Genomic DNA, 225473 nt, shown 5'->3' on the forward strand with positions numbered 1-225473 from the left:
AAATGTTGTTCTAAACCAGGGAATACCAAAATTATAGATCTGGATTAGTAAGTTTTCAAAATATTTTGAAAAGTATCAGAAAAAGTCTAAAAACTCGAGTTTCAACTTTTCGATGTTCTATCGCGTTTACAATGAAAATTTACATATATAAAATAAATACCTCGGTAAAGTTTAACGCGAAATGTTGTTCTAAACCAGGGAATACCAAAATTATAGATCTGGATTAGTAAGTTTTCAAAATATTTTGAAAAGTATCAGAAAAAGTCTAAAAACTCGAGTTTCAACTTTTCGATGTTCTATCGCGTTTACAATGAAAATTTACATATATAAAATAAATACCTCGGTAAAGTTTAACGCGAAATGTTGTTCTAAACCAGGGAATACCAAAATTATAGATCTGGATTAGTAAGTTTTCAAAATATTTTGAAAAGTATCAGAAAAAGTCTAAAAACTCGAGTTTCAACTTTTCGATGTTCTATCGCGTTTACAATGAAAATTTACATATATAAAATAAATACCTCGGTAAAGTTTAACGCGAAATGTTGTTCTAAACCAGGGAATACCAAAATTATAGATCTGGATTAGTAAGTTTTCAAAATATTTTGAAAAGTATCAGAAAAAGTCTAAAAACTCGAGTTTCAACTTTTCGATGTTCTATCGCGTTTACAATGAAAATTTACATATATAAAATAAATACCTCGGTAAAGTTTAACGCGAAATGTTGTTCTAAACCAGGGAATACCAAAATTATAGATCTGGATTAGTAAGTTTTCAAAATATTTTGAAAAGTATCAGAAAAAGTCTAAAAACTCGAGTTTCAACTTTTCGATGTTCTATCGCGTTTACAATGAAAATTTACATATATAAAATAAATACCTCGGTAAAGTTTAACGCGAAATGTTGTTCTAAACCAGGGAATACCAAAATTATAGATCTGGATTAGTAAGTTTTCAAAATATTTTGAAAAGTATCAGAAAAAGTCTAAAAACTCGAGTTTCAACTTTTCGATGTTCTATCGCGTTTACAATGAAAATTTACATATATAAAATAAATACCTCGGTAAAGTTTAACGCGAAATGTTGTTCTAAACCAGGGAATACCAAAATTATAGATCTGGATTAGTAAGTTTTCAAAATATTTTGAAAAGTATCAGAAAAAGTCTAAAAACTCGAGTTTCAACTTTTCGATGTTCTATCGCGTTTACAATGAAAATTTACATATATAAAATAAATACCTCGGTAAAGTTTAACGCGAAATGTTGTTCTAAACCAGGGAATACCAAAATTATAGATCTGGATTAGTAAGTTTTCAAAATATTTTGAAAAGTATCAGAAAAAGTCTAAAAACTCGAGTTTCAACTTTTCGATGTTCTATCGCGTTTACAATGAAAATTTACATATATAAAATAAATACCTCGGTAAAGTTTAACGCGAAATGTTGTTCTAAACCAGGGAATACCAAAATTATAGATCTGGATTAGTAAGTTTTCAAAATATTTTGAAAAGTATCAGAAAAAGTCTAAAAACTCGAGTTTCAACTTTTCGATGTTCTATCGCGTTTACAATGAAAATTTACATATATAAAATAAATACCTCGGTAAAGTTTAACGCGAAATGTTGTTCTAAACCAGGGAATACCAAAATTATAGATCTGGATTAGTAAGTTTTCAAAATATTTTGAAAAGTATCAGAAAAAGTCTAAAAACTCGAGTTTCAACTTTTCGATGTTCTATCGCGTTTACAATGAAAATTTACATATATAAAATAAATACCTCGGTAAAGTTTAACGCGAAATGTTGTTCTAAACCAGGGAATACCAAAATTATAGATCTGGATTAGTAAGTTTTCAAAATATTTTGAAAAGTATCAGAAAAAGTCTAAAAACTCGAGTTTCAACTTTTCGATGTTCTATCGCGTTTACAATGAAAATTTACATATATAAAATAAATACCTCGGTAAAGTTTAACGCGAAATGTTGTTCTAAACCAGGGAATACCAAAATTATAGATCTGGATTAGTAAGTTTTCAAAATATTTTGAAAAGTATCAGAAAAAGTCTAAAAACTCGAGTTTCAACTTTTCGATGTTCTATCGCGTTTACAATGAAAATTTACATATACAAAATAAATACCTCGGTAAAGTTTAACGCGAAATGTTGTTCTAAACCAGGGAATACCAAAATTATAGATCTGGATTAGTAAGTTTTCAAAATATTTTGAAAAGTATCAGAAAAAGTCTAAAAACTCGAGTTTCAACTTTTCGATGTTCTATCGCGTTTACAATGAAAATTTACATATATAAAATAAATACCTCGGTAAAGTTTAACGCGAAATGTTGTTCTAAACCAGGGAATACCAAAATTATAGATCTGGATTAGTAAGTTTTCAAAATATTTTGAAAAGTATCAGAAAAAGTCTAAAAACTCGAGTTTCAACTTTTCGATGTTCTATCGCGTTTACAATGAAAATTTACATATATAAAATAAATACCTCGGTAAAGTTTAACGCGAAATGTTGTTCTAAACCAGGGAATACCAAAATTATAGATCTGGATTAGTAAGTTTTCAAAATATTTTGAAAAGTATCAGAAAAAGTCTAAAAACTCGAGTTTCAACTTTTCGATGTTCTATCGCGTTTACAATGAAAATTTACATATATAAAATAAATACCTCGGTAAAGTTTAACGCGAAATGTTGTTCTAAACCAGGGAATACCAAAATTATAGATCTGGATTAGTAAGTTTTCAAAATATTTTGAAAAGTATCAGAAAAAGTCTAAAAACTCGAGTTTCAACTTTTCGATGTTCTATCGCGTTTACAATGAAAATTTACATATATAAAATAAATACCTCGGTAAAGTTTAACGCGAAATGTTGTTCTAAACCAGGGAATACCAAAATTATAGATCTGGATTAGTAAGTTTTCAAAATATTTTGAAAAGTATCAGAAAAAGTCTAAAAACTCGAGTTTCAACTTTTCGATGTTCTATCGCGTTTACAATGAAAATTTACATATATAAAATAAATACCTCGGTAAAGTTTAACGCGAAATGTTGTTCTAAACCAGGGAATACCAAAATTATAGATCTGGATTAGTAAGTTTTCAAAATATTTTGAAAAGTATCAGAAAAAGTCTAAAAACTCGAGTTTCAACTTTTCGATGTTCTATCGCGTTTACGAGAAAAATTTACATTTACAGGGAAAATTCCTTAGTACGGTTGGACGCGAGATATATTACCAAATTCGGCAACACCAAAATTATGATCCTGTCTTAGGAAGTTATCAAAATATAACCACAAACATTGGAAATAATCGGATAATTGTTTTTTCCATTTTTCAAGGGTCTATCGCGTCTACGAGAAAAATTTACATTTACAGGGAAAATTCCTTAGTACGGTTGGACGCGAGATATATTACCAAATTCGGCAACACCAAAATTATGATCCTGTCTTAGGAAGTTATCAAAATATAACCACAAACATTGGAAATAATCGGATAATTGTTTTTTCCATTTTTCAAGGGTCTATCGCGTCTACGAGAAAAATTTACATTTACAGGGAAAATTCCTTAGTACGGTTGGACGCGAGATATATTACCAAATTCGGCAACACCAAAATTATGATCCTGTCTTAGGAAGTTATCAAAATATAACCACAAACATTGGAAATAATCGGATAATTGTTTTTTCCATTTTTCAAGGGTCTATCGCGTCTACGAGAAAAATTTACATTTACAGGGAAAATTCCTTAGTACGGTTGGACGCGAGATATATTACCAAATTCGGCAACACCAAAATTATGATCCTGTCTTAGGAAGTTATCAAAATATAACCACAAACATTGGAAATAATCGGATAATTGTTTTTTCCATTTTTCAAGGGTCTATCGCGTCTACGAGAAAAATTTACATTTACAGGGAAAATTCCTTAGTACGGTTGGACGCGAGATATATTACCAAATTCGGCAACACCAAAATTATGATCCTGTCTTAGGAAGTTATCAAAATATAACCACAAACATTGGAAATAATCGGATAATTGTTTTTTCCATTTTTCAAGGGTCTATCGCGTCTACGAGAAAAATTTACATTTACAGGGAAAATTCCTTAGTACGGTTGGACGCGAGATATATTACCAAATTCGGCAACACCAAAATTATGATCCTGTCTTAGGAAGTTATCAAAATATAACCACAAACATTGGAAATAATCGGATAATTGTTTTTTCCATTTTTCAAGGGTCTATCGCGTCTACGAGAAAAATTTACATTTACAGGGAAAATTCCTTAGTACGGTTGGACGCGAGATATATTACCAAATTCGGCAACACCAAAATTATGATCCTGTCTTAGGAAGTTATCAAAATATAACCACAAACATTGGAAATAATCGGATAATTGTTTTTTCCATTTTTCAAGGGTCTATCGCGTCTACGAGAAAAATTTACATTTACAGGGAAAATTCCTTAGTACGGTTGGACGCGAGATATATTACCAAATTCGGCAACACCAAAATTATGATCCTGTCTTAGGAAGTTATCAAAATATAACCACAAACATTGGAAATAATCGGATAATTGTTTTTTCCATTTTTCAAGGGTCTATCGCGTCTACGAGAAAAATTTACATTTACAGGGAAAATTCCTTAGTACGGTTGGACGCGAGATATATTACCAAATTCGGCAACACCAAAATTATGATCCTGTCTTAGGAAGTTATCAAAATATAACCACAAACATTGGAAATAATCGGATAATTGTTTTTTCCATTTTTCAAGGGTCTATCGCGTCTACGAGAAAAATTTACATTTACAGGGAAAATTCCTTAGTACGGTTGGACGCGAGATATATTACCAAATTCGGCAACACCAAAATTATGATCCTGTCTTAGGAAGTTATCAAAATATAACCACAAACATTGGAAATAATCGGATAATTGTTTTTTCCATTTTTCAAGGGTCTATCGCGTCTACGAGAAAAATTTACATTTACAGGGAAAATTCCTTAGTATTGTTGGACGCGAGATATATTACCAAATTCGGCAACACCAAAATTATGATCCTGTCTTAGGAAGTTATCAAAATATAACCACAAACATTGGAAATAATCGGATAATTGTTTTTTCCATTTTTCAAGGGTCTATCGCGTCTACGAGAAAAATTTACATTTACAGGGAAAATTCCTTAGTACGGTTGGACGCGAGATATATTACCAAATTCGGCAACACCAAAATTATGATCCTGTCTTAGGAAGTTATCAAAATATAACCACAAACATTGGAAATAATCGGATAATTGTTTTTTCCATTTTTCAAGGGTCTATCGCGTCTACGAGAAAAATTTACATTTACAGGGAAAATTCCTTAGTATTGTTGGACGCGAGATATATTACCAAATTCGGCAACACCAAAATTATGATCCTGTCTTAGGAAGTTATCAAAATATAACCACAAACATTGGAAATAATCGGATAATTGTTTTTTCCATTTTTCAAGGGTCTATCGCGTCTACGAGAAAAATTTACATTTACAGGGAAAATTCCTTAGTACGGTTGGACGCGAGATATATTACCAAATTCGGCAACACCAAAATTATGATCCTGTCTTAGGAAGTTATCAAAATATAACCACAAACATTGGAAATAATCGGATAATTGTTTTTTCCATTTTTCAAGGGTCTATCGCGTCTACGAGAAAAATTTACATTTACAGGGAAAATTCCTTAGTATTGTTTTTTTTTCTTTTTTTTTTTTTTAAACTCTTTCCGCCCTGTGGGCACTAAGAGGGCCTCTTTTAGTAGGCCCATTATGGGTTCGGCCAGGCCCACAATGGGGCGACCGGGTGGTGAGGGACGGGGCCCGACATATCCGAACGGACCACCCCCCGAAAAATTCCTGGGGATTTCTCGACCCGTTCGGATTCGATCCCGGGTCCCCCAGAGCAATAGTCTGCCACCTTCACCGCTCGGCCATCCGGCCGCTTCCTTAGTATTGTTGGACGCGAGATATATTACCAAACCCGGCAACACCAAAATTATGTTCCTGTCTTAGTAAGTTTTCAAAATATAACCACAAACATTGGAAATAATCGAAAAATTGTTTTTTCTATTTTTCAAGGGTCTATCGCGTATACGAGAAAAATTTACATTTACAGGAAAAATTTTTTAGTACCGTTGGACGCGGGATATATTACCGAACCCGGCAACACCAAAATTATTATCCTGTCTTAGTAAGTTTACAAAATATAACGACAAACATCAGAAAAAATGTGGATATTTTTTTTTGCCTTTATCGGGTCGATCGCGTTTACGAAAAAAATTTACATATCTACAGAAAAATTTTTAATACTATTGCATGCGGTGTATTGTACCGAATACGGTAACATATAAGTTATTATTCTCTTTTAGTAAGTTTTCGAAATATAACGACAAACATCATAAAAAATTTAAAAAAAAAATTTGCGTGTACCATAGATTACCGCTATGGAATTTCAGGACTTTGATTATATATTGGAAAGCAGGGGACCGAGACGAGTTCAACGGTATCCTACTTTTGGACCGGAGACGAAAAATAAAAAAATGTTTTCATACTTTTTCACTTACCATACTTTTTTACTGCTCTCATGAAGACGGCACCATAGTTGCTAGTACTGTCATCTTGCGGTAAAGTCTGCAAACCGTGACGTCAGACTACGGTCATCTCCAGTAGGGTTAAACACGCGATACGAGAGCGGAGAGAGCGACGCGACTTCCGATCATCGCGCGATCGCCATTTCGGTTAATGTTACTTATGGCAACGAACGTGGCGGCTGTTTGACTGTTCGTGCTTACGACTGACCTCCCGGAGGGGAGCCGCTGGCAGGCCGCCATTTGCTACACGTCACTAGTTATTGATTCACGGTAGTTCTTGAACAAAGTAAAAAACGGGGGGAAACGTCTACTAAAGGCAATTTTAACGGCAAGCGACGCGATTCACTATCATCGCGCGATCGCCGGAAGAAAGTATGATAACTTTTTTATTTTTCGTCTCCGGTCCAAAAGTAGGGTATCATTGAACTCGACTAGGTCCCCTCAGTTCAGATATATACTCAAAGACCCGAAATTCCATAGATAGTAATCTATAGTATTCTAAATTTTTTTTTTTTCGGCGGTCGATCGCATCTACGTAAAAAAGTTACATATATACAGAAAATTACTAAATTCCATTTCATGCGGACCATGGTGCCGAATCAGGAAACACCAAAATTATGATATTGTTTTTGTAAGTTTTCGAGATATAACGACTAACTTCAGAAAAAATCTAAATATCTCTTTCTCTGCTTTTCTGGGGTCGATCGCGCCTACGAAAAAACTTTACATATCTATGGAGAAATCCTTAAGAAAAGGTTCTCCGATGAATTTATTGAAAATAATTATAAAAATACAGTTGTTTCATTGTTAGCTATAATTTGCAATACTGTATGAATTTTCTCCTATATAAATGGAGATGCCAGTTCACAATGTTAAGTTGGTATTAACTCGCTACAGTGAGAAAGTATGGATGTATTATTTTTTGAAAAATGGAAGCGAGTATTCACATATCATGGATTTTGTTGATACACCTCATGGTAGATTTTTACATATTAAGAGATAATATAGCATGAGGCTGATAAATTTATAGGTGGGCCAGAAACGTTTTGGGCATGTTTTTTTTATTTTTGCTTAATTTTGAAATTTTCTGATTTTGAGTCATTCACATTTTGGTGGGTTAGAATCAGTATATATATACTACTCCCTTTTTAGCAGATTGTTCATGTGTAGCTTCGCTGTATACGAATAATCCAAAGCATACTGTGTAAATCAACCAACTTGTGGCAACTAAAAAACTGTCAATTACAGTTGACCCGCAACTGGCAAGAACTTCACTCGCATGTATAAAGTTCTTCAGTTCGGATTGCCTCTACTGTGCGACTTTTGTCGTATACGAATCATAAGAGATGACAACTTGTGAGAGACCTCAACTAAACGGGGCCATTCTTCTTCCTACTCCATTAAAAAAGACTTCTTCCAGATGCCTTCGTTGCAATGAAAATTCCATCCAAGTTGTACAGCACAAAATGGTGGACTGCAGCAGACATAACTATTGTGCCACGGATTTTTGTCCGGTCACCATCAACGGTAATAATCATTAAGACCGTGTTTATGCAGATGTGAGAAGAGAGGAAAAATATGCAAAACTGAACTTTTGGGATCGGTATTCATACCCGTGATTTGATTTATGCAGAACAGAGAAATAAAGTACTCGAAAAAATGCACCAGTTTCCCTCGTCCTTTAAATTATAGTATTTTTCTCTCATCCCAAGTTGGAGAATGCTGCATTTCTGACCAGGAAATCTAGCTGGTCCCTGGCCCGAAATGCATAATTGTAACAGAAATAGATGAGAATAAGGTTGTCTTCTGAGTAAAACCTGTCAGTAAAATCGTTATATAGAGGATCTGATTAAAATATATACCTTAAAAGAAATTGTTCTATCTAATGGGTACTGGAATATTTTAGTTTTTCTGTCCAGCAGAATAGATGGAGAGTAGTGCCATTCGTTCCAAAAGAAATGGGTCAAATGTCCTATTCTCACGAGAGTTCACCACAGAGGTGGAGAGAGAGACTATCAACAGAAAGGACAAAACATAAATACTCAAATTTTAATCGAGATCGATAGTTACAAATGTTTGTCATACAACTATTAACAAAGAATTTTAACATCATGTCTTCCGTATTACATACAAAAGTAGGTGACCAGAAAATAGCTACTATTTTCTGAACAGAAACATAAATGCCGGACTTTCATCACTTGGCAGGAAACAGTTGACTGCTCTGACTTTCATTCCCTTTTTAAGTTTAGAGATGAAGGGAGGATGGTTTCCTCCCTAAATTTTTATAGTTCTTGGAAATCAACAAAATTTTCTTGTCTGTCCAAACAGCAGTGCGAGTGTCAAAATTTCTGTAAAACAAAACCAGGGTATTTTAGCCTCTTATCTGCTCGATGATACTCGATGCAGACAATGACCAAATTCATATCCAAAACAAAAAATTATCAGAAATAATAAACGGAAGGTGGCCTAAAATGTCTCCCAAGTAAATAATTCTACATAAAGATTATTAGATATTTTGTTCGAAACGGTACGACCAAGTAAATTGCTGCAGAAACTCCCACAGCCTCGTCGTATGTACAGCAATAATATACATGGCAGACAGTCTATGTACAGGTGCTTGGTCGCCATCAGAGGATCTACGTTCGTGCACTCGATTGTTCACTATTGTGATTTCCTAGTTTTCCCAAACACTTGTGTTCATAGTTGACCAGTCTTCTTCCAACTAAATATCTGAATAAAATAATGAAAAATATTAGATTAAGTAGCATTTTTAAATAGCATAAGGAAAATCACAGTAAAATACTATAACAACCGCCATTTTCTACATCTTCCCTTTTCCATTTTTTTTCTTTTGAAATTTTGTTCATGGAATAAATACTCAAATGGTAGTAATAATAGAATTATAGAAATGTGCAGCACACTCTAATGCCACTTTTTCCACTCTGTCTTCTAGCCAACGTGTAAACTTGCAATTCAAATTAGGCCCTAATATGACAGATGCATTTTGAGTTTAGATGTTATGAGAATCTGATAAAAAGTTCTCTATGACAATTTGTGTTACCCAAGGTAATGTGACCCAGTGAATGGTAAACTGGCATAAAACTTATTTATCTGCCCTTCTTGTAACTGAGAACTTTAAATTCATAGTAAAGCTATACATACATTTGTACCAAAAGTCATGCTAAACAAGCTTTCCATTTTTTCAGACAGTGTGTTAATTAAAAAATTCCCATTTAAAAAATTTTACCCATAATGATGTAAAGACTCACTACACTTGCAAGTGACAGTAGCAAGTAGCAATAGGAGTTCCTATACAAACAAGATATTTCTGTAGAGAATTACCCTGCTATTAATGGAAATTCTGAAACCCATGGATCTAAAAGTAGTAGTGGCATATATATGCCACTACTGCTAGAACTTACTACCTTAGATAACAACTAAAATGACAGTATATACGGTACATATGATGTTGGAATGATCGATTGTTATATTTTCAGGTGTGAGATAGATCATATTAATTGGCCAATGTAATTGATTCCGTTGCACAACTGCAAAGAAATCAACTACAAACATAACTGAAAGTGTTACTGCTTTTAATGGCATAAAGAGCCACTAACATCCACAATTCTCTACTGCTACTGGAGTTGAAAGTGGAGTCAAGCCTTAATATGATATCCATACTTTGATTTTAATTGCCATGAGAACTTTGTTGAAATGACCTTTATTGTACTCTACAGTTAGAAGGATAATTTGGAAATTTGAGAAATGAGATCTTTGAAAGTGAGATCTCAAAGAGCAGTGTTTTTGAACTGCCAGTCCATATAAAAATTTCACTGGTCCACAAAAAATATTTGACTGTACTGATACTTCTTCTACAGCTAATAATGGGTGACATTTGAATAATAATCTAGAGTTACTGTACATACTTTGTTATGTACAGTAACTCTAGGTTTTTTAGGCATCACCCAATGCCTAAAAAAAAGAGGACACTGTTGGGAGTAACCCCCCAGGCACCCTGTTGAACTCCCTGTGCTTTCCACTTTTTTTAATACATACATGTGTAAATAAAAAAATAGAAAAATAAATTTAGCGATGCCTATGAGACCAAGTGAGCTGAGAAAGATGTGGGCATCAGCACTTGGTTGACTTTCAAAGAAAATGTTTCTTCTAGGTCAGCAGACAGAACTGGACAAAAGTTTCATGTGTGGCTGGTGAGGTGGAGGAGGTTGGAGTTATTAAAATTTGGAAGCAGACTGTTGCTTCCAAATTTTAATAACTCCAACCTCCTCCACCTCGCCAGCAACACATGAAACTTCCGTCCAGTTAAAAGGAGAATTCTGCCAAAGTTTAAAGATGATTGGTTAGACCTTTCATCCCTGCTGTGCCCTTGCCCAATAAACATTTGTGACCATTTGTGAAATTCTTTGGCCTCTTAACAAAGAAAATGGCCAAAGTGCCACTAGGTCAAAGTGGTGTGAGGCATCTGGAAACATTAACCAGCTTCCTCAATTCATTTGAAGTGACAACTGAGTTATTTTTGTATGCATTTTTCATCAAAACCAAAAAGGAGGAGAAACAATGTCCAGTGCAAGGTGATGACAGATGGAAGACAGAGTAGTCCAATGCTTGACAATCTGTCAGGCTTTCGAAAGCTTCCTCAGGGAAACAGACATCTTGACATAGACAGGATCTCCTGGTATCAATCAACTCCTGGTATCAATAAACTCGGGCTTGGCATCTGTGAAAGTTTGCTCTGGGACTGTGTGTCTCTGGTTGCCCCTAATATTGTCTGCGCCTCACGGTGTTGCAGCGTAGGCTTGTCAACAAGCATAAATTGTGGCACTGCTTTTTGCTCTTTGTTTTAAGGTGGTTGGTGTCTTAACCAACCTTGTGTCATGCACCACTGGTCTTGAAGGATCCATTGTTCCCGGTCCCTTCACGAGAGAGTTTGTTGCTCGCGTTTATGTACCCTCCAAGACCATGGAGGTTTTCTCCCCCTTGATATGGGATGTACATACCCGTTTGTTTATGTGCAGACCTTTTGGCAAAGTAGCCGTTAAGAGCCAGTTCGCCTGGTTTCGGGCTGTTTTTTTGTACATACAGTTGTTCTCTTTTGTTCCCTCCCAAGATATGGAGGATTTGTCTGTCTTTCCCCCAATCGGGTTGTACATTTGCACGTATATGTTTATTGAGCTAAGGGAAGTCAGCCATAATGGAGCTCTTACTGCCTCAAAATGAAGGCAGTTATTCTGTATACCACTGAATTTTGGCTATTTGTACTTTTTTGTATTTAATAAATGGCACTCGGCAGGCACTCTGAAATGTCATATTTTACACTTTCCTTTCTACCTTTCTATTCTCTTCACTCTTCTCACTTCTACTATAACTCTTGATCTTTCCTTTTCCAAGGCCATACCTTTAGGTAGAGGCTTTCTAATCCTTTAGTAAATGTAAAATGTAAAATCTGGCAAAAAGCCAGATGTCTGGCCACCCTAACAGTAACTCTAGATAAGCATACATAAGCGTAATAAATAAGCATAGTTCACAGTTGCATTTAATTACTAGTCCAGGTAAAATTATCCACAATTTTACTGGTCCATAATGAGAAAAGGTCGAAAAAACACTGAAAGATAATAAAAATTTGTTTTGTTGTGATTAACAGAAGACTTGCAACTGTCACTTGTAAATAGTGAGATTGAGGCTGAAGTTTTAAATGCAAAAATGTGTACGTCGGACGTTCAGCGCCGCTTTCCTGTAAGCCTAGAAGTTTGACAATGGTGTTTGGAAAGTCAGTGGCTCAACATTCCAAACGCCATTGTCAAACTTCTAGGCTTACAGGAAAGTGGTGGTGAACATCCGCCTGTACATGTTTTCGCATTTAAAACTTTGGCTTCAACCTTGCTAGTAAGTTGCTGGTACTGACAAGCTCGAGTGAATAACTCACACACCAATACCTTTTTTACTTCTAAACAACACTTTTTTGATTAAACAAACATCTTTAGCCTCATTAACAGACTTTCCTCAGATTAGCAACTGAATTAGAACTAGAGTTCTGCAAAGCACAGTTTGGTATTTTCAAATAGCTATTTGGAACTGAGCTGTGGCATTGACAGGAAAATTGTGAGCTTAGACCGGAGCCAATAAGTTTTTTTGTCAGAACAGTCAACTCTAAGAGCACTAACTTTATGTATGTAATGACAAAACCATATAGGGCTGCTAATACATGCTCTGTAGGAGAACATAGTAGCAATATGTTTTGTATCATCTGTGTATATTGTGAATGGGTGTTGAGTGCTTGGAGTTATGCTTAGACTGAGAATTTCTGATGTGTACTTATATGTAATAATTGCTAATGTCGTGTTATCATCACATAGTTGTGTGTTGTGTCATCAAGTGTGTGTTGTGTACTTGGAATGTTGTTTAGTAAACCTTATGTTTCATAAAATAAAGTAAGGTGAAAAAAATTTTTAATGCCAATTATAATCAAATGATGATGTTGAATGTCATGATCATGAGTTCTGGTCTGTCCAAAGCCACAGAAGAATTATTGCAGCAGTGGAAAAACCACTGACTGCCAATCCAAGCAATTTGGATTAAAATAAATTCTAAAAAAGAATAGCTTGCTACAACATAATAGTTTAGTCTAAGGTTTGCCTTCCAGGAGGACTTTTCTGGAAAACTGGCCCCCATCCAGGTAATAATGTATGGAGGAAACCCAGAAAACTTCTGGCCTGGCAAATGAGCTGGCTGTGTGAAGTTCTGTGGTTATTCCACAATCTACACTGGTAAGTGTAAAAAGGAGTAATTATGAAAGAGGAGACTAAAGTTGAAATTACAGCTACAGGAGTACACTGGAGTCAACCACCAGAACATACTTATTCTAAAAGAACACTTACAAGAAAATGGCATAACTTCAGTTTCACCGATTTTGATCAAATTCAATGAGATTATAGTGTATCACTTGTCAGTCATTGGGGATACACTATAATCTCATTGAATTTGATCAAAATTGGTGAAACCAAAGTTATGCCATTCCCTTGTAAGTGTTCTTTTTCTCAAAATTAAAGAAAAACTGAGGTTGAGAATTGCAAATCACTTAAAACCTTTAAAATTTCTGTTATTTATAGAGTGGCTGGCAGTGTGCCCATTTCATAATTGTAAAGTTGATGTTTGGAATCAGATTAGAGCATTAGAAATTCTAGAGATCTTTGTGGGTGTGTGTCAATTACAAAGATACAGAGTCATTATCTTTTGCTTGGAGATGATTGTATGATGCTTGTAAAAAGGAAGAAAAATGGAACAAGCACAAAGAAAAAGAAAAGTAGAATGTTTATTTAATATAAAAATACAGATTTTACAGGTTAAACTAACCTGTGTCATTAAAATCTGTATTTTTATATTAAAATGTCATAATGGTTTTTTAAATAATGGTTGCTTAAAATATAGAATAAACATAATTTACTCAGTTATTTTTGAGCTGAAAAGTCTGATTAAACTACCAAATTTAGAATAATAATAAGTAGACTTTTCAGCATTTTTGTGTGTAAAAATAAGCTTAATTAATGAAGATGATGGAATGAGGTTTATTTAAATATTTTTATGAAATTTTAACCTAAGTTAAATAATCACATTAATATAGAAGCTACTGACAATCAAAATGACAGACAGAGCATTTTATATGTCAATTAAAAGTATTAAAATATTTGTTTCTTTGAGATTACCAATATTATTATTTAAGTGTTTGCATCAATGTAATACAATAAACTAATTTTGCATCGTAACTGATTTTTCAAGATTCCTGGACTTCCAACTCAACTTTTAGTAAATATATATCAAACAATTTATATGCATTTCAAGCAAACTTCTGAATTTTTTGGCTCCTCAGTGAATATACTGTTAAAATATAATTTGCAATAAAGTTATTTTATATGTTAAAAGATGGATTAAAACACAAATAACCATACACTTTCATAAAATAATTGTATACAGTATAAAATCTAGACAGTTGCTGATTTCACTACTTATTACATATGGAATCTTTAAAGTTGAACATCAACATCTTCACCTATCCTCTATTACATTTGTATCTGTCTCTAAGACAGACCATACTATCACTTACAGATTACATCATATGATCTTGAAATTTGATTACTTAATTTAAATTTAATTTGTATACCAGTACTTTTTATATATTAACAGGACTTATTATACTGGAAAATATGGATGCAGATATTTAGTCTTACAGATCAAAAATAATGTTTTTTATTATTTTTGATCTGTAAGACTAAATATCTGCATCCATATTTTCCAGTATAATAAGTCCTGTTAATATATAAAAAGTACTGGTATACAAATTAAATTTATCAGGTCAGTCTATAAGTTCATGTGTATCTTTATCTACAAAAAAAGCAGCAAAAAATTTTAATTAAATTTTATTTCAATCTATAATGTATTCACCATTATTTTATACAATTTCTTGCCATCTTGATGGTAACTTTTTAATCCCGTCTTCGTAAAATGATTTCGGTTTTGAATCAAAATATTCAGAAATAGCCATTTTTACATTGTTCTCATCCTCAAAAGTTTTCCCTTTTAAAAAATTCTGCAAACTGCAAAAAAGATGATAATCACTGGGAGTAATATCTGGCGAATATGGTGGATGAAGTAAAATTTCCCAGTTGTAGCTTTCAAGTTTCTGTACAGTTATTTTTGCAGCGTGTGGTCTGGCATTGTTATGCTGCAAGAGAACCTGCTTTCTGTTCACTAACAACGGTTGATTTTCTTTCAATTTTTCATTTAAATGCTCTAATTGCTCACAATACATTTGAGCTGTAATTGTTTGATTAGGTTCTAACAGCTCAAAGTGAATTACATCTGACATTCCCACCAAACAGACAAAAGAATTTTTTTTTGGATGCAACCCACCTTTTGCAGTCGGTTTTGGCTGCTTGTCACGATCCATCTATTGTCTTTTTCTCGTCACATTATTATAGAGGATCCATTTTTCGTCTCCGGTAACCAGCCTACCAAGAAAAGGTTCTAAAGCAATACGGGATAAAAGAGACGTGCAAATGTTTACACGTTGTCGTCGGTTAGCTATTGACAGTTCGTGTGGTATCCGTTTTCCTAGCTTTGAAACTTTTCCGATTTGTTGTAGGTGTCTATGAACAGTTCTGTGGGATGAATTTAAACGTTCCACAATTTCTTCAACTGTTAAAGATGGTTCTGCTTCGACTAGTGCAGAGAGAGCATCGTCATCAAAGTCGACGGGTCTTCTAGTACGAGCCTTATCCTCCACACTAAAATCATTGTTTCTAAATCTTTCAAACCACTTCTGCGCAGTCCTTGCACTAATTACAATTTGATTAGGTACAGTATTTATTTTTTTGGCTGCATTTGTAGCATTCTCACCACTTAAAAATAAAAAGTATAAAACATGTCTTTTATATTCCTCAGTTACTTCCATTTTAACGAAAATAAACAACTGAAATGCTCACAATTCTGAACAGTATTATATGAATGAGATCCAATTTAACACTTCAGTGTAAAAATTATCACATCAGACTGACATTTTTAACAGCAAAACAAGATTTTTCTCAAGGTCATAACAATGTGCATGGACTTATGGACTGACCTGATAAATTAAGATAGAAAGGACACAAAGGCATAATAATTAAATTGAAATTTGATTACCTTCATTCAAGTGTAATAAATTTTCTTTGATTTTTAAGCCGTTATTAATATAAATTTGTTCTTTAAATTTTATTTTATATATGTCAGGGGTGGGCAAGCAAGAGTTCAGTGGGAGCCGAAATGTAGGTTTTGCAAAATGCATGGGAACCGCAGTTCTGTACTGTCGCGGTGGATAGTATGGTAAAGCAAGTGTTTTTATTATATAATATAAATATAATATAAAATAAATATTGAATTTTTTTAATAAACATATTTTCACAAAATTAAAAAAATAAAATTGTAAAAATAATAATAAAAAACAGAAATTAACACGTTCAGCAAGAGCTGCATTTGCCCATGTCTGATATATGTCATTTCATAACTAATAATTTTTATAGTTTTTATTTATTTGACAATTCTCTTTTTCTGTATGATTATACCAAACAGATTGTTAAACAATCTGTTTGGTATAACTGAAAGCCTAGGAGCCTTGTTAAGGCTCCTAGGCTTTCAGTGAACTGATTTTGCAACTTAAAACAATTTAAGTTGTAAAATCAGTTTGTTGTGTATACACGGAATAACAATACAATACAAAATTGCACACAAACAAAATGGAAGCTTTATTTTCCTTTTTTCGCATGGTTCTCCATACATTTGGTTCTTTTGGATCCCAACTATATTCCCTCCTTTTTGTACAATACAGTTCGATCAGTTCTTTTCGTATGAACAAAGGCTAGTGACACGTGTCCACAACAAAAGTGGATAAAATGGAGATATATTCCCAAAATAATATATCTAACTTAACTAACTTACATACTAAAATAACAAAAGAGGAAAGAAAGGAAGATGAAATGAAGTACTCAAAATGAAAAGAAACAAAGAGAAAGTTGTGGGGTACCCAGGCTTTTCATAGATCACCAAAATCTTCTCAACATCGGGGCTTGCGCTCAATCCATCTTTTTTTCTTTCCTTTCCTATATCAAACAAATCAAAGAGTCCTGAAGTATTCAAAAAGCTCTCGATCTCAGCAACGGTAATGTTTGTTCATTTCCCTCCAAATGACCTAAAGTCTCCTTGTCCTACTCGGCGTTGACTCCGACCTCTTTCACTTTTCGTCTGCTCTGCTCAAACGCTATCTCAAGAATGTCCGTTTTTCTTATCTGCCACCCTCAAGACTTTCTTTCACTTTTGTTCCTGGACAATGGTTGCCCCACTCGTAGGGAAAGAATGAATGAGAAAGTTCTAGGAAACAGTGACATGGAGGACAAAGAATTGAAAAAAATATAACATATATTTAATTCTTATGTATGCAGACATGGCGTACCGGCACAAGTTCACTGAATTATGTTGATCAAACACTTAAATAGTAAAATATTGTTTACCAGTGTTTCTTAAATTTTTCAATGCCAAGTAGAATTAGCACTTTTAATTCATGGAAAATGGACTTTTTAATCAGAGTATAAAACAGGTTAATTTAATTTCTCTAAGTAAAGGTAGTAAGAAACTAGAAAAATGAAAGTTGCATTTTTATCCACACATATGATAAAAACATTATATAAAATACTTACTTGTCATTTTTAATATGTTCATATAATCTAAAGAACTGTCGTACTTGGAATATCAAGATTCCTACTATGACATATACAGCCAAAACTGCCGGATATATTCTCCTCAGAATAAGATTCTGCATTTCGAAAGCTGCACCTGAAATGCAAATATTTATTTTAGATTTAATATATAATATAAAGGATGGCACTTTCCCAACTTCTAACACAATCACTTCATAATTGAAATGCATTTCAAAATCATGAAAGTATTCAAGTCCCAATCATTTTTTGTGGTACGAAATTTACTTTCAATGTTGTAAATGAACAAAAAATGATTATACATTTATAACATATTATTATTATTATTATTATTATTACAATAAATGAATGAAAGTAACATACATGAAAGCTGGAACAACTGAATAAATGGAAACTTTTTCAAAATTGAATTTTTCAAAAATATCAGTAAAATTTGTATCAATAGCAAATACATGTGCATAAATTAAAGACATAAAAAATGTGAACCTTTAAACATTGTAAATGAAATTTCATCATAGTTTAATGCAAATAAAACACAAATGCTTTCAATCTACATAGATCTTCAGGTTAATGTGTTCCAAAATGGAATGAGTGTGTTTTAACCTCATATATTGTGGTATACTAGGTATTAGGGGTTGGGTAAGGCAAATTGGAAAATTAAGGACTTCACACAAAATTGTTTTTTTTACAGATGAAAAAAAAAAATTTTATTCCGTGTAGTTAACAAATCCAGGTTTCCTTGATACCAGAGAGCCTAAGTATCTGGTCAATAATTTACCATACAATCGAAAACGCATATATAAACAAATAATTACAACCGATATATATACAACGAACCTCGTGGTCGTACTACCCCAAACTTCAATATCCCACACAAATAAGTGAACAACTCCACATGTGGTTACAATATCACGGTTGGTTATAAGAAACAAAAACAGTCTTACAATTGTTGTTCTTAGTTCACCTACTTCTCAGCACTCTTTCTTCTACAAGTAGCAGATGTTTCCAGCCGTTGACCCAATAGGGAAAGATATTTTCTCTCAGTGAACTTCTGAATTTATACTCCCTGCCATTAGCTAGTACATCATCAATACGTGGTATGATCCTCACCCAATCAGCGAGTACATAATATACACCACATTAAAACGTGATGTCCCGGCACAAAATAGAAACTATATCAAATTGGGTATACAACCTGATACAAAAAAAAGAAAAAACGGAACACGCAAGATACACATTAATTTACAAGACCATTAGTGACGTAGCACTACAAGAGGAAAAGAACATTTTATAACTATTTGAAAATGCCCAAATAATTTTAAAATGCATTTGTATTTTATCTGCATTAAATTATGCTGACATTTCATTTATAAGGTTCATAAGTTTGCATTTTTTATGATATTTTATGACATATGATATCCCCCAATGTATATATGTAGTTTTATTATGTAAGTTAATTAATGTACCTTCCCTTTACCTATCTAACTAACACTTGTCGTTTTTCCCTTTTCAACTCTTTTAACTGCCAAGTGTTTGTTTCTGGCAAGTTTTGGGCTGGAAGGGGCAATGACCGACGTCATGGCATAGGGGGACAATTTTTGTTCATTCTTTGTGAGGAGAGAAGCACGTGGCAAGAGAGGAGAAGAGTTGTGAGAAAGAAGATATGCATAGTGAATACGTGAAAGAATAGTGCTTAAATTTAGTGACTTTAAGAAGTGAAGAAAGGACTATGAGTTGACATTTTTTTTTTCTACAATGGATATCCACTTGGTGAGGTGATAAATTCTCTATTTTTACGGAACGATAGTTGAAGTACCCCAAACGCGAGATAAAAGTATAAGGGATCCTGAAAACTAACGAAATCTTTCTTTCCCTATTTAACTAACATTAATCTTAATCTATAATAAATTAATTTTAAGTAGTAATTTAAGTCGATGCGAACGGATTGTCTATGCGTCGGATCCGGGACTGACAATTGTCAGGAAATCGTAACCTATTGTTAATAAACGGGCAACGTGAAAGGGGATATTGTAAGTCCAGGTAAAGTTAATAAATTAATATCATCATTATTTTTTTCTGTTATGAGAGGTAGTTTGATGTATTTTACTTATAACACGTAGGTCTCATTAACCTGTCACACCAAAATAATTCAAATGTTTAAGTTAGTTAGTCACAAGCAACCTTCAGACACAAACTGGCAGTAATTTTATTTTCCTATTTTCTGTCTCCTGCCATTATACAACCTCAGTTAAGCTAATATTTGTGAAAAACAATATTCAAACTAAACTTTATCAGTAAAAAAAAGAATAAACTATATATTAGTATTATGCTATCATTAGCATATATTATTTTAGTACCTAATGCATTGGCAATTATGGAGCATGTTGGTACTTACTAAGACAAATGTATCCAGTCTGCATCCAGAAAAGATTGCACATCACTGATTTAAATGAATTTCATCAAACTTTGCATGGACACACATTTTGATATACAGTGGTACTTTGGAACTTAAATTCAATTTGTTCCAAAACAATTTTTTCCACAAGTAATAATGTAAAGTGAATTAATCAGTTTTCAAACCCCAAAAATGCCTATTTTAATTCTAAAATGCTAAAATAACACAAGTAAAAACCATAATTAATGTATAAAACAATAAAAAATAAAAAATTAATGAAATAAAATGAAAATACTGTATTGTAACTTCATATATTTTGATGAGAAGTGCTGATAGCCCAAGTGTAAGCTTAGGCACCATAGTGAATGCACAGGAATGTTATTTAAAATAACACTAAAAATGCAGCAAGTAAAAAACAAGTTATGCATTAATGCTTTTGGGAAAAAGAGCAAGAGATAAACTTAGTGCAGCTGAGCTAGTTCAATACATGTCCCAAATATGTATCAATGGATTTAGAAAAGTAATAGATTTTCATTGTCTGTAGCCCAAAATAAAAATTAACCCAATCTGGCAACACTGCTGGCTTTTTTACTTCTATCATAAGTGAACTTTGTGATTTTAGAGAAATCTCTGCCTGGAGTCTTTGCTTTGCTTATTTTGTAGCTTCTGATCAGTGCTGTTATCATGTTCTCATTGTATCCTGGCCATCTGAGTTATTGTATTGATTTCTTTTTACCTATCCATTATATTACTGCAATAGAGAAAGGCTCTTTTAATGAGAGCATGGAATGCAGCCATTCTGTACTGGAATGGATTATTGGAGTGTGATGGAATGTACTGTACAATAGGCTTTGCAGTTTGATGTACACCTTCACTCAGAACACTAGGATACAATGAGAACATGATAACAGCACTGATCAGAAGCTACAAAATAATCAAAGCAAAGACTCCAGGCAGAGATTTCTCCAAAATCACAAAGTTCACTTATGATACAAGTAAAAAAGCCATCACGAAAGAAATTTCAGACCAAAAAAGAATCCATGTTAATTTTCAAGCGAGCTCCCAATTTGTATAAAATATTAAGGAATGACAAGGACAAATTTGATAAAGAAAGCAGAGCAGGAGTATACAAGATTCCATATGAAAACTTAGAACTAGACATCAAGAAAAATTATATTGGTGTCACTAATAGAAATTTGGGAGTCAGATTGAAAAAGCATAAGTGTACAATGTCAGTAAAGGATCGAACAACACAATACTATCGCAGATGGCACAAACTGAAGGCTCTGTGGTCAATTGGGATGAAGCAATTATTATTAAACCGGTACATTCCCTGACTCTGGCAATAGGCACCGAAAGGATTGAAATCTATAAAGGCAGATTGCATGATACATGCATTAATGCTACGGATGCTGAAGGATTACCATCAGCCTGGAAATACCTAATGAAAAAATTGGAGACCTCTTAATGTATGCCTTGATTTTTTTCATTTTTCATATTTCATATATGATATTATTATATAATTTTTTATAATAATTTTTATTTTATTTTTATACATGTACATGCTTATTTTCTCATTAATTTATTTGCATTTAAATTTTGTTCCATTTGTTTATATTCAAATTTTGTTTTACCTAATGATGGCCAATAGATTTGCTGAAAACATTTGTTGTGTTTTTTATTAAATTTCCTCAGCAATATAAGGTGTTGTGTCTTGAATTACATTTTTCTAAGTTAGTTTACTTAAAATGTATTAATTTAAAATATAAGATAATTGTCTGATTGGCCATCAGGTGTCATGCATTTGTATTGAGATGTAAAAGCAATATTAAAAAGCCAATAATGCCTGCCAAGCTAGGGATGACTTATTGTCTTTGTAGTTGATAGCTATGTTGTTTCTATTGGCCTTGTAATAAAGCTTTTAATTTAGAAATTCAATGTCATGGCAACAACTGCATAATTTTTGTTGGTCCAAGCATTATTTCATTTCTCATATAGAAAACATTCTTATGTAAACAGGCAGCCACAAATTTTGATGTTTTCTGTAATACCTCAAACAATGTGTATTTTTGAATTAGGTATTTGATTTTTGAAACAGTGGAACTCTATCACAAAAAAATAAACCTAAAATTATAGAATTCACTCCTGACAACACTAGTTGTGAAATGTTAAAACATTCCCGAGTATAATAAAACAATTACTTTGCCATTAATTTGTATGCCTCTATGTCCTTATTGACAAGACTATGTCTTGTTTATAAAATCGTATGTCCTACTATCTTATCAGCTTAGAGATACGAAGGAGTATATGTCAGGAGTTGAAATTTGGCACAGAGTGTTAGGTGCCGAAATCATGTGCGCATAAAAAATACCAGACTCGTAGGTAGTCGGGGACCAAAAACCGAAACATAATAAAATACAAAATGGCAACACTCTGTACAAACAGGCAGTAGTGTGAGATTTGTGCATGCGTTGCTGGTTAGTAAGTTGGAAATATGAATATTGTGAAATCAAATTTTGACAAACACGTGCATTGAGAAGTTTGAAAAGCAAATGTTGCTAAATCGAATTTTGACAAACGAATCTTTGAAAAATACCTACTTATCTGTCCCATGTTATTCCCCACATATTTCTGGTCGCCACGCGCTAATCTCGACCGATTGACCGGAGATATCTCATTTCATCATTAGAACTTCTTGAAACTAGATGGCGCATCGTTATAATTTTACATGAAAACTAACTTCCAAAATAGAATTATTTTTTTCTTTTTACATTTATTAATATATATGTTGCAGGAATATGATAAAAGTGGGAATTTGATCAATTCACTGAAGATGTTAAAATGACAATTCTATAGTGTCATTTCCCTAAAAAAATAAGTGATTTGATCAAATCTCTAAACTGGTTCTGTGAAATGACAAAAAACAAATCAACAAAGTAAGAGGTACTGTACTTACAAGAAAAGATAGAGATTTATTCACGCCAAGTTTATTTATTTTGATTGAAACACATTGTAGATTTGTGGCACCTGGAGTTACAGAGAACATTATTTTTTTTATGGACACATCTATTTGTTTTGCACTGTACCTTGGATTTTTCACAGGAACATTTCTTAAACCCTTGACCTCCGAATGAAGATAATTTTCCAGCAATTTCTCGCAAACTTAGCTTTATCGGTGGGACGGTTTTGGTAAATGTGGTTGTAGCTATTTGAAGAGTGTTTCTAGGAAGCCAATCTTTTGTAATGCCAGCTAAAGTACCAATTTGGTATAAACCATTTTTTCTGTAGTAATATTGTTTATTTGTCTGTTAAATCTTAAATACGGTGCTAATTTAAATTGTTCAATGGCTGTGATAGCTTCTTCTATTTTTTCGCGAGTCCACAATGGTTTTTCTTTATCATGCTACTTGCTCAAACACGTCCTGATAGTTTCATTGAACTGTTCTTCACACACAAATTCGGTTTGAGTCTGATTTTGTCCTGTATTCAAAGCCATTATTTTAATAATCACACAAATCACAAGTAAATAAAATATAAATGCATGCGACTATCGTAACATGATCAAATCCCTGTACTATTTTAGTGAAAAGATAAAATAAAAACGTCAGAACTTGCATAGCACTGCTTGCGCTAGTTACTCTCGTCCCTTCAACAGGCTAGTTGCCGGCAATATCTGGCACATGCACTTGCAGAAATTGTTATATCACAATAGTCGTGCACATTTATATTTTATTTCCTTATAATTTGTATGATTATTAAAATAATGGCTTTGAATACAGGACAAAATCAGACTCGCATTGAATTTGTGTGAAGAACAGTTCAATGAAACTATCAGGATGTGTTTGAGCGAGCGGCATGATAAAGAAAAACCATTGTGGACTCACGAAAGAATAGAAGAAGCTATCACAGCCATTGACCAATTTAAATTAGCACCAGTACTAAAGATTCAACGGACAAATAAACAGGATTACTACAGAAAAAAATATGATCTAATGGAAGTAGGTACTAAAAAATCTTTGATTTTGAAGAGATAGTCTGACTCTGATCCAGTTGTGAAAATAATGCCTGCAGAAGAATTTTATCACATACTTCAGGAAACTCATCAGTCAACTGGCCACGGAGGCAGAGATAAAATGCTGTATAGTTTGAAATCGCGATACTTTATACCCACTTCTGTTGTTCTGGAGTTTTTGAAACTGTGCACGGTATGTCAGTCTAAAAGAAAATTTCAAAGAAAAGGAATCGTCGTTCACCCAATTGTGTCCTGTGACTTCAACCATCGTGGCCAAGTGGATTTAGTTGACTTGCAGTCAACTCCAGACAGAAATTACAAATGGCTATTACATTACCAGGATCACTCGACGAAATTCAGCTTTCTGACTTCGAAAAGAGCAGCTGAAGTAGCAAAGGAGCTATTAAAAATCTTTCTGGAAGTAGGTTGTCCTCATATATTGCAGAGTGACAACGACCGTGAGTTTACGGCTGCTGTCATACAAGAATTGACATCCCTGTGGCCAACATGTAAAATTGTATATGGTAGGTCTAGACATCCAGCAAGCCAAGGATTTGTTGGGTGATCGAATCAAGATGTCGAAGCTATGTTATGTGCTTGGCTTATTGACAATGACACAAATAATTGGGCTACAGGTTGTTACTTTGTTCAGTTTCAGAAGAATTCCTCCTTTCGTCATATCATTCAACGATCACCTTACAAAGCCTTATTTGGAACAAAACCAAAAACAGGACTCCAATCTACTAATATTTCAAAGGAGTTGCTTGAGAAGCTTGTTACTGTAGAGGACTTGGATCAGCTTCTTAAACAGCAACATAGTGACAACACTTTGACATCAAAGAATTTACCAGCAACTCAATTAGTGAACAACGATGACGCTTCTACTTTACAAGTTAATCCAGAAGCTGAATTAATTAATTACAAAGCTTCAACTTCAAATTTAGAGGATCTACTAGCAACTGAATCAATCACACAGCTCGAACCAGTTTATGACTCTACAACAACTGTACCATCAGTTCTGTACTGTCAACATCTGTACTGTTAACAAAATCAAAAACAGAAGCAGTTGACAGCAAAATAAAACTACATTGGGTTGTTTGTGGAACAGAATCTACTGGAGCCCATTCATGCAACATTTGTAAAAATCCAGTACATGCAATATGTGGAAATAGTGTAGGAGAAGAAGGATATGGATCGAAAATTTTATGCTACTTATGCCAAAAAGAAAAGAAAATTATAGATCAAAGTGAACATGCTGCAAAATACTTGAAAATATCAGCTGAAAAAATGAAAGATTTTTCATTAAAGAAATTTAAGGACATGTTAGTGAATTCTACAGTTTTGGTTGATGTACCTAAGGTAGATAGAGGTCCATTAGATGGAAATATTATTATGGGGATAGTATTAGATAAAAAAAAATGGTTTATACCAAATTGGTACTTCAGCTGGCATTATAAAAGATTAGCTTTCTAGAAACGTTCTTCACATAGCTACAACCACATTTACCGAAACCATCCCACCGATAAAGCTAAGTTTGCGAGAAATTGCTGGAAAATTATCTTCATTCAGAGTTCAAGGGTTTAAGAAATGTTCCTGTGAAAAATCCAAGGTACAGTGCAAAACAAATAGATGTACCTGTAAAAAAATTACATCCTCTGTAACTCCAGGTGCAACAAATCTAAAACGTATTTCAATAAAAATAAATAAACTTGGCGTAAATAAATCTCTATCTTTTCTTATAAGTACTTCTTACTTTGTTGATTCATTTTTTGTCATTTCATGAAACCAGTTTAGAGATTTGATCAAACCACTTATTTCTTTAGGAAAATGACACTATAGAATTGTCATTTTAACATCTTCAGTGAATTGATCAAATCCCTTAGGGACTTGATCAAATCCCCACTTTTATCATATCCCTGCGACATAAACATATATACTAGTATCCCGGGATGCCCCCTAGTGGACATTCTTTACAAATTCTCACTTAATGCCCTTAATTTTTAAAAGTTGGATACATATTATTTTAAGGTTTAAAGCTCATATATTTAAAAGTTTGATGCACTAAATATATATAAATATATACAATTCTTTATCTTAAAAACTAATCTTAATAAATAAGATTAATATATATGTTACTGTAAAAGAGCGAAATTAGAGAATGTTGACACATACAAAATACATCAGTGAAAGACCGAATATTTGGTTATATTATTATACATTCGAACAATCGCCTGTGTATGTCGACAAACACATATAAGCTATGGTGGAGGTCAAAACGACACCCAAGACAGAGAGGCGATAGTCTGCTGCCAAATCTTTTGTGGGTAGCCGGGGATAGGACAAGGTCGTACCTCTTTTCCCAGCAACGGTTTGGTGAAATCCGCCTACATTATCACTAGATGGCATTTTTGTTCTTTTGATCTCGTGAAGTGAGGATCGGTTTGTCAGCTTTATACCTGTAATCACAGGGCTGGCGCGAGGCAGGTTCAGCACATTCGCCGGAACCCAGCCCCGTGTTTTGAAAGGCTCCGCAGTGTACGAAAACTCATCAGACATTTTGCAGAACTCCCTGTATAGCAGATTGAATATTTGGGTGTGTACAGAAAATGCAATTGCATAATCCACTAATTGATGACAACTTGCTGCACACTGACACAAGTGCAAGATTTTCCCTCCTGTCTTTGCATTGAAATATTTCGTTGCAGCGTGTTGCAGACGTTGACATTAGTGAGGTTGAGGCCGAAGTTTTCAATGCAAAAACGTGAACATCGGATGTTCAGCGCCGCTTTCCTGTAAGCCTAGAAGTTATAATGGTGTTTGGAATGTCGAGCGTGATTCCACTGACTTTCCAAACGTCATTGTCAAACTTCTAGCCTTACACGAAAGCGGCGCTGAACTGTAAGCCTAGTTTTAAAACTAGGCTTACAGTTCACAGAAAACTACACATTTTCACTTTTAAAACTTTGGTTTCAACCTCACTATTAAATGTTATCATCAAACATTGGCACGACTGCAACACGGGTGTGGAGGACATTAGGTGTTAAGGTAATTACCCAATTAGAAAACACCAATTTTGATTAACTTTTAACAGAATTATAATATCATAAACAGATGGAAAACATTTTTTAACAGTGATGATTCAATTTGAAGGCATGACAAAAAACATCAAAGTTCAGTGTAAGTCCATAAAGTCTTTATATCCTGGAAACTAAAATCAAAAGACAAACATTTTTTTTATTTTTATTTTTACTTTTTATTTAGTTTAGTATGTGGTAATAAATAATATTTAAAAATAATTTTCACATGTAGTCTTATTTTGGGCGTGAATGGATTAAACAAAGACGCATCAGGCTATCCCATTGTTATCGTGTTCAACGTTGGACTAATAAAAATTATCTTCAATTATCGATAAGCCAAGACCGATTTACATCTCTATCTATTCTTTCAATAGAAAGCGAAGTAGCAAACTCAATCAATTTTGATGACGTAATCAAAGATTTGGCAGTGAAAACAGCAAGAAAAATTATGTAATATTCATCTTACAAAAAATATATGTAACATCCTTTGTACTTATAATAAATAATTCCTTATTGTGAAATTTAAGTATAGGATTTGAATGCATTCTGTTCCTGCAAAATTTTTGAACTGGGCCCAGCAAAAGGTCATGCAAGCCCTGCGTAATCAGTTCACAATTTGTAAAGAAAAGTCACTTTCTATAGATGAGATTTCTTCTCAAGAATTATCACTGAGAAAAACAGCTGCAGCTAATTCGAAAAGTGGAGGGCAAGGTTATACACACTGTCACTGCAAAAAGAAGTGTTCCACGAATAAATGAAGTTGTAAAAGCAAGGGACTCTTGTGCAATTCAAAGTGCCATAACAGTTTAAGTTGTTGCAATAAATAAGATTGTATAACATTAGTCACATAATTTATGTGTAAGTTTATTATTGTATTATTTTCTTTAATGATTTAGAATGTACTGTTCATTTTAGGTTCAACAGTTTATTTGCATGTGCTGTTACTCAAGATTTCTCCTATTTTCACATTTTAAAAAGTTGCATTTTTGTATTGACGTAATAAAAATATTTTTATTACATTAAGACAGCCTTTTTCTGCCACCTCCCTTTGGCAGAAAAATGGAGTCAACACCTCCTCTCCAGCGAGTTGGACCCACATGGTGGGTCCAACTCGCTGGAGAGAAAGTGTGTAAATCAGGGCATGTATCCAGGATTGAGTGGATACTGCTACAGATGTGATGCGACAATTGCTTATATATATAGATATTTCATTTGTGCAAAACAAGAAATAATTGCAAACGATACAATAGCCACCATTATTTTTTTCAAAAATGGGAAATTTTTGCATTGACATAAATTCAACCTAAGGTGTCACACAATGGTAAGAAATTTCAACATTTGATAGGTTAATTTCAATAAAAAGGCATGGTGGAAGACCTCGTGGTCGTGGCTGTGGCCAGCGAAGTTTGAATGATCACGCTCAAAACCAGCGATACCGAAGACAATTGGAGAATGAGAATGAGACCCACCGTGAGCATCAAAGTGATCCTGCTTAGTAGTGAGTCTCCGAGACATAGTCTTATCTCAAATAAGGCCTTGCCATTTTACTTGTTTTCTATTTGTTATATATTTTGTCAACGAGGACTTAGCCTATTAATAGTATGTATTGCACTGGTGTTTTGGCTTTAATAATCGAGGAAAAACTTATTCATAGAAAACAAACAATCTTTATTAATCACCTTGTATTATAACTGGTATAATACAAAGTGATCAATGAAAATTGCTTGTTTTCTCTGAATAGTTCTCGTTGACAAAATGTATAACAAACAATTACTTTGCCATTTGATCATCTGGATTAAAACCCACAAGGAACCTTTTTTTACTGAGTCATAACACAATTAGTGGTTTATTCACATGGGGTGGAGCTGGGGACTAGTCAGTCTCTTCAGCCAGAGTAACAATAAAGTTTTACAACCCCAACCTTGACAGATAACACATTTCTCTCAAACCCAATGTCAATCTATGTAACAAAATTCACATCTAAGTGCTAATTCCAGCAGTAAATGAACAATGTTCAAATGTTTTCAGCTCCATTTAGAAGCCCTCTTCAGGAATATACAAGAAATAAACAAGAAAAAACAGTTCTATCGTTTGAAAATTTTTTCTAACCATTGAATACAGCGTGTTCCAATTTTTTTTTTTAACATTTAACGATGTACCGTACGATACAAAATCATTACATTTAAACAAAATTATGTTTTAAATAAAGCTATAAATAAACTCATTATTATTATTATTATTATAGCGTTGTAAAAATTAGTGCAATGTAAACGATGTGGAAATTGTTTTCTTTTAATAGCAAAAAGATGAATATTTAATTACATATAATATTATTGTTGTGCTTGGGGCATTGTAATTAGCACTTAGATGTGAATTTTGTTAGTATAGTTCCAGTTTATAGCTGCAAAATTTTTATCTGGTCAATCCATGTAATCTGAAACAGTTAACAGCAAACTAAAATTTAATGTGTTTATTGATGCACTACTGATATTTTCAAAATTTTAGAAACAATGACCCACAGTGTGCATTTTCAGTGTTGTCTTCTTCACTTTTATAGTTGTTTTCTCTTAACTTATGCTTTCTACCTTTCTAGTTTCAATGCTGAATTCCCTTTCAGTTTCAATCTCCCATGCAACTAAGGAAGGATTAATTAATGAGCTATCTTGAAGATCTAGATGCATTAAAATGAAACAAACTACATGAACCCTTCCTACTGCCAAGTCGCACCATATTTTTGCAGATTGTCCAGCAAGTCTGTCTGTCCAGGGAGACCATAAAATCAGATATTTTCATAAGATAAACAGGCATGCCAGTTTAATTAAGGATATACCATATTTTCAAAGAATGGCTTGCATGCTACATATAACCAAGGGATACCAGCATGCAGGTTTGTACCATATGGAAATATTTGATTTCATGGTCTCCCAGATGGACAGACATGCCAGACAATCTGTGGTACATCCCTCTCTAGAGAGCACATCAAAAAAAAAAAAAAAGAATAAGTTATGTCATGTAAAAATAAACAAGTTTTTATTCTAAAACTATCAGAGTTACATCAAAAAGTACAACTATATGTTTAATTTCTTCATTTTGTCTTCTTTCTAACAAAGTAAAATACTTGTGGAATGCCAACGTGTTTTTTCTTTAATGTCTATTTTATTGTAATTTGATTCAAAAATCACAAAAATAAACATATCAAATTTCATAATCTTGTTATAAATTATCTGAATTTACACTGATTAAATCCACTTAGTGCAAAAATTTTGAAATGTGTTATTTTTATGGTCAAGGCAGATTATCAGTTCAAGTCACACTGACTAACTACTACTAATATTTATGTCAATAAGCCACTAATTGTTTTATTCCTGTAAACAAAAATGCTCTTTCTGACTTTAAGTCGGTCAAATTACAAAGTTAAACCAAAAGATTGCTGTAATTAATCAGGCTATTATTAAACAGGGCTTTATTTTAAAATAATTGGGCTATTATTATAAAATAATAGTACAATTAATAATGACAATCTTTTGGTTTAGTATCAGTGCATCAGGCTCTGGGAAGTTTATTATATCTAAATTACAATGTTATTATTTTATTGCACTCTAAAGAATGTTTTCTTTAACGTTTAACTAACAACTAGTTTTGTTAGATCTGATTAATTTAACCCTTTTGGCCTAAGTACCGAGTTGAGGTTAGATATTTTGTTCTACACTATGATAATGTCATTGACGTATCTGACGTACAATGCTATATCCGTCCTTGTCTGATATGGAAGATTGTTAAAAATGATCAAAAATGTTTTTACAACATTAAATTATTTGCTGGAGTGTTTAAAAAGGTGGTAATTTGTATAATTCTTTCTAATTTCAGTATAAGTTAATATTTTTCATTAAGATTTTACTTCTTCATATATTAATCATGCTTCCAAAGATTGCCTTCATTGTGATCTATCTTGTTCTGCATTTTCTTTAGATCTTTCCCCAATTGAATATGTCTTTAATATGCTTGAATATCAACTGAAGCCAACACAGAATCTTCAACATCTTAAGCAGCAGCTGGAACATGCTTAGAAAATTCTGCAACATTGTTGTTCTTGTGTACAAACCTTGTTGGGCTCCTTGTCATCTTGTATTTCCTCATGTATTGCAGCCAGAGATAGCTTTACTACATACTGATATGTATAATCTTCACAAAATATGAGTGCTTGTTTTGAAATCATAAGCAATTTTTTTATATAATATATATCTCTTTTTTGAATCTACACCATAAAGATAAAACACTTACTTCAAGATGCTTCAAATTTTGTCAGAGTGTAATTTCTTTCCTGTATAATTCTCTTCCCCATAATATTTAATTATGCATGTTGTATTATATACTTTAATTACAGACATTTTGTAATCATAAATACAAATAATTCTTTTCTTTACACATCATAAAGTATAGAACTTACCAAACATTGGAGTAAAACTACATGCAGCAATATAGGGTCCACTTAATAATAATCCAAGAACAGTAATAACTGGTAATGAAAGTTCACAAAAAATTAATTTTAGATCAATTCTTCTAAAACCTCCTTGATATACCTGAAAAATTGATAAATCATACTAAAATAAAAGAACTACATCTCTAAAATTATTTGAAAATGCATACTATTTATATTAAATTATTAAAAAATATATTAAAAGCAAATAAACAGAATAAATTTTTAAAGTTGTTAACCTAAGTTACTGTCTCAATTAAATTTTCATTAAGCTCATGTTATATTACCAACATGATATAAAACAAACTTTCTATAAAGATATAACAATTTTTTCTACTTATATTTAAAATCAAGGTTTCAAAAATATACTATGTATAAATAGAAATATAAAATGACTAGGACTGAAAAATGAAAGTTAAATTTCCAGGTTTTCCATGTGTCTTGACAAAAAAATGTTCAGATCTTGAACCTACGGGTAATCTTTGATTGATATGGTAAATTTATTCCTTGAAAATAGTATCAATATATTAAGCAAAAATCTATATTGCCACCATCATGATTTTCCACAATGCTGAGGATTATCCAATAAGAATGCATGTTCAGCATAGCTATGTTCAGCTAGACGTTTACGTACGGATCGTTTAGTGGATCCTACGTATTCAAAATTTTTATTGAATCTGTCACCCGATATGGGAACTTTGTACAAGAAAGGCCAGTTTGGTATATGCATGTAATCCCAAACTGGTTTACAAACTGCTTTGCAATGGAAAAGAGGTAGTCAACAAAGAGAGGATACAGGGTTTTCATATTGGGTGACAAATTCAGTAAAAATCTTGAATATGTAGGATCCACTAAATGATCCTTTAGCAAACGTCTAGCTGAACATAGCTATGAGATTACTAACAAGAAACATACCAAAGACCTTGCCATATATGCAATGGATAACAATGTACAGTACATGCCAATCTCTATGATTCCACCATCATTAGAAGGGCCAACCAATTGGAACATATAAGAACACTGGAAGCACTAGAGATTTTCAAGTCACAAGCAAAAAGGGTATGCATTAACTTTGAACAAGAAAAAAGCACGTTATATGCATGACAAGCATTTTATAATGGCAAGTTGAGTATGGTGTGAAGTGATACTGTACTTGACCGCCTCCCTTTTATAACGAAAGCCTTTATGTACAATGTAATCGTATATGATAAAGATGATTTTGAACAAAGGCATTATAAAAAGGTTATGGGTATTTATTGGTTGAAATTCATTCCTTTGTATATTACATCATCATATTGTCCACACTAAACTGTAGTGTCATAGTATCACTAAACGGAAAAATGGTTGTTGAAGTATTGATATAAAATAATTTTTACTTATATGTTTACTGTAGTGTGAAATTTTACAGTAATTAGTTATTTTTAAATTTTTCTTCTTAGTTTTGTAACATGTCATTGTTCAATTTGCATTCTGAATATTGGAATGTTAATTGACTTGATAAAGATCTTAGTATTAGATAGAAAACATTAGTCTGTTTTGTTTTGTACTAGAGAATTAAGGTATTTAAGGGGTTGTTTTACAGTTAATATGTATCCAGTTTTCATTAGTAGAGAAAGACAACACATGTGTGTACAGCAAAACATATGCACAATACAAAGATAAAGCTGAGCAGCAACCAATTACATTTTAATCCTACCAGCAGCAAGACTACTGAAATGAAAGATAAAATAGATCAAGACATTAAACAAAAACCTATTAGGCCATGTCAACTTATACAACTTGCATCTTCAGAGTATAAAGCAGTGACTACTGAACTGAGATAGGTGCTGAAATGTTTATTATCTAACTATCCTGCACATTCATGCAATGGAATAAGCAATGTGTTTAAATCCATGTTACCAGGATTTTCTGAAGAATTTAGTCTTTCAGAATGGAAATTTGGGTATCTACTGAATGAAGCATTAGGTCCATACAATACTTCTATAAGATATTAACTGATGACATACAACAGTCTTCTTACACATTTTGTTATGATGAAACCACAAATGCAGAGAACTACAATGAATAACAAATATCAATTCGCAACTGATCAACAACTGTTAACAAAGTTGTGATTAATCACCTTGAAACATTTTTCATCGGACATGCAACAAGTGAAAGTTTGGCAGTCACTAATGAAGATCTTTCCCTGAAGAAAATGTTGATTCTTGCCAATGATAAACGAAATGTAAACAAAAAGTATTTCAACTTATAAATAGTAAAGTACAAGATGTCAGGGACATTAGCTTGTTGAACATGGGCTCTACATATTGCATAATGCTTTTATGAAAGGTCTGCAAATGTTTAGTTTAGGAGTAAGTGATCTTGTCATTGTCATTCAGAGTTTCTTTGATGAACTGTCAAGTTGTTGAGAGGATTCTACACATGTACAGAAGAAACAAGATGTACTAACATACTGGTTTATAAAGAATGTTACATCACAATGGCTTTCACTATCAAAGAGGTGCTGATTGAGCTGGAGAGCATCATTCAGATCCGTTGAGTGGTCCACACACAGTCATAATGATCCATTCGGTTTTGTAATTACTATGATGGGAGCAGCCCATTCAACATAGTCGAATAGTCAACGGGTTTGATGACTCCTATGTTCAGCAGGTGATCAAGTTCCTGTTCCATTTTCAGTCGTGAGACATACAGAACTGATCTTGCCTTGAATTTGACAGGTGTGACATCTGGCTTCAGCATTACTGAAGCTTTCATTACCTTGAAGAGTCCCAGTCCTTCCTTGAAAACTTCTGGTAAGTTGCACTGCAACGATTCGATGACTTGAAGCTCATTGTTCGACTTCTGACAGATGCTGACATTAGACTTTAGCAGCAAAAAATTGGAAGTGGTGCATAGCATCAGTCCCGAGGAGGTCGAGAGCTCCTTCCTTGGCTACATAGAATGGTTCTTCTTTGTAGAAATTGTGAGAGAAAGTGGTGCATCCTTTCCCTAAAAATGGTGGAAAAAGAATACTTCCATCATCTGGCTCATTCTGTACACAGCTGGAGTGTGGGTTGTCCGATGGCATTGTATGTCATTTTGTCAATAATGTTAATTTCAGAACCAGTGCAGAGATAGAAGTCGACTGGGTGTCCATTAATCTCAATCCTGGTTTTTAGCAGTCGGCAGGCGTTTACAAAATTTTGGATATTTCCTACCCTGGTGGAGCACACTTGCTTTTTTGTTTGTGGTTGTCAACATAATTTTTCGAGATGTCCTATGTGACTGCACTTTTGGCATTTGTACCTTACATGTGGACATTCTTCATACCAATGCCACTCACCACATCGCTTGCAAGTACTTGGTGGAAGATTTGCTTTCTTGTTCTTTTCTTCTTTAGGCAGGGGCTTGGTGTGAATGTTATTAACAAGACATTCCGTTTTTTGTACAACTTATGGTTGGAATGCATAACTATAAACTCCTCGCAGTCATTCATCACATTGTTGAATGTAACGTTTTCTCCATTCAAGTTAAGCTTCCGGAGAAATAGTGTGTGTAATGACTCATGGGCTTTTGACTTAAGTCCAATGAGAACAAGGAGACAAAAGAACTGTTTTCCCACCTGAGTGAGTAAGTTATATTGTCATTGGGCCGCTCTCACTCGGTTCATGAAATGACAGAAGTCTTCACTCTCATCAATTGAAATGCACAGACAGTCATAGCGGTCCACAAAGACCAAACATTTCTTGCTAAAAAGTTGGCAAAATTGTAAAGTGGTTTCTTCATAGTCAAAGTCCATAATACACTTTGGCATACAGTACTTATTGTACTCGCTGAAGGCGGATGCAGAAAGTTTATTCATAAGAAACTTGACTTTCTCTTGGTTGGCCATCATGAATGCAACACAGCCCAAGAAAAAAAACGACTTAACCACTCGTCGAATTTTGAGCAGTCTTCTTCATTGGATTGGAATTCCAGTAACTGAGGGAGTATTCCTGAGGACGACAACATTGACAATGAAGGTGATGAGGAAGGTGTGTGTGTGTGTGTGTGTGTGTAGAAGAACAAATGTTATTGATAAGTACATAGAAAATCTCCTCTCGATGTCATGAGGCCTCCTGTTGTTCTGCAAGTAATGATTTTACAAATGATTTCACTGATTCCGGGTTCCTTGCCATATCCCTAGTCCTTAATCCTCATCACCACTGTTAGGATTTTAGAGTGTAAGATCTCTAATTACAAAATTCCCATTTAATATTTAACTAAAAATTTCAAGTTGGTTAGTTATAATGATTGGAATGGACTCCATTATGTCCTGCTCATCTAACTGATCCAAACAAAAGACTTCCCTGAATTTTGCACCCACACATAGGTGTAACTTGATCAGTCTCCAACTGGACCCAGACTGTTAGGTTTTCACATGTGCAAAAACAACTGACCCAACAAAAATGAAACATGAATCTAAGCTTTTGACACTGAAACAGCTCAACAATTAAGTGAATAATGCTCAAAAGGTCAAGCAAGACTGAAAAAACCAGTCAAAGTTTTCTTCAATTGTCATGTAGTGTTGTGCAGAACAAATTCCTTCTGAGTGACCACACTGTCAATAGAGATTATTATTTTAGTGTTTTGCATTGTTTACATGAATCGATTTATAGAAAATGACTTTTTTTGTAGTTCAAAAACTCGAATTTTCCACCATGATAATGAATCCATTCACAATGCTCTTGTCGTTCATGAATTTATAAAACATTCAACAAATTTGGTCCTGCAAGCTCTGTTTTACCTGATATGGCGCCACGTGACTTTTTCCTGTTTCCTCGAGTAAAATTTCTGCTTTATGGTCATCATTTTGGGTGGATTGATGTCATAAAACAAAATTCACTGAGAGTCCTTAAAGTGTTTCACAAAAATGACTTTAAGGCACGTTTTGAGGGTTGGAAAAAACATAGCAAAATTGTATTGCAGTAAGAGGAGATTATTTTGATAAAGATAAAATAAATTTTCATGAATAAATTCAAAGCTTGCATTTTATTGAACCATTCCTGACACATTTTGATCACAAAGGTATTTACAGTCTCATTTCTATATTATCATTTTTAATACAAAATTTAAACAAAGTGAGGAAAAAGTTATATTGCCAGAGCACACAGTTATATTGCCACAAAAATTACATGTAAAAAGCATAAATTTATCTTATATATTTACAAATAATTATTTTAATTTTAAGAAGTTTTCTTTTTTATATTTAATTCTATTCTTATTATTCATACTCTATAATATAGTATGACAAAGAACATCATACAAAATAAGAATTTCTCTTACATGGAATTAATTGTTGTACTGTATTTTCATGGATTGACTAGCATGCAGCATATAACCAGGGGAAACCAGCATGCCGGTAACCCCAAAGTTTCCGGTATGCTGGTTAAACTCTGAATAAAAATTAAAATTAATTAGATCTAGCAAAACTAGTTGTTAATTAAATGTTAAAAAACATTCTTCTGAGTACAATAAAATAATAACATTGTAATTTGACTGACTTAAAATCAGAGTTTTAGTTTAAAGCACAATAAAACAATTAGCAGCTTGGTGGTGGTGGTTACTCAGTCAGTGTGGCCTGCACCAACAATCTGCCCAGATCTTAAAAATAACACCTTTCTCTCAATTTTCACACAAAGCAGATTTAATTAGTGTAAACTGAGTTTCTGAAATTTGATATGTTTATTTTTGCATTTATGGATCAAATTACAATAAAATAAACATAAAAAAAAGCATCTTGGGCATTCCATGAGTATTTTATAACATTAGAAAGAAGACAAAAAGCAGAAATTAAACATATAATCTTAGTTTTTGATATAATGCTGACAGCTTTACAAATTCCTTCTTTTTTCCATGCATACTCTAGAAAAGGATGTATAACCTCATATAAACCAAAGCCAGTTTTTACCATACAAAAATATCTGGTTTCATGGTCTTTCTTGGATATACTGAAATGCTGGACAATCTGTGAAAATACAGTATTTATATTGTTTTAAAATATAAATATGTTAAGTATGTTTTTTAATATCAATATGTAAAAATAATTCTAGAATCCCATATCATTTGTCACAATACTAAAAATATTTGTGTAATTAAGAAATTTAATTTATTGAAAAGTTTAACAAGTTTCAGAAATTTGAAATAAAAACTATTTTCTATTTTCATTTCATGAGATCTACTTATCTGAAAAGAATCATTTACTTTTTACATTCTAATTAATATTTTTAGGTACATACATTTTTTTACATACACAGTTAATAACTGGTTTTTGGTGTTAAAACTCTGTTTAATTGACATGAAATACATAAAAGTGAGCACCTTTGACCATGTGTTTCCACATTCCCAGCAATTTTTTAGAATGGAATGCCAAACATTAGAATATTGAACAACAAATTCAAAAAAGAGAATATAATTTAAATTTTTATAACAAACATATTTGCCATTCCATTCTAAATAATTTTTCTGAGGAAGATGGTAATGCACCATGAAAAGTGCTTGTTTTTATATATTTTGTGTTAATTAAAAGAGGTTTAACATGAAAAGACAGTTATTTATTCTGTTACTTTTGAAACTGGTATCAAATGTCCCTTCAGTTCTAAAAACAACTTACTTGTTCTATAACTCTCTTCATCCACCAGCTTGGCCCCATCAAAGTAACTGCACAAATGATTTTAGTCTGAAGAATTCCTAATGCCCAATCCTAAATATATATTATAGGTGTATATGAATATACTCACTACAATTATAAAGTACAAACATATACAAAATAATTAATTTAATTTTAAAACATTCTCAATCTCCTTCTTTAAAGACAAATGCCATAAATGGAGAGCTTCATTAAGATCTTTTTGATCAAAAACTTACTTAAGGGCAATATTCAATAAATTAAAATTATTGAAAATATTTCAAAGTAATAGTTATTAATAATAACTTCAATAACCTAACAAACCATCAACAAAATTATAAACAAAGTGCAAATGTTTTTGCCTGAGTTAAACAGGTATCATCAGGCATCAAACTACTGAGAAAAAAACACTGAGGATTGAAAAAAAACATGTGTAGGGAAAGGGATGTATGATGTAAGAAGAGAGGAGGAGGGGAAAGGGAGTTTATAATTTGTAGAAGGAACATCACCCAGCATGGCTATTCCTTGCACACTATTAGGAGAGTTATCCGCAATCTTTCTAACACCGATTCCATCCAGCTAATTAAATCCTCCAAAGAAGAAAAAAAAGTTCAAAACTGTCAATAACAAGTCCTTTGTCATATTTTACAAAGAATTTGAACGAGAAAACAAATGTTTAGCATTCTCAGAAGTCCAGCTATTGCTGCTCTTCTTTGCAACGCCAAAGACCATCCCAACAAGAACCACCAGCCAGGCATCTACAGTATCCCCATCATTGACCATCTTTACAACTGCCACGTCTTGCCCGTTACATAACTGTCTCAAAGAACACCAAACATCTATCAAAAAGGTTTAACCAATACTGCTTTGGATTTCTACACATCTGATCCAGCCATCCAGGTAGATTTCCATCAGACGCACCTCTTACATAATGAATCTAAACAATATGTCCTTAAACATCTAAAACAAGTGGAAATTTACAAGGAATATAGCTCATAACTTATGGACCATAACTCAGCCATTAACTATCGTGACGTTGACTCCTTCTCCACTGCCTGAAACTCTTTCTATGAAATAAAAATTCCTTTTTCCCCTCTCTTATGTCATACACCCCTTCCCCCTACACATGAGTTCAGCAATCCCCCAGTGTTTTTTTTTCTCAGTAGTTTGTTGCCTGATGATGCCCATTTAACATGGGAAAAAATGTTTGCAGTTTGTTTATAATTTTGTCGCTGGTTTGTTAGGTTATTAAATTGTTTATTATGTTCTAGTTTTAATAAGTTATAAAGTAAAAGTTGTTAACAAAGTAACAGTTAGCATTAAATCTTAAATGTTAAAAAAGTAAAAAAGTTTTCTCAGCAATATTAGGTGTTTTATTAAGTTTTATTAAGTTTTTTAAAAAGTAACTTTATGATGTTTATAATATAATTCTGAATATTCTGGAAGAAAAGAATTGACCCAAAGTAATATTCAAACCAGCAACTACCGCTTACTGTGTGGATGCATTGCCAATTATGTTACCGAGACCACCAAGCAATTCTTTGCCTCCAGACATATTTAATTATCAATATAACCATCCACAGTTGATCACAGCACCAACATCCTACATCCTCGGTCTATACAATTACCCACTATGGTATTCAGTGGGCTTTCACTTTACTGAGTGAGTAACTGTGATGATTATATTGATAATTAACCACGATAATGAATAACTATGGATGGTTGGTTATATCTAAAATTAAATATGTCTGGAAACAAAGAATTACTTGGAGGTCTGGGTAACATAACTGGCAATGCATCCACTGGTAAGTGTGAGGACCCGAACGGGGGTCGACTAAAAGGGACGAAATTGGAGATTTCCATTGTTTAATAGAAGTTTTTTTTCTTGTAGTAAAACAATGGAAGATGCGAATTCGAGAAACGCGCGCCGCGAAAGGAATCAAGTTTCGTCACGACGATGACCTCTCTTGCGCCCTCCATCAGGTTTCGAATTGGCACCAGGTGACAATGAGAGACCAATGGAAAGGCGATTTGGGGGAGACAGATTATAAAACTGCGCGTTTCAAGGACATTCGGAGTTCTTGGTCTTGGGTTCAGAGTGCTCCGCTACTGGATTCTTGCTAAGGTTTAACAACGAAATCTGGGTCGACGCTTCGAATTTGTCTTCGACCTCTGCTCCCGACGAGTTGTGCCCAGGTACACCCCGCCGTCGAAAAGCATCACTTCAAGTTGCGCTGTGTGCCCCGGGGCCGACGCCATCCACCTCACCTTCATCAAAAGTTTAAACAATCGACTGGACTATTGAACTGTTGCACGGACTGATTCACCCTTTGGATTGGCCTTACGCCAAATTAATAGAGTTGTTGTAAGCTCCATTTTTATGTTTATTAAACAGTTTTAGACGGTAACCCATCTCAGTGATGTCAGTCCATTCCCACAAGACAGTCTGACCGCTCAACTGCCGTAACATTCTTTCTCTCCCATCGGCTCACCTTACATAAGTTAGAGTTGCTGGTTTAAATCCCACTTTGGGCTGATTCTTTTCTTCTAGAATATTCAAAATTAATTTGTAAATATCATAATTATTAAATTTAATAAGTGATAACACCTAAGACTTAGCTCTAGTACCAAATTACTTAATAGTTAATCATTAATATAGTATTCAATTAGCCCAATTAATTATGGCAATTGTTTGATTTAGTATTAAAATTTAACATGAAAAATTTTACACAATTATTGTATTTACTAAGTAAAATAATTATAAAACATCAAATCTGATTGTATATAATATATCACGCAAACATGATTAGGTCTGCAGGTTTAAATTATTCCATAGGCTAAAATAAACACATCCTATAACTTCTATAACTCAAACTGCACTTACTGTCATAAATCAAAATGCTCCAAAAAACCTTTAACATGCAGCTTAATTCTGCTATCAACTAACGTTTTCGGACAGCTTCACTGGCCTTCTTTGGATTCGAACACAAAAAACTTCATTCAAAATGAAAGTTCTTTTTCTTAACGAAAAAATTCTGAAACGCTCATCTTTTAAAGAAACAAATCATCGTAGATTCGAATGCATCATTTTGTTCTTTTAAATTTGCAAATCCGCTGCTTTCCATACCGATGCTAGTTTAAATGATTCTCGAAAATTTACAGCTTGCCCTTTTTTGTTGTACAGGTAACCAGGGCCGGCCATCGGGGGGGTGCGGCGGATGCTACGCACCGGGGCCCCGCGATTGAGGGGGCCCCAACATTATCAAGAATGCAGTATTTTTAGTAATTTTTCTGAAGTAATTAATGTATTAGCAAGAACAAAATCACGCTTTAAATAAACATGCATTAATATATGTTCGTGTTTGTAAATTTTTTTATTTTAGAAAAACATTTGGGCCCAAATAGTTTCTTGCACCCGGGCCCCTTTATCGAGAAGGCCGGCCCTGCAGGTAACCCCCGTATAACACAGCACTTCTATAGCACAGGTTCACTCTAACATGGTTTGGAAATTAGGTAAAACCCTCGTACAACATAAAATGTAATAACAACTGTTACCAGTTGATGATGCTCAAGTTGAAATCATCATATAGGATGAATAATCCTCTGGTAAAATATTTACTTAAATAATAAATAAGCATTTTACCCATGAAAAAAATCTACGGGTGTACTATAGATTACTATCTATGGAATTTCAGAACTTTGAGTATATATCTGAACTGAGGGGACCGAGACGAGTTCAACGATACCCTACTTTTGGACCGGAGACAAAAAATAAAGTTATCATACTTTTTCACTTACCATACTTTTTTAATGCTCTCATGAAGACGGCACCGTAGTTGCTAGTACTGCCATCTTGCGGTAAAGTCTGCAAACCACAACGTCGGACTACGGTCATCTCCAGTAGGGTTAAACACGCGATACCAGAGCGGAGAGAGCGATGCGACTTCCGATCATCGCACGATTGCCATTTCGATTAATGTTACTTATGGCAGCAAATGTGGTGGCCATTCCGACTGTTCGTGCTCTCGACTGACCTCCCGGAGGGGAGCCACCAGCAGGCCGCCATGTGCTAAACGTCACTAGTTATTGATTCACGGTAGTTCTTGAACAAAGTAAAAAACGGGGGGAAAACGTCTACTAAAGGCAATTTTAACGGCAAGCGACGCAACTTCCGATTGCGATAGCGAGGGCGACTTAGCAGAGAGAGTGACGCGACTCCCTATCATCGCGCGATCACTGGAAAAAAGTATGATAACATTTTTATTTTTCGTCTCCGGTCCAAAAGTAGGGTATCGTTGAACTCGTCTCGGTTTCCTCAGTTCAGATATATACTCAAAGTCCCGAAATTCCATCGATAGTAATCTATAGTATCCCCAAATCTACTATATAAAGCTGAAAAACCAGATTCTACTAATGTATGCCAAAAATGACCACTAAGGGCACCACTAGCAAGTATTTAAATTAATTTAAATTAACAATATAAATTATTTTATATTTATTTTATATTTTTACAGTATAATATTCAGTATATTGTTACAGTAGAGAGTCGAAAATCGGCATCAATTGGGGACTGGGGTTGTTCAGATTAGGGATTTGTTCCGAGTACGTTCTATGTACGAAAAAATATATTAACCTGTCCGATGTTCAAATTTTTCTCCGTTGCGTGTCGCTTCGTGTTGAATTTTCGTCGATTTTAAGCCTAACGAAAATTTTTATAATAATAATCGAGGCTATCGTATCGTTAAAAATTATTTCTGCATTTTGTACAAACAAAATAAATATATTGAAGAATATAAAAACATGAAAATTATACTTTAGAAGTAAATTTAGTATCAAAAACGTTCAATTCAGCACGACACAGTCCGACTGAAAATCGTGCCGATTATCGGGCGATTCCGATTACCAGGGTGCCGATTTTCGACTCTCTACTGTATTTTTATTTGTAATTTTGTATGCCCCGATGTCTGGCATTGGGCCTTTCGACTTGTGAATAATAAATCCGATTTAAAGAAGGATTTAACAGTGTGTTTTTTAATTCTTGGAACTTAACCCCCCTTTTCACTAGTTCTTTGTTTCGTATAAAATGGCAATTTTTTGGAACGTAACTCCCGTGTTATACGGGGGTTACCTGTATTTATTAATATACCACATTAGTTGGTAGCATAATTAAGGTGCATGTTAAAGGTCTTTTGGAGCATTTTGATTTATAAACACATCCCAGTTGTAATCATGTTTTCTAAGCTATAAATTACTGTATGCAATCTACTCAAAATAATTTCTGTACATTAATGCATGACATTTCTGGTAGTTTGTGTTACTTTCATAGAATTCTTTTTAGCTTTAATTTAATTGAGCCTGCAACCACTCACACCAACAAGTACGAAAAAGTAATATTGAAAAATAAACCCACACATTCAAATAGATTTATAATAATAATATAACTACTCAAACCCAATAAATTAAAAAAAAAATAGAATATTGTTAAACAAAATAAGACACGAAGACATTTTAGAAATGATTAAAAATATTTTCAACCAATGTGTTACAAAGCATGTTCAATGTAACATCCACCATTTTCTGAAAACAAGTAAATTCCTCCTGATAGGCTAAGAGCTACTGGAAAACACAGTACTGCTATTTAATTTGCTTTCAGAAAATAGTAGATGCCACACTGAACATGCTTTGTAACACGTTTTAGAAACAATTAAAAACATTTTCAACTGATGTCTTCATGTCTCATTTCATTTAACAATATTGCAGACAGCACCATTTCCCGTTAGTGGTGAGTTTTTTAACTTTTTTTTTCACAGGAAATAAAATCCCATGACGTCCTGTACATTATTACCAAGTTTGGTAACATTTTATCCAGTAGTTTTCATTTTATGGTCATTTCAAAGTGGAACATTAATTATAAACACCATGTACTTTTGTTCAGTTTTGGCTGTGATTTTTCTATTAGCAATGAGTTTTACATTTGTTATGTAAAGGAAAGCACTGGATCATTAAAAAATGAAATGCTTTAAATTTAACACAAAAAATAAATATAATTCATCAGACTGAAAATGAAAAATCTCAAGGTAAAGTTGGTAAAGAAATGTCTCCAAGCAAGTAGACAATTTCAGACATTTGAAAAGCAAGAGAAAAAACTACTATAGACTTTTCTTAAAATAATATTTAAAGAATATTTCAAAAAAAAAAAAAAATGACAGTATTCTTTTTACAAATTTAATGAAAATCTGGCATATATACTATACAACTGAAATTTTGTCCACTACATAATTGACTTTTGTCTACAATAACAGTAACAGATAAGTCAATATTACTACTGGGTTGACCGAAAAGTTCGTGCTGATTTTGAAGGAAAATTGAAACGCAGGAGATTTAAATTTTAGTACACATTTATTAAATTATATAGGTGCTATTCTGTTCTACAACCTTCCTCCATCTGTCAGGCAACTTGAAAATTGTGTCCTTCCAGAATCTCTCAAGTTTTTCAGTGAAAAACTTTTCTTTGTGATTTTTTATCTTGACCAAAGGGTTGAAGTTTTTTCCATTAAGGAAATTTTGTAATGATCAAAATAGGTGGAAATCAGAGGGTGCGAGGTCTGATGAATATGGTGGATGGGGTAGAACATCCCAATCGAGCTCCAGCAACTTTTGTTGAGTTATCAAAGACACGAAGCCACGCATTGTCCCGATGAAACACTGATTCGCTATTTCTCAACATTTTTGTTCAATTGCTGTCTTTAATTCATCTAATTGGGAACAATACTTATCTGAATTTATTGTCTTGTTGTTTGGTAAAAGCTCATAATACAAAATCCCTTTCCAATCGCACCAGACACAGAGCATGATCATCTTTCGATGATGACCTGCTTTTGGGGTGGCTAAAGGTGGTTCATTCCACTTTCCCAAGATCTTTTTTCGTTCAACATTATTATAAATGATCCATTTTTCATCCCTCATCACTACTTGCTTCAAAAATGGTGTCTCCTCATTGTGTTTATAGAGCAAGTCACAAATGGAAATGCAATCCATCAGATATTTCTCCATCAAATTGTGGGGAACCAATACATCAAAACAGTTTATGTAGCCAAGCTACAAAAATGCTCATGGAAGGTGGATTTTGACATATTTAAGACTTCTGCTAATGTACAAGTCATATAGCGTAGGTTATTCTGAATCAGTGTTTTAATCTGATCTTCGTCTGTGGTGGAGGGCCTACCCAGGCATTCTTGATCTTATAAGGTTGAAATCACCAGCTTTAAACTTAGCAAACCACTTCCGCACAGTTCTTTCAGCTACAGCACCTTCGCCATATACAGTGCATATCTTGTTTGCCGCTTGTGTGGCATTTTTGCCTTTCCAGTAAAAGAAAAGCATTAAATGCCTAAAATGCACTTTGTTTTCTTCCATATTCAAACGTGTATAAAACTGACGAAAATTAATGTATCATAACCAAAGTTTTTCCAAATATGCCTGAAGTACTGTCCTTTACGATATGTATGCATGTCATTTGTTTTCAATCGTTCTGACATGTTCAGACCTGTCCTTACGCGACCTACCAAAAATCAGCACGAACTTTCTGGACAACCCAATATATACATACAGTAGAATCTGTTTATATTCGCAGTAACAGATCTCTGAAATAAGATAAAAATACATTGATTTGGCATCTGGACATGGAGAAAACATAAGTGAACTGCAGATACTTTCTCAAGGTTATCGAGATCCATTCTAACATGATTTTACTCTATAGTAATTGTGGTTGTATGTCATAGTGTAACTTTTACTTAGTCATAGTTTTAGCATCTTTTCTTTGTTCTTTGTTCCTTCTTACTTCTAGAACTTTCTATTGTTATTCTATTCTCTTGGGTGGTGAGAGCCAATTTGTGGAACTACATGAACAAAGAAAGACAAGGCTACGCGAGGGCACGTTTGGAGCGAGACAGGACTTTTTCTCGGCTGTCCTTCGTAAGTAGGGACAGATGGAGATAATGTAAGTATCGTCAAGCATCAGTGAGACTGGTGAAACCGAACTGGCAGGAAAAAGATTAATGAACTTATTGAAGTGATGACACAGTGAGTCTCTAATCTATAAAAAAAAAAGACGGCAACTCAAAATCACCAAGTGTAACCAACTTGGACTGATTTTGGACTCTCACGGAAGTTGTGTAATGTTCGTACCTCCCATGTATTCAATTCTCTTCTGTTAACTATCCCACTGTCTTGGTTGGGCTCTGCATTTTTAGTGGATCCTTGGCGGTTATTTGTTTCGGACATCATAGCGGACTATATCACCAGGTGCAGCAAGTTGTTGTGATTAATTAGGTAGGTCACTTGCATTTATTAATTAATTAGGGGGAGTTAGAAAGTGTTTATTTTCTTATTTTTTGGATCCGTCTAGCAAGTTGGTGGATTAAAATTCAGAGGCAAACAATGTCGCGTAGGTAGGGTGGTAATCTATCCAATTCTAAAGTTTCACAGCCGCACGTTTAGAATTAATTAGTTAATTAGTGATTCAATTAGTTTCTATTATGTTCTATGAGAAATTTTTGGATTTTAACCATTGGAAACCACTGTAATGGACGTTGTAATGGTTGGTAACGGTTCTCTTTTTTTTTTCTAACGGTCTTTAGTGATCTATTTATATTTATTGCTGCACCTGGTATTTCTTTGTTTTTTTGTTTGTTTTAATTGTTATTACATGTTTTTCCATTAGCATTTCAAGATAGGTTTTAAGCAGTTAGGATAAGGTTTTTTTAAGTTTTTATTTTAAGTTTAATCTATAAGGTTTAGCCATAGTTTAATGTTCTTATTCTTTATTTAAATTATTCTGGGTTTTGCTGGGTACAAGGTTATATCTGCTTTTTGCGTGCTTCCACTTCATTGTTTGTTCTTTTGGTCCACATTTTATTTTGTAGGAATCATTATGTCTCTTTCACAACCCAAAGCGCAGGTTGTTTTGGAGCCATTGGAAGACACAATATTGAAGGAGGCCAGTCATCAAGTGGGCTGTATCCTGTACCTATGTCTAGAACTTACAAATAACAATATAAAGAAAGAGGAAAGGCTACAAATTAGGGAGAATGCAAACAGGCTATTCTCCTCTTTAAGTCAGACAATTGGAATTATCAGGGAAATGCACTTCCGCCAGATGGAAAACAACATACCCTCATTGAGACAAACATATGCAAAAGTGATCAAGTATTCGACTAAGCCCAGCTTTACTACCAAAGAGATCAATCGCTCTCTCAACAACAAATTCACCACCGAAGGGCTTGGTGGATCACACGCTCTCATTCTATACCCGAAGCAACAGGAGGGAGGTACTCGGGTTAACATGGCAGAAGTAGCTTCTGAGTTGAAAAGCAAAATAGAGCCTCAGCATATAAAGATCAAAGTTAAATCAGTGAAAGAAATTAAAAGGAATGGAATTTATATCAGGGTGGGCAGCAAAGCAGAGAGCAAAACCCAAGGCAGTTGAGCAAGGCAAGTTGAGGCCATACCCTCCATCAACGGGAAAGTGACCCGTAAAGTCTCCCAAGGAAGGAGACCAAGAATAATTCTACTTAACGTCCCAAATGCAGTTGCTGAAGAGGACATTATTGACTATATTTATGACCAAAACGACATATGGAGCGACATAAAGAAAGAGGACATGGAATCCTCCTGTCATATTAGCACAATATTAACTAGAGGAAGAATAATTGAAAATTGCAGACATGTAATCCTTTCAGTTCCACCCCGGATCAGAGACATTATAATCAAAGAGAAGCATCTCTTCCTCTCCTGGGCCACCATAAAGGTGAATGATTATGTCCATGTAATTAGATGTTTTAGATGCTGTTAGTTCAAACACAAAGCAGCAGACTGCACAGATGAGTAGCGCTGCAGCAATTGCAGTGAGTTTGTAAATTAAAAGAATGTAGCATAAGGGACCAATCACCTTGCTGCTCTAATTGTAAATTGGCTAATAAACAGCTTCCGGGAAGCAAAAAAACATCCAACAAATCACAATGCTTTTGACTCTAATTGCCCCATCAGCAAACATATTAAAGTAGCCACAATAAAACAGACAAACTATAGACTCTAAAGCCTCTCTGTTTCCTTCCACACTGGCTCCACATCCGGTTAGCGCATTCAACTCCAACAATGGCAATAATTCTGGTCAACCTCAGCGCCATGGCCACAAATTCAGCTTTCAGTCATCAGTGCCAGACCACCAACTTAAACTATACATCCAACAACAACCTTAAGATTAAGATACTCCAAATCAACTTACAGAACTGCAAGGTAACTCCCCATTACTTCAGGATATCCTGGTTAACAATACAGATATTATAACGGTCCAAGAACCCTACTCACTGAATGGGAAAATTGCTATGCTAGGCTGGTGCAAATCTCTTCGTCTAAATAGAAATAACAAGTTTTCTTGAGGAACTGTGGTTGCTAATCAGGCCATAGATGCTCAAATGCATCGAAATCTGTGCAATGATAATCACACCACCATCCAGGTCAACAACCAGAACTTTAAGGCGTACATTGTCTCAATTTACATATTTCCTTCAGAAGACATAGTGCTTCCTCTTCACAATTTAGGATCCACAATTAGGACAATTTCTCAATATCCCATCCTAATCGCAGGGGACTTTAACGCAAAGTCCCCATTGTGACACGTCCCTCAGGAGGACCCCATGGGCACCGCCCTCCGGGAATTCATAGAGGAATTCAATCTCATCTCGCTAAATACCAGTACTCGCCCCACGTTCTCCACGGAGCAGGGGGAAAGCTGCATTGACATGTGTCTGGGGAACAGTGCTATGTGCTATGAACAAAATAGTTACAAAGTGCAAAACTGAAGACACAACCACTGCAAGTGACCACAATCATATCTGGATGGAGATTTCTCATCAAATTCAGCCTTACACTGAGACATTCATATCTCATACAAACTGGGATCTTTATGAGGAAATGGTGAAAGAATATTGGAACCCTATGGGCATCATCAATATCCACTCCACTACTGAGATAGATCAGTGGGTTGAAAAGCTTCAGCTCACTCTCAAGTATGTCTACTCCTCTTCCACTGCTACTAGAACCCACAAAACCCAAGTACCATGGTGGAATTCACAACTACAAAACACCAGGCAAAAGGTCAGAAAAACAAAATGAACCTTTAGGAAAGAGGGGGACCCAGACAGAAAAGAATCCCTAATGATTACTGTAACCTCAACAGGGAATACAAGTATCAAATTAACAAGGCGAGATCAGACTCATTGAGGAATTACTGCTCCACCACAGGTAACAGAAACCCATGGTCCACCCCTTATTACATCAGGTTTAATAAAACTAGAAGAACTTCAGTCATGAACTCAATCAGGAAGGGAGACAATACATTTACTGACAACATAAAGGATACATATCAATACATCATAAATGAATTATTCCAAGATGACAAGTCTACACAGTTGAGAAAGGGGGAGAAGACCACCCAGGAGCTAGTAGCATTAGCAACACTACTGTAGAAAAAAGCTTCTCCACAAAGGACATTGCAAACAAATTCAAGAACATCAACTATAAGAAAGCACCTGGCCCAGATGGAATCACTGGAAACATCATGAAGCATGCTTTTACGGCTATTCCTTCCACGTTTGTTGTCTTGTACAACAAATGTTTAGAGTTAGGGTATTTTCCAAAAGTGTGGAAAAAAGACAGATCAAATTAATTCCAAAAAATAAGAACAAGGCACCTGAAGTTCCCCAAGATTTTCGGCCTATCTCCCTTCTACCCATATTGGGTAAGGTACTAGACACCCTTATCGCCAAAAGATTAGTTCCATGTGGAATAAAACAAGTTCCTTCATCCTAACCAACATGGTTTTAGGCAAAACAAGAGCACTATCACTGCTTTACAGTACATGGTAGACTTCATCTCCTTTGCAAAACATGACAACAAGCACACCCTTGCAGTCACTATTTGATCACAAGTGCATAAGGGTGCATTTGATCATGCCTGATGGCCAAGGATCCTGGTCACCCTCAAACACTTAGGCTGTTCCAGGAACATTTACATCTACAAGAGCTTTCTCTCAGAGAGAAGGGTTAGAACTGGCCTCCAAACTACTGCTATTTCAAAGGAAATCCAAAGGGTTCTGGCCCCCTTCTATGGCTCATGATTTACAACAGCCTACTCAAAATCCAGCATTATCTCCCAGGGTATCTAACAGTCAGCATACAAGCATATGCTGATGATATCCTTATCTTAATGAGACATAAAAATCAGGGGGTCTTGCAGTCAAAAATGAACCAACTACTTCAGGACATCAGCGAATGGTCCAAGTCCAACCAACTGATTATAAATCCGGCAAAAGTCAAGTGTATTATATTTCTGAGAAGAAACACTTTGGCGTAAAAACCCACTCTAAAAATCAACAAACAGAAAACAGCCAATCAGAACATCATCAAATACCTGGAGCTCAAAGTTGATGATAAACTTACTTAGATTACCCACATTGAATTTGTTCACCAAAAGGCACTAACCATGGCCTACTCACTGCGATCCATGGCATGTAATACGTGGGGCCTTACCTACAACACTGCCAAAATAATTTACATTGGGGCCATAGAACCCTCCATTCTTTATAGAGCTAAGATTTGAGGAAGGCCGTTGCAAAAGCTGACATTAGGAGGAAGCTCCTTTCCACTCAAAGGAATTTCCTTATACCAATCACTAAAGTTTACAGGACCTCCCCAATGAATGCAATACAAGTCATGGCCAACCTAACCCCCCTGGATCTCAAAGTGGTGAAAATGTACTGGAAATATCATCTACTTCACCAAAACAAAAGTACCCTTGAATCTACCAGCACTTCACCTGACATTTAAATACCTGTGAGACAAAATCAAAACCCACAACCTTGATCTGCACTATGACTTCCTTTCTGACCATCCATCTCTCAACCCCTTGAAGTCCTGCTAACCCAGGCAAAAGAAAAAAGGGGCATCACTTCTATACAGATGAGTCCAAATCCCTCAGTAGGGTCGAGTTTGCTTTTGTTCATGTCAACCCAAAGAGCACTCCACACATCAGGCCAACTATCGGCTCATGGAATATAGCTCTAACAATCAAGCTGAGAGCTTCGCATTCTTAAAGCCCTAAAGTACATACAAACTAATCACAAACAGTTTTCCAAGGAACCAATCACCATCCACACAGACAGCAAGATTGCTCTTCATCAAAAACATAAATGAAATAAAAAGTTTACCATAATCCAGCAGATCTGTGACTCTATCACATGCCTAGATAAGCTTAAGCAATCAGTGTCCTTCGAATGGATCAAGGAGCACACTGGAGACCAGTGGAACAGTAGGGCTGATCTACTGGCCAAAAAAGCCATCAGCAACATCACCACCATCACTTCCTTCGAATACATCCCAGCTAGCTGGGTTCTTGGGTGCCTCAATGATTACATCATAGGCGTATGGCAACAACAATGGGACTCTGAGGTCACTGGGAGACTCACGCATGAGTTTATCCCAAACCTCTCCAACAGACAACACATAAGACATCTGACACCAAATCACTGTCTATCGCAACTTATGACTGGCCATGGAAACATAGCAGCATACTTCCACTGCTTCCTCAGAAAGAGGAATGGGGAATGTGACTGTGGCACAGGGAACCAGAGGACCCACACCATATCATCTACTTCTGCCCGAAATACCACAACAACAGGAGAAAACTAAAGAAAGAAATTTACGAGACAAGAGTCAACTGGCCGTGTAAGCTTCTTGACTTGGTTAGCAACAGGAACAACTACAAAGCATTGGTCAACTTCGTGAACGGTACGAACATTGTTAAAAATCAGGTCTTAGCTGCCAGTCAAGTAGGACATCACTCACAACATTAGAACAGCACTAACTGTATCCTATTCAAAGTACTTTAAATGTGAAGCACGTATTCTCTTATTGATTCTCAGTTGTGCTTTGGCATAAGGTTACTTGGTCACCTTTGTTATTCGCAGTTTTATGATACCTGCAAATCTTATTGTTAGTCAGTGCACACATTGCCATCTCTGTAAATTGTTAATTCCTGTTCTTTGTGCCTGTTTTGTCATCTGTTCCCTCCAAAGTCTGGAGGAAGCATTGTATTGCTTGTTCTGATTTCAACAATCTGGTGTTATATAAACTAACACTTCTCCCACACCGGGTTGTATAAACAGAAAAAAATTTAAATACCTTCTAAAACCGATAACCGGTGCGAACTATTTTTCTAAATGGCGAACGTTTTCATTGCCCCTCCTTGGCTCTTCCTCAGGCCAATTCTGGATTTGATAATCGAACAGCATAAATAAATGGAACGTGTTCCGTAATTTAAACGATCGAGTACGTTGGGCAACCGCGTGCCGTTCCAAATATTTAAATTTTCTTTTATTCCGTTTGGGAACGATGTGCGCCTCCTATGATAAATACGCGTGACGTCAACTGATTTACGGCCTTTCTTCTAATAAAAACTGCCAAGCAGTGGAGAGTTTCCTTTCTTCCTTGAAATTAATACATGTTGTTGTGCGATCGGCTTTATAAATTTCAATTTCCTCCAGAGTTCTCAGATGTTCTTGATGTTGGGTGGTGCGGATCACCTTTGCCTCGTTAAAATTCGGTGTTATATCCGGGTTTGCTGCATACGTTGACAATGCCGTTGTGTATTTATGGCGGGTAATGTCGGATTTATGCTCCTTTATTCTAGTGCATAGTGGGCGTTTAGTGGACCCTATGTACAGTAATTGTTTCTGCCATCTGTCGTCCTGTAGAGGGATACTGTACACTCCCGGAAGCCTATACGGGTTAGGTGCGTCTTTTCCGTTTCTACAATAGGGTCCACTAAACGCCCACTATGCACTAGAATAAAGGAGCATAAATCCAACATTACCCGCCATAAATACACAACGGCATTGTCAACGTATGCAGCAAACCCGGATATAACACCGAATTTTAACGAGGCAAAGGTGATCCGCACCACCCAACATCAAGAACATCTGAGAACTCTGGAGGAAATTGAAATTTATAAAGCCGATCGCACAACAACATGTATTAATTTCAAGGAAGAAAGGAAACTCTCCACTGCTTGGCAGTTTTTATTAGAAGAAAGGCCGTAAATCAGTTGACGTCACGCGTATTTATCATAGGAGGCGCACATCGTTCCCAAACGGAATAAAAGAAAATTTAAATATTTGGAACGGCACGCGGTTGCCCAACGTACTCGATCGTTTAAATTACGGAACACGTTCCATTTATTTATGCTGTTCGATTATCAAATCCAGAATTGGCCTGAGGAAGAGCCCAGGAGGGGCAATGAAAACGTTCGCCATTTAGAAAAATAGTTCGCACCGGTTATCGGTTTTAGAAGGTATTTAAATTTTTTTCTGGTGTTATATTTTTGCATTGGCTCTGCATGGAGCCAACAGAACATTTTCTTTGTTGCTCCATCCTCCCCACCAAGTTGGGAGATCTACTTTTGCAATTTCATTTGGGAAACTCAGAGCCAATGGCTGTCCTAGGGTTTTCCCTTGTCTCAAAATGCTGAGGTGAGTTTCCTGTAACCTCATTGTATGTATTGTACTTTTTTTGTAATTCTAGTATCCCATTCTCCCCACTGGGTAAGTAGGAAAGTATTTTGTCACTCACATCCTCTGTGTCTGGAAGGAGCATTGTATCTGTTGCACAGTTTCCAGCCATCTGGTGTATTGTATGTTGGTTCCTAATTGTTACTCCGGAAGCCAAGGGAGCATTCTCTTGGTTTTTCCATCCTCCCCACCAAGTAGGAGGGGCTATACATACACGGCCTTGAGGGGATCTCAAAGCCAAAGGCTGTTTTAAGACTTCCCCCACCTCGAAGTGCTGAGGCTTGTTTACTGATCTCAAGTGTATTGTATTTTATTGTAATTCTATTGTAACTCTGATTGTTTAAATAAACAGGGCCTAGTGGCTACTCTGGATCTCAGGTTTTCACACTTTCCTATCATTCTTTTCTTTCCTCCATCCTTCTCACTTCAGCTAAACTCTTCCTTTTTGTCTTTTCAAAGGCTACATCTTAGGATTAAGCCTTCTATCCTTTGAAAGAATGAAAGAATGTTAACTATCTTGCTATCTCTTACCTACCCTTTCCAACTTCCTTCTTCCTTAGCATAAGTTAGTTTTAAGAATTAGTTATTGCATTACTCAAACTTGGTTCCTGTACACCTCACAATATTTTGCCATAGTTTCCTAACATTTTAAATTTTTGGGTGTTGCTTTGTTTCTTTTTCTTGATTCCAGACCTGCTATGTCTTCACTTCAATAAGTTCATTAATCCTTTTCCTGCCAGTTCGGTTTTACCAGTCTCACTGATACTCGACAACACTTGGCATGATCTCCTCCATCCCTACTTCACGAAGGCCAGCCAAGAAAAAGTCCTGTCTCATTCCAAACGTGCCCTCAGGTAGCTTTGTCCTGCTTTGTTCATGTAGTTACACAAATCAGCTCTCACTACCCAAGAGAATAGCGTAAGAATAGAAAGTTCTAGAAGTAAAAAGGAACAAAGAACAAAGAAAAGATGCTAAAACTATGCACAACTAAGCAAGAATTATACTAAAGTTACATAATAAACTTTTTTTCAATATAATGGACAAGTCCTTAAATTAATAACAAATAAACATGATTAAACAAACTTTCATTATAATGGACCATTTCTTCAGTCCCATGGTGATCCATTATATCAAGTTTTTACTGTATATTTTATTTAATTTACAGACAAATTATGTTGCCATCTGTTAAGAGATTTAATAATTAAGTAAATTACATATTTAATTAATTTCTAATTTAATCTAATATAAAATCCAAATTAAAAATAATTATTCAAAAATATGTTCAGTATTTAAAACAGATTCTTATGATATATTTACCTGCCAAAGTGATATCAAAGGAGTTTGATAAAGTGGAACCCTGAGTGGCACAATTATCACCAGATCAAACAACAGACCCATTAACAATGGTATAATTCCTAATAATATACTCATTGCTACCAAAGATTTAGATGTCTAATAAAAAAAAAATGATTATTTTAGCAGAATAATAATAATAAATAAATTTTGTACAATAAATTTATAAAATTATTAATATTTAAATTCACTTCAGTCAACAAAATATAATAAAACACTCAAAAAATACCTTAAAAAATTGCATTAATCACTTTAATCTCTGAAGTAGGGTTTCTCATTTCCCAGTCTTTTGCTTGTCCCGGGATTCCGAGATAAAAGTGAACTGTTTCCCGGAATCCTGGGAAATCCCAGGACAAAATTAATTATTTTTAAGATATACAAAATATCATGAAATAATTATTTTTCATTTTTTAAAGTAATTTAATACGTTCTGTAACCTCCAAAGTCATATTAATAATGCTGTGTAAGATATATATTAAAAATTACCTTTGAATTACATAGAAATTTTCACAAATAGAAAAAATTTAAAGTTTGCTGAAAACTGCATACAACAACAAAAATGCTTTTGAATTGAGTTGAAAAAAAAAAACCAGATCGAACTTTTAACTTCAAAAGTAATTTTTGTTTTTTTTCTAAATAAAATATAATACAAAATATTGTAAATTTTTATAAGATTTTAAAAAGCAAAGATGGTTGATACTCCAATCACTCAATCTAATTCTTATTTTAGTAATGAAAAGTCTCGCTACCGAGAATGTCTTTTCCGATTCAATTGATGTGATTGGAATCGTGTTTAATGCATTCAAGAGAAGACAAATGTTATGGTTTTTCACTTGTAACCTGGAAAATTTCTAGTTCATTTTCGAGATTATAGTACTTCTTTTGTTCTCTGGTATTTTTGATTTGTCTACCTCGACTGCTTTAATAGAAACATCATAGCCCAATAATTCGGCAGTTCATTTGTCTTTAATAATCAGGTTATGAAGAAAAACTTCATACTTGCAGACTTCGTACTCGTTTGTATCCTTGTCCAATTTGCACAACTTGGCGTTACGCAGTTATTGAAGCCACTGGGCATAGTTAAAAATTAAGACAACATAAGCACACTTATTCCAAATATTACTGGTAAAGAATTTTGAGAGTCCTGCCACAAATAAGCTACGTATTGATTATTGATCATTTGTGACGTGCCATAACAAAAAAAAATTAAAAAAAACTAATAAGTAGGTTTAAAATTAATAAATACAAATTTATTCTGACAAGTTATGAGTTAATTATATTTTCTATTTGCAAAATTTCCTCAACCTTAACAAAAAATAAGAAAAAAGTGAATTTTTAAGAAATTTGTGAGATTTCCCGGGTTAAAAAAAGAACTGGGATCCCGTTTGAGAAACCCTACTCTGAAGTTTATGGATGTCTTTAACCAACCTTCTTCAGGATAAGCTTATGAAATCTTATCCAAAAGATTGCTTACAAAATAATTGATGATTGTGTTCAAATAAAATTGTAGTGCTCTGCCACTTATCGGTTGTTTGGTTTAGTATGTGTGTGTGTGTATATATACATATATATATATATAGTAAATATCATTTGTATACATAGCTTCACATAAGTTTTATTATGTTCATTATTGTATTGGGTTTTCCCTTTTTTTTGTTCAGTTTTGTTTTGTAGTTTGTGTTTGACACGTGACCTTCTCTTTCCAAACCACCTTTTTAGAAGTGTGTGTGAAAGGGACTTGTACAGTAAAAAGGTCACTTGGAGACAGCAAGAAAGGGATATAAATAGAAGATCTAGGTGTGAAAGAGAGACTTTTTCGTTCGCTTGTCTTGGTTGGTGCTATCGTCGAGACATCAAGAAGGCACATATGTAAGGAAGAAGGAAACTGTCTGGAACATTAGAAAAAGGCAAAGGACTATAATCCAATTTTATCTGAGGCAGTTGAAATAACAACGGAGTGAAAGCGATCAGAAAAGAAGTGTCTGAGGTATCATCTTGAGCAGTTATTTTTGTCTTCACACGCAGTAACTGTCGGTTAGACATCCCCGTTCAAGTACGGAATTACTGTAAGTTCATGGTTATCATTGAACCTTCTTTGTTAATTAAAGTTTTGTGTAAACTTTGTTACACGTTAACATAGGGGGACAAAGAGTGAAGGTATGCGTGCTATTTGTACATGGAACACGTGTGTAAAGGAGCTTCGTAGAGGAGGTCATATGAGCCCTGTTTGCTGAGCATTTGTTCTAAATAAATCCATTTCTGTAAGCCGACAGTATGTCTTTCACTAATGTTTTCGAACCAACAGTCGAAAATGTTAGTGAAAGACATATTGTCAAGTTACGCACCATTTTTGGTTTTGAGTTAGAAGTAAGTCTTATAAAATATTTTAAACAAAATAATATAAATAAATAAAATAAACAAAATGCATCAAAATATGCAGACAAGTGCAGACTAAGAATTCTTATACAGTGTGTGATCGGTTAATGAACATAATCCATTCCAAGACTTTGTTCATTATCCAAATTGTTCGTTAACCAATTATTGATTTACCATAGGTTTTTATGGAAATTTGTTTAATTTGTTCTGAAGACACCGAAAAATAAAAAATATATACTTTCTTACTATGTTTATTTATATGTAATAATAAAACTACATATATACATAGTCTTGCATTTTTATTAGTCATGTGTTTTTCCATTTTTTGGGGTTAAAGAATCTGTCTAATGTCGATTGCTTTTCTTTCTTCTTCAGGGTGTTTTGGAAGTAATTAATAGCATTGTAATTGTAGAGATCCCCAAGCTTATTAATCTCAACCTGGTTTGGATGCCATTCTAAGATAGTTGTTCTGACATCCTCCCACTTTGTCAAAAGATCTTTAATAGCAGATATTGGATAATCCTCTTTTTCAGAAGAAAACATATCTCGCCAAGTTTCTTGGTGTTCTTCATTCGAGTTCGTGGCATTCCTTTGTCATAAGATCTGTTGCAGGTTTCATTATGAGCTTTTCAATGTTCTTTAGTTCTCAGATGTAATTTTTGTACTCTCTTGCTATTATACGCTCACCTTTCGAAAAAAAAACTGATGCAAAACTTAACGAGTGCCCACCTGACAGTCTTGCAAATACTACAAAAAAATTGTTTCTGTCAGAAAAATAAAAGGCTGGAATTACAAGGGAGAGTTTCCAAGTTCAATGGAATACTATCTGATCAGCATATACCGGGTTGAGCATCAATGTTGACGTCTCCCGCACTACAAAAGGTTTCAAATTGTAACCTGAAGACAAAAGAAAATCAATCGATATTCGTTATTTTCTGTCACTTCTTTTTATGTTTGTTCACTGAAATGTTTGTTACCCGATTTATTCATTAACCGATCACCCACTGTATTTTAGTTTATCTTTTATGCAGAATCTAAATGCATTAGGTAGTCCCTGGCATTTATGCAATAATCTTTTAATTTACTTTTATAAATTTCAATTTTCTCTTGGCTCAATGCTAACAAAGATGAACTCATAGCTGAGGAAACTCACTTCATTCCATTTTACTATGAAGTCCTGTAGCTGCGCCACACTGGACAGAACAGTTGCAGTGCCCCTTTTCAACGTCATACTTGTGCTCTTTGAGCCTAATTGCTAAATTCCTGTGACCCCAATATAGTTCTTTATTCCTAACTGTTGATTTTCATACAGAATTCTGTATACACCTGCCTTTTTTCATTTTATAGCTTATCACTATCATTTCTTAAAATATTATATAAATTAGGAGTCTTTTGAAAACTATTTTGGTATGTTTTTTTGTCTGCCATTTGTTTTGTAATGTTATTAATGTTTTTATTATAGATGAACTTTGCAATTTTACACTGATTTCTTTGGGTTCTTAACATTAAACATTATTAATTATTATTATTAATATTAATGTTTTTCAATGTATTGATGCATCCAATGAAATACATTTTAAATTTACTGTTTGGAGCACATTAACATATTTTTTAAATAGAAAGATTCCATTAAGATTCCTTTGTTCTATGCCCAAAGACAGCAATCTGTAATTTGTTGAAAGTACTTGTAATCTCATATATTAATCTTAAATTGGAATATTGCAAAATGCATAAAGAAATAGTCAGCCATACCACAATTAACTATTTAATTGACACATACAATAGCACCAGATCTCCGAGAAACCTAAACACCCTCCATCCTTAACAGCCGCAGTGACAAATTATTAGATAAAACCTATTAAAAAAAACCATTAGATCGGGCAGCAGAAGTATTGCATATAAGCGCAACAGAACTACTTACAGGTGGTTATGTAATGACAAAGACCCAATTGATCCTGACACAGTCCCTGGTCTAAACAAGATACCTGTCACTCTAGGTCTGGAAAACAAAACAAGCAAATACATAAGATACACTTCCAGAAACCTCCATATGAGACTTAAAGAGCACCAATACAACGTATGTAAAAACAAAACCACAACAATCTTAGCTATAATGGCCACTGTTTATTTATTTATTTATTTTAGTATAGTTTCGTCACTGTTGTACACTTTTACTTTTATCCTAAATTTACTATGTTTTTGCTTTATTTCTTTTTCAATTTATAAATTTTAAATAATTTTTGTTTGGAACATTATATTTAAACACTTTTTGGCCTTAAGAGTAGAACCCCACATACTTACAAAAACAAGGTATATCCATGGGCAGCCCCTTTTCAGGGGACCAATATGAGTTAGTGATATGACAATAAGAAGGCTAGGTCATACCTAGGTTCTTAGCAAACATTGTGGTTTACAAAAGTTGCGTGGATGACCTATTTATCCTCTGAAAAATGGAGCCGACTGTCAACAAATTTTTGCATGAACAACAACCTGTCAACAAACAAAATGCATGAACAACAACCTGTATAGTCTTACCCTCAAGCTGGATCAGAAATGTAGCACTAGCACTCATTTCTTAGATGTCAGTATGCATCTCGACAGTGGCCAGGTGGAAACAAGCATTTATTACAAACTGGGCTACTAACCACTATTCATTCCAGCAAACTCGTCCGACCCTTTTTCATACAAGACCACAGCATTCCGTGCTCTAACTAGACATGCTAACACTCATCACTCCAATAGGGATGATGCTCTGCTAGAACTAAAACATATTGAAGATATAGCTGTAGAACATGGTTATAGTAGAGACCTTGTACGTGGGTTATTACACACCTACTCCAACCATCTAGCCCCACAATACTCAACCTGCAGCCTACTGAGCTATTGTGAGTGACCCGGATGTTACCAGTAAATAATGCAGTCAAAATATAAATTTTGAAATTTTCGTGGCAAAAAATAGATTCAGTCACTCTGTCCACACCACTAAGTCCCTTTTGTGCTTTCTTAGAAAGTTGTCATTGCCAGATGTCCGAGCATTGTGAACATGTGGTGGCCATCAGGCGGCAATCCGTGAGGGATGATAAAAGTAGAGCTAGACTTAGTAATTTACTGAGACTCATAGTGCCTACACGCAATCAGGGCCAGATTTAACAATCAGAGGCCCGTGGGCACAAATACGGTGGGGGCCTTTAAGAGTAGGCAAATTCGATGATTTAGAAAATTACACAAAATACTGTAATTTCAACTAGATTTCAACTAGGAAGTTGTAAATTTCATTTAAAAATAAGGTTATTGTAAACATGCATATATTTTATTGTGTAAAACTAATTATTTTAATTTAACTGAAAAATACCTATGTAAAATTTTTTCCCGAAATTTTCCGATATGTTTCATAGGTTTTTTCCCAGGTTTGGTTTTCTCTTCCTGTGGCCCTTATGATTAGGCCACACTAGACTGTCGTGGTAATAGGAAAAAAAAATTATGTTTAAACAGTTTTGTGGGGGCCCTGGGCACTGACCCCAAATGCCCTTATGTAAATCCGGCCCTGCACACGATATTATACTTGAATAAACAATAAATCACACTGAATGAGCTACCATTTTATTTGAGAAACTGTAATTTATAATTATCATCAACCATGTCAGGAGTGTCTTTTAAATATAGACGAAAAATGTTTGATGAAAATAGATTGTTTCAAGACGAATGCAAAGCTGACTATTTTGTAGTGCAAAAAAAACATGGTTTAGCAACTTGTTTGATCTGTTGTGAAAGTGTTATATTAAAAAAATATAATAATGCTCATCATTTTAACACTAAACACAAATTGTTCAATCATACTTTTCTTCCAGAATCTCTCATAAGATACAAAAAATTGGCTATTTTTAAAAAGTCATTGCACCATCAACAAAATATTAATAGCACAAGATGCAGCTGTAACAAAGGCATCATATGAAATTTGTTATATACTTGGTAAACATATAAAACCATTTACTGATGCTGAAATTATGAAGGAAAGTTTTTTAAGCATTTCCAATGTTTTGTTTGATAAATTCAGTAACAAAAGTCAAATAATTTCGGAAATAAGAAAAATCCAGCTTTCAAATTCTACCTGTGTTAGACGTATTGAAGATATTGCAAACCATATTTGTGATAACATAACTGAAGACTTGAAAAACTGCAAGTGTTTTAGTTTAGCTTTTACTCTAGCACGGATATTTCAGCAACATCACAATGCTCGGTTTTTGTTAGATACTGTACAGAACAAAATTCAATTTGCAAAAATTTTTTAAAATTCCTTCAGATGAAGGGCCAGACCAAGGGCAAAGATTATCTCAATACTATTTGCAATTTTCTAGAACAGAACAAGATAGATATAAAAAAAATTAGTTTGTGTGTGTACCGATGGCTGTTCTTCAATGACTGAATCCGAAAATGGATTTATTTCTCTACTGAAACAGAATTATGATTTGACAAATCTAATAACATTTTATTGCATCATTGATCAGGAAAACTTGGCTTCACATATTGCAAATCCTAAAGTAGATAATGTGATGAAAACTGTCATAAATATTGTGAATTATAACTGAGCACAAGAACTGAACCACAGAAAATTTAAGTCTTTCAGAGGAAGTAGGTAGTCAATACAGTGATGTTCTCTTACATACCTTGGTACGTTGGCTTAGCAGGGGAAAAGTTCTGGAAAGATTTTTTTCTTTGTGAAAAGAAATAATGCTATTTACTGCAAAATAATAAAATTTACAATGAACTGCAAAATGAGGAATGGTGGTGTATTGTAGCATTTCTGTGTGACATTACAGAGAAGCTTAACAGTCTCAATACTGGTTTACATGGTGAAAATAAAATAATTTCACAGATGGCGAATAAAATATTTGCCTTCGAAGAAAAATTAAACATTTATCATCAAGAAATACAAAACAAAATACTGCAAAATTTTCCAACCATGACAAAAGCTAAACAACATGATATTAATATTTCTCCTACAATTTTCTCCTGAAAACTATACAATTTTTTCAAACTATTTAACAGTGCTATCCGAGGAATTTAAACATAGATTTCATGATCTAAGAAAAATGAAAAATATGCTGTTGCTCATTGAAAATCACTGGCTCTTGGAACCGGCAATAATATCAGAACTGGCTGATATATTGGCATGTAATTACGCAGAGCTATTTGATGAATTTATTGAGATGAAGAACAATACACATGTGGAAGCTATTTTTAAACAAAAGAGAGCGGAAAATAATTATGTTGACTTCTGGAAAAAAGTGCCTGAACAATATAAGATTGTAAAAAGATGTGCTCAAATTTTACATTGTTTGCATCAATGTATATATGTGAAACGTCATACTCATAAATGAAATATGCAAAGAACATGTATAGAAACCAGCTTGCTGATTCACTCCTGGATGTCGTTTTATGAGTAGCATGCAGCAGTTACAAGCCTGATTTAAATGAAATTATGAAAAAATGTTCACAATACTAACAGTCACACTAATTTTCTAGGGTGAGTGAGAAATTATGTATGTTTATTATTATAATTGTTATGTTGCAGCCTGCGTGTAATAGCTAACGTGTGTACGTGGCCCGAGAAAAAAAAAAAAAAAAAGGTTGAGTATGGTGGACCTAGTTGCACACACCATTCCCACCACCTGACTACTTGTAACAGAAGCCAGCAGCGCAACCCCAGCACCAAGCACACCACAGTACAGTTCAATCAGCATTTGAACGCCTTATACAAAGATATTGCTGGCTATAGTGGTACCGAAATCGCGTACAGGAGATCTGGTACAATATATAAGTTGCTACGCAATGCGAACGATAAGATAGTTCAAAGCAGGGCCCGAGGAGTGTACAGTATACCAGTAAGAGATGATAAATTCTGAAGAAAGTTAAGTGTATACTGGCTTAACTAAATGATCAATATGAAAAAGGGCACGTGAGCATCAATATGACACTAAAAACAACAGGCATACCATCACCTTGTCCACATATGCCACTGACCCAGAAGTGCATGCAGACCTCCAGAACACCAAGTTAATTAGGCAGACCCATCAAACAGACCATATTCATATAGAGGCTTTGAAATACATAAAGCCAGCCTGACTGGCAAGTGTATTAATTTTAAAGACTGCAATATGATATTGCATGCTTGGAGGTACCTTTATGAAAAATTCAGGCAAAGATATCCTATATTAATTCACTCTGTACATCTTAAAAATGTGTGTGTGTGACAGGATCATACATTTACGAGTTTTAGTTGTTTTACTGTTTGAATTTGATTTATGTTATGGGTTATTCAAAATTTAAAATTGTTTTTTTCGAATAGTATTGTTCTAATGTACAATATGGAATTTGTTAAAAAATGCCAATGTAGGCCTTGGTGAAGACTGAAAACATTTGGAGTTTTCATTAATTTGTTACTGGTAGTTAAAGGTTTTGTTTCATTTGATTACCTCCAGTAATTTGGAAAAAAGATAGTTTAATAATTTTAACACTCCATACAATCACTTTGCTTGCTTCAGAGACATTTTTACAATTGGAGACTGACTTTGGCAAAATACACTTTTTTATGTGATAATGTAATTTCAATTGACAGGTTTCCTACATACTGTCCTTTTTGCAAATGCCATTCTGCTAGAAAGACAATGAAATAGTATCATCACTGATTTCTTTCCAAGCCTCCACAACCCACTCTACAACCTGCTGGTACGATGCAATTTTCATTTGCCAAAACACAAATACTTACATTTACCATTAGAAATCCATTCTTCCCATTTCACTCACAAGTGACTGTTCAGAAGATTTTTTCATTGTCCAGAGGCAGCAAAATAGGAGGTGAGAACCTTTATGAATATATAGCATATTAGTTGCTAGTTTCATCATAGATTCTACAATTTTATCACTGATGTGAGATTTCACACTGACCATTAGAAATAATTTGGTCATTTTGTAGCAATAGCTTGACCTTTCCATATATTCTTCAACAAAGATTTTTAATGTTATCACCCATCAGAAACATAGAGTTTTTATTTGAATGGCCAAACCATTACATTCAAATAATAACTCATAAAATCTGCTATCCCAAAGCCAGAGATTTTTCATTATAATGAATGGTTATTAAAAATGAGCAAATGCAGTCATAAAAATTCTAAACACCACATCTTACAATTATCATCCATTCTTGTAATTTCGATGCTACTGCATTCCATCCTCTTGGAAGCCATCCAAATAACAATGTCAAAATGCGCAACGAAAGCCAACAGATGTAAAGACCACAAGCAGCTGTATATAATTCATGAACTTTTGTATTTCCCATCCAGAGTTTCATCAACTTTCGTCCAAAAAACACTAAAATAATAATAAACTAATAAATACATAATTATATGTATATTTTATAACAAAAATAAAAAATTATATTTTACTTAAACAAGTAGTAAATAATCAATTATTATAAAATAATTTTGTTACAAACTGTATACATATACTGTATGTATACTGATATAACTAACACTGATGTTAATTATTAATAATACCATATTTTCATAGAATGACAAGCATGCTGGTCTATCCAGGGAGACCACGAAATCAGATATTTTCGTGTGGTAAAAACAGGCATGCTGGTTTAAGTGAGGTTATACATTACTCTCTAGAGCAGGGATAGTCAACCTTTTTATCCCTACCGTCCACTTTTGTATCTTTGTTGGTAGTAAAATTTTCCAACCACCCACCGGTTCCGCAGTAAGTTAATTTAGCGCAACTGCAAAGTATTCATAATTTTTGAATGGCAGTTTAGTAAAAATATGTAGTTAAATTTATCTTTTTATTTATATTTTGCATATGTTTATAATACACAGAAATTTTTTTTGTCAATCCACAAGTGTTTTTTTTTTTACGTCAAACTGAAAAAAAGTAGCTAAACCTGGCAACACCAACCCCATCACGAAATGAACTCAACTCAAGTGATGGCCGCTGTTACAGTACAACCTGCTCTGTCAGCAAGTCATAGATGCGCAGTGATAACAGAAAGTAGCTTTGGCATCGGACAAAACCCCAACCGACCACCACGAAAGCTCAAATTGACCACTAGTGGGTGGTAGGGACCAGGTTGACCACCACTGCTCTAGAGGGTGCATTAAATAAGTGAATAAGTTTTTATTCTAAAACTGTCGGCATTACATCAAAAACGATTATTATATGTTTAATTTCATCATCCTTCTAATAATGTAAAATACTCATGATATTCTGAGAGTTTTTATTATGTGTATTTTATGTTATTTGATTCAAAAACACAAAAATAAACATATTAAATTTTAAAAACTAGCAGTAAATTATCTCAGCTTTACAATGATTAACATCTGATTTGTGTGATTTTTGAGAGAAAGGTGTTATTTTTAAGGTCTGGGTAGATGGTGGACGTAGCCCACACTAACAACAACAACAACAACTACTACTGCTACTACTATTAGTATTACTACAACCACCACTGTCAATAAGTCGTTAACTGTTTTATTATCTTGTAAACTAGAATGCTCTTCCTGATTTAACAATTAATTGATTTTTAATTGATTTTACAATAAATTAAAAATTAATGTTGTTATTTTATTGTACTAAGAAGAATGTTTTCTTTAATGTTTAATTAACAATTAGTTTTGTTAGATCTGGTTAATTTTATATTTTAGTTGCAGTTTAACCAGCATGCCAGTCATTCTGCAAAAATACAGTAATACAAATTGTGGTTCAGTAACATCAAGCACAGTCATTACAATTAAAAATATGTAACAGTTTTTCTTAAACTTGTGATAATATTTGATCTTTTATCATAATTTCTATTCTTTTCTCATTTATATATTTTATGTTCTATGATTTTTAAAATATTTATCCAAATTCAATAATATCCTAATAAATGTCATAACAACAAATTTTAATTAGATATACAAAATTATATCATCAAGTTGATTTACTTGAAGCTTCTTTTCCTTTGATCATTGTGTTTTGTAAATCATGTCCTTATTTTATCAAATTATAAATCATACAGGAACATATTTAACATAGACAGACAAATTAAGTTCTTTTGTTTTTATAATTAATTTTTAAAAATATTTTTATTTAATACTAGTTGTGTTACCTGTCGTTGAAAGGAGATATTTATTTCGTAACGATGGTGGACTGCACGCCGATCTCTTTCGTAAGCAAGAAACGAGAAAATTCACATCCAGGCGTTAAGTGTTAACAAAAGAATATCGCTATAATCACTAGCGCTTTCCCTAGTGATTATAGCGATATTCGTGTTTATTTGGGAGGCCTTTCTTACTGCTGCACTAAATCCGTGCAACACGCCCACACTTGATTTGCCTGTTATGTGGGTTAACTTATATAACAGATTAAAACAACACCTCTAGCTCCAATTTCAGTAATTTATAGCACATGCGCTACGTCACCACGCGCGCACATTTAAATTTCTTCTCGCTCTGTTCCATCGGTGAGTGTGTTCCAAAGTTCTAAAGCGGTTTTTGCATTTCAAAAATTTTTTGATTCGAAAGAGGATTTTATCCGTTTTTATCCACCTGAGGAAGACGAAAATAGTTTCGTCGAAAGCGCTAGTGATTATAGCGATATTCTTTTGTTAACACTTAACGCCTGGATGTGAATTTTCTCGTTTCTTGCTTAAGATATTTATTTGGTGAAATTATATTTACTTACCTAAACAGTATATCTACAGAGAATTGTTTGTTACAAATTCATTATATTCCTATTAAAGGTGTGGAATATTTTCTAGATAAACTTATTGAATAACCTTCTGACATACAACATTTATGTTTTATCATCACGAGCACAAATGAACAGATCTGCAGCTACTAATATGTGAGCACACAACAGAGTTGCCATGTGAAAAGCAACTGCATCCTGGGTCAAGTCCCACAACTCTCGGGCTTTGGCCTCGAGACTCATTAATGGTCATTGCAAAGCATAGACCAACTGGAAATTGTAGGCATTTACATTCAAATGGGTAGTTTGTCAGGATTTATTGTATGCTATTAAATGATATATCCGTCCTTCAATTTTGAATGTTGGCATGAAATTTCTTTCTAGTATTTCAGTGGCACCAAAACTTGTCATTTTGAAGGCCCTACTAAAAAATTTTGAAGGCTACTTTAAAAAATGTTAGTGTCAGGATAGTCCCATTTAATAGTGATAGAAAAAGTTTGGGGGAAGTACAACCTCCAGTTTAACTTTGCCAGAAGAGCAGCAAATCCCCTGTGATTCATTCTTCCACTTCAGAGCACTGCAATACCCACATTTTTATCTATAGACCTAATATTAACTGATGATAAATAGTCTAAGAGTGTATCATAAATGATTTCAGAGTTAAAGAGTTTGGAGTTCATAAAGCATTTCAGAGTTTTTTGCACCAAGGATTTGTCATTTTTTAGTAGACATAATCTTGTCTCATGCAAATATAGCTGGGTCTAACGAATCATTAACACAGTATGTAACAATTCAAAATGCCCATTAAGGAAAGGGTTAATGTATACACATACTGCCATTTAGTATGATTACGTCACTTTTTTTAATGCCTCAAAGATTTTGCTAATTAACTAATTATAATTTAATGTCAGTTCTTAAAATGTAATAGTAAACGTCAATAATACACTTTTCTTAGAGATAATGCCTTGACAGTAAGTACTGATTTGTGTGTTGCCATCTATTGAAAAGAGAGACAAACACAGACAGAAATCTGTTGCAGTTTAAATTAATTAATGTGGATTTCGAGATGATATGCATCTACAAACATTCTTCTGAACCCACAGATTCAAAATATGAAGTTTGGTTACAGTATGTTACGGCATTTTTCCATGATGCATTTCTTGCTGAACAAATGCATCACGGAAACAGCAGTCAAAACATTTGTCTCTGAACAAATGTTTTAACCACTACAGTTTTGTTTATATAGAAGATTTTTATGAAATTTATAAAATATATGTAGGTTTGATTAGTGGTAAACATTCCAGGGATCATAAAGATGGTACAGTTAAAATTTGGTAACGATTGGTTAAGTAGTTTTTGCAGTTAGTTGGAACAAATGAAAATACGTTCTTAAAACGTAAAAACACGTAAACAGATAATAAAAATAGCTTCTTTACTTGCCATGTCCAATCACCAGGAACAAACTATTCTCCACAGCAGAGACGACCTTTCTTTAGAGGCTACGCCTCTGCCAAATTATGTAAAACAGTCTAAAATTGATGGTGATTGGACATGGCGAGTAAAGAAGATATTTTTATTATCTGTTTACGTGTTTTTACGTTTTAAGACTGTATTTCCGCCAGCCCTATTTTACAAAGAAAATACGTTCTCTTTATATAATAGTATAAATTTAATTTTAATTATAGTTTTTTTATACCTCTTTTATACTACAAGACTCTTAATGAATTCGGAGGCCGTCAACCCGTAGGGATTATTGTTAAAAGAATCGACCAAGGCTGTTACATCCAGTACAGTTTACCAAAAAATAATGATATCATCAACATACCTCCTATACAATCAGATGTTGGGGAGGAATTGAGGGAGGACCTTATTCTCTAACAGTCGCACAACATCAATCCACGGGCATAAATTTTAAAGAGGAGATGGTTTTGTCATTGGCCTGCAGGAGTTGATTCACAGCATGCTCTAGCCGCTCGTTGTATACGGGCAGGCCGTCACATCGCACACGTGCAACCTAATTTTTGTAAATCGTTCGAACTCAAGATCAAACTCTTAGTTCACAGCATTCGTTTATCGAATTTCCATCTAAAAAACCATTAAGAACCTGAAGCTGAGCCCAGAAAGAGTTTAAAAATGTTTGTTTTTCGATGTTTTTCAAAATTCCTTTTGACGTTATCACACTCTATATTGGTTCTGAGTGCATAATATTTTGTTAAATAATTCTTTAGTTTAAAGCTTCACCTGAACGTTTCAATCAATTTTTTTTTTTTTTTTTTTTTTTGATAACTTGAAACCGTGTTGTGTTTCTATTGTTGTTTCTCATACACAATGCAGTGTAATTTAGCCAACACTTGGCTTCTTTTCATCTTTATTTTAGTTGACATATTGGTAAAATGACTTTACCAATAATATCAACTAAAATAAAGATGAAAGGAAGTCAAGTGATTGAAACATCAATCAAAATATTATTACATAGGTGAAACAGGTAATACATTAAAAATTTGTTTAAGAGAGCATAGAAGTGTTGTGAACTAGGATTACACCAACTCAGCAATATCTGCAATCATACCAGCTGCAATCATGCAGGCTGCAAGACCTCACTTGCACTTGACAGTGTCAAAATTATTAAAAGAAAATTCTTTGAACATATTGAAATTAATAAAATAAATGCAATTCATAGAATGAATATAAACACTGCTGTTGTCATCAGTGAGAACTGGCAGCCACTACTACCATAACAGACAAGTCCATTTTAACATGTTCTTCCCCCCACCCATTTTAATCCACTGTATTGTACAAAATATTCGATTTTGTGATATACATACAGCGAAAGCTTTTACACCTTATTTATTAACCAGATTTTATTGGTTTTAAGGTTTTTATATCCATTTATTTGTCCATTTTAACAAAACTATATTTTTATAGGTATGCCTTTTTTTTTATTTTCTTCACAATATTTTATTATTTATGTATTTACTTATTTTATAAATTTCTTTCAGTTTTACTTGTACTAGCCCATGAAATTTATAGGTTTTAACAAAATATTGAAGTTATATAGTTTTCACATTATGTGAAATGTATACATTCAAAATGCATATTAGAGTCAATAAAATTGAAATGATAAAACAGTCACGTTAAAGTCATTTGTGGTCATTATAATAAGTTTGGTTTTGAGGCATATTAATAGCCAATTGAAAATTTACAATAGTTATTCAAACAAGAAGCAATTTTTACTAGATTAAAATCTCATAAGCAATCTCTCCTTGTTTATCTCAATTCAATAAATTCATAGATGATGAAAACAAAATGATAAAAATTTAGAAAAACAAATGATAAAAATTTAGAAAAACGAAATAATTCAATTAAACCAGTTAAAAAGCAATACAATTTGAAGCAGAGAACTTGCATCATGCTTTTAAATGTAAAATAGTTGCAATTCCACATGTAGTTATGCATTATTTGGCATTTAGAGGTACAGTTAATATATTATTTACATCTTAAAGTTGAAAACTGGTTAGGACTTATCAAACTAATTGTGCATTTCAATCCAATTTTAAAAAATCATCTGATAGGCTTCTCAGAAAAAACATACCACACTATCAAAATATGTATCTCTGTACACTGTTTGAAATGAGTTAATAAATGATAAGGGACTGAAAACAGAACAAGCATGGTAAAAGATGCAAGATGACATTCAATTATTGTCAACTGAACATCTGATATTAATTAGCCATCAAAAACAATCATCAGTGATTTTGAAATATAGACATGCTATCAAACTTGGCATTAAAATTAAGAAACATTACTTTTTTGAATATAAGAAATACAATAAAACTTTACTCAATCATTCCAGATTTTATCATTTTCTCAGAAATGTCATTTAATTTCTAGAGTCCCTAAACAAATCCTATTTAGACTATAAAAATTAAACCTGTATCAACTGTTCCTCATTTATCACTTTTCTGTTAATTGTTTTAAAAAAAAGGCAAAAAAAAACACAAAATGTTAGCATAAATTAGTAGTAGTAACAGCAGTCAAAAAGTTTCTGAAATATAGCTTAGCAAATAGCAGTTCAGTCTGCATATAATCTGCCAGAAGACGGGAGAGAAGGAGAGGAATAGAGCGGTGATTGTGACGACAAAGCCGAGCTAGTTTTACCAAAGCATTTTGAGCATTTTTAAACTCCCTATTTTGGTATTCACTCGGCAGAATGGCAAAAGTTTTAAAAAAAAAAAAAAAAAAAAACGAACATTTTCAGTCTTCTTCTAAAACCTGCTTTTGGTCACAAATTTCAAATAGGTAGAATGTTAGACTTTCCATGTATTTCATGCATTAGAATATATATAAGAGCTTTTACATAATTTTTAATTTCAAATAAATAAGAAATTTTATTAATTGGAAAAATAATTTAATTTTATGAGTAACTTGAAATTCTGAACACCTTTACACTTACCTGGTATAGTTAGCATTCCTAAACTTCCAATCATTAAACTTGCACAAATCAGAGTCAGTAGGCAAATTATCTAACATAAAATAAAGCAATTATATTAAAAATCCTTCTTTATCATCAAGAAGAGTAATACCTTGACTTATACTGAATTCAACTTTGTCAGTTTTCAAGCAATCAAAATCAAAAGTAACTTTATAAATACTTTTCAACAATGTTGCCAGATAATTTCCACATAAATAATAAATAAAAAATTTTCAGTTTTCTTTTGTTAGTAATAAAATAATAAAATAAGTAATAAATAAAAAATAAAATAAAATGCAATATAAACAATTATTTCGTGTTACATTTAATGTATCAGTAAAGGGCGCTTTCATAGTTCTAGGTGTGGTAGATATGGCTTGTGTCTGAATCAGTAAATATATGTATTGTATATTTTTCTTTCTTATTTTTTTGTGTATATTTCAAAACTGAGCTGTAAAGCCAAAAGACTGTTATAGCAGAAAGATATATAAAGAGGACTGAGTGCATTTTAATTTTTTTCTGTTGTCTGTTTAACTTAAATGTATACATGTCAATTAATGCTAAGACAGTTGCATATTAGGGGTTTTATAACGTCTAAATTATTTTTAGGAGGTAATTTAACGTACATTGTTTTTCGACTTAAGTCTCGTCCTTCTGGAACGAATTACCAATGTGGGGAGAGACATTACTGTATATTAATCATTTGGTAACATTTTATTGCTCGTGAAACAGTATAATTAAATGTATGTTCTTTGTTACTTAGCATAAAGTTTCTAAAAAGACTTTCTGATAAACATACAGTGAAAGCCTTTAACCTTACTTGTTCAGCCTTTACACCTTACTTTTAAGACCATCTCGCATAATGCACCGGATACAGGACTTCGGGTCATTAAAAATGACCGAAAGCATTTGAAAAGATAATAAAACGACTACATTTTAAGAGGTTTTTTGAGGTTTAGTTGTTTTTACAAAGTGCAATTAGAAAAGAGTGTAAGAACAGAAAATGCATTCAAGTATATTTGTGAGCATTAAAACCAGATAAACATTTTTATTCAATAAAACTTGCATAAACATATTACTTTAAGATAAACAACAACAAATAAAAATTTCAAAAACCTTTAGAATAAAATATTTAGGACGTCTGTATGGTTGAAATCCAGTTGGGCCATTTCCTTGCAATAGAGCTTGATGAGCTGCTGCTAGAGCACCATGTTGAAAACCTTGTTCCCGAGGTTGGTCATTCAACTGTTCCGGTTGAATTACTGGCTCAAGATTCTGTAAAATAATTATGTTAGTAATTAAATTTTTAGAAATAACATTATAATTCAATCAACAAAAAATATGTCTATTATGTAAACTAACCGAAAAGAAATTCACATCTCCAATCTTTAAAATTTTATATCCTGCTAAACTGTAATCTTAAGAATGTTCGTTGTAACCAAGCATTTTGGGCAATTATCAAGGTAGAAATTATAAAATAAACTTTGTCAATATTGTTTGAAGCATACTGATGCTTCAAAATAAAAACTTTTCTGTCAAACATTTCTATCTTGTATAAATGATCTTCTATAGAATTAATACCAATTATCAAAATACTGGATTAATAAATAAATAAATTACAGCATTGACACCAATAATCAGTAAAGGAAACAAAAATTTTATTGTAAGTAATGTTTCCTTCCATATATAACAGATAGTGTCAAGTTTAACTGATAGAACATATAACGTAAAAACAATAAATTAATCACATACTCAGAACCAATTACAGTGTGCACAGAAACAAAACAAAAATGAAAAAACTAATGCGAACGTTTTTGAACTCCATCAAAGTTCTTCAGACATTGTAACAGTTACTGGATGGATCATCATAAGGCTTTTTAGAATATAAATTCGAACAAACGTTTGAATTACAAGCACGAAAAATTAAAAACCCACGTCAAACCTGTGCATTCAGATTCCCAACAGGGACTAAGCAAATGATTAAATCATGTTGTCAATCAACTCTTGCCAGGCCATTGACAAAACCATCTCCTCCCCAAAATTTATGCATGTTGATGTGAAAGTAGATTTAAATATCTGGATGGCCTCCAACCATCTGAGGTGTTCCGAGGGAGGCAAAGAGAGAGTGGGTTCGGCCCCATTAAAGTCTGCCACGATGTCTGGATCTGCAGTGTATGTAGAGAGGGCCGCAGTAGTTCTCTCATGCCATATATCAACAAGATGCTCTTGTAACCTGATTCCCTTGGAGCATTTAGTTGACCCAATGTATACCAGGTCTCTATCATATCTGTTGTCCCTAATGGGAACACTATATATGCCAGGGAGTCTGTTAGAGTTGGGAAGGTCCTTCCCATTCCAAAGTATGTCAAAAATAGTTGGGCATCGGGCATCTCCTAAAAGTGACACACAACCTGGCATTTCCTGGCAATTTCGGCATATAAGGATCTTAAGTACAAGTTAAAGATAATAGGAACCCATTCTACGTCCTTGCATTAGTTATCACTCAGCAGGTCAACTATGAGGGTGTGTCCTGAAAGCATCTGATGATAACATTCAATCAGCCCACACGTAACATTGCGATAACCATGCACAGAGGCTATGTGCACTATAAATGTTAATTTGGCTGCAAGAGCTTGGGGAGCGGAGGAATGTGTAAAGGCTCTTCTAATTAATGCCTTGTATGCTGCAATTTTGTAAAGGAATAGATCACATGACTCCCACCTGTATGTACAAAGACACAGAACCTGGTTTACAGAATACTAAGGTGTACAAATATGTCGCACTAACCTTGTATAGCTTTGCAGATAATATTTAGAATGTAACACTAATGTTTTTGACCATTTTTAGGGTCTTCTTCAGGCATTCTATAAATTTTTCTGGTGCAATATGAGTTTGATTCTGATTTTTAAATGTTTCAGTCTCCAATGCTTCTAACTTCGAAATTTATTTTTTAAAATTTTAAAATTTAAATCTCCCAAAGACGGCGCAGGCACACTTTTAAAACTCTTGGATAAACTGGAGTCGCTTTTAAAATCATCTGCATTTGAGAGTTTGTCCAGTCTGAACTGAGGGAACTGTGTCGCAAACATGGTGAGTCGCTTGACATGGCTAAAAAACATATATTTGAAACAGTTACATAAAAGTTGAAAATTTCTGACGGGATGAGGAGGAGGAGTTGAGCATAACTGGTGACATGTTGTTGAAAGGAAATGACAACTTGTTTAAATCAGCACTGGCCCAGGCATACAGTTAAAGCAGAGTCAATGAAAGAGCTAGGTAATGTGGTGCCATCTAGTGGGGATGAGAGACATAAACGTGCTTCCTTTCAACTCTGATAACTTTTCCATAGTTCAATCAAAACTCGCCAAATTCTGCAAAAGTATGAAGCAAACTGTATGGCAATATATTCCAAAAAGCAGCACCCAAAAATGTCAAAATACTTTTTTGTTATTAAGAATCAAAAGCAAAAGACAACATTTTTGTTTTTTGAATATATCTTTCCTCAGAGTTAATTATATTTTGCAAGAAATAATTTATCCACATGCCAGGGTTCTACTGAACATTTTGATACCAAAATCATCAGAATGTCACATGCAAATTTTTTTTAAATTAGCCCCATAGTGCAAAAGTTACCCCAGAAGCCTGAGCTCACTTACTGCTTTGCCCAGGCTAACTATCACTAGATATGTAATCCATTATGTCTTCCACAACTCCTTCAATTCATAAATATAATGAATGCAATTCTTTCTGTAGTTATTAATATTTCAATGATTTAGTTGTACTTTCTCGTGGCTATTTCTGCAATTAGTTAGAATGTCAGTAATTGAATTCAAAACTCTAACAGAATGTAACTATTTGTATAATTCACAGAGTAATCACAATTTTCTTTGTGCGTGTGTGTGTGTGTATTTCAATAGATCAAAACTTAGACATTTAGTTTTTTTTCATTAAATTACTAGGAAAAGTGACAAATATAACAAATTGTTTTTCAATGACCATCTAAAAATAATTTGAACAAGTTTTCTCAAAATATTTCACTTTTTAAACAATGGAAGAATAAAACTGAGATTTAATTTTTAATAGTGTTAAATAAAAATTATTAAAACTCTTAATTTCATAATTATTAAATATTTGTAAGAAATTCATATGTAGTTTTATTTGAATAAAAAATGTGTATTAAAGTTCCCTTAATATATTAATAAAATTTCAAACTTAAAGCAATTGTAATGTATGAGTCATTCACATCACAGAACAATATACCTACTCAGATAATTTTAAAATATATTAACATTAATAGTTAATATATAAACACACATTATACCTGATTATCAACTGGATCAGATCCAAGCAGATATGAACGAAGATCCAATATGTAAGAAACACCAACACACCAGGCACGCACAAAAGTTTTCAGCCAGAGTCTCGTATGGCCTTGTTCTAATAACGCCGGTAATACGACTTGTAATAATACAAGTTCTAGAGATAATTCGCTAACTGGAGTTTCACTAAAAATCAGATAAAACACTATGTAATTGTGATTTTTGATGATAAAAATTTGAAACAAAAAATACAAATTTTATTTATATTTTATATTCACTTTATTATAATTAATAGATAATGTCAATTTCTTAAAATACAATAACATCACAATAATGCTCTTGCAAGGTCACAGGAAAGTCTCAAAATTACTAGAATACAATGAAAAACAGGAACAGACCACACAATCCAGGAGCTAAATTCACAAAAGTGTAGTTGCTAAAATAAAAACAATACTTTGTCATTATAAGGTATAATGAGCTTCAAATCTATTCACAAAACACTTTGTTAAATAAGTTTCTGATACAGATTAATGACATTTTATATGGTAATGGCATGAACTTTCAGATCCAACACACAAATGCTGGAGTTTTATTGTCCATCATGTGTTTAATTCAAAAACTTAATGGTACTTTTATTTTGTATTCAATGAAATCACCAATACTGATGATACAAATTTGTCTTCTTTGAAATAAGAATATTTTTGACAAGTTAATAAGCATCTCACTTTTTAATATCATTTCTACATAAAGTTCCTTATTCTTGCAAGAATTTGGATTTGATAGAATTATAAACTTTTGCCTTTTAATTTCTAATATACAGTTTTTCATTTTTTAAATGATTTACTACATAACTATTAAAGTTTTTATGTCAATATATTAAGTAATATAATTAAGTTTAATAATAATAATGTAGTTAATAAAAAATAATTATACAAAGATGGTTCATCTGTAATGAACTGAATTAAAGAGACTACCACTTGATAAACATAAAATACAGCTACTAAAGAAAATTTAACACAACATATGTTTCAAAAGAGCATAGTGTTATAAAGAGGAATGTGCATTCCATAATTATAAAAATAATATAATCATAATTTTATTCAGTAATTGCTAACTTATTTTGTAACATTTTTTCAATGAATTTATCTAAAAAATATTTTTAATCTGTATTGAATTTTTTTACTGTGCTGCAGTTGGTTTAATACACAATACACTGATTCAATTACATATTATTATTATTATTATTATAAATACTTCAATTTCTACCCATAACTGAAACAGCATATAGCATTAATCATTACTATGATTCATTACATTGTAAAATACAGAATGTACTCGAATGCAATTCATTTCATGATCAATACCATAGAAGTGAGTCACCTAGACTGAGTTCCTAGGCTTTATTCTTTCAATTAATACTACACATGTACGGTCAAATCTGGATATGCTGCCACTGTCAATTTGGCAATGTTTTTAGCTGATAAATGAGACTGGTGGCATAGCAAAATGATCTGGTGGTCCTTTCAGTAAGTAAACGGCTGTAAGGTTTTTCCAACTGTGTGGTATACCAATGCTTTCACATAGTGAAGACACCCTATCTTATAGTCAAAGATAGGGTTGCTTGCCATTCTTGTGTTTTGTCAGGATAATGCAAGAGGATGGAACTGTTTGGGGTAGTGGTGAAAGACACAGAATTACACAGTTTAATAAATGAACTCTCATTCATTATAATAAAAAATACTTACAATCACAGATCACTTCGAGATAGTCTGAGGGCAAAAGAGAACAAAGTCAAAATTCCAGTCAAGTCCACTACTGTGAGGAATAAAGCTAAGCAGAAAAGTTTCATTTACTTTGCTGGTTCTTCCTTCAGAAACTTGTTCAGAAACTTTCTCACCCTGCAAGAAGATAAACAGTGTCTGAACACTGTTGATCTTCTTGCAGGGTGAGAAAGACCAAGCCAAGATATTCAATCTCTGTTGTGAGAAGAAAACTAGGTTCCTTCTAGGTTCATTCACTAGACTTAAAGAACCCTGTGTTGTTGGATAGCACAGATTTTTGTACAGTTTGCCCCAAATTCTGAGTTTGGATTGGTTGAAATCCATTGTTTCTCTCATCCTGATTAGTCCCTGACCTGCTTTTAGGGACTAAATTTGGGTTGCAGTGGTAGCCACCCCTTTTCACCCTGATGTTAACCTGCTCTTCCCAGAGTTCAGTTATGTTTCCTTAAACAATAACCCATAAATTAAAGAAAACTGTGTTTCTCTCCCATTTTGAAAAGTATGCACCTGTGTCCACAATATTCTCATATACATCTCCCTCTGAGAAAATAGTTACTTTTTCAATTCTGACCCAATATTAGGTAACAAGCAAAAGTTTTATATTCATGTCGCTAACCTTCTGTCACACAATCAACATGCTGGAAATGTAACAATTAAGTTTTACAACACTAAATTCCTTCATTTTCACCAATTTCATGAAAAAGATATATCAGCCAAATATTGATGCAAGTTCAGTGATTACATCCTCTGCACTGTTCGGTTAAACAGTTGCTGACATTCGTGCAATATTGACAGTAGTGTAATCTGTTATTATAAAAGTACAACTTCTTAAATTGTCCCTTAATTTCAATTCCAATTAAATTTTTGTTACACAATTAAAATTATTAACAATTAAATTAAAAACAACAATGCACTGCAAATTATCCTTGCAACAGTCTTCCGACCTTTAAACTATGTGAACTCTGCCATAATTTCCCTCATGTGGAGGGCTTATCTTCTCCCTTCCAACCAAGCAACTAGTAGAAGAGTTGCAACTCATTAGCAGAGCTATACAAAAAGCTGGATATTCCCAATCTAAATTCCATTTTCTCCAAAATCATGTTAAAAATAAGCTATTTTCACAGTCTTTTCTTAGTAACAAAGAGGATCTAAAAGCAGCACATCCTGCAATACCGTTTTTAGGCCCCGTTTCTCTAAAAATAGTACATCTTTTTAGAAGGAATGATTTTCTTTTTACTGTTAACCACACAACCAACACTAGGAAGACTATTATGCAATGACAGAGATATTTTTAAATTGAATAAAACATCTGGGGTCTATCAAATTCCACTAAAACATGACCTGTCAAGAGAAGAGACTAGCTACATAGGGGCCACAAATGTTAATTTCTCTCATCCTAGAACATCAAGAGGACAACAGAAATAATAGACCGTCAACGGAATTGGCAAAAAAAGTGCTTGAGCAAGATTATCAGCCGCTCTGGGTCCAAACAAAGTTACTCAAATGGTGCAACAATTGGAAAGAACTATTTATTAGGGAGAACCTCTACATATCAGCTTTAACACCATGCAACACAGCAACTCTTGAAATCCCACCAATATGGACAACTTTATTCAAGCAATCTAATCTACATCTCTAGAACATCATTATCGCTCTCTACACATATTTGGAGATATTACGTCACTCTTATTGTTGTTCAAAAAAATTTTACAATTCTTATTCTATTTCAAATTCATATTGGTATTCCATCCAAGCACTTTGTATAATTTCATACGTTCTTCAAAAGCTCAGAATTTGAAAACCGTTGTATTCAATAGTCACCTGACAATGGTAGCTTTATGCTATCGAAAGTGCTTGTGAACTCATTTATACTTTAAAGTCACTGTTGGTAATGCCACAACACGTAAGTGTAATTACATTATACAGTTAAGTGTTGGTGTGAAGTGCACAGTACTATTATCATTCAATCTGTCAAAAATGTTCAAATTCAGTTGAAACAGTGACTTGTGTACATTAAGAAGCCGAACTATCCTAAAACAGAACAATAACATTCCTTCATAAAAAAATTTAAACAGTTAGCTAACTGAAAGTGAGCATTTAAAACAGATAATAATATGGCATCAGAAACATGTAAGATAATATTTCATAGTATTGATATTTTGAAAACAAATTTTATCAATATTAGATTATTACGAGTTCTCTCAAATTATAACCTTCCCTAACTAATACAATGTTTTTAAAGATGCAAAATGTTTTACAATTTAAATGTACCAATTGATAATAGTGATATAACTGAAATTCTAACATTTTGGTCTACTTTATACATCATCCGGAATAATAGATTCAGAAGTTACTGTAATAAACAATGAAATGACAAAAACTGGCAAGCAGTACCTCCAGCAAATTTCTTAAAAATAAACAGAATTTCTGCAATCTCTCTAATTTAGCTCTTAATAATTTTTAAGTTCATTTCACTCAATGCACATCATACAATGTATATCATGTATGGTACCTATGTATAGGTACCTAAGCTTATATAAAAGAATTTGTAAACTTTTGACCATTTTACTGTTCACTCCGTAAATCTGGCAGCACTGTTTACAGCATATATTCAAAAACAACATTGAAAGGACTTTTTGTCTACCCAATAACAGTTGGCAATCGGTGAATGGCGTATTAGAGGAAATTTCCTATTCTTTTACCAAAAGAAGTAACCGAACATATTATGTTCGGTTACTTTTTTGGCAGCCAGAGAGAGTAGCATGCTATGAGAGGTGGTTTATTGACATTTAACTGTATATATTTTTAAAATGTATTTATTTAAATAAGATTAAAAATTTAAATTACCTTGATAATATTACATTATAAGGTAGAAATCCAGGAAATACTTTTTCAATAATTCTCACAGGAATCCACACCATAATAAGTACAGTCGTACCAAATGTCACCAACGAAGCTAGAAGTCGACGAATGTGGCGTAAAATTGGTAAATGAATCATCTGAAATAATTTTAGATACTATTGTCAATACAATCTATTACATCAATTTTGCAAAATATCTGTATGTATAAACAGTTATGTTAAACTCATTTATTGAAACTAAACAGTCAAAAGAAAACATCAGTTAACAAACACATTCAAAATCTTATTAAAAAAAATAAAATACTTTATACACTAAGACATTAAAATTTGATTCTAAAAGCCTGTGAAACCAATAGATAAACAATTAATTTTAAGCATCATCAACTTACTTTTTAAAGTACAGTGGGGTATGCTAGAATGAATGATGTTACAACATAGGAATGCTATAATGAACAGTTTTTATCTACAAAATCAAAATGTTACAACAAACATAAATACTACTATGACGGCAACTGATATGGCATGAACATGTGTACAGGTTAATTTGTAAAATTTTACTAATTTCAGATTTACATAATATGTATAAAAAAATGATTATTATTGTGTTTTATTGTCTATTACTAAGTTATTATATTAATTTGTTAAGTTGCACTAACTTCAGTTTTTATGTAATACAGTAGAGCGTCGATAAGTGGAACCAATTGGGGACTGGGGTCCTTCCAGTTAATGATTTGTTCCAGTTTCCGACTTTGTACGAAAAAATACATTAACCTGTCCGATGTTCAAATTTTTCTCCGTTGCGTATCGCTTCCTGTTGAATTTTTCTCCGTTGCGTGTCGCTTCGTGTCGAATTTTCGTCGATTTTAAGCCTAACGAAAATTTTTATAATAATAATCGAGGCTATCGTATCGTTAAAAATTATTTCTGCATTTTGTACAAACAAAATAAATATATTAAAGAATATAAAAAACATGAAAATTATACTTTAGAAGTAAATTTAGTATCAAAAACATTCGATTCAGCACGACACAGTCCGACTGAAAATCGTTCCACTTTCCGGCCATTCCACTTACCGACGTTCCACTTATTGACGCTCTACTGTACTTATCCCCCTTGTAATGCACTAAAATTCATACAATAAAAAACTGAATTGATTTCAGATTCAGCATAACTAACATCTACACGTTGATCAGCACACTTATTTGAGTATATAAGATTGTTATAATATTATAACATATACACTTTATGTTGCTGAAAACTTACTTTACTTCTTTTAAAGCAGTAAAGTAGTGTCCAATAAAGCAGAAGCATGTCCAATATTATGAAAGAAATTGCAGATTACAAGAACACAAAATTACTGTACAAAAGGGCTCCCCCACAGTTTATAACTTGCTTAGGAACAACAAAGATATGATCAAAATGAAAGAACAACCTGGGGTATACAAGATACCATATAAAAACGATTGATTGGGTTTGAACAAAGAGTATGTGAGTGTCACCACCAGAAACCTCAACAAAAAGCTTAAGGAGCATATGTATGATGTAAACAAGGAGCACTATTCTACAGCACTATCCAGAATAATGCAAACTGATGGTTTGATGGTTGAATGGGCTGAGGCAAGATTGTTACGCTGATGCATTCACTGACTCTGAGTTTTAAAAAGTTTGAAATATATAAAGCTTGAGCCTTATGTAATTTAAACATTTGCCCATAAGGCTCAAGCCTTATGGGCAAATGTTTAAATTACAAGGATGCCACAGTATTACCATCAGCCTGGAAGTATATGATCAGAAATGGCTCGTTAAAATCCGATACACAGCACACAGTTTATGTAAATCTGTTATGTTATTATGGTTAATGTTACCTATGGCAGCAAAACATGGCAGCGCTTCCGGTAATCTCAAACGAGGGTTTCTACTAACAAAGTTCCTAGAGGGCGCTGTGAAACAACCAATCTCGATTTATGCAAATTAATTATCACTAATGTGGATTTTTTCATGTGTAGTGTTAACCAATGACGCAAAAAATTTGAAAAGGCAGCATAATAATTTTTACGAGAAAAGTAAGTTTTTTGCAAATTTTGTTTAAATTACTGAATTTAAATTAGTGAATTATTCAATAATTAATTACGAATTTGAATAAGGTTAACAAAATAAGAATGACTGATAGTGACATTGAAAACAACGATATCCGGAGGAATTGTACCGGTCGTCAATTCTATAAATTGCTTGAATCAAGAGTATTCAAATTTAGGATTAGACCCTATAATAGATATTGGGTTAAAATTTGCAGTGAAGTTAGGTCTTCAACATACTGAGAACATTTGCAGTAAATGTGCAAATACATGCAAATTGCATTATCAACAGATAGAAAGTCATGTGTGATGCGTTGCCAAAAATGCTGGCGTAATAGTTCAGTTTTAGACAAAACGTTTAAATGTAAATGTGGAAATTTTTCGTGAGCCTATGTTTTGACATTTATATGGCACTATCTAGGGTTGGCGTGTACTACAACAAATGCAGCAATAGCATCAGGAATTTCCAAAAAGGCAGCTATCGATTGGTTAAATCATGTTCGTTTCGTAATGCTCGTCTCCTTACATGATTTGACGTTTGAAAATTGGTGAACCTAACAAAACTTTCAAAACAGACGAAACTGTAATCTGTAAACATAAATACGAAAAGGGCCGTAAGATGAAAAGTACTAAATGGGTATTCAGAGGTATTTGCAGGGAAGACAAAAATTGTTTTATATGCCAAGTAAATGATAAGATCAGAAATTACTCTAAATTGGATTATATCTAAATTTGTAACACCATCTTGGAAAAAACCCGAGTCTGTTCCTGCTGCTCTGACATCTAATATTAAGCAAAAAAGTAAAAAGAAAACAGAAGATAAAGGCAATAAAACAGGTAAAATAGTCAATAGAATGGAAAAAAAATGTAATTCATCACATACCGTTGAATCAACCTGGTTAGAAAAAAAAACGTCGTAAAAAGGACAATGTCAAACACTAAGGTGAGTAATTTAATTTTCATTATTTCAATTGAATGTTAGAGTACAATTTATCAATTACCATAAAAACTAATTTTTTAAAATATACTAGTTAGTACGTATTTAATCCAGTCGACATCTTGTTTGCACACGTGCGTGCGCAGACAAGATGGCGACCGGAAGCTCTGCCATATTTCGCTACCATAGGTAACATTAACTGTTATTATTTATATTTGTATTTTAATTTATTTTATATTTTGTTTTATTTTATTTATTTTTGTGAGATTCTGAATATTTTAAGATAAAATATTCTTAAAATTAATAGAAAATATTTCAAAAATTAAATATAATAATTCAATATTTTCAAGGAGAACAAGTAACAAATGTTTCCTGTGTTGACAGTCAGGTTCCTGAGAGAGATTTTTATCTCCCACGACTAAAGGGCTGACTACACCAAAAAGATTCATCATGATACTCTGTCAGATGATCTTAATTCTTAATCTCTATTGGAGGAGGAAAGAGGTATAAAACAGGGATACGTGTGCCAAAATCCGCACACATAGTCTAGTGTCCTCTTATGTTAAATTAGTGCCATACTCCTTTGGATTGAATTTCTGCCCAAAGTACAGAATTGTACATCACATTATAAATGAGGTAATACGTGTATTAGATTTTGTAAATGCTCTCTCATATATCTCATACTACGAACAGGATAGTTAAAGTAGATTTAAGTTTGGAATAGTCTGTTTGTAAACTTCTTTTATTTCAATTTGTATTATTAAATTTTGTTATTCCTTTGCTAACCTGTCTATTTGATTATTCTTTATTTAAAGGATACCTATCACTTACTCACATGTCTCCCCACTCCTAGAATTAAAGCCCTCCTTTAACCCTTCTGGCCTAATTGTTTAATGTTAGTTACCTTGTAAGTTCGATCGTGAGTTAAACCGCAATCTGAAATAATAGTTTAACTGGTATTGGGAATCCTGACGTAGATCGAGATTATACAATCTGGATCTCACTTTTTAGCCATTCTAAGACATTGAAATCGGGTTTAACTGACTTGTGCCGATTAAGTGGTTTTATAGAGTTCCCCCTATAGCCGTTGGCTACTCACATTTTGATTCGTTCAGTTTTATGTATTTATAAGATTTGTTATATATTTTTGTATTTTAATGAAATGGTTGAACCGTTTTAAATTTTAAACTTGTTATCACATATTCGTTTGAATACAGAATGATTGTAAATGTTCAAGAGAATTGATAACCTGACAATGACCTGTTGATCAGGTTGAAAATGTTCATTTAAAGCAGTAAAGTAAGTTCTCAGTAACATAAAGTCTAAGTATATGTTGAAGTATAAGATTGTTTTATAGCTTTTATAACGTTTTCTGTAAGTCCATAATTTACACAGGACTTCTGTAAAAATTACAAAAATTCATAATAGTTGGCATCTTAGTGTATTCACGTCATTAACCATTAATATTACTTTCAGTATGAAATTCATTTGATTCTCATCACATGCTGTAATGATACAGCAAAAGCAACATTAATTAATTTAACAATTAATGAAGATAACAACACAGACAGTAGCAGTATAAATCTGTATAATGGCAGTTGAAAAGTTAAAAATATATAAGGAAATTTTGAGTAAAGAGTCATTAATGTTAAAGGTGTTGACACATCGTGGCTAGCATGGAATGGAATTGTGAAAAAAGTTAAGGGAATAATTTAGAACTGAAAGGATCTAGAAAGTTAATCAAAGCATCTTTTTAATATAAGCAGGCACATGATTAGATTTAAACTAAAAAATGTTCTAAACAAGAAAAAACATTTAAGTAAAAATTCAAACTGCATATCAACTTCAAAGACAGACAAGTTAAGTTGGAAAATGGTCAGTCCTTTGTTTTTAGTTTGTTAATGACTCCAGTTTAAACAGAATGGTAAAGTTAAGATTTTGATATGTAATTAGCTGATAAGTTTGATATTACGTCAATGCATTTATAAAGTTGAAACTAATTTACTTAATATGAACTCACCTCCTGAATGGGATTGAAATCAGGATCGTTTAAATTGCGAAGAAACCACAAAACACCAGGCCGAAGAACTTCTCTTAATAAAAGAATAAACGATGCAAAATAAAACACATATACCATTCCTACCAACCAGTGAATGAACATCGAAGTGCCTGGAGCAATTTTGAAACTTTCTTCTCTGTCTTGTAAACTAGCATCCAACATTGTCTGAAAAAAGTCATTTCTTAAATGATATTTAAATTTTTTTTAAAATTTAAATTAATTTTTAAAAATATGATTTAAAATTAATTTTACTACCAAACATAATTTAATTCTGTTTTTTAATAGATCCGAACTATAACAACATTTTCAAGCTTTAATGAATACACTGACTACTGTCAATATCTCTGTATCATATATTAGCTCTAGCATGTTTCAAACTATAATAGCTCATTGTGAAAAGCTGAACTAAATTATCATATTCTAAAACTACTCATATACTTCGCAAACATAACATATCATTTAGGCATTTTTTATAAAATTTACTGTAATATGCATATAGCCAGCAAAAATTGCTAGAACACAGAGTCTGCACCTGCTAACAAATTCACTTTAAACAAAAATAAGGAGACATTCAAATATGACATTAATATTGGGGAGGAAGGAATATATATGAATTTTGTGACAGATTAAGACAGAGTGGGGGCGTTAGTGAAATGATGATGTCCTAAAAATTATTTTTTAAATGTTTTTATTTGAAATTATTTTTTTACCAAAATAATTATGCAGAAATATTTTGATCAATAATCACACAGCTAGTTAATCACTTGCTTATTTAAATATTGAACTGGTCAATAACTCCATGCAGTTTTTTGCCAATAGATAGAGTTAGATGTTCTGAAAAGCGATTACAGTTGATTCCAGTTATTAGCCCAGTCAGTAGGACATGCAGTGTATTTGGACAAAAACATTCAACAACAGAATCAGATCCTATAGCACAAGCGTAATTTACTTTGCCTACTGGCCCCGAAGTGCTGCTTAGTAGCTCTGCTGGCACAGTAGTTTTCTTCGAAAACTAAACAAAAGAGAGATAAATTTGGATATTTCAGCTTTTACATATGTGACCTTTGTCTGGTTTCCTTTGTCAACTGTCAATCATGAGTAAGAAACACAAGAAACCTTTTAAAAGTGCAGGCCTTATCTTCTCCTTTTTCACTCAATCGTGTCAAATTGGATCGACCACTCGTACGGACTATACCTTTCAACAAGGTGTGTACTGGTTGGTGGAAGATAAGCAGCAAGACAATTCAATATTACTTTGGTCATTCTGGTTTCAAGCACTTGGACTCGGCAATGCAAGCAGTGACAGCAGACAGCTTCAAGAATGACTTTAACGCAGAAGTGCAACAAGTCCATCAATACAATGAGTTTTTACGGGTTGACAACTATTTTTAATGCAATGAATAAAATTAAGATTCAGAAGACAGGATTGTGGTAAAACATCAAAAGATCTCAGAAGGCCAAGAATGTGACGAAGATGACATTCCTGAGCCTGAGTCAGTAACAAGCTGCAATGCCAGAAAACTGATCGATGGACTACGGCACTACTTCATGATGAAAGGCAATAAAGGCAATCCTTGTCCACGTGGATATCTGTGCAGATTTTGTTTTGCTGCAGTCAATCAAAAGACGACGTCAGGTCACACTAGACAGATTCCTATAATAAATCTGGTAAGAACTCTTAACCATACTCTGTAATAGAGTAAGAACGATGCATGTGAAATTAAAGATTAGCAAGAGAATCTTCCCATTTTCTACATTGTACTGCAATGATCTTTTTTTTGTACAGAAATAATTTCTTGTCATTATGATAGTTTTATTTTGCTCAGATGTTTGTTTTATTGGTGAGAACACACATGTGAAATCTGGAAGTTAAGAACCTAAATTTCTAAATTATTTCACTTTTGTTATACAACGGCTTAATCAACAAAATTCCGTAACTGAGAAAATGTTGACCCTTGACTGGCAACAATCGTCCCCTAACTGTCAATAAGCCATTGTTCCCTCGCAGCAGGTAGATCAACTTTCACGATAATTTTCAGTTGGCATCCAAATTTGTCATTTTGTTTTGAATCCCAGGAACACTTATGGCCCTAATTGTAATCCACTGTCGATCACATGACAGATTTTCTCATCAAGAATCTATAAAAGATGCTTCCTTCCCCCCCTAAGTGCTCTCCAATCGTCTCTCCATTACGAAGTGCACTGCACCGTCAACCGAACCTGAAAGTTTCTGAGTTTCTAAGTGCCATTGTCCAGTCTACGAGTTTCTAAGGTTCTAAGTGCCATTGTCCAGATAACGAATAACGGACATTCACCGGCTCCGTCTATTACGGAATTCATAGAGGTATGAACGAATATTTGTAAACTCTCTCTCTCTCGATACCCCTTTCACTTATATGACGGTAGAAATGTAGTTTTATTCGTTTCGATTTTAATAAATCTTGTTTTGTTATAAAATGGTGTCTTTCTTGACTGTCGGCTTCGCCTTATCGTCGACCCATCCTTCCTCCTCCTCCACTCGCATGATGTGTAACGCACCATCAACGTAACGACCATCCTAGACAAGTGAGCGAGTCCGCGACCCGTCACCGAAAGGGAAGATAAGACTTCCTCTTCTCTACCCCAGGATCTCACACACATTAACATAGCTTTTAACATAACTTGTTATATTGTATCTTAATTACATAACTTACTGGGATATTCGTTTAGTAGCCCCAAAAAGTTCCAGTCCCAATGCCATGTTATTAAGTGGAATCAACTGTATTAGTAAATCTTGAAAACACACAACTGTTTTACAAGTGACATTTCACCAACACTTGCCAAAAAAAAAAAAAAAAAAAAAAAAAAAAAATTGAAAATTAGTTTCATTTTGTGAGTGTCAGTATTTGATAATAAATGAACAAATATGCATTTTTGACACATTATGCTTTTTCATTTTAAACAAGCAAAAACACAGAGCAATCCTACAAAAAAAGTGTGAGGTTATGATAAGAATGCGATGAAAGAACGTGTGTGCAAGAAGCGGTTTGTGTACATGTAGACTTTTGTTATAAATAAGTCCTAATATAAATCCTATTTATAAACAAAGGTCTACGTGGACCATATAAAAACAAAACTGAAATATTAAGGAAATATAAGCACAAAGAATTAATTGATGTATTGTGTTGAGAGTAACAGCAGTTACTCCATGCCAAATAAAAATGTCACTGACTGACTATATATACAGAAATCAGAGTTGCTGATTTTCAGGGTCTGATTTCTTCATTCCCAAATGCCTATAGTAATTCCAAATATCTTGTTCAAAACATATAGTAGTGTGTCATTTATCCAAATCAATTGGGGACTGGGGTTGTTCGGATAACCGATTATGTACAAAAATTATATTAACCCAGGGCTTTCCAAACTGTGCGTCACAATGCCCTGGGGCGTCGCAAGACAATACCCACAGGTCACCTACATGCGACGTAATGAGTGAGTGCGCAGTGCATGTGGCTCTTCCATTTTCTTATTCTTTTGTTCAGTCTTTTGTTTTTGTCGATTATAAGCGTCGATAAATCAGTGTTTTGATTTCAAGTGTGTTGTGTTTAATTTATGCATTGTAAAATGGATAACCTTATTCAAATAAATAGAAAATGTGTCGAAGACTCAGAAAAGAGTACAAAGAAGTGTAGATATTTCAAAACTTCAGCCCCAATTAGAGAAGTTATGCTCAGAAAAGCAAGCTCATCATTCTCATTAATTGTACTGTTATGTTTTCTAATAAATAATAATTATTAAGATTCTATATCCTTTGGAGTTTTCTTTGAATAATAAAGTAATTTTAATGTCTGCTAGAGCTACACGTAAGTATCTTCTTTCAGAAGGGCGTCGCAAAAAATTACAGCCTGTAAAGGAAGTCACAGTATAAAAACGATTGAGAACCCCTGTATTAACCTATCTGATGTTGAAATTTTTCTCCGTTGCACGTCTCTTCGTGTTGAATTTTCGTCAATTTTAAGCCTAACAAAAATTTTTATAATAATAATCGAGGCTATTGTATCGTTAAAAATTATTTCTTTATTTTGTACAAACAAAATAAATATATTGAAAAATATAAAAACAAAAAAATTATACTTTAGAAGTTAATCTAGTATCAAAAACATTCGATTTGGCACGACACAGTCCGACTGCAAAGCTTTCGGTTAACCGACGTTTTGGTTGACCGGCTTTCGGATAAATAACACTCTACTGTAATTGTTTTTTCAGGTAGTGTTCAATAGTTTAATTTTCCCGTAAAGAAGTTGCCAAAATATAAGCAATCAAAAAGTCAAAAATCACCCCCAAAAAAATCTATTTTCTTTTTCATCCAACACTGCAGAGGCTCCTACAGAAAAAGCTACTAATTCTAGAAAGCTTAAATTTTAAAGTTAAGCCTCTCTCATTACACTGGGAAACAAAGTTAAAGTTTTTTTGGCACACAAATGAGATACCTGATCCTAATAGAATTTTTTATGCTGTTTTCAAATATATATATGGTTTTTCTCCATCACATCTGTTTTTTGTTTTGTGACAGCCAGTTTAAATGTAAAATATACCATATATTTCCGCAGGTAAGACGACAGTTCAATCATAAAAAAAGGCTCCCAAAATCCGGGGTCGTCTTATAGGACAGATACAAAAAAATTAGATTAAAATTTATATAAATTAAAACAATTATAAAAAAACGGACAAACTGTAATTATTTACTAGTAGAGAGTAGGGCATGTCCACAAAATAGAATAACCCACACGACGTTTTTGTGAATAGTCAAGTGATTTGAGCATTACCCGAATGCTCAAATCACTGCAAATGTTTGCAATAATAGCAAGGCAGAAAATAAAGTTTGTTCATTCAAAAAATTACGAATAGGACATAATTCCGTATATGCTACACAGTATTATTATCCAGATAATGATTGCTGATCTAAACTAAATTCATAGGCCATTGATAGTTTGCGGGTTGTCTTATAAGACAGATATATGCTAAAACTATAAAATTTTGACAAAAATTTATACCTCGTCTTATCTGTGGAAATATACGGTATTTATTTAGACAACGTGCATACACTTATTTATTTACCTTGTCTAAAATGGCAAGATGTGGAGTTTCTGCTATGTTTGGCATTTGGAAAATACCTCTTAAGTGTCCAACAGTAATCAGCATGCATTCTTAAATTCCACTGGTGCAGATACCTCTTTTCCATCATAGAGATGTCTTGATGGAAACGCTCACAATGTTTGTCACTGACAGCACCAAGATTGTCGGGGAAGAAATCCAGATGAGAATCCAAGAAATGCATTCTGATAGACATATTACATCCAATATCTTTGTAAGGTTGTAAGAGCCCATTCACAATTTTGCAGTAATTTGGAGCTTTGTGATTATCCAAGAAATTTTGTCCAACATCTTTGAATGGTTTCCATGCTGACCTTTCAACTGCATTTAACATGCTTTCAAATTTATCATCTTTAATTAAAGTTCTTATTTGTGGGCCCAGGAAAAGCTTTCATTTAGCATTTACATTTAGCATTTCAGCTTTCATTTAGCATTACGTATACAAAGAAATTTTTCCTTCAAATAATGAAATCCAGCATTGTTTACATTCATTGCCTTGACAAAGTTTTTGAAAAATCCTAACTTTATATGAAGTGGAGGTAGAAGAATCATGTCAACATTGACTAATAAGGCATGAATGATATTTATAACAACTAAAAATATTTAATTTTCATAAATAGAAGTGTTGCTGGTAAATCTTTTTCTGTTTATTATCTATAGTTATAAAAATAGATAAATAAAAAACTCACGCCAAAGTTATATAGTATCTTGATAATTAGCACTGAGTTTGGCGTTAATTCAATTTTTCTTATCTTGCAAGCACTTTCGACAATTGTAAGTTCATCCTCAGGTGAGAAAAAACGAATTTGAAGAAATAGAACATGCAGAGTGTTGTTCCAAGTAGAAACCGGAAAGTTTTCTTGGCAATTTTTAAATTTTAACATTCGGTAATTCCATTGGTAACGTGCGATGAGCTTTTCCAGGCATTCGAAAAAAACTTAAATCCACACGATTGGTAGCACATGCGTTGAGAAGCAGTCGTGCTGATTGTGCGATGCTCAGTGCATTTGGTTGCTTAGACGCTGGTATAAAGTAACCCATATTTCAGGCAAGTCAAGTGTGGGGATGTTGCATGCATCTGAAGTCATTGTGAAGAGTGCTTCCCAAATAAATGTCATCCTTCTATTATTACAGTTCTTGAGCAATGTTGTTTTTGACCATAGTGGGTTATAGACTTGCTGTAGAACTTTTCTAGTGAGCTCTGTAGTTTGTCTTCCCTTGTTTATATCCTCCTGATGTTCTGCGATACAAGAAGTGAGCATTCTTGTCGTTGCCCCTATGTACATACTTCTCTATTATCCCCATCATTGGATTTTCTAGTTGCACCGCATATATTCCCAATTTTTCTGAAACGTTGAGTTTATCTCGATCGTTGCATACACTCCTGCGTAAGCTGGGTAGGGGAGTTAACGGAAGTGTAAAGTTGTACCGCCGGAAAATATGGCTAATAAGTATAGATGGTGCGCCTAATTATCAAGATACTACATCTATAGTTAAAACTTGTAACATTTTGTAAAGTGTTAGGACTGTAAAATTAAATATATAAGTGAAAAAGAAACAAATGAAAAAATAACATTATACCAGACAAATGTTTGACATTTCAAGTCTGAGCATAAAAATAATTCTGTTAACTCAAATATTTTATTTACTAAAAAATTGCAAAAAAAAATTGCTTGCAAGTAAAATATGTTTGAATGTAGCATTCTCTTTGTTTTACTTAAGGTCTTGAATACCTGTAACTCTTTGCTGACTAAAAAGTAAATCTATTAACAGGCCTCTCAATCTTTTAACTCTGCTAAAAGCAACATATGAAAGATTAGAAGTTAAATTCTATCACCTGTACCTATATTTATAGCAACTTTATCCATAGTTATCCCTTGTACTTTATGTTTAGTTAAAGTATGAGTTACAAAGGAAAATTTTGCAAAAAACTTTACTTAGTGGCACCATCTGTTATGATAGGCCTAACATACATTTTAGCTATTAGTAAATATATTTCTTTTTTTTTTTTTGGTTTTCCGTCGGGTGAATAAATTTATTTTTTACAAATAGAAGACAAAGTCGCTCCAAAATTTAGACGATCACCATTTCCTCTGATGTTCTAGAACAGAATTAGACAGCTGGACCTTCCTTTATAGGCTACGTGTTTTTAAAGGAACTTTTCAAAGAGTAGGCAGTTGCGTAGCCTATAAAGGAAGGTCCAGCTGTCTAATTCTGTTCTAGAACATCAGAGGAAATGGTGATCGTCTAAATTTTGGAGAGACTTTGTCTTCTATTTGTAAAAAATATATTTCTTTTATTAATAACTATTTATTTATTAAATCAAATTTGTCCAAATACTATACAGCACAAATTTATCTAGTATACAATCATATTCTAAAATTTCGAAGTGATCATATTTTTTAATTCTCGATCAGCAAAGTACATTTTTTTCACAACAGAAGACTGCGCATCAACAAAGACTAGTTATACAAGTCTTAGTCAGGACCATCAAATAAAACATACACGTATGAAAAAACATATAACAAAGACTTTACTATACATATACAGGTACTCCTCACTTTACGATCGAGTTCCATTCCGACGACTATGTCGTTAAGCGAATTGGTCAATAAGTGAGGAGCTTGCACTGGAAATATAGGATCGTTGTAAAATTATACAAATTATGCAACAAACTTCAAATTTATTCATAAAAAGACTATTATAGTATGCACAAATCTATTATAGTACACTTAGTGCACATTTCACCATTTGCCACTAACCGACACTCAAGCCAGGAAAGGGGATTCCCCGAATTGCAGGTCGAAACTCGATTGGTCGTAAGTGCGAGTGATCATTAAGCAGATAGGTCGTAAAGTGAGGAGTACCTGTAATAATCTTATAAAACTATAATTTGTATTTATAAAATAAACTTACCAAAGAACAAATGTCTAGCCACCAACCACACACAAGTGGAAACACTCCTATTTCGACAACTGATAAAAGAGAAACTTTGACAACAACATAGCATAATCCTAATAATCTTTTCGTCTTTTTTAGTTTAATTAATGCAGCCAAAGCATGAAGAAACACCAATGCAATGCCTATTACTACATATCCACAGAGAGTTGTAAGAAGTCCCTCAAACTGAGTTGCAGCCATCTATAAATTTTGTAAAATATTAATTTTTAGAAATATTTTATATCATCATCATCTTATGATAAGAATATTCAATATATTTTAAATTAAAATACTTAATTATTATTAATAAAACAAAATAATTTTCTGAAATCCTCTGCTTAAATTATTTCAAGTAAATTAATAAAAAAACATTCTATTAGTTTAATTAAAATTATATCATTTGGATTTGATTAAAATTAATTAAACATTATGCTTTTGTTTTCTTAACCTTGTCCAACATTGTTAAATTGATTGTGCTTTTAACATTTGTTCAATGTTCTTTTTATTAAAAAGTTATCATCATATAAATGTTTATTCCAAAAAAGTCAGAAATTTGCTATAAAATCCGTAAACAATAATTAAATGCTTGCCAAAGAAAAAATAGAGAGTTCCATTTGGAACGAATAATGTAAAAGCCTGAAGATGGTTTATACAAGTAGGCCGAAAACGTTCGGAATAAAGAAAAAACTCGGCAAATATAAATCAGGTGTGTTTATTAATATAATAATAGTGCCGAGAAAAAGACAGATAGATAGAAAAAGTAAACTTAATTTAACACATGGTAACATTTCATTAACTATAAATAGCAAGTAAAAAGAAATATTCATTATAATAATATTTTTCTTAATTTTACAGGATTTAGGCATAGGAACTCTCTTTATTTCTTAAAAAATGACATATGCATTTCGGGTTGGTATATTTAACCTACCCCTCCTCAGTGCTAATTTTTCAAAAAACATAAAAGAGAAGGTATAAATCTCAGCACATGACACAAATACATTAAACGATGTCACATTTACTTACTCTTAAAGTAAAAGTTGTGTATGAGCTACCACTACAACAACACATCCAACCATTTGCTTTCCATTTAAAATGCACTTGAAGCAGTCCAGATACAGGGGGATTTAGGCATGTTATTGCATTGTTCTCTAAATTATGAAACGTGTTAGTATCAATCAAAAAGTTAAATAACATTTGAAATTAATTATAAAATATTTCATAATTAATTTCAAATGTTATTTAACTTTTTGATCGATACTAACACGTTTCATAATTTAGAGAACAATGCAATAACATGCCTTAATCCTATAAATTATTCATTTTATTTCATTTTATATTTATAAAATTTCATAGTTAACAAAATGTTGTTTATCATTTTTTAAATTGACATAAATTATTATTTTATTTGCTATTTTTTAAGAAAACTCCTAAAATTTATTTTTATTATAATTTCAATAATTTAAATTTCATGATTGTTGAAAATTATATGTTATAAATTACTAGCAGGTAAGCCCGGCATTGCTCGGGCAAAAGTAACGATAGTGAAGATTAAGATTATTACATTACAGTCACAAAAAAAAAGTAATTTCATCAACAAACTAAGTTTTTCTAAAGAAAGGTAGAATTTGAAAATCGAATGTTCTAATATTGTTCGATTTTCATGACGTGTTCTGATTACATCGTTCGATTTTCCTGAAAGGTCAAGAAAAACCGAACTAATCTGTTTAAATTTGAAAATCAAATATGTTCCAACGTTCACAAAATAACACCTTTTACTTATAGCTGAGATAATTTTTATTGAGAAAAACTAACGTTTTCGGCTTACTCAATAAGCCATCCTCAAGTTTTAACTTTCGAAAAAAAGGAACATTGTCGTTCCATTAAAAGAATACATTTGTTTGAAAAAATTCAAAACATTAGTAACGGACAAAAAGGAAGAACATGGTAATATAAATAAATAAATATATAATAAAATCGTTATAGTGGGAATAAGAAGTAAAAGATGAAAAATAACAAATGAAAATAAAAAATGATTCCACTGGTGACACTTTTAAAAAGAATGGCAGATTATCGAGGAATGATGCCAAAACAAGCTAAGACAAGCCTACAAGTTCGTGATACATTTCTTAACTACGAATTTCCAAGCCATTGGTAGGCTGTCAGCGTCCCTCGCATTTATGCATGCTTCTTTCAACTTGCTTTTATAGATTTCAATTTTTTCTGCGGTACTTGCTAACGTTGGAGAGCTCAAGGGTTTTACAATATCCGCTTCCTCCCATTTAATTACCGAGCCTTGGGTCTGCGCATATTGCGAAAGTACTGTTGCGTTGGATCCTTTCCTGACGTCATACTTGTGCTCTTTGAGTCTTTTCCCTAAACTTCTTGTTGTGACTCCTGTGTAATCTTTTTCGATACCTAGTTCAGCGTTCTCGTACGGGATTTTGTATACTCCTGCTCTATCTTCCTTCCTAAAGCGATCTTTATCATTCCTTAAGATTGTGTATAGGTTCAGAGCTCTTTTTAGAACCATTCTGGTCTCCTTGTGATTTGCAATTTCTTTCATAATGCCTTTTGAATTCTTGTTGTAAGTAAACTTTGTGATTTTACTGGGAACGTATTTTGAACCTCTTGTTGTGCCCATCTCATACTTTTTAACTAATCCTGCTATTGTGCCTTTCTTATATCCTAGGGATTCGGCCACTTGCGTGATTCTGTCGATTTCCTTATTTCTATTAATAACGTTGTCACAATAGATATAGGCCCTTCTGATAAGAGCTCGGAATGCTGCCAGCTTGTAATAGTACGGGTCGTTAGAATGCGATGGAATATAAAGTGGGCTGTGTGTTGGTTTTACGTACACGTTGGTGGAAAAATGCCCTTCTTTGAACACGATATTAATGTCTAGAAAATGGATAGCAAGGGAACTCTTTTGTTCTATTTTCAATTTTAGGCCATCATTGTTGTTGTAGAGCATCGTCCACGTATCTCTTGATACGTGGACGATGCTTCTTATTGTATGGAGGAATAATAGTATGATAGGCAAATTCGTAGAAAGAGTAAACAACAACAATGATGGCCTAAAATTGAAAATAGAACAAAAGAGTTCCCTTGCTATCCATTTTCTAGACATTAATATCGTGTTCAAAGAAGGGCATTTTTCCACCAACGTGTACGTAAAACCAACACACAGCCCACTTTATATTCCATCGCATTCTAACGACCCGTACCATTACAAGCTGGCAGCATTCCGAGCTCTTATCAGAAGGGCCTATATCTATTGTGACAACGTTATTAATAGAAATAAGGAAATCGACAGAATCACGCAAGTGGCCGAATCCCTAGGATATAAGAAAGGCACAATAGCAGGATTAGTTAAAAAGTATGAGATGGGCACAACAAGAGGTTCAAAATACGTTCCCAGTAAAATCACAAAGTTTACTTACAACAAGAATTCAAAAGGCATTATGAAAGAAATTGCAAACCACAAGGAGACCAGAATGGTTCTAAAAAGAGCTCTGAACCTATACACAATCTTAAGGAATGATAAAGATCGCTTTAGGAAGGAAGATAGAGCAGGAGTATACAAAATCCCGTACGAGAACGCTGAACTAGGTATCGAAAAAGATTACACAGGAGTCACAACAAGAAGTTTAGGGAAAAGACTCAAAGAGCACAAGTATGACGTCAGGAAAGGATCCAACGCAACAGTACTTTCGCAATATGCGCAGACCCAAGGCTCGGTAATTAAATGGGAGGAAGCGGATATTGTAAAACCCTTGAGCTCTCCAACGTTAGCAAGTACCGCAGAAAAAATTGAAATCTATAAAAGCAAGTTGAAAGAAGCATGCATAAATGCGAGGGACGCTGACAGCCTACCAATGGCTTGGAAATTCGTAGTTAAGAAATGTATCACGAACTTGTAGGCTTGTCTTAGCTTGTTTTGGCATCATTCCTCGATAATCTGCCATTCTTTTTAAAAGTGTCACCAGTGGAATCATTTTTTATTTTCATTTGTTATTTTTCATCTTTTACTTCTTATTCCCACTATAACGATTTTATTATATATTTATTTATTTATATTACCATGTTCTTCCTTTTGTTTTTATGTATTTTTGTATATTTATTTATTTATATTACCATGTTCTTCCTTTTTGTCCGTTACTAATGTTTTGAATTTTTTCAAACAATTGTATTCTTTTAATGGAATGACAATGTTCCTTTTTTTCGAAAGTTAAAACCTGAGGATGGCTTATTGAGTAAGCCGAAAACGTTAGTTTTTCTCAATAAAAATTATCTCAGCTATAAGTAAAAGGTGTTATTTTGTGAATTAGACTAATTATTGGCTGAGCTAGTATCTGCTTTATGTTCTAACATATTACTCTTTTTCTTTTTTCTTTTTTTTCCAGCGCCAGTAAATCTTGCACGTCGCTTTCTCTTGTTCTCCATTGTTACTTAACACTTCCATTGTTACTTAACACTTTGGTACTTAAATCTGGTACCCTAACTGTGCACCAAATTTCAACTTTTAACTCCTAACCGTTTTAGCAAATATTAAGATTATTACGTTATAGTCAACCTTACCCATTTTCACAGAATGCAAGAATTGGGTCCTCCGTGTTTCCAGACTAATTACAGAATTTTTAGATAGGACTAAAAATATGTTCGATTTTCCACAAAAACGAAAAAAACTGCATCTGTGTCTTGCACGTCGCTTTCTCTTAACACTTCCATTGTTACTTAACACTTTCTTTCTTGATGGAAGTGGTAAGCCTTAATCCTGTCTCTCCCGTGGGAGGAATTTCGAAAAATCCCTTCTTAGTGTGTGTTCTCATGACGTACCCGAACTATGTACCAAATTTCAACTTTCAACTGCTAACCGTTTGTGCTCTTAACATTTCCATTGTTACTTAACACTTACGTTGTTACTTAACATTCCCATTGTTGATGGGAGTGTTAAGACTTCCCCCCCCCCCGTGGAAAGGAATTTCGAAAAATCCCTTCTTAGTGTGCGTTCTTGTAACGTACCCTAACTGTGTACCAAATTTCAACTTTCAATTCCTAACCGTTTGGGCTCTGCGCTGATTATTATTATTATTATTATCAACTCGTCTCGATTATATATATAGATTATAAATCACAAAATAGTTACTTTTATGTATTTTCAGTTTTGTATCTGTTTTGTAGATATATACTTCGTTTTTGATATGAATTAAATATCATTTATAATGTTATCTGTGGCCAATATCTAAGGGGCTGTCCATAAATTATTTCTGCATTTTTCCTCAAATTTTTACTTCCCCTCCCCTCCACTGTTCCAGTTTGTCCAAATTTCCACAACCCCCTCCCTCCCTACTTTGGATGTCCAACAAAACACAAATCCTCACAAAACATTTATCACTTTGTTATATGAATAACAAAACGCATACTGTATAAAATTTAATGAAATAAAACGGACATCCACTGAAGTTCAATATCTCCCCTCCCTGTCCAACTTTGTCTGACTTGTCATAACCCCCTCCCTCTCTCCAGTGTGGAAGTCATTTATGAACAGCCCTTAATCAAGTATATTTATTTTTCATTTATTTCACATACAAAAGGAAATTACAATTGATATCCTGCCCCAAAATAACACCCATAAAGGATTGAAATACAAATACCCTGTTCCTCCAAAAATATTTAGATTTTTCTGTAGAAACATTAGCCCTAATCTCTCATGTCTAGCAGCAGAGCTTTCCTTAAATGAGCGCTTCTTGTCCATGAAGTTTGCTTGTAATGCAACATAGCTGTCAGTGATTTTATCCCATAAATTCTTCCAAGTCACAACCTCTTGAAGGCTAGATTTCATGAAGTTTCTATGCTGATTTCTCTCCATTCTATTTTCAATGTAGTCATTGATTTCTATGTGCAAATGGTCTTTGAATGGCTTGTTTATTAATTTATTAATATCAAGAGTCTGGAGATAGGCAGTCATTCCTGCTGGAATCATTATTTTATATATTTTCCCTTCTGCAAAGAAGTACTTTATGTCTTTAGTGCAGTGAGTGCTGGTTGAATCCCAGACTAACAGACCTCTTTGGCCACTTCACAAAACAAGTGGTAGCATTAAATTGACTCATTTCCTTATAACTGCTTGTGTGCACATGACCTTTTCGATTTCAAGAACATAAATACCTGAAACACGTTCAATCTTATCTTTCTTAGTCTTAGTGATGATTAGAGGCAGGAACTTTCTTTCCAACCAGATGAATTGCAAAAATACAGGTAACATGTGCATTGTTGTAACCACTGGAGCAAATGTAGATTGATGAGGCACCCCTCTGATCAATTGTCATTTGATATCCTTGACCCATAAGCACTGCATGCAAGTTTCATCCATAGCAATCATGTTGGAGAGTTGGTATTTAGAAAAGTCAATACTATCAACAAAAGACTTGAATGCAAGTGCACGTTTAAGAACTTCAGTATCTTCCAGCTTGAACAGCGTTGTTGATCTTCTTAGAGACAACTCGCATCACTGAAGGAAGCTATCCCTCCAGTGTTATGATGTTTTGAATTCTTCTGGGAATATGTCTAACTGCAATGCCATTGCAAGAAAAAATGCTTGAATATCAACCCTGCAAACAACCCAAACCTTGGCTCTTCTGTCAGCAATCCATTTACAGACAATGTCTTCTAACTCAAAAAATAATGGTTGCCAATCTGATTCACACTTGCACTTAGCATTTCCCTCATCCATCTGTTGACTGAGGTTACTGTACTCTGATCACCATTTTCGGACCATTCGAAGATCCAACATCTTCTCTTTGCAGAAAGCTGCGAAATTTATTCCTGCAGTTAGATCAAGCAAGTGATACATCAGTAAATTACTTGGGCCTTACCATCTCATCCAAATTTGAGGAAATAATTATCAAGATATACAAGCAGCTCACTTTTCAACCCATATGTAAAGACATGTTTCATTGCAGTATTTATAGGATAACAAAATTAACTACAGTTTACAGCAAAATAGTTATGATATAATGTAGTCACTGTCTTACGGCAATAACAACTTTTTATTCAAAATTTCAAATACTTTTGATAGCTTACAACTATCCTCATCGGACTGATTCTATTGGAATCAAAAATCAAACTGAAAAATATTTTCCATATTTGAAGAAAACAAAAATGTAACAGACAATTTTTTTAAACAGTTGTATTTTTCAGTTTTCAAATTCTGTACATTCTATTATTCAAAATTTCAAGTATTTCTGATAGATTACAAATATCCTCATCAGGCTATAATTAAATATTAGAAATTGATTAATTTGACTAGAGGTAGGCAGTTATGCTGCCATCTCGTATTAAATTTAAATGACCAGTTCCAAATTAAATTTTAAAAATGTCTAAATTAAAAATTATTTATTTATAATTATTAAATTTAATACAAAATGGCATCATAACTGCGTACCTCTAGCCAAATTAATTAATTTCTAATATTAAGTTATGACCTCTACTAGCCCAAGAATTTGGCATAACATTTGGCATAATGGGCTATGGTTGTTGATGTTTATATATAATATGTCTGAACACAAGTTTGGAAAAATGTGTGATCACAAGTGACATTAAGATGCTAGCGGAACAAGTGCTAAACACAGATTGAGGTAACACGTGCACAATTTGGGACTTCTCCTCTCCTTGTCACTTGTTATGCGAAACATCACTCATTAACCCTTTCTTCACAAGGGTACCAATCGGTCGGTATCCCCCATTGTTAAACAAAACTTCGAGGGTACCGATTTGTAGGCACTCTGTTAAAAATAGATTTTTATAAAATTTATCGACAACAGATGTCAGCACTTGACGGCAGCGTCTTGTCAAGTGCTGTAACAAAAAATATGTTTCACATATTTTTTTCCAGGTGGTGTTTTGTTCACTTAAAAAATTTTAATTAATGCTTTTTTTTCTTTAATTATTTTTTCCTGATAATTTTTTATTTCATTTTTAGCATATTCATGCAATAATATTACTATAATAAGTTCATTCAGCTAATAATAAGTCAACGTGTTATAAATATTTAAATTGCGACCTTCAGTTCTGACATTTTATATACTTTTTATTTCTTATTTTAATTGAAAACATCAACAAATGTTACATTACTACTACTGGTAATCATATGTTTATTACAAAAATTTATATTCTTGTTCGATATGAAGTGAATAAAGTATATTAGTTCATTATATTAGTTGATAGCAGAATAAAGTTTTGATTTCAAACAAATGTTTGATATAATGCATGATCATTTCACAACGAAATGAACGTACATGCACGTGTTATAAAGAGTTGTACAAAACAATATTCTATGTCTTTCTGGCTCATTGCCAGCAAAAAACTAGGTAACTAGACAATGTACATTTCTCTCTCTCTTAATACTGAAGATATTTGTGCAAAAGCAGCTTTAGCCTTTTTTATTCTGTTTTTAACTTCATAATTACATCTGCTATCCTCAGTTATCCACCTTTCTAGATACTTAAACATTTTTACTTTTTCTATTTTCTTTCCATCCGACATAATCTTTACATCTGTGTTTTCTTCTCTTGAAATTATCACAACTTTCGTTTTGTTCACATTTATTTTCATTGGTATCTTGGCCACTTCTTTCGATCTATTTAGAATTTTCTCTAACTCTTCTTCTGTGTTACATAATAGAGTAATGTTGTCAGCATACCTAATGTTATCAATAAGATGTCTATTAATTTTTACACTTTAGTCTAAATTTAGTAAACACCCACAGGAAAGAAATAGCATCAGGAATAAACTTTTTAGAAACATTTTATTTCTATAATGAGCAATTATTTATTGTGACATCACAATGCCAGACTGCAATTTTTAATCATATTTTTTAATTTATTTAATTTAAAATATATTCCCTCTATTTCAAATTAGTACAGTAAAGCGTCGATAAGTGGAACGTCGGTAAGTGGAATGGCCGGAAAGTGGAACGATTTTCAGTCGGACTGTGTCGTGCTGAATCGAATGTTTTTGATACTAAATTTACTTCTAAAGTATAATTTTCATGTTTTTTATATTCTTCAATATATTTATTTTGTTTGTACAAAATGCAGAAATAATTTTTAACGATACGATAGCCTCGATTATTATTATAAAAATTTTCGTTAGGCTTAAAATCGACGAAAATTCGACACGAAGCGACACGCAACGGAGAAAAATTCAACAGGAAGCGATACGCAACGGAGAAAAATTTGAACATCGGACAGGTTAATGTATTTTTTCGTACAAAGTCGGAAACTGGAACAAATCATTAACTGGAAGAACCCCAGTCCCCAATTGGTTCCACTTATCGACGCTCTACTGTACTGTAGTGTCTTGTCCCTGTACATCATACTTTTCTGTTAGCAATGGAGTCGTGCTGGTCATCTATTAACTGCTTCCAGGGGAAAAGTTTTGAATTGAAATAACATGACTTCCGGGTTTACATCTGAAGTTCATATGTAGTTAATTGGGGCCTCTTGCCTCTAAGGTTTCCATATCTGGTCTCATTTTTCATCTATCTAACTCTATTCTCAATGGGAATTTATATTCTCAGTGGAAATTTATAGGTCTACAATTTTTTCAAATTGCTGCCCAATAACATTATTTCTATAAACCTCACAGTGTTATGTACAAGACTTAATTATCATATCCTTAACTTATCATGACAGATTTTGTGAAAATGAAAGTTCCAGTTTTTATGGAAAGCTATTAAATTTTATACTGTTTTTTTTTTGTTTACAGTTACAGTATTTACCAGTAACTCTGTTTTTCATCTATTAGTCAGTCATCTTTGTGTACTAGCTGCATGCAATAAATTTTACAGATGTAACCTTGTATGGGCAATAGCCTATACTCAGGTTTTAGGTACAGTAACACACTTCTTAAAACACAAATTAAAAAATACAGAACAGATTTTATTTATTTCTTATAAAAATTTAATAAAATTAATTGCAATCGATTAGGACAGAATTTTAGATGAAGTCAATAATTTTATATATTTCTAAAAAATTTAATTTAATAATAAACATTAATTATTACAAAACTCAAACTATAAGACTTGTATTAATATTAAAAAATTTTTTAATTATGTAGAAATATACTTACAAAATCCTTTAATTTCATGCCAACAATTGTGAAATGTCCAATGTGATAAGGACAGAATGCTGTAAATTAAATGTTTTAACTCTTAAATAAATAAATAAAAAAACAAGTTTGATTATATAAAAGTATATTACTTCTCCACAAATATCATATAGTTAGACCAAAATAAAACTGCTTTCTTAAAGTTTAAAAGCATTAATATCAACACTAGCATTTTCAAGCACATCCTTCCAAACAACCATTGCTTGCTCAGAAACACTAGAACTTTTAATTAACCTTAAAGCATTAAATTCCAAGCAATTTCATTTTGATCTAATATGTAAATTTATTTATTTTACAATTTAATTAAAATTAAATAATTAAAATAATTTAACAAAAAATAACATACAGAAATAAATGAATATTATATTATTATATTTTATTAAAATGAATTTTTTTTCAATGTAGTTTCAATATTACATGAAGATATGTAATTGATGCATGTGATATTGCAAAGGATTTGTTTATGACCTTAAACAAATATACACATTAGCCAAATGTCTGGGTAGCATAACTGATAATGCATTCACACGGTAAGTGAAAGTTGCAGGTTCGAGTCCTGCTTCGGGCTGATTCTTTTCTTCCAGTTAAATCTAGATTATTTAATTGAATATTATAATTATTGATTTTAATATGAGATGGCACCTAACACCTCACTCTAGTGCCAAATTCATTTCTAGTTTATCGTCATTATATCCAAATCTCGGCCCGATCATTTACGGCAGTGGTAGGTGTATATTATGACCTTAATCCTACACAAATTCCTTGGAGAGATATAGCCAGAAATTACCACTGTAACTTTGAATTTTGAAAATTATTTTTCTTCTTTTCCATTTATAATGTTAAGTCACCATCTAGATATCAAATATAATACAAACTGATTAACAAAGTGGGCTGTTAGCCATATTTTTAAATCCTCTTTAACATTCTTGTGTATTTCTAAGAGTATTTGCTTTCTGTCTCCTTTGTGTTTTTGTGTTTTTTTTTTATTTTTCTTTACCCTAGTGTTGGCAACTTAGGCATGTTAGAGACCCCTGCATGCTAAAACTGATAAAATGAGATAAAAAGGAGAAATAAAGTAGTCCAGAAAACATAAGTTTGAGTCTGTATATGCTGAGACTACAGAGAAGTAAAGCCCGGTGATAAAAAAAAAAATTAGAAATTTTTGGCTTCTTCGACTAGAACTGTTAAGAGAGAGTTGCTTCATTGAAAAACTTGTAATCATCGTGGAATTAGGAATTTTCAGAGTAAATCTGTAAAACCTAGTACGTACAGTAGAAAAGAAAGATATTGTGAGTACAAGTTTTATATTTTTTAGATCAGTCAATTGGTCAATATTCTTCAAGGGCAATCTTAAGATCACATGGAAATCTCTACCATAAAGGTTCTGCATTGCCAATTTCTTTATAAAAAACAAATCATTGTCCTCTCTTCCTTTCTTATCCTTAAACAAAAAACTATACTGTCTTTTGGCATTAAGATTTTTTATTGGTGATAAAATAGCAAGTACTTTGGGCAGCTGTGTGCGGGCTATCCCATATGGTTACCTGCACTGTCGACTCTCTCCAAAAAGTTTGTTTTGAGGTGTTAGAGCATTCTCCCTATAGTCCTGATCTCACTTTGTCGGACTATCACCTGTTTGGTCCCCTAAAAGAAGTGCTACAAAAATAAAAATTCATATCTGATGACAATGTTAATACAGCAGTGCATTCATGGTTCTCAGCTCAGCCAAAAACATTTTTTAATGAAGGAGTAGAAAAACTTGTGGAGAGATGGACAAAGTGTATTAAAAAGCAGGGCAATTATGTTGAAAAATGATATCTTTGATTTGCTGAAGGTTGATTATAATAAATTTTACAGCCATAAAGCAGATAATTTTTTGACTTACCCTTATAGTTATACTTGGTAATACCTAGATTGGTTTAGGCTAGACTTCTGATATTATTATCTTGATAATCTGGTCAGTTTCTGATTCTTGTGTTATTCATATAACTTTGTTACCACCATTTTATCATGAAACCGTTAGAAGACACTATTTTAAAAGAAGGCAGCTACCAACTTGGTAGAATCATGGATCTTTGTCCAGAATACACTACTAATGCCATCCAAAAGGTTGAGCAGATGGAGGTCTGTGATGGAGGCTTTTTGGCACCTTAAACCAGGCTTATAGTATTATCAGCAGTGCTGTCTTTAGAACTAAGGGGCCCTGGCCTAGAACCAAGATGGAGACTCTTAAGAAAACAGAAACAATAGTATATTACAGACCTAGGGATGCATCATTTGTTTCCTCCCATGAAGTATATACAATTTTTCGCCTCCCTGTGTGGAAAGAAAATTCCACTTCCTGGCCTTCTTTCCGCACAGCAGGAAGAAAGTACTGTTATCGGCCAAGGTGTGGTGAATAAAAAGTATCAAAAATTTTTTAAGTTTTCTTACTCTAAAAGTAACAAAAATTATTATTTTAAAAATTAAGTTAATATATTATTCATTGAGTTTTTAATTTTAATCAAACTTCAACTGACCTATTTATATTACCTTTTTATATTTGTAACTTGATTACTTTTGGATTAGGGAGCCCCTACAGCCTGAGGGCCCTACCCTAAAGACGGCACAGATTATCAGAGAGTTAAGGGCCCTCTATCAAGGGACTTTACATAAAGCCATTGAGGACATCTCCAAGATGAATAATAAGGTGGACTGTAAAATATCAGAAGGATGTAAACCCACTGTGATATTAGTGAATGTCCCCAAATCTATTAAGGACAAAGAATTCACTCAGATGTTATTTAATCGAAATGATGTTTTGAGAAAATTAGACAAGGGACAAACTTGTAAAGAAATGCAAAATTCACACCTCTCTAACAAGGAGCAACACAAAAGTGAATTAATGGCACATCAACCTCACAGTCTCCCCATATATCCATGAAATTCTGATTGCCAAAAAACATGTCTCAATGTCTTGGGCTTCCATTACATCTCTATTGTCCATTGTTACAAATGGTATGGCTACAAACATGGCTATTGATTATGATCAGAGAGAGTACTGTACTCACTGAGGTGGTGCTCACAGATACTCTAATTGCAATCAGATAGACAATACCCCAACAATGCACCAACTGCAAAAATTGAAATAGGGAACAACCAGACAATAAACAAAAAGCCATGGATTATAATGCTTTTCACCCAAGTTGCAATGTCACCAATAATATGAAGTTGCAGATAATAAGAACCAATTATGAATTGTAACTTAATCACTTCACCTACTCAGAATACCAACAACAACATGATTGACATTCTCCACATTAACCTGCATCATGGTAGAACACATTTCTCTCTTATCATCAAAATGACTAAGGATTGGGATATAGACATTATTGCCATCCAGGAGCCCTACCTTGTAAATACAGTAGAGAGTCGTTTATCCGAACGCTTTCCAGTCAGACTGTGTCGTGCCGAATCGAACTTTTTTGATACTAGATTTACTTCTAAAGTATAATTTTTATGTTTTTATATTTTTCAATATATTTATTTTGTTTGTACATAATAAAGAAATAATTTTTAACGATACAATAGCCTCGATTATTATTATAAAAATTTTTGTTAGGCTTAAAATCGACAAAAATTCAACACAAAGTGACACGCAACGGAGAAAAATTTCAACATCGGACAGGTTAATAGATTTTTTCGTACATAATCGGTTATCCGAAAAATCAGTTATCCGAACAACCCCAGTCCCCAATTGATTCGGATAAACGACTCTCTACTGTAAGTATTTTCTTCACAATGCAAGTTGGTGCACATATCCCCAAAGGGTATATTTCACCTATTAAAACTGGGATATTCATTAGGATCCACACATCAATAGTCAGTTTCTCCCTCACAACTCAACAAGTAAACACTATCGCTGTACATAGCATCACCAGAACTACTTATATCACCTCCATTTACAGCCCGCCTGACAACAACTTTGACCTTCTCGTGGATCTTGAGCACATACACACTCAAGTGGGCAATCAACCTTGGTTGATCTGTGGGGATGTCAACACTAAGTCTCCTCTGTGGTATGCCCCAACTGAACCCAATGAATGAATGAAAACAGCAAGGAAATTTGCCATGAATGAGATAAGTTTATTAGCGCACACACTCTTTAGTCTTGCAACACTAACTATCTGTCAACATATCTTAGCAGTCATGGAGACAGCCGGATGGAAATTGTGCTGGATAACCCAGGCATAGCCAACATACGGCCTGCTTAATGAATTTATGCTGCTTGCAATTAATCTTTCAATATTAGCTACTTAACTGCCAATAATTGGTTTCGCAATACTTCTTTATTTTTAAAAATAATACCATTGTAGAAATTTACAACTTTTGTACTGGTGCCAGAATAAAAAAAAATGATAAATTTAAAATATTAATATTTATCATAAAATAATGTATGTTAGACGGTAATTTAAGATATACAGGTGATATTCAATTTAACTTAGTAATTCGTGTGCTTTGCTAGAAATATAATACCAATATATTTAAACATTTATGTACTTAAAAGAATCGTTTTTGTATTTAACATTTTTTAATTTTAATATTTTGTTCGGCCCATGAAAAAGTTTTTGTTCCAATTCATCCCGTGGGCAAAATCTGTTGGCCATGCCTGGGCTAACTCATCCTTGGTTTCAAGTATTCAGCATTGTGCCACAGTGGGCACACCCTCAGCAAATGACCACTGTTATATTATAATCTATATTGAGTCTGAAGTCAACACTGTTCCAAAAAGCATAATGAATACACTAATTTGACACACAAATAAAGTTAATTGGACACACCTTATCTGTAATTCCTGCCTTCTCTCTCTCCCAATCATTAATGCCAATCAGGTTAAGATTGACAATTACATTACCTCACTGAACAACACTATTAAAAACTGCTATAATGCTAGTACCAGGGTAACTATTGGGGTAAGGAGTGCCACCCCTTAGTGGGATACAGAAGTCATCAATTTAAGAAAAGAAATAAGGAGTGAAAGGGCTTACCAAAGGCAATCTTACAACAGCAACCATACACAGCTATAAGCTATCAACTGTCAGCATGTAGCTGCCTTTTAACTTTGTATTCTAATTCTTTTTTGTCTTCTTTTTCAGTCTAAATTTGGTTAGTCCTAATTGTGAGTTAGATTAAGGACTGTTAGCTTGGTTTCCAATTAGGATATGATAGGTTAGGTTAAATTAGATTAGGGTTTGTTAGCTTTAGTCCTCTGGTTAGGTTTGTCCTAGATTATGGTAGGTTAGTTTAGTTAGTAAGTTAATGTTTAAAAATAAAATAAAATAAAAATAAATAAATAAATAAATAAAACAATTTGGGTCTTGCTTGTTTGTCTTCTGTTGGTCCATTCGTCTCATCTAGTTTGTCATTGTGTTCATTTGCTTTCACACTGTCTGTCTAGCTGTTTAGTAGTATTAAAATTCGCAATCACGCTCAGTTTTATTAGTATTAAGTAGATATAAGTCTTCCTACTAACAGCCACTTGACACTAACTTCAACACTTAGCTATTCGTGGCAGCACTCAATTATTGGTATTTGCTACACTCAGGTTTTCTTTTAGACCCTTCGGGGGACTACAGCCTTGCAGCATAAAAACTGCACACCAACATCAAACATAGAGGGTACCGTAGCCATATATATGCCATTCAGAGGGATCCTACCTTTCTCTACTGTCCCTCCTCCTTCCCCTCCCCCTTCCCTTACTCTCTTTTCTGCCGGCTAAACACTTCGAGTATGGCTGATGTCTTTCTTAAATGAATAATTCTAATAAATCTCACATTAACAACATGAAGATACCAAAAGTGAAACACATGATGTACTGTACTTAGGATAGGTCCTCAATCAGTGTCTCACTTAGACCAAGCACATTGACTACATCTGTTGTAAAGTTACTCAAGCAGCCAACATCTTGCACAGTATTGCAAAAAATATCTGGGGCATTAGGTTCAATGCCACACAATATATATTATTATTATTATTATTATTATTATTAATCTTTATTTGACATAAAAGGCTTTGCCTGTTACAAGGGCGTTTTATTTAAACGCATATTTGTACTCATATGATAACATCTCAACAACATTGATATTTTCTGTTTACTGATCTATAGAATTTCATTAATATTTTGTCACAATTATTATTTAGTAGATTGTTTAACGTAGTTATATAACATATGAATCATGTTAGTATTAGCACTATCAAACATCTTATACATTTCCTTCTCGTTAGTACAGTTAGCCAATGGCCCAATTTGGAGCCTTTGTAGTTTATCCTTTTTGTTACAGCATTTGCATATAATATGAAATTTAGATAAATTTTTGGTACAATTTGGACATTTAGATTTGGTATAGTCTATATATTTGTCATTTATAATTATTCCATATTTATTTAGCCTAATCTGTATAAAAAACTTTTTAATGTTAAAGGCTAGGTTTGTCAATATATAGTTATTATTCACTGGGTATTTTAAAATTGTTGTATACCAGCTTGTGTTTTCCCGTTTTCGTATATCTTCAATGTCTTGGACAATGGAGTGCTCCATAGCTCTGTATATTATTTCTTTACTATACTACTCCATATTATATGTACGATCCAAAAACAGTTTAATAGAAAAACCATATTTATTTACTATCTTCGATAGCTGCATTATCCAGCTTCGTCTTAAATCCGTTTTCCTTGATTTGTGGTATAGTAAAAACAGTAATTTTGTTGTTATGTCTTCTGCCTTAATAATTTTTTGTAGAAACATTAAATATCTTTTTATTAGTATAGTATTTAATCTGAATCTATTTGTTTCTAGTCTTAAGGCACTGCCTGGGATATTATATTCTAACTGGAATATCTTGCAAATAAATATATTCTGTATTTTTTCAAAGTCATTAAATTTATCCATACTCCAAATTGGGGCCGCATAGCCCATTGAATTCATCACAAGCGAATTAAATAGTTGAAAATGTGTTCCTAACTTCTTTAGTTTAGCCTTGCAGAATAAACCAATTAAATTACTTATTACAATTTTTGCTTTGTTTAGTGAATTTTTATAATGTTTCTCGAACGAGAGGTTTGGTGTAAACATTATTTCTAAAAATTTAATTTCCTTGACTATTTTCACTTCTTCTTTATTAATAAAAAAGGACATATGCTTTTTGGATACGTTACTACCATTTCTGAATATCATTATTGTTGATTTTTTTGGAACTCTTAACTTTTCCAAGTATTCACATATTTGTTGAATCTTTCTACGGAGTGCAGCTGCTGTGGGAGCTACCAGCACAATGTCATCAGCATATGATATAGTATGTATAATCTGATTTTCGATTTGAATTCCATCTTCGTCTCTTTTAAAGCAATTATTTAGATCAAATAAATAAAAGTTGAAAAGATATGGGGACAACGGATCTCCTTGTAATAGTCCTCTGTAGGTAATAAACGGTGTCCATATATTTGTATCCTGTTTAATGATTGTCTTATATTTTCCGAACAGCAGCCCTATCATTTTTATCAGTAGTTCATTTGCCTCAAATCTCTTCATTTTACACTGTAGGTCTGTAATGCTAATCATATCGTATGCTTTTTCAAGATCCAAAAACAGGGTGAACACTTTATGTCTTTTCTTAAGCAACTCTATTTGGATTAGTGACAACAACACAAAGAGGGCTGTCTGAGTACCACCCCCTTCTACAAACGCGAATTGCATTTCATTTCTATATTTATTAACGGCTGTCCAGTGATTGAATTTACTAGGTAATACTGCAGTAAATACTTTCCGTAGACATGACAAAAGAGCTATTGGTCTATAGTTGGTTGGGTCCTGTCTGTTCCCTTGTTTTAATATCGTGGTAAAAATAATTTCGTTCCAATTGGCCGGTATTATACTATAAGTGTAGAATTGATTGAATTGTTTAATTAAATATCGAATGATTTCTAGTGGCAGCATTTTGATCAGTGTATTAGGTATTGCGTCCGGTCCCGGTGTTGATTTGTCTTTAAGTTTTTTAATACAATTCTGATGTTCTTCCGTCTTAATTATCTCGTCTTGATGAATTTCTGGCCTTGCTTAGTTTTCATATATTTTTTACAAAAATTTTTCCGGTAGTTTTCTGAAAATTTATTGTAATATTTAAGCCAAATATTATATCCTATTCTAGTCTGTATGTCCAAACCTGACTTTTTTTTACGAAAACCGTTGATTATCCTCCAGAAAACTCTCGAGTCTTTAGCTTCTAATAGTTTCTTACTGATGTTTGAAAAATATAGTTTCTTTCTGGCTTTGATTAAATTATTATACATTTTCTTATACTTTAGATACTTCATTAGTGCTTTGCTGGTATTTGTTCTTCTGAAGGCCTGTAAACTCTTTTGTTTTTTAATTTTGTAACTATAATATGTATCGTTATACCATTTGCATTTGAATGTTCTTTCATACTGCCACATACAATTCTTATACCTGTATTCTTCTAGTTTAGTTGTAAGACTCAGATAATTTTCTATTGGATCATTTTCTTTTTCCAAGGTTAACAACTCCCCAGTCATATGCTCAAAATCTTTTGAAAATTTCCGTTTATTATAGGATGGTCTTAATTCCAAATTAATAGAGTGACGCTGTTCACAATTATTTGTCTTATTTCTTGTTTTTTGATATTTTACCAATTCCAACTGTATAGGAAAATAATCTGCAAGGTCATCCTCCAGAACATTCATAGAATTACAGCACTTTATCATTTCTTCTGAACATATAAAGTAATCCACTATTGATTTCCCGTTTGGGGAAACAAAAGTAATTTCTGCAGGGGTATCTCCCCTCATCCTACCGTTCAAAATTACTAATTGGTTATTATGAACAAAATCTAGAAGTATTTCCCCCTCTGTGTTTAACATTTTATCTTCGGATATTCTCTTGTTGGCTATATTTTCAAAAGTCTGAAAAAATATGGTATCAGTGACTTCGCCAATACGTGCGTTTAGATCACCTCCTAATATCCATAGTTGTGTCAGAATCGACCATTTATCCAAAACTCTTTGTACTTCAGTTAGAATTGGTTTCTTCTCAATAGAGGGTGGTATATATATTCCTACCACTCTCAAATATGTGTAAGTCCATCTCGTTTTGATTTCATTCTCTAATTTTATTATAACAGCAATGACATAGTCCGATGTGTATTGGAGAAAGATTTCACCTAATCTTTTCTTAATTAGTAACAGAATTCCACCCGACAGGCGACCAAACCTCTTTTTGCGTTGAGCATTGCTAATTAATACGCTATTATCTTGTTCTAGATATTTTATTTCCATATCACTAAATTTTAAAATCCAGGTTTCTAAAAATCCAATTATTTCATTTGCGTCTATAAATTTTCTTATCGTGGTTTTGAATAACTTCCCTCTTAACCCTTGAATGTTCCAAAAACTCATCATCACATTATTTTCTTCTCTTGTTGTACTTCCTACTTTTTTCTCACCCAGTTCACTGTTTTTGTCTATCAATTCATCTCCATTCATTTTTCCATTGTTATTTTCTATATTATTCTCCATTCTCCATTTTTTCCACACACAATATATATACCTTGGTGCTATTAAACCCATACTTTATGCTGCCCCAATTTGGACCACTGCCACTTACAATGTGCACAATCTTTGTAAGCTCAGCAAGATCCAATGTATTCAGCTCTCCAGATCTGTGGAGCTTATCATACAGCAATTACTTCATCCTGGTCCTCCTGGTCATTGCTGGCCTCATTCCAATGCATCTTAGAGCCAAGACTTTGTTGTGGCAATGAAACATCACACATACTGACACCTTTGACAACTGGTGAGAGCTTAGTGATAATCATCATACTCTACCCAATTTTACAGAACAATAGAAAAACAGTACAAGTTATTCTCAACTTGGGACTGGAGAGAAAGAAATTCAACACTACCCTCAGCAAGCAGTATCATCTTACTTTATGCAATGTACAGTACAAGGTCCTTTTCCCTCAGCCTGCGACTTCAGGGATTTACAAGGACAGATCGAAGCATGGTGACAATGTTGGTGCAGCCCTGCTTATCATCAACAGCGTCAATTCTATCATTCACAGGTCCACCTTTAAGCTTGGCAAGCATTGCTCCATAATGCAAGCTGAGGTTTTTGCTATACCGAAAGCTGTGGATTATGTCTTTGAGGACTGGTTCCAAAAACATAAAAGCATCAACATCTATTTGGATAGTCTGACAGCTCTCTTCTTTCTGCACAACCTTGAAAATAGAGTACAAATATAATTCAGGTCCAAGATTTTCTTGAACAGAATAGCCACAAGCATAACATCACATTTAAATGGATCCATAGTCATTCAGGAGTGGAGAGTAATGAGGTGGCTGATAAGCTTTCTAAAACAGCTGCTAGCTTTCTCTCATTCTCTCATATTACAGAATTCCCCCCTTCAAAGTGAAGGTCTGGATCCGGGAAGCTGACCCTTACCCAGTGGCATGACGAATGAAACAGCATTGTCACTGGTAGGGTAACATATAGATTTATCCCTAGCATTAAGGAATGTTTTCTGTGGAAGCACTTTATTCCAAATTTTATCTTATGCAACTATTCACTAGACATTGCCACCTGAAAGCATATCTTCAAAGGTTCAATCTAAATAATGATGATGGCTCCTGCCCATGTGATAATACGTCTGTTCAGAACAGCCTCCACATTCTCTTCAACTGCACCAATCTAGATCAGGCAAGAAGCAACCTAATTGGACATAAACTGTACAAAATTAACCATTGCACAGCAGTTCGTCCTCCATTCTTTGAATATTGTCAGCTTGTTAGATCATGTGTGATACTCAATCAATTAATATGGACTTTCCAAAAAAAAGACATTCTTGAGATAATCTCTCATGGACTAGACACTATTATGATTTGTCTGGGTCAGTCACCAAACAAAATCATAAAAATATTAGGGAGGCAGCCCTTGATATGCATGCCACTGCCAACCACTTATACAAAATAGTTGTAGCTTTAAGAGCTCTGGAGCCACCCGCTCGGCCTACTTATGCCCTGGCCACCAAGCAAGGGAGGGGGAGTGGTAGGTCCGGTCACACCACTTCAATCATTTCCGACACTGTGGCCGATACGAAAGAAATCAACAACCAGCCAGAGCTGGTACTGGCATCTATCACTTCTGTTGATAGTAAACAGTCATGCCCTAAGAAACTGATGAACACACTCCAAAAAAAGTTAGTCCATCTAGCCTTAACCTGGGAGTTAAGAGTATCTCAACATTATCTAGCAAATATATTAAGATTAAACTAACTTCCAAAGAAGACTATAAAAGCCTAAAGCACAATATCAAAACCCTCCAAGACATACATGAAAAGGTAAAAATCCTAAAGCCAATAAAAAGACCACAAATGATTGTCCAAAATGTTCCCCTGCAGGAAAGCAGAAAGGAACTAATAAAGAAAATATATGTGCAAAACAAGGAAATAAGGGATAAATACTTGGAGGAAAATGCCTTAAAAATAGAGTTAGAGATGACAATTAAGTCAAGAAGATGAAAAGATAAAAAATAATCATAAAAGTGTAACACCAGCATTCAGAAATGTCCTGATTAGCTTAAAGCAACTAAGCAATTAATGAGGCATCTTGCTTGTCGATGACTACTTACTAGTGCTAAGGTGCTACAAGTGCACTGACTTTAGGTACAAGGACTGTAACTCAAAGCTAAAGCTGTGGTTACACCTTGTAACTTCCAGCCGCGCAGGCAACTGCAACTGCGATGGCTGTTCTCATTAACTAGTGAATCCCCTTTGAAAACCAATGCTTGAATGTTACTACTTCCACTAAACCCACCTTCATGTAAACCTATTAATGTATGTTAATTAACTGCCTGTAATTATTTATAAATAACCTTTTCATCGAAACAGCTTATATACATTGCATGATAGGTTTTGTATTCTAAATGTAACAGCATTTGTACCCAATGTAATCTCCAATAACTGTTGTTTTAACAATAAATGGGCAGCTGCTGCACACTCAAGTAAAACCATTAAATCCTCCACTATCCTATCCTACTATCAATTTCACCTTCAATCCTTAACTTTTCTCCCCCACTCCTAGATTGTACTACTGAGTGATTGTACTACATTAAAAACAAATCTCGTTTGTATATTTCTATTACAATGTATGCATTTACAGTGTGTTATGCAAGCACTTCATATGTAAGAACATAATTCAATTAACTTCTATATTTTAAAGTCCATATAACTGGACTAATTTTGTTAACATATATATAGTAAACTTGGTAGAATCATGTCAATACTTGGTATAACACTAGGGTTTCTCATTTCCCGGTCTTTTGCTTGTCCCGGGATTCCGGGATAAAAGTGAACTGTTTCCCGGATGCCGGGAAATCCAGGGACAAAATTAATTATTTTTAAGATATACAAAATATCATGAAATAATTATTTTTCATTTTTTAAAGTAATTTAATACGTTCTGCAACCTCCAAAATCATATGAATAATGCTGTGTAAGATATATATTAAAAATTACCTTTGAATTACATAGAAATTTTCACAAATAGAAGAAATTTATTAAAGTTTGCTGGAAACTGCATACAACAACAAAAAATAACTTTGAACTGAGTTGAAAATTTAAAGAAAAATAAATTTAGATCAAACTTCTAACTTCGAAGGTAATTTTTGATTTTTTAAATAAAATATAATACAAAATATTGTAAATTTTTATAAGATTTTAAAAAGCAAAGATGGTCGATACTCAGATCACTCAATCTAATTCTTATTTTAGTAATGAAAAGTCTTGCTACCGAGAATGCCTTTTCTGATTCAATTGATGTGATTGGAATCGTGTTTAATGCATTTAAGAGGACAAATATTATGTGTTTTTCACCTGTATCCCGAAAGATTTCTAGTTCGTTTTTGAGATTGTAACCTTCTTTTGTTCCCTAGTATTCTTGATTTGTTTACCTCGACTACTTTAATAGAAACATCATAGCCCAATAATTCTGCAGTTCGTTTGTCTTCAATAATCAGATTATGAAGAAAAACTTCATACTCACTGACTTCGTACTCGTTTGTATCCTTGCCCAATTTCCACAACTTGGTGTTACGCAGTCATTGAAGCCACTGGGCATGGTTAAAAATTAAGACAGCATAAGCACAATTATTCCAGATATTACTGGTAAAGAATTTTGAGAGTCCTGCCACAAATAAGCTACGTATTGATTATTGACCATTTGTAACGTGCCATAACGAGCAAAAATTAAAAAAAAAAACTAATAAGTAGGTTTAAAATTAATAAATACTAATGTATTCTGACAGTTTATGAGTTAATTATACTTTCTATTTGCAAAATTTCCTCAACCTTATCGTAAAATAAGAAAAAAGTGAATTTTTAAGAAATTTGCGGGATTTCCCAGGATAAGAAAAATTTCCCGGGTTAAAAAAACAACCGGGATCCCGGAATCCCATTTGAGAAACCCTATATAACACTATCTTAAATTCGGCAAAACACCACTGAAAGATTGCCGACCCCTGATCTAAGCAATAACATTTGCAACCCATAACTTTCAAAAGCTCTAGCTATAAAATAGTGAGATGGATTCTAAATATGGAATTGGTGGAATTGCAAATGCTGGCTTTTCATTTTTAGTGTATAGCATCATGATTATTTAATGAAACAGATCTTTTAGTTTCCAGCAGTATATTAATACAATAAAAGCATTTTTGACCTATTCATAGGTCTTCTTCGTTTAAAAGTCAAATGAATAAGTTGAAAACATTCTCATTATACAGAAATACCTTAATAATTGTATTTATTGTTGCCACTAAAAGTACCACAACAATCTGCAATAACTGGGATAAATAATGCGCGTAAAATGGGTGATCATTGCCAAAGATTTTTTAAATCAATTAATTAAATTTTATACATTAGGTAAAAAAGAAATGTGTTAAGTAAAAATGAAGATTCATTTAGAAAACAAGATTATACTTTAAGTTTTTTACATATAAGAAGTACATTCATACAATTATTCTTTCTTGGATAAAAATTGGTAGAGTTCTCGGGTGAAATTTTTTCTTTCTTTTTTTTTCTGTAAAACTCAGTAGCAACAGATGGAGTTTCCAATTTCTTGATAAATTTCATTGATTACTCGAGATTAGGATCGCTGTTCAAGAGTTTTTCTTTAAAAATTACAACAATTCTAAACATTTCACCGATTTCTTTCAGGGAAAATTCCTTTGGTGCCACATCATTATCATCAATTTGAGCTTCGTAAGCATGTTCTCTCTCAAGGTTAATTAGGTCATCATCATCCAGGTCCATATCGTGTGACTGAAGTATGTCCTGAACATCACTTTTTTCAATTTCTTTTAGTCCTAGATAAAACCCAAGTTTAGTTAATGTCATTGATAACATAGATTCCTTCATTTTCAAATCCTTTAACATCATTTGCACAATGTAAAATAATCTTTTGCCATGCCACTCTCAGGTTGTCAGACATTATTCACTCCATGCTTTCTCAATATTCTCAATGCAATTTTTGATATTGATTGCCTTCCAGAATTATGTCAAAAGTCATAGCTTCATCTCCCGTAGGTCTTTTCTATTGCTTGCAAAAAAGTTCTTCATAAGTAATATGCCTTAAATTACACCTTAATCCATTGGCGTAATAATGGAAGTGATATTAGGTGGAAAATAAATAACTTTTACATTTTTGCACAAATCATTCACTGCTGTTGGAAAACTAGGCACATTATCTAATATCAACAAGATTTTAAAATCAAGATTTAATGACTTGCGTACCATTTTAGAACAAAAACAGTTTTTAAACTAATCCTCAAAAAATGTTCAACTGATAAAGATCAATCCAATTAAGTCAAGAATGTTTCTGTTTCATTAAAAGTCTACATTAAGATGCAAATTCTTATTTCTGCCATTCCGTCCAGTTTCCAAATTAGTTCAATCATATTTAATTAAATGTAAGAATTGTAAAAATATAACCACCAAATAAAAAATATTAAACTCAAAATTTTGCAATACTTGCATGATAATAGTTAAAATATCATTAAATAACAAGTTTGTACATCGCAAACTCAATTTTTTAAACATTTTACATTGAACATACTGAAAACTGTTACATTAGCAAAAAGCAGTAGTTTCAAATTTCGTGAATTCAAGTTAATTCAACTGTATACAAAAGACAAAACATTTTTTGATTTTAATGAAAATGCAAACTTTGTTTTGTTTATGAATAGAATTAGTAACTAAAACACAAGATAATAAGAAAAAAATTTTAAATTACTAGTTTAACAATAATATATTTTATATTCGTATATATTAATTAATTTTTCTAACAGTAAATAGAATGTATCAACTTACCAAATACCAAAATTAAAAGTGTATTTAAAGACACAACCCAAAACACATGTTCCTGAAATATAAAAAAAGTTATTTATATGATAATTCTGATAAAACCTGTTTGCTTATAATTTAATTAGCAAAAGAAATTATGTCATTGAGAGGATATATATGAATATCATTGTAATTTTTATTTAATTTTTTCATGTATCAATTTAAACAACAGAAGTCTAAGTTTCATAATATTTTAATACTATTTTTTTTCTAATACATAACTGCCGTAAATGATAAAGCTAAATTTGGATATAATGGTTTTAATAAGAAATGGCACCTAACGCTTCACTCTAGTGCCAAATTCATTTCTAATTTATAATCATTATATCCAAATTTAACCCGATCATTTATGGCAGTTGTGGGTGTGTATTTGCTTAATATTGGGTTTTGATTGATGTGTATATATTTGTATAATTTTTTTCTTATAAAAGTAAAGTCAATAACTAAAAAGTAAAAAAAATTATTTTCCAAATAAACACTTTAGATTCAGAATAAACACTTTAGAAAAAAGGACTCATTTTATTGTATAGTCTAGTAAGAATATTTTTCTTTAAATATGAAATCGTCTCGGCTATTTCTAATGTAATTAATTTAATTTTTAAAGATTATGTAAGCCACCGCTAGAGGACTTTTAACTTTTTTACATTTGTCGGCGGACATGTAGCCTCAAATAAAAGGACTGTTCCGCTGTAGACTTGTTAATACCTCTCCAAAAAGCGTGTGAAGGGACGGATCGAAAAAAGGACTCATTTTATTGTGTAGTCTAGTAAGAATATTTTTCTTTAAATATGAAATCGTCTCAGCTATTTCTAATGTAATAACTTTAGATTCATTTGATGTGTCATCTTTACATCTTATAACTGCACTTAAAACTTTCACTTAGAACTGCACTTATAAATTCACTTAGAACTTTTTATCTAATAACTCAAATACAGCCATTAAACAAGCCAAAAAAACATTTTCACTGTCATAATGTTGATTTTCTCTCTATTACTGGCAAATGTTTCCTTTTTCCAATTATTGTTTTCTTATAAATAATCATAAATACTGAGAAGTTAATGAATTCAAATCACAATTTATTAACAACGTGACATTTTCAACTCAACTTGATTCATCTTTGGCACATCGAAATATAAATAGAAATGCAAAGTCAAAAATCAAATATATAAATTTAAAATTATATGTTAAAAATTAAAACAAAAAACTAAAAATTAGAAATCATCATTCAATAGTATATATGTTAATACATAAATTATAAGTATTTGGAATAAAAAGTGAGCCAAATATATATATAAGTATATAATCAAGATGGGTTGATAATAATACGAGGACTGTTCGGAAAGTTGCAACCTCAAATAGAACAACAAACAAAATAATGTTAAAACTTTTTTTATTTTTCAATATAGTTTCCTTTATTAGCAATGCACTTATTCCAGCGATGTTCTGGCTTTCTTATGCCATCACAATAGGTCGATTTGTCAAGGTGTGCAAAATACTCATTCACTTCAGAGATGACTTCGTCATTTGAGTGGAATCTCTTTCCAGCCAAAAATTTTTTTAGGTTTGGAAAAAGGTGGAAGTTACTGGGGGCCAAATCGAGTGAGTACGGTGGATGTGGAACTAATTGGAAGCGAAGTTCGTTTATCTTTTGTTCGGAGATTCTGGCGGAATGTGCAGGTGCATTATCGTGGTGGAACGGAACCCTTTTTCTTCTTCAAGTGTTGCCTCTTTTCTTCGATTTCTTTCTTCAGTTTTTCCAAAAGTTCACAGTAATAGACAGCATTGATGGTCTTTCCTCTTTCTAGGTAGTCAATAAAGATGATGCCTTTAGCATCCCAAAAAACCGAAGCTATCACTTTCCCCGCTGATGGAACTGTCTTTGCCTTCTTTGGTGGTGGCGAATTGTGGTGTTTCCAGTGCTTCGACTGTTCTTTTGTTTCAGGAGTGTAGTAATGGATCCACATTTCATCAGTAGTCACAAACCAATGCAAGAAATCCTGTGGATTTTTCTGGTAGAAGTCAAAACACTCCTTTGACATCAAAGTGCGAACACAATTTTGCTCGGCGGTCAGCAGATGCAGCAACAACCTTGCTGAGACCTTCGTCATACCCAAATTTTCAGTTAAGATGTGGTGCACTCGGTCGACAGAGATGCCTGTTGTCTCAGCTATCTCACGTGTTTTCAAACGGTGATCTGCTAACACAAAATCGTGAACTTTGTCGATATTTTCTTCAGTGACGGCAGTTGACGGCCGTCCGCTGCGAGGGTCATCTTCCACACTCTCTCTGCCAGATTTAAAAAGGGCTGTCCATTTTTTCACAGTGGTGTACGAAGGAGCAGACTCTCCCAAAACTTCATCCATGTCAGCTTTGATTTGAGATGGGGTCAACCCTTTTTTCGTCAGGTATTTTATGACCGCACGAGTCTCCGTCTTCTCCATTTTTGACAAAGCACTTGCACACTAACTATCTGCTAAGCGGTCGTGGCAAAACTTTACGACAAATCAAGCGGAAATTGGTATTGTATCTTTAGCAAAGATGTCTGAATAATTCCCGCCAAAAATTAAATTGATCGCAGCGCCGCATATAGGTGAGGCTGCAAACTTTCCGAACAGCCCTTGTAATAATAATGATAATACGAGGGTTATTTTTTTAACCTCCACTAACACATGAAAAAAAATTGGAAACGTGAGACAGGGACAGAGTGCACCCCTATTGAGTAGAATATTCCCTCACCACTTAGCATCGCACCAAGCTATTTTAGACATTTGCTACTGTGCAATAAACACCAATCCAGTCTCCAACCAACTGTGAAGTATGAGCAATAATTTGATTTCTACAGGCTGAAGGGCTGAATAAAGGTGAAATTCATCAAAGAATGTGTAAATGTGTATGGTGAGAACTTCATGAGCTATGGATGTGTGCATGAATGGTGTAGGAAATTCAAACAAGGACGTGACAATTGTTCATAATGAGGGTGGTCAAAAGAGAAGAAGTGTGTGATGACCAATGATTTGATGGAGAAAGTGGATCAATTGGTGCGAGAAAGGTGTCGGTTCACAATTTCTGAGCTCAGTGAAGAGTTTTCTCAAACTTCAAGGTCCACGCTGTATACCACTGTAATGGATAGGCTTGGATTGAGTAAATTGTGTGCACAATGTTCCGAAGATGCTCACAGACCATCACAAGACTCTAAGGATAAGAGCTGCCTTGACGTTTCTGCAGCATTACCACCAGAATGGAGAGATGTTCTTGGACAAGACTGTGACGAGAGATGAGACATTGGTGTTGTTCGGAAAATGTTGAGACAAAGGAGCAGTCAAAATAATGGATGCACACTTCATCTCCAAACAAACCCAAAAAATTTAAACAATCATTTTCCACCAACAAAAGGATGGCAACTGTTTTCTGAGACAGAAGAGGCATTTTTATGACTGAATTTATGGCACCTGCGACAATCATCAATGCAACCATGTACTGCAAAACTCTTCAACATCATAGGCAGGCAATCCAGAACAAAAGAATAGGAATGCTATCCAAGGGCGTGATCCTTTTCCATGATAATGCTCATCCTCACGCTGCAAAATGACTCAGACACTCCTCCAGAGGTTCAAATGGAAGAGTTTCCTCACCCACTGTACAGTCCAGATTTAGCACCGAGTGATTTTCATCTCCACTCAAATAAAAAAGTTGTTAGGAGGCCAGCAGTTCACAAGCAACATGGAGCTGACTGACAGTGTTAAAGGTTGGCTGAATGGCAAGGTAGCAACATTCTTCAACATGGGTATACAAAAGATGGTGTCATGGTATAATGTCTGCATGAATCGATAAGGCAATTATGTGAAAAAATAGGTCAAGACTGTAATTACCTTCTACAAAATAAAGTGGTTTTGTTCTTCATTCTTGTTTTTTTTATTCTGGGTCAGTGGAGGTTGAAAAAAATTAAATAACTGTCAAAAAAGCCTATTGAGTAGGGACAAGATAATTCAAGTTTTCACTCATCAAAATTCATTTTCCAGAAAAGGTCAGTTAGCAAGTCATCCTAGACAAGTTGAGGTATGCCAGACCCAGAGCAGAACTACCCATCCAGCTCCAGATTGGTCAGCCAATGGATCTAAAAATCAGATATAAGGCAACGTGACCATTGGAAGAAGGTGAAACAAGCCTGGCCTAAGACTGTGTTGTGAAAAGCAAGCAACAGGTATTGCTATATATATTGTAAATAGTTGTCAAGTAAATGAACTTAATCTGAGTTTAAGGAGTCATAAGGTGTTCTTTCTGACAGACCACACATCCAGAAATCAGACAACACAATCCAAAATTCACTACAACCCTTGTATTAAGCGTATAGCCAAAATGGTTAAGAGTTGAAAGTTGAAATTTGGAACACAGTTAAGGTATGCCATGAGAATGCACACTGAGAAGAGATTTTGGGAAATTCCCTGTGGGAAAGAAAAAGAGCATTAAGGATTACTCTGAAGACCACTGCTTCTACTGTACTATTTTAGATGTATTTTTTGCATTTTTACAGGAAATTGAACATAATTTTAGACCCATCTATAAATTCTCAAATACCCTTGAAATAGGGAGACCTAATTCTTGCACCCAGTGAAAATGGGTAAGATCGGCTATATAACTATAAAGGTTCTTACATAAGGGTTTATCACACTGAATGATCAATCTAAAACATTTTAAAAATTCTTTATTCCTCTACTGTACACAATTTAAAAAATTTTAGAATGTGTTAGATTGGGCACTTGATGTGATAAACTCTTACATGAGATAACCTTTGTAAATATAAATTGAATGCTATAATATAATATAGTAGAAGGGTTAGAAGTACGAAATGATCTAATAATCTTAATCTTTGCTGTTGTTATTTTTGCCTGAGCTATACCAGGTTCATCTGCTAGTTTGTTAATAATCATATTGTAAAAAGATGAAAAATTAGCCACTTTCGTGCACAACTTACATTGTAGACATCTGCCAATAATAATCTGAAAAGTATTGCCAAGCATATGTATGTAAATCTGTTCAATCTTAATCTTAAGAGTATTACATCCCATACATCTTTAATTGGAGCCAGTCCATTCCAACTCACATAAATGAACATGTCTAATGCCCAATATGACACTGCTATTTTGTGAAATGTGATAAACTCTTACATGAGATAACCTTTGTAAATATAAATTGAATGCTATAATACACAGTGCGGCAATTAAATTCCGGGACTGAAGCTATATCTCAGCAACCAGTAGCGACATCTGTTTAAATTTTATATCATATGAAGTTTGAACATATATGAACATAACCTAAAACTTTTATTTAAATCGGTTGACATTTATCATTGTTTTTGATATTTTGTTTATCAGTTTATTTTGTTACAGGTCAGAAAACAATAATGGAACAACGTGCTGTTATTAAATTTCACGCTAAACTTGGCACAAGTGCCACAAAAATGTTCAAAATGATGCAAAAAGTGTATGGAAGTGAGTGTTTATCACGGTCAAAGACTTTTGAGTGGCACAAACGATTTTTGGAAGGCAGACAATCACTGGAGAATGACAAACATGTGGGAAGGCCAATAACAATTCGAACAGCAGATTTGATTCAAAAAGTGCAAGAATTTGTATCCAACGATTGCAATGCGACACTGAAAATGATGGAACAGGCATTAAACATTAACAAAGAGACAATACGACAAATTCTTAAAGAAGATTTGGGATAACAAAGGTCTGTGCTAAATTTGTTCCGCACACACTAACCCAAGAGCAAAAATTGATGAGACTGGAACATTCCAGAGAGATTGTACGAGCAGCAAATAACAGCTCAACCTTCCTCAAATCAATTGTTACTGGTGACGAGACCTGGTGTTTTCAATATGACCCACAAACAAAATGTCAAAGTGCCGAATGGAAGTCAAAATCATTACCTCAAGCCAAGAAAACACGAAAAGTTCCATCAAAAATCAAGATGATGTTCACTGTTTTCTTCGATAGCAAAGGCATCATCCACCATGAGTTCGTCCCACAGGGTCAAACAGTTACTGCTGCTTTCTACTTGGGAGTTTTACAACGATTAATGGGAAGAATTCGCCGAATTCAACCAGAATATCGCAATTCTGATGACTGGTGTTTGTTACACGATAATGCACCGAGTCACACATCATTGATTGTTCGTCAATTTTTGGCACGAAATCAAGTCTGTGTGTTGAATCATTCACCGTATTCCCCCAATTTAGCACCATGTGACTTCTCTTTATTTTCAAAAATGAAAATGAAGTTGAAAGGACGCATTTTTAATGATATTGAAACCATCCAAAGAGAGTATGCACATATTAGAGGCAATACCGAAAATTGAGCTTAAGCAGGCATTTGAATCACTATTGAATCACTGTAAAAAGTGTATTGAAGCAGGAGGAGAGTATTTTGAATAATTTAATAAAAAGATTTGAATAAAATTGTTTTGTTTCATTTTTATAGATCCAGTCCCGGAATATAATTGCCGCACTGTGTATAATATAGTAGAAAGGTTAGAAGTGAAGAAAACGTTCATTTAATCCAGTAGTGATAGAATGATGAATAGAAACCATGCAATAGTGATTGCCGTCATAACAATATAAATAAACCAGATAAATGTTTATTTACATCTCCAATCTTATCTTTGTTTGGCCTTATTAACTTATAACTGAAGGTTTCTTCTAACCAAAATGACTATATTAAATTATGGTTTTAAAGGAGAATTTTAATACTAAAGACAGAATTAGCCTAGGACTGATGTATGAGTAATCTCACTATTATTGGAGGAAATCACTCCCTCTTATTAAATCCTTCAATGTATGCATTGGTTAAATTATGACTATCTTACTAATTGTTAAAATTATGTTTTTAAATCAATATATGTATGTATGTATTGTCTACGAATAAATACTTGTCTAAAATCAGTTAGTCAGTTATATATTAAAATAACAACACTTAAAAATTAATTCTCAATTTAGAAATTTTATAAATCTACGAGCACCAAGTTTTTGGCTCTATAGAGGATTTATCACACACTATTGACATTGTCGGAGCAATCACACAGAAGTGGGTAGACACAGGTTTATTATGATGATGCTATGCAATATTAAAAACTGTAAGAAATACTACCAAACACAAATTATACGAACAATTAGAAATTATCAAAATCTATAACAACATAAGAACAAACAAAAACAAAAGGGGTACAATTATATCCCATCTAGCAACCTACTTGACAGCAGGTAATACTTTTATCACCAAAACTGAATGCCACCCTACAGTAGTATCGCTTCTGTGACTTCGGGGGGTCCGAAATGAGTCGAAACCCCACTCGATTGTCACCAATATGTGAAAATGGGGGGAGGTCAGAGGAAGTCGTATCTCCCGTTTCCGCCTCACTTGTCAAGGATGGCTGTTCGTTTCTGATCGTTACGCGTTATACGAGTGGATAGGAGGTGAGACGGACGGGGTCAACGATAAGGCGAAGCGATATTCGAGACAAAGAGGAGACCATTTAACAATAAAAACAAGATTTATTAATATTTAACAATGGACACAAATACAAAGCCTGACTAATTTCCCTAAAGCGCGTAGGGGTCGTGAGAGAAAGCTTACATTTGTGGTTCATACCTCATTATAGTTCCTTAGAGAGTTAATACTTGGTTATCCTGGATGTGGAGAGTAGTATCCAAATAGCACAGTTTTATATATTCGCGACTGAGCGCGGAGACATTCGGAGAAGGTCCGAGTCGGTGACGACGAGCAATGGCGTTTGTCTGGCAGATGATAAGAGACTCCCCCTGAGGGGGTGGAAGGAGTGGCTTTTATAGTTTTTGCCTGGGAAATTGGTCACGTGATCGTAAATGGATGACAATTTGTGTCAGAGGTGTTCCCGGGATTCAAAATACATGACGAATTCGGACGCTGAGTGTAAACCAAGGCTGCAAGATGATCTAGGTTACAATTTAAAGACAAAGGATTGTTGACTGTTAGCTGGCCGGGGACGCATAGTTTCTCGTCCAGGGCCGTTTCTTGACAGGATGTTTATACTAGGAAAAAATTCCTAAATCGAATTATTACAAAAAGTGGATCTGATAAAATTCAGATCTCACATCATTCCACGCTTTCTTTAAAATCATACTTACTAGTGTGATTTTAAAAGATTAGATTGATAAACAGGGGTGGGTAGAGGTATGTTTACATTTCAGATTGATAAATTACTCTCTCTCGCTATAAACAATCAATACAAACATTATAACTCGCGACAATGCGTAGTGAATTAGCCGCGATAAATAGTAATATGATCTTATAACAAATAAATCCTGGCGCGTGTTAGACGCGTGACAATGTTATGGCTTGAGGGTAGAAGATGGCAGTCGTAGATTTCTTTTAAACAGTCTGATTGGTGGGTCGGGTGACATAGGCTGGTAGACTGGGAAACAAGGTCAGAGTTCAGAGTTCATTGGGTGAGGGTGTACAGTTCTCGGTGTTCAACAAGTTGGTTGTAGAACTTCCCTTTGTAGAATGTCCGTAGGACTAAGTTGGCTTTGGATATAATCTGACGTTGCAGATAAGTAAATATTTTCTTGTTGTAGAAGTTAGTTCATCAGGACGGTCACTCGGTTGATGGATTATAGATGGAGGTGGCGTAGATCAGCAATCTCCGGCCAGGTGACGGAAGGGTACTGTTCTTGAGTCCCAAAATAATGTTAGTAACACGTGGTGGTTAAAACAATCACTAGGTTCGAAATGGAGGTATGTGGGATTACAAAAATTAGTAAATTTGCTCTCTCCCTACAAGCTAAACATAACATCTAAAATGACAAAATGTGGAAATTCTCTCAAAGAATAATATAAGGGTAATATTCAAAAATAAAATGAACAATAATATAACATACGAACTGGAAATAACTTGGAATAAAATGGAATCTAATAAATGGCCCAGGGACTCTCAAAAAGGTAAATCATGGCCGTTATAGGTCAAACTGGGTCCTTGTGGGTCGAGTTGCGTCGTTCGTCGACCTCTTCCAGGAAAGGTAATCACTAAGTTCTAAGAATTCCGTTAGGCTGTGGCCCGCTCATTGTCTATAGTTTGTGTGTCCCTTGCGACCTGGGGGACTGGCTCCAGTAACATTCCGCATGTCAGTGCGAAGGAAGCGTCTTCCCGCTCGTTGTTTAAAGTTATGTGTCTCGACCTTTGACTTGTAAACTTTGACTTGCACAGGGAATGCTCAGAGAAGGTCTGAGTATGTTTGAACCCTCAGTATCATCTTAGTCTATGTCCACGAATGGATAGCTGCTATTTGCTCTTGAATATGGGGGAAATAGGCAAGGAAGAACTGACGCTCAGTGCTAGTGGCATGTCCTATGAAGTAGCGAAGAGCGTGCAGAGCGTCGAACTTCGTAACCTTCAGGTGAGTTCCTTCAATGATTACCTGGTGACGGAGAGAATGTCGGTATTTCCGTTTTAAAGCGGGCAGTGACGCGACCCAGTGAATCTTTGTCCCTCAAATTATAAACTATTCAGGGCCTAATATGATTACGAAATAAGAATTAACAAATCGAGAATGGGTATTTTGATAAGATTGTTGTTTCGTGACCCGTTAACTAAGAAAAAGAGGAGTTAAGGTGGAGGACGCTTGACTGGTAGCGGGCGAAATAGAACGTGGTGTGCGACTATGATTGGGTGGAGGCATAACCCATGGTTCCTCGGCAACAGCTCCTTGGCTTCGAAGGGCATAGGGGTGTAAGGAACTGAGTCCAAACCTTATTTTTTATTTTATTATTATTTCCGTTTTATTATCTTTATGTTTGGGGTTTATGTTTATTTAGGATGAAGGTTCCCCACCACTCTCTTGTTAGTAATGAAAAATGAAGAAAAAACAACTCACGGAGAAATAAACGCCATAGGAAACATCTTGCGCACTTGTGCTGCCCGGCAGAAGTAACAGTCTGCAGAAAAAAAATGGGGGGGGAGTCCCCACAATCACTAGTAGAGAAATACTTGATAAACCGTCTTAAACATCCCAGAAAATTATGATAAATATTTTGTAAACGGTTTATAAGCTTTGTCGGAAACTTAAAGCTGCCAGAACAAAGTTAATGGACGTTTAATTAGTAAGAGATTTTGTTCATAGTTGCTAAGTATTTGATTTGTCGAATTTCAAAGGGGAATTACTATTAAGTTAAGCTAAGTTTATTGTCAAGTTGATTTGTTGATTTTCGTTAATAAATTTTGTTTGGAATTATTGATATTTGTACGTAGTACGTTCTAGTTGCTAATTAAATATATTTGAACTTTTGATTTGACTTGATATTTATCGTTGTTATTACTAATTTTTCGGTGCACGCTTAAAAGCCCAGGCCTGGCAAACTAATCTCGAATCCGCGTAAAGTACCCGTTAGGTTAACGGAAGTTTTACCGACCGTAATTATAGTCGGTTTCCTAAGATACTAAAAAAAATAGTACTTTACAAGGAGGCATATATTCCGGTTTCTCTTCGGAAATTTCGCTGTCCGGCTCGGGTTCGTCAGTCTCGTTCTTGTCTTCTGGCACTGGAGGCAGTATAGATGCGAGCACAGTATCATCCCAAGGATCAGGTGGCTGTGACGTCGCTGCTGATGCGTCCTCTGTTGTGTGCTCCTTGATTAAGTCAGTATTAAGGTGAAATTCCTGTCAGGCAATTGTCGGCTTAATTCGATCGTCATCCTCCCGTCGTACTTTAGGTCGTTTAACCTTTCGATGAGATCCACTTCCTCGTCCCCTCTTCCGTTGAGGTGCCCTAGTGTCTTCAACGGGAGGCCCCTGAATCGTCCGCACCTCGGGAGGACGTCTCTCCCTATTCTTCGGTCTCCTTGGTTTTTGTTTAATGGGCTTGGAAGAGCAAAAATGAACAACCTTGCCATCCAGTAAAATCACTTGTTTTCTAGGGAGATCGAGAGTCAATTGCATAGTCTCGAGAAAGTCTCTTCCTAATACTCCCTCACAGGGAGAAACTATCTCCGTCCAAACAACTCTACAGACCTGGGGGAACCGGTGTCCCCTTATCTTTAAGACGGGAACCGCTGTGCCCACGGTCGGAATGGAATTTCCGCGGGAACCAGCGATCCTCTCCCTGCAACCAAATTTTACCGGTGTTTTCTTTTTCAATTTATTGGCCAGGTCACTCGATATGATCGTACAGTCTGCTCTAGGATCAATTCGCATTTGCCAATGAATCAAAGAAATCGAAATGAATCAAAGAAATTCCTAAATCGAATTATTACAAAAAGTGAATCTGATAAAATTCAGATCTCACACTTCTATAGTAGAAAACATTGTTTGTACAGGTACAAGCTGACTGATTGCAAGAATGTATGTAACCTTTCTGAAAACAGTTCTTACTTTTGTAACTGTAATCTTGTTTATAACTTTGTATTATGGTCGTTTCCATAGCTTATTCACTTCATGATTAATTTCACTATGCAACAATTACAATTTCTGGTTGCTATTTGTATGAAAAACATAATACATCATCTGTGAAAAATCCCGAAAATGAAGTCATCCATGCATTAGCAACAAAATAAAATGTACCTTTAATGTATGTATAAAAAAACATTATTTTGAGCTAGTCTAATCATAAACCCAAATGTTCCTAATGAAAAACCATTTATGATTTTGCAGAGGCGAGTAAACCCACCAAATTGTAACAACTATGTGACTGCAGGATTGGCACTTCCTTGGCATCTTGTCAGGACTGATTCCACCGTGTCTGCCGGACACGGAAATCTCAATGGCCATTACGTTATTTATCACACAAGCGGTCACGTTCGTAGGCTTCCAGACTCGGAATGGAGGCAGATGGAAACGACCAGAAGAAGTACACTCCACAAATTAACATTTAACAAAAATACTCATTTATTGATATATAATATTTACAAGTTCTATGAGATATTGTTTACAAGTTCATGGTCATTTCAGAAGCTTAGCACAATGGTTAAAAAATATTTTAGATGCTTAGCACAATTGCTAAGGGAAAGGGATATAGAGATAGAGATACACCTAATGCGACCCTGACCAAGAGAGAGAGCTCACAGTAAGTTCACGAGATGATAAATACCTTAAAACACTCGTGAGTCCTAGTCATATCAATGAACAAATCGAGGACAGGTTGGCAACTCAGTTCGAAGGGTAATCCTTTTTTCTCTCGGCTTCTTGAGCGGCGACTAGTGGCAACGGCTAAAACAGCGGTTCAGATCACACACACTTAGGAAAAAGGGTTGATGACGACTGCTCCAGCTTGTTATCACCCCCTCCTTTTTATTAGGGGGCTCCTCTTGAGTTTTTCCCATGACTTTGTTAGAAGATTTAGTACATCAGGGCCAATAATCAAATTTTCAGTCGTTGATTCTGGGTGACACATGCGACGTGTCATCTTCAACAAGGAAATAAGTCCATGGAAAATAGTTTAATTATCTTTGACGATTTTAGCAAAACAACTTTACCAATAAACTAAATCAAACAAAAATTTCTTCACCAAATTTGGCTCTCACAAATATGACAGAAGGACAGCCTGCCTGAAATGCATACTGTTGTCATAATAAACCTGTGTATACCCACTTCTGTGTGATTGCTCTGACAATGTCAATAGTGTGTGATAAGTCTTCCACAGAGCTAAAAAATTGTTGGTACTCATATATTTATACTGTAACATAAGGACAAAAGGCAAATCATCAATCTACATTAAAAATTTTAGATGTAATTATTTAATTTACTTTTCAAAAAAAATTTAATTAGATTCATTTAGAACTTTTCATCTCATAACTCAAATAGAGCCATTAAACAAGCACAAACAAAGTAATTATGTTTAATTACTTAGTAAATATATGTTAGAAAAAAATTTTAAATTTCTTTAGTTTATGTATGAAGCAAAGGTTTTCCACTGTGTCTTTTATCATTAATTTTCTATTTTAGTTCTGAAACTGAATTAAAAACAAATAAAAAATTAAAATTTTAAATTTCCAAATTGAGGTTTCCACAGATGTGTCCAAAGATATGTATCAATTTAAACCAAATTTAATAAATAAACTAAACAATATAAGTTAAGACTGAAATATAATAGATTTTTTAATGAGAGCATTCATTTTTTTAATCGAAACATTTGAAAACTGACAAATTTAACAATTATTAATAAATTGTAATTAAAAATTGATGTTAATAAATAAACTTACCAAAAATATGAGTGATCCATCCAAACCAAGAAGCTGTTCATAAAATACAACAGAGTTTTATTATTAATATTTAAACTTATGGAAAATTCTTACTTATTTAAAATATAACTTACATACTTTTTCCCAAGTCAATTCTTCTGCAGCTCTGTCCCATTCTATAGGATTCCAATTTATGTCATCTAATAATGTAATTATATAATAAAATTATAAACATTTCAAAAATATCAGAATAAATGACACACAAATTTCATTTCTATCTCAATTATTCTATTCATTATTTTACTAATTATCAAAACTTTCATTTATATGTTAAAATGAATTTGAATAAAATACTTTTAATTTTATACATAAATCAATTACTTAAAATAAAAAAATTGGCTTCTGTAATATAATAAAATTACTTCACACAAACCAAATTTTCTAACTTTTCATTTGTAAAATTATTTATTATAATCTAACTTAACATTTTAAAACAAATGTAAATGATTATGAATACATTACTTCACAATTCAAATTGTTTTGTAACAACCAAACACATCTATTAAAACTAAAGCTAAAACTATCTTACAAACACAAAAATTTAAACCTTTCTCTCAGTTTCCAGCATTCACTGTTTAAAAAACAAATGTTTTTGGTCACATTCAGGGCCCTGTTTCAGTTTCAACAGAATCTATATCAAACACCTATAGCAGGTTACACAGTTTCTATATCGAACATCCACCTATAGAAACCTGCTATACACATTCAATATAGAATCTGCTTAACCTGATGCAGGACCCTCAGTGTGGCTGAAAACATTTATTTTTAAACAGTAAATGCTGGAAACTGAGAGAAAGGTATTCCATTTTTCACTGAAATGCTTGCCCTCTGGTGTTTAAAAACAGAACTATTTTTTGTCTGGGTCGTTTCAATCATTCTTGTGTATTGTCAACAGTAAAGATGAATAGAAATAGAAAAAGAAAGTTCCTACGTATAATGTCCTTTTAATCCAAAGAATTTTTCTTGGTAGACGATCTCACAGCATCTTAAAAAGAAGCGAGATCGTCTACCAAAAAAAAATTCTTTGGATTGAAAGGACGTTACACATAGAAATTGAATAAACACCAACCATACTATATTAAGAAAAAGAAAGCTTTCTGTTCCATTAAGTGGGCATAATTAATTAAGTAGTTATATTTCTTTTTTAATTGTACATTTTTTGTAATAGTATTAACTTTTATATTTACTGTTATTTTTAATTCTATTTTATATATTTGAGAATTTCTTTCGTTTAATTTTTCCAAAAACATCATTGTTCAATTTAATCATTCTGTCATTGAATATACAGACTTGAAGATCTCCAATTGCAGACTGAAAACATTAGTTGAAAAAACCTCTTCTGAATTAAATCTTACTAGTATATATTAATAAATTTTGTTTGAAATGTTTAGTTAATCTTTAAAAGATGAAATTGTATAATCTGTATAATTTTATCACTAAAAACATTAACAGGGCTTAAAGCAGTCATGGCAATAAAAAAAAGTGAGAAAAGAGAGTTCACACTGAAAAAAAGCTAAAAAAGCTAATAGTGTTAAAATGAACGAAAACAGGCGTTATTAAAAAAACACACAAACAAACACATATTTTGTATCAATAACAATGCATATGATATTAGATTGATTATTAAGTGGACTGATAAGATTAAATATGAAAATAGTTAGGCTGAGTTTATACTCCAGAAAAGTGACCAGTAAGAGTGCATTAAGCCAGAACAGGCCCGCATTAAGTTTTCATGTGCCCTGTACAGAATTCCCACTGTTACACAGCAAAGCAAATGGAATAGTAACATAACTACCAGAATGTGTTTCCAGATAACATACCAAATTTCAAATGCCATTTATTTCAAAGTACATTTTTTTGATTTCTTCATAAAACAAATGTAATTAAAGAAGAAGAAAAAACAACTTCTGGCAGAATCAGTGGGTTGCATGTTCATTATATAGCAGGGGTGGACAAGCAAAAGTTCAGTGGGAGCCGAAATGTAGGTTTTGCAAAATGCATGGGAGCCGCAGTTCTGTACTTTTTTATTCTGTACTGCAGTTCTGTACCTGGATTTTATTATATAATATAGAACAAGTATTAAATTTTTTTAATAAACATATTTTCACAAAATTGTGGAAATAAAACTGTAAAAATAATAATAAAAAGCAGAAATTAACACTTTCAGCAAGAGCCACATAAAATTCAAAAAGAGCCGTATGCGGCTCTCGGAGTCTCATTTGCCCACGTCTGTTTTATAGCAATACCACTAGTAATTGTGACTCAATCATTTCTTTGGTAATTTTATCAATATTTTTTAAATGATTAAAAATAAAATTACAGCATTCATTACTGGTAATACTAGTCTCCAAATCTATTCCCCTGAATACAATAAAACAATTTGTTAGTCATTCGACCCACAACTGACAGAGAAGAGAGTTTATGAAAACAATGTAATTAAACATTTAGCAGTTTGTTGTCCTTCACAGTGGGGAGCTGGCAGAGTCTATTACTTTCACGGGAGAAAATACACAAAGCTTTCTACTACCCTCAAGTTGAAAAATATACAATCCCATGAAATTTAACAAATCTGACGTTAATAAGCAAATAATGAAATTATTTACAGAGAGTTGATATTTGATAAGTTTAGTTTTCTGCTCTTATAGATCAAATTACAGAAATTATAAATAAAAATCTCATTTTTTAAAAATTAAAATCATGAAATTTCGCTCACAAAAGATCGAGATGGAACGCACACTTTTCATTTTTATAATCGCTTTGTTTTATTAGACACAGATATTATTCCTATATAGATTTATTAATTATAATAAACATACATTATGTATAAAATTACATTAAAATAACACTGTAATTAATGTCTGAAATGAAAAAGTAATTGAATCGAATCTCGCCTCCATATTAATTAACGCGTTGTTATGGGGGGCCTAGTAGAAGCTGTAATTTTCTGGGGAGGGGCACCAGGTTAACTGGGGGGGTGCCCACCCATGCTCGTTCCTGGCTATGCCCATGTTAACGCGCCACAGTAATTAATTGATTACGTTGCATCAAATTAAATAATTTATAAAAATTGAAATAATAAATATGTTTATAAAATAATTGGCTGTATCTGTTCGCAATGATAATGTAAAACACACTGTACTTATAGTTTAGCATTTCCGATATTTAATTTATTTTTGAATTTTAAATTATAAGAAAAACAATTTTTTAAATAAAGTTTTACGCATTTATATCTGCAACTTTAGATAATACAACGATATAAGAATCCATCAAAAAAGTTAATTAAAATCAAGAAAAAGTATAAGTTTCTTTCGAGGTAAGGAAACTTGAACTTGTAAAAAGTCAGGTACGTGATCACATGATGCCCGTCTCCCCACTTTGCGTAACCAAATGGTCGAGGTTGAAATAAAACCCCAGCAGAAGTAAAAACAAACATCGGCACATGTATAGGACAATAAACTCGAACGGGAGCGAAGATGAGACATGACACCATGTAATTTATGCTAATTACCTTCTAATATTAAAATATTAAAATCTTCAATAAACTATAATTAAATTAATTTTTTGACTGAGTTCGACTAGAAGCATATCGAAAAGCTAGATTAAAGTAAAAATAGCGGTTTTTTGACGCTAAATATTTACAAATTAATTTTTTAATTTGGTGCCGGATTGACCGCAGCTGTTCGAATGCGCACGTGCATGAAGAGTTTTATAGTTTGTCGAAATGGAAAATGAAGGACACCGTTAGAACGCAGAAAACCATGGTGCATGCCAAATATATAAGCACCCACTTAAAACCAAACTTTTGTCTTTGTCTAAAGATTGTCTCTACAGAAGTTATTAATATTTAGGATATTAGTTTAAAATCTTGTATTTCCTGGCACGAGATTTGCTCGATCTTTAATTTTACAGAGTGGCTTGAAAGATACAAGCTTTGAAACGAGTGTCCTACAACGTTTTATTTAATAACAACAGTAGAAATCAAATTTATTATCGCTCAACAATTATTTTTTCAGTTTTTCTACGGTAGTCAAAAACGAGTAAATGTCATTGTTTAAGCTAAAGAATAGCAAGCGGTTGGGAAAAAGTTTGCTTAGCAACTTACTTCAGGAAGTATTGGGTTCTATACGATTTTCCGTTGCTAAAACACGAGTTTCTACTGTTAGTATTAAATAAAATCTATTTCTTTCTTTTGTCCACTGCGCTTAAATAAATACAAATGCTAAAAATAATGCTGTATAAAAATCACTCTTAACGCCGAACTAGAAGTGTACTTGACTTAATGCAGCATGATTATATCGAAGCGCTGCAAAGATCGGTATTTCACAAGGATACAAGCAAGGAGAACCCACATGCAAATTCCTACAGAATGTGCAGAGTATCAAGCTTTGGGAAGCTCCTCGTTTTGTTAGTCTATATAAATGTAGTACACTACATGTGTGTACGACAGTGCCTTAACATGTTGCACACAGTCCATAAGGCATACGAGGAAGTGCTGGTTGCTATTTCGCTCCTGAGTGCATTTACGAAAAAAAAAATTTCACATGGGAAGTGAAAAAAGCTAAAAAAGTGAGTTTTTCTCAGAAAAAGCTAAAAAAGAGAGGAGCTATGAAAAAAAGCTAAAAAAGAGAGTCACTTTAAGCCCTGCATTAAGGAGAATTGTAATTGAGAAATAATCAACTAAATTTAAAATTTTATTAAAATGTAACTTAAAATGTAACTTAAAAACTTAACGTTGTAATTAATGGGTCTAATGTTTATAAAATAAATTTACTAATATATTTGTAATAACTCTGTCACTTAGGCAACAGGATGCTTTCCCTTTGTGCTAACAATGATATTACTAATAATAATGACGATGTATATTAATGATGTATATTACTAATACAAAATTAAAAATAATAATTAATTTTTATAAAAAATTAAGAACTTAGGATATTAGACTTCTACAGTAGCTACATTTGCCAACAATTACTACAGTTATATTACTTATTCAAAGGTTTGTGTCCATAAGAAATACATGAAGAAAAATAACCAATGCTGTAAGGTGTGCAGGCCTCAGAAGGAAGTGTTCAATGCCAAGCCTGTACATCGCATGTTTGTGAGATCAAAAGTGTTAAAACATCAAATAATTTTAAACAAAAATTTTCATTACTTCACACAAATTCATAGTAAAAATAAAAAACACTGGTATGTATACAGACTGCCTTTGTTGCTGTAACATTAGCTTAATATTTAATTTTTCTGAGAACTTTGTAAGGAATTTTAAATTCCACTTTTCTGGATATCGAAAATCCCCAGAAAAGTTAATAAAGAGAAATTGCTAAATTTACTAATTTAAAAAAGTTATTTACCTTGGCCACCATTATTTGCATTATTTCCTATATTTTCACCAATTTCCCCATTAGGAACAGCATCTGCCAAACCATCCATTACATTCGGTGCATTATTGTTTTCTGCAGGAACTTGAATTCCTGGTTCATTCTACAAATATTATAACCTACATTTTAATAAATAGCAACATTCTAGAAACTACTAAGAATTACTTATCATTCACAGTTTATGTGAGAAAGTTCTATTGAAAATTAGTATACCATTCAAGTAAACATAACTTAATCTGATCAATGCTTTAAACCAGCGGTTCTTAACCTTTTTAGTTCTTAACCTTTTTTATTTTCATATTCAAGAGGGGGCCAGCACTCCCTTGAATATGAAAATAAGCTCTTGTATCCCCTTAAAAAAATGTGTGTATATTTTTTATCTAAAAAAAAAATTTATTGCATAAACAAATGCCATGTTTATTTACAATATATATTACTATATAACATAAAAAGCAATATTTAAATTTTAATGGCTAAGTTGTTGTTGTTTATTCATAATAATTCTATTAAAACAAGGCTTTTTTTTTGAAAGAGCCATGCATAAGTCATCAGATGCATTTAAGGGATTTCTAGCTTTTGTTTTGATGTGCAAAAGTGCTGAAAATCCCATTTCACAATGGTAGGTGGTGGCAAATGGTAAAAGTGTCTCTAGTGCTGCTTTTGCCAGTTGTGGATAAGCTTCTAACTGTTTACACCAGAACTGTTCTAGGTCTAGTTTTTCAAATTCCATTTCCATACATGCATTAGCTTTTTTTTTTTAATTTTTGAAATTTCTCTCACTTCCCTGGAAATGCTCTCTCGTGCCCGAGGGTGCACGCACCCCAGGTTAAGAACCACTGCTTTAAACTATTCTTTAAGCATTTACTGTATGCAAAAACTGCTTTATTTTCAATGTTAATATAGTAAAATAAAATATAATAAAATTGTGCTGTATAAAAAAAGTTTTGTTAACTAAAAGTGTGATCATCTAATACATCTATCAATAATGTATGTCATTTATTGTCACATAACATAGTTTCTATTCCTAGCAAATGTCATTTTTGTATTTATTTTACTTGTAATAAAATTTCACTGAATAAAAAACTTAATTTTGGCAGGAATAAACTTTATTTTAGGAAATAATTTTAAATGACATTTTTTAAAGTAAAATTTCTCAAAGTGATTTTTTCCCACCAAATAGAAAGCTAATTATTCACTGTATAATGTCAAGTTTTCTGGATTTTATTTTTAATTAAATCTATTTTACCTCAAAGTGTGAAGCTATTTCAATTTTCATTAAAAATATTTTTTACCTTTCAATTTGAATTTTAATTCGGTTGTTAATTTCTCATACCAAGTTTTCTGGTCAAAAAAGCAGATTCTAAAACCTACTTTTCAGTCAGTTATAGTATCTGTGGGTAGCCCAGGAGGTATGACAGAGTCGTAGCTCTTTTGTCGGCAAACAGGTCAGAGGAAACCTGTTTAATGGTCCCAAGGGGTTGGAATTAAATTTGTCAGGTCAAGTGGAGGAGGTGGGAGGGATCGTCGGTAAGGGAATGGCGATATCCAAGTAACTGACACCATTTACCGATGAAACCAGAATTTATTAAACAACAAATGATTAGATACAATAATTAGGTTCCACGATACTATCGACCTTGCCTGTCCCCTATCCCTAACGGAAGGGTCCGAGAGAGAGTTTACATGGATTCATTATCATATCTCTTTGATTCCTTGAACTGAGTGTCTTGGGTTGGGGGAGACTCTTCTGGAATCGTCAGTTGATTGGGTTGGATGGGCCCGGTTCCTTCGAGGATCGCTCAAATCGTCCGTATCGGAGGGTGATTCGAAAGTCGACGTGTCCTTTCTTTCACCCGCACACCGGTACTATCTTCTCCGACACCAGTCCACCTCTCGTCCTTGAGTCCATCCTCTTTATACCTCGAATCACATTATCCCCTTTTGCCAATCATGAATTTTAGCGATTAGTTCCCATGACATATTCAACGAGTTCCCTGGGAAAGGAAATGACTTCGGGGAAGGAAATGTAATCATCCTCCAGTCATAAGATTGGCAAGAATTGTGAAAGAAAGGGAAAATGAAAGGTTTCTTTACATTTTCGTTCGGTCCAGCCCTCACATATCTGTCTTCAACATTCCAAAAATATTCATACTTCAATCACAAATACTTTTGATACTTGTCATGTTACCTTCATCAGGCAAATAAAACAGAAAAGAAATAAGTCAAACTTAAGTGAGGTAAATGCTTTTTTCCCCTCCCATCTTTTTTTTTACAAAAAATGATGATTAGTGTTAAAATTAAAAACAAAATATAATAAACAAACTTGAATAAAATGCAAAATTAATTAATTAAAAAATCAAACATCTATTGCATTTAAATTTCAATAACTGTCATTCCATTTCCATTCTACTCACCGAATGACTATAATGTGACAATTACTAAAATGTACTTTTGATTAGTGTGAGTTTTTAAGTCAATTTTATTGTTAACACTAAAGATGAGTATATCTCATAACAAGCAGTGGTGATATTCAGCGAGTTCGCACAGATTCGCCCGAACCCGTTGTTAAAATTTTCAGTTTTCCGAACCTTGTTAAACACACGGAACATTTCTCAGTGGTTTTGTTTTTTTTAAAAAATATATTAAAATATACGTATTATACTCTGTAATACTACTAAACTAGAGCCTTATACCCTGTTCGCACCGAGCATTTCAATCTAGATTGTGAGCGAGGTCGGGGACTATGTCATGGTGCAATCTCTCTCGACCGTTTCAATCTCGATCGAAACGAGGTTTAATCGCGATCGATTCGAGAGAGTTCTCGAAACTAGATCCAGTCATAAGAGAGATCCCACAATCTCACGTGCGCGAGATAATACAAGATGGCCGTGGAACACGTGTCGGGCTATGGACAGCGAAATAAAAAGGATATTGTATTACGAGAGACGATGACATCTGTCCATTATCGGCAGTGCCATTCGGGGTGAAAAATTTCTCTGCCTAAAAAAATAAAAAAAAAGGTTGACAGCAGTAACATACTATTGTTACCCGGTCTTCGCCCAGGGCTCGTTACATTCCAAATACGTCACAGATTATTAGATATATCGCAAGAAAACATATTGTATTTATTTCTAGCCAAAACTTCCATTTCGTTTGTCGGTGATTATCAGGGAAAAATTTTCTGCTAGCAAACCCTTTGTTAGCTATTTCGAATATCACCACTGATAACAAGTATATTTTGTCCTGGAGCTGTACAGGAACAGGAACCTTTCAATACTGATTTCAATGGGACAGACATAACTTAAAAGAAAAACAACTTCCATTTGTAACATAAATACAGCAGTTTTACCTTAAGAAAGTTTTATAATTTTAAAAAAATGTTCTCATATTTTATATTAAAAAATTACCAATTTGGTAACTTAAAACTCTTTTATGAGTTTAAAAAATATGGTATTTTCAGAAATTATGATATTTTTGGTATAAATTTACTGCAATTTTAATGAATATAGTCATTTATTTCTTCTATAATGTTTACTATATAAACTTTAATTTTCACAAAATTGTAACTAGTCATCTGTTGTATGTCAGAATATTCATAAATTTCTTTATTAATGAAAAATAAAATACAAATTTTTACATTAAAAATTATTTTAATTCAATAATACAATTTCCATCACCATTAATCACCATACTCCAGGTGAATAATTTGATAATTCCATCTTCAAGACTGTTATTGATTTCCCTGATATTTAGAAACATTTTCATACAAAGAATTTTAAAGCAACAGAAACGGACAGTATTTAGAAAATGCAATATCTGTAGAATGTGAAAAATGTTTTAGAAATTTGAATTTAATATACTTCATTTTTATTGCACCATTACTGCAACATATAACCAAGTATTATCTCAAAGACACATTTTCTATTTGCTAAAGATGGTCGTATTGATCCAATAACTTGCTTTAAATTATGCAGAGGCACCATTATCTACGTGATAGCAAAATCTTTTGTAGCAATCGATAGAGTCAAGTGAAAAAAGTAACAAAATGCATAAGACAAATTAGAGTATCAAGGAAAAATATATTAGTATATTTGACAGACACTGTTTATAATATTTGAATACATATACTTTATGTGAGAAACAATTTATCGTTGTGTTATAGAAAATACAATTTATTTATTTTCTAACAATAAACACAAAACTGTTGCTTTCTTAAATGAAAATTGCTCTTAAAATTTATGATTGCTGTAGAAAATTACAAAAACCTAATCTTTTTAAAAATATTCTGTCAAGATTAGAATATATTTCATTTAAACAATCTAAAGATCATCCATATTCGAATCGGAACCAAACCAATATTGGCCATCTTTTTTTGATAATCCCCAGAATAAACTTAATTACTAAAATTGGATAGTTAACATAGTCAGCAGTTTATTGCAAAGAATTACATTAATGTGGCTAATTGTAAAGATTAAAGTGCATTTAACCTCAAGATAAAACCAATCCTAACTATTTGATGTATTTTTTATTTTAAGGTAATAATGTACCAAAAGAGACAAGCAAATTTCTCAACCAACTTAAAATCACTTGAGGTACGTACTTCAAATGACTTCAATAATTGAGCAATTGATTCTTTTTCGTCCAATAAACCCATCACTAATAATTTTTAACTGCAGAATATTTTAAATCTAATTTTTGACAGCTAAATGTAAACTGTTAAACAAAAATCATTATTATTTTTTTAAATACCTGAATGCCCTCCTGTTCTTGTTCCAACCATTCTGGTCCACCTCCATGCATTATTTGTTCTCTTAACCACACTAGGCTGATAAAGGCACAAAGAGTACAAGTCACAACACAACATCCATAAAAACTGTCAGAAAAGATGTTTTCCCTACAGGGTAAAGAATTTAAATTTATTTTTATGCTAATAAATAAGTTTTATATATTGGGTTGTTTGGAAAGTTCGTAGCGATTTTTAAGAGAAATAAAAGAAATTGTTTTAAAACTAAAAATATACTTTTATTCCATTATGTATGCACCGTTGTTTTTAATGACGTGTTGCCATCTATGGGGCAGCTTCATGATACCCTCTTCATAGAACTTTCCAGTTTTTCCCGCGAAAAACTGATCCACGTGGTTTTTGCAAGCTTCCAAAGTATCAAAGTTTTTATCACGAAGGGAATTTTGTAGAGAACGGAACAAATGGTAGTCCGACGGGGCAAGGTCGAGTGAGTATGGGAGGTGGGGTAAAACATCCCGGCCTAGTTCCAATAATTTTTGGCGTGTTCGTAAAGACGTGTGAGGTCTGGCATTATCTTGGTGAAACACAGTGCCTTTTCTATTGGCCAGTTCCGGATGTTTTTCTTTAATTGCCATGTTCAGCTTATCCAATTGGGAACAATACTTATCAGAATAAATTGTTTGATTCTGTGGAAGCAGCTCGTAGTACAGGAATCCTTTCCAATCCCACCAGACAGTGAGCATGACCTTCTTTGGATGAAGACCGGCCTTTGGAGTTTTTAATGGTGATTCATTTTTCTTACCCCATGATCGTTTTCGGCTGATGTTGTTATAAATGATCCACTTTTCATCACCTGTCACTAAACGCTTCAGAAAAGGGTCATTTTCATTTTGTCTTTCAAGAGAATCACAAATGAAGATGTGATCCAGTAAGTTCTTTTCTGTTAAGTAGTGAGGCATCCAAATGTTGTAACGATTCATGTATCCGAGCTTTCTTAGGTGTTGAAATACAGTACTCTTTGATGACTTCACTATATTTGCAATCTCTCGAGTTGTGTAATGAGGGTTTTCATCCAATAATGCTTTGATCTGGTCCTCTTCAATAACAGGAGGTCTTCCTGAGCGGGGAGCGTCTTCAAGGCTGAAATTACCCACTTTAAATTTTGCAAACCACTTTCAAACAGTTGATTTTGCTACAGCACTCTTGCCATAAACATCACATATTTTTTTGCTGTTTCTACACCATTTTTGCCTTTATGATAAAAAAAAAAGAAACAAGTGTTGTTAATGCATGTTATTCACATCCATTTTTGCAATGAGACAAATTAAACAATATTTGAATAATCTTATACAGTTTTTTTTGTAACAGACACATCTCAAGGTCATTTATCGTAATATTCGTTGGTTTGTATAATTTAATCATTTTTGCGTCAATCGGTGTCTCAACTTTCGGCTATCAAAAATCGCTACGAACTTTCCGAACAACCCAATAAAATACCAATTTAATCAGTCAAAATGTCTAATTTCTAAGTGTTACTCATATAAAAAGTAAAGTATTAAATATTAAAAAGTATATCATACAAATCCTATTAAACTTAGATAATTTAAAAACACTAAAACATATATTTCAGTAATTTTTATAATAAGTGCAAATGTTTTTGCCCATGTTGAATGGGCATCATCAGGATAACTAGTTTGTATTAAGTGTCAGATAGAGAGCTGCCCATAGGGACACCCCTACTTTGTAGAAATGTATTGCATTCAAAGGAGAAGAAAGATGAATGGCAAAGTAGATCAGCCAGTTCCAAAATATTATGGTGGTGTTTATCCAAGTCCTAAACATATAAGGGGAGAAAGGAGAAGCAGCACAGTCAATATAGATGGATAAATACAGAGATCGGTAGTCACAAACAGTGAAGTTAGCAACATGTAGCAAGTGTACGCCCTGGACCTTAAGTTCCTCGAAACATTTGAGTAAATCATAGGTGTAAGAGATGGAGTATGGGTAAAAAGGAAGGTGGTCTAAGATGAAATTGTTGACTTTCCTTTCAAGATGTACGGTGGGTGATGAAGACTTATCCACAATAGGCCAAAGTTGTATGCCAAGTTTATGAGCATAAACCCTCATAAATCATAGAGCTCTCCATAGAAAGAACTATTTGGCAAATCTTGACTGAATTTGGGGTTTGTACTGTCCTGAGTGTGCAGTTTTGATTATTGGGGAAAAACTTTACTTCAAAATTCAGCCCTGAAGTAAAATTTGGCAAAACCATTCCCTTAATACACATATTAAGTACATTTACTAACAAATTTTGGGTATAAAAAAAACAAAAAACATTCTTCGCAATCCTTCAATGGATGATTGATTGGTCATGGTGTTTGCTTTGTTGCATCATGCATTACTTGTTAAACTCTTTTAATTGTCAACCATAGTCTACATCTGTAATGAAATCTGTAACTGAAAGAAAATTAACACTTTGTTTCTTAACCCTTCAGATTTATTAGAAAACTTGTACTATGCACATCAATGAAACAGGGATGCCATAATCTGTCCTAGCAACTTAATTTTGAAGTAACAGTTTACTCAAAAATCAAGACCACAAACTTTAGACTACTTTTGGATATAGAACTGACACTCCAAGCTAACTAGTTTGCCGAATATCTAAAGTATACATCACAATTCACCATAATGAAAGAGTATGTGGTTGTCCTATGGTAAGCATTTCAAGAAAAGTTTTTTTTCTGATTAGTCATTCAAAAATATTCATTTTGGATTTAAAAACTAATATTTTTAAAATACTGATATTACGGCACAAATAAAAGAAAAGGTGGACACTAGTGAATAGCTGTAAACTGCAAAAATAATTTGAGTTTTTTCATTTTCAAAATGACAAGGGAGAGAAATTACACATTTGTAATAGTAAACCAGTATATCAGCTATTAGACAAACTTTTTTAAAATAAATAATCACCTAAAGCACCCAGTTGAATCACTAACACCTTTTTTAAAATATTCTAATTAATAAATTTCTACATGTAAGTTAAATTATATTCTTCTCACTCTTTCCAGCAGATAATTTCAGTCTTGCACTAACATTTTTGACTTTCTTGACTATTCATTAGCTCTATATATACATATAAAGCTAATAAGTGGGTTATTTCATACATAAGGGAAGATTTATTAAAATAACTTCTATATCTAAAATAATTGTATGATACATATTACACATTTTGAAGATAAAATGTATCTAAAGTTTTTGAATAATCATTTCAAAAATAATGGTATGCCCAATAATTTTTGACAGGCCAAATCCATCTCTAAGAAAAGCAATAAAAAGAAAAGTACCAAGAAAAATACATATTACTTCCAAAACAGAATAAAATTTGATATGAGTGTTATTTTCAATGATACTTAAGATTAACAGATTTAAAAACAAACTAAAAATGCTAAATAAATTTCTTGTTATCAGAGGGGTGGAATACAATCGTGTCTGACGTTTCCAAATGTACTTAATAAATAAGTAAATTATAATTATTTAAAAAACATGTAATAAATTGATTTTGCATTCAAACTGAGATCTAAATGCTTGTGAAGTATTCCTTTTACAAATCTATTTTTCCTAAAACAGGAAAAAAGGTTCATTTTCTCAACATGTTACGTGTTCCCCCAAATCGAAAAGAAATCGTTACCTTAGAGTTACATATTATAATTATGTCGAGACTAAACTGTATAATTTAACATTGTTACCAAAAGATTGTACAACTTTTAATACAGAATAAATTGCAAAAATACTTTGTTTAAATATAAATAGAAATAAATGTTACAAATAAATTGTTAATCAGTGACTATTTATTAAACGTATAAAGTTTGTAATAGCTATGATTTTCTTTCTGAATAAGCTATGAACAGGAGCAGATGTGGGAATGCACAAGGGTGCAGCTGCACTTTCTTCTGGAGTTTTTCCTACGTAAAGTGTCAAGTAGTAAAAAATTTTATAAGGTACTTTGTTTCCTTCCTGCACCCCATGCGAAGATTTCTGGATCCACTATTGGCTTTTCTTAAAAAAGCATAATTATTTTTTAAACACAAATGCAACAGATAATACTTTAGTAGAGTACACTCCTTAAAACATTGATATATCTCATTTACATTACTGTGTAGAGTTAGTAATAATATCTAACATATTTTATTATGTCTTAAGTTTTATTAAATTTTACCAAAATTATTTTGAAATACAATATCTGCATACTTGTTAATTTAAGTACAGTGGATGATAGGTTAAGGATTACCTCGAAGAACTCGGCTTCTATTGTACTATTTTAGATGCGGTTTTTTGCGGTTTTGACTGCATTTTAGTAGGGTAATTCACGAGAATGCACATTAAAAAGAGAGTTTTGAAATTCCACCCCCAAGGGAAGAGGAGGAGAGAGTTAGTTTTAGTCAGTATAAAGTGTAAATAATAAAGAAGGAAAGTAAATAGTGGCACATATACTATACATTTTGGCAATTAATAAATATTTTAATCATTTCCACTTTTCGGGTAACTCAAAAATAATATATTCAAAATAAACAGATTCGAACAAATATTTGAATTCATTCCAAATCCGAGAAATTCGAAATATTGAATTCAAAATATAATGTTCCAGGCAAGTTTTTTAAATTTTAAAAGTTAAAATTAATCATTTTATTCAAGTAAGATTATCATCAAGTAAGTTAATTCTCCACTATAATAAAAAATTTTCTGATTTTTTTTTATTTAATAGGTTACTTCATTTTTTATATTTTGGTTACTTAAATAAAAAATCTTTTTAAATACTAACAATTTATTCAGATAAAATTCAATAATAATTAATAAATCAACAAATTCCTAAATAATCGGGCTAATATATGGCTATAATTAAATAATAAATAGAAATAAATTTGGTATAGAGGTAGGCGTTAGACACCATCTCTTATCTAAATTAATAATTATAATAATTTAATAAATAATTTAGAACATTCTGGAAGAAATTATATCGAAATTTAAGTATGTCTGGAAGCGCCGACCGGCTTGGGGTCCGGGTGGCGCTATTGGCAGCGCACCACACGGCAAGCGGAGGCTGCGGGTTCAAGCCCCGCCCCGACTCAGTTATTTTCTTCCGAAATGTTCTAAATTATTTATTAAATTATTAAAAATTATTATAATTATTAATTTAGATAAGAGATGGCACCTAACACCTACCTTTATACCAAATTCATTTCTATTTATTAATTAATTATAGCCATATATTAGCCCAATTATTTAGGCATTTGTTGATTTATTAATATATCAATCGGGCTTTGAGATGTATTATATCAATAATAATTTTAATCATTTTTTTTTATTAGATATCCGATAAATATCAATAGGATAGTGAAAATGAAATTTCTCATAAATTTGACTCTAATCTTATAAAATAATCGAGATGGGATGATGATGATAATATTAAGTGCAGAGCCCAAACAGTTATGAGTTGAAAATTGAAATTTAGTACACAGTTAGAGTACATCATGAAAATGTACACAAAGAAGGGACTTTCTGAAATTTCCCCCGTGGAGAACAGAGAGGGGGTAAGGATTACCCTGAATTCGGATTTTACCATACTATTTTAAATGCAGTTTTTTCCGGGAAATCAAACATGTTTTTAGACCCATCTAAAAATTCTCTAATTAGTCTCGGAAGAGGGTAAACCTAATTCTTGCACCCGGTAAAAACAGGTAAGATTGGCTATAATCAAATAATCATAATTTCTGCTATCGTTAGTTTTTGTCCATGCAACACCGGGCTCATCTGCTAGTTAATGTCTAATTGTCATTAACAAATTATTTGTAAAAAATATAAAACTTTATGAATTTCTAAAACTTTAATAAAATTACATGTAAATTAGTATTGTATACATATTACTAATTTATATACAATGTTATATATCACAAAATGCTCATATAGCTCAGATTAAGTAAAACAAATTTTCTGTTGACTGTAGTTGTCGTAGAAGAGTAGCTTTACACAGATTGCAAAATCTGATAGCCACTTAAATCTTTTCCATCTCATACATCACATCCTCAGACACTGAGACAACAACATTAAAATAGATTTCCAATGGGTCCTGGATCGTGCGGGGGTTCTCGGCAACAAGACTGCTGACCATCTTGCCAAACAAGCTGCAAATCTTCAGTCACTAGTACAGCAGAACCTCGCATAATGAGTGTTTTGCATAATGAGCAAAATAAATTGTAAAAAAATGACTCACTTAACAAGCAAATTTTTGCATAATGAGTGGCTAGGATAGGGGAAGTCCCGGATTGTGTGCATGCTCTATCTAGCACTCGTTCGGCTAGCATCTTAGTGTCGCTTGTGATCACACATTTTTCCAAACTTTTTCCAACACATATTACATATAAACATCAACAACCATAGCCTGTTATATAATAAACACATCAAACAATATGCCAAATTCTTGGGCTACATAAAGGCTATAATTGAATATTAGAAACATATTATCTGTGATTTTTTCTGTTTTCTGCAAATTGAATTTGCATTTCAGGTTGGTTCATTCTGCGCTAGAAGAAAAGATAATGATTCACGCTCCTTAACAATGTTTATTGTATAATTTTCTTTGAATAAACATTATACATAAAATATTTGAACATATTTTTTGGCGTGGAACGCATTATCATATTTTACATTAATTTCTATGAAAAAAATTGTTTCGCTTAAGGAATATTTTGCATTACAAGTAAGACTCTGGAACGAATTATACTTATTAAGCGAGGTTCCACTGTACTTTCAGTTACATTCCTACCTTGTATATCAACAATCATGTCAAGAAACAAATCTTCATTCTCTGGCAAGACAGCTGGGACCGTGACACCACTGGTAAGCTCACCTACACTTTCATCACCAAGGTTGACACTACTGTGACTATTTGCTATTTTTACCATAGTTACATCCTCACTCAGCTACTTACAGGATACAACAACTTTAAGCAATACTTGCATAGATTTAACCTTGAGGACAATCTACAATGCGATTGTGGTATTCAGGAGAACCAAACACTACTTCACTTAGTTTTTCACTGCAATAGGTACAATCACATTAGAGATAGTTTAATGAGAGCTGCTATTCTTGAAGGGTACAACTGGCCTTGCAACTTGCACAAACTCATTCATTCATGTACAATGTTCCATCATCTACTCGCATTCATATCCTTTAGTAGGACTTTTGAGAGTACTCACTCCAGGAGCACGAATGGCAATTAGTTCGGAAAAGGATCACACGATCCAATTGAAATATAAATGGAGATAGCACATGGTTTATGATAAACAGACATGCATATGTCCAATCCTTCATTTGCGATATCTATGTCCAAGAAGTGGACCCTGGTGGGGCTGTGTTGTTCCACATCAAGAAACAGCCCGTATGGATTGTTGTTCAACACGTCAACAAACTCCATTATATTCAGTGTTGTCCTCCAGAAAAAAATCCTTTTCCATACAAAATAGCAGCATTCAGGCCTTGGTTAGAAGAGAGTTTATGCATTCTTCCACTCCACAAGCACTAGTGCAAGAATTAAAAAGTATAGAAGGAACAGCCAGGGTGCATGGTTATAACAACCTTAAAATTGATTATGTGAACGCCACAGTCATATGCAAGAAGCATCCACCAGTTCGACCAAAGTACCAAGATATAAACAAGAAGAGGATAAGGAGAAGATTCCCCTCACGTTTCACCCCCATTTAAAATAATTGTACACCACAATTGCCAAGAGTCATACAGTCAATATTGCCTACAGGAGATGCTCGTCCATATTAACAATTAAATATTAGTTTATTGGAAACTTTCACGTTAACAAAGCAAAGAGTACGTGAAGCTCCATACACAAGGTGATGTCTGTCACAGTGGACTCTAACCATGGTTAATAGATAATCTAGTAACCATGCTCTAACTGTCCCCATTTCAGGAGAGATAGGGTAACTTTAGGATTGCAACAACTTTAAGGCACTAAGCCCAAAGTAAGCTAACCAAATCACTAAGTAAAGCTTTTTCTGTGATAATGTTTGTTTTCTGATTTATTATCATGGTGAAGTTGCTTCATCAAAAACTTCCTGTACTTGTCTATATAATGTATACTTTATTCACATGTTGAGGCTTACTGTCAAATCTGGTTCTAGTATCTAGTACAGTGTTTCTCAATGGGGGCGATATTGCCCTGATGTGGGTGATTTTCCATGTTAGGGGATGATTAGTAACAATTTATATTTTGAAGGGCAAAAAACAATTTTTAGAGCAATATAGTAGAACATTATATTAAAAATAATTAAATATTTTATTTGTTATATCATACAATAATTAAACAAATAATATTAGTTACTAGTCTATTCAATGCAATACGAATTTGAGGGCCGGGGCTAACTCTCAACAAAATTTTTTTTGAAGTGAAGGGGGCGATACTACGTAACGGATTTATTGAAGAAGGCGACAATTCGTTAGAGGTTGAGAAACACTGATCTGGTATATGAAATGATACTCTAATAAAACATCCAAAGTTTCCTTCCTTTGGATGTTTTCTTAGCGTATCATTTCATATCTTTTTCATATCATTCTGCTTTTGTTCCAAAGAAAAGCAACATTGTAAACAATCATCAAGAAACAAGAGAAAAAAAAATCATCTCAACCACTCTATATTAGAGGTGAATTTCTTGACTCTTTGTTGTAAAGCATCCAAATAATTGACAGGTGCAGGTTGGCATTCCGTGCTCATAATATATTCATTCAACTTCTCGTTGAAAGTATCCTGTTTCAGAAATACCACACCTTTCGACTTATCTGCCCTCATAAGCACAACGTTATGTCGCGATTCCTTCATGATACGGTCGAATTGCCTCACATCTAAATTAACATTCTTTTCTTGTGTTGTGCAGAATCTGGTTTTCCAACGAATATAATCTTGATCGGTGTTATTCATGCCTTTAATGACCACTTTGGCACGTATTTTCTATATTAGAGGAAAATTCCTCTCAAGTGAAAAAATTGACTTAGAAGACACACACCAGTAACAGGCTCAGTGGTATGTTCGTTTACTTTACTCCGGGTAGTATCACTGTTGTTTGAAATTGACTCCTTTGGATCAAAAACTGCTTTGGAGTTTAAATGACAGATTTAGATGTTTTTGCTGAGCTTTACTTTCCAACTTGGTTTTATCAATTTTTAATGAAATTTCAAGTATTTTGCAGTCAACAATAACTTCATAATAGAACTGTTTTCATTATAATTCTACATTCACCTAGCAGTCACATGATAGCTTATTGTAGGTCATGTCATGTGGTAACTGACTGACCAATAATATGTTAAAATTTAAAAACTGCACCATTATTTTATAAACACTCAATACCTTTAAATAAAGCCTTCAAATAGGCAAACGGAAGGTGGTCATCACTTAAAAGAACTATTAAACATATGCAGACCCTGGACTGTTCAGTAGCTTGGTGTTGCTATTCTCTCTCACTGTAAATCTATGTGACAAAATGCTGACGGCCTAAGTCCAAAAGGATCCAACAAATTTATTCAAAATTTAGGAAATCCATTATACTTATTGTGGCCACTATATACAATATTTTAAATTTCATCCAAATTGGTTCATTGGTCGTGGAGATATTGAGGAACAAAGCTGGCACTTTAATATTAAACATGCAGCAGAGCTTTACTATACAGCATTACCATACACTATATCAAACTGCCATAGCTTTAGACTAGTCTGTAAACATCTATGCTCTATACTGGTTTATTTTGTGCATCTGTCAACAAAAATATAATGAGAAAATGGAAAGTCTATCATTGCATGGATTGAAATGTGTGTAAAGTATGGTTTCTATTATCTTTACTTAAGGAGAAATTAGCAAGTCTTTTTAATAAACAGGAACAGATAAAACAGACAATGATGATGAATTATTACAAAATTGAAGATAGCCATTGATAGTTTTATCAATTTTTTACATGAAAGCATTTTTATAGCTTAAAGATTACTTACTAGAGAGTATTTCTGGTGTAGTTTTACTGAACTTACATACATAGCCTATATAAAGTAGAAATGTATCATATTACTCCTGCTTTTACTGTTGTTAGTATTATTTTAGGTATATTATGCATTAATTGGTATGATTTAGCAAAATTAATTTTGATTCATTCTGGAAATGTTCAAAATTTTTTCATATAAATTAATGATAATTGGTTTTTCACTTCATGCCAGTTCTGCTTACAGAAGGTTTTATGAAAACAAAATGCTCTGCTTTCAGATAGTTGGAAGACCTATGTTAATATAGAAAATTTTCATTCTTTTAAAATAACAAATAAATTGCCTAAGTGTAAGTTAAGAATGAGTCAAAAACTATGTATATGTTAGTTCTATATATAAATGGAATCAATTAAAACAGAAATACTGTAATCAGGAAAACATAGGGAAATTTAAAAAATGCAAACAAAATGCTTATGATACTGTTTATTTTAATACTTTATTGTAATAAATTTGGTTTCACTGTATTTTGTAATGAAGTTTGAGCTCAATTTTAGTATGTTTTTTGGTTGAACTTTTTCACGTTTGTATTGTGGAAGAACAGATGTGAAAAGCATATGCTATTCGCTCATCTGATGTTTCAATTACTAAATTCAAATTCATTCTGTGTATAAAAAACAATAAATTTTCTTTCATCCATTACCATATAGTAACACCTCAATGTGAACTTTATCATCATCTAACTAAAAGCATCAATCTTTTACACCTACTAATTTTGTAAAAATACTGGACATCTGACAGTAACAACTCTGGACTACAACAAACATACAGAAAAGTCTATAAATGTATGCTGTTTTAACACTGAAAAACTCATTCTTTATCCTCAAACTTCTAATACTGCCGAGTCCACATAAGTCGACACCCCAAGGAAAAGTGGAAATGTGTCGGGATATCTGATATGACGACTAAAACAAAGTTGAAAAAACCACAAAAACTACAATTACGAAAATACAGTAGTGTTTTATACAGTACATGCAATGTATCTCTCTGACCATCCATCACTGGCACTAAAGTTGGTATCTACTCCAAGTACATCCCTCAGCAATTTCTATCACTTTTTGTTTCAGTATTGGCCCTGAAACAGAAAGATTCGATGAAATTTGCTTTAGCCAATGTACCAGAGCATCTTCGACATCTTTGTACGGTGACTTCCTCTGTGTTTTCGAGACAGCCATGGCAAAGACCCAAGAAACAGTTTCTTAATTTCCTCTTTTTTCTTCAAAATTCCCACCAAGACTCAGCTGTAGCTTGATCTGGAATCATCAGTGTTGTGGTCGATTCCAAAATTAAAAGTGTTGTTAGAAGATTGATATTTTTTTGTCAAAGACAGATATTTCAGCGGTCATAAAGGAAATGACTAAAAAAAATTTGAAAACCTTTTTCATACACAGAATGCAGAACTGGGTTCAATGTCTAAAAAACAAATGCATCACTCTAATAGTGATTATGTTGGAAATCAAATATGTATAACTTAAATAAATGAGTTTTACCACTTTTTAAAACTGGTTACATTATTTATACCTTTTGAAATTAATAAAACTAGAGATCTGATTTATCAATCGACTCTGATATTCAAAAACATAGTAGAATTTCTACACTGGAGTAATGTAAAATGCACATACCTATAAGCCTTTTACTAGTGTGCATCTCCAAACAAAATATACCACAAAGTTACAAACATTTTCGAACCGTCACAGTTCTTCTTCGGGCAACTTGAACTTCCTAATCAAATGCACTTCAATTCAAAGTTGTTATGAAATATAATAGGAAACATCATTCCGTGCAAATTGATGACGTCAATACGAATTTGTGCACTATACTTGCTGTGTGCTATCGTAGAGTTTTATCCAGGAGGGCCTGCCAGGCCGTCGATAGAGTGATTTCCTCCTTGTAGTTAATACAATTACCCTCCTTAACGGTATTTAAGCATATATAGATCGCCTCAAGCCATCTGAGGTGGTCCATGCAGTGGATGGTGTGTAACTCTGATATTCAAAGTTCTTGAATTTTATGTAAAATCTATAAAAACCAGGGCTTTGGAGCAACCATTTTTTTGAGTTGCTCTGCTCCAGCTCCACTCTGGCATCAAAGTATTTGCTCCAGCTCCACTCCGTGCTCTGCTCCATGTTCCGGTTAAAATATTTTCACAGGAATTACATTAATTTTTTCTTTTATATATAAGTACATATAAAAAATACCTTGTTTATTTACAACTAATTTATTTATTATTAAAAAAATTAACATACAACCTAAAATTTATTCGTTGATTTTAATAAATAAAATGGCAGACAGCAAATCGTCCTTCACTGACTGCCTATTATCAGTTCAAATTAATCTTAATCCGGAAAATAGACGCTTAACCCTTGCTTAAGAAGTTGGCATTCTCGCATGCTTTTCTGATGTGCTTTGGATAATGGTCAATGGCCTCGAATACATTCACCTTTAATCTCCCCACATCGTCTATTGCATTACAGTCTTTCTCAATATGTTTATCTATTTCGTTGTCATCTTTATTATGTATAGTGGAAATTCGATGACTGTTTTCTCTTCTACCCAATTCTTTTTCAAAATCAGAGTCTTCCGAATCTATATTATATTACAGGTTGGCTGTGATGGCTCGACAATTGCCGGCTTTTCAGCCAAATCAATTATTATTAGCCTTTTGATTCGCTGTTGGATGTCTGAAAGACCTTCTCTCACTTTTAGTTTTTCTGCTTCACTTAATAAGTTTCTATAGCTAGAATCAACACACACTCCAGCAAGAAAATGTGTGTTTTGAATAAGCTTTTCTTTCCGCTTTTTCATGAAAACAGAATTCCTAATGCAACATATCCTCCAAATTCTTCCATATATTTTTCTAGTTTACACCATTCTTTAATAAACATTCTCAGAGTAAGATTGGCAACTCGAAGGGCAATTGTCGAAATATTTGCGTTTTCTAAAACAGCTCTGATATCTTTTACTTCGTCCCATTCTGCTTTGCTAAGTTCCAGGTCTTTTGTCCAGGAAGCAGCTGCCTGGTCACAGTAGTCTTTGGAAAAAAAATGATGATCAAGCATGGCATATGTAAAACCTTATCTTGTTACTGTATCGAGGAATTGAGTTTTACCATACATTTTCGGCAAAACATTACGAATTGTTGGCGTTCGTAATTTTACCACCTGTCAAATTTTCCCTAATATTTTTATTATTTGTTCATTCTTTAATCCATTCCAAATGGTCAGTTGAAGAGTGTGAATCCCACACCTCATTAGCTGAATTTTCATATTATCATTACACCATTAGGAAAGGATCTTTAATCCACTGTTGCAAAATGTATACATTCATTTCTTTGATGTCTTCAGTTTTTCATCATCTTTATCCTGGGAAATATTTTCATGATCACCAAGTTTATTTACTACGTAAACTGCATTATTACAATCACAACAAACTACTTCCAACAACCTTTACTCTGCAGTTAAATTATTTCTTTAATCTAACGTTTTCGGTTAGCTTTACTAACCCTCTTCAGGATCGACAAAAAACCGTTATTTCAAAAAATGCTTTCGAAAAAATCTTTACAATTTAGAATGCTTTTAAACTTTCCGGCTGCGCAATCTCAGATCATTCTCTCACAGCTGCATATCAACCGCTCTCCAAGCTGATGGGATTCGATACGATTCTTTAAAATTAATGCTTTGCTCTTTTTCGGTGTACTTGCAAATACACCATGCCTCCGTATATTTAAGCTGCCTTATATTTGCCACTTTCTGTATAATTTTCGCATCGTCCCATTTGATAGACACCTCGTCCGGATCCGCTGTCGCATAGTTCGCTAACGCCATAACCGGTTGCCTGCATCTTACATTTCTTTTATGTTCCTCTATCCTTACCGCCAGCGATCTCTTTGTGGACCCTATATAATACAGCTCCGTATTCCGCCTTTTATCCTGCACAGGTATTCTGTAAACCCCTGGAACTTTCATTCTGTCTATGGGCGCTTTGTCATTTCGTAGCAACTGAAATACAGTATGGTTCCTCCTGTATGCTATTTTCTTATTCTTCGCTACTCCTATTCTTCTATATATGTTGCTTAATTGAGCTCTATACTCCATTATGGTAAATTCTTCTTTTTCTCCCTTTTCTTTACGCTTGTTATTACCTTTCTCTATTGTCACGCATTGTAGCAGGATGCAAGACACAAGAAAGGAGATAGATTACATCAAGAAGATAGCAGAAGGAGTAGGAATAAAGAGTAGCAAAATAAAAAGGTTGGTGCAAGAAATAGAGAAAGGTAATAATGAGCGTAAAGAAAAGGGAGAAAAAGAAGAATTTACCGTAATGGAGTATAGAGCTCAATTAAGCAACATATATAGAAGAATAGGAGTAGCGAAGAATAAGAAAATAGCATACAGGAGGAACCATACTGTATTTCAGTTGCTACGAAATGACAAAGCGCTCATAGACAAAATGAAAGTTCCAGGGGTTTACAGAATACCTATGCAGGATAAAAGGCGGAATACGGAGCTGTATTATATAGGGTCCACAAAGAGATCGCTGGCGGTAAGGATAGAGGAACATAAAAGAAATGTAAGATGCAGGCAACCGGTTATGGCGTTAGCGAACTATGCGACAGCGGATCCGGACGAGGTGTCTATCAAATGGGACGATGAGAAAATTATACAGAAAGTGGCAAATATAAGGCAGCTTAAATATACGGAGGCATGGTGTATTTGCAAGTACACCGAAAAAGAGCAAAGCATTAATTTTAAAGAATCGTATCGAATCCCATCTGCTTGGAGAGCAGTTGATATGCAGCTGTGAGAGAATGATCTGAGATTGCGCAGCCGGAAAGTTTAAAAGCATTCTAAATTGTATAGATTTTTTCGAAAGCATTTTTTGAAATAACGGTTTTTTGTCGATCCCGAAGAGGGTTAGTAAAGCTAACCGAAAACGTTAGATTAAAGAAATAATTTAACTGCAGAGTGAAGGTTGTTGGAAGTAGTTTGTTGCCAAGTTTATTTACAGCACATATCACGTTTGCTGCATTATCTACACAAATACTTAGTACTTGTTTAACAAGTTTGCCACATGTTAAATAATATCAGTGTTGTAAACTTAATAATGCAAAATAACTTTAATTTAATTTAATATTTAATGGTTTGTTAAATTGTCATTGAAAATTTAAATTTAAGAAATAAATATTAGTGCTGCTCCTAGTGGTGAATTTCTGTACTAATGACTAAAGCAACTTTCATTCTAAACAAAACAGAACTATGTCAGAGGATTTCAAACATGGACTTAACTCAATTTTTAAATTTTATGACTTAAGCCACTTCCATTTTCACCGGCTCAAATATTAAAAAATATGCATATCGGAGCAGCGGAGAACTACAAATTTCTGCGCTCCGGCTCTGCTCCTGCTCCAAATAAAAATCCTTTGCTCCACCTTCTCCATGCTCCAGCTCCAGCTCCGCTCCAAAGCCCTGATAAAAACTAATCACTGTTTATGAGATAATTATATCCAAAGCATTGTTTATCTCCAAATCTGTCATCACCATAATATTCTGAATATTTATCCAATATGACATAAACTATAATCTATAATTTCATGTTTTGCTAGATAATGTATGGAACTATATTATTGAACTGACTATATCATATTTTAACTTATAAATGTTTTAATGGCATAATACCCAATTATTGGCAAAAACTGAAAGTTTCTTCCAGGAAAACTCAATCACTATCATGTCTACATAGTCCTTTTTTATCAATTATCACTATCTCATAGATCTTTTTTTTATCATTCCATTGATTACATGTCTCCTGTTGAACATCACCTTCATCACGACTTTACAAAATACAAACATTTATGCCAACAATTTCTATAAATGTGTGATTTTGTTTTGTCCTTATATCATTTTGTCTTCCCTTTTTATTTTTTTATTTTTTATATATTTCTTGTTACTATTTAATTTTTATTGTATTTATTTTTGTTGTTAATTTTAATTATATTTTATTGTAATCTTGAATAATTTTGTTAAATGGGGTGGAAATAAATAAATATATCCTTAGTTTCTTTAATACTCTGCATTAAAACTAATTCTGAATTGATTATAGTTTAAAATACATATATAATTAGTAACTATGAACCATGTCTTTATTCAATACTTTAGAAAGTTCTTAAACTTATGATATTTTTAATAACTTAATTCAACAATATATTCAAATTTAAAAAATAACTCACGACGATAACATATCAAGAGGTAGAGTCAACAGAGAACTGACAGATCCAGTAAATAAGCATCGATAAATTCGACCTGAAAAAAACAATAATCATCATCATAAACTATTCTAAAATATAAATTAATTTATAAACTATTTTATATATAATTACAGGACAATAATTACACACAGTAATACAGCAGGACAATAATTACACACACAATAATTGCACCAAAAAACCAGCAAAAAATGTATACATTTTAAGAAAAACAAATGTTTTCTTCTATTTTAAGTGGTCATCCTCGGGTTAAAAAAATAGAAGCAAAAAAAGAATCTAGTGCATATTCTGAAAATGGAACAGTAGTAAAAATTTAGAAAATGGAAAGCATTGTGAATTCGCACATGCACATTCACAACATTTTCTAATAAAATAAATAACTTACTGGAATATAAATGTACAAAAGAAATCAAACACCTTAGCATTTCCAGCAACAAACTAAATTTAATAAAATAAGAATGTTTTCAACTATTCTCAATAGTCCTCTTCAGTTAAGCCTTCAAAATGAAACAGAATATAAAAATAGAATGCCAGCAATAACAACATTTAAATTTAAAATAACAACATAAAATAAAAATAACATAAAAATAGTACAAATTAAACAGTGAAATAAATTAAAACAAAGTATTAATATAATTAATTGTTGTAGTAAAAAGATTTCCATTTTAACATTGTTCTTGTGAGCTATTTGAAGGTGACACATATTTATAACAACGAGGAGTTCCAATGGGGATCCAGATATCCCCAGTATTATATGAACTAGTATTACAACGTTTAGAAAATAAAGTACTGCCTGTCTTCAACGACGACGTAATTTTATATGCAAGATATGTGGATGATGTGTTCATCATTTGGAGGAATATTAATAACGCTCAAGAGTTCCTTAACAAAATGAATAACAACCCATATGGTTTGACGCTGTCATTGGAACAAAAAGTGACCCGAATGTAAACTTTCTGGATCTATCCATCACTTGTAAATTTGGTGAAACATGGACGAATATTTATCAAAAGCCTAGCTATCTTACTATTATTATTCCAAAGAATTCATTCTGTAAGGAACTGAGTCCGAGCGTTATTTTTATTTTATTATTATTTTTCGTTTTATTATATTTTGTTTGGGGCTTATGTTTAGTTAGGACAAAGGTTTCCCACCACTCTCTTATTAGTAAACAAAAAAGAAGATAATAAACCAACTCACAAAAGAACGAGCGCCATAGAAAAAAAAATCGTGCACTTGCGCTGCCCAGCAGAAATAAACAGTCTGCAGAAAAAAATAGAGGGTGGAATCCCCACACTCACTAGCAAAGAAATACTTACTAAACTGTCATAAAACATCCCAGAAAATTGTGCTAAATACTTTGTAAATGGTTTGTAAGATTTTGTTGGAAAATTAAAGCTGCCAGAAAGAATTTAATGTTAGAAAAACTAAGTATGTAAATAAGGGGAGTAACCTAGCTGAATTGTGACGTCACCTCACAGCACAAAACCAGCATGCTAACCGAAGACGAGCGAGGTGATTTCCAGAGTGAGGTGATTCCTGGTCGCAGTCCAGATTGAGAATTAGGCAATCCAACGTGTTAAAGAGGAATTCGATTTGACGATAGCGAAAGGATTGAGGAAACAGGTTCCTAGTACAGTGAGGTGACAGATAGACGTTTAGTAAGAGATTCTGTTCATAGTTCCTAAGTATTTGATTTGTCAAATTTTCAAAGGGGAATTAAGATTCAGTTAAGCTAAGTGGCTGAGTTTTATTGTCGGGTTGACTTGTTGATTTTCGTTAATAAATTTTGTTTTGGATTATAGACAATTGTACATAGTTCAGTTCGATTTACTAATTAAATATATTTGAAACTTTTGCTTTGACTTGATATTTGTCATTATTCTTACTAACTTTTTCGGTGCATGCGTAAAGGCCCAGGTCTGGCAAACTAATCTCTAATCCGCGTAAAGTACCCGTTAAGTTAACAGAAGTTTTACCGGCCACAGTTAGTGTCGGTTTCCTAAGATACTAAAAATAGTACTTTACAATTCAATCCCAGCAACTTTAAATGTGCAGCCTTTAGATCTTGGATAAAGTGGGCCTATACCCACTGTACAAGTATTTATGACACATATAGAAAACTAAATTACCTATCTTCCATTCCAAACCTAATAACCGGTGCAAACAATTATATTTCTGGCTGCTAGTTCGAGTTTTTTTTTTTCTTTTTTCAATTTAATCGGGATGCACGTGCATAACGGAAAATTTTAAAGGTTCGATTGTTCGAAAATCGTTTTGGAAAAAGATCGTGTAGGAAGTAATATAGGTCTTTCTTCTGATATAGCCTTAATCCTTCCAGTTAATTTCTTTTACGTTTGTTCTAACGTTTTCGGCCCACCCTGGGCCATCTTCAGGAATATAATGAATGAACGTGTAGAATTAGAACGTATACATCGAATGCCTTCCGATTCAAATTACTGTGAAACGGTTAAATTTGTTGAAGGAACATTCTCTCGTGCTATGACGCTAAGGCACGTGAGAAAATCTCGGTGAAAATTTACTACATAATCGTTGAAATGAATGCTTTACGACTCAAATATCTTGTGATTTCCCTTCATAGCAGTATTTCCACGCTTGTGAAATGCTAGCCGCATCTTTATAGTTAACGCATGTGTTTTTCAATCCAGCCTTGTAAATTTCTAGTGTTTCCATTGTTCTAAGCTGGTCTGTGCGGTGGGTGAGTCTTATGATACGAGCATTTCCTAGATCCGCAGTGATACCAGGTTCCGTAGTTGCCCGCGCCAGGGCGGTGGTATATTTGCGTTTCTCTATGTCGTACCGGTGTTCCTTCAACCGTTGTTGCAGGGAGCGTTTTGTAGAGCCTACATAGACCATGTTATTATTAAATCTGCTGTCCCACATAGGGATCTCATACACTCCTGGAGCGTGATTTAAGTCTATTGGGTCCTTTCCATTGCGGAGTAGGTCATATACCGATGGTGGCCTACAATATGCCATCTTGGTTTTTGTGATGTTTGAAATTTGTCTATATATTCCATCAAGGTGGCTGTTATAAGTTACAACTTTCCTCCTTATGTTGTTATCCTCCGGCCCCACCACTTCTGCGTGCCTGTTGTTTTTGTTCCCCTGCGCGCACGTGCGTGCGATGTTATATATTAGGTTCTTGCTGTACCCATGCATAGTTGCCATTTGTTGTATGTGTCTGAGTTCCGTTAAGGTATCCTCATACTTCGTATTGTGCGTGAATGCATGTTTTGTTAAGGCTCGGAAGGCCGCGATTTTGTATGTATACGGATCTTCCGAGTTGGAGGGGATGAATAATGGTACGTAACAATCTTTGTAGAAAACCTTAAACAAGATTTCATTGTTATGTATTTGTAGTTGTAAGTCGAGGAAATGTGCCGACGAGTCGCTTTTTTGATCTAGTTTGAGGGATAAGCCATATGGGTTATTGTTTATTGTGTTTAGGAACCTATTAATGTCAGGTTCATCCTTCCATATGATGATGATATCATCGACATATCGCTTATAAAGTATGATGTCGGAACCGAAGGCCGGAATGACTTTATGTTCAAGTTTCCTTATTACCAGTTCACATAGGTCTCCGGATAGGGGGCTGCCCATTGGAACCCCTCGTTTTTGTAGGTAAGTCTTATTACCAAACCGGAAGAATGATGAATAGCAGAGTATGTCCGTGAGTTCTAAGATTTGTTTGCGGTGTGCTGAGGTACCTGCCTGGTTAAGCAAAATGTCCCTTAACTCGCAGAAGCAAGTTGTATTATTCATCCCCTCCAACTCGGAAGATCCGTATACATACAAAATCGCGGCCTTCCGAGCCTTAACAAAACGTGCATTCACGCACAATACGAAGTATGAGGATACCTTAACGGAACTCAGACACATACAACAAATGGCAACTATGCATGGGTACAGCAAGAACCTAATATATAACATCGCACGCACGTGCACGCAGGGGAACAAAAACAACAGGCACGCAGAAGTGGTGGGGCCGGAGGATAACAACATAAGGAGGAAAGTTGTAACGTATAACAGCCACCTTGATGGAATATATAGACAAATTTCAAACATCACAAAAACCAAGATGGCATATTGTAGGCCACCATCGATATATGACCTACTCCGCAATGGAAAGGACCCAATAGACTTAAATCATGCTCCAGGAGTGTATGAGATCCCTATGTGGGACAGCAGATTTAATAATAACATGGTCTATGTAGGCTCTACAAAACGCTCCCTGCAACAACGGTTGAAGGAACACCGGTACGACATAGAGAAACGCAAATATACCACCGCCCTGGCGCGGGCAACTACGGAACCTGGTATCACTGCGGATCTAGGAAATGCTCGTATCATAAGACTCACCCACCGCACAAACCAGCTTAGAACAATGGAAACACTAGAAATTTACAAGGCTGGATTGAAAAACACATGCGTTAACTATAAAGATGCGGCTAGCATTTCACAAGCGTGGAAATACTGCTATGAAGGGAAATCACAAGATATTTGAGTCGTAAAGCATTCATTTCAACGATTATGTAGTAAATTTTCACCGAGATTTTCTCACGTGCCTTAGCGTCATAGCACGAGAGAATGTTCCTTCAACAAATTTAACCGTTTCACAGTAATTTGAATCGGAAGGCATTCGATGTATACGTTCTAATTCTACACGTTCATTCATTATATTCCTGAAGATGGCCCAGGGTGGGCCGAAAACGTTAGAACAAACGTAAAAGAAATTAACTGGAAGGATTAAGGCTATATCAGAAGAAGTACATTCATCCAGTACATTTGATTGATGTGAGTTGGAAGTAATATAGGCTTGAGGAAGGTCTCAGTGGAGGGACCGAAAACGTTAGCCAGAAATATAATTGTTTGCACCGGTTATTAGGTTTGGAATGGAAGATATGCTTATAGTCCGGTGTTTTTAAAGGAGTTTTATAAACTAAATTACATACGCACAATAGTTGTACAACAGGGATATCGTATATGGGATATTAACGCTCTTATTAATAAATTTTGTAATCCAACAAATAAACAACGTACTACTACCAACCAAGATCGAAAGGTAGTTCTCAACTATATTCCTTTCCTACATTCGATCTTTAAGAAAATAGCTCACAAGAACAATGTTAAAATAATTTATCGACGTAATCCTACGATTTACAGAATTCTACGGAACGATAAGTTGAAACTAAATCGAAACAATACATTAAGAGTATATTCAATCCCATTAACTGACTGCCGTTTTAATTCAGAGTTAGTTTATGTTGGTGCCACTATGAGGTCTTTAAAACAGAGGCTGCAGGAGCATAAATACTCGATTACTAAAAACTTGGACAGTACTGTCCCGGCAGCCTTCGCAAAAGAACAAGATATCAATGTACATTGGGGTAAAGCTTCCATAATTAAGACTGCCACTAATAAACATGTTATTAAATACATTGAAAAGCTTTAGATTTACAAGGCACATAATACCAAAGGTTGCATCAACCATAGAGATGCTGATAGTCTATCCGGTGCATGGAAATCTTTTTACTACAACAATTAATTATATTAATACTTTGTTTTAATTTATTTCACTGTTTAATTTGTACTATTTTTATGTTATTTTTATTTTATGTTGTTATTTTAAATTTAAATGTTGTTATTGCTGGCATTCTATTTTTATATTCTGTTTCATTTTAAAGGCTTAACTGAAGAGGACTATTGAGAATAGTTGAAAACATTTTTATTTTATTAAATTTAGTATGTTGCTGGAAATGCTAAGGTGTTTGATTTCTTTTGTACAACATTTTCTATTCTTTAAATTTTTACTAGGGTTCCACTTTTAAAATATGCACTAGATTCGTTTCATTTCTAACCTGAGGATGACTATTTAAAAAGGAATAAAACTGTTTGTTTTTCTTAAAATATATATCTTTTGATGGGTTTTTTGTATCTGGGTATGATTATTGCCATTATACCAGTATTGTAGTAGGAAATGTGTAATTATAAAACTTTAACTGATTAGTCAAACATACTTTTATGTTTAGTGAATTTGATTCTTTCATAAACAAGTAATATTAAATATTTAAACAAGTAATATAAGTAAAAAATAAATATATAATTTCACATTATATTAAATTGGTTTCAAATTCAAAAATTCTAACTGTTCGGAATATTAATAGAAAGTATTCTATTTTGTATATTCTACCTCAAACTGCTAAATACAGTAGAATCTCATTTAACAAATCCCTAGGCCACTGAAAATCATCGATTATTCCAAAAATCCATTATATTGCAAACAAAGGATTTCCCACATACTCAAGAAAATATATCTTACTTGAAAAATTTGCATTATTTAACCCTCTACATACAAGTGAGAGGTCTAACCAGGGGTAGTGAATAACTTTATGATTCACCTATCACTTAATCGGCAAAGTTGTAAAACAAGTCCTCGGTTGTCAAAACGAAATGGCCTTCTTAATGAAGTAACGAGTGGTTTTGGAGGGACTTAAGTTTAATGAAAATAGTGAAGATAAATGATTGTCAGATCACCTCTCCTAAGTTAGGATTTCTAACACCAGATAATCAATCTTATGTTATGCGGGTCACCATGCGTATTACTCGTGAAAAGTCGCATGCATCGAATGAGTGTTGAGCGGATCACGTGAATGTCGAACGGGAGTGTTATCGAAAAGACGAGTCATGCATTTAACAAATACGAATATATTTAATAAATCTGATTATATGGTAGATACAAAATATACACAAATTGAATGATTATTAATTGATTACAAATCATATATGCAAATAACATATTCCATCTTAGGTAGAACAGCCATTATCTCAATGGCTATTCTACCTAAGCCTAACTTGCATACGGAAGTCTGTTCTACCTTACGACTATGTCTACGTCGCGAATAGAGATTAATTTATCTTACAACTATGCCTATCTCACGTGTGGAGAGAGTTACAAATCTCTAACAAGACCTACAACCTCAGTAGTATTTCTCGACGTCTTCATCGATGTCTTCGAGTATCGAGGTCTTCCTTTAATGTTCCAATTGTCCGTGATATGGGAGTTGATTCGTAGATATTCCTTATAGGATATTCCTGATTCTATAGGTTTCTTCTATCAATGGAGTGCCTTCTTCTCTTTCCTGAGATACTTGTGGCTGACTCCTAACTAACTCGTGGAGAAGCCCTTTCTATTGCTCTTCTTCACATGAAAGGCTAATGCTAACTCCTAATTACCTATGTGGAGAACCCTTTATGCATCTTCTCTTACTCCGAGAGTCGGTGAATTCCTCAAATTTGGCACAAATTGCGATAATATTCTTTGTCAATGTCCAATCAAACTGATGAATTTCTCCCACATGAAAAGGATGCACGGGGGCAGTCTTGAGGGGTAACAACATCAAAATGACATCAAATGTCTATGAGATAAGGCTTCACAAAAGGAAGTCGATTTCCGTCGAACCGAAATTTCTTTCCCCTTCTCTGTCATGTTCTATGTGAGTTTTTGTCCTTTTCTTCAGGTTGATTTTACCTTCCATTTGGTATCAACACCTTTTTAACATAATGCTTTACATTTCTAAATCTCTCTGTTTACAAATTAGAGAGAATTTACACATAAAATATGGAAAGTGAAAGTTTGTTCCTCTCCCCTTCAAAAGAAGTTCTGCATGACGCATCCTCTGATAAAATTTCGTTAAAATTTAACAGAAAATTATTTTCAATTTAACAATAAATTTTACAATTTATTCTATAAATTATCAACCCTAAACTGCAGATTTCACATAAGAAATACCAGTACTTGAACTTATTCAATTGCTTAAGATCTATTTCTTTATTCTATAGAAGCACCTAAGTTAAAAGATTATATATTATGCCGTATGTGTGTACAACAAAGCTGACAGAAACTGTGTGAGGCTCTCAAAATGTCCCAGAACCACAATAAAATTTAAAAACTACTAAATTTGTTAATACTATAAAATGTAATTTTTACATCCATTAAAGGAAATATTAATAATAATACTTAAAAAAACCCTTTACTCACAAAACAAACTAAAGAAAAACTAGACAATGTGAGTCCTAAGATCAACTATCTCCAGTCGGTATCGGATTAGATGTCAATTTTGACTCATTCCATGATCTGACTTCAGATCTCGTTACACTTAATAACAAGTGATGACCAATTAGAAAGCGGGGATGAGGAAAGTTAACAAATCAAAGTGGTTCATCAGGAACTGATAATGATGAAAACTCTGAAATCAAAGACAAAGAGAGCTTCTCTCTCCAAATTTCTCACAGTAAAATATCTTTCTTAGTGGCATTTTCCACCTCATCCAGGACTATATAAGGCTATTTGTAAATTTTCATAATTTTTTAAAATTTTTTAAACTAGCAGTTATAGTTCTACTGTTAGAACTCAGTTCTTTTCTCTAACTTCTATTTTAATACATTTTTAACCTGAGACAAACCTCTGAACAGGATAAAAAAGGTTTGCTTTGATTAAACAAGTGCTGAAAAAGTGCATAAGGTGTAGTCTGATTAAGATGATCAAATTTTAAACTAAAATCAGTTCTTGTAATTAATAAAAGTTGGATTCCTGAAATTAGCAGTAATCAGTTATTTGTTCATTTATTTGCAAGGATAGCACCAAATATTTTGAACTTATATGAAAGTATGCCTCCTTGTTTATAGAAAATGCACAATAAAAAATTAAAGAATTTGAAAATCTATTATTCTCAAGCACACATTTTGAATTTTATAGTTGAATATATTTATATTCAGCAAAACTTGGCAACATCTTACTTAAACATAAAAACCAAAACATTTTCAAACTACTTTAGTTCACCTTCAGTTATTATACAAAGACTTTGAGAACAGTAGGTCAATTAAGAAACCAACAAAATCAAATACAGTATTCAAAATTATAAATATTTAAATTACAAAAAGAAAACAGAAAGTGAACAAAAATCAAATATAATATTTGAATTACAAAATATCGATAATTGTAAAACATGTACTATAATATGAATTGTAAAATTTATAAATATCTAAAGTTATTATTTTCAAAACAAAGTTAAGGTGAATAAAATAGCAACATATTTTTACATGACTATAACAACTTGCAGTTAATGACAGCCATGTATGAAAAAAGCTATTTACAGAAAACATTGGCAAGAAATAAACTTAATGTTAATTTAGATAGTGTATAAGTAACACAAGATACTTACATTTGGAAATGAAGCATTTTTATTAGAGTGAGAAGAATAACAGAGTCCAGAATTGCAGAACAAACCTTCTCTAACTTTATACAATCGTTAGAGTTAATAATGTGGACATAATTAAATAAAATGTGTGTGTGTGTATATATACCATATTTACTTGTGTATAAGAGGTCTCTCGCATAGGACGGGATGTGACTTTAAAGATAAAATAAAGAATTAGGTTTATTAATACAATTCTGATTTTATTTTGTTTAATCACAAATAAAATATCAAATGCACATATTATCTCACAAAATTTACTGGCATTTTAAACTTTAAGAAAAAATCTTGTAAAATCATCAACATAATTTGTTCGTGTAAAGCTGAACACTTTACGTGAACAAATTATGTTGACGATTGAATTGGTGAAAAAAATTACAGATTGTCCAAATTGGGAATATTTTTGCCAATTCTTAACAGTCAAATCCATTCTTCGTTAATTACACTTTTGCGTTTCTCCGAATTCTGATTTCCGAATAATCATCTATTTTCACATGGGAATGGATTAAAACTTATATCGTGCTCCTGTTTGATTTTGGAATTTCAATTTGGAATTCAATTCAAAAGCTCTGCTTTTCCTATTGCTATTCATCTTTACTCCTGACAATATACAAGAACAATTCAAACAACCCAGATAGAATACTTTTGTTATTAAACACAAGAGGGTCAGCATCCAGTAAAAAATGCAAATACATGGTCCACAAAAATTATTGCAAAAACGCAAAGAAACTTTTGCTCGCGTGTATAGGAAGACCTAGGTTTTTGAAGCAATAAATAATAAACAAAAACCTTGTCTTATATGCGAGTAAATATGGTATATATTTGTTCTAATATCCTAATGGTGCAGCCATCCTTCAATTTATTGTTAATAATGAGATTATTCCAATACACAGAAACTTCACGTCCAGTACTAATTCTGCAAAAGCAGTACTTCTTGAATTACCTGAAATCTATATGTAGAGTCTGCATAATACAGTTGTTTTTGTTTTTTCTGTGAGTTTAATTAAATATTCTCCAGTTTTGTTGTTTTCTTCTATTCTATCCTTATCAGATCTTAAGATTGGCACAATCATTGATATGTGTTTGACGCACGGTTTGATGTTCTCCATGTTTGCATACAGAGCTAACATGAGGAGGCTCAAATTACTTCGTCGACTGCATCACTTTTCTTATGGTCATTCTGAGGCACTAAAACAAATTCCGTAAGGTCATAGGATACACTTCTGCTTTTCATTTGAGAAAAACTGCACAGCAATTCTATACTTGTGTGTTTATTACTGGATATTTTTTTTAATTTGGTTATTTCTTTGTTTTTATTATAAACTTTGATGATTTATGAGCTACAGTAGAGCATCGATAAGTGGAACGTCGGTAAGTAAAATGGCCGGAAAGTGGAACGATTTTCAGTCGGACTGTGTCGTGCTGAATCGAATGTTTTTGATACTAAATTTACTTCTAAAGTATAATTTTCATGTTTTTTATATTCTTCAATATATTTATTTTGTTTGTACAAAATGCAGAAATAATTTTTAACAATACGATAGCCTCGATGATTATTATAAAAATTTTCGTTAGGCTTAAAATCGACGAAAATTCGACACGAAGCGACACGCAACGGAGAAAAATTCAACAGGAAGTGATACGCAACGGAGAAAAATTTGAACATCGGACAGGTTAATGTATTTTTTCGTACAAAGTCGGAAACTGGAACAAATCATTAACTGGAAGGACCCCAGTCCCCAATTGGTTCCACTTTTCGACGCTCTACTGTATTATTATTTTCAGGAAATAGTGTACTTATGACTAAAGTATATAATTCAGAAGGTAGTGAATTATTGATACTTATGAATTATTATACAGTAGAAACTCGATTTAATGTTTTTCTAGGAAATAGCGAAAAAATATATTAAGCCACAGAATAGCCCAGCCAATTATCAGCCTATTGCTCTTTGTCTGGGATCTGCAAACTGTTTACAGCAGTATTAATGGAAAAGTTAAATGAATGGATTAATACTAATAAATTCCTCAATTATACACAGTTTGCATTCACCAAAAATGGAGGCACTCAAATTGCATTATTTACATTGATGGCTTTAATGCAATTGCAATTATATAAAAAGAGATACAAAGTTTACGCCTTGTTTTTAGATATTGAGAAAGCGTATGACTCAGTGGTTATTGCAGTGTTGCTAGATAAATTGAATAAATATAGAGCTGATACTTGTATGATTAGAATAATAGACCAATTGTTTGGTCACTATGAAGTAATAATAAAGCAATATGACAAGAAATGGCAAGCATTACAAGTGAACAGAGGTCTACTACAGGGTGACCCATGGTCCCCGCATCTTTTTAATTTTTTCCTATCTGATATAAATGAATGTTTTGAGATAGATGATGGTTTTTATATAGATGGCCCAATTATTCACTCTATAGCATATGCTTATGATATTGTAATAGTAGCACCCACAGCAGCAGGACCCCATAGGAAAATCAGAAAAGTTCAAGAATATTTTGATAGACTAAAATTAACGATTAATCCAAACAAATCATCAATTACGATATTTCGAAATGTTTCCAGACTTCCCAAAAAAAAATACATCATTCTATTTGAACAAAATACAACTTAAGATAACACAAGAAGTCAAATTTTTGGGAATTTTCTGACTCCTACATTAACCTTTGAAAAGCAATATAAAGAAGCCATCTCAAATCAAATTGACTGATAAATAACATGGTGAAACTTTTTGCTCAAATCAAGGTAAAAAACATATACAGCCATTTTGGATTATTTACTTCCATAATTCTTAATGCGAATTTTGTATGTTGTTAGACTCCAAATTGGTGAAGCCTATGCTTCACCAATTTGGAGTCTAACAACATACAAAAAATTTGAAATAATCCAAAACAAAATTTGAAGAATTTTTACTCTGGACTATAACATAGCTGGTTATGCACTAAGAATAGAACTCAATAGATTCAAATTAACTCCCTTCCTTGCAAAAAGATTTATTAACTTTCTTTATAAAATCAAAGACAATGGCAACCTACCAACAAAATTGTTATACTTGCTGTATAAAAGATCTTGTCAAAATCCCCAAAAAAGTTCCTGGATTAGTCAAATGAGAAATATTGTCAACGAATATGGAGTTTCTATAATAAGCAAGAAACGAGAAAATTAACATCCAGGCGTTAAGTGTTTACGAATATCGCTATAATCACTAGCGCTTTCGACAAAACTATTTTCGTCTTCCTCAGGTAGATAAAAACGGTTAAAATCCTTTTTCGAATCAAAAAATTTTCGAAATGCAAAAACTGCTTTAGAACTTTGGAACAAAATCAACAATGGAACAGAGCGAGAAGAAATTTAAATGTGCGCGCGTGGTGACAGGTGGCATACCCTGTGCAATGACAGGGATGCCACCTCCGTACTAGAGAGGTCTGGAGTTTATTCTATCCCATTGGAAAATACTGCATCCGGTATTCGCACCCACTACATTGGTGCGACAACTAGAATGTTGGCTTGTTGTATTTCCGAACACCAACTTTCCATCAGGGCAGGCAAAGGAGACACCGAACTAGCAATAATGGTGTTACAGCACCTATACACCCCGCTATGGGACCAGGTGGTGATGCTCAGGCATTGTAATAACAGGAGCATCGTGTTTATTTGGGAGGCCTTTCTTACCGCTGCACTAAATCCGTGCAACACTCCCACGCTTGATTTGCCTGTTATGTGGGTCAACTTATATAACAGATTAAAACAACACCTCTAGCTCCACATCTCAGTAATTTATAGCGCATGCGCTACGTCACCACGCGCGCACATTTAAATTTCTTCTCGCTCTGTTCCATCGTTGATTTTGTTCCAAAGTTCTAAAGCGGTTTTTGCATTTCGAAAATTTTTTGATTCGAAAAAGGATTTTAACCGTTTTTATCTACCTGAGGAAGACGAAAATAGTTTCGTCAAAAGCGCTAGTGATTATAGCGATATTCGTAAACACTTAACGCCTGGATGTTAATTTTCTCGTTTCTTGCTTATTCAGAGATTGGCGTGAAGTCCACCATGGTTACGAGTTTCTATAATGCCATTGCTAGAGAATCTAGAAATTAACGATCTAATTAGAAAGTAACTAATCCAAAATACATTGGAAATTACTTTAGCTCAAGACATTGAAGAAATGCATAGGAGAAAAGAACCTAAATGGTATATTATTATATTGGACTACCCTTTTAATAATAATTATATGTTATCCAATATGCCATTTACAATTAAGAAATATTTTATACAACTTAGATTATAGTTAATAATAGAATTTACAAATTTACAAAAATGACCTGTCCAAGGTGCCAAGAATTATTTACCAAATTTCACATGTTCTGGGAGTGTATAATGGGACTCAAACTAAGAAACAAAGCCAACCGAAATCAGCTAAATTCCCTTAAAGAAAAAAATCAAATGCATTGTTTATTTCATGAAGCAAATATTGTAATGATTTATAAACTATACAATTATGCAAAAAACTTTTGTAATCATCCTGCTTAAAACTATATGTACTAAAACTAATCCTACAAATGAATATAATATGATGAATCGACATTAGCAATGTTAATATTATTGTTATGGTTTATGTAATTCAATGTTATAACACCCTGTAATAACAGGTTATGGCCAAATATGATTAATAAATTTATTATTATTATTATTATTGTGTTGGGTTAAGTGAGATATACTCGGTTAACACCGGTGGCTGTGTACTATGCCAGACCAAAGTCAAGGCATAGTAACCAAAACAGAAATTAAAGAAGTGTATCAGTGTGTGTGTTTGTATTCAGGAATTTTCTCACAATATGACATGTATTCAATACAGTGGCCTTCTGCAGTGTGATGTATGTGTTTCTATTCAATTGTAATGTGCCCAGGCTTTTGTGAAGTGTGTGTGGTATCACACCTGTAGAGGAGAGAACAACAGGTACAATAAGCACCCTATCCATCCTCCACAGATGCCTTATTTCCGGGACGAGTTCTGTATACTTGCTAATTTTTTCAGTGCATGCGTTTTGTATATTGTGAGTGTTTGGAACGGATATGTCTATAATGTATGTGATTTTATTGTGTTTGTCAATGAGTGTGATGTCTGGTCTGTTGGGGTAAATTGTTTTATCCGTGATTATGGCTCTGTCGTAGTACATTTTGTGCATGTTGTTTTCCAATACTGTCTGTGAGATGTTATTTGTAGTATGGTTTGTGGATGTTTAATTTGTTATTATTATTATTATATTAAGCCACAGAATATGTAATTGTGATTATAATTTAAAATTAAAATTAATCATAAGTTTTAATTAAATAATTTAGTCCCACTCTGGGCTGATTCTTTTCTTCTAGTAGTCTAAATTATTTAAATTCTTTAATTAAAAATTATAATTATTAATTTTATTAAGAGATGGAACCTAATGTACCAAATTGTTTCATAATTTGTTAGTATTATAGCCAATATTTAGTCCAATAACATACAGCATTGGTTGGCTTGTAGTTTATAATGTATCGGGTTGTAATGTTGTTTGTTTAGTTTAACTGCATTTTCGTAAAAACAAACTGTAATTTTTCCATTGCAGAGAACCATCAAATATGAAATCTCTTTGTAATATGCTTCACACTTATTAAGAGCATTAAAACTTGTCTTATTTCTTCTTGTCTTAAAAAAAAGCATTAAAACTGTTTTATCTACATCAGGGGCCACCAAACTTTTTTTCACAGTGCGCCAGATAACTAAGAAAATGACAAGCATGGGATGCATATCCATTTTGTTCAATACACTGAATACACAAAAAATAAAAACAACCAATATATTTATCTCTCAAAAAGTTTACAAACAAGGCAAGATTAGCAATAAGATAGTTATATCACATCCAGTTTGCACATATCCAAATCTCACAAACTAAGCACCAAAAAAGGTTAGTGAGATTTATGAAACTGGCATTTAAATTTTCAGATATTATCAATATTTGCTTTGGAACTACTGCATACAACCAAGAAAATTGCTTTCAAATGTTCATCAGTCAACCGTGTTCATGTGCTGACTTTATATACTTCATTTTTGAAAATGTTTGCTCACAGACATAAGTTGTTCCAAACATTGAAGCCATACCAGAAGCAAATCTCTTCAACTTTGAAAACTCATCATCAGGTAAGCAGTGATAAAACTCAAGAAATTTTCCTTCTCTGTGCTTTTCTTTCAACAAGTTATTTGCTTGCAAATCAATGAGCTCCAATTGTAGTTGGACTGGCATGTCATCAAAGTTACAATCAAATGGATTCTGGAACAGAAGAATATCACTCTCAATTCTATCAGTATCTGAAAATCTCTCCAAAAATGCTTATTTAAGTCATGAATAATTTTCAGAAACTATAGGTTGACATCTGCAATTCCAGCGTGAAACTTTCCAAAACACTGAAAATGAAAAAAATTTTCTTTTTCCAGTTGTGCTTCAATGATAGCTTTCTCTGAAATCCTTTGATGACTCTGTAGAAATCAAAGATAAGGTTATCCTTTCCCTGAAGTTTTAAGTTCAATTCATTCATGTGGGATGTGATGTCAACCAAAAATGACAACTTTGACTGCAAGGTAGTATCTGACAGAAGTGGACAATTTCTTTAAGAAAAGCTTGAAACTGGCAGTGATTAAGTGCATTACCTCGAATGAGGTTCACTGCAGAAATCACTGGTTTCAGTACTCTAGAAATATCTCTTTCCCACAGAGTGCTTGCTGGTGTATAATGAAGTGTATAAACAGAGCACTCAGCAGTTGAAAATCTTCCAACTTAGTCCTGATCTGCCCAACCAGACCCTTTTTTGCTCCAGCCATGTTTTTTCCTCTATCAACTGTAACACATTGAAGCCAATTCTACTGAGGGTTATAGTCTTGCATAGTTTTCTCCACTTCCTTAAACACGTCGTCTCCAGTTGTTGTTCCGTGCATGCTGCAAACAGATACTAACTCTTCTGTGATCTGAGAGTCCAAATTAACACCACAAATGAATACGAGAAGTTGTAATGTACTCGAGAGATCAATAGACTCGTCCAGAGCTAAAGAATACCACAAGAAATTCCTAGCTTTCTTGCATACCCATTGAACTATGTTCTCTCCATGTTCTTCTGTTTTCCACGTAACTGAACTTGCTGAAAAGCTGATACTTCCAAACAAATTGGCTTTCTCAAGACACAAGTCATTTGCTGCTTTTGTCATACACTCTTTGATGAAGTCACCATCAATAAATGGTTTTCCTCGCTCTGCCATCATATGCACTATTTGTAACTTGTATGAGTGACAGATTCATTTTCAGCATGAAGAGATTCTTTTGAGATACCAAACTGCATTTCATGAACTCGAATTTCTCAGAAACGCAACTTTCCAGAAAACTTCCAATATGTTGACAGATGATTTGTTTCATAGTGGCACCAAATATTGTACTCTTTCAAAATGGAAACACTTTCATTGTATATCACACAACTAGCTTTCCAGTCTTTTGTTTCCACAAAGAAGTACTTTTCTCCCCATTCTTTATTGAAGATGCAACATTCAGCATCTACTTTTCTTTTCTTGGTAGCCATAATGATGGGTGAAGAAAACAGGATCTGAAAATGAAAAACAATTGTTTATTTACTCATTGAATAATCTAAAAAATTTTGGAAACCAATAATTTTTCTAAAATTTTTTGACGTATATAAATGTGACAAACTAAATGTAAATAGTTCAAGACATGACAATTGCATTATTACACACAAACTCTTAGACACCTTTTTACTCACAGCCGTTTTTTGATATGATTCAAGAACCATTACTGTAATGGTTCTTGAAACAGGTTATTAAAAATAATCAAAAACATTTGAATCATATCAAAAAACGGCTGTGAGTAAAAAGGTGTCTAAGAGTTTGCATTATTACATTGGTTTAAGAGTTTTTTCTGATAAGTTATTTAAGCAGTTTTTATGATTATACCAATGTATTTAAAATTTATTATGTAAGTTAATTACAAGAGCTTCATATAAATAATTACGATCATATTTAATGAAAATATTATAAATCTTAATAGACAAATATAGCACAGTATTAAGAATTTGATACTAATTTAAAATTTTCATTAATTTAATTATGTTGTTTTTTGAGTGTGTAACGATTAAAATATAGGGCTTAAATAAATATCCAACATTCAAAGTTTGAAAATATTAGATGCTTACCTCTTATGAACACTTTCAACACTTCAATCTGCAAAATATATGATATAATTCACCGAAGTCAGTCCCTTTTATGTATGGCACTCTTCAAACCGGTTTAAACACAGCAATGCAAGTTAAAACACAATCGCTGCAGCAGGCTCATAATCGCTTTTCTTAGAAACTACATTGCAGGAACAGTACTTACACAAAATGCATTCTGCTATCCAAAGTTCAAATGTTGCTGAATTTTTTATTCCACTAGTTTTTTCTAAAACTTAATTATTGTCAGATACAAAAATCAAATTGGACAAATTTGGGTATTTTTACTTACAGTTACTATGTAAAAAAAATTAAAATAAGTTTATCTATAATCTATGAGAAGTTATTTCCATATAAATAATTATATTTTAGCTTATTTGTGCCACAGTGTGGCAGCAGGCCAAACGAACTGACCTCACGGGCCAGATTCGGCCCACGAGCCATAGTTTGGTGACCCCCAATCTACATCAATGTAAATGCAGATTCTAGCATGCTTTCCTGTAGGGCTTGCACCATTGGCTAATTTCAAAATTGATTTGTAATTTATTATTACGGTTTATAAACTACTCACATTAATTCCAAACTTTGCAACGACGTCTTTCTTTTTTTAAGCCTTTATCAACTTCTCACAACATATTAATTTTTTTTTAGCAATGTTTAACACTATAGTAATAGTTCTTCGAATTGCAATTGGACGACTTATTAAATGAAATAAAATCTCACTAACGTCAAAAAGTAGTCCAGTTGTTGTCAAAATTATCACCTTTCTAATGTTTTCAACATTCATTAATTGTAAATTATTTATCAGTCAACAACTGTATTTTGACCCATATTTTCCACCCTTCTTTACAACTGGTAGCTGCATGGGATAGATTACATGAAGGTTTTAAAAGCTAATGACTAGTATTTTTCATACCTGGGTTGCAGTTATAAGAAGCGTTTACATATTGATACCTGAAATTGAACCTATATTCAAACTCAAAATAGAGGAAGTAATCCACTTTTAATGATTGATGATCCTTACAAATAAAAAAAATTTGTTATATAGAAATTTAACTTTGTTATTTAGAAGCAATTTTACATATATCTTTAGCTGAAAGAGCAGTGTACAAAGCAAAAATTCATTATACAAAGAAATTTGCTATATAGAAGTTCATAATATGAAAGTTTGACTGTATTTTATAATTATTGATATTTTGTAATTTACTTATTATATTTCATTTTTGTTCACTTTCCGTTTTCTTTTGTGATTAAAATATTTATAATTTTAAATATTGTACATAATTTTGTTGATTTCCTAAATGATGTACTGTTCTCAAACTTTTTGTGTAATAACCAATGGCGATCTAAAGTAGATCGAAAATGTTTAATAAACAAGTGTTGTTTTCTATGTTTTGAAATATATTTCTTAAAAACAAAACTAATCTTCCACTTCTCTAATTTATCCAATGTAAACTTCCTACAAACAAGAAGGATTGACATCAACTTTTCCAATTGATAACAGTATAATCACATATAAAATAACACTTTTTATCCTTTTCTTATATATAAAATATTTGTAATTATTTTCGTATCATTTACCGATAACAAATTGTGTTGAATTTTGTGATTGAATAAATAACTCTTAAGCTATTTCCAACTGTTTAAATCATTAATCAAATTTATAACTTATATTTTAAATTAACTTCAAAAACCTTTTTTAACCAATAATTAATAAACATTAATTCTAAGTTTTTAATTTTTCCAGAGATTGAATTATTTCACAATTTTAAAATCATTCAACTTTATCGAATATGTCCTGCAGGTTTAAATTCATTGAATGACATCAATTTCATAAAGTGCAGTACAAAATATTACAAGCAATTTAAGCAAATACCACTTCAAAATTTATTTTAATGTTATAAATGTGTCAAACTGTAATTTTAAAGTAATACCTTCTATGCATAGGGCAATTGTTTTGATTCTTTGAAATTAATACTTCTCCCTTGTTTTTTGGTCTTATATATTTCTAATGATTCCAAAAGTCCTAAAGTTTTCTAATCCAATGTTTGTTTCCCTAATGTTGGTTCTCCAAATGATAAATGCGTTCTGAAGATTGGCATGAATGTCACTGTCTGTAGTATAAATGACCAAGACGGCATCAAGTTTGTTGTAGCTGATATCATAATTACGTTCGGCTAATTTTTTTTGTTGAAAGCATGTGGCGGAACAATGTACTCCAATTCCCAGGGGACTCTTTGGCCCGTAACTGGAATGCGATACACTCTCGGTAAGCAGAATTGATTGGCTGAATCCTTGCCATTGTGTAAAAAGTTGTATATAGTGGGGATGCATTCATATTCATAAAGTCAAATATGTCATTTGACTTTATTTTAATGCATACTGATACAATATTTACCACAGTTAAAATTTAAATCCTTTCTATACTTACATGCAGTCAAAGGAACAACTCCTAGCCAGGCAAATGCAACCAAAGTATAATGCAACCAATAACGAATAGCAGTACCTAAACTGCATAATAATCCACTTATAATATCTTTAACTGGAAGGCGTTTTGGCATATCTGGTGAATAAACTGTAAATAAAGAAAATCTTTAATATAATAGTGTATTAATTACAGGTGGAATATTTTTATATGTTTAAATGTTATAATTATTTATTAATATTTATATTTCATAATTTTAAATACTGCATTCAATTCTATTGGCTTCCTAGATCACATTCCATTTTAAGCATTTTCTACATCCCTACAGCTATTTAATGCAGTAGAAAGTTTTTTATTCAAATGTTTTCAATCATCTTAAATGATCATAAATTCAACAGCTTCTTATAAAGATACTGGAAAGTATATACAAATGACTCACTAAAACCCTTTGATTATCCAGTAAAAATATTTAATCAAGATAACAACAAACATCCACAACAGTGTTATACGAAAGATTCAAAACGTTCTAAATGTTTACATCGTATCAGGAAACTGTTCTTAGAATCTCAATATTTGTAAACGTGATGAAGACCAAATTTTAAGGTCAAAAATGTTTGTTATCTCGATTAAATATTTTTACTGGATAATCAAAGGTTTTAGTGAGTCATTTAAATGATCATCAGAAAATTACTTTCTGAAGAATGAACATCTAACAGTTTTTCTAGAACATATTTGATTTACAAAACACATTTAAACATCAAAATCAGATCGTTTAAGGCAATTGAAAATATTTGAATAAAGAACTTTCTACTGCATTAGATGATTGTACAGATGCAGTTCCTCTAGGAGTAATAGTTGAACATTTTCAAGTAAAATCAGAACATAAACTTGAAATAAACTGAAAGATTTCTATTTTAATAAATGAATTTTGGCTTCCAGAAAAGGCTATTTATTGTCTACATTTTAAAAATTTCAACAATAGTTGAAGCTGGAACTTCTACAGTATATAGAGAATACTAAACATATCTTACATACTTTTTACAGATTTACAATTTTTAAATACAATCATTATTTAAAAATCTGATGAAGGCTTATTAATCAAGCTGAAAACGTTTATTTTAATTAAATTTAATTGATGGAAAAGTGTGTAATGTATATTTAGTGTCTTTCATATAAAGATTTTTACATACATAATAAAAACAAACAAGCACATGTATAAACTGGAACTGTAGCATTCGAAAAAATAACACCTACCTGGTTGTTCAATAAGTTTTATCGTTCGATAAGAAAAATACAATTTTATGGTTTGAAATACATTTTATTATTCAATATAATCTCCTTGAACTTCAATACACTTGTTCCAGTGATCTCCTAATTTATGGATTCCATCCCTGAAGTGAAAATCCAGAAGACTGTCAAAATATGCTTTCATAGCTGCTATTAGGGTAGATGTACCAGTTTTGGCCAGTGTACCAGTTCTGGCCAGGAAACAAATTTTTAAGTTAAATTTGTTTCCTGGCCAAAACTGGTACATCTACCCTACCTCTTCATTCAATGAAAATCATTTCCCACGCATGAATTTTTTGACATGTGAGAACAGCCAGAAGTCAGAGGGAGCTAAATCTGGCAAATAGGGTGGATGTTGCAACAATTCGTACTTTAATTCGCTGATTTTCGCGATGGTTTTTTGAGCTGTGTGAGAGGGTGCATTGTCTTGATGAAAAATGATTTAATTCACACTCAATAACCTTTTAAAAACCAGTAATAGTTAATTGAAAACAAATGTTTTCGACCGTTAACTCGGTCTTCCTCAGGTTCTAACTATTGAAATTCGTTACAAGTTCAAAACTCTTTCAGAACGTATTCAAACTTTCGAATAGAACCGTTGCGCGTTCGTGTTGCCATGGTATCATACGTGCTGTTGACATACGTAATACGTGTGGCACAAAAACACAATGTAATTACATTCCATATATAAACGAAGGGATAGGGATGTACAGCACATTAAATAAAGCTACGGGGAACTTCTCCTTCGTAACAAAACTTCTAAGCTTGAGAAATGTTACACGCATCTTTAGAATTGATTTTTTTGAAAAATGATTTTTTTTCTTCTGTAAACCAGATCTTTTCTCACAAATTTTTACATCCAGCTGGTCCAAAAGATTACAATAATAATCTGAGTTTATTGTTTTACCAGTTTGGAGGTAATCTATGAACAAAATTCCTTTTGCATCCCAAAAAACTGATGCTAACACCTTCTTAAACATTTCTGGACCCTAATTCGCTTCGGAGCCAAAGTACTGGTTCACACCACTCCTTAGCCTCTTGTTTTGATTCAGGATCATGGTGGTAGACCCAAGTCTCATCCATAGTGACAAAACGAAATCCTTTTTATGCTTTCTAAAATGCTCCAAATGTTGCTGAAAAAGTCACATGTGTTTTTGTTCCATTGTCCAAGTTTGAATGTGTTTTTTGTTCCATTGTTAGCAAATGTGGCACCCATTGTGTGCACAGCTTTCTGTAACCCAAAACTTCAGCCAAAATATTGCTTACACTGCTTAATGAGATCTCTAGGGTTCTACTAAATCTCTCTCGGTTAATCGACAATCTTCCAAAACCATATGCTGTATTTTTGCTGCGATTTCTGGTGTTGATGCACTTTTTGGACGTCCTTCACGTGGATCATCATCAAAACTTGTACGACCACGTTTAAATTCAGCAACCCATCTTTCTACTATTCTAATTGAAGGTGAATAGTCCTTATACACTTTTAACAATCGTTCATGAATTTGTTTTGGTGCTACACCTTCCAAAAATAAGAATTTTATCACTGCACAACATTCAATTTTTTTCATTGTAAAAAAATAGTGAAACATCAACTTTGAACAGCTGTAAATATACAGATGAGTTGACAGATCTACATGAAACTTCACACGTGTTCATAAAAAAGTAGTACTATTTTTAAATAAATGTATACTTGCTTACTGGAGACTACAAAATCAATAAAATAAAAAACCATTCAATCATCCAGCACAAATTCTTTAATATTAAGAACGTTTTCAAACACATTAAGCATCCATCATCAGTTACTTTCTTGAAATCGAATGTGAAATTCAAACAAACATTACGTAAACTAAATTTTAAATAAACAGTTATACAATAAAAATTAAAATTAAAATTAACAAGCAACTAATAAAAGCGATAAATACAAAAATTAACGATATGCTTAAAGTAAACAAATAAAATAATTCATCCAGGAATATTCTAAGTGTAATTATGCCTTTTATATAGAATTAGGCCAACACGTCACAAAAGGACTTCCAAGCGGTGGAAAGCCCATTAGCATCCCTATAATTGATGCAATGTGCACTCTTCTGCACCCTGTGGATTTCCAATCTTTCCAAAAACTTTATCGCGTGTTTTGATGTAGTAGCTTTGATAATGGAGGCTTGGTCACAAAAGACCATGATGCCCTGTTGCTTGGCATAATTGGAAAGAACTGTACTATCAACCATTTTGTTCACTGACTGCTTATGTTCATTGATTCTCTTTTTCAAATTCCTCAACATCGCCCCTATATACACCATGTTAGAGTTGAACCTATGATCTCGTAGCGGTATTGAGTATATTCCTGTTAAGGAGTTACATTCATAATTTTTTTTGTCATTTCTTAATAGCTTGTATATAATGGGATTGCATTGATACATGATTTGCAAGTTCCTACTTTTGGAAATCCTCTTAACAAATGGCTTAAGAAAGGGTATGTAACTGAGGACCACTTTTCCTTTTTGGTGGTTTCCATTCTTCCCACGCACAGGATTACAATCTTTCTTGATGAGAGCATCTATTTTTTCTCCTCTGTAGCCATGATGTAATGCTGTTCTTTGAATATATTGTAGCTCCTTAAAGGTATCACAAACATCTGTACAATGCATGTGCGCTCTCTGAATTGGTACTATACTCTGAAAATTGGTACTCCATAATCTGGAAAACAGTATCCTCCCTTTATTACAACATGATATCTTATTATACGTGAGATACGTGGACGATATCTTTATTTTGTGGAAAAATAATCACAACACCAAGCATTTTATAGATCTAATAAACCGTAACTCTTATGGTTTAACTCTGGAATTGGAGCAGCAGAGTGGTAGCAGCATTAATTTTTTGGATCTAACTATAACTTGCGTAGGAGGGGAAATTTGAACCAATATTTATCGTAAACCTACATCTCTCCCCATCATTATCCCTTAGAATTCAGCAAATCCAGAGCATATCAAAATGACAATATTTCGCTCTTGGATAAGGAGAGCACACACGCATTGTACAGACGTTTGTGATATGTTTAAGGAGCTACAATATATCCAAAGAACAGCATTACAGCATGGCTACAGAGGAGAAAAAATAGATGCTCTCATCAAGAAAGATCGTAACCTGGGGCATGGGAGGAATAGAAACCAACAAAAAGAAAAAGTGGTCCTCGATTACATACCTTTCCTTAAGCCGTTTGTTAAGAGGATTTCCAAAAGTAAGAACTTGCAAATCATTTATCGACACAATCCCACTATATACAAGCTATTAAGAAATGACAAGATGAATTATGATCGTAACTCCTTAACAGAAATATACTCAATACCGCTAAGGGACCATAGGTTTGACTCATAATTAGTATATATAGGGGCAACATTGAGGAATTTAATAGGTTTATTTTGTTCATAACATTTAATTACAATAGTAAATATCTTATAACAAATTATAATACAAAACTGAAAAGTATTTATTTTATTTACCGTATATTTTCGCAGATAAGACGACTTTCAGATAGGACAAGGTATAAATTTTCATCAAAGTTTTATAGTTTTAGTATATATCTGTCCTATAAGACGACCCCCTAACTATCAACGGCCTATGAATTTAGTTCAGATCGGCAATCATTATCTGGATAATAATACCGTATAGTGTATATGGAATTATGTCCTATTTGTAATTTTTTGAATGAACAATTTATTTTCTTGCATCTGGCAGCACTGCCTTGTGATTGTTGCAAACATTCGCACTGATTCGGACATTTGAATAATGACCTCGACTATTCACAAAAACATCCTATGAACTATTCTATTTTTAGGACATACCCTACTCTCTACTAGTAAATACTGTAATTACAGTTTGTCTATTTTTTTATAATGGTTTTAATTTATATGAATTTCAATCTGACTTTTTTTGTATCTGTCCTATAAGATGACCCCGGAGTTTTGGGGCCTTTTTTTATGATCCAACCATCATCTTATCTGCGGAAATATATGATATTTTTTATTGACGAGACTATCTTGTCTATAAAATCACACTGCTGGCAACGGCTGGACACCCTAGAGGTATGAAGGAGTACATGTCAGGAATTGCAATTTGGCACAGAGTATCTGGTTCCCAAATCATGCGCACGTAAAAAAACCAGACTTGTAGGTAGTCAGAAACCAAGACTGAGTCAAAATAAAATACAAAATAGTGACACGGTTTCTACAAACACGCAGTGAGAGATTTGCGCATGCGTTACTCGTTGGAAATTTCGAAATGCAAACGTTGTGAAATTGAATTTTAATAAGTGTGACAAATTTGTTTCGCCATTCTGCAAAACGACAAGAGCAACATCGGGACAATTCAGGTACAAGCATCTTCCCACTTACCATAGCCAAGAACAGGCCCATGACAACACAACCCATGTAACCACAGCAGCAATGAAGACCACCCTAATCTATACCAGGACCCCAAGTACTGGTGTCAGCTTTTCCTCATTGGTTAGTGCTCATTTTTTTTTTCCTTAGAAAATGGTGCACAATCGAGACATAGTCTCATCCCAAAATGGCCTTGCTGTTTTAATTGTTTATTTACATATTGTATTAGACATAACGTCCATTACAAGGGGGAATACATTAGTATAAACATTATTGTTAGCATACAACTCATAACATAACAAATTTTACAATATATCAAACATATACAATATATACAACATGTCTAAAGTTAAACATGCAAAAAGAAATACAGTAAAGTAAATGTACTGGTAGTGGACACTGTGTTGGTAGTGGACACTTTGAACTTCAAATATGAGTAATAAGGTTGTAGATGGCCTCACTGTTTAAACATACAAATCATTCAGTAGGCAGAACCCTCTAGTAGTGGTAACTTGGACTAACCCTTTTCTAGTACATCACGGGATGTATTCCCGCACTCATTAGTGATAACGTTCCTGCTGATGTATGAAGACAAGTGAGTCTGCTGTCCGTTTCCTTAAGGACTAGGTAAGTGAAATCATGCTTACTGTATTAAACAGTTAGTTTCACGGTAGTTTTTTGATGATATACTGTTAATATGAGCTTCATTGGTATGTTTTAAGACCTTCCTGATAGTATTTTTATTTCCCAAGTCAATTTAATGAGATGTCCACTAATGAAAGAAAAATATTGTATATTTTTAGTAGTGGACAAGAGGTGGCCACAACTAGTGAAAATGAAGTTTTCACTTTTAATCAGTATCAAGTCAAAAATTAAATCACCTAATGTTAAGTAACATACAGTGTTGATTCAGGCATTTTTTGGTTACTCTGTCTAGTCATGGACAGGGGGTGTCCACTACTAAACCGTGAATGTCCATTTATTGAAATGAGGTGTTTCAATAGTGGACAAAACATGCATTAATAGTGGACATTCATACCAAAGACTCCAGTAGAGATGTATTTTGATAAAAGGTTGTTTGCATCCTCTTCATTCAGTTCAGTTTTAAAATTATAAGCCTTAGATGCACATCCAGTATTTTTTTCCAGATCGAGAAACATGGCATCAAAAAAGCGAAAGTGGAGATCTTATGAAGAAGACAGAATCAAGGATGCAGTAAATGATGTCCATCGTGGGGTTCCACTTAACACAGCTGCAAACAAACATGGAGTTCCTCGATCAACATTCCGGAGTTCATGAAAGATGACACTTACAAATTTAAGAAAATGGGACCTGCTCCAACATCATCATATATTCATGATATTCATAATGACTACCACTATCAAAATGAAGGACCTAGTACTTCAAATACTGGCAATACCATTGTTGCAACAAGTACGCACAATAGCCACAACAATAATCAGATCTCTGAAACAGTACCTAGTCCTTTCAAAAGGTCACGTCTCTGGCCAGGGAAATCACTAACAAAAGGAAGAAAAAGAAAATCATACCTTCTGTTGTTATGTCAAAAGCTTGGTGGGATATTATGAAAATAAGGAAAGAAGAAAATAGCGAAACTAAAACTGAAAAGGGAGAAAGCTTTGGCAAGACAGAGAAAGAAGGAAGAACAGACTGCTGAGAAAAAAAGGAAAGCTGAAGAGAAAGCCATGAAAATAAAGACTACAAGGCAACAAAAGAAGAAAATGAGAAAGAAAGAGACATCACCAGAAGATGAAAGTTCTTGGATTCCATTGAACGGTAGTAGTACAAACGACATTACGTTAGACGTAGAAGACACCACAGAAGATGAAAAAGAAGATATTATGCAGTTTCAGGAAAATATTGAACCCCCTTCAAATGAAACTATTGGACCAAGTTCAGCAATTAAGGAATCGAAAGATACAGAAGAAAGGGGAGAGAGTATTGAAGGGACTTTAAATGGGACTCAGAGGAAGGATATGTCCGAAAGTCACAGTCAGAATACCATTAAAAAGGAAAGGGAATCAAACATCCTGCATGAGAATGATTTTGTAGTTGCCACCTTGTCTGGTGAGAAAAGAAAGTACAAATGCGTGTGCAAAGTTACCAGTTTAATCAGTGATAATATCATGGAAGTGATTGTGTTTAATTCCATAAATAGAATGAAAAACGTATTTGCTAAAAATGAAAAAGATGTACAAATGATAAATATCTCTCATATTGACTCGAGGCTTCATAAGCCTCTAATTTTTGGAAAAGAGGGTCGCTGTCAATTTCCGAAAGGCATTAACATAGATAAGTAGTTCAACACAAATTAACAATGCAACAATATTTCCTTAAACTATGCAGGCATTAATATTTGAGTTTTCCTAAATGTAACTTAGAACCCAGTTTTATACTATTATTTTTAAGTGTTTAATATCGAGTGTAACAATAATTCATTCCAGTATGTTAAAACTGGTCTCGTTTACTTCAACATTTGTATTTGTTAAGAATAATGCAACAATAACAAAATAACAAAGTTTCTTATACTAACTTTGTAATGTTTTATATTTATGTTTCATAATACTTACTAGTTCAATTTTCATATAAACATTACAAACAATGCACATGTAATTTACATTTGTGCAATTTGATATTTTAATTAATTTAATTTAATTATGAGTTGTCATTATAATTAACACAGTGTTCTTGTTCTTTATAGTAAAGACTGTCAAATTCTGCAAGTTGTGAAAAATAAAAATCGTAATTTCATCTCGAATATAATCATTTCTATATTCCTTGTCCACTAATGGTGCAAATGCCTGCCCATCACTAAATATCTCAATTTTTCCAATGTCCACTACTGAAACATTTTCAACCTTACAAAAAATTTCCTAAAATATTCAATACAGAAATTTTAATTAGACAATTTAAATAATTTATAAAATTTAATAAACCCAAAAACTCAAAAGATATTGAAAATAGGGATTTAGTAATGTAAGAAATTTACTTTATAAGTTAAAACAAACCAAAACACAACAAATCTTTACACAAATCTACACATTGGAAAATGCATAAATATTTCATACAATATGTAAAAAAGATATAAATAAAAGACTATATATGGAAAAATGACAAATGACTAACAGAGGAATTAAACAGTAAAGACATCAATTCATTGTCTATTGCTTGAAAATATTTGTTAATGGAAATTTAATTTAAACTTGATAATTGGAAGTAATAAAAACTCAAATCTAAACAAATTCTAATGTTAATATTTTAGGTTATAAAGATACTGTCACACCAGCTCCGGAAGAGACTAGCGCCACAATGCCCCCATACCATGGCGCTAGTCTCTTCCAGAGCCAGAGCGGCAGAAACAAAAAAATAATAATAAGAAGAAGAAGAAAAGAACATTTTCGAATGAAAGAAGAGAACGATTCAAAAAAGAAAAAAGAATGTTGGAGACATTTTTTTGTTTCTTTCAACAAGTTATATAACGTTTTTGTTGTTAGTGTATCTAAAAAGTGTAAGTTTCGGTAAACTGTGCTGTCAATTTATATCCTGAGCCCCACAGCTCATAACAATACTTTAATGTAATATTTTAATCTCAACTGATGCCTTTTTACTGTACAAGAACACGTTTAAGATCCTGTTAGAGATTAATATGCAATAACAAAACCCAAAGACCAATCAATTTCACATTTTGTTTCAATAATTAAAAATCTTTCATAAAACAGAAATTTTCTACATTTATAGCACAATACTTTCTAAACAATTATCAAATTTTGGTAGAAAAATAACAATAATTTTAAAAATTTTACTTACTTGGTGTAAATGCAAATCTGTGGTTACAAAGTTCACAATATTCTTTTCTACTATATTTTAGCCACTGAAGAAGACTGAAATAAATTATTATTATGAATAAATAATATTGAAGTTAAATACAGATATAAAGTCGAAATTGTATCATTATTTCATAACATTAATAAAACTGTATTATAATTTATTTCTTAACAAAGTTCATTCAAATAAGCAAAATTCTTTTGCTTTACTTAGTTAATAACATACATTGTGGTCGTCGCCAATTTCTCCACGACACAAAAAGTTGTTGCCAGTCCCTCAATAATTAGTCATTGTCTAGTCCTCGAGCAGATTAATCATGCACATGCTCCTGTCAAAACCCTTAGTGTTATTATATTGCTGGAAACCTCAGTTACTAATACTTCATCCCTCTCACCTGTGACTATACCTAAAAGTTACAAACCATTTCCACAAGACCAAATTTGCAAGAACTATTTTTGAACTTTCTTAACCAGCAAACAACGGATCTCCGACATTGCTACATTCTGCTACATCCAATGGCGTACACGCCGGTGGATGCAGCAGAATGGAGTCACACTTGTTAGAGCCGATAAGACCAAGGCTATGGCCATTATGATGCGCACTACCTATGATCGGCTACTATTGGAGCACGTAGATACTACTCGTTCGGACATCGTGGAAAACAATACTGTGGATAAACTACATGCTAGGGTTAAGCGCCTCGCAAACACCAAACTCGCTAAACACCTTGAAATAGGAAATATCGTAGTGGATTCGCCCGATACACCGTAGCTGTTTGCATTCGCTAAAATCCATAAGATAGGGCAACAGCTTCGCCCTGTTATTGATAAGGCTAGAGCGCCTACGCATAAATTGGAGAAGGTAACACACAAGCTTCTCACTCTCTATTTAGAGGGATATCCATATACGCTGAATGATCCTGTGGACCTCATAGCCATTCTCAAGCAGATCACCACACTTCCTCGATATCTCACGGTATTAGACTTTAAGTCCCTCTTCCCATCCATCCTACTCCCACCTGCCTTTTGCGCCACCAAAGATCTCCTCTTTGACATACTAAAGAATAGCACCTTACATCAGCAAGTACTGGAGATGGTGCACCTATTATGCCATAATTCATTTTTTCAGTTCAAAGGTGCAGTGTACACACAAGGAAGAGGAGTCCCTATGGGCAGTCCCATCTCTAGGGACTTGTGTGTGAGATGGTGATTAGGAAACTAGAAGCCAAAGTCCTCTACCACCACCTGTACAACATCATGCTATATAAGAGATATGTCGACAACATTATTATATTGTGGAAAGAAATTCCTGACATCGAAGCCTTTGTCGACGCAATGAATGATAACTCGTACGGCTTGACCCTTGGGATAGAGCAAGCACACCCGATGAACGTACATTTTCTAGATGTGGAGGTCAAGATCAAAGGGAATACAATCCATATGGCGGTTGTATCGTAAACCGGGATCGAAAGGCATCTACAGACCGGCAGGCTCTTGTGACCCTCTCCACTATAAAGTGGTGGCATTTAAAGCCTTGATTAAGAGAGCGCACACGCACTCATCTACCCCACTAGCCCTACAGACCGAGCTGAAGCTGACACAATGTTTAGCCTATGAACATGGATATCCCAGGCTCACACGTAGATTGATAGACAAGTTCCGCAGTAACCAAAGGCCTGACCCGGGCAATGCACAAGGCAAAGACCAGAGGGAGAAAGATAAAATCATTACGGTCTCTTACAACCCTTATCTCAAATCGATCTATTCCGAGATAGCTAAAAGGAAGCACAGCCACATAGCCTACAGAAGATGTGCGTCTATATTTACCGTCCTAAGTAACGGAAAAGACCAGCCCGACAGTGAAAGACTCCCAGGGGTATATAGCATCCGAATTAAGGATTGCAGATGCAATCGAGACCTGGTATATCTAGGCTCTACAAAAAGATCATTAAGAGTTAGACTGAAGGAGCACGCGGCTGATGTACAGAAGCAGAGGAACACCACCGCTCTGTCCATTTATTCGTCCGATCCAGATATCGAGCCGAATTTCCAGAAAGCCAGAATTATACGCACCACGCGCAACACATCAGGTGGTTCGAAGCTGCCTACATATACTTGGCTAGCATTACCGGTAGTAACTGCATAAATCAGAATGAAGAGTTAACGCTATCGGCAGCGTGGCAGGCGCTGATGAGCAAGGAGCTGAGAGTTCTGCCGTGCACTTTACTGTGCATGCCTAAGAAGACACAATCCGTAAGACGTGCATCTGAATTTTGAATTTGATTTTCTTCGAAAGACAGTCCAGAGGTTCGAATTTACCTGATGAAGAATCAGTATTTTGGTTCGAAAACGTTAGTAACGAACGATTTCCATTGATTTTTTTGTGTTGATGGTCGTCTGGAGAGTGCACACCGGTAACAGGTTAGAACATTTTGGTTAATACGTTCCGGTGTTGAGGCAATGATATGTAACTGATAATCCTACAGGCAATCCTCCTCTACAGGAGGTATGTAGATGACATCCTTATCATATGGAAGGCAGAACCAGACATAAATGAGTTTATCAATGCAATGAACACCAATGGGTATGGGCTAAGAGTTAAATTGGAACAAAAAAGCAACACCTCCGCACATTTCCTCGACTTGGACATTCAAATAACAGATAATAAAATCACTCATAAAGTATTTTACAAACAATGCCATGTACCTCTGTTCATCCCAGCTTCCTCGGAGGATCCATATTCATATAAGATAGCGGCTTTTAGGGCACTAATTAAGCGCGCATTCACGCACAACTCGAAGTATGAAGACACAGTGGCCGAGCTAGACCGTATCCAGGAAGTGGCATCTCAACACGGTTATGATAGAAAAATAGTGTACAACATGGCACGCAAGTACGCACGGGGAAATACTCGTAACAACCTACAAGCCGGGGTAAGATCCGCAGATATTAGTGCAAGAAAAATAGTTGAGTACAACCACCATTTAGATGCGATATACAGAGAAATCGCATCCAGCACCCGAAATAAAATAACTTACAGGAGACCGCGATCAGTTTACAGCTTACTTCGAAATGGGAAGGACAATTTGGACATGAAACACGCACCGGGCGTATATGAGGTTCCCCTGCGGGATGACAGATTTAATAAAAGTCTGGTCTACGTGGGTTCGACCAAACGCTCCCTCCATCAGCGACTCCGAGAGCACAGGTACGACATTGCCAATAATAAACTATCTACCACACTGGCAACGTATGCCACACAGCAGGGAATCACTGCCGACCTCAAAAACGCCCGTATAATCAGAATGTCACAACACACGGACCAACTCAGAACGCTGGAGACCCTAGAGATATATAAAGCGGGTTTGCACAACACGTGCATCAACTACAAGGATGCAATCAACATCTCGCAAGCATGGAAATTTTGCTATGAGGGAATCCCACACCCACAAATAACTTAATATTGCATTAATTGTTTTAAATTTAAAGAGCGGTGAACGTAAATAGTACGCAGGCGTAGATAATAGATAATAGCTCGTGCATAATGTTCCATTTTTATCTTCCAATTTCTTTGATTTCAAAAATTGGAATAGAACTCGCTTTGGTTTCTTGGTTCCATTTATGGGCATTTAAAACTACCTTTGTGCTGTGCCTGATGAAGACCCCGAAGGGGTTGAAAACGTTAGCAGTTGTATATAAAAACACTGGATCGTCAAGGTTTTACTAAATACCGAACCCGTTACCGGTGTAATTTGCGTGAAAAATCTTCTTTCCACAAACGTTTTCGAGCTTTCCAAACAGCTCTTCTTCAGGTGGAGAAAAAAGTTCCGACGAAATACTTCGAAAAAAGACGAAAAAAGAACGTAGACATTTAAATAAAAACGGAATCTAAAAATAGAATGCAGATGTTTAAACAAAAAATTACGGAACTCGCATATCAAACGAACATTAAGGTGGACATGCGCATTCGTGCGCCGATGTTGCTATTTATAGATCGTTGTTTATGAGGGCCTGCCACGCTATAGAAAGATTAATTTCATCCTTCCGATTTATACATGTGGTCCGATGGTTAGCCCTACAGATGGATATAGCTTCCCGCCATTTTAGTTGGTCCAGGTGGGGCGTAGTGTCGATGATGTCAGCTTTGTCGAACTCCGGTTCTATATCGGGATCAGATGCAAAGGTGGTTAGGGCCGTGGTGTACCGCCCGTGCCGAAGGTCCGCCTGATGTTCTTGCACTCTGGTATTTAAAGATCGCTTGGTTGAGCCGATATATACAAGGCTCTCGTTACATCTGTTATCTTTCAGCGGGATAGAGTACACGCCAGGAAGCCTGCCACGGACTGGAGTGCCTTTTTCATTTCTGAGGATGTCGTAGATTGTCGGGCCTCTTCTATAGGCTATTTGTAGTTGTTGTTTTCCAGCGATCTCAGCGTATATCGCTTTAACATATGGGTTAAAGGTGACTGGGAGGCGTGTACGTTCATCCTGGTCAGTGTTGGTCCTCGTACGCGTAGTGGGTGCGTATTGTGAGCGTTGAAGTCGCTCAATTAGACGGTGTGCTAGACCATGGTAACCGTGCTTGGCTGCCATCCTCTTGATATAATTCAATTCGGTGTTGAGGGCTTGCGTGGTGGACGAGTGGGAAAAGGCCCTTTTAATCAAAGTATTAAATGCTGCAGCCTTGTAGGTGAATGGGTCAGATGAACCTACCGGTATGTATATAGGGTCGGCATAAGGTTTACGGTATACCGACGTGACGATGGCGGATCCTTCTACTTTAATGTTTATATCCAAAAAATGGACCTCAGTATTGCTAGATTGTTCCATTTCCAGCGTTAGGCCGTAGGGATTATCGTTAACGGTTTGTACGAAGTTAGAGATGTCAGGTATTGTCCTCCACATGATGAGGATGTCGTCCACATACCTCCTATAGAGTAAGATGTTCGGGAGGAACAGCGGAATTTAATTTTTTACTTAATTTGACTCAAGATCAAGCATTACACCACCAAGTCATTGACTTAGCCCATCTGATCTGTTATAATTCTATCTTTGCGTTTGACGGAGAGGTCTACAAACAGCAAAGAGGAGTCCCCATGGGTAGCCCAGTATCTGGGGACCTATGCGAAATGGTCCTTAGGCAGCTGGAACAAAAAATACTTCCGCTGTTCCTCCCGAACATCTTACTCTATAGGAGGTATGTGGACGACATCCTCATCATGTGGAGGACAATACCTGACATCTCTAACTTCGTACAAACCGTTAACGATAATCCCTACGGCCTAACGCTCGAAATGGAACAATCTAGCAATACTGAGGTCCATTTTTTGGATATAAACATTAAAGTAGAAGGATCCGCCATCGTCACGTCGGTATACCGTAAACCTTATGCCGACCCTATATACATACCGGTAGGTTCATCTGACCCATTCACCTACAAGGCTGCAGCATTTAATACTTTGATTAAAAGGGCCTTTTCCCACTCGTCCACCACGCAAGCCCTCAACACCGAATTGAATTATATCAAGAGGATGGCAGCCAAGCACGGTTACCATGGTCTAGCACACCGTCTAATTGAGCGACTTCAACGCTCACAATACGCACCCACTACGCGTACGAGGACCAACACTGACCAGGATGAACGTACACGCCTCCCAGTCACCTTTAACCCATATGTTAAAGCGATATACGCTGAGATCGCTGGAAAACAACAACTACAAATAGCCTATAGAAGAGGCCCGACAATCTACGACATCCTCAGAAATGAAAAAGGCACTCCAGTCCGTGGCAGGCTTCCTGGCGTGTACTCTATCCCGCTGAAAGATAACAGATGTAACGAGAGCCTTGTATATATCGGCTCAACCAAGCGATCTTTAAATACCAGAGTGCAAGAACATCAGGCGGACCTTCGGCACGGGCGGTACACCACGGCCCTAACCACCTTTGCATCTGATCCCGATATAGAACCGGAGTTCGACAAAGCTGACATCATCGACACTACGCCCCACCTGGACCAACTAAAATGGCGGGAAGCTATATCCATCTGTAGGGCTAACCATCGGACCACATGTATAAATCGGAAGGATGAAATTAATCTTTCTATAGCGTGGCAGGCCCTCATAAACAACGATCTATAAATAGCAACATCGGCGCACGAATGCGCATGTCCACCTTAATGTTCGTTTGATATGCGAGTTCCGTAATTTTTTGTTTAAACATCTGCATTCTATTTTTAGATTCCGTTTTTATTTAAATGTCTACGTTCTTTTTTCGTCTTTTTTCGAAGTATTTCGTCGGAACTTTTTTCTCCACCTGAAGAAGAGCTGTTTGGAAAGCTCGAAAACGTTTGTGGAAAGAAGATTTTTCACGCAAATTACACCGGTAACGGGTTCGGTATTTAGTATTTCATCCCCGGTGTTGGAGTGAGGAGTAATTTTACGTCAAGGTTTTTTGTGTAAGAAAGAATTAAGTTTCATCCAGTCTACAGGAAGAAGTATAGTCGTTAATCCTACAGGCATCATTCTTGATATATCGATATTATTTTATTAGGTGCAATAAAATATATTAATTTAATAGTACGAGGCACGGGTGACTCGTGCAGTCCTAGTTTAGTTAAAAGTTACTTTTGGACCATACGAGTCACACATGTCTCATGCCCTCAATTTGGAGTTTTAGTGCAAACACTTCATTTTTATTGTTCCTGCATTCTTGAAAGTTCTTTGTTCACATACACTTTAGTGAATTGTAAAGTACTTGTTTTACTATGAAACACTGAATTATAACTGGATATAATTACAGTCACTACTCAACTTACAACAGGGTTTGGTTCTGCAACTTCGGATGTAAGTCGAATTTCATACAAAAATAAATAATATAATTATAATTGACAATGTAAAATAAAGTAGAATTTCCAACTTACACTGCAAGTAAACTAGTTATAACAAAACAATTAGCCACCTTACACAAGCACATGCAAAGGGTAATTAACTGCATGTTGTGCAGTTAATTACCTACGCATGTGCTTGTGACTAAAGATGACACAATGAATTGCAGATGCACACAATCAATTGCCAGAAACATGCAAGATATATATGTACAGTACATGATATATATTTGGTGAAAACTATAAAAAAAATTGATACATTTCTCTAACTTTTTTTATGAAATTTTTTTGTTGTAAGCGCGAATATTTTGTTGTAAGTGCGTAAATCGAGATGGTCGTAACTCGAGAAGTTAATGTAAACATGAAAATTAGTATACAGCGTTTAAATTTTTTTAGTTTTTTTATTTTTGCATTGTATTTCCAATGATAGCTTTTATAATTACATGCTATAAGTTCTTACTTTACAAAATTAAAGCCTCAGTTTTGATTCCCCATGGGAGCTCTATGAATGACATTTGTCTCAGGCTATGGCAGAAAAATAGAGCTTAAAGTGTCATATATTAAATATATTAACAATTTTGTCTATATGTCCAATGACCAGCCTCATAGAATGCATTAATGAATTGATGTCGCACGAGTCACCTGTGCCTCGAACAGCCCTGTACTGAAATAGACTACAAGTCACCCATGATTCGCAATGCCCAGCAGCTGCCTAAAAAATTATCTACTGACACTGTTAACGTGTTAATAGAGGAGTAATGGTAGTGGAAAAAGTGTGGAGGGTATGTTTTAATATATTTTAACCCTTAGCCTGCCGTTTGCCACGTCCCCTTATTTTGTAAAACGGCCAAGGTCAAAATAGTTGAATCAAGCAATATTATTTTAAAAATTCACTAAAAATTAAATTATTATTTTATTCATATGAAAAAAATCACATATATTTATCAATATAGTTAGTTTTAAATACGACATTTTACAATAAAGTTTATTTGAAAAATTTATGAGAAAAAAAAAAATAATATATGATAACTGACATTCAGACTTAAAAATTTGTTACTATTTGTCAAAATTAACATTGTCTGGTTACTTCATTCTTATGGTCACTGAGCCAATACAACGTACAATATTGTTCTGTACAATTTGATATAACATTTATGCATGTACGTTTATTCGTTGTTAAATAATCGCACATTATATTCAACATTTGTTTGAAATCTGAACTTTATTCTGCTTTCAACTAATATAATGAACTAATATACTTTATTTATTTTATATCAAACAAGATTATATATTTTCGTAATAAACATATGATTACCAGTAGCAATAGATGTAACATTTGCTGATATTTTAGATTTAAAAAAAAATTAAAAATTAAAAAAATATATAAAATATCAGAACTGAAGGTCATAACTTGAATATTTATAATGCATTAACATATTATAGCTGAATAAACTTATTATAGCATTGATGAACTTATTATAGTATTATTATTGTATGAATATGCTAAAAATGAAATAAAAAATTATCAGAAAATGAAAAATTAAGGAAAAAACACCGATAATTGAATTTTTTAAGTCGACAAAACACCACCTGGACAAAAATATGTGAAACAGACGATAAACAAGACGATACCGTCAAGTGCTGACATCTGTTGTCGATAAATTTTATAAAAATTGATTGTTAACATGGTAACGATGAATCGGTACCCTGGCCGTTTTGCGAAACAATTAGGGTAACAATAGATCGGTACCCTGGCCGGGAAAGGGTTAAATTCAGTCATTTCATGGTGAATGGAAACATTTTCAGAAAAAATGCTCAAGACAAAATTACATTACTTTTTGCATTTAATTCAAATCTACATTAAAAAATACTATGTTAAATTTTAAAAATTTGACTTTTGGCCTGGATAGTCCATTTTTGGCCAGTTTGGAAGTTGAAAACATCAGATAAGTTTCACAAAAACCTTTCACTCTTTCTCTAGCAGTTTCTTAAGTCCATTAGATAGGAAAACAAACGTTTTCATCCATTTTAAATGGCCTTCTTCAGGTACTATAACATTGGAATGTCAGTTAACAGATATTCGAATGACATCATTTTTTACAAAAGTTTCTTCTTTCTTATGACGTCATAGTTTAAAACAAAAGTTTAAGAGACAGACATGGATAACATTAAAAACAAAATAAAGTAAAACGAGTTTAACGACTTTAAAGCAAATGACAATTGCCACTAAGATTAAAAAGAAGAATAAATAATTAGAAAAAATTTGAGAGAAATGTAAACAAGTTCATGACAAATTCAATGAGATTAAAACATCACCTGTCATTTGAGAAGGGTGGATTAGCCCATTTAATTTAAGGGGTTATCGAGGCATGATTGCCAAGAGGTGGAAAGTGAGTTGGCATCTCTGCTGTTAATATAATTTTCTTTGAGAGATTTTGCAAAGATTTCTAGTGTTTCTATCATTCTTAGTTTGTTACTATTGAGCATTAGTATGATAATCTTAGCCTCTTCTCATTTGGCCATTATGTTTGGCTCGCTTACAAATTGGGCTAGGTGGTATTAAACTTTTTATTGTGCGTATCATATTTATGCTCGGCTATTCTTTTTATAAGTGACCTGTTGGTCGTGCGTATGTATGTTAAGATTTTGTTCAGATTAAACCTGTTGTCCTCTAGCAGAACAGAGTATATCCCAGGTTTTCTAGCTTTGCTGAATTTATCTTTGGTATTAGCCAAAAGTAGTTATAACACTAATTACTTATAGGTCCTAAAGAAGGCAATTTAAAATGGCCAAAAACATTCGTTCTCCTATCTAATGGACTTAAGAAACTGCTAGAGAAAGAGTGAAAGGTTTTTGTGAAACTTATTTAAAGAAGCTCTAGCTTTCCGTGCATGGATTGAGAACATCACCATTCAATAGCATCTACCCAATTTATTTAAAAATTTTTTAGGATTTTTGATGAAACTCGCATCCCTTCATTTTAAAACGGTTGTATAGGTGATCTGGTGTTACCTTGTAAATATTTTATAATAGAAAATACTGTATCTTAAATTCCATTTTCCCTAAAATATTTTGTATGTATATTAAATATACATATTTTTATAATTTTATACTTAAAATTATTTATTTTACTTAAATATTTAACAATATACTACACATTTCCACCAAAAAAATAATCTGCAAAAAGACTGTGGAATATCACAAATTTGAAGATAACCTGTAGATATTCTGTAGAATTTATCTGGGGTAGACATTTTAATATGTATGTTACTGGAATTTGTTTAATTATCTACAGATAATCTGTAGAATTTATTTAAATTAAGTCTTTTATTAATAAAATTTTAATTTTTTACAGTTATCTGTAGATAAAATGATTTTTTTGAAGAATGTCTATGTTTAATATACAATAATTACAGTAAAACCTGTCAAAAACAGAACCCAAATAAAATAGAAACTTTCCAAAATAGAAAAAAATTCTTTGGAACAGAGTGATTTTCTGTGTTAAAAAAATCCTGTTCAAAACAAAAATCTGCCAAACCAGAAAAAATATTTGATACTATGAGAATCAAATTTACACAGGTTTTACTTCTTACTTTAGGTAGTAAGAAAATCTACCTACTTTCCGTTATAACTGAGTGAAACCATAAGCCAAGTTAGATGTCACAATCAGGTTTTTACTATATATATTAATGAGTAGATATTTACTTTTTCTTACTCATAAGTGTTTTATTTGTACTTTTAATTAAAATAGTGCATGGGAGATCTGTACACAAGTAAATCCAAGAAAGAGATCCTTATATCTTTTTCTTTATCTTTAGTAAACAAGATGGTCAGGAAAATGGCCAACAAGAATTGTATAAATTGTAGTAACTTGCCCTCTTAGCCATCTCACACTAGCAGCACATCATCCACATACTGCAGATATAGAAGGGGGTAATGTAGACCATTATATACTGTCTAAAGTGCTCATACTTGTTAATTAAATGTGTTTACCAGTAAAGCCAATAGACAGTTTTTATATTTTCATTTATTTTTAGTAAGTGGTGTACTTGTTGTTTTTATCTCATTACTTTATAACACAAAAGCTTAATTATGCCAGTAAAATAAAAAACCTCTAAAACTTGAATGTATAAATTACAATTAATACCAAAAAACCTTAAATCCAGTAAAAAAATACAACATTTATTAACAGAATAAACATTTTCAACTACGTTAAATGGCTATCTTCAGGTTCTATAATGGAATTAATAAATGGAACAAGAAGCATATTTAAAATTGAGAACATTTGAAACTACAAATTTACATAACAAGTCATAAAGAAATGCTTACTGGAACCAAATAAAATTAAGTAAAATAAATCAACACCTTTCAACTTTAATATCATAAAAACGTTTTCGGTCGCTTTAAGCAATCTTTTTCAGTTATTCCATCCAAAGAAATAAATGAGAAATTCAAATTTAAAAAGAACAAAAATTCAAAATGCGGTTATACATTTAATTAACAGTAATACGTATATCCATTCTTAATAAAATTACAGAGAGTCCACCCAGTGCATTAATCATAGAGATGCCGACGGCTTTTCTTCAGCCTGGAAGTCTTTCTATGATAAACTGAGGTCAATTTTTTTTACAACTTCATGGACGGCATTTTTTAGTTAATTACTTTAATATTTACTTGGTGTTGATTTTTAAGTAGCTTGTTTACGCCTGTCATTTTTATTTTTTATGTCCTTTGTAATTTTATTAAAAATAAATATACGTATCACTGTTAAATGTATAACCACGTTTTGAATTTTTGTTCTATTTAAATTTGAATTTTTTGTTTGTTTCTTTAGATAAAATAACTGAAGAAGATCGCATAATGTGACCGAAAACATTTCTATGATATTAAACATTCTGCTGGACCGTTGAAAGGTGTTGATTTATTTTACATAACAAGTCACTTGCACAGGACCATAAAATGTATTAAATAAAACACAGAATATAGAAATGAATAATTAACAAGAAAAATATTAAATACAAAATAAAGAAATAAATTAATACTACGATATATACAAATATTGTAAGTAAAAACAAACGTAACAAAATGGTAATAAAGATAAGTATATTAAACAACCCGAATATATATATATACACATATGTGTATATATATATATACACACATATACATACATACACACACAGCCAAACAATCGCCTTAAATACTTAAGCTATAAAACTATTTTTAATATTAATAAGTAATTTGCTACTAGACATTAGGCACCATATTTTATCTAAGTTAATAATTATACCATATTTTACGGACTATAAGATGCACTTTTTTCTTCAAAAAATTGCCTCCAAAATTCAGGTGCGTCTTATAAGCATTTTTTTTTTTAAATTGCTTAAAAATTAAGGTGCGTCTTATAGTCCGTAAAATACGGTAATTTAAATAATTTCATCCACAGTTTGCAAGGGCTCCAAGTAAATGTTGCTTTTCAATATTCCTATAAGAAGAAATCAAGAGCTTTTTAGATCAGAAATTTAGCAGGCCATTCCTACAGACCATGATGTCCAACAGTCTGTAGGAATGGCCTAGGAAACAACACATGGGGACCCATATCATTACATCCTTAAGCACTGTTTGGTGCTCAGACAAACATAGCAATCTCATTACATTACTAGTAGCTTCAAGAACATCCTGATTTGTTTTCATCTTGTACTATTCCTATTTTAACAAATTTTTGAGAGCTGCATAATGACAAAGTGGTATGGCTTTGGTTTATTGGAATATCATCATGACAAATGTCTGCTGTCTATCCAGCATTGTTACCTTGTCTATAAGTTATAACAAGCTCTACCCTTTCATTAATCATATTAATCATTCTGACTGAACAACTACACACACTCCAGAATTCCTGTAAAAACTGTATGCACATTTTGTCACTTACCCTATAACAGCTTGGAAGCAGCAGCTGTTACTAACCTTGATTGCATGGATTTGCTAATTGTTTGGATACCAGTGAAATAACTACTGATTACTCTGAAGAAAAATCTAAGCATGTTTCCACTAAATATTAAAACTACTGTAATTATGAATCTCATGCCTTACTACTCTTTTGATTGCAAACCAACAGATTTGCTTCTTGCCTAAAAGTAAGCAAATCTGTGCAACTGTGGTTAGTAATTTTTAATGTTATTTAAATAAAACCAAAAATAATAATAAACAACCAGTAATGATTCATATTCTTGATACCATTTGCATATCAAGTATAAAATAGAGCAAGTTTAATTCTCACAACATACTGGTTAATTACAGAACTATGCAGCAGGGCCTAGATTAGTTGAAAGTGATTTGATCACAAATTTTGTGCAATTAATTTCTATTTGACAGTTTTGCAGACACAAAATAATGCATTATATATCTAATACATTACACACTCGCCTGATGCTTTCCCTACAAACTCCTCCACAAATCTATGGCACATTTCTTTTGGGGAAACACTATAAAAATATAACTAAAAAACGCTTTCATTTTTATTACTTCATTAAAGTAGTTCCATTTGCATGAAAGTTTTGATAATCAGATAAAAATAACTGCATATAAAAACTTAATACAGAATATTTAAAAAAAAAAAAAAATCAAGCAAAATTTGATATGTAATAAATTTCCAAATTTACTAACAGTATGAAAATTTTCAGAAAAGTAAACTACAATTAACATCACGCACCAGAGAAGGCAACAGGGAACCACTCTGGTTGTAACTTCCCCCAGGATACACCTTGGTGCCTTACTAAGCACTTATTAACCTGTGCCAGGTGCTCACCAATGTCAAGATTTCTGATATGGCATGCAGAGAGAGAGAGAGAGAGAGAGAGAGAAACTACAATTACAGAATGAATCTACTGAAAACCTGTGAATTTTGTACCAAATTCTTACAGCATACATCTACAGATAATCTGCAAATTATTCTTGGTAGAAATATATTACAATCTTACCATTCTTGATGAATATACTTGATGCTTCCTGTACAAATACAAGGATGATATAGTGGTCTGTCAGGAGCACCTTCCGATCTGCATACTCTGCATATATCTAATAAAATAAAATTAATATTTATTAGTGATGTAACAAATAGTATATTCGGACTGAGGCCAAATACCGAATATTCAGCCAGGAGCGTGGCCGAATACCGAATATTCGGCTGGGAGTGTGTCCGAAAAGCCGAATATTCAGCTCGATTAACGCACGTACAAAAATTGGCACACAAACCACATTATGGCAAGGATCGCGCACCCTGCTCTCTATTGGCCCGCTGTCACTATGATTTTTTCTTACAGTAGGTCTAAATTATTTAAATTAATTAATTAAATTATAATTATTAAAGTTAATATGAGACGAAGCCTAACATCTACCTCTAGTGCCAAACTGGTTTATAATTTATGTAATAGCCATAAATAGCCCGATAAGATTCAGTAGTTGTTGGCATTTAGATGTAAGTTATAACTTATAAGTTATTTTATTTGCAATCGATCTTTTTAACTCTTTAATTAAGCACTAAAATTTTGTTTTTACTACGTATTTGTAGACTGAATAGTACCCTAAGGATATGCTTTAGTGGGGACGTATGGTCTAGTTTCTCCCTGGTTGTGGAACAGTTCAAATATATTATTGGGAGGTTTCGATTTGTGAAGTTTTGTGATATTTTGTTGCTATTGTTTTTGTCAATATTTTTAAAATCAACACAATTTCAAATGTTATCTTTTGTATATAATGAGAAATGCTCATTCTTTGCTTTATATATATATAATACATTATATATTAGTTACTCATCTTCTAAAAATAGATAAATAATTCTTCCATTAAATACGCTAAGTTTCAATAAAACGTTTCGTAAATCATTTTAAAATATCGTAAAAAATATTAAAATATATGCGAATACGAATATAACATAATTAACTAAACAATAACATTAATGCACGATTAATGTGCGCTAAAGTCTTAGACTTCGAATAATGATATTTAAAGAAATTAAACGAATATGCTTTAATTTGAATAAATGTAAAAAACTGATTGAAAAAAGGATGATCAAGTGATAAACAGAAAGGATGATTGAAAAGGACAGAAATCATATGATACATTACGTGCCAGATGATTTCTCTTTCGTGCCACTTTGGGCACGCGTGCCATAGGCTCGCCACCCGTCATAAGATATCGGGCTAGATAAAGGCTATATTATTTAATTACAAAATAATTTAATACAGTAAGACCCTGCTTAACACGGGGGATGCATTCCTAGATGACAGAGCGCTAAACGAAACAGCGTTAAACGGTGTCATCTTAACATGTAAATAAGGGGGAGTAACGTAAAACAGAGTAGAAAATAGGAAAACTTATTAGTTTTTTGTTTTATTTTGTAACATTTATTGTTAAATACTTTTTTATTACATTAATTATAGACTTATTTATTGCTAATATCAAAATTTATTTGTAAAACATTCATGAAAATAAAAAAAAAAGTTTGAGTAAAGAAGTTATGTTTGTGATGAGGAAGATTCTTCCTCATTTGACATCTTTTGTTTCCTGCGAAGTGTTTCCTGTTTTGACACTGCGAAGTAGCCCATAAACAGTGCTGGGCCTCTTATATGCAATCTTAGTGTTGGTACAGGAGGCAATCTCTCTGTAAATGGAGTTGAGGTGGTGGTTGTACTGTACCACTACACGAGATTGCATGCCATAAAGATCGTGTATTCCGTGAGTTGCTACATGCATGTTAGATGTGTCGCATGCAGCTATACGTGTGGGGTAGGCATAAGAAAGGTTGTGTATCAAGTTCCTGCTATATCCATGCTGTAGGGCTATGTTCTGAATGTGTTTCAACTCCACCTCTGTGTCTTCAGATCTGGTATGGTGTGTGAAAGCCCTTTTCCTTAGGGCACGGAAAGAGGTGATCTTATAGGATAAAGGGTCCGCAGAGTTGGCTGGGATAAACAGTGGCCTATAGCATGATTTGTAATGTACCTTTGTTACTATTCTGTTGGCATGAAGTTGAATGTTAATATCCAGAAAATGTGCTCTTCTAATCCAATTTGATGGTGAGGCCATATGGGTTGTCATTCATTTTACTTATGAAATGGTTTATGTTTCAGTTCCGCTTTCCATAGAATAAAGATGTCATCTACATACCTCTTGTATGTGATAATGTTGGAAACAAACTGTGGTACGATTTTTCTTTCAAGCTGCCTGATCACCAACTTGCATAGATCACCTGAGAGCGGGTTGCCCATAGGTAAACCATGTTTTTGTAAGTATGTATTGTTGTTAAAGCGGAAGGAGGTGTAACATAGAATGTGCACCAACTCCAAAACATGCTTATGGCGTGCAACGGCCCCGGAGTTGCTTAGTAATAGATCCCTGATCGCACAGAAGCATGATCGTATTTTGATGAAGGGATATAATGAAACAAAGTCAAGGACAGTGATGCACACATTTTCAGTTATGATAAGAGGCCGCAACATATCTATTAACTAGGTGGAGTTCAACTGTCTGTGGATAGTTGCCCAAGCTATTATAAATGCATTTATATACAGCAGAATCCAATAATCGAGTAGGCAATCTGGCCTTATCAAGAACCGGTCTCAAAGACGGAACACAATTGCAGGAACACAAATACGATATCCAGAGTAAAAGGCTCACCACAGCCCTATCCACCAATGCCACCGACCCCAGCATAAGAGCTGACTTACAGGAGGCCAAACTCATCAAGCTGTCACACCATGTTGAAAATCTTAGAAGTCTAGAGACACTTGAAATTTACAAAGCCAGGTTACGTACCAACTGTATTAACTCTAATGATGCCATCAATGTGTCTCGAGCTTGGAAGTATTGCTATGAAGGAATGGACGACGACTGCACCAGCAGTTAGAAACCACACCTCCACCCTCATTTGGTGTACTTATATGTATTTATATCTGTTTTTTGGTATTACGTATACCATTCCATCGCCTTGGTAACACACATGTTTATCTGTTTATTTTAAAATCTGTTTGTGCAGTTCCATTTTTAAAAATAATTCAGTTATTTTGTTCTCGGATTTGAATCGCATTGGTTTTTAAACCCGACGAAGACCTAAAGTATGGTCGAAAGCATTTGTTTCATATTACATCATCTTATTACTGGACTTCAAGGTTTTATGAATGTTAATTTATGAATTCAAAATTCAAAGACTCAGAAAAGTTTATTCTAGATTTATCAGTATCATCACTCTCAATAGCTTTGTGCAAAAAATACTTTTCTTTTCCAAAATTAACTTAATTAAAATGAGCATTCATAAAAAACTCTCGACAGAAACTATTTATTAATAGTTTTTTTTTATTAGCTTCCAAAAATTTCATAAGGGTATATAGTATCCCGATAAGAGATCACAGGTCCCAAAGGGACCTAATATACATCGGATCTACCAAGCGATCCGTTCAAAGAAGGATCTTGGAACACAAGTATGACGTTGCCAAAAAAAAACACACCACCGCCCTGTCGACGTATGCCACAGACCCCAATATAAAGGCAGATTTTGATAAAACCAGCCTCATTAAAACGTCATTCGATACGGACTGCATCAGGGCCTTGGAGACCCTTGAAATTAATACACTTCCCCAATTTTGACGCCTTGTAAGGCGTCAAAATCGGGGAAGTGTATTAATTTCAAAAATGGCAACGTTTTATCGTATGCGTGGCGATATATCTCCGAGGTGCACCCGCAATGGTAGCCATGTAGTATTCCTGTACGGACGGACAGCGTCATTTTTATGATAGTATCACATATATTAAATGCATGTTAGATCGGTCTCAATGATTGCACGCGGGAGATGTTCTATCATTTCAATTTCAAAAACATTCTATTTTTCATTGCATTCTATTTCAAAACCGTCAAAGAACCCGACGAAGATCTCGGAGGAGAATCGAAAACGTTAGTTGGTTGTTAATTTTTCGTCTTGGGTACCGGAAACTTAAAAGGCTTAAGAAGTTATATTGAATTTCAATAAAGAATGTTTTTCATTAAATGCCCGTCAAAAAATGCCAAATGCTACAAACGCACATTAAATGCTTTTTCTACAATTTTAAGGCCGAGGCTCACACTACTCCGTTACGTGTTTCCCTTCCTCAAAACCTGTCCCATCCCCTGGATTTATTTTCCATTTCACCATAAATAACACCGAACGAAATAAAAGTTATTTCTAATTTTAAAGTTTCACTGGACGAAAATTTTTCTATAAGAAATAAAAAGACGTAGTCGCTTCCAAAAACTTTTGGTAGGAAAAAATGTTTGGTAAGGAAATAAATGGTGATCTACCAAAAGTTTTTTGGAAGCGACTACGTCTTTTTATTTCTTATAGAAAAGTTATTTCGTAATTCCACTAATACTTCCAACATACCGTAGGTAACATTTAAATTTACTCAAGGGTGTCGGTTTTCATCGTTTTAAAACTGTTTATTTTTCGGTTTTCCGACAAAATTTATCACACTACACCTTTTGTGTTGTCGAGACAGTTTTATTGAAAAACTAACGTTTTCGGCCTACTCTACGGGCCGTCCTCAGACTATCTTGGCAACACAAAAGGTGCAATGTGATAAATTAATTATTTGCAGAGTACATTCTGTTTAATGTTCGTTTGTTTTAGTCTTTTCGCCCTTATCTGGTTTATTGCGTACAAACAGATGACGACACTGCTCCGGGCGTTCTATAACTTACAATGGGATCAACGGTTATGAAAACGTTAAGTTTCAGGTCCGACGGAGAAGCCAGCCTCGAAAGGAAGACGGAAGGTCCGAGAGGTGGAAGCCGGACCCGTACGAATTTTCGGCGAAGAAAAAGAAATGGGAAAAGATGCCGATCGGTCAATTTCTCGACGGAGACAAACTCCGAGAGCAAGGAGGAGGAGGAGGCGGCGGAGAAGATACGAACCGACTGATCGACGGAACGGCAGTCCGAATTCCGCCCGCAGGCCCGGAGGCGAAAGGTGGCCGCCCCGACGAAAATTCCTTCGACGGGACGGAAGGAAAATAAAAACAATAATTAAATAAGATGAGAAAGAACGAGGCGGAAGGAAAAGAAGACGGAAACGATCGATTTCACATTACCTTGTTGCTGCGTATCGTCCATTTTCCTTCTCGAACCCCTCTACCGGACGTTAACGTCGAGACCGAAAACTCGCCGAAAAATCGCCAAAATATATTAGGTATTTTTCGCCTCGACCGGAAATTACGGTGGAGTGGTCAAAAGGTTACGGCGCCGTTTTGTCTCTCCGAAAATCATAAAACGTTTTCCGTCGAGTGGCCGGTCTGGCGGTCGGACGAATTCGTCAGAAACCGTCGTTTCGAATATTCTTCGTGTTCCGTTAATCTCTTCAAACTCTTCACAGACTGCTTTGCATAACAAATAATAAACTACACAAATCACCTTTTTACTCTGCAGCCATTTTTATTGCTAATTCAAACGTTTTCGGTTATCTAAATTAGGGTTGCCACCCATCCGGGTTTCACTGAGTTATCTCCGGGCTCCGGGTTTAATTAATATTTCTCCGGGTTGTGCAAGAAAGTTCTCGAAGTCGGTTATTCCAGTGAATTAATCGACTTCGAGAACCTTCTACCCACCCTCCAACTTTCGCAGGTATGGGGAATGAAACAATAGAGAGCAGGAGGCCCTCGGGGCAAGTTCCCATTAGTTGAGACACCTAAGAAGAAAGACGTGCGATCGGTGAGAACAGGGCCGGATTTATCAATCCAGGGGCCCTGGGCACAAATTCGGTGGGGTCCCCCTTTAAGAGTAGGCAAATTTGATGATTTAGAAAATTTACACAAAATACTGTACTTTCAATTAGATTTGAACTAGGAAGTTGTAAATTTCATTTAAAAATAAGATTATTGTAAACATACATATGTTTTATTGTGTAAAACTAATTATTTTAATTTAATTGAAAAATACCCATATGAAATTTTTTGCCGAAATTTTCCGACGTTTCATAGGTTTTTTCCGGGTTTGGTTTTCTCTGCCCGTTGCCCTCACGATTAGGCCACACTAGGCTGTCGCGGTAATAGAAAAAAAAATTATGTTTAAACATAATTTTTTTAGTTTTGTGGGGACCCTGGGCACAGGCCCCAAATGCCCTTATGTAAATCCGGCCCTGGGTGAGAAACACGTGGAGCAACGGGTACCCCTTTCCTAAAAACTTATTCCTTCCTAAGAACTTCTCTTTTTCTATCGTAATATTAAGTAGGTTAAGAATATAGAATTAAGTTAGTTGTTAAGCGCGATTAAAAATTGTGTAATTACGTGATGCGAAAATTGTATACACGAGTCCGTGTAGTGACTAAGAGGGCTCATTTTTGGTGTAATTGTCGCCATATTTTGTCTCTGTACTCACGATAGGGAGACGCGATAGAGTTGGAACCTATATATTTATGTATCTTGTCTTCGCTTGAAAATAAAGTATATTACATCGTCGTTATTCAAGTCGCACAGCACACTAAAATAAAATAATAATTTTAAAATTTTAAAACTAAGTTTTAAAATGTATTATAAATTTATATATAATTTATAAATAAACTTTAAAATAATACTCAAGTATATTATAGTTTTAAAATAATTTATTTCAGCTAAATATGGAGGGGGAAAAACGCGCAGCCAGTAACAAACGAGAACAGTCAAGCACTTCAGGAACAACTAAAAAAAAGATACATTTAGACTATGAATGTACATTCAAAGACGAATGGTTAGGAAGAGATGAATATTGTAAATGGCTAAAAAAAATTGATAAAAATACCGAAATGTGTCTATTCTGCAATATTAAATTCATTATAAAACACGATGGAGAAAACATCATTGTAATAGTCAGAAACATTTGACTGCAGTAAAATGTACTAAGGAAAATTAATTAATAACATCGTTTTTTCCAAAAACAAATTCCCCCGATAACGATGATGTAAAAGTGGCGATCGTAGAATTATCACAAATTTATCCGGTTTAAAACATAATCACAGTCATCGCAGCATCGACTGTGGAATGAAAATCAATTCGTTATTATATTTTGATTCTACAATTGGAAAAAAAAAATTCATCGTGGCAGAACAAAAGCCGAAGCAAATGTCGAAAACATACTAGCCCCTAAGTCTATTCGAGTAGTTCTTGACGAACTCGGAATCAATAACGGCAAAGCGATTCCGTTTTCTTCGGCTAACGATGCATCTAACAGAGGCAACAAAATATGTTCCCGATTGCAGTTCGATATTTTCATTTAGAAAAAGGAATTCAAAACAGAATTATTGGCTTTTATGAAGATCCAAATGAAAATTCTGAGGCAATTGCTACAAGATTATCGAACTGTCTTCAAGAATTTAAACTCGATTTATCAAATTTAAGTTCTTATTCCGTGGATAATGCATCCGTTAATTACGGCGAGAACAAATCTGTATACAAAAAATTAACCGACCTTAATCCGCGAATTTTGAAAAGTAATCGTAACTGCCACGTAACACGTAATGCAGCCAGACACGCACGTAAGTCGTTATCTCTCCATGTCGAAAACTTAGTATTAAAAATATATGCCGAATTTTCTATTAGCTCTAAAAAAACTGAGGAACTAAAACATTGCTTCGAGTTTTTGGAATTAGAATATGACAATATTATTCGACACGCGACAACAAGATGGCTATCTCTTCGTAAAGCTCTAGAAAAAATTGTTAATTCCCGGTCAGCAATAAAACTTTATTTTATACAACTGGGTGAAGAAAATACGCACGAAATCATTTGGGAATTCGTGAAGTACAGCGAAGACGAGATTCGAGACGATAGTTTATCTTTTCCCTAATGTTATACTCACTTTACGCATCATTTTATGGGACTTGATAAATTCGGTAACAAGTTCACAAATTGCATGACATAATGCTGTCTCTTAAAAACAAACTGTAGAATAGATTAGAAGATCAATTTTTCGGTAATAAAGTGAATGCAAGTTTAGATTTCCTAACTACCTACGAAAAACAAAGATTTGCGAATGAAGCCAGTAAGGTGTACGTAAAGGCTATTAATTACTTGGTAAAATTTTATAATTTTGAAAACAGCCCATTCAAATATTTTTCGGTAATGAATCTTAAGGACGAAAATTTTAAATGCTGCAAAACACGTAAATGTAGAATTAGACGACATCTGTCTTCTTAAAAAGATCATTCCTTCCACCAACTGATAAGAAATGGATAAAAATATTTTCCTCTAATGTTTTCACCGAACTGCCCAAACTCGTTGGTAAGATTCAATCGATGCCTATAAGTAATGCATACGCGGAACGAATTTTTTCGATTATGGGAAATACCCGGACAGACGACCGTAACGGGGTGAGGGTCGAGCTAGTAAAGGCAGATTTATGCGTAAAGCTTAATTTGACACGAGCCGTCGAGAATTTCACGAATTCGTAAGAAAGCCAGAAAATGCGCATCTCGTAAAAGCTGCCGTGTCAAACAGGAAATATACGTGGAAAAATCTACGTAAATAAATAATTAATTACACATACTATTTTGTATCTGGCATATTTTTATATTTATTTGCCTGTATTTATTTTATACGTAAATTGTTAGATTTGTTTTTAGTAGTTCTTAGTTTTTATTAGTTTTTTTATTAGAAACTACTTTGTGATTATTAGAATTGTATTAAATTTGTAGAAACTCGAGTTTTGAATTTGTTAATTTATATAAATAAAAAATTGTATATGTATACGTATGGGTTTTTTTTGGTTTCTTAAATCATCGTCTGCGGGTGAGACTAAGTTATGAGGTGGCAACCCTAGTTGTCTTTAATAACCTTCTTCGAGAAAAACGAAATCGAATGCTGCCCGATTTGTACTAACGATAAATTGTTACGGAATGCTTTTAAAATATTTTTAGTGGGCAATCTCGTATCGATAGATTTAAAATAAAGTAAATACAAACGATAAATGGTAACGTAACATAATCGCATAATTAATAAATTAAATACATAACCATAAAATACGTGTATTAACCACATTGCGCACGTAACACGCTGCGAGTGTAAGTTCGCCGACCTTTAGGGGGGGATCGTTAATCCCGCGACAGGATGGTCTAGGGTCGTTCGCGTGTGGGCGTGAGGGAGGTGACACAGACAATAAGTGTCTCACAAAGAAACCCGTTTATTTAAACATAAAACAACTCACACTATGTACAGATCGTTACAAAGGTAAACGTTCGAACGTTTTTGTGCCGATGTGTTTCCTATCGTCGCTCGATAGAAGGCCCCGGGGCAGCGGCTGGTGCAGCGACTCGTCGGTTGGCGTCGGCGGACCTTTCGATGGACACCTTGGAACACCTCTCGTTTCCCTCGAAACCTCTCGGAAAAAGTCTCTTGTCTTTCCAATTCGGCGATTACTTCAATCTCCCTTTTTCGTATTGTTCGTGTTGATTGGCTCCACGTCCTTCCTTTCTCTCTTCTCGATTGGTCCCTCGCTTGTTTCCGAGCGAAAAACGACCCCTGTTCGAGTCACGAGAAAGAGCAGCCTCGACGAATTTTACTTGACACCCTCCGTTTACTCAGGATGGAAAGAATTGATGGAACTTTGAAACTTGCGCTCGTATTTTCCCTATTGTCGTCTAGTCTGAGAGATTTTTGAAATTCAATGCTTTGATACGAAGTTTCTTTTTATAATTAACTTTTCCCTTTTTCCTAATTTTAATGATCTAAATTTCGTATACGAGCGACTTGTCAAAGGTCCATCTATACTGGAGGACATTCGTCTACAATCATTACTCATTACAATTATTGCGTTTTATTTTACATTAGGCCTTTTTGTCTTTCGACATCTTTCTTCTTTTTTTTCATGCGTCGCGGTTTCAAATGACCAACGCGTCAAATACGATCTTTGACCGGCTTTTGTCCCTTTTAACAATGGACGATTTTCTACATTCGTTTTAACATTCTTCTAATATAAATAATTAATGTTAACCCGTTTTTGGGACTTCACACAAGTAGCGGCTTTCTACAAGCTGTCGCCAACTTCCTTCCTACTAAACCTTTATAACATGTTGATAAAAAATTTAATCTTAAATAGAATCTTTATAATACGCTGGTTCTCCACGCTGTCGATACCTTACTCGCTTCTCTAAAGTCGATTGCCCGCCCTTTGTGACCGGTTTTGAATATATGCCACGCTTCCGCATATTTCGGATGCTTTTTGTCTTAAACTTTTTGTGTCCCATTCCGCTTTTACTTCTGGCGGCTCTGCTAGATATATGTTGCCAGTCTTCTTGCGGTTCCGATGTAATAAAGCTCGTTCTGCCTCCTTTTATCTATCACTGCCATTCTATAAACTCCAGGAACGAGACTCCGGTCCAGCTCGTCTTTGTCCGCTCTTAACAATTGATACACTGTTTGATTCCTTTCGTAAATTATTTTTTTGCTCGTAGCTATTCCTATTCTTTTGTATATACTGTTTAGCCGGGCTCCGTACTCCATCGCTGTATAATCGTATCTATACAATATATCCGACATAAAAATTGTCAGATATATTGTAAAAACGAGTAATGCAATTACGTATTTAATGCGATACCGCAATAAATGGCTTACGCGTATCTATTGCGATGTCAAGTACACGTATGAAATTAGCATATTATAACTTTGTGGGTCATTACGTACTTAACAAACTTGTTCACGATCACTTTCGATGCTACTTTTAGCTAAAATCAATTTATCATTTAGATGGAAGGCGGTAAACTCGGCTGTCGGCAAAATAATGTATCAATAAAACACAAATGATAAAGATAATGTTGTCGATTTATTAAAATCCTTATTCTTTTCTATTGGTTTACCAGCCGGTAAGTTTAAAAAATTTGTTTCGAGAAAGGAGTTAAAAGAACGATCTAAACATAAAATTGGATAAATCTCACTTATAATTCGGTTTATTTTTATCGTCTGAAATTAAAAACTTGCATCGAAGTTATATCGAAATTTAGTCAGCGAGTTAACGAATACTTTCGTTTAAATCACACATCAAAATTTGTAGAATCATTTACGTTAGAAGAAAGGGGGTGGGTTCCGAAAATGATTTAAAAATGAGAAGCAAACAAAAATTAGTTTTTAAATTTATTTATCAATATTGTTTATTAATGAACACGCACATTTATGCACGTTAAAACAAAAAAGTACGAGATTCGAAACAAAATTTTTATTTTAAATTTAGTAATTCATATTATAGTTATACGCAATACCACGTACATATTCTGCGATATTTTCCCCATCGTTATTTAAAATTATCCTCAAAATCATTTGGTCGGCATCGTGGGAACTTCCACATTTACGCTGATGTTGGATACCCGCTACCGCTCTTTCGTAATCGACATCGTATATTTTTTGAATTCGCCGTAGTCCGTTTATAAAATCCCACAAATTCGGATGACTCGTAATTTATATTTATTAAATATTCTACCGATATTTAAAAAATATACACCCAATCGAATGTTTAAGTGTACAAAAATTTTTAAATTGATGTCGCCCGGCTCTGGCGTTCCCATAAAGATTGTTAATAATCATATTACGATTTAGTCTCAGGAAAAAAATCCTACTTAGTCTACTTTGCCCGGCCATTTTTATCCACGTTTTCCGTTATTCGGCGAGACGTCGGCTCGGTGATAAAACTCGTTCCGTATTTTAGCTCGCTCGCGGGGCCATCTTGCAAAATTCATTAGCGAGGTTGAGGAGGGTTAATGAAATTTTAACGAGCGAAGTATGGCGGCGCCGTGTTTGAATGTTTTAATTGAAGTAAAAGTTCAAAATCTTTTTAAATACGGATGAAAGAACTTACGACAGTTCACGAATAGCTAAAAATAAACACAATTTTAAATTTTGCCTATCTGAAAGGTTCGACGGGCGAAATTGTCTTTTCGTCTTCGTATGTCAGATACGTAGACTGAATTTCTTAGTTATCTTATTTGTATCTTGATTTTAGATATCGAGTAATAATATAATAATTAGCATTATATAGCCAACGTGTCGGAACTTTCGGCAAAACCATTATATATGGTTTTTATTTTTTTATTACCTATATTTTAGAATGCAATCTACGGCATATCTGTACTCGCGACACATTGTTTTGTGTACCTTTATAATTTATTACTATTGCTTGTTACTAAAGATCTTGTGAATGAAAGTAATTAATTATTTACCGAGTATAATTTTGTTTTAAAACTAGTAAATCTATACTACTATATAAAGGGACGACGTATTTTTGTTTGTTCCCACTAACCGCCAAAACTGCTGACCAATCGTTACGAAATTTTACCTGTAGCATCTGATTCCTGAAATGTTTATCACTAATCAAACCTACAGATTTTTAATTAACCTTCGGGTGCCTGGTGAAGAAATTTCCGCCGAGCGCCTGGTGGGGTCTCGCAGACCCCGAAAGAAAACACTACATTATATGACTTGTAAAGATAATTCCAATATTACGTTAATATATATACAGGGTGGGCCAACGAAAACGAAACGGCAGAGTGTTCGTGTTCGTCCAAGCAAATCGCTCGGACAGGTCGATTTTATTCTCGAGGGGACATCTTTTGCAATAAAGTTTTTGCGATTCTGAATATTAACTAAACAAACATTTTTTTTAAAAGAAATGTTTGTTTAGTTAATATTCAGAATCGACGTTATTACTATTACAACGCCACTGGTACTTCTCCAATATTAATTACAGTAAGTTCTTACCTCGAGTATGACGTATTTCCGCGCCTATTTTTCGCGTTTTTTTAGTAATCTAAAAACGAGTTGCGAAAAATAAGCAACATTTTTTGTAGAGTTATATCGGTATTTCTTCTTACAGAGTCTTAACAAACGTAATAATTTTATAACAGATTTCATACACAACATTTAAGAAGTTATCATAATTATATGGTCCGAAGATGTAAAATTTATCATAGTAGACAGAATATACTTTATTTTTTATTTTTTGTAACTCTTTCCGCCCAGTGGGAACTATGAAAGCCTCTTATAGCAAGCCCATTATGGGTTCGGCCAGGCCCACAATGGGGCGGCCGGGTGGTGAGGGACGGGGACCGACATATCCGGACGGACCACCCCCGAAAAATTCCTGGGGATTTCTCGACCCGTCCGGATTCGATCCCGGGTCCCCCAGGGCGGCAGGCTGCTAACCTTGACCGCTCGGCCATCCGGCCAGACAGAATATACTGTAGGTTATCTACTTTTGCTAAGTTTGCGTACTTTTGGAGGAAAAAAGTATGTTAATATTTTCTTTCCTCGAAAAGTACGATACCAGTGATTAATCGTTACATTAACGATTAACCACTGGTATCTTTAAGAATTGAACAGAGATCATTAAATGGTATTAGCATGGAAATGTTTGTATTTTCCGTTCTAATAATTTCCGTCATTGTTTCTTCCTAAAAATGTCTTATGAAAATAAAGGTGCGAAAAATACTGTATTATTATTATTATTATTTCGCTTTTTTCGAAGCATTTCCGTGCTTTTTTCACGAACTAGGGAACATCGTTTGCAACAGCTCATTTCATAATTGACAAAAGTTTTCAACCTGCATTAACGAGATAAACACTTAAATGCAAAGACGTCTCCAAACTCCTCTATAATCTCCAGGATAATGTACTGTACAAACCTGAAATGCTGGCGATGGAACGTCACCGATCGTCAGCGCCACAAGCGGAGAAAATATTAACTAGCGTCTATACGCTTAGTCTCATAGAAAGAGATTCGGCGGACGGCCTTACTAGCGAAGCGATCGAACGGCCTCGACTCTAGTACCGAGGTATGCGCTACCCGAACGTCACGACACTAGCAGCATCTCGTGGTAAAAACCAGTACTACGGCTACGGAATCATTCTGCAATTAGCCACCAGTCTATAGTAAGTAGGCCACGTGCCAGTAGTCGAAACTCGCGCCTACCGGGATCACTTTGTTATATGAATTAAACTTTGTTTGTCTACGATCTTAAATAGAAAAAAAACACAAAAACCAAGAATTTGGATAGGAAAAATATTCTAAATCGTGGAAAGATAGGAATATCGAATACAGTAGAGACTCGTTAATCGGAACGATTTTCAGTCGGACTGTTTCGTGCCGAATCGAACGTTTTTGATACTACATTTACTTCTGAAGTATAATTTTCGTGTTTTTATATTCTTCGATATATTTATTTTGTTTGTACAAAATGCAGAAATAATTTTTAACGATACGATAGCCTCGATTATTATTATAAAAATTTTCGTTAGGCTTAAAATTGACGAAAATTCGACACGAAGCGACACGCGACGGACAAAAATTTGAACATCGGACGGGTTAACCCGTTCCACCCATAAACCGAGATATCTAGAGCTGCGCATGACGATGCACAGTCCAAAACTCGAGATATCTCGGGCATGGGCCTTAGGGATTCCTCGACATATAACTTTTTCAAAACTGCATGGATCAGTATATATACGTGTTATCTATGATCTCTACAAATTTCATGAATTATTTTGGCTGCAAAAATATTTTATGATTTTTTAACTAGATAATGAATCCCACTATTGCTTTTGTGTTTTTTTAAATCAAATTAATTAAATCATTCCAAACTTCTAGTTGACCAATTTGACATCGGTAAAATTTTTTATAACGCTATTGGATGTTTTTTATGATACCAGCAGGATTTTTTTGTTTTTTATTCAGTGAAATTTTTTCCCGTACCTTTTTTTCAGTTTCCCGTATTTTAATAGCATAAAAATCGAAAATTTTGTTATATTCGAAAGTTAGCTCCCCTCCCGCGGTAAACCAATATTACCCTGAGGTGTACATGAGAACTATCCGGGATAGCTGACTCCAGCTGTTCTCAAGGTCAACCGATTTGTAAACAATGCAGACTGCGTTTGAAATTTCACGCCTTATTAAATGAAACAACAATCGATGCAACTATATTTTTCAAATAAAAGCATTCATTTTAAATAAATTTTATTTTTTTATATAGTTTTGCTGTAAAAACACTTTTTGGAAATACTTATTTCCCCGGCAATTTTTTTTTGGCTGTCAGATTCACGTTTGAGTGGAAATAATTATTTAATATAATAAATCAATTACTTATCGGTTTTCCAAGCGCCATTCTGAGCAGAACAAATGCCTCCAAGGAATTAAAAGAACACGTGATTCTACATCGATCCACAGAACAACCGTTATCGGCCTATAGAAATGCAACTGCCACAAAACAGAATCGACCGACTTCTGCGGCACACGAGAAAATCGGCACAAAACCGACTTCTGCGGAAATAAAGTGACATCATTCTGTCGTGCCATACGTGTTGATCCACCCTTAAGGTCGCAACAGTTTTTTACGTCTGCAGTCTTGCCCCCGTATTTTGGAAGAAGTAAACTGACACCTTTTTCTGTCTTCTGCTTTATCGCCGAAACTCACGTCGCAGACAGCGCCGTTTGAGTTCCTGGACTGTATTCCTATTGGACAAAGTGGTACATTCAAAATAGGATCGGTGATATTTTGTCAGAAATAGTAAATAGAGTTATGACGAGCTTGATGAATTGAAGATACAATATGTTGTAAATTTGTCGTATTTAACTACGAGGCGAGAATAACTTTGTAACCAGCGACACTTTAGCTAATCCAGACTTTGGTCTGGATATTGATGGAAAATGTACCCTTAGTTTCGGAAATGGCCGTGCCGAATTGGGAATATTCCCGTTAAGTCATTTTAACCAAGTACGTCCTTACCGGCTAATCTCCTCTACGTATTACTGGTATTTCTTTTGTTACACACTTCACGAGATTTATGTGCATTAAATGTGGAGGTTCCCCCCACTTCGAGTTCAAGTTTGAACAAGATGGTTGCTGCTCCCGTGGGTGTCCTCGCGGTGACGCAAAACACTATGTACTCGATTGTCCCGACTGACGACTTCCACTCGACAGTCGACGACATCGATTGGTCTGACTGTCCTGAACTACTACTTAAAACGTAGCAGCAAGTAAAGGGAACCTATGCGGAAGCACTAACCGACTTCTTCGAAAGGTCTCGCTCAATCGGAGCTTTCGCTCCCCTCTCGGCACCCCACCAGCCCATGACGACAAGCGACGACCGTCTTTTTCACATCCGAGAACTGGTTCGTGCACTCCACCGGATCCGCAACGCCACGCCCAGCCCGGACGGCATCAGCGCTTGGGGCCTTAAGGGCGCTCCCGATCGCCGGCCTCCGCACCCTTCTGGACCTCTTCAACGAGTTCTGGATTTCCGGGACCCATCCCCAGATTGGAAAACAGCTACAATCATCCCCGTCGCAAAACCGGGCCGGCCCGCTACGAGCTGCGGCTCGTATAGACCAATATCCCTGATGTCTCATCTTGCCAAGATCTTTGAACACCTTGTCTTGCACCGCCTTTAGGCGCACGCAATGCATACAAACCACTTCCATCCCCACCATTTCAGCTTCTTACCTTATTGCGGCATCCAGGAAGCACCGATGTGGTGACGTATGGTGATACATCACCACATTGCTGTAGCTCGGGCACAGCGCCGCTGGACGTACTTGATTGCCCTTGACCTGGAGGGAGCATATGATTCTGTCTGCCACCATGGCATTCTGGCAAAGCTGTCTTCCCTAAGCGTTGGAGGCCGGACGTCACGCTGGCTTTCCTCTTTCCTACTCCAGCGCACTTTCCGGGTTCGCTGGAGAGGCGCATCGTACCACACTCTCAGGCAGGGTGTCCCACAGGGCAGCGTTTTAGCACCTTTCCTGTTCACCAGCTACATGGCGGACCTCTGGGAGGGCATCCCTCCGAACGTCAAGGCAATCTTATACGCGGACGACCTCTTTCTTCTTGTAACGAGTACCAGCCCCACTCAGGCCACCATCCGTGCGCAAAGAGCGCTTGACCATTTGACCCACTGGGCGGCCAGATGGAGCCTCTCTTTCTCCGCAACAAAAAGCGCTGTCACGGACCTGTCACCCAAACATAACCGCCTGCCAATAGCGCTGACACTGCCTTCGGGAAGAATCCCGCAACGCACCATCATACGAGTCCTGGGCATGCATTTTTCTCATACATTCACGTGGATGGCTCACAAGACTTTCACACGCACAAAACTGACCAGAGCGGGATCTTTCCTTAAATACTTCGCATCCCGCCGTAACGGTGCTCGACAGCAGAGCTCCTCAGGCTTTTCTTTGCGGTTCTCAGCCCAATGGCCGAGTTTGGAGCACCGCTCCTGGATGGCGCCCCATCCACCACCATCAATCGCATTGAAAAACCCTTTCACGCCGCACTTCAAATGGAGCTGGGCGTGCCCAGGATGACCCCTCTCTTATCACTCTACACAGAGACTGGTTATGTGCCGTTACGGCCGAGGCTATGTCTCAGAACACTCTCCCATGCGGCGGCTTAAATATCGAGGGGCAGTTTTAGTCCACTACACGACCTCTACCAAAACGCCTCAAGTCTGCACTTTTATCGTTGGCGCCGTCACCAGGAACCTTACGTGTACCGGGTCATATCCCGTTACCGTCGGAAAGGCCAACTCATGTCACTCATCTATTGCCAGTATTGCGTGCCACCAAGCACTGCTAGCGTCCATCCACACATCAGTCTATACAACTACCCCACTTCGTCCACCGACCCACCAGTCATCACGAGCGTCCGTTTCCGGGAGACTGTCACTGCAAAATGGCCGGGCTGGCTCTGCCTAGGCGCGGATGCATCCAAATCCAGTATTCGGACTGCCATTGGTGTAGACTTTTCGAACACAAACAAAACAGAGGCCTGGTCCCTGCACAATTACTGCAGCGTCTTCGGGGCAGAAGCCCAGGGTATCCTGCGTGCAATCCACATCAGCGCCCCGCTGGCCAAACCCACCATCGTCTTCTCCGACAGCTGCTCGGTCATCCAGGCTATGGCCAACGTCTCGTTCTCATCACCACCTATCATCATCGATCTCGCGGCTATTGTCAGCGCCCACACAGTGCCCATCGTCATTGGCTGGACACAGGGCCATACCAACATTCCGATCAATGAGGCGGCCGACAAAGCGGCCCGCCGCAACCCGTTCAGTGGCTCCATCTGGAGACTCCTCATGCCACGCAACCTCACCTGGGCCATGCAGGACACCACCATCGGCACCCTGACGGATTCCTGGTCAGCGGCGCTCCGCAACAAAGGCCAGGACCACCTTTGCCCGTTTGCCCCCTGGAGGTACAGTTGTGCGTCGTCTCGCCATGCGGAGACGCTTTTGGCCCGGCTTCGGACCGAGACGGCCCTGTTACATGCTTTCCTGTACTCACGGCACCTACACGACTCTCCGGGGTGCCCCCATTGTGGTGCAGCGGAAACTACACTACATTACTGGCTTCAATGCCCCAAATACACTACAGCCCGCAAGGACCTCGGCAACATGATGACCCTTAACGTGTCTCTGGTGCGCACGCTGACGCCTATCTACTGGCCACCGGCCTCCATCACTCCTAGTCAGCACGTGGCGGTGCTGGAGCGCTACATTAGCCTCACTGATCGTTTCACTTAGCAACTGGCAGCGTTGGTCGGAGAAAGAGCCGCAAAGGCTATAATCTCCATATTAAACTGTGAAAGAAGAAGAAGAAAGGGAACCTATTGAAACTAAACGAATTGATGGAAATAGGACTTTACATGCATTAATTTAAACATGCCCGACGATTTGTTTTATGTTCGTGATTTATACTATACTTTCGGTCCCGACCCATTATTAGTTTTTGTGACATACGTACCTCACTTTGTAGTAATAAATAAAGATGTACCGATAAGCAAAATGGCCGATACCGATTAATCGGCTGATTAGTGTTAATAATTTGTTATATTAATAGATAATAATTATTATTATCGCACGAAATTATATATTCTTAATAAAAATAAAATTTTATACGATAAAAATAATTTTCAATGCGAAGCTATTTTTTTCTTTTACTGTGGAAGCCAGCAACAGAGAAACCACCTTATCTTCAATTCGCAGTTTTCATGAACTATAGAGGGCGCTGAATTTTTACAAAATGGCTACTTTATCTGGGTCGCTTGTAACTAGTCAACGTAAAATTAATATATTACTGTCCGATATAATGATATATGCTGCTTGTAGCTGTTTATCGAGAAATTTTATAGTAGCAGAACAATTATTGCTAGCGGGATACGTCATTATGTGGTATCGAAGCAAGTGAGCGAGATCGTTCTATACATATTTGTGCCCTTTGTGTTAAAAACATCAGCTTTGACATTGTCCTATCAGGGTTAGATTTACAAGTAAAAAGCTATGTAATTTGTTGCTTAGGCTTCGACTTTCAAGGAGCCTCAAACATTTGTACAAAAGTCGAATTTTGTAATAATTAAAAGTCGAAAAGTTGAAAAAAGTTGTTAACAAAAAAAAATTAAAGTTGAATTTTGTAATAAACATTTTTTTACAAACCAACAAAATATACTTTACTTTTTATTTTGTGTAGTATTTTGTTAATTTTTTTCTAAGAATTAACATAAGGTCTTTTAAAAAAATGATATAACCAATTTTAAAAAGATTTTTAATGGAATGGGTATAAAAATTTAATTAAATTCAATTATAAAACAGAAGACAAGTGAAACCTCGTATCTTTTTCTTCTAATAACCGTATTGAATCACAGAGATAGTCTGATTTAATTCTTTTCATTTTATGATTGACTTCTAAAATTGTGAAGGGTTGGTAAGAGGACTTACATTCAGCATAGGGCTTCGAAATGCTTTAATCCGACCCTGTGTCCCACACAAAATAACTGGCATTTTAAACTTTAAGAAAATATCTTTTAAAATTGACAGCATAACTTGTTTGTGTAAAGTTGGACAATCGGGAAACCACTAATTCTTAAGTCTAATTCACTCTTTCACAATTCGGAGAAGCTCATAAATATAACCGACCGATTTCCGAATAATCATCTGTTTTTCGTGAAACGCAAAAGCTTTGCTTTTTCTATTGTTATTCATCTTTACTGCTGATAAGACACAAGAATTAATGAAACGACCCAGATAGAATAGTTTTGTTTTTAAACACCAGAGGGCGAGCATCCAGTGAAAAATGCGAATAATTCACACAATAAAGACTCTGAAATTATTCTTATCATCAAAAGCAAAGGGCTGTAATTCCTTTGGTGGCATTAATACCACAATAGGACTAGAAAATTAAAAAAAAAAAAAAAAGATTTTCAGCATATACAGGTATACCTCGCTTTACGTCGGTAATTGGTTTCGGGAGAGGCGACGTAAGACGACGTAAGTCGAAACTACAGTGAAAAACGCCAATAATGAGCACTTAAAGACCGCTAAATAAGACAACACTGAAACACAATGTTTTCGTGTTTCCTTCTCCGGGATTTACGATGATTATATTAACATTTACTGTTAATGTACATATTTTAATACGATTTTATGCGCTTTCGACGCTTTTCTAGTGATATTACGACTTCGATATTTGTGGCGGATGGATGTAAAGTCCAATAAAATGACTTAAACTCGATTTTTATTTTTCCGTATACTTTTTGACAAACGACGTACATTCAAGAATGACGTAACTCGAGATATACCTGTATAGAAAACAAGTCTTTATGCTTGTCATCTTTATTAGATTCAAGATAAACTTTCAAAAAAAGATATGGTAGAGGAAATAAAAAGATGGACAATCGATAGCTTAGATCAGTGGTTTCCAACCGGTGTTCCGTAAGCATCTCCCAAGTGTTCCGCAGATTTAGTCGCAAATCGGAAAGTGTACAATCGTATTCGAGCCGCCGAATATCAAAAAATTAAAATCATAAAATTTTTATAAACTTAAATATATATGTACGACTCGTACTTATGGAGTGACTACTGTTTCGAATAAGATAAAGGCAATGATAAAAACTGAATGAAATATGTAAAAAACATCAAGCACAAGTTTCCCATTAAAGTTATTTAGGTATATTTTTTCCTGTCTTAGAATTGGCGTTAATAATATGAGTAGAGATTTTGAATTATAACTGCTCAATTCTAATAAAATAACTGATGACGAGCTTATGTATTTCATATTAACTTAAGTAAGTGTACCGCTAAAGAAAATTGCTCACAAAAGTGTTCCGCATCCTAGAAAAGGTTGGGAACCACTGGCTTAGATAATGCTGATAATTCAAAATCTCAAGAAGAATTAAAATTCTGAAGCTTCCATTTCTGGAGATGATCAAGATGGAGTTCGAAGTTTTTCTAATTTATTTGATGAATTAGCTTCTGGTAAACGAAAATATGAATAAGAGCATGTTTTTAAAAAGGAAGAAAAAACGAAACAAACAAACAAACGTTTCGATCAAGAATTAGAAAAATATTTACATTTACCTCTTATACAAAGTGACCCATTTTTGTGAAGTTCAAAAGAACTTTTTCCTAATTTTAGCAAAATAGCTGTGAAATATCTAAGTGCCCCAGCATCTTCCATCGAAAGTGAAAGAATTTTAGCACCGGAGGTAACATTTATGAGCCGGCAAGAAACAGGCTATGCCCTGAAAATGATGAAATTCTCACGTTTTTGCATCACAATTTAAGGGTTTTAAAATTTGAATATAAAATTTTTATTGGTTTTATATATTTAAAGTTTAAGCTTTAAACAAAAGAGATAGCTTTGAATAGGTTATATTACACCTTAAATTATTTCTTTTATCAATACATATTATAACTTAAAATTTTTTTTAATATTCAGTTTGTCACGTGATATATAATAAGTACATAACAGAAATTTATTATTTTTTATTACTAGCCTTATACGTGAAATTCTAACAAAAATATTAAAATGCAAAATTGGTCGATTATTCTAACCTGTAAAGGTCGCAAAAACGCACAGAAATGGTGAATAATTATAAAGTTTCAAAGTCGGGAAATTTCGAGGGTCAACTCGGGTCAGGAACATGTGTTGGTGATGTAAACCAGACACAAAACTTTCCTAAAACTTATCCTAAAGCAAACGCGACTCGATGACGAACGACCGAGGGGGATGTCAACCGAGAGGAGCTTTGTGCAGGTGCTCGCGTACGAGCGTCGGAATCAGGAAACAAAGGGGGGGGGTAAATAGCCACAGAGACATCTGGCAGACCACTTGGGGACAAAACGTCAGAGGGAGGACCATAATGGCGTACAATACGAGCACGGACTTCAAAGGATCCATCAACCCCCCTCGACCCGGATTGGTCTCGGGTTTCGGAAAAATTTTATAAAACCCCCGGATCTCAAGGTCGAAGGGCGGTTCCTCTCCAGTCGAGTCTGCTCCAGTCAAGACTGTCCGAAGATCCCATGAAACCCACTCTTCCGCCTACAGCGGCCGACAGAACTCCTCCTCCGCTACGACGGGACCCCACCCATCCATACACCGGTGCCACAAGAAAAGTGTCTCTCCGAAATCGACCTAAAAGCCCAGAACGTTCCTAATGTCACCATACCAATATTACCGTAACGATCTAGATCGTGTTGTACCTCGATAATATGCAAGTTAACTTAGTTGTTAGAATAAACGGTTTTGTGTGAGACACTTGTCATGTTTGTTTCCTACCGCCACCACCCACATACGATTTCGACC

General features: G+C 33.9%; 1 protein-coding gene across 1 annotated transcript; it reads right to left on the reverse strand.

Annotated features, from left to right (window-relative positions):
- Positions 1 to 8651: 8651 nt before the first annotated feature.
- LOC136990837 (E3 ubiquitin-protein ligase MARCHF6) lies at positions 8652 to 208034 on the reverse strand. The gene is made up of 23 exons (XM_067289284.1): positions 207976 to 208034; positions 202836 to 202932; positions 188959 to 189032; positions 179468 to 179611; positions 159463 to 159535; positions 143155 to 143299; positions 138379 to 138508; positions 133106 to 133167; positions 132989 to 133021; positions 119727 to 119778; positions 104278 to 104336; positions 94120 to 94344; positions 86032 to 86235; positions 80986 to 81137; positions 76360 to 76543; positions 73155 to 73313; positions 72021 to 72090; positions 65028 to 65209; positions 55430 to 55564; positions 38473 to 38562; positions 31806 to 31938; positions 17857 to 17992; positions 8652 to 9346 (listed from the first exon to the last, which is right to left on the reverse strand). The coding sequence occupies exons 1-23, from the start codon at positions 207995 to 207997 to the stop codon at positions 9253 to 9255; spliced, it is 2655 nt and encodes an 884-aa protein (XP_067145385.1). The 5' UTR covers positions 207998 to 208034; the 3' UTR covers positions 8652 to 9252.
- Positions 208035 to 225473: the final 17439 nt, after the last annotated feature.

Source organism: Centruroides vittatus, unplaced genomic scaffold (assembly GCF_030686945.1).
Source record: "Centruroides vittatus isolate TY-2023 unplaced genomic scaffold, ASM3068694v2 contig_1343, whole genome shotgun sequence".
Lineage (NCBI taxonomy): Eukaryota > Metazoa > Arthropoda > Arachnida > Scorpiones > Buthidae > Centruroides > Centruroides vittatus.

What these genes read in the sequence shown, in the direction of transcription:
- LOC136990837 (XM_067289284.1), bottom strand. Translation starts at nt 207,997, where the DNA reads ATGGACGATACGCAGCAACAAG. An exon ending in CCTCTTGATATGTTATCGTC is followed by an intron (nt 143,300 to 159,462) that starts GTGAGTTATTTT and finishes TTTACCCTGTAG; the next exon opens with GGAAAACATCTTTTCTGACA. An exon ending in ATGGATCACTCATATTTTTG is followed by an intron (nt 119,779 to 132,988) that starts GTAAGTTTATTT and finishes TTTATATTTCAG; the next exon opens with GAACATGTGTTTTGGGTTGT.